Source organism: Paramormyrops kingsleyae, chromosome 5 (assembly GCF_048594095.1).
Source record: "Paramormyrops kingsleyae isolate MSU_618 chromosome 5, PKINGS_0.4, whole genome shotgun sequence".
Lineage (NCBI taxonomy): Eukaryota > Metazoa > Chordata > Actinopteri > Osteoglossiformes > Mormyridae > Paramormyrops > Paramormyrops kingsleyae.
This window is the reverse complement of record NC_132801.1, coordinates 15,004,199-15,292,556: the sequence shown is the minus strand read 5'-3', so window position 1 is coordinate 15,292,556 and position 288,358 is coordinate 15,004,199. Positions and strand designations below refer to the sequence as shown.

General features: G+C 41.9%; 2 protein-coding genes and 1 long non-coding RNA gene across 8 annotated transcripts; 1 reads left to right on the top strand and 2 right to left on the bottom strand.

Annotated features, from left to right (window-relative positions):
- The first annotated feature begins 30,443 nt into the window (after positions 1–30,443).
- On the top strand, positions 30,444–37,368 carry LOC111856685 (uncharacterized). The gene is made up of 4 exons (XR_002841192.2): positions 30,444–30,575; positions 30,761–30,915; positions 36,679–36,790; positions 37,158–37,368. It is a non-coding gene; the product is annotated as an uncharacterized lncRNA (long non-coding RNA).
- Positions 37,369–63,073: 25,705 nt separating this feature from the next.
- LOC111856683 (urotensin-2 receptor) lies at positions 63,074–75,955 on the bottom strand. Of its 3 annotated transcripts, XR_011991724.1 has the most exons (4): positions 75,436–75,955; positions 73,946–75,031; positions 73,437–73,555; positions 63,074–64,754 (listed from the first exon to the last, which is right to left on the bottom strand). XR_011991724.1 is itself a non-coding variant. In XM_023836837.2 (3 exons), the coding sequence occupies exons 1-2, from the start codon at positions 75,485–75,487 to the stop codon at positions 73,947–73,949; spliced, it is 1,137 nt and encodes a 378-aa protein (XP_023692605.1). In that variant the 5' UTR covers positions 75,488–75,955; the 3' UTR covers positions 63,074–64,754; position 73,946. The 3 variants fall into 3 exon arrangements, 2 of the variants coding, with proteins under 2 accessions (XP_023692605.1, XP_023692604.1); XM_023836837.2 differs by lacking the exon at positions 73,437–73,555; XM_023836836.2 differs by lacking the exon at positions 63,074–64,754 and having other exon boundaries at positions 72,698–73,555.
- A 20,112-nt stretch (positions 75,956–96,067) lies between these two features.
- cacna1g (calcium channel, voltage-dependent, T type, alpha 1G subunit) lies at positions 96,068–286,401 on the bottom strand. Of its 4 annotated transcripts, XM_072712211.1 has the most exons (39): positions 285,696–286,401; positions 284,637–284,935; positions 212,000–212,112; positions 207,360–207,493; positions 193,795–193,892; positions 184,933–185,092; positions 183,448–183,739; positions 180,506–180,598; positions 178,545–179,391; positions 177,439–177,824; positions 161,149–161,300; positions 160,796–160,981; positions 160,173–160,287; positions 159,762–159,917; positions 156,403–156,468; positions 154,947–155,057; positions 153,316–153,409; positions 152,169–152,356; positions 151,317–151,790; positions 150,098–150,198; positions 148,619–148,742; positions 141,914–141,982; positions 140,525–140,709; positions 135,717–135,843; positions 133,773–133,898; positions 133,492–133,581; positions 132,470–132,662; positions 129,585–129,635; positions 120,740–120,891; positions 118,458–118,567; positions 115,929–116,062; positions 114,749–114,819; positions 113,682–113,760; positions 112,528–112,649; positions 111,125–111,523; positions 106,376–106,519; positions 103,411–103,576; positions 102,463–102,632; positions 96,068–98,401 (listed from the first exon to the last, which is right to left on the bottom strand). In XM_072712211.1, exons 2-39 carry the CDS (start codon positions 284,926–284,928, stop codon positions 97,553–97,555), a joined length of 7,419 nt encoding a protein of 2,472 aa, XP_072568312.1. In that variant the 5' UTR covers positions 284,929–284,935; positions 285,696–286,401; the 3' UTR covers positions 96,068–97,552. The 4 variants fall into 4 exon arrangements, with proteins under 4 accessions (XP_072568312.1, XP_072568313.1, XP_072568314.1 ...); XM_072712212.1 differs by lacking the exon at positions 154,947–155,057; XM_072712213.1 differs by lacking the exon at positions 154,947–155,057 and having other exon boundaries at positions 152,169–152,353.
- Between the last annotated feature and the right edge of the window lie 1,957 nt (positions 286,402–288,358).

The following is a 288,358-nucleotide window of genomic DNA, read 5'->3' as shown; positions in this document are numbered from 1 at the left end:
CATCCTGGGGTGGTTGGCAACCCATTCGCTGATTGGGTTGGAGTGATGGAAACTCACATTACCACAAATGATCACATACTTTGGTACATTTTCCTGACCAATCTCCTTTTCAGGAATGAGATCCCTGTAGAGGGTGTTCAAGAAGGTCAGCAGATGTTGGGTGTTGTATGGCCCCACAAGAGGGATGCGAGTGTGGACCCCATTGTCCGAAATAGCCGCAAACATGGTGATGGTCCCACCCCAAATCCTGCCATATCAACAGTAGCTCTCTGTCCAATCAGATTACACCCATGTCTCCTTCCTTTGGCCAAGTTGAAGCCAGTCTCATCCATGTATATGAAAATGGTGCAGGAATCATTAGTATTGTGAATACATACCAAAAAAGTTTTGTAGAAACCTTTAAAATACACTTGACAGCTAGTGATATCTTGTTGAACACTTTTGACTGCAATGACTTACACAATGACAAAATGACAAGTTTGTCTGGAGTGTATGACTATGCAAAAGAGGGCTAGCACAAAGCATTTTGAGCATCATGACATAAGCAACCGCTGATGTATGATATAGCTGAGAATTGCACATAAGCATCTGCCTGAGTGTACTAAAGCAATTGCAAAATGACGAAAACAACCAGAAATTGCTGTTATGATCTGCACAACTGACTAGAGGTTGTGGGAATTGAACGAGCAGTTTTGAGAACTTCAATTCTGTTGTGAGAAATGCATCAAAGCAACTGAGAAAAACTGTAATATCAGAATTGAATGGAAGTTAATTAATCTATGCATATTTCACTGATAATGTTAAAACTATGTTTTAGGCTATTGGTGTTGGTTTAATTCATAAATTTCAAAATGCTATAGGTACATAAAAAGTATACTAATTCATCATGGCAGGTTGTCAAGGCTGCCAGTCCTTGATTGCATCAAAAAATAAAACCAACCAAATGAAAGTTTACATTTGATAGGAACTGCCATCTGCTCATCCTAGAAAAAAAGCTCAGTAATAGAGGTCTAATATTACATTTGTTTTATAAATATATACCTTATTTACCAGGCCAATCCATACATTTGAAAAAGGATTCTGCTTTCTCAGGACTGTTACATCTTCGCATTTGGTTGTGATCTTTTGTCCAGTGCTTGTAGTTCTGGCCCAGATGGTTTCTCTGGCCATATTTATTATATATGAAACTCCAGCTGCTGGTCTAGTTAGTGGTGTATCACCCAGGTACAGTAAATGTCCACTGAATTCAGCTTTTGCAGCCCTGTAGCAGCTATGGTAAACTGATATGAACTGGAAATGTGTGGCGTGAAAATGCTCCTGACTTTCAGAAATCTTCATACTCAATCATTGTCTCCATTACTGCCTGCACTGAAGTTATTGTGATGGATGAATGGGCTCCATTTAACTTTTGTAGGTTTTTAAAATACTTGGAAATATGCTAAAATTTAAAAGATGATGTAGTGAGAGAAACATGGCACAATTTTTTGGAAAATGTGTCAGAAAATGTTGCTGCTAGCCCAGAAAAAGGGTAAAATCGGGAAATAAAATATGCTAATATCACACATGGATTTCAGAAGCGCAGAAGGATCCTGAATGATACAGTACCAGGTGTGTGTAAAACAAAACAACATTTTATTTAAAGATGTAATTCGATTGAATAAAAGACAGTCTGTCGCCATTCCCTTTGTTTCTGCAAAAAATAAAAAGTAAAACAAAACCAAAAAAAACAATTACAACATTCTTTCCAAGTGATTGTTATTAGGGTACTCGCTCATTCATCTGCAGAACTTTGCCATAAATGGTAAGCCCATGTGCACGAAGAGGTAGAAATGCTCTGGGGAGAAGGGAATGACCGAAAATGATGTCCCACTGAAGGAGAACTAGTCGTACTGGCTCACCTTAGGGTACTGAGGAAGGTAATGCACTAAATGCTCCAAGAGGGGATTTCATAATAATTTATTTGTCTGGTGAAAAGTTTTTTTTTCCCAATTAATTGCTGAAATGTTCTAAATCTTAGTGACCATAATTTCTTATTGTGTTAACTTTTATACCCATTTCAAAAGAAATTGAAATAGTTGAAGGAGTCCAATTACAATCAAATCAGTAGAAACTGGGAATAAAGGTCCATAAAAACTTGTAGAAGTTGATGTATTGTTAACCAGTGGAGCTCGTGTTCAGATCCCTGCAAGATGCATAATTCCTGCAAACAAAGATTTTGGGCACAATGTCTCAACAGATTTGTTGCTTCACAGATCCAGGATTATGAGACTGTGGCCAGATGTACTTTGCAAGCTGACTTGGGATGTCTTAAAATAAAGGGTCTTTTAAGCATTCAGTCAGCATTGATGCAGACTGATGAATTCTACACCGAAGTAACATTTGGTATAATGAGTTTTCTGTGTGTTGTCATTTTGCATTGCATGATAATGTATTACAGTTTTTCTCAGTTACTTTGGTGCATTTCTCGCAGCAGATTCAACATTTGCATAACAGCGAATATATTTCTCAGAACACTTAGTGCAAATGGCAAAACATCATAGATGACCAGCAAAATACTTAGTCCAAGCCTCAAAAGTGAGTTGTTACGTCATTGAACATGTCAGTGCCACCACAATCCCAAGTCCATGAATCATCATCCACGGAAGTGACAGCCAAAATGCAAAGTCATGTTATCAATATAAAATTGGCACAATCTAAACATTTTCTGATGCACAAAACATCTGAATGTCAAGGGCAGGAATCATTATACAGTTTTTTCCAATCATTTTCACACTTGTCTCAATACCATGTCTACTTTTTCACAACACTTCACAAAGAGGGCTGTACCAAAACACACCTGAACACATCACTTAACCTTTGGTGCAAAATGCCAAGAACATATACATACTGAAACTTTAAATGCTTTCTACAATTGCTGCCGATCCTGTATATTGGACCACATGTTCTCATCCACATCACAACAGATATCTTCCTTTGCAATGCAGCATGGAAAGAACCTCCTAGAATGTCTTATCCAGCCTCTGCGGGTGCCTGCTGCTATATCCCCACACGCAGCTTCCATGGCAGCAAGCAGTGTCATTCGTGTATGTGGGTTACGGTCATATACCTTCCACCTCCAAGCTGAGAAGAACTCCTCAATTGGGTTGAGGAATGGGGAATATGCTGGTAGGAATTCTATCAACATCCTGGAGTGGTTGGCAAACCTGATTGGGTTGAAGTGATGGAAACTCACATTCTCACAAATGATCACATTATTTGGTACATTTTCTCGACCAATCTCCTCTTCAGGAATGAGATCCCTGTAGAGGATGTTCAAGAAGGTCAGCAGATGTTGGGTGTTGTATGGCCCCACAAGAGGGATACGAGTGAGTACCCCATTGTCTGAAATAGCCGTAAACATATTGATGTTCCTATTTAAGGTGATACAGGAATCTTTAGTATTGTGAATACATACCAAAAAAATACACTTGACAGCCAATAATAACACTTCTCACTGCAATGACTCACACAATGAAAAAATGACAAGTTTGTCTGGAGTGTTAGACTATGCAAAAGAGGGCTAGCACATGGCATTTTGATCATCATGACTTAAGCCACCACTGATGTATGATATAGCTGAGAATTGCACATGAGCATCTGCCTGAGTGTACTAACGCAATTGCAAAATGACGAAAAAAAAAAACAGAAATTGCTGTCATGATGTGCACAACTGACTAGAGGTTGTGGGAACTGAACGAGCAGTATTGAGAACTTAAATTCTGTTGTGAGAAATGCAACTGTAAGTATTGAGTGCAATTGTAGGTAACCATTTTAGAAGACTTTGAATAGTTTTTTAAATAGTTAATTAGTTAATAGTTTCAAACCAGTTAAAAAGTGTATTGAAATATTGTTCATATAGTGTTACAATAAGTTTAAACTAATATGACACTATATTTCAAAGTAAACTTCAATACAAGCATTAAAGGTAACAAGATGCTCTGGGGTGTTCCTATTCTTCTGCTTGTTCTGCGTCCTCCATTCCTCTTCCTCTTTAAGCAAGAACTGTCACGTTTGAACTCCAACAGTCTCTTGATTATGCATTATCGCTAGCTGAGCATCATTACTGTGGAGGCTGCAGGGGTAGGATGATAAATAAATAAATAAATAGGCAGTCCTCGTGGCTCCATGCCTGGTGGCTGCCTTCTCACTGTTTCAAAAAAGGATTCCATCATTGGCATAAATGAGATCTAAGTCCGGAGTGCTTTTAATGAGCTGTGTTTCAAACAGCACAAGAGTATATTCCAGCCACACTACATCTTTGCTTTTCGTAAAGTCAGTGAATGAAGCATCAGAACATTTGTAACGACCCAAGATAAATAGCATCATATCTTTTGCCTTCTCCTCTTCAGACCAATTGATGAAGGCTATCTCACCTATCTTCAGAATGACATTTTTAAGGCAGGAAACGGAGAGATAAAAGATAGCTGAAATTAAATGGTATAACTTTGATTTACTTTGAATCTGTTCTTTGAGCGTGAACACTGATCAGAGCTGACAGTAGATGTAGTGAATCCGAGTCATACACAGATAATAAACTTGAAGTATACTGCTGTAAGAAGCGGCGGGTTCTTTTTACCACAGACTGAAAAATTTCTTCGGTAAGGTGCATGACTTGCTTTCTAATGTACGAAATGCAATTCCAATGCATGTCGACCTATCTAGTCTGGAAGAATGTTCTGGCTCTAATGTATTTTTTATTACACACAGCAGCTACACTTCGGTCGCATTAACATTTTTGTTTTGTTTGTTATGCAGACTTTTAGAAATCACACTGATTAAAAATATTTACATAATATTTATAAACAAGCCTTGTGTACGGTTCCCTGGCATAGCCTCTGCAAACCGTTATCTGCCCCTCAAAAGGGAGCGACAAGGTATAAATTACACACATAAAACCTCAACAAGGACACTGGGTGACAAGGTGCTGATCCTTATGATTTATTACATAATATGTTTTTGTAAGGGAACATATTGGGCAAATATAGGGCATAATTAGTCTTGTCAAATTCTTGACATATACATTAATTATCACTTCATCAAAAAAAAAAAAAAAAAAAAAATATATATATATATATATATATATATATATACTCACCTAAAGGATTATTAGGAACACCTGTTCAATTTCTCATTAATTCAATTATCTAATCAACCAATCACATGGCAGTTGCTTCAATGCATTTAGGGGTGTGGTCCTGGTCAAGACAATCTCCTGAACGCCAAACTGAATGTCAGAATGGGAAAGAAAGGTGATTTAAGCAATTTTGAGCGTGGCATGGTTGTTGGTGCCAGACGGGCCGGTCTGAGTATTTCACAATCTGCTCAGTTACTGGGATTTTCACGCACAACCATTTCTAGGGTTTACAAAGAATGGTGTGCAAAGGGAAAAACATCCAGTATGCGGCAGTCCTGTGGGCGAAAATGCCTTGTTGATGCTAGAGGTCAGAGGAGAATGGGCCGACTGATTCAAGCTGATAGAAGAGCAACTTTGACTGAAATAACCACTCGTTACAACCGAGGTATGCAGCAAAGCATTTGTGAAGCCACAACACGCACAACCTTGAGGCGGATGGGCTACAACAGCAGAAGACCCCACCGGGTACCACTCATCTCCACTACAAATAGGAAAAAGAGGCTACAATTTGCACGAGCTCATCAAAATTGGACAGTTGAAGAATGTAAAAATGTTGCCTGGTCTGATGAGTCTCGATTTCTGTTGAGACATTCAAATGATAGAGTCAGAATTTGGCGTAAACAGAATGAGAACATGGATCCATCATGCCTTGTTACCACTGTGCAGGCTGGTGGTGGTGGTGTAATGGTGTGGGGGATGTTTTCTTGGCACACTTTAGGCCCCTTAGTGCCAATTGGGCATCGTTTAAATGCCACGGCCTACCTGAGCATTGTTTCTGACCATGTCCATCCCTTTATGACCACCATGTACCCATCCTCTGATGGCTACTTCCAGCAGGATAATGCACCATGTCACAAAGCTCGAATCATTTCAAATTGGTGTCTTGAACATGACAATGAGTTCACTGTACTAAAATGGCCCCCACAGTCACCAGATCTCAACCCAATAGAGCATTTTTGGGATGTGGTGGAACGGGAGCTTCGTGCCCTGGATGTGCAGCCCACAAATCTCCATCAACTGCAAGATGCTATCCTATCAATATGGGCCAACATTTCTAAAGAATGCTTTTAGCACCTTGTTGAATCAATGCCACGTAGAATTAAGGCAGTTCTGAAGGCGAAAGGGGGTCAAACACCGTATTAGCATGGTGTTCCTAATAATCCTTTAGGTGAGTGTATATATATATATATATATATATATATATATATGCGGAATAAAGTACAGGAATCTATTACCAGTTTTCTTTCATGCAATGAAAATTTAATACCACGGGTCATAGACAATTTGTTTTAGCATCAGTTTTCAGTCAAAGTTCACCCCAGAATTTTAGCATTCTAGGTTAGTACATTAGTCGTTTCCGGCCACCCTTGAAATGATTGAATTCTCTGTAATTGTGACACATGAAAGCAGCCCCAGGTCGGCAGATGTGCAATATCAACTTTGCATATTAGACTATGTTATGATCCTGTACTGGACACTGGTATGAAAGATGGGTGGATCAATTTTAGAGGGGCACTGAAACCTCAGGGGAAAGGCTGAATATCTGCAGACATCAGTTGCACTGGTAAATGCGAGTCTTCACTGAACACTGATCGCTGCGATATGTATGGGAGCATACAAAAGACAAAACGAACAATGCTGCCTATCTTTACCAAAGTAGAATAGAAAAATGGGACAATCAAATATTTGCTGCATTCCAGGAAGTAAATTATGCTAATACTGACCATTCATTGCAGAATTGCAGTGGTCCTGAGAGTATCTGTTGGGGCTTGGGGGTTACTTTGTAACCTCACATGCCTCATTGGAATCACTAAAAAACGTTTTGATTATGCCAGGATGTTAGGGTGAGGCAGCATGGAGATGCAGCATCTTTGCAGTCTCAGGATACAGTCAGCATGTAATCATTGGGAAGGCATTACATGGAGGGGAAGTCTGTTTATTTGACAGTGATTCAGGAGTAACGTGGACATTCCGAGGACATCTTCTTACCAATTACCACCATATGTGATATGTGAACATCTAGGCTTTCATCCACACCTATCTGAGAAGGTCTGAGAATTTATTGGTCTGACACCATCAGCAACATACAGAAATATTGCAACCCAACCATTGTGATTTAACGATTAAAATATTGGTAACATTTTGAGGGGACATGAGTAATGTAGTTGTACATGCTTACTTAATGCATTAATAAACGAGTAACTTAGTGTTGATCCCATACTCTTTCATCATTAATCAATCATGACTGTTCCTATATTTCATGGGGAAACCTGTATTAGTTCATGAATTGTTCTTAGGTAATAAATGAGAAGTAATTTTTGCCCCCTCGTGAAATCTTTCCATTATTAGTTAACATTTAACTAATTAGTTAATATAGTACCCGAATTAAACACATGAAGTGTCATGATTGATTAATGATGAATGAGCGTGGGAACGTACAGGTAACACTTAGTTAGTGGTTAATTAAGTAAGTATGTATTACAGTTTTCCTCAATTGCTTTGGCACATTTTTCGAAACAGTCTTAACATTCTCTAAACTGTGAGTGCAAATGTCACAACTGTTTGCAGGAACTTCAAAACTTTATAGCATGTCTGCAAAATGTAGTTACTCACCCAAAACATTTAATTCATGCTTCAAAACCTAGTTATTGTGTCAATAATTTGGCCAAGGCCACCAAAATCTAAAGTATTTTTGTCATTGTGTGAGCCACACTGGTCAAAATGTTTAGTTGTTTTTTCACCACAACAGTCAACCATGAAAATTAAGGGTTTAAACAAAAATCTCATATTTGTTGAGAAAAGCCAATAGTATGTAGAAGGAAAAAAAAAGTCTAATAACATTTGTACAGTATTTGTACAGTGTTTATTTTTGTACTTCATGTGTATATACACAATACAAGTGTATTACTGTACATGTAAAGTAACTGACAAGAGTAACAAGATTTCACTTTACATTTCATATTTGTGTATTACCACAAATACACAAAAACAACAAATAACATTCATGGGGAAAAAAAAATAAAAATTATTCTTGGTGGACATCTTGTCGCTCACGTTGGTCAGGCCAAAGATTTTCATCAACATCACATCTGATGTTTTCCATTGCCACACACCGTGGAAAAAATCTCCTTGAATGCCGCACCCATTCCCTGCAATGGTCAGCTGTGATGTCCTCACATGCAGCATTCATGGCATCCAACAAAGACATCTGATTTTGTGGTCTATGATCATACACTTTCCACCTCCATGCTGAAAAAAACTCTTCTATTGGATTTAAGAATGGAGAGTATGGTGGAAGGAATTCCACTGTTATCCTAGCAAACCAGTCCCTAACACTGTTGGTTCGGTGGAAGCTGACATTATCCCAGACAACAACATAATTAGGCAAATGTGGTCTAACTACACCTCTTTCTTGTTCTGGAATCAGGTCTCTGTAAAGTGCATTTAGGAAGGCCAGGAGAAGTTGGGTATTATAGGGCCCAATGTGTGGAATATGTGTGCTCACACCGTTCTCTGAAATGGCAGCACACATTGTAATATTGGCCCCACGTTGGCCTGGTGTGTCAATTGTGGCTCGGTGTCCAATGAGATTGCGACCACGTCTCCGGCCTTTGGACAGATTAAACCCAGCCTCGTCCACAAAAACAAGAATGTGGGTCGCTTCATGTACTTCTAACTCCATGATTCTCTATGAAGAAACACAGGAAAAAATGTAACAGTAAATGTATTTTCTTATGGGTTTCTGAAACTTACAGTAAAGTAATACAGGCATCTTAGAAATACAGGAAAACTCACTAAGTGCACACCAATGGTTTACCTGGACATACTGGTACCACAACGCCTTGACTCTTTCACTGCTCCTCTCAAATGGCACCTTATAGAGCTGTTTCATAGTCATCTGATGTCTTTTTAAAACTCTGTCTATGGTGGAAATGCTATCAGAATTTATATTTGCAAAGACCTTATTGTCATTTATGATTGCACTTTGGATCTTTCTTAGCCTGATGGAATTGTTGGCTATGACCATGTTGCAAATTTCTTGTTCTTGCAGTTGGTTAAATACTGCTGCTCTGCCACCAGCGTGAGGTTGTCGTGCAGTTCTATAGAATAAACAAATAGACTTTTTTTTTTTAAGCAAGCATGTACTACTACATTATTCCCCTCAATTAAAGTGTGACAAAATATTTAGCATGCTGTTTCCATGGAAACATTATTATGGAGATTTTTCGCATACAGTATATACAACATTAAAAGTGAAGAGTGTAAAGTCCAGTAGATGGTTCATTCTTGATGGTTCATTTTGTTTCTTTTGGAAGCAGCATTTGATACACATTACTGCTCCATAATCAGAACCTCTTTTTCATCCCTGTATTACAATGGACAGTTAGATCAAAGCTAGCTAATGATGAATTCATTGATAGTGTGCCATCCACTTTATGCTGGGCAAGAGCATCCAGCACCTGGAAAGACTCATTTAATACTGAGTCAGTGCTGCTGACTTTGGTCGTTCAGTGTTAACCGTAGCCTAGAGGGCTGAGGCCACTTCCGCTGCCAGTTAGACCTGGCAGTGCTGGAACAAATGTGGACAAACCCATAACCTGCCCAAATGCTGCCTCGCGATGTGGCTTCTCTTCTCTCCAGTGATAGACATACTGAGTGAATGTTGTCTCTGTGCGATTCTACATTTCGGTTCATGTCCTTCTTTCGAAGCTAAAGCTCATTTTAAGTTTCTGTCAAACATAATGCTTGCTGTTCAGTATCTTATTCCGTATATTATTCTCTATAGTTGCAGATTCATGGCAAGCATTATTCATATTAAGCTATGCGGCTATATTAGCCTTAATCAGAAGGCGCTGAATGCTGAGAGGCTGTATGTGTGCAGGCGGGAAAAATATCTAATATTCAGCAAATTGTACCTGAAGTTATAATGGATGCTACAAGGTTGGGGTGCAACACAGGTGCTGTTAAAAATAGCGAAAGGTCAGCATGATTCCATACAATTAATTAATGGGAAAACAGATGGACATAATACTAAACAAATATGAGTACTGCCCACCAACCGTTAGCAATGTGACAGTATAATGAAACCTAGTCTTTTTTAATGGCAGTAGTATTGTATTACAGTACATACAGGGATCTAGGGCATTTAGATTTCTCAGAGTAATTGTCAGCTCTGCTGTGAATTGATTAGTACATTTATCACGGGCACTGGGCAAATACACTCCGCAGTCAGTGGCCACTTCATTAGGCACTGTACGTATATACGCCCACACACACCCACACACAGGTTCGTAATTATATCATTGTGGGGACTCACTTTTCATTTCTATGGGGAAAACTCTAATCCCAACATCACAACCTTAACCCCTACCCAGCTCTAACTTTAACCATAAGTAACTAAAGAAAAAGACTTCTGGCATTTTAAATTTTTAGATTGTATTCATAGATCTTTGTGGGGACCTGAAAAATGGTCCCCACAATATCAAAATGCCAGGTTTTTATTACATTGCAGGAGAATATTTGGTTACCACAATGTAATAAAAACATAATCTACACACACACACACACACACACACACACACACACACACACACACACACGCATTGCACTGGTTCCTTTGCCCTTGGAATCCAGTTAGGGGATGTCTGTTAGGGGTGGTCCAGTGGATGGCAGTCTTTCTCTCCTTTCAATTAATTAGCAAATCAATATTGTTTAAACAACAACAACAATAACAATAATAATAAATTTACTAAATAGTTTTCTATTTTATAATAACACTTCTATCCAGTAATAAAACATGTTGATGAGTAACTTGGTGAGTAACCCCTAAATTGTTGGTGATGTTCTTCCATCTCCTCCTGTCAGGGATTATAACATGATGCAGAATGACATGTTTGTCAGCTTTTAACAGATTTGAATCAAGCATTTCTGTATGCAATCTATTGAAGTGTATCTTCCCAGCCTGCAGACCGACTGCTGACATAAATAGCCTTTTTGATGTTTATGAATAACATGACATATGACTTTGCTTAATTTTAATTTTAGTAGCTTCCTGTATGTCACTTGTTTCTAGCAAAGGGTGGATTTGATACTAATGTTAAAATATTATGGTAACTTATTATAATGGGCAATATGCTCCATGTTCCACATGTTCCTGCTCTTTTGTGAAAATACATGTATAAGTTGTACATTAGAAGTACCTTGCTCCTTGATTTTACAACAAAATATGTAAATTTATTGAGTTATATTTCGCTGCAAGGGATAGTTAGTCCACACACAAATTGTTGCCTTTTCTTAGTGATAAACATTTTAGAACTAATGGTGTTTGCTTGAGTGAAAAGGGTGTAAAAATGTATTTAATTTGCTTTGATACCTTTACCACAGCCTCTTCCATCATGAAGTGAGATGATGAAATCAGATCACCACAACATAATCCTAATTATAACACCATGCCAATTGCAATAAATTTGTGGAAAATGATTTTTTGCACTGATCTTATACTGATAATTTAATTAATTATTTTTTCATTCTGAATTTTCCATTAAAACCATCCTGATAAATGGAAAACCAAGGGAACCAAGTTTAGTCCAGTCTTTAAGGAGGCCCATGCAAGGCGAAATTAATCAAAATCCATCTGCAGGGCTTAGGTGGGTATTTTCACTTATCACTCTACAGCAACTTCTGCTGTCTTCTGTGAGTGAAATCAGTGCATTTTCACTTATCACCCCACAGCAACTTCTGCTGTCTTCTGTGAGTAAAATCGGTGTATTTTCACTTATCACTCTACAGCAACTTCTGCTGTCTTCTGTGAGTGAAATCGGTGTATTTTCACTTATCAGTCTACAGTCTGTCTTCTGTGAGTGAAATCAGTTCTCTCCTGGTGTGTTACACTGCCTGACATGGGTAGTGCATGAAGAAAGAGATCCCAGCTTGGATAAACTGAACGTTTCAGATTGTTTGACGTGTCAGCCAAAATTAAGAAAAAAAATTTTTAAATAAAGAATCGTAATCTCTGATGGGGGAATAGAATAACAGTACAGTAAAGGGTTAAATATTTCATGAGGTCTTAATTTGCAGAATGCGGTGTGAAAGTTTAAAATCAAAGCCTTTTTCAATAAAGTTGTACAAAATTGTAGTACAAAATTGAAATTAGATTTATATATGGTTTACATGTAGCATTTTCTAACAAGGCCTTGAAGGAACAGTATGGATATACATAGACTAGTTTCACAATAGTTCTAAATAAATGGGAAAACAGCAGTTAGAAAAAAAAGAAATTCAGACAAAATAAAGTTATGAAATAGACCTCTGCTGAAGGTCAAAGCATAACTCATCAATTATAAACTGTTCAGAAAGCTGGAATGTGCTGTAATATTCCTTATTCCCACAGTCAGGCTAGCCTAAATTTAGGAGAAAGGGAAGGGATGCCTTTTGGCCCTTTGTCACAACCACTGAGAATATACTCAGTATTATATTCCAGTACCACCACACAAATGAGCTGTTATGAAATATTCAGTGTAAATTTGTAACACGAACAAGCTGAGCACTGAATTAAGATCAAAAATTATGTTTTATAATGTTATTTAGCAATCAGAAAAAATATCAAATCCAAACATGGGAAAAAAGAGATTTTTCAGGCCTCCTCCATAGTATGTTGGAGGAAAGTTTGAATCAGCCGGGTTTCCAAAAAGTGTACCTTCTTATAGAAGCTGTGAAGTTCTACAGAATGCTTGTATTTCAAAATTACCTTACAGTGAAATATAGCTGAAAAAGTGAATAAAACTATCCTTTTTATATTTTCACAAAGTTACAGGTTTCTTCTGACTTTTTCGCATTCATACAGTATATGAAACTAAAATTAAATTTAATACGAAATTAATTTCCTATTTAAAAAAAAAAAAGAATCAACTTTTTTCACCAGTATCATTGTCCTTTGGTTTGTAATAACTAATTACAAAATTAGTTATTAGCAGGTATATAACTAACCAACAAATCAAGGTTGTAGGAAAAATCAGGTTATCAGTAGACCAAGATGTAAAGGAAATACATAATATGTCTCGTGCTGTCTGACAAAGCTGTCTCCTCTACAGACATGATGAAATACTAAATAGATCTTCTGAATGTGAATAGGCCGGGGGGGGGGGGGGGGGGCAGATGAGGGCCCTCCAGATTCATTAAATGAGTGAAAAGTATGATCACTTACCTACAGTAAATGACAGACTTCAACAAGATAATGTTACAGACTGGAAATGAGAATGAGTGGAGAGGAAATCAGTAAATCACAGATTGGGCGAGGCGGGATTTTTATTTAATACTCCTTAACTGTAGTCTAGATGATCCTGGAAAGTGGAAGGTCAGAATGCAGCACTAAAGCAACATGTTTTTCTTACTTTTTATTTCTCCTTTGAGTGGAACCATAAAAATCATGTATGGTACAAAGTGTTCTGTGTTTTCTGTTTTTTTTTTCTTCTTCTAATAATTACTGCTTGATAACGTTTTATGATAGGTCAGTTAAACCCAGTGAAAAGTCACATTTTTTTAATTTCAAGATAGCACTCGTTTTACAGAATGTTCTGTTTCCGCTCATAAGCAAAAGGCAGCTATGCCTAAAACTTTTTGGCATCCAAGGGTATCAAGAAACTCAAAAGTCTGGGGATATTTCCAAGAAAATATGACTGATGGATGCTGTCATTGCTGGTTCTCATCACACTTTAATGTCACAGGTATCAAGTGTGCAGCAGGCCAAGTCTCTTGGCTGCGGAGGGAAGGGAGCAATCGGGACCAGCCGCTGCCTGATGCAAGGCGATAATAGCGCTCTCATGAGCTCCGCGAGTGCTGAGGGCTTCCACTGAGACCAGGGGAACAGGCTGAAACTTTAGCCCCAAGCCGCCTCTTTAAGTGCCCTCAGTGTTGTGCTAAGGGCCGTTAGCGGGGGCCCGCTGTTGGACTCCAGCCTGGCTGCCCTGTGTGTCACTCTCAAAAACAGATGGCCCCAAACAATCAGTCTGCAACTTCAGAAGTGCTTTGTGTGTTACGTGAGAACTTATAGAAAAAGGAGCTGAAATGGGTTATAAACACACTCAAGGTCATTTAAACATTTCTTTTAGAGCTGACATAAGCCTATTTTTTTTGTCCATTTATCATAATGAGTTTCCGTTTTACATTATTTATGTGCTTAACTGCTCCTTTTATGCAAAGCGCTTATGCATATTTTACAAGGTTCATCATTTTCACGGATACAGCTGTGAGTATGGAATACGTATGTATATAACATGACTCTGCGGGTTTGCACTCGTGGTGCCTGTGAGTGGAAGGTCACTGGCTCTGATTTCAGCAAGGGGCCCTTAAGGAGAGCCCTCAGCCCCGATTCCCCCAGGGACACTGGGTCATGCAGCTCTCTGATACTGTCACTTTGGACAATGGTATCTGCTAATTAAATCAAATTTTAAATGTAATACTGAACAGCATATCTGGATAGATAGATGGATGATGGAAGGATAGATAGATAGATAGATAGATAGATAGATAGATAGATGGATAGATGTACTTTATTGATCCATGGAAAATTCTTTTGTTACAGCAGCATAAATCACAAACATAAACTACACAGTACATATACCTTTAATACAGAAAGAGTTTAACATAAAAACACAGGCTGCACAGGTGAAATATGTCCTATAAGTGATAAGACAGGTAGGTAAGGGTATTGGAATAACCCCTAATATGCAACAGTATTTGGAATAGCTATTAGTGTCAAAGGTAGTGGTACAGAATTAAGTACAGAACATCAATGCACAATATGCAGCCTGCAGTGTAAGCATTGATATCATTTTTGGGTGGCACTATGGAGAACTGTGACAGCCATGACAGCCAAAACACACAAACTTCTACTCTGATTCTACACACACAGCGCAGAGGCAATTTAAACAGGCAGACCTGGAGGTGTCAGGCGAACGTGAGACGCACTGAACAACTGAACATGTGCAAGAGATTTTTAATGTCTCTGCTTTCTTAATATATATATAAAAAAAACAATTTCTCCACAACAAGAAATTATGTGAATATGCCATCAGTCAGAAATACATTTTTGTACATGGTGAAAGTGGTTCAATCTCATATAATTTTGATCTGGGGGGAAATGTCCAGGTAACAAGGAAAAAATTGTAAAGTAAAAAATAAAAAGGAACAAAATGTGGGTCAGAATGATTTAAATACTAATTATAGATTGTACTGTGTATTTGAATATGAAATGTCAAAATCAGTGTTACATTTTAGAATGTACAGCACGTGAACAACAAATGATGTGCTGGTTTAACAGCTGAGAAGCAATAGAGTTTTCGTAGCACAACATCTCTATATCTTTGTTCCTTTTGAGAAAATATAAGTTCTGGAATGTATCTTGGCAGAAACCTCTAAACAGAGCTCCTGCATGGTGCGCTGTCAGAAGCAGTGTTTTATAGTGCTTCAATACACACAGTCAGCGGCAGTAATGGCTCACGGGTTTGCCTGCGAGACTCCTGTCAAAAAAGATGACATGAGCTTCTCATGACAGACTATACCTCCTGCCCCTCTGGCAGAATTAGGGCGTTCGGGTTCTGCCAGCCGATGTGAAAGCTGTCACAGGCACTGCCACAAATAGCACACGCAGCATCCAGTTTGTTGTCTCTATTCTAGCTTCACAAGGACCAAAGCCTTCGTCTTTATTTAGGATCTTCATATGGTGGGTTGTATCCTTGAGAGCAAGTTGACGACGCACTGTGATAAATTTTTAAAGATGTTACGTGTTAAACAAAACCAGCAAAAACTCCTGGCTATGTCTATTTTCCCCCAAGTCAACAATATTTAAGGCTGTCCAGCTTGCACGAAGAAGTATTATTAATTTGACGGCGAAAGGTCGCGATAATTGGGGACGAAAATGACTTACAGAAGGTTCCCTAAAAGTTACACCATAGTGCAAGGCCTATTACTGCAACAAATGACAGATGTGGCAGCAAAAAATGCAAGGACAACTGATATTTACACAAACTGAAAACACACTTCTTGCGTTTTGTTATTGGGTTTCCATGGTCACAAGTATATCTTTTTGATCCTGCCTATTAATGTTGTGAACTTAGCTGGTAGCTTATTGTTTTGGGCTCCCAGAAAGGGTGGGAACCGAGACGACATAGTTATGTGCTTGGGCGGGATGGACAGTATCCCCTGACGATATTCACGGAAGGCATATGCACATTCTCCCAAGATGTTAACTGCAATTAAAATGTACTGCTTATTTAACCTTGCTGTTTGTCATCATCTTAATGTTCTCATGATTGTCCTTTCCCAGCCGTTTTCGTGTATGGCAACCCTGTATGACGTTGTACTAATGACCTCGCTCAATTACTTGAAATATCTAGGGGGAAAATTGCAGGAAACAATTTAAGGCAGATCTTTAAACGTGTTGTAATAGGGTAATATAATTGATTTGCAGTTATCCCTGGTATTCTCAGTGACAGACCTCTTTAACTTAGATTTAGTGTGGATATGTGAGTGTTTGTCGCGTACAGGATGGGGGTGGAGGAAATATATTTCCCCTAACCCATTACTTAATAGGGATGCTTATCTTACAACTAGGCTGTTATTAGGGAATGGGCCATGATCTGGTGTCTGGAGGTTTAGATCCAGCTATGGTGCCCACAGGAAGGTCACATTGTCAGACTGCACCCTGCAGACCCGCATTCCTGCTGGGCATAAGACAAAGTAGCTCGACCAGGGCTATGCACATGCTTGTCAGGAGTACTGCTAGAGTAGTGTCCCATTTGGAGCCTCAGCTAGACCGGATGGGGGATCTGGACATCAGAAGGTCTGGGATGTTCTTGCACTCTGATATAGGCTAGTTGATCGGCCACTACAGTGATGGCTTAAGTGGCACCTTAAACTCAGACACAGCTTTGCCTCCCATCTGAAGGTTAGGAATAATCTGCAAATCATTCCCTCTGTTATTTGCTGTACATGTCCCAGAATGGTACTGCTATGTTCGGTTTTGTTTGTTTCTTTAAATGGTCTCCTTTTTAAAATAATTTTTAAGTACAAATTTTCGTTAATGCTTTTTGAATCACTTCCTCTGCCTTTCCAACTGTAATCCTGGGTCGTCATTCAAGCTGCTCATCTGCTGAGCCATGACCAGACCGCTGTGACCGTCTTCACCCCTATCATTTTCTCTGAGGATCAGAGTTTACAGTTCATGAGATTCTGTTACAGCCAGAAATTCTTTGCCTTTATGTTCAAAGACATAGGAAAACAAACTTAGTGTGACACCCACCCCGTTTTGCTTTATCTGTGCCCACAGGGAATCGAGGACGTCCTCACTGGAGATCATGGCTTCATGGCTTCAGTGCTTCATGGCCAACAAAGAGCAGCTCCAGAATGGTCTACACCCATATGGCTCAACCAGAAGTATTATGGGAAGGCAGAAGAGAGACTTGGAAATGAGTCTAATAAGGATAATCTCATAGGATTCTCTCAGAGTATTCTAAACCCCTCAACAATACTCAGTGTGGCTTAATATTCTGCTTTGGGATATGATGTCATAAAGGTCATAGACAGAAGCTGTGGTTCTCAGTGCCTTGGCTGTTTTGCCTATAGGGTACAAAATAATGAATTACACATAAACATGGAAAAAGGAACGATGTTATTTTTTATCATTTCCTCAAAATTAGATTTTTCTGTTTGCTGGTGTCAGATGAAAAGTTGCAAGAAGTCATTTTCTTAACCATATGCTCTTGGGAAACCTCAGGAAATTTACTTTAAAGTTGTGGCTTTCTGGACAACTGGAAATGATTTAATATTGCTACAGTATATGTGTGGCTCTGCTATACACACACATGTCATGTGTTTGTAAACAAGTACAGCCTTCCTGTTTTTGAGAATATTTCATTTTGAATCTTACCACTAAGCACAAAATGAAAAATAACCATTCCCTTAGTGAAATTGGAATAGGCCTATGGCATAAATACTAAAACCAATATGGAGAGGTAAATAAAATATGACATTATGCAGTTTTTTTCTTCAGAATCACTGAGTTGTTTGTTAGTAACACATTTTCCAGAGGTCGCTTCTGTGAAATACTGACTCAGGAAATCATTATTATTCTGTGACTGTTTTCCTTCATTTATTTTTGGTTTGATGATGTGGAATGAATTTCACACAGATTTTTTCCAAGATGATGCTGTGATTTATTCAGTATTTATACCAATGCTGCTCAGTTTTGTTGGTCTGTCATGTTTTCTAAACTTATCCCACGGCCAAACCTAAACCAGAGGAGTCACGTAATTAGACCAGGCTGTCACTTTGACTAGCACGCAAAGCTTTACTGCAAGGTTTTCCCACAGAAAAATACATGAAAGTGGAAATCAATACATTTTCTTTCTTTGGGTAACAAATGGCTAAGAGAAATGTAACCGTTTTGCATTTGTGCTTAGTTTTTCCAGTGTGGTATGTATGTGTTATCTGCCAAGTTTCACTCCTGTGAGTCCCACACATGTGGACACTAAATCTCACAGCCTCACAGGTTTTCAAATGCAGTAAAAACAGAGAAATTAATGTTGACCTGCTTTTGCAGAGATTGATATCGATGATGTTTAGGAAAGAGCTATCAACTTCCCTATTACTCTCCAACCTAAACGCATATACTGGGATCTAGTCCATAGGTACTGAAGTCAATGCAAATCATTCATAAAACACCATTCGAAGGCGAAGCAGATTACTTAGGATCTAGCATTAGGGCCAAAACTAAGTGAGATTTTTTGGGAGAAACCTTGCAAAAAGACCCAAAGTTGGCGTCCCTTCTGAGTATTTAGGAACATAATTAAATGCATTTAAAAGAAAGTGGACATCATCACCGTCACTTTTCCACTGCCACCAAGGACCAAGCACGACCCGAGCCATAACACGAAAAAAGTTTTCCTTTGTAAATTTTGCGAGCCGCACCTGGCCCGTATACACGCTGACATGGTCCTGCGTAACGGCAGAGGTGAGCGTGGCTAAACCGAGCTGGTTGCATCGTCACTACCATCCGATGGGTCGAAATGCATTTAAATATCTGTGATCTGCGTCGATATGTGAGGATTATCTGAAGAAAGAAAAGGCATATTCTATATATTATTCATTTTTAGTAGTACTGCACATCACGATGTATTGATGCATTTCCACCTCGGAACTTGAATATTTCTAACCTCCTACTTTAAAAGGTACTAACAGAACGGCTGAATGAAATGGATTCGTAATAGAAAATTTACGCAAGCTAACACCAGTACCGCTCGCGTTTGATGCTAACGTAATATGGTCATTGTCACAAACGTGTTAGCGGAAATTAGCAGATAGTAAATCATGATGTACACCATGGGAATAGTAAATAAACTTCTCTTTGGTTTTACTTTACTGTCACTCTCCAAACCCAGCAACACTTTTACCGGACGAAACTCCTGCAATGGAAAACCAAAGTGAGCTAGAACTGATGTGGAAGACAAATTACATTTGCCTGAAGGGTTGCATTTAAAATGCCTATTGCACCAACATGAAAGCTCAGTATTTTGGTGGAGAGCAGGGGCATGATCCTTTCATTCCAAGCCAGGGGGTTTATTTTACATACGATTAAAGCTGCGGGTGATGCCCTGAAGAAAGCCATGCATAATAGATTGATACTAAAAATGTATAGCTTTGTATGTATGTATTTTAAATAAATAATAAAAACAAACTTGCAAAGCTTGGCCGTGCTTGCAATTTTTTTAATGACATTAACTCCAGACAATAATTTATTTTGAGATGACAAAGCTTGTTTTCTTGAGATAATGAGAATTTAGCTGCGTGGCAGTGTAAGCTGCGTGTTTTTAAAGGACTTTCAGCTTATACACAGTTTACATTGATATCTAAGAGTTGCTTTGTATATCTGCCATTGTGTAGATGGAACAGTATGAACCGCATTTTGTTTAGTGGAATAACTCCCAAGGATTCAGACAATGTGGGTAGATTTGAATGTAGGTGTGAAGGTTTGTTTCTATCAAATTTCAGTATTTTTATTACCATGTCATCTACTCATGTTGTGTACAGTGATATGTCATAGCATTTCTCAGGACCATGGTGCAACTTCGAGACCAGCCATGACATGCATGTCAAGGTAAAACACCACATGGGTACAACACTTAACTCTAACGATAAACACATGGATGCACATATTAAGTAACACAGTATAGCATAACAGGCCAACAGTAACAGGCCTACAGCCTGACTGCCCCGTGGGTGTCACAAAATGTTTTTCCTTTAATTAGAAAAATGATCTCATTATCTCAAGAAAACATGCTTTATCTTGAGTTAGCAAGATAATTATCTTGTTATTTCAAGATAACGGCATTAAAAAAATAATCGCAAGCACAGCCGTTCTCAGCTTCTGTACAAAGAAAAGGAAACTGAAGAGTCTCTGGAGAAACTCCATGCAGACTCCACCCAACACAATCTGGGACAAAACCAATCTTATGGAGATGTGTAACTTCAATGTTTGCTACCAAGCCATCTTACCACTCAGCAAACCACACGTGATTATTACATATTCTGCTATAATATATTGCACTACAACTACAATCTTGTGACACAAGCTATAGTTCCCAAATTTAACTGCTTGCCAGTTTTTGACAAATAATGCTCAGAATGCCAACAAACCTGCTATTTTGGCTTTTGAAAAAGTCACATTTTGTGGCATCTGCAAATATTACCTTGTTGAATTTTGTCACCTGTTGAATACCTTGGGGGCAGAGGACCCAGATGCGAAGCTAACAGAGAACCAATACAACAGACCAACAAAGGCCAATAAGTCAGAGACTCTGTCCTGGGGGTGGAAGGGGAAGGCAGGTACACATGCAGGTGTGGGTACCCACAGTTACACCGAAAGATGGGTAGGGATACACACTCACCGGGCAGGGTACCAGGAGAACCACACACTCACCGGGCAGGGGATCAGGAGAACCACACACTCACCGGGCAGGGGATCAGGAGAACCACACACTCACCGGGCAGGGGATCAGGAGAACCACACACTCACCGGGCAGGGGATCAGGAGAACCACACACTCACCGGGCAGGGGATCAGGAGAACCACACACTCACCGGGCAGGGGATCAGGAGAACCACACACTCAGGAGAAAGCAGGGCAGAAAAGACCTTGGTGACTGGACATCTATCAACACCTGGTCAAACTCATAAAATAGGACTGGAAAGTAGGCAAAATCTGAACTACACTGAGGCATAGCTGTCAGTATCCCAGTGAGAGCAGCTGAGGTGCGGGAGAGCTGCCAGGGTGTGGGAGAGATGCCGGGGTACGGGAGAGCGGCCGGGGTGTGGGAGAGCGGCTGGGATGTGGACTTATAGTCCAACCTCACAAATGTCATCTCTATGTGTCCCAGGGAACATCAGCACTGGTTTGGCCATTTGTTATTGTCACAGCAGCATGTAAATTTATAATTACTTGGATATGCAAATTGACTATGGAGGAACAGTTATGAGATTACATAATTTTATATTATATGAGATTACATATATTTATATTGCTTTTCTCACTACCCCAAGATGAAGGGCAGTTTACTTAACTAAATTTACATTTTAACATAAATTGAAGTCAACATTTTCTATCCTTGCTTACAAGTCATTCATGTTAATTGAAGAAAAGAGCATGACATATTTTTATGGTGTAGCTGTTGAGTACATAAAATTATTTCGTAAGATTTCAACTATAATCCAGTTATACTAATTATTTCGGTCACTACCCACAGCTCGTGACCATAGGTGAGGGTAGGAACGTAGATCGACTGGTAAATCGAGAGCTTTGCCTTTTGGCTCAGCTGTTTCTTCACCATGACAGACTGATGCTGATGCCACACCGATCCGCCTGTCGATCTCCCATTCCATCCTTCAGTCACTCAGATACTTAAACTCCTCCACTTGGGGAAGGACCTCCTCCCTGACCAGAAGAGGGCAATCCACCCTTTTCCGGCTGAGGACCATGGTCTCAGATTTGGAGGTGCTGATTTTCATCCCAGCCGCTTCATACTCGGCTGCAAACTCCTCCAGTGAGAGCCAAAGGTCACGGTCTGATGAAGCCAACCGAACCACATCATCTGCAAAAAGCAGAGACTTAATCCTGAGGTCACCAAATCGGACACCCTCAACGCCCTGGCTGCGTCTAGAAATTCTGTCCCTAAAAACTATGAACAGAATCGGTGACAAAGGGCAGCCCTGGTGGAGTCCAACCCTCACTGGAAATGAGTCCAACTTACTGCCGACAATGCAGACCAAGCTCTGACACCGGTTGTACAGGGACCAAACAGCCTATACCCGGCACCCCATACTCCCGAAGCACTCCCCACAGGACTCCCTGAGGGACGCAGTGGAATGCCTTCTCCAAGTCCACAAAGCACATGTACATTGGTTGGGCAAACTCCCACGCACCCTCTAGGACCCTGCTGAGAGTATAGAGCTGGTCCACTGTTCCACAGCCAGGGCGAAAACCACACTGGTCACCCTGAATCCGAGGTTCGACTATCCGACGGACCCTCCTCTCCAGCACCCCTGAATAGACCTTACCAGGGAGGCTGAGGAGTGTGATCCCCCTATAGTTGGAACACACCCTCCGGTCCCCTTCTTGAAGCGGGGGACCACCACCCCGGTCTGCCAATCCAGAGGCACCGCCCCCGATGTCCACGCGATGCTGCAGATGCGTGTCAACTAAGACAGCCCTGCAACATCCAGAGCCTTGAGGAACTCTGGGCAGATGTCATCCAGCCCCGGGGCCCGGCCACCGAGGAGCTTTTTAACCACCTCTGCGACCCCCGCCCCAGAGATAGGGGAGTCCACCCCCAAGTCCCCAGACTCTGCTTCCTCATTGGAAGGCGTGTCGGTGGGATTGAGGTGGCTATGGCTCACTACAGTACTTCCAGCTCTTGGCAATCATCAGGTTCTAGGCAATTTTCATAAGACCCATAGGAAAAGTTTATAATATAATTTACAGTATTTGTGTATTATTTGTTGTTGTTTACACTGCATATAATTACATTATTGGTCACTTGTATCACTGTGTTTATTATTTAATTCTGTTAGGTATAAGTTACATTTTTCCTATTGGATATGTGTATTTTAGTATGCTGCTATTGTGAACACGAGCGTTTTCAGGAACGCACTAGTTGCGCTGTAGAAGGACTGACTGTATATTGTAATAATATCTTCTACATCAGTAAGAAACTATCTTGTGTTTCTTTCCGCAGTGTGACCCTAACGAGCCATTCCTGTTACGCGTTTGTCTTACCTCTAATTCCTTCCCTTCTGTAATTCACTCCAGCTGCCTCTCGTCGTGCTCCCCTGTTATAAGTACCTCCCAGTCCAGTGCTCCCTAGTCCTGACATTGGTGTTGTTATGTCTGTACTGTAAGTCTAGTGGTGAGTCCCAGTTTTGAGCTTCTCTGACAGCCCTATATTTTCCTGTCTTTTGATTTAGAATAAACCTATCTTGTTTTTTCCCTGATCCCTTCTCTTGCGTCTTTTTTGTCCGACACAACAGAAACAAAGACTTATTAACCATTTAGAAATATCAATAGTTCTGAATTACATTATTTGACTATCAATGGCAAAGAATCAATATAGAAAATCAGATTGAGCAATAAAAGACAAAAATAATTACTTTTTTTCATGTTAACACATTGATCCAAGACCGCATTTGTTAGAAAATGCTTTACTAACCATTTCTTTCCCTACAGAAATTTAACTTAGCCATTCTAAAGTAATGAACTTTCTGCTGCGGTAATTTTGCTGATGGTTTTGCATACTAACCATGGTTGCCATGCTGTAAGACCCACTCTCTGGTAAGTTTATAATCCTGGATACTCCTGGTAGATATTTTTCAGCAAACCTGATATGGATGGACATGCACTTTTTGAAAGCAGTCATTCCTTCTTTGCGGGTGAAAATTGAGATCAACTTTGACCTTCACCCTGAGGTAAATTTTCATCTCATGTTATATTGACAGCCTTGCTGTTGGGATTATATTTGGCGATTGACCTTTCCTGGGAAGAGAACAGTGGTGTAGGGTTTTCAGTTGGCCCAAAGCCTTTTGTAACCCTTTCCAAGGTTGTCACCCTTCTTGCATAGTAGGCACAACGATCTCTTTTGATCAGATGACATACTTGATTAATTTTCACATACGACACACCATATTCGGGACATAATTTAATAATTTTTAACCTAATGTCATTTAACCCAGAGTGTCTTCAGTAAGGACTGAGAATTTTGGATCAAGTTTTTCACTGAGGAAAGAAACTGTAATTTTCCATGTGTCATGATTAGTTAGATTAGTGATTCGTCTGTCGGTCGGTCGGTCGGTAGGAGCTTTGGTTAGATTATAATCTAACCAAATAATAGGTGAGTCAGACATTCTTCCTTTGGATTCTAACTGTTGCATCTGAAATGACAGCTACGGCTCCAAGACGCTGAGTGTGTAAGCGGCGCTCCTAATAAAGGTATACTGAGTATGTGAATGCCTCTCTAGGGGGAGAGGGCTGAAGGCAACTGAATCACAAGTAGCAGCTTATTCAGCATCCATGATTCATGGTCCCCACTATAAATCTCTGTCATGGGCTGCTCCTTATCTCATCATACTGTGACCTGGGTTAGTACACATCTTCAAAGGGATTTACAAATGTAGCATTAAGGACAGGTAAGCCTACAGCAGCGGTAGCCAGTACGATCCAGAAAGGGCACGATGTATGCGGGCTTTCTGTCATGCCCCGATCGTCCTGATCCTCCTGTGTGCCACAACCCCTCTCTACCTCGTGTGGAATCGCCGTGTTCCCAGCTGTTTCGAGTCATGTTGATTACTGTGGTGTGTATTTAAGTCCGCGTCAGAGTATGTTTCCCTATGTTTCCCATTGACGTCGTTTTGTGCTCCTAAGTGTATCTATTCGGAATAAATCCCATGTTCACCCAATTCCCCCGGCTCCTGTGCCTGCTTCCCCACTTCGTACCGAGACACTTTCGCTGCAACTCCTGAGTTAGATTACTAATTAGCAGACTGATTGGCTGAGAGTCCTCACACCTGGGTTTGTACCGCTGACCCCGGGGACCAGGAGAGATTTTTGAAGTGGGTGGGACCAAACTGAGCAAAAGGTTTCAGCTCTTACGCTCATGCAGTCATGCTTGATGAGGCATTCGGCGTGATTTTATGTACTAAACATTTAAATACTGCCCTGTTTCATGTGATGAAACTAGTAGCCTATATTTAAAGTTAAAGGACAGTCTACAACACAACCAGTTACTAGGATGTCAGACATGCACTGCTACATTCTCTTTCCATGTTAAACAGGACACTTGTTTTATTTCATTTATATTTTCATTTATAGCTGTTCATCAACTTTCCAGTGCAAGAATAAAAAATCTGCAGTTTATGAAATAAATGGAAAACTAGTAAAAACCTGAGGTAGGCAAAAACTTTTGACTGGTACTGTAAAACTGAAGGGGGGGGGGGTATCCCCCTTGTCCCCCCCACCTTCTGCAATCCTGAGCTGATGTAAAGGTTGTCCCAAAAACCTGCTTACGCACTGGGCCTTTACGGATAAGACTGGCCTCCCCTGGCCTACAGGAATTGGATGGATTTCAGCAAATGTGACACTGACTTGAGGGCTGAGGCACTGAATCATGGAAGAGCGGCGAACCCTGCAGCAGAGGAAATCTGAGGCGTTTCTCTGATCTCTGATCAGACAGGTGGCATGCCCTGCCCCTCACTATCCTAGTGCTTGATGACTCAGTGATATGTTGATGACTATAATTCTGATGATTACAATTGTAATTCAAGAATATGACAAAGTATAACTGCATTTGTGCTAGTGTTTGACATCCGGAGCCGATTACATACATACATACTTGCATACATACTGTACATGCACACACAGTGCTCACAGAAAGTCTTGGAATGCTTGCTTAATTCAGTAAAAATATTGTGAATGTACAGTATTAGTTTTTATAACAAAAATCATTGCTTCATTTATTTACAAAATATATGTTTTGCTTTAGAAACAACCAGAAATGTTAAGTAAAACATTAATTTCAAGTAATAGTAAATTTAAACTGGGGGTGGGCAATACATGAAAAATATCACATAATTTTTTTTTTCTCACAGGATCACGACCCATGATCATATCCTGATTCTTTTTCATGTTGATGTTTTACATTGTTTTGCAAGTTACTGAACAGTACAACTAACCTACTGTAATTCCCTTATTTTAAAAAAACTACAGCCCTATAAGGCAACAGAACCTAAAAGAAAGTATAACAGCATACTCTTTCGGGTGTTTTCTTCTGCTGTGGTTAAAAAGGTTTGTTGTATTGCCGTCCAATGTGCAAGTCTCATATTTGCAAATTTTGCAAAGAACTTGGTTTTCTACGATACAGTGGAATGTTGGAACTTGGACGCTTCTTAACTCGACCAACTCGGACATTGAACGGGTCTGTTGAATTTGTTTTCGACTCATTTGTAAGCCTAAGTCCTAGAGCTTGACCGCTCCTGGTAAAACTTGTATGGGTCGAGACACATTCAACTCTACTGTACCAGCCTCAACTTGACTGAAATCTTAGAACACGACAAAACAAAACAGACCTGCTAAACTAACCGGATTGAAACGGGTCTACAAAGGCAAATGGACCTACTGGGATGCTTATGCCTACTTGCAGAACCTCTCAACCGAATTCGACGTGCGACAGCTGTGTTTGGTGTGAATTTTTTGTGCTTTATCTACAGTACATTTAGTGATACAATAATCATGGCTCTAAGAAAGTGAGGAGGGATAGTAGCAAACCAAAGAAGAAACTAGTGAGAGTGACTGTAGAACTTAAAAAGGAAATTATAGTGAGACCTGTAGATGGTGCACGTGTGTCTGCTCTCGCTTCAGAATATGGGGTTGTCATTTATTTCATGTTTATCGCTTTTGTATGTTTTTCATCTGCGTATTTCTATATTGATTGCTAATGCATTTTATCATTAGTTAAGTTTAAATAGGTAATCCTTTGGGCATCTGAAATGGATTAAATTCATGTACATTATTTCTTATGGGGAAATGTGACTTGGACCTCGACCCAACTGCAACTCTACCAGCATTCTGGAAGGAATTAAGTTCGTATTCCAAAGTGCCACCGTATAAACAAGTTACATATTACTGATGTCAAATTCTTTTTCAGGTACCAGCTCCTCCATATTGTACATAGTGCTACAGTATGTTGCCAAATAGTGAATGTGTTGCACACAAATTTCTCATCGGTTTATTGGTGTGTTGAAAAGGATTTAGCTCACAGAACGACTTCAGATGCATGTATGAGCTGTAGAACTGCAACTAACAGAATGTGCACTGCAGCATGATACAAACAATCTCTCCGCAAAGGCAGACCGTGGAGACATTGTAATCCTTCACAATCTAATATCGTCAAATTGCACACCCCTAATTTAAACCCAAAATATAGTTCTAAAGCTTCTTGGCACACATTTGGAGCTTTTTAATTAGTAACACATTTGTAATAACATAAAACACCAAATATGTGTTTAGTATCGCTTTGGTAGCCAATGACAACTGCAAGGAATAGCGAGAGAACAGAACTGAGTCAGTCAAAAAAATTATGACACTTAATAAAGAAAAATGTCCGTCCGGAACATAATGTGCAGATATGTTAAACATTGAAACATTGCTTGTCAATGGACTTCAGTTATGAAACCAGTAAATATGCAAGCCAGACTTTCTGTCAAGCATGTCAATGTGTGTGTGTGTGTGTGTGTGTGTGTGTGTGTGTGTAGTTTAACTTTTATTTGTTTTGCACATGACTAGAATTTGATTCATTTCCATTGGGTCTTTCCAATTTAGTTAAGACAATTAAGTTACAGACTGATTGAGGCTTACATCTCTAGCCCACTGAGTTACATTATTGACAGGCCTCACAGAAAAGCCAGTGAAAAATGAGGATGAAAGAAGATAGAGTTTCCTCAGTTGTCTCATTGTCTCCAGTTGAGGCCAATGTCTGTTTTTTTTTTTTTTTTTTTTTAAACTGCTCTGACAGATCAGGGCAGATTTCCTTCTGGCCTCAGCTGATAGTACTGCAGACATGCAACTCTGCTCTGTGGCAAAAGTGTGTGCATTGTGATGATGGATAAAAGCAGGAGAGGAACATTAAGCACAGCCATTGTCTGCTCTCTCCTCGGCGGAGGACCAGAAACCTGAGGTTCTAGCAGGGCCCAGACTGGATGTTTCATGTATGTGTGTCTTCCTAGCACAACCCCGGGCCGATTAATCAGGCCCCCGTTTCAGCTGGACTGCTCTGGACCTCCGTCAGCACATGACTGATCCCTGAGTCCGTGCCAAGGTCTCACGTTGCCCTGTCTGATTTCTGAAAATCCAAGATGATTTGTGTCTCTCCCTGTTTACAGTGCTGAGTGGCTGCATGGACGCACCAGCTCCCAGAGGCATCCTTCACGGGCCGACATGTGAGGGATGGTAGCAGAGTGCCTTTGCGGTATTTTCCCTGTAATTCATTGTTTTGCATGGCTCCACTGAAAAGTATTGCAGGGCTATCCCATGCAAATCTCCATTTGATGTCACATCCAAAAACTAATAAAATGCAATGTATTTATAACATTTAGTTAATATGTGAATTTTAAGGATTTGTCCATATTCAAGTCCAGAGCTTACATAAAACATATGCAATTTGACTCATTGTTAGCAAGCTTATACGTGAGGTATTTTTTTTCCTAAATGTCATATTCGTAATCATGGAATTGCCTTACAACAGAAATTCAGTTACCTGATTTGCTGATCTACAGTAGGTAGGTATAGAAAGTGGCTTTGGACGGATGGGATCTAGGTATCTAGATCTAGGTATGTCTAGGTATGATCTACAGTATGTATACATACTGTCTCATGTAACAGATAAAGAGAAATGGCTGTTGTCTATCTTTAAAAACATATCCCTACATGATATCAACTAAACCTTTGCAGACGATATTTCTGAAAATCATAACATGCATAGATGTGGTTGGGTGCCTTTGATTGTAAGGAGAGGTAAGTCTAGGCAGTCAGTACATCACAGGTAATAGAAGTAGTGAGTCACACTTTAAAGATCAAGAGAAAAATGTTGAAAGATCGATGGAGACGTGTTAACCTAGTTCAAACTTAAATTCACAACCGAAACTGTTGTAAAAGGACTGAAAGAATTGTTTCATATTGTTTTCTTTATGATTGTGGCTAACTTTTGAATCAGAACCTTTTTAGCTCGATAATAGCTTGTTAATAGCTTATCGATTCAGATTGGTTTTCGCCGCTGTTGCAGAGAATAATTCACATGAGAAATAATTCACATGCTGTGTAATGCATGTGCATCTGTCATTCATCATAATGGCTCTTCCCATTGTACTAAATGTGAAGGTGATGCACGCAAAGGCTGAGACATCACTGTCTTTCCAATCTAAATCTAAATCACAGCATTTAGGTCCTCATTCAGTAGCAAGTATGTAACAAACCTTCAGCTGCTCCTGTCAATAGATCAATTGCACAAATAAATGTGTCATTCATTCGGAAAGATGGACCAGTTTTGTCAATAAGGATTGATTTACAAAATATTAGGCTGTGAATAATGGTAAACTAAGTTTAGGTAATCTGTAATTAGACAGCTTCAACCAAGTTAGAATTAAAACAAGCACATAAGAAAGTTTGGTTTCACTTTACAACTAGGCTCTGTTTTATGACTTATAAATGGCAGTAACTCACTAATAATAATAATAATAATAATAATAATAATAAAAACTGTTATGACTTGTGATTGTCTATTAATAATTTAATAAGTAATAATAATAATTTTAAAGTATTACAGCCAAATTAATAACCTGATTATAAACCATTCATAAGCCCATTATAAAGGTAGTCTTATTGTGGTACCTGAAAGTATTTCAGTATTTGAGAGACAGAAATTAACTGCAGGTTGGAGTATTCATTAACACCTCTACCCACCATTAAAATGTTGCTTGCTTGATGGCAGCAGATTAGTGAAACAGAATAATTGTTATGCCCCTGTCAATAAGCTGACTAGACTGCACTGGATTGCCTTTAGGCCTCTCCACCAGTGTTACTGTACACATTTTAAATGGGGAGAGGGCTGGAGATGCCGCCAAGAGCACGAGGAGTTAAATTTGGAATGAAATCTCGAGCCAAGTCAGCTCACACAAGCTGGCTCATGCCAGCAGTGTAAAGTGAATCCACTTTATGGGCTGACAGTTCACTTTAAAATGCTTGAATGAGCTATGAAACTGGGTCAATAGCTTTGATGAGTCCTTTTCTTACCGGATGTTTGCCAACAAGAAAGGTGAGCCAAGGGCACAGATATGAACAGCGTGTCCCATGTGGCATTATTGTGCCCTGAAACTGAATAAGTATAGTTTCGGTTTGTGCTGTAAGTGCTGGTTGTCTGGGCGAATAGATACTGTATGTTATAAAATCCATTTGTCACAACTGCTTAACTAATACAGGTTTGCACTGAATCTATCCCAGGATGGACAGAGCACAAACTGTTTTACTCTTTTGGACTGAGAGAAAACCAGATTACCTGGAGGAAGCCCACGCAAAGTCTTTCCAATGACAGCCTGGACAGGAAGATAGCCCTCATCCCTGGAAGTGGAAAGCCACAGTGCTTTTGTAAAAGCTCGGTAAGTAGAGAGCTAAGTTTACCTTGGTGAAAAAATCTCCCTCTAGTTAATTAGGGCATATTCATTTTTAGCACCACTTCAATTCTATTATAGATGATTTTCTATCCTGTTTTCCAGTGTTTTTTTTTTTCTTTTTTCCCCATAAATCTTCTGTGTTGTTGTTTGCTAATTCTCTTGGTGCAGTTTACATCTGAGTTTCTTTTATTATGGTTTATGTATTTCTTTGAACTATTTGGATGTACTATCTATTACATCTATTGTGGCTGGCTGCTATAACTGAACTGAGCCTATATTTAGTTCACTTTTTAAAAGGTGAATTATACTATTGTAAGGAACCACCCACTGGCCGAACAATGGAATCCAACTGGGCTACTGACAGCTTTGAATGAGTGTGGATCTCTGTGCACTTCTGAGAAAAGTTACTTAAACTTCAAATTACAGTAATTGGATTTAGTTAGTATTCTACCTTTTTTTCTTTACTTTTTTATTGCATATATAGTAAATTTAGTGCTGTTCTGATCATTTTAACTACGCTTATTCACCCTGGACTGCTGCACTGGATTTTCTTTTTGTCAATTATGTGACCTTTTATGGACACAAAATGAAACCAGGTTGATTTCACTTGAGGCACTGCCTGACTCTACTGTTCCAGGGTTAGGGTTTGAATATAGACTAGTGCTGGTTGCACAGATTTTAAAGTTACACTTCATTTTGTGCAAAACTTTCCATATTTTATTCAGTTGAAAAATAAACCCTGTCACCAGCCAATAAAATAAATACAATGGAAGTTGACCTTTAGCTGGTCCACCCTTGTATTATTCAGCGCAATTAGTATATAATTGCAATTATAAAATATACCTATGAGATAACTTGATGTTTTTTTTTTTTTTTTACTGAAATATCATTTGCCACATTGCTGTTTTAAGTTTAGGCAATAGTTGCACTGATATTTTCTTTCTATTTTTAATATTTATTTGGTTTAGTTCATTTTAACATTCTTCAGTTTCAGTTACATTATGACTCAGAGCTATGCTGGAGAGTTTGAGTCTGCTTGTGTTGTGTAGGAAAAAAAACATTGGTAGGGAACCATTAGTAAAGGATAATACTGGTGAACATATGCATTCTAGAACTGATAGCAAGGTCATTTCTATTTTTTTTTTAAGTCCTACATTTGTGGTTCTTGGAAGGGCTAACCCAGTGAAGATCATTTTGTTCCAGACTAGCATGTGCTATGATCTTCATTGAATACATTTGACCCATATATGCATTGACAACAACAAGTAATTGACAAGTATTTGGCTCAACAGGTTTTATCAAAGTGGCAAACAGCACCTAACTGAGGAGGAAACGGGTGATTATGCAGTTAAAAACTGGATGCTCATTTTGTTGCTCGCAGAGGTATCATATACGAGAGGGATAAGAGCACAAGAAGTCGGCGAGTTGGTCGACAGCTTTCACACCGTGCTACATTGCCTCGCAGAGCATTGCGGATATGGTGCTCCGCATGACGAAATGGTGAGAGATCGACTTGTCGTGGGTCTAAGGGATAAGCGCCTATCAGAACAGCTGCAAATGGATGCTGAACTGACGTTAGAGAAAGCCATTAGCAAAGCACAGCAGAGTGAAAGCGTAAAAAAAGCAACTCGAAATGCTTAAGACAAAAGCAGAAGCTTGTAATAATCAGGTAGATGGCAAACGTACGCAACAGCGTAGCGGCTTCAACACGAAGAAACACAGGCAGCAAAGCAAACAGACTTTTCAAAGGACTGTACACAATGTACAAGATGTGGAGACAGACGATGGCATTATCCTCAGCAGTGTCCAGCAAGAGAGGCTGGCTGTAATCACTGTAAACAGAAGGGGCATTATGCTAGAGTCTGCAAAACCAAAGCGAGTATGGAAGTGAATGTAGCAGCGGTAACTGAGAAGAGCGATGTGGACATCACATTTTTAGGCTCCGTGTTAGGGAAAACAGGAGTCAGACTATGGATGGCAGAAGTAGAAGTGGACAACCACAAAGCAGTGTTCAAAATTGACAGTGGAGCTGACGTCACTGCGGTACAATATTGTACTAAAGCCTGGGGCAAAGCCTTTCTCCCTCTCTGTGCCATGCCGGATATCACTCCCCTTCATGCTGAAGGTAAAATAAGAGCTGAATCGAATGGAGCAGCAAGGGGTGAATTAATCGGTGGAGGGACCCCACAGCATGGTGCCTTCTGTCGAACACACGTTCGGACAGCTTGCTGGAGCCAAAGGTTTCTCGAAACTTGATGCCAGTGCTGGATTCTGGCAGATCCCGTCATCCAAAAAGCCCTCTCTCCTCATAACCTTCATAACCCCATTTGGCCAGTACTGTTACAATCGAGGGTGAAGGCTATCGCTGCAGAACTGAACAATATTGTGATATTAGTCACCTTTGCGCTGTTACGCGTCCGAGTGATTTAAAACTGAGAACCCCCCCCCCCAAAATTTCTTTTTCTTTATTTTTTTATGTACTTGAAGTTTTGTTTTTGTGTGAAATGCATATATACACCAATATGGCATTAAAAAATCATATCTTCTGTATCCATTGGGGCTCTTTATAAATCTTGGGTCAGACATTTAGGATAAAATGGCTTTTTGCTTTAAAAAGGTTGCCGACCTCTGATCTATACTTAGTTATATGACTAAGTAATATGGAATATTTAGCAGGTCAATGTGCCGATCTGTTGTTGGGCTTGAGTTTTTCTTAAGTGATGAAGAGTTTCTGATGATCTTTGGACAATCTTTGTTGTTGTTTATTGTTGGTAATTGATTTCCAATAACAAATGCATATGTTTGCATAAAGCCAACTCTAATATTGATAAGAATATTAACACCTGAAAAAATCCATTAATGTTAAATGTTGAATAAATTTACGATTTATTTGTGATTAACTATGGACAATTGTGCAATTAATCACGATTAAATATTTTAATCTATTGACAGCCCTAGTTATAATGTGTTATGCCTTTTTATAAATATTTATAGCCATTTATATAATTCTTTCTTGAATGCATTTTAATACATTATGAATGTCTTTATAAATTACTAAAGGAATGTCCTTAAGTATAGTGTTACCAGCTTAGCTTTGCTAATTAGCAGCTTGTGGATTAGTGGTATCCTGCTCACCACTACATATTTGTAATATTAATTATGTGTGAGTGTTGTCTTACATTTTTATTGCTGTGTTTTAGAGCAAATGATTATTATTGGTGAATGTAGCTTTATTGTTCCGCATTACCATTCATTAACATTAAACCCGCAGCCTTCCATGACGCACTGGAATACTAGCCCCTAGCTTAGCTTACCTAACTGAGGTAATCCATCTTGATTATTGATTATTCAGATTTCCAGATCCTTTGATGAATTGGGGCATTGGTAATCTGACACACTGTATGTATTATTCGCTGTTGAAAGCATTTTTTGTGAAAATAACAAGGTAGAAAATTACAACTATGATGACCCTCTCATTTAGTGGACTTGAGAAAATCGTATTCAATCATTTCCCCGTACGTTAACTGTCTTCATTAAGCTGCCCGTGTCACTGCCTGCTTTTCCAACACCAGTGACACATGCACAGATACAGTCATGCTAACCAGGATGTTTAATATGTACTTGCACACCAACACTACACATCTTCAGAGATTCATTGAAATGAGATATGAAATCAAAGAGTGAAGCAGAATTTGCACAGGTAAACATTAATATGCGATCAAAAGCACAGTCTGCCAAATTCAAATTTTTGTTAGCAAATAAAGACAAGAAGCAATAAGGAAAGTCATTCCACCAAAAAAGCAATAAGCACATATTTACATCTTCTTGCCTGGCCTCGGTCTCATAGCCCTTTCATCTGTCTGCCAAATCCTTGCGCTCATCTAAAATGCCATACTTTTAAATTAGAGACAGAGCTACTATACATGCATCTGTATTTATAAGAAATATGTTAATACACTGAACCTTTGACTGGGCAGGGCTGTTTTATTCATAGAGAGTCCAGCAAGTTCACTTGTAGACATCAAGTCCTCCTTGAGTTTGAGTGCAAAGCTCCAAATAAGAAATAAATTAAGTGTCTGTCTATGCAAGGTTTATATTCGGCACTGACCATTTGGTCAAAGATGTGCATTGTGATATCCGCCGGCTGTGGCCCATTCCAGAGGAACTCCTACACGGAGTGTCCTCAGCGACACGCCATATAAGCTCATGGGAGGGCCACAGCATCTGCCGTCCATGTTTTTCTTGCTTAATTTATATGATTGGCAGCGTTGCTTGCTGGCTAAAAACCAGCTATATATATGGCTGTACAAACATGCTACTCAAAGGAATATTCTTGTAACATCAACAGCAAAAAAAAACAAAACAATGAAAACCGCACTGATGATAATGGTGATCACCAAAGCAGCAGTGAAACTTAGATTCTGACCAGATAAAAAAAAAAATGAGTCTCAGGTGTGACCCCCACATGCTCAGAGCTTGAAGGCACCATATGTCTGTTTTTCTCCTTTTTAAAAACACATTAGCTGACCCTCAGTTCCTTGAATGGGTTGATGGACACACCCTCCCTGTTACATGGACAAACTCAGATGCTCTTTTGCATTGTGCCCACATATACATCAACCAAAATGGCATTGAGTTGCCCCCTTTGAATAATGAGCAGCCCATAGTCACTGTTTTGATACGAGTTCTGCTGGTTAACTGATGACTGATTGGTGGGTCTGTGTCACCTGCCCTCAATCTGCCAGCTGTCTGCCTCTGTACTGAATATCTAGATGACTGGGCTGATCATCAGTGCCAAGGATGAAGCCCAACATAAATGTGTCTGACATCTCTCATGGCGAGTGGTAACCTCCAATACCAATGCAATTACGATTCTGATTGGCTTGTCTACGTGAGGCTAAGTAAAGGCATTAACAAATTTATTGACTCTGAAAATTAAGTCAGCACGTAAATTTTAAACATGATATCATGCGTGCTATTGGGTCATATTTATTCTATACAAAATGCTTGAATTGCATTTTGAACTATTGAAATTAAGGAGCAAAACAGATAAATATTGATCACATGACAATGATCGCAATGTGAATTCAATAAAATTACATTAGGCAAGGCCTTAGTTCCATAGAAACTGGTAAATTACAGGGGGGATTGAGTCTGATGTCTCAAAGTGCAGCAGAGTGTGGAAAATCAAGTGAGGTGATGACACTTTTCTTCTTGTATTTGCTCCAGAATGTCAGGGAACAATGGCAACGGTGAAAGCAGAAGTCACTCAGAGGTGAACATGGCAGAATGTCAAGAAATATGTTACCATAGTTACTGTGTGACAGGAGCCGCATCAGAATTTAAGTATTGCAGGTGTGCAGTCCTTTAAGAGTTGGTGATTGTACATCCAAAGACGATGGATGCTGCACTTGGTGCTGGTCCAAGCATGCCCGCAATGATGACATGCCACGTGTCCACATCCGTCTGCTCTTTCTTTTTTCTTCACTCTTTCCTGTCTTGACTGTGATGTCAGGTCCCTTATCCTGCTCCACGTTACATCTGTCAAACACTTTTCCAACCCTGTTAAAACAATACAAAATCCAGCAACTGTTAATACCCCGCATGTACGCCAATGTGCATTGAGACGCTTGCATATTGCGATAAGCGTATTGCTGTTGGATTTGGCAGCAGGACATAAGTGCTATGAGTAGCAGGCCTTGTTCCACTCTAATCGCTTTTAATGCTTTTACACTCTCGTTTATGAAGGACATCCAGAGCTGGGGAATATTATCAAGCCAGACTGTGTCCTCCTCTACTCCCAGTACTAATTCTCCCAAGGCAAGAACGCAAAGCCAGAAAAGCTGAATGAGTCGTAATGGTGAGAAATTGTCGTACTTTGTGTGGATGCGGTAGCTGGGCTGCTAAGCACAGCACTCATCTGTCCGGCTTCCCTTGAACTGCACAGTCCTCTTGCACGTAACAACATGAAATTTTCACCCCTCTCCTCCACGCCGGCATATCAGCGAGATTCTGTTTACCTCAAAGCATGACTCACCTTCTTCAAGCAAACCAAGGGCCTTGCTCAGAACTCATTAGAACTTACATGTGATTCTCTTCATACAGTAATTTAGCAGTAGAAATAAAATAATTAAACAAATTTTAACAATCTTTGATCTTGTGACATGACTGTTGTTATTACATGTTGTTGATCTTGTTATTACAATATTTTTTTTAAACTATTACAGTCACTGTCATTGGAATAGGAGCAGTGTGGGATGGAGGATTACCATGTTCCATCCAAGACAGCTGTGACCTCCATGCTCTGAACAGAAGATTTGTTAACACTCTAAATGAGGGGGCACCAATAATCTACCAGTACATGCCATGGGTGCAGATGATGGGGGGGATGAGGACAGCACCCCCCCCCCCCTCAGTTATATGGGGTCCCGGATGCACCCCCCCACACTTTTAAGCAGAAAACAATAAAACTTGGATAAGTAGCGTCCCTAAATAGGGCTGGATACTGTGATGTCTGTACTCATCAAACTGTGTTGATATCACAAAGTATTTACAGCATGTGCTTGCTGCAGGTAGGAGTCCTCTCACACGCGTGCACATTGCCGTCCCTGTACACACAGACACACACATCCCTGTGCCTGCACACACGTGTGTGCATCCCTGTACCTGCACACACGTGTGTGCATCCCTGTACCTGCACACACGTGTGTGCATCCCTGTACCTGCACACACGTGTGTGCATCCCTGTACCTGCACACATGCATTGCTACTGTCTCCCTTCGCAGGTAGGCAAGCATTCCTGATAGCCTATACAGGGCTTTATAGTTTTTCACTTCTACGATGACTTACCAATTTAACGAAGGATAAACAACTTAAACACCAAGATCATTCTCTAAAACATTTTATTCAAAAATATCTATACTTGATGCATTTGTGACTGAGCACATTCTGTTTGTATTCTGCCGTTGCTGGTTGTGGATCCTGAAAAAGTTGAGAACTCAGCTGCCAGAAATTGTGCCAGATGCAGTTTTGGTCACACAGACCACAGTGGCATGCAATACAGAAAAAACAAAGATCAGACACAGTCTTTAGCAAACAATGTGAGTAGACGACATTCTGTATATAGGATTACTCTATACCAAGCCTATGTTGGATGCAACTGTCAACATAATTTTCCCATATCTCTGATTATTTATGTTACTGCAACAAAGAAAGTGAATTCATCTAAGTCTGACCTAATGTTAAATTATGCCTGTGAGAATAAAGCTATAAATCTATGAATGTATTTAAATTTGCAACAAATTGTAGAGAAATCTGTTGGTCATGCTATTGTCTAATAGGCCATTTCTGGGTGATTGGCTATTCCATACCAGACAACACTGTAACATTGTATGTATGTCTGCCAGTGTCAATCAAAATGTTTAGTATTTTTCAAATTTATGTGTTCTGTGGTAAATGGAGGTGAAAATGATATAAACTAAGTCTTACAGTAGAAACTGGCTATACCCAGTGACAATTCACAATGCACTGTTTGTTCTAAAAACACAAAGCAGCTGAACTGTAAATTGTCACTGTAAATGAACATATGACATCATCATGCCTTCCCCTTTCCCCTCCTTTCTCTTTATATGTTTGTATGTCTATGTAATTACTAGGGAAACATGAGAGAGACAGATATGTTTATAGTTGTTCATGATCAAAACACAGGAACATACAGGTTCTTTTCATGAAAAACAAAGCAAAACAAGGCCAGGACTCTTAGGAAACAGGATTAAGTTTCAGGGCGTAAAGCACAGACTAACATTTATAGAAAACAAACTTTAAAAAACAGACTTTGTGCCAGTTAGGCCAAGGTTGACCTAACTCTCTCAATTATTCAAACCCATGGTTTTTGTTGGTCAAAAGCGCACTCATTTCATCATTAAAATGACAATACTCCCGACCACGCCTCATTTAAAAAACACCACTCCTACGAGTGGAAAGCGGGCGCCAAATCGTTTGCTATTTTGACAACGTGAAAATGAGCAATGTACTGGTACGAAACTAACAAAACTACTTTGCGTTCCCCTTTGCACTGGTGGAAAATAGGTCCCTCTGTGGCTATGGACTACAATCTAGCTTTCTAACCACAATTCCAGAATTGTGCCCAATTATATTTCATCTTCGTGGAGAGCCTTAGGCATGGCTGTGTCATGTGAGAGCTACCCTTCTACTCTTTCAATTACCCTAGCAGACTGGTAGAAGTAAGTTCTCCTGATGCTTACAGTCTATTTAAAATTGACCAAAGATTATTGGCAACTGATCAAACAGTCATTTGTAGCTTGTTTGTAGCGTATCAAGTCTTCAGTGAAAAAGCAGTTGTACTGGTTAAAACAGCTGAGATTCATAAAATGGTTATCCATATCTGTGCATTTATTTTCATATTTTGTTGCTTTGACTTGTTCCAAAATTTCAGGTAATAATACAGTATATTAATAACAAAATACTGAAAATTTCTGGTGTGTGTCACCCTTGACTACTAACATAAAGTAGAACAAAAGTGGCATCATAGGATTTTTTTTGTAAGAATAAAGTGCACGTAAAAAATTTTTGTTTTGGTAATTTACCAATGAATGTGTTATGGCTGGGGGTGGAATTAAGAAATTGCTGGACTTCTGACAAATTGCAAAGTATTCTTAGGTTAATAGAAGGCTGAATAAACATTATTATTATTATTATTGTTGTTGTTATTGTTATTTACCATTGTCGATATTATTCATATGTTAATAAATAATAAGTCTGTGTTCATTCATAGTTCAGTTCCAAATCCTGTTTTCACTGGCTATACACTCTGTGCTTGACATAATGAAATGAAAATGTCAAGCTGGAAGGAATCTGAGCAGGACTTAGATGAGTCTCAGCCTGGAATGTGTCTTATGTTTGCAAATGAAAAAGAGGCTCACGAAATAATCCAGATTGTGTCATTCCTATCTATAAGAACTGTCCTGGATGACATGTATGGGCACACATGACAATTTTCATCCTAAGACTAAAATAAAACCTGTACCATACCTGCAACTCTTTGAAAAATATATCGTGATGTCAAGTACCACTTTAAAATCTGTGGAAAATCACATGTACTGCCTTTTATAATAACTTAATGTTTCACAAATGAAACTGATGAAAAGCAGATGAGGTCAAAGGCATGCTTTAATTTCTGAGTTTCTTTTCTCTTGAGGCCAACATAAAACGTTTTAAAGGTATTGTTTTAAATCTGAGCATTTGAGATTGATATGGAACAGAACAGGTACATGCATTGAGAAGTAACAAACCAGTTGTTTTTCAGTTCCATTCAATTGCAGGGGCCGGCAGAGGAAGTCAAATGAACAAAATGACAAAATCCGATTTTTTGGCTTGAGTGGGAGTTGCTTTCTGTTTCACAGCGACCATTAGAATGCATCATTTCTCATGAGCTTGCAGGGGACTGAGTGAATGAAAAGGCACAGGATGAAATCTAGCGGCCTGGAAGGACGTGTACTCAGGATATACTGTACACGTCCAGCTGAAAAAGGGGGCGACGGCAATGCAGCTGGTGCTGTTGAGGCTGATTAGTGAACAAATAACCTAATAATCTAACATGCCCTTTGACCTTAATCAACAGCCCGGTGAGGGGTACAAGAAGGGCCACTTCAGCTTGGCAGAACGTCCAATTTTCTGGGTCTCAACTTAATCAGGAGGAAAACAGATAAAACAAGGTGACATTCCTATCCCTCCTGCAGCTGGACTGCCTGTCCAGGGCTTCCACGTTGACCGCATTATTATTTACAATTTAATTGCCTCCTGACTGTTCCTAAATTAAGTTACGCATTTGTTGATTTTTTTTTCCTTCGGCATCCTGGCAGTTGAATTAGTTTACTTGCTCCCACTGCGCCCTCACAGTCAATATGAAAGTCAGAGTCACTGCAGGTGATCAATAGTCCTGTGAGCCATTTTCTTGAGGTCATCATACGGGTCACAGATTAACTCAGCTCACTCCAAAGGTTCGTTTCTTCAGGATTTTCAGCTGCTCCATCTGTTCCTGTGCTCATTGTGCCTTATTAGTGTAACAGCATCAATGCGTGTCTGTGGTTTACAGAAAATTGACCCTGTCAATCTACTTTACAGCATTGTTACAGCTTACTGACAACACACTTGTTGCTCCTGCTTAATCCACCCATTTTCTGAAACTGCTATTCAGGGTCACAGGGAGTCTGGAGCCTATAGACACATGGTGGGATGCCAACCCATCACTGGGCACACTCACACATGCCAGCGTGCTGCCCCTCCTGCTTAAGCTGTTTAGATAACTGCTTGTCACACATAACTTCCTTATTGCAACTGCTGCACTTTTTAATGCTTCTACAATGAGTCTTAGTTTGGAACAAGTTCGTGCAGTTGAAGTCTGGTCATTGTCTCAACCTGGGTTGTCAACTGTCTTATGCAATTTAATAATGATGTCAACAGTAATTATATTAGCAAGGCAAATAATAAGAAGAATGAGGAGGAGAATAAAATAAGGAATAGTCATTAGCACTGCTTGCATAGTATACTGTAGCTCAATCAGGACATTCTTTAGTGGTATCAGCATGACCCTTCGGGAAATCGAAATCTGCATATCTGGCAGCTAAGGCTGGGGAGAAGCATCTGCCAATTTTTGCCTGGAAGGGGGTGGCGGAAAGCAATTAATATTCACTAGCTCAGTCGGGAGAACGGTATCCTGGGAAGTTAAATGTAGATGCTTCCCCATGAATGAGTTTGTTGAGTTCATTACAGTGCCGATCACTCCCATGTCAGCACGGCTGAAGAGAATCTGCCTTATAGATTTTCTGCCATTTGTACCAAACGGTATAAAAAAGCAAAGGGATCGTTACCTAGGTATTTTTAATTCACTTTTTCGTGAATTCCGTAAAATTCATCAGCATAGAGCCCAACGAACTAAAGGTCCCCACAAACACATTTCTATTAAATGGAAGACACATCTGAATAACATTGTGTCAAAAGAATTTCAAGTAGGGAGTTACCCCTAAATCATTCTCTTGACTCTCGTGTTTTCAAATAAAAAATAATATAATATGACATCAAAGTTGGATGGGGCATTTCAAAGCACACGCTATCCGTTAATCTTGTGAATACATTGAAAAGGGATAAAATGTTACCATTGGAGGAACACGGAAATGTTAATGAAAATAATATTTTGTCGTGCAGCAAAACGAAACCTTCAGTCTTACAGATGGTAAATACAGCACTTTGCAGAGAAGCTAAAACAGACAGAACAGCATGCAGCGCTTTACACTGAGGACATGCTAATTAAGTGTTTGGGTTTTTGTGCCGCACTTTACGCTACATTGAGGACACGCTAATTAAGTGTTTGGGTTTTTGTGCAGCTGTTTTACATTTAACCACTCAGAGGACTTTTTACAGGTCACAGCCCTTTGGAATTCTGACTTTATCTGAATGCCGGAGAAACGTCCAAGTTATTGCGCAACTTATTTGATTTCCATCTTCCAACTGCTACAGGGCCCTGGTAAGCCTGTAACTTCTGGCATGAATCACAGGGCAGGTGGCAGACAGCACCTTCCCTTACAAAAATTAACCATGGTTTTACTATGATTAAATAATAATGGTTTACAATGGTTTGCCGTTTTTCATGGTTTTTTGGGTAACTATGGAAACCATGACTATGGTTTTATCATGGTTTCGCTACAGTTTAACCCTAGTATAATCTTGGTCATAAACCATGGTTTTTGTTTTACCATGGTCTTTACCATGGTTTTTGTTTTACCATGGTCTTTACGATGGTCTTTGTTTTATCATGGTCTTTGTTTTACCATGGTCTTTCCAAACCATGGTAGTACTCTGGGTAGTACCAAAGTACCCTGAGGTACCATAGTTAAACTATGGTTACTGCATAAAAACCATAGGAAACCATAGTGAATTTTCATAAGGGTTATGAAGGACGCCGGTCCATCACAGAGCACGTACTCACAAATTTTGGGCAATTTAGAGACAAAAATTCACCTAAATCACCTGTTTCCGCAATGTGGGAGGAGCCTTGGGGGCCAGGGGAGACATGAAAAGGAGAGAATATGCAAATTCTACATGCAGTCAATGCTGGGAATCAAACTCAGATCCCTGGAGATGTGAAGCTACAGTGCTACCCACTGAAGTGATTTATAATGAAGAAATACCAATGACTAAATAGGCATAATATATTGATCTTGTGTGTGATTGTATTAGCAATGTTTTCATAGCTTCTGATAGCACTGTGTATGTTGGGTTTTTTTTCACTTCCCATGGTGCTGTGCGGTTTGGGAGGATAAGCAGGCCTCAAAGGGTCTTTGCCATGCACTGCTGCCGTCAGGGGTGCTCTGACTGCAGACTAGACTTAACACATGGGTCTCAGGGGCTACAAGCTTCTGGGATTGCTGTGTGGCCAGGAGTGAACACTCTGACAGCAGAAACGAGTTCTTGGTCTTCAGTTTTATTGCGGGTTTGGCAGAGAGCAGGTGAGAGAATATAAAGAAATGTGCCCCAGTGTTATGAAAGGTTCTAGCTGAAAAGCAGGGTCGTAAATGAAATTCTGAATTGTCTCTCTGCCGACGTGCGGTGGTAGAACAATGCAGCAGCATGCATAAGATGCAGCAAAAAGATTGTGAGTTATGAAATCCGACATCTTTTCTATTAAAGCTTATATGAGCTAGATTCTGAAGCCAGTCGGCTTAATTGTTCAGGTTGTGTGAGTCCTTCTCGCTCAGTCAGCACGGGCATCAATTGTGAATTTCTTATTTAATGAGGAAGCGACTGACTTCTCCACAGCTGCCTCTGACCATATCAGGCTCCCTCGTTTTCTCATTCCTGGAAGGGCAGTCCAGCTCCCGTAGTGTCAGCCAGAACAGCCATGACCACGGCCAAGTCCTCTCTGTCGGTGTGTGTCTGTGTGTCTGTTACTGACATACTGTACTGACAATATTACAGCAGGTATTAATCAACTCGCATACTTAAGAAAGATTAATGGGAGATATTGTAGCTCTTATTATATTCTGCATTTGTTATGGACCGTACTGCTGTGGTTCTAGTTGTCTGGCCCTACACCAAACTCTTGAGAGAGGGCTGTAGACGGTTATAGACTGATTGCAGAGACAGCTAATCCCTTTGAACTCCCATCGCTACCTTGCATGCATGCTGCCACGTCCTTCTCTCAGATCCCTTTTCATACCTGCTGCCTGTCCCCTTGTATGCCGGACAGCCTTTTCACTCTTTTTCTGGTTTTCTAATCTCGTGATAACTGGCTTAGCTCTTGAGGCCATTCTCTGATTTTCTTCGATTGTTTGGAATGTTTGGGCAGCTTGGAAACAAAATGCCGTTGGACGAGAATCCCCATTTCACCATTTGCATGAAATACTGAGTTTGGTTTGAATAAAGACATATGGCTGCAGTAGCTGTATCCCTCACAAAACATTGCTGTGGTAACTGTATCCCCCCCAAAATACTGCCTTGGTAACTATATCCTCCACAAAACTCTTTGTATGAGGCTGGTTTTTCAAAGGACATGTCAAAAGATGATTGTGTGAATAAGTGCTTCCTACTGGAGGAATACTGAGCTCAGAGAGGTGCCAGGGATGGAAAAAAAACACATTTTACCAACTCTCCAGAAAATTCTCCAGAAAGAGCTGTTTTATCTGGGTGGGTGCAAGGTTATCTTCTATGGCAAGAACAGAGGTAACAAAGGGATGAGATGCGTGTATCCTATGCAGTGAACCTTATCAGGACTCCTTTCCAAAAGATCAGTGTCACAGGTCTGGAGATTTAAAAAAAAAAAAAAAATCAATCGTTATTATTATCCATGTTCTGTAACGTCTTATCCTATTCAGGGTTGGGGGGTCCAGAGCCTATGGACGCAAGACAGGAAGCAACTCAGGATGGGGCTCCAACCCATCGCAGGGCACACTCACACATGCATGCACAGCAACAGGCAATTTGGCAACTCCGATTAGCCTCAGCCTGATTTTGGGCTGTGGGGGGAACTGGATTACCCAGAGGAAACCCGACAATGACACGGGGAGAGCATGCAAACTCCACACACATGGAACTCCACACACATGGACTTGAACTCGGGTCCCAGAGGTGGGAGTGCTAACCACTGGACCACCATGCCGGACCCCACTATTATTATTATTATTGTCGTGGTCGTCGTCTCTCCACAGCAGACTGTGGTGGGTGATAATCCTCTTAGTGTACGATAAACTGAAAGGTTAAGAGAACTTTCTGCTCCTATTCTCTCTTTAATTATGGCCTTTGGGCAGCAGAGGTAACGTACCATAGGGACGTGCATATCTGTCTTGCCCTGATTTGTTGCATTGGTTGATTTGTCCCCAGGGGCATAGGATCTGGGGGATGTGCCCCCCAATATTTAATTTGGATTCATTCAACCCGCATTTGCATTTGAATTATTAAGTTGTGCATCTGCCCCCCCACCCCACCCCACCGCATGCTTAACCAGTCATCATCTGCAATATTTGCAGTCTATGAATGTTACAGTATCTGAGCAATTAAAATTACATACAGTTCATAGCTTTAATTTTATCAGTCATTCATCGACACTAATGTCACTGATATACTTCATCCCCAACTTTAAAGCAGTTTAGTAAAGGCTGCGCGAATTACATAAGCAAGAAAATAAATCTTATTCTTTGTTGTTTTCAGGTTCTATTATTATCTACAATTAAATTTTTATTCTCCAGTGCTACTGTGTATACTGTTTTTAACATAACAATTACAAGAGAGCAAAACAAGTATTTCATGCATATCAACAAAATTATCTTTCCTTGTCCTTTATAACACATCGACTTCCTCCTTTGAAAATCACAGCAGCAGAGTGTGAAGTGTTGATGCACTGCAGTTTTGTCACCAAAGACTTTACCCAAGTGATTTTCATTTACATCGTTAGAGAAGTTTCCCAGAGGTTTCCTGTTCCTCCAGTATAATAACAGATTATATTCCCGTCCATCACATTTGATCATTGTGTGACAGAAATGAAATTTAATGAAGTAAGCTAATTGACTTGGATTTTTGGATCGATCAGTTTATTTGCTCATTTATTTGTGTTTTGAATTACAAAAAAGGAGACAAAAATGAATATGCACAGCTGGCTTTTTGAAAATCAGGCATACAGATCTGACTGATTTGTTTATCTCCAGTGTGTGAGATGTAACCCTCATTCATAGGAGAACAGCATTCAACCTAATACAGTTATTTTGAGAAGTTTATTAGGTTGTGGTTCTCACAGCTTGTTATGAAATTTCATCTGATTCTCAGCCATGTCTTTTATGTTGGCTATTGGGATTTCAGAAGAAAACAAAGTGAAATGTTTCTTCTTTTAAGATAAAAAAAAAATGCAGTCGAAATTCCTACTCAAGAAAAAATTGTTTAATTATGTATATATGTCCATGATTACAGGAAATCGCACCAATCCAAAAATTTATTTCAAAGTGAGAAAGGTACTCAATTTTTTTTGTGTTTTATTATAATACATCAACAGAATTGCAGTATAATATCAAAAGAATCCAGTCACTCATAACTTGAAACTAAACAACTGACAAGTTAATAAGAACATTACTGGGTTTGTTTCCAAAAACAGCACTGAGATCCTGTTTTTGATTTCGGTAATTTATTTATATGCAAGAAGACAATGTATGAAGCAACAATTGTTCTTATTTTTGAAGCTAAACATTGATGGCATATATAGCCATTGGTTAGAAGGGGACATAGACAGAGCTAATTATTGTAAGAGGAGACATATGTTCCTATTGATCTCAAACACAAGTTATGCCAGTTCTTGATTAGTTTATTTTTATTTTTCAGATATTTTTGCATAAACCTGAAAGGTATTATTGGGCAAAATGCTTGTAGAAGTACAAAATTGTGTAAATAATAATTACGAAATATTACATAAATATTAAATAAGTAAATATTGGTATGTATGTAATTTATTACTGCCCACCTAGAGAAGTGCTTCATGGGAGTGATTGCGTGAAATATAAACAATTAAAGATTAAGCCAGGCAGTTCCATTAAATGTGATGTTGCTTTACAGTTCTAGTAGATTTTTCTACTCACGTAAGGCTGAAATCGTGACGGTAAAGTATGATGACAAAAATAAAAACTGACAAAAATTTCTTGTATTATTATGAATAAGGACATGCCAAATGGGTCGTAGCACCAGTAGCTTAATCCACATTTTTCTGATCTACAAGCACAAACCCTAGCATAAGTATACACAAACACTAGGATAACTCTAGCATAAGTATTTATGGAGTTATTAAAGTAGAAACTGACCCCCAAGACTCCCTCTCTTTGGCTGAATTTGATATTTTCCCGCCCGGATCTGTATTCATAGAATCCATTGGTTCTCCCCTGTTACTCTGATTTTGTATAAGTAATGCTTTTTTTTGATTTATCATGTTTTATAAATGCTATTTTAGGTCAAGCTTGTTTTTAACTCATTTCTAAAATTATGAGTCAAACGCATCAGTAATTCTGTTAGGAAAAATAAAACAAACAGTATTGATAAAGTTCCAGTTTTGAAACAATGCAAGTGTCATCGGACACATCCTCATTAGGTCTGAGAAGTTGAGTTTTAATTTAATAAACATTAAATTCAGTTCCCTTTGTGCTTGTGTTCAGCCCCTGGCTTCCCCTGTGTGATTTCTTCCATGGTGTGAGATCCTAGAGGAACTGTTCTTCTTCAGGTAATGAGATCAGTCGTATGTGGGGTTTGGTCTATTACTGTGACCTGCTCTGTTGTTAATGGATTTTTTTTTTCTCACCCATGCCTCTCACATCAGTATCCCATTACGGTTCAACTATTAACCAGAAACCCAGCAAACGTGAGATGTTAATGGGGTTTGGCTCGGATGTTCAGGCCCCTGTGCCAAGACGCAGCGGCTCCTCGCTCGCTGATTCGCGTCTGTTTCAGGAGGCTCCTTAACACGCCGCCTTCCAGCTCCAAAGCCGGGCCAGCGATGCCGTGAGCTAGCGGCCAATTAGAGAGTCGTGATGATTATGCTGATGCACTCACGGCTCTCCGCTTCCTGAGGCAACGCAGCTGGCAAACATCTGCCATAAAAACGCAACGCGTTTAATCAAACGCCGCAGCAGTGAATGGTAAATCCATGAGCGCCACCAGTCACTCCTTACTGGCCAGCATTACAGAACATAATTACAGGGGGCTCTTTGTCTTTTCCATCCACAACAGATGGTTCCACAATGAGATGAAAAGGTGACACAAACCAAATATGTAACTCCTGATCTCATCCGACTCTCAGCTGCAGTTACATAAGAATGATTTATTCCATATATAACCCGTTCCTCTTTTATTTCTCAAAAAATTCCATGCAAATCAAACTCGGAAATTATATTCTACAAATAATTATTTGAATATGTAACATAGTACATAATATGCATTCTCCTTAAGAATTATTAGTATTGTGAATTTTCCCAGGCTGCAAACAGAATGAGGTTTTGTTTTTTCAAATTATCTTTCTTGCCTGAGAATGGAACGTGTGCTATTATTGTTAGCTTTTAGCATACAAACCCACTGAAACACAAAATGGTTGAAAGAAGTAATTTAGCAGTCGCTGAACATCTGCTTTTAGGGGAGGAAATAAAACAAATATTAGTAAGAAACATAAAGCAGAACAAATAAGCATCAGCTCTGAAATAGCAGCGAGAGAGCCATGGTAAATGCTCAAGCATTATAACGAAGCTCTTAAGCAATATTTTATTCTGCCTTTTTTTTTTACCTTGGAGAGACATTAGTTATGTATGACTGGAAATGCTTCAAGTCTGCAGTGAAGGTCTAGTAAAAATAAACAGTACAGACTTCCAAAGCAGTTAATACCAGACTTTTTGAGATTTTTCTACACCGGCCATACGCTTTAAATGTATGCTTGTCTTGTGATGGACTGGTATCTTATCCAGAGAGTCTCATATCATGTGTTTCTAAGCATATCATACTGGGGATTGTTAGGTCTTCATTAAAATATAGTGGCAACAGCAGAAAATGTATCTTGGTTATACCTTTATGTTAGATATATGCCGCATGTTTAAATTGAATTATTTATTCTATGTATTTTAGCTAAATCTGACTTAATGCATTGTAAAACTTTCTAAGTCATTAATGGCTTTCAGTTGTGTCTGACTTGCTGCACTTTGGATGTAGACAGGGTAGAGAAATGCTAATTCCTTGCAGATGACAGCATTTGTGCTAATCTCTTAACATGAAAACACATAGGCGTACACCATAAATTCTTATGCTATCATCTTCTGTAATAGAACATCAGTATACTGGCAAACAGCACAGACTTTCACCAGAAATGTAATTACTAGGACTGTACCAATTACAGCAATGCACCCAGCAAACACTAGATATATTTGAAGGACAGCTGAATGAAAACACACTTAAGATTCAAAATAAATTGAAGACCCCTCGCAAAAAAAAAAAAAAAAAAAATCAGCAGCCGCCCCAAAACAAACCCAGAATTTCATTATTATTATTATATATATTCTTGTTCAACAACTGCATTCTTCCAGCCTCCTTTAGTACCTTAATTAGTACTGAGTTATCTTTTATTTTTTTCTCATGTGCACTTAGCATTCTTCAGTGACATTCCTGTGAACTGTTTGGTTATGTAGTATGTTTGTTCTGGCAGAAAATGTCAATGTCTGGTATAGGAACTGTGTTTTGATATATCACTGGTCCACTAGACATGCTATTCAGAAACCTGTGTGGAGTGTTCTTACTTATAAATACATGCGAGCGCAGTTCAAAGCTTATAAAAGTTTAGATGCATTTTTTTGGCTGGTCATATTCGTAGGACTGGTGTATGGAAAGTTTACGAGAGAGTGATTCTTAATTGTATCAAAGGTGAGAGTGTTATCCTTATTTTATAAATGCTGCAATGTCTGATGACAGACAGACAGTAGTAAAACAATGTGTGTAAATCAATTTTGATATCAGCATTTGGCTGGGAGATACAGTTAAATATTTTATCATGATTTTTTTCCATATCAAATGATATAAATAATTATCACGATATAATTCATAATTCCTTTACTTAATTGCTCCATTTTTACTTAGAATTGGCCTTAAACGGGTTCAGAACATGAAAAAAGGCGACAAATGGAATTGACTGCAAACTGAAATCTAATTTTAATACATAAGTCATACAAAAAATACAGAAATCATGCATATAAATAATATAGAAACACATGTATTCAGTGGTCTGCAAATTCTGCTTTCTTACCAGCTTTTTCCCCTACAGTTTATATTAGGTTTTTTTTTTACAAAATCTAGCCATAGTTTCCTACACTTAATCGTAGTGCATTTCAGAGCAGAATAATTAACAAGGAAGTCTGCGGTTTATATAAATTACAGGATCTGCAAGGGCCCGGGAGTGCAGTGCAACTCATAAATGGAGCCTGCACCTGGGGCTCTCTGTGCCCAGTGGTTGACTGTGTGGGACCGTGACTGTGAATCCCGCAGTGTCACTGCAGTCTGTCAAACTGCACAGTCTGCCATTGTGGTACATTACAAAAAAGCATAAGCGAGGCTCACAGACAGGCTTTGGCAGATTTGCTGTATAAACTGGCCCGCCAGACCAGCACTTCATTTATCCTCTTAATGAATCTGTTTCCTCTTTGTTTCTGACAAAGGTGTGACTTTTATAGTTTGCAGTTAAACTGGAACATTCTTCTTCAACCTTCTTCCACTTCTCTATCTACAGAGTGCATAGAGAGGGATACATGCACTTATCCAGACAGTCAGGCGTGTCAGATCGCTGCATATACCTCGTAAATAAATACATGATTCTATTTGTACTGCTTCCTTACCAGCCGCCATTTATTTTTCTTAAAGTAAGACTGAAATTAAGACCTCCGACTTCCTTGTTTTCACCCAGCAAGGCAGGCCTGTCTAGTTTCCAAGGTAGGAGTAGATTAGCAAAGCTTAGTGGACTGGAGCAGATGTCAAGGTGGGGCTCTGAAGCATGGACCATGACACGGAAAAGGTGGAACAGGTAGCTTGGGTAGCAGTCAGTGATTTGGTGGCTGCTTTTCATGGTGTCTATCCATAACCATCATGGAATTTTCAATGGAGAAATGCTTAATTCATGGACAGGCATCTTGATGCTTACAGCAACCTCGCAGAAAAATGACTGCATGTCATATAATAATAAATTGAACTGAATGAGTAAATATGAAGATGTATTTAATATTTGTATATTGTCTGTTTTTGTCCATATACAGTATGTGCCTCCACAGGCATGAAATGCAAGCCGTCTCTGGCACGTGACACATAATCGATTCTCATTTTGTGTCGGACAAGTACTCAGGCCCATGTGATCACTAAAATTTGACCATTGCGTGTTACCATTTGTAGGCATTACACAGTAATTAAAGTGACCCATCTCGAAAGCATTATGTGTTATGTGATTAGTGCAAATTAATTTCACTGGAACCGAATGATACAATGTAGGCCAAGAGAAATTGATTCTCTGTGCTTCCTTTTAAGAGTAGGGTATTAGTTCACTGATTGGCTCATAGTGGATTACTATGGTGCAGATATTAAAAATGCCACAGGCTGTGTTTAAATGAGGGGGTATTTATCTGTTTACATGAGCAACACTACAGTGATATTCTAAATAAAATGTTAATGGTTTGATATTTATTATTTAACCTCTATAAATACATGGCAATAGATGACCTTTCTTGTAACTTTTTATGTGCAGAATTGAACTATGAGGAGAAACCTTTGGAAAGTGATAAAAAGAAAATTACAAACTTGATTTTTTTTACATATTACAAAATGACACAAATTGCACACGTTAACTGCATAAATACAGTGGATATAAAAAGTGTACAGACCCCTGTTAAAATGGCAGGTTTTTGTGATGTAAAAAAATGAGACCCCAATAAATCATTTCAAAACTTTTCCCATCTTTAATGTGACCCATAACCTGTACAATTCAATTGAAAAACAAACAAATCTGTTAGGGGGAAAAATGTAAAACATAAAGCACATACAATAAGCTGGTTACATAAATGTGCGCTGTCTTAGACTAATACTTTTTTGAAGCACCTTTTGATTTAATCACAGCATTCAGTCTTTTTGGTTAGGAGTCTATCAGCATGCCACATATTGACTTGGCAATATCTGCCCATTCTATAAATATTAGGTGTGATTAATCAATGCCTTATTAATGCAATGCGTTAAGCAATATATTTCCCAGTCTTTATAGAAATATAGGCTAGACATGTAGTAGAATCTAAAATAAACCAGTATAAATTAAACCAAACTAAGGCCTAGGAATGGATTTTTAAATTATATCAGTACTATGTCTCCTATCCATTCCATCTTCCTTTTATCCCAGTTTAGAAATGCCAGTTTATTTAACTGCATGTATTTTATAGTGCGGGAAGATACAAGAGAACCCAGAAAGAACTCCGTCCACACAGAGTGGAGAGATGACTCAAATCCCCAGCACTGGAGGTGTTCAGAAATTCTCTGAAAGTATTGATTTCTTGATGCACTTTTAGAGACTAAAAAATATTTTCTGACACTATATAACAGCAGGACTAATAATGCTGATTTTCTTTTGTCAATGAAGATGACAAAAGATATAAAATTTCTACGCTGAAGCACATGAACGCAGTCTGTCAACATGAATAGCACAAATGCATGTGTGGGGGAACTTTTTCTTTAACGTCTTGCACAATTTCTGTTTTTTTCTTGAAATTTTCAGTAATCATTTTTCTGTGATTTCAGTTTGAATGCCCATCATTGGCTGAGGTCCTCGGCGCTGAGCAGATATGTTCACACGGGTGTGCTAATTTTAAAACATTCTCAAGACTAGGGCTCCACACGCATATATTTTTATTTGCTCAGAAACATCATGACCAGACACGAAGTGTCAAATCAGGTCACATTTGCTTACATCTTCACTGTAGGCTGAATATTCCATTTGCCCAGTATACTTTAACAGCTCTTAAAACCTACAAGTACATCTTGTCCGAGGAGGGCAGCAGACATACAGCAATCACAAAAATAGGAAGAAGTACCGCTTGGACTGAAACATTTTTTGTTAGTGAAAGTGAAGGACGCTAGGAATGTACAAAATAGGACTATGAAGACAGGACAGGGCTTTAGTGGCAAGACGACAGAAAATGGCAAGGTAGTGAGGGCGGGACTGGGCGTCTTAGAATGTGACATTGACAAGGCTGCATACTGATGTCTACTGCTACTTTTATTGCTCAGCTACTGTAAATATATTACTGTGAATTCCTGTCTTAAGAACAAATAGTTCATAAACATTGAGAAAATAAGAGACTAAATATTACTGTAAGAAGTGATATTGCTTTCAGGGTAGTGGTCAGTTCTCTGACTATTGGTTGAGTGAATGAGTTTAGGATAATTTTGGTTGATGTTTCTAATTTAATAGAATGGTCTTCTTGGCTATTGTTAACCCTATTAGTAGAAATGGCTTAGTCTGCTGGGAGATGTGGGCCCCCATCACAGCTCTGAATAACATGACACAGGGGGGAGTGGGATGCTATGGAAGTCCAGAATGATGCAATATGTGGGCAGGAGCAAATGGCATGAATATAGTCACCTGATGCTTCTGAGAAATGTATTCATGTATTCGTAATATTTGTTTCTTTTATCCATCCATCCATCCATCCACCCCCCACCTTCTAAGTGATTATCCCAGTCATGGTCGTAGTGTTCTTTTGTAATTCTTTTAACTAAATGTGAGTTAAGTTGTATTTCTTTTTCTTTATCTGGTTGAAGGTCATGAGCAAGCTGTCTTTCAATACATGCACAGGCTGGGCACTCCTCTCTCTTTCTGTACTTTTTCTGCTGATTTTGAAGACAACATTGTGCCATAGTTGGATGAAAATGAATGGTGACGAGTTGCTAAGAAATGTCTTTCAACCATGCGGTTTAGGTTACGCTAATTAAGTTCTGTAAAAGTTGCAGTGTTTTTTTTCTACAAATGTCTGTGATTGGTTATGTCTTTGACAATCATTTCTTGAGCCTGATATCATTTTTCCATATCAATCTACATTGAATGGATACTAAGATGAACACACTGTAACTGATATAAAAGAAAATACTATAGTTGAAAAAGTTCTAGTCCACCATGTAATTTTATTTTCTGAATAGATGACAGCTTGATTTTAGGTTTTTCCCCCATTAGTAATGAAGTCACTGCAGAAATGAGCTCAGTGAATCAGTCAGGGGGTGGATTTGCAGGGGTCATAGAGAAGAGAGTTGACTTTTACAAACACCTTCATCTTGAGTGTGGAGAGTCACCTTATTAATGAAAGTGATAATATTCCATCTTTAATAGACTTAAATAGTGGGATGAAATTGAGCTTAAGTAAATCTTTTAGATTGGGTGATATACAAGTGCCTAGATATTTGATGCACAGGGCAGTTTGTAGGTGGAGTGAATCCTCAACTCCAGCAGTTAACCAGTTAACATTGTTGACCAGACACTTTGCCAAATGCCATAGGGAAAGGGCCAATTAACTCCATCAAAGGGTCGTTCAGCATTTAAGATGCAGTGATAGTTTGGTTTAGCTTGAGAGGGCTGTGATGTTGGATGTGATGAGATGTATTAAGTTAACATGTCTATGCATATTTAGTAGAATGTCTCCGTTTAATGAGGTTTCTGTCATCTGTGTGTATGAATGATGAGATTACAGATTTTAATATAATTATTAAATCTATCATCTTCATGTCTGTATCTATTAGTGATGACAGTGAGAACAGTAGCATGAGCAACAATACAGGCAGTAATAAGGGCAATATTCATATAGGAAGGCATGACATTGAAGAGTTCGAATTTCATTTAATGGACCAAAGGAGTGCTTATATTAGTGCTTATAGAATTAAACTGAGTGATTTATTGTTTGGCATGATATGTGCTCTCATACATACCTCTCCTGATATTGGAATTTCAAGAAATTCTCTCTGTGTTTAACTGCTGAAGTGAAATATTCCTTTGGAAGGTACTTATTTCTTCTAATATAACATAATAATCCACAATACAGAGATTAGGATAAACATATCTGAAACTGTTGTTGCTAGTTCTAAGGTGATATTTCCAGATTTATCTGTAATAGAGGTAATGATTTTTTTTTAGCAAGTATGACACAAGTTTCCTAGTTTTATTGCAATATCTGAAATTGTCTTGCAGGAGTCAAAGAAAAGAAAGATCTGGTTTTTGGTTAATGATATTGTTCAGCTCATAAAGGCTTTTCTAGACCTCTAACTGCTTCGGAGGCCTTTGTCTTTACCTCTTTTCTTCTTTTGGGTGCAAAAAGAGATTTTTCCCTCTCCTTGCTACCTTAACTGTTTCCCATCCCGCGCATTACAGTATTACTGGTATATTGTCTCTCTAACTGAGGAAGGTCTTAACTCTGTAATGAGGTGTTGTAACACTGTGGGCATCAAGTGTGTGAATATACTGGAAATGTATTACCAATGAATTATAATTTAGAAAGAAGAAATTATAATGCTGTGGATGATTAGATTCATCAATCCATGTGTAATAAAGTTAGTGGTTAGAAAATAATCAATATATGAATAGGATTTAAAATATGAAGATTAATAAGAGTATTTTCGATTGTCTGGGCTATGAAGCTTCCAAATGTCTACCAAGCTGAATTGCTTTACAAACTGATTTATGGTTTATAGACAGAATTACCGTAGGATACACATCATCGTAATGTGGATGAATAACAATTGAATGCTGTTTGATTGAGGGGCTGAGAGTTAAATCTGATCCCAATAATCTACACGGCTGCAGCTGCACAAACTCCTTCCTCCACTGTTTAGTCCAGCTGCACCTGTGATGAAAAATGTCACCTCCATTACAGATGGGTTCCAGAGACCTTACATTTTTCAACTATATAGCCACCATTTTAGCTTGTGCCAATGCTTATATTTGATTTTGTACAATAGTCCCCTGGTATAACGGGTTGATGCATTCCAGGCCGAAACTATCCACGGTCCCCATATATAACGTGATTTTTGTGTACATGCAAATGGTAGAGTTTAATTGATAAATTAAGCACAGTAAAACATTACTAACATTAAATACAGTAATAATAAAGTATGTTATTATACAGTGCTGTACCGTGCTGTACTCTCACTCTCTTCAATGAAAGGGATTCTGATGTTTTAGCCTAATTCTGAAGGGATGAATGGGCTGGTGCATTTCACCACATTACAGCCTGTATTCTCTTAGCGCACAGCTTGAAATTTATGAAGCGTTTATTACTAGAATTTTTCAAATTTTTTTTTGGACCGTGGCAAACCATGGATAACTGAAGCCAACGACAATGCAGGGGTCCCACTGTACTCTGCAAAGAGTAATAAAATGAGCAGCTACTACTCTAAAGAAATTGAAAAATCTGATCTACACAATATAACTAGGATATAATGGGGAAAAAAAACAATTCTTTATCCGCTAACACTTTACTTGGGGCAGAAATACATAGCAACAATTCAATTACTACTGGAGTTCAAATCATGGACAAATCATGAACAAATATAGCTACTTGAGATAAAAGATGCGTTCATTAATAATGTACAAACGTGAGATCAGTATCAAGTGTTATTCATGACTTGTTCCTTCAGTAGTTCACAAAGGTTTACAAAATGAACGGATAACAAACAGTAACAAATATAGTAACTGCTTGAGAAAAGATGTCATGACTCATTAATGATGAACAAATATGAGATCATTATGACTTAGTTTGTGGTTAATTAATACATAAGTAATAGCATAATACTACATTATTTCAAAACTCAAAACTGGGGGTCAAACAACCTCCTCCCCATTTTGTTTGGTTAATTTGTCCGTAATGAGAACTCTGTGGGGATTCTATCTCCCTGCTGGACTAGAAACTTCTGGGGACTTCTGGGCATTGTATAGAGAGGTCTGGTCAGATCCACTCGGCAGGTTACCACTGTAGCTCTTACCAGGAGGCCTGAATATGTGACGATAGGGGTTTATTGAACTGAATACGTGATGATGATACTGTCGATAATAAAACTTATATGTTCATGCTTGGTGTTTTTCACTGTATAAGTGAAATGCAGTGCTGTGTGTCATGCGTTTGGTCTTTTCACAGGCTCTAGTATCTGTAAGTTGGTACAGAATCCATGAGCTGAGAAATGACATGTCTCCTGTTCATAGGAGGCATAAGCCACTGTGGATATTTTGTTCATTGCAGTCTCAGTCATCTTGCACAGCCACAAAAGTATGCCCCAAGTTGTTCCATGTTTGTTTAGTTTTGTTTAGTCAAGCATGTTTAGTAAATAATTGAAGCTGGGTATCTCTTACTCCACTAATTAGTCCCTATCTGCAGCCATAATGCTATATGCAGGTTCTGTCCATGAATTTTACCACAGATTAAAGCCCAATTTGGGCTGGAGTGAATAAATGAACCAATAATTGGAGGTGGTCTGTGTTTGTGTAGAAGCGTGTTAATCGCTTAGCTCAGATGCCAACTGAGAAGGCAAGAAAATGCGTTAAAGGCATCCTGTGCTGTTAATGGTATTGGAGGCTCTAGTGTGGTAGTCCTTTGCGAAGAATCGATATTTTCACAAGTTTTAAAAATCATGCACTTTTGTTGCATTCCTGACCCTCAAAAGCACAAAGCTAGAATTCACTATATTATCCTGGCTGTGCTGCGTGTCCTTCTACAGCCGTGGAAGAAAATGAGACCACTATATTTTTTTAACAAATCTGCATTTTTAAATCCTGGTTTAATCCTGGTTCTGCTGGCAGGAGGCTGCGCTGAACAGCAGGGCGCTTCCAAGTTCACAATTTCTAAGACAGCAGTGCACAAGAATATGGTGAAGCACGAGACACGGGGAATAAAAAGAAACCAGCCAGGTAAAGGGTAGAAGGGATATTCTAATGTCAGAAATGACTAACTTATCTGACAGTTTCTCATGAATCAGACAATGACATCAAGTGACCTTCAAAAGGAATGGGAAACATTAAGTGCAGGTGTGAAGTGCACTGCTAGGACAGTGTGTATCAGGCTCCTAGAAGCAGGACTGAAGTCCAATAAAGCAAGGAAGAAGCCCTTCATTTATGAGAAACAAAGAAGAGCCAGGCTGCAGTTTGCAAAAAAAAATTGTATTATTCACAGACGTACAGCCATAAACTTAGAAATGATTGAAACAAAAAATTCTGCTGCGGTCTCTTCATTTCTTCCGTGGCTGTATTTACGTAAAAAAAGTCCAATGACATGTGATCTACACTAAGACCTTCAAACTCACTATATGCTTTTGCTGAATTATTTACCATCATAAGCCACAAATTTCAGTGGATGATCAAGAATTGTTTGCCGGCATTTGGCAGCAAGGTGCTTGATCATGGTCTGATTAACTTCTAGGGTAACGTGTTTCTTTGAAAGCCTGTCCATCACTGAGAAGGCACCACAGAGGCTTGCTCCAAAGATCACACCAGATAGATGAGATGCTGAATACATTTAATCCTCCTTTTATCCTGCTAACTTGTAAAGAGCTTCATGTGCAGTAGTCCTATAACTTTTTCACCCTCCATTAAGAAACCATTAATTGCTGTGCAACATGCAGCCAAATCCTAGTCCTGAAGAAGTGAAGAGTGGGCTAAATTTTAATTAAAATCATGTACTAATTCAGGGGTGGCAAATCTTATCCACAAAGGGCCGATGTGTATGCAGGTTTTTTGGATGACCTTTAGGTCAGCCGTTCAAACCCAGATGTGAAGACTCTTCATTCAGCCAATCAGTCCTCTAATTAGGAATCTAGTTAGGTAGTTGCAGTGAAAACCCGCACACACTGCGATAAGATTGGCCACCCATGTACTAATTGCTTCACAAAAGCAAGTATGGCTGGTGTGTCCCTGCCAGTTAATGCTTCATCTGTGAGGTATGGGCTCAAGTAAATTTTCTGACAACTGACATTTGGGCACTCTGTATCATGTGCTCCGTTGTGCTAACCTAGCCCTCTACCCCTCAAGGACAGACCACAGCATACCCATTGTCAGTAGGCACTCATCAAGTAACCCCCACCCCCTCAAAGGGAAGCAGCGTAGCACAAGAAAAGGTAATGTCAGAGATCGTCAGGTATGCTTAGTCTTATAATTGACTTCCAGCTTTGGGGTATATTGTTTATCATATTTTACCAATAAATTTGATTGTGTCAGTTGCAAACTGTGATTTCCTTGTATGCATGTGCATTCACTCTCCAAATTACAGATAGTGTCCTTTCTGTCATACTGTGATCCGCATTGTAAGCAAATGAAATCTTCATAAAAATAATACGGGCCTTTTTTTTGGAATTCTGTGTTCTATCACCATTCCGGTCGAGACAGTGTGATGGCTAGGTCAAATAACTCGGTAAAAGAAAAGACTGACCTTACTGTATGTGTCTTCACATGTTGCTGTTTTTTTTGGACAAATTGTCACTTTAAAACTCTGCTTTTATCTCACAGCAACAGGTTTTGAAGAGTTCAAAAGAAAAGTCTGGCACATGCATGAATGTGAAGTGTTACTGAAAGTGTAATGCACAGAGAATGTTAAGATATTAATAATGATATTCATATGGTGTGAATGTCACTTTTAGTGTGGTGACATGTTTTTTTAACAAGTAGCTACTGAAAATCTAAAATCGGTATTGCATCACCTATTTTTCCTACACTGATTATATGGGAACACAACCAAATACATTCTTTATGAGACATGTATTCATATACTGTACATGATAATAAACTTAACTTCAAGATGAAGCACGCAAACTTGTCCGATTTAAGGTAAGAAATCACCATAATAGGCTTGTAGGATGAATACAATGAAAATATTGAATAATGTGAAAGGCTGTGCACATAGAACAGAATTACTGTTTCTCATATTAAATTGATCAGGTTCTAGATTTTGAACTAAATACTAGCCAAACAGGAAATATAATTTTTCTGTAAATGTAACTAGTGTGATAATATTAAATTAAAAAGATATGTATTTAACACAGAATAGAGAATAACGATACATATAATTATTCACAAGATGTTTATCGTTGTGGGGTTTAGCCAAGAAATGTGAGTTATAATGATATGACTCCTATACTTAGTATTCCTCTTTATACTATATGAAAGTTACAGTCCTGAGCACTTATGAGAATGTTGCATCACTTTGTGACATAGTAACACATAACACTTTAATGTATTATTAATGTGAATTAATGTTTGATAACACAGAGACATTACAGGTTGAGAAGATCACTCACTTAAATTCTCAGCTGTTTTTTTTAAAATAAACCCTGATAATAACTGGTAGACTGGTGTGCTATTTGTGGGTAGGTAGGAATCCAGGTGCAGGAGAGAACCCAGCCAAAAGAGAAAGGGTTTCTCAGCAAGCAGGCCACACTTCAACTCATACCTCAAATATCCAGATTCTAATAAGCCTTCCATCTGTCTACCATTTGCTAAAAGAACATTTGTTCTGTGTAAGGCACCTGTGTCTGAGTATGGTAACTATTGGTGTTTATTTGCTTTTTTTCTTATACTATCTGCCTGGGGTAAAAGCGTGTCATTAACATCACGTTAACTATACCCTTATTTGGACATAGTAAAGAGTGTTATTGTGAGTCATTGATCTGCCTCCTGATGTGTCAAAGAGATGCACAAGCATGGAAAAAATACAAAAAAACAAAACATGTTTGTTTTTCACACTCCATAGAAATACAAAAGCATACCCACCGTATGACATCTTTCGGAACCTTTGAAACCTACTTTGAATGAATGGATTTGAGCACAATAATGCATGTGCAATTTCTCCTTTACTGGGTGTTCTATGTCATATTCTGGGCCTGCAAATGTGATCATCAGGCCTGATCATAACGCATGTTCCTGGCCCCCCCCTCTTCCAGAATGTTTTTGTTCCAACCCTACCTTAATAGGCTAAAGCTGGTTACAGAACAAACGCGGCATGCGCTGTGCGCGCCCCATTAAAAAAAAACAGCAGTGTCCGCTCAACGCGCTGTGTTCGCGCGGGGCTTCTGCGCAAAGAGTAGGCGTGGTTTTCAAAACTCTCTCCTATCATTTCAACTTGGGGTCAGTAGCAACGATGTATATTTCGCATTCAAAAAGATTCTACGCTTGTGTGATATATTGTCCGTGTCTGAGTTCCGAGAGCTATAAGTTTTCCCCCTATTTCGATTTCGGTGCCTTGTTTCTATTGATCGCACGACAATGCGTCACAGCGCTCAGCGGTCAAAGTTCAACAAAGTTCATCTTTGACCACAGAGCTCACACAAGCTCCGCGAGCGGCGCGCGGCACGGAGCGCAGCGTAGTGCTCGCCGCGTTCGGTCTGAAACCGGCTTTAGCCTATTAAGGACCATATAAGCCTAATTAAGGTAGGGTTGAAACGAAAACATTCTGGCAGGGGGGATGCCAGGAACAGGACTGAGAACCACTGAACTAAATGAACAAAGACTAGAAAGAAACAGGTTCATGAGGGATCAAAAAAGTAAGACAGGCAACAAGGAGGGGCACAGGCAACGGGAAAGTTCAACGTTAATAACCATGCTGGGGAACACAAGACTGGAAAGCACGTATATATGGGACTAATGAGGGAGCTAATAAGAGGCAGCTGGGAGTGATTTCCACATGTGAATTAGGAATGAGAGGCAAGACAAGAGGGATAAAAAAGGAATTGAGAAATCTTGTCCCCACAATGTAATAATTACAGGCGTGGCTTGTTAGGGCCATGACAGGGAGGAGACAGGCAGGGATATGACCTATACCTTGGGAAAAATGAGTGACTATGCTGTCCAACAGTCAATGAAAAGTGGAGAGTAGAAGTCAACAGGTTGATTATTAAATCATGGGCCTGATGGCGTGTTGTATAATAAAAGTGTATTGTGTTGTTCTCAGGTCCCTTTCTGCACATGAACATTCCAAGGAGATCTCATGGTCCATCCTCCAAGAAAGATGGACCTCTTGATTTAGTTGTTGTAGTAGATAATGGGACAAGGGAGTTTAACCCTGGGGAACCCACAGGGTCATATACAACCCTTCTTTTTATTTCTGCCTTACATTCAACCCACTCTTCAAAGTTAAGATTTTAGTTTTGCTTTACAGCCCATTGTACCATATATGACCCATTAACAGTGACATCTAGTGATTATTGACTGAATTCACCAGATTTTTTTCCACAATAAATATGGCCCCCAACGCATTTTGAGGTTGTTGCTGTACATGCTGCAAAGATTCATCTGTCAAGCTGTGAATAGGTAAGTGGCAGAAATTTTGCATCATCAGTTATAATGTTTAGGTGTTATAGAACATGTGCAACTAGGTTTAGGATGTTTTGAAACTTTTCTGGCAACTCTGATGATCATGTTCCATGTGCTCAACATCAGCCTCAGACAAAAACAGAGGGAATACTGGTGGTGCACCAGACCTTACAACCCAGCACAAGTAAACTCTCTGTGTGTAGTACACCTTTTTGCAGGTCTGTTCACTTGACCTGTTTCTTGATGGGTTGGAATGTTTGAAGCATGTGTTTTATTGCCAGCACATGGTGAATGATGAAAAGGAAAACTCAATAAATGCATTTTGAAAATGAGAATGTTGCAAAGATTTGGTTTTTCCTTCTTTTCTGTCCTTATTTCATAGGTGAAATTAACAAGTTGGAAGAGCATGAACAGTCCAGTGGGTCGTATATGGCACAATCATAACATGGACTGGGAAAGGGTTATTTTTACAAAACACCTGATTTTGAGTTCACTGGGTCTGTCTGATCATTTTAGCCAATGGACATATTTTTCCTATAATGATACTGTAAGGTGGTCTGGGTTCCCCAGAGTTAAGTAAGTAATATAAACTAAGTTTAACTAGTAATATTACACTTACATACTCAGTTATTTTTTATTCTGATCTGGGGTGGATTTTCCAAAAGCTTTGTAATGCTAAGTAGTTTGGTATCTAGCATTTAAGATGAACCACTAATTAGTGAGTGTTTCCTGAATCCCTTCATAACCAAAATAGTTTGTAATCTTGCGAAGTGCTCCAACCCACTCGTTATTTTCTGTAATTCTTTATTTGAACTTTTGCCCACTGTTCTGTTACAGAGACACACAGATCATTCAAAATAGATCACAAACTCTTTTTTGGACAATGTAATAATGATGTTGATGATGATAATGTAATAATAATGAGGTTGATGTTACAATATAAAGCTATAATGTAGGCTATAAATTAACGCTAAAATGGGCGCATTGTTTTCACACCGTTGAAATTGGTTGACAACAGAGTGCAGAATTGTAATTCGAATTTGAATAAGAGGAAGTAGAATTAAAATGCAATTGATTTCTCATTCAGTCATATACATAGTATAGGTGCAGTGTACACTACACCGCCACCCCCATGATGATTACAAATATTTACTTAATTTCGAGCACCTGGCTGAAAAGTCTGTGCTTGTCACTATTATTCAGAACAAATAATTTAACTGTGTTTTTGTGTATCGTGGTGAAAGAGCATTTCATACAGTCATATAAGTAACCCTATCACATCCCTATCCATGGACAAGGGCTGACATATGGTTAGAATAGGCTAAAAACTATTTTCTTTCAGTCATGTAAATATAAAGTACACTTCATTCACTTGTACATACAAAAAAACAATATATACATCTACCATCTAAGAACTAAATCTATTATATAATTATTTGTGTTCTGCTAGATTAAACTGCATTATTGTGTTGTGTGATTGCACTGAATTTCTTTGAACTGAATAATGAATAAATTAGTACTTTTTTTCTTCCTGTCATACTACTTCCAATTGAACATCTTACAGTGTGTGGCCAGTTTAATTAAAATTCCAATAAATGTATGGAATGGGGCACAATTCATAAATTCTGAACAACCATGGCACACAATGAGCTAACAAGTTAAACTTGCTACATGTTCAGTCACATCCTTTAAATTGGGAAGGTGAATCACCCCTCAGGACCAGCAATGGCAACTCAACCGAGGATGGGATTTGAGACAGCACTGTCCAGGAAGCCAAGCTACATGCCTAAATGCTGTATTGAGGAACATGAACCCTTAGGACCTTCTTAGTAATGAACAATTCATAGGCAAATACAGGCTGGTCTGGGCTGAAATAATGAACCTCTTTGGTCTGGTGCAGGATAAATTGAAAAGAGGAGCATATCAGAATTTTGCCTTTAGTGCATCGTGCAACTTCTGACAGCTCTGTTTCTATGCCGTTGATGGGTACTGTTGGTGATGCACATGACCTCAGCAATGCTACTGTGTCCATATGCATGCATGCATTGATCACATTTCTATTGCACCGTGCACACAACTACGTACAAGTTCCATCTGGAGGGGATGCTTGTATTACACTACAAATGGTTTTCATGTCATTGCAGGCAATTTTGGTGCAATGGATGGAACACGCAGCCCTATTCATAATCCCAAGCTCTTGAATCTTATCTGTATCTGTTGAAAAAATGGTTCTTGGCACTAGGCCTAAATGTCCAGGTGATATGCAACCATCAAGGACATTTTACAGACACTATGACCAAGTGGCCCAGGAGTCCACTGATGCTTATACCTGGTCCAGCTTTGGAGTGTGTCAGATAGCAAAGGATGGTGTGCTCCCTGGTGGTTGGTTTGGTCCTGGCTCCTCTTAGCGAATACCTGCTGGCTTCAGTGTTGAATCCCCAAACTGTGGCTGAGGAGACACATAACACCACACATCAAAGAACACACACTGCTGTAGCGCATGCTCTGGCCACGTGGAAGATGGTACCTGCAGATGGTACCTGCAGATAGTACCTGCAGATGGTACCTGCAGAAGTCCTTAGGAGTGCTAAGATTTCCTACTGAATGCTGCTGTGTTGTCATTGTTGTGGATGCTATGCTGCACACCACTGTAGTAATTATTTTATTAAAATTTATTTTTGACCACCTCCTCAATAAGATATTTTAATGGTTCCTTTAAGAAGTGTTACCTCCTTTTCCTATTGCTTGCTTGCCATTGTTCTTTTTTTACAAGGACGCAACATCATATTTTGAGCCCATTAATATATTTTCGACAAATAGGTTAATTAATTTTGGTCTTAATTCCGTGTGATTTTATTGAATTTTTAATTAGTTTATTTTTTTACATTTGCATGTGTCTGATGTGACAATCTAACATATTTGAAATATGTTGGATTGATGTTCCTTTTATCAACAGTCTGTACTTTTCTTACGCTGAGGCTGGGGAGGAACCAACAATTTACCATTTAAGGTTTGTTCGGTAATTCTGGAATAACGAAAAGTTTTGGGAAACACTCGCGGATCCCACTTGTTCTTTACCTACGTTGTTCGTTGTCTTGTTTGTTTTTCACTAAGATCGACTCTTGTTGGAAAACACACCCCAGTTCTCTCTCAGTCTCCCCAGTGGACTCAGATTTTTAGGCCAACCAGTCCCACTGTGAATTTCATGTTTTCAGTGGTCTAGCTCTGACTCCAAGGGGTCAGGGTTCCAATATGGCTGTTGGGAATGCTGGGAAAAAAATGTTTCCCTCTTTAGGGGACCACACATATTTTAACCACGCACACACAAGTTAGTCGCATAAAGAATAATGATTAATGGAAGAATGGGCATGTCACAGAGGATGGGAAATGTTCATATATGCATTTGCATGAAGCATTTCACCTTTCTTCATGGATATTTTTAATTTTCATGACCACATGATAAATCGCACTGATATGCTGGCAGCCTCCTACTGAGGAGCCCAGAACAATTAAACTAATGATTTATAGCAATTGCAGGAAATTTCAGGCAGAAAAAGCTCCCCACAGGAAGGAAGAATCTCAATAGCTGAGGTGACACTTAGCTATGAGTCAGTTTTTGATAAGAAACATTTCATATGCACACACTGTATTTCACGCAGCACAGAGGGCAAAACTCTCTCTCTCTATCTCTCTCTCTCTCTCTCTCTCTCTCACACACACACACACACACAATGTACAGTATATAAGTCTTTATGGGGACTTTCCATTCATTTCTATGGGCATAACCCTAATCCCAACTACAGTATGACAACCCTATTCCCCACCCAGCCCTAATCTTAACCACAAGGAACCAAACAAAATACATGACTTTTGGCATGTCTGTTAATTAATTATATTATTAGCAGCATATTAAACAATGTTTGATTGAAGTCCCTGATTTTTATAAAATTGAGGTTATCCTTGTGGGGAATGAAAAAAAATGTCCCCACAAGGTAAAACGTTACAGGTTTTTATTACATTGTGGAGAAATCTGGTCCCCACAATGTAATAATTACAAAAACACACTCTAACACACTCTTTTTCACTGAATCAAACCTGTCCTTTTAATTATGAAGAAAATAATGAAAAAAAATATAGTTTCACTTAGTTTTTTAAATAAAAATTATTATGTAAACCATGTATACATAGGATATGACTTGAGATGTGTGCTGTCATTCAATTATTATATCCTTAAAAGCTTTAGTAGTGAAGCAACATTTTAGATTTTTCATTCAGAATTCATAGGTTTTGGGATTAACATATTCTCGTGATTGACTTTCCTCATTTGTATTAGTATGTTCCTTAATGAATTTGTCAGCTGTTTTCTTGCTAACATACGCAGTTTTGCTTCACACTGCTAAATGGGGTCCAGTGTAAGAACAGCTGGGCTCCATGTTTCTATAATTTTGCTATTGCGCAACATAAGAGTCTGTGTTCAGCCACCATGCGCTATGCTTTCGCTCATTCTTATTGAGCTTGACAGCTATGCCATCATACCTATTTATTTAATTTCAGTGACGTTCATGCAAACTAATAACACAAGACAGTTATTCTGTTTTCTCAAAGGTAAAAGACAACAACTTTTCTGGGACTTATTGTGCCATCTTATTACCATGCGCATACACTCAGTGGCCAATTTATTAGGCATGGCTAGCTAGAACTCACTTTCCCTACAAGAAAAGCTTCAAGAGAAGCTGTGAAATTGTGTGTTCAGAAGAGTCTATCAGCACTTTGCTGTTGTACCGAGCTGTCACACTTGTGACCCTCTCAGCCTCAACTCGGACTTTTCTATTGGCATTTAGCTTTGTGAGATAGCATTCTATGCCCATGTTTGGAAGGTTGTGGGTTCAAATCCTATGTCCACCAAAGTAATGAACCATTCCTGCTTCAAGGACCCTGGCTGATGCTGCACTCTGATCGAAAAAACCTGCTTTTTCCTGTGTGTACATATGTGTCTGTTATCTCGTAGAGAGGAAGATGGGGTATGTGAAAACTACCTGGTTTCCATGTGGAGATTAATAAAGTGCCTCTATTCCTTTTTGCTGTAATGAGTCATTCTCCTGTGACCTCGATCATTAACAAGGCATTAATTGAAGGGCCGCCGTAAGCACACTTGGTATCCTCCAAACCGGCACTGTACATATATTTTATGCATTTATGAGTTACTAAACTTCTTGTGTGTCGTCTGCTGGCATGTCATCAGCAGCTTTTGCAAAATTACTTAATTTCTTAAGCTGATCATACAGTGTATCAAAACCACGATGGGGAAAGTCGTGATGCAGAAGGGTCAATGTTGTTCAGTTGCAGCCACATGATTTGCTTTTTGGAGAATCAGTGGCCTCAAAAAAAGCACTACACCACCCGTATCCTTATAAGGGGGCTTTGAACCACCCGAGACTCAGGAAATATGGCAGTGATCATGTGATCTACTATCACAATCTTTCTCAATTAGCTAAAGTTTTCACAGAGCAACCAATGCAATCAATCAAAGTATTTTTTTAAATATATATATTTATACATTGTGTGTGTGTGTGTGTGTGCATATATATATTATTGATGAATGCAATATATTAGTACTACACTTGAGGCACATTTTTTTAAAGGGAAATAGTACAATGCAGAATGTGTGTTTTTAATGAAACAGTTCTTAGATACAGTACATGCTTCGGAGAGGCGTTGAGGTGGTGCCCCCTCTGGTGGCGGCGACTGTGAAAATCACAGAAACCTGCCTTTTGGTGTCAGATACACCTAATAAAATCTTTCCTGGAGTCACCTTCCCCAGAAGTTCTCTTATGTATTACCATAAGAATGTCTTTCATCATCTGGTTCTGCTTAGGCCTGATGATCCTTTCAAGCTCTTTGAACTGTTTCTTGTCTCCACTAAATATGTGTTTATGTCTCCGTCTTTCCTTTGCACATGATAACCTTTTTTCCCCATAAATGGTTATAATACTGATTAGCAACAATGCATCGATAATTTTGTCATTAATTAGGCATAAATTGTGACGAATAAATAATCTCTGTGGCCCAGGATTCCAGTCGCCCCGTGCTGGTTACACTGCCTTCACTACTATTCTGATGCCAGGTCTACAGAACTGAGACAGAATATGTTTTGACACAGCAAAACTTCCTTTCCTTTGTAGCACGCTTAAGCTGTAGACCTCAGTCAAATGGACCACATGGTGATTAGAGTCAGCGGTGTTACGGACCCCTTTCTCACTTTTGGATCATGTGACAAGGATGATAAGGACACTGAAACGACAAGCCAAATTTATTAAGTACTTCACCGGCAGTCTCCTGTCTGATCACCACGCCAGAAAAAAATTGTTATTGTTAGCACCAACCCATCACAGGGCTCACTCACACACCATTCACACCTATTGGTAACTCCAATTAACCTAAGCACAGTTTTGGACTGACTGTAGAGGGAGACCAGAGTACCCAGAGGAAACCCCATGAAGACAAGGGGAGAGCATGCAAACTCCACACACAGGGATCCATGGCAGAGATGAAAACCCTGATCTCATGTGGCACCAGAGCTAACCACTGCACCACCATGCCAGCCCCTATACACGATTTCATTATGCATAATCATTATTAAGGCAAGGCTTAAGTTCATAACATTTTTTGGAACTAGCTCTTTTGTTTGTCCTGTAACGTCATTACTAATACGTGGTGTGACATTTAGCTCGACACCAAGGGTGACAACACCAGCTGTAAATCACAGAGGCATTGTGAAATAGTGGCAGGGTTAGGGTTAAGAGAAGCATAAAAACTAGATTGCCAGCCAAGTAACTATACGACCTTTCACAGGCTACTGTGTGAAAGTGTAATGCAGATTTAGCGGTGTGGGCAACTTTTTTGTGTGTTAAAGGATGTTATTGCCAGTCTACAGACATCTGTAATGCACAAAAACACTACATAAATACAGATTGTGTGAGAGGCCATACTTAAACTGCATGAAGCTACTTTCAGTTAAACACTTCCACATATCTATTAGTCCAACATTACATATTTCCCGTGCTACTGAAATAACCCTGTCAATGTCTGAGCTGTGACACAAAGGCGCAAAAGCAGGCAAACGCAGATGGCAGACATGCCCCTTTCTCAGGGGCCACAGGAAAACTATTTACAAATCTACTCCCAAAGAAAAAGAGTCCGACACGTAAACACTGCTGCTCCATTACAGTCACATAAGCTACATTCTTCGTTTCGCTACCCCTCTCCCCCCCTCCCTGCCCCTATACCTCCTTCATTGTTGTATTCTCAATGCCATAACTCTCCTTCTTTCAGCCCCTCCCCCCTTCTTCAGCATTACCCCAAATAAAGATCCACCCCCCCCCCCTGTTCTGAGACAGCCCGCATTCCGCTTCATCCAGCGCTCTCCTCTGTCCCATCCCTTTACATCCTTCTTCAAGCAGAAACTGCCAAATCAGCTGAGTGCACATGAATAATCTGGAGAAACACACACACGCATTACAGCTGAGAATAGCAAATTACTGTATATATACATACTGCAACCATCATTTTCTTTACTTTACTTTTATGTACAACAATGGCCCCATCCCTCATCTGACAATTTCCATGTTTAAATTACAAAAAAGTACGCTTAACAGCAATTAACAAATGGGCCTTAATGTGTGACCTTTTCTACCTCCTGTGATAAATTTGTCTGACCCCTGGCACATCATTTTAGCTGGAATTTAAAAAAATAAATAAAAATTAAATATGAAAAATGCAGAGAAAAATTGTCTGGTAAAACCAATAAAGAAACTGACTAATCAGATCAATAATGAACTTTTCAGGCAAACTACTACGTGAAAATATAAACACCACAATAAAATCGTCTTGGTAAAGAGCGTTATATTAGCCCCATGCTGGATTAGGGCTCACAGTATAAACACATAATAATGTATTACTTAAAAAATATGCGCAAATGCAATAAAAAGGGGGAAAATTTTAAAAGAATTAGCAGTCATGTACATAATTCAGCTAATAACTGTTTGTACTTTGAAGCAATGTTCTGGCAATAAAAAAGAACAAAGGGGAGGCAAAAAATACTCTCATGCGTGCACTTAAAAGTATGCGCTGAACTTCTTAAAGGGTTTATTGATGAGTAACTCTAAATCAGTATGCTGACCTTTGCCACAGAGCACCATTTAAACATCTTGTGGGAATAAGAGAAAGGTTTGGTGATTTGGCGTGATGATTTTAGAGTCGACTTACACCCCATTGAAAGGAATCAATACAGTGGCCATTATATCGTTTCTTCAAGCGCAGTTGCAGTGCATGATTTGATAAACAGAAATGCACAAAGGTCGGCCTTCTTGCCTACTATACTGCAGCTGAATCGAACTTCAGGCTGTGTGAACTTGGGTAATCTGTGTTCAGCAAGGGAAAACCAAGCAATAAGAAACTGCTGCTTTTTTGGACTTTATGATTATTTTCTGGTCTGTTTGCTCATAGTTTTTCTAAGGCAGAGCCAAGTGGTTTGAAATGGAAACTAAGAAAATGAGACACCCTGATATACTGGTGTAAGCAATAAAAAACATTTTGTGACATCAATAGTATGCATAAATAAATCAATTGGTACTTTGCATTAGAATCCATAGTACTGTAAAAGATGTGTTATTAATGTGGATCCTATAGACAGGCTCGCATTGAGTCGTACTCTGCTCAGGGTCATACAAAATCCAAAAAAAAAAAATCCCATCCTGATACACGCAGCTGCACTAACAGGAAAAATTTTACTTTCTTTGCTGCAGGTGTAATCGATGAGGTCAGCAAAAATGATGGTCTCTCCCATCATGTGACAACAATAACAAAGAAAAACAAGGACAGCAGAACCTTACTGTAGCTATGAGTCAAGAGGATGAACTGAATCCATGCTTATAAAAATTAAAACATATCAAGCAGGAATGATTAAAGATATTGCTCAGTCTTTTTCTGTCCATGCTCAGTGTTCCAGTTGTGTGTGTGATTTGTTTCTATTTAGTTTTTACAGTTTAATCCAGTGCCTTCATTATTTTAATAGAATGCCTTGGCTTGATTAGTTTCACATGCTCCTTTCCTGCTGTTAATCTTTTAATTAGTTTTAACATGTTCATCCATTCTTTTTTCTCGTTATTTCATTCACAATTGATTATTAACACTATTTTTTGCCTTCTGTTCTGGCAATCTGTAAGTGATAAGACTTCACTGCACATTTTGTGTGGACTAACATCATATGGCAGTAACACGATTAATCACTTAGAAACCACTGATCCATGCTGCATGCTGCTTCTCTGCCAAGTCATGTTTCACGGCTCATTTCCATATTTTCTCTTATTTCTGTGATGATTACAGCCATGTGCAATTAGTGTTCTGCATTGCAGCATTTTATTTTTACTAAAGGACTGCAAATATTTGCACTCTAGGTTCTTTTTATAAAAGTGCATCCATTACAATTATATGTACATTTGTGAAAAGTGTTCAGTTTAGCCCTGTTATTTCTGGAGAATTGCCGTCTATATGATTGGCTATTGATTAGACATCACGTTACAATAACTATTACAGTTTCAATAATACCTAAAGGTCATCCTAAATTCCTTTCACTTGACGGTAGAATGAGTTTCTTACCTAGAGTATTAGGTTGCATGTTTCTTAGAAGTTTTATAAATGGAATGAAACAGTTATAAATTACCATTCCTCCCCACCACTCACCTAAAGTACAAAATGATGTTTATTCCAAAGCTGTTAACCTACATCTATAGTTTGGAAAAGCCAACAATCTGAACAGTGTGAATGGTATGTTACAGTCTGAAGGGTATGTTACAGTCTGAATGGTATGTTACAGTCTGAATGGGTATGTTACAGTCTGAATGGGTATGTTACAGTCTGAATGGGTATGTTAACGTCAGGTGCAGAACAGGGCAGTGAAGACTGATGACTAAACTGTTCCTCTGATGAGAAATATGCTGTTTAGACCCTGCAAACTGCAACTTTGTATTAACTGAAGCAATATAGTTCATTCCTGATTGTTCCTTGCTGACTCTGTTACATTAATAGTCTTTTTCTCTGATCCATTGAAGCCAGCAAATCAGTATCTTAGAGTGCAATACAACCGGATTATTGATTGTTCACTGCTGACATAAGTCACTAACACTGACTTTAACTAGCAGTACAATCTAAGGGACAATTTGCAGTTATAAATCCACTGAATAGAGTATTATACATACCTTGCGATATATACTGTGATTTTTTTTAATCCTCTTAGGTTATAAGATTATATGGAAATTAAAAACAAAATTATATGTCTAGATCTTATATGACATTGATATGACAATAAAATACTTTATTACCAAATTGATGTATACAACTTAATATTTATTTTTAAAAGATTAAATAGAGAAAAAAAAACACATGCACTGACATCATATCAATGTCAAGTAGTGAAGAAAACAGGAACAAATAAATATGCAATGATATTACACATTTTTAAATATTCACATCTACAGATAGATCTACAATTTTACTAACATCAAAAAATAAACTTTCATGTATCTAATTCATTTTTTGTGTCTTTGTTATGCTTTGAAAGACAAAAACAATTGCAAATCATAAAGTATATCCTGATTAATACATTTGTGTATTTTTCCTATTATGACTGTTTAAATAAATTCTAGGATTTGTGGTTGATTTTTGTGCCAAAATATCCTGAGAAGTAAATATTCATGTCATTTACATAACAGAATGAAATTGCATTCCAGGTTATTGATATGATTATATTTACATTATTGAAATTATACAATTTATAGCATATCAATAAATTAACAAGTGAATCCTTAGAAAAAGTCTAGACATATATACTATTTAAGTAATGTGATTTATATACAAATAAGTTTATGATTATGCAGATCAATTAGGCATAGCTCATTAACATTTCATCGAACCAGCATTTTTCTTGACCATAAATTACGGTGTAATAACAGCTGAGTTTGCTGCTTACAATGGATGCTCATCTCATTTAAGCGTCAGTCATTCTCACAACTATGAGAAATGTTTCTGGGTAAGAAAGTCTGAGGCTGATTGTGAAAAGGTCGGGATGGAGTACCGTCAGACGTGAGCTTCTTCACTTCTTCCTCTCCCTTTCAACCCTCCAGATCCCACAAAAGATTCCATAGAATTCCTCTTTTTAATACTTCCTTTGCTGGCCCATAAAGTGAAGATGTGCTGTGAAAGACCCAGATGTGTTTGCAACCTCATGAATAGCCATCACATCACACCTTGGATGAAGCTTAATCCCAAACAGCTGAGGCAAGTTTAGGCCACCAAACCAAACCAGCATCCTCTTAATGGAAACAGGCCCTGAAACGTATCTCAGACACCAAAACATAATGTACTAAGCTGTCAGGAAATTTAACCCACGATGGTCTACAGTGTTTCCCAACCCAATCTCCCTCCCAGCTCCCTGCCATATTATTGCTCCCCACCGGAAGCTGGGAGGGAGCTACAAGGTGGACTGTCTGCAGGTCCCCAAGGTTGGGATTGAGAAATGCTGGTCAAGTAGGTGGGTAAGGGAAGCTGGGGAAGTGGTCACCCAGTGCATAGACAGGCACCTACCTCATAGACTGCAGTGGTTAGTTCGAGCAGTATGTCCAAGCATAAAGCTCTCAGTGCACTGCTGGCTGCTGGATGACAGGGAGCGGCGAGGGGATCGCTGGAAGCGGCTCCTGCGGTTGAAGTAACTCCCCGCGGTCCAGCTCCGCTGCCGATTGTGCAGGTACTCCTTGTAGTTCTTGGTGAGCAACGTGTAGAGGAAGGGATTGATGCAGCTGTTGCTGTAGGTGAGACAGGTGGTCAAGTAGTTGATGTTGCGCCTGGCTTTGCTGGACAGAGATAAGGAAGGGTGGAACTGTCCCAAAAGCTGCCAGATCCAGAAGGGCAAAAAGCAGGCCCAGAAGAGCAGCACGATCGTGAAGATCAGGTACAGCACCTTCTGGTTAGGCAACTTCTTCGTCTGCTTGAAGATCTCTGTCTGACTGACCCAGTATGTCCGGGCCAGGCAGATGTAAAGGTAGCCAATGATCATTCCGGGGGCCACAATGCTTGTGCAGAAGAGGAAGGAGATATAGATCTTGTAGGACAGTTGGCTGAGAGTAGGCTGACACATGATCTTGTTGTCCACCGGTATGAGGTGTATTCTGATTATCATGGGCAAGGTGAGAATGAGGGATGCCAACCACACCAGGATTGCAATGGTTTTGCGGTAGCTCTTGGACCTCTTCACGGTGTCCAGCGGCTTGAGAACGGCGAAGTATCTCTCTGTGCTCATGATAGTCAGTGTGAAGATGCTGGCATGCATGGTCAGGAAATCCATGCTAATCAGGATGTGGCAACCCGCCTCACCAAAGTACCAGCCCTTCAGGAAGTGGGTACAGACCACAAATGGGATTGTCAACAAGTACAGTAGGTCTGCCAGTGCCAGGTTGATGATGTAGATATACATGGAGGCCACTGAGCGCATGGAGTGACACATGACTACCAGAGTGTAGATGTTCCCAGTTACTCCCGCCAGGCACATGACGGACAGGATTGTGCCAATGGTAAAGGTGGCAGCCATATCCTCAGCTGAAGCATTCCGTGGAGGATCGGTGGTGTTGGTCATCCTCTCCAATAGGACTCCCACGGGCTCCAGGGTGGTCATCTCTGTGCATCGATGGAAAACACATGGCCAGAAAACAGGCACATTTTACAAACATGAAATAATTTGCAACTGGGATTTTGTATGGAAATACCGTTGATATTTTGGACATGAATTCAGTTTTAGTTTAACTGAACTATTGTTTGCTAAAAGCACTGTCTGATGACAGCAAACACACAGAAGACACCATTGAAACTCTACCATATTTGTTGTCTGCTATGAGGGAGGATTCACCAAAAGATCTGAAAAGTACTGGGCTGAATTGTAATTAAGATTTAAATTGTAATTAAGAGTTATTTGGCCTTCATATAAAAAAAAACTGCAGGTACCTCTAGTCTTAGTGAGTTACTCCATATTTGGTACAGTTTCACTAAGCCTAAGTAACAAAGTACCAATTTGAACGCCTTACCTTGGTTGAGTGCAGAAGAAAGCAGGGCTTCTTTGAGAGAGCGGTTCGACATTTAGGGCCAGTCATACAACACTGATTAACTCATAGTGCACCATGTGTGATTCACATGAAGGTGTTAGCAGTTTGAGGTCCCAGTGATTACAAAAAGAAGCATTTTCAATAAATAAATTATTAAATAAAACAAACAACAAAAAGATGTTCCTACATTCACAAAAAGTCCACCTTTAACCTGCGGTCATCGGGCAATAGTCTGTCAAAGAAAGAAAATTAGACCTTTGCCAGGAACAAAAATGATTGCCCCTATGATTAAGAAATTAGTGATTTTCATGCAAAAAAGAAGATTTCAAAGAGGGAAATGAAACGAAATGAAAGTGAGAACATAAAATTACACACAGAAAACGGCAAAGTTGACGGCAGTCTCCAGACACGTAAACCAAAGTGAACCACTGCAGAGAGAATATCCCCTCTTTCAGCCACAGACAGAGTTGCGTGTGTGAGGGAGAGGTCTTCAGAGGAGCGTTCGCACACGAGTGCGGAGTGGGAGGGGGTGGTGGGGGAGGCAGGGAACGACAGGCAGGGAGGCAGAGAGAGAGAGATTGGAAGGGAAGGGGCTGGCTTTCCGGGGAGGTATGCTCGAAATGCACCCGGCAGTCTCCCATTTCGGCTGCCTGTTCCTGAGTGGCGGGGCCACAGCACAGCACATGGGCAGCCTGGGCTGCTGTACACCGTGACTCCCAGCGGCTGACTGCAGCGTCCTGAGTCATTAAAGTATCACTGCATCATTGATGCACACGTATGCTGCCTCACTGTGCTGCTCCTTCATGTTCAATAGAGCAGCAGCACAAGAAGATCAGTATCATATCTATCTATCTATCTATCTATCTATCTATCTATCTATCTATCTATCTATCTATCTATCTAACTGGGATCCATTTAAGAACCACTGAGAAATATCAATATACCAGATGTTTAGCAATATGTTTTTGATGCTTTTTTAATATCAAGGTGTGTGCTTCTTTTTCATTCCCTGATTATTCACTAATTTCAGTATAAACACTTCAAGATATTAATTGAAAGATGAGTACTTTGTCAAATAAAAGATACGGCCGCTGACAAATATCAGATAACTTCAGCTCATGTTGGACATCAAAGGAGGAAAAGCAACCAACATCCATTGGCCTGTGGCCTCTTCCTGGCTTCAAAAGAACTTTTCAGTTTGCCAGGGATTGTGTGATGCCAGCTGGCTAATCAACACTGGCCCATCTAAAAGTTTTTACGATGAACAGATGCTGCCCTCCAGTTTTAAGGAATAGCATAATGCAGCACATGGCAATATTATATTACAGGATTATTATGGTGGAGAGGGTGGAATGGTTTTGCGCAGTCTCGTAATTTTGAGCGGGCTTTGCGATTATGTTATTGGACAATAAGAACTTTTCAGTGTTTGACAACATGGCATTGAGCGTGGTGGCACAGTGGTTAGCTCTGTTGTGTCATATCATTGGAATCAGGGTACAAGTCTCGGTCCTGGGTCTTCCTGGTCTTCTTTTGTTTTCCCCTCAGTCCAAAACCATGCTAAGGTGAACAGGAGTTTTTTAATTGTCCATGGGTGTGATTTTCCAGCGATGGGTTGGCGCCCATCGCCTGTAGTATCTGGGATAGGCTCTGGACCCTGTGATCCTGCTTAGAAGATATTGAGAATGTCATATGTTCCTGTTTTGGTGCAAAAAATTTTTAAAGTTCCGCTGCATAAATTGTCCTGATGTATTCATCCCTCTGACAATATTTTATATATCTACCACCAACTCAAATTGGGAGTGTGCATGGAATTTTTTTTTTTAACATTTAGCGTATAACTGCAGCTTGGCAGTTCTCTTCAATGTCAAATTAAGATTACTTTCCTCTTGATTCTCCAATATCTTCCCCTGGTGTGATGCGGAAGGAAATCTCCCACTATACTCTTTCAAATTTGAAACCTACACCATATATAAGAGAATATGCTTGTCAGTGTTGAAACAGCGAGTGCTGAACCCTGTAGTTTCTCCCAGGTCATAATCACATTGAAAGTAATCTGTAACTCATAAAGGCGATTCACTCCCCATTGTCATATCAGCAGTTTTGGCGTGTACAGACCATTAATTCACTTTGCATTTTTACAATTAATAATAATGATTAACAATAATTCAAAATCTATTGTATTAATACATTATCTGCACCAAATAATGTCATCTATACCAAATAAAAAACGTCAGAAAGGGCCGGAGCTGGTGTCTGTTTTTTATTTGGCTGACTCCTCTCACTTAGCGTCTCCCTGAGGACACCAGTGGCACGTCCACCACACATTCCCACACAGGCACCAATCCCTGGGCCTGGCCGTTGCAGCTTGGCCTGAGCGCCTGACGACATTGCGAACGCGTTCACTTGATTTTTCACTAAATTGATGTTCTGTTGTTTGTTGTGTCTGTCTAATTTCTTTTAATCTGTGCAAGTTAACATCTGGGGTAAGTCAGATGTTTTATTATGACGGACAGAATGAGGGAGAAAAGAAAGAAATGTGTCATGACTCGATGCATGTGGGATTCTCGGGACACTCAAGGAGGACTGTTACTTAACGTCATCTCATCTGCGTGAGACATTGCGAGCTGCAACAGCAAGGCACCGATGCGTCTCACATGGGGCACTTGTGCATTGTACTAAAGTGTAGATGCTATCCTGGGAGGGGAATACGAGCCTGCTTAGTAGTCATTTTAACATCTGTGAACCAGCCTGGTCATTTGGACTTTTGTTTCCACGCCTGTGCATCCATGCGTTGATTGTGTGGTATTAGGATGTCCTGAGTTGTTATTACAGACATTATACATGTTAAATGATTTCTACACTTTTGTAAGTAGGAGTGGCAGACAGAGGTAAGAGATTAAGGTAATTGACAATGTCAGGAATTACCCACGAGTGGAGAAACCTTGGTTGGAAATGGTATTAAGAAGGATTCCTGTTGCATCACCTTCTTTTATAATTTCTTTGGAGAGGAATGCATGTTCTGAAATTCCTTGGAAGTTGTCCTCCATAGGAATTTCTCAGTATGCACTTTTTCAGTTGGCGTTTAAGTCCTTTAACTGGCAGCACAGAAATTTCTCTTTCCTTGGCTACAGTGAGAACAGCTTTTTAAGGTATCATTTTATGCTCAGTTCTCAGATGTTATGTGATTCGTGTTTATTTCATGTTTTACGTTACTCATGAGTATTTGTACGAATGATCAAAGTTAACCAATCAAACCTATCATGGTAAAGTGGAGCTACAGAAGGACAAATTATCTGTCTGGCCAAATGACCTCATTTGGCAGATTTGGCTCACATTCTTCTTGTCTCGCGTGTCTTTTTGCAGTATGGTCAGCTGGCCCCGACAGGAGGATGACAGGGCCTCCAGAAAGTTATGGAAATGAACTCTCCACAGTGACCTGAGCAAATAAATAAAGGCTGAGGTTCCTGCTGTTTTCCTACTCCCTACAAAGGCTCAGGTCCTGCAGCTAATGCCATGTTGTTGATTAAAACCCTACATTACTCTCCAGTCACTTGCTTATAAACTTGTGGTATTGCACAAAATCTGTAAAGATAATAATTATATTATAAGAGCATAAAAATACATTTATGATTTGTAGTGCATGCTATCCCATCATCCTAAGTGTCATCCGGGGAGCTACAGGTTACTTTTGGAGGTCTCCCATGCTAGGGACCAATGCAACATGTCAAATGCAGCCCCAATCACTGCACTGGTATATCCCCAGGCATACACGCTATTGTCCCTTAACCACTGCTCCACCTGTTGACACATGTATGAAATTCACCCGGGTGCTCCTCCAACATGCAGCAAACGTTTACTCTGGGAGCCGTGATGGTGTGGGTGGACACCAGAGCAGACTTGAGGCTGAACAAATGACACCTTTTTGACGATTCTTCTTGCCCAGGAATAGCATACTGTCAGTGGGACATGCTACGCTGTAGAGCCTGACACAATGCTGCCCTCTAGCAGTGCATGAGAGAGAGGTTTCTCTAATTTGCCCCTGAACAGCAGCTTGATCTGTTCAGTGTGGAGTTTACACCCTTCGAAAAAAGATGCTAGCCTGCTGTGTGTTCATCACGCTGTTAGGAGCTGCTATTTTGTGTTGAGTTGGAGAACTGCTGCAGTTGTTACAAAGTCCATCCAAGTAATTTTGAAGATAAAAATATAACATAATCTTTGACTGTTTATGTCTGTTCATTAAATTGAACTATTCAAAACAAGCCTGAAATGGGAGTACAGCACTTACTGCATAGATAAGACCGGTCTACATCCTATTTAGGGCGCAAGGCCAGGCATAATTTCAGTTGTCTTCACGGTTTGCTTGCTACGTCTAAATGTATATTCATCATTTCAAGCTTACAGTAGCTATTCCTTATCTTTGATTCTGAATATATGCCTGTCACCAGTAGTTAGGGCATCTTATGTGTTTTTTGCTCATGCCTCCACCTGTCTAACCTTGACGTTGCCAATGACCTGGTGCAGTGTATTTTCCGTATGTATTTTTTAGGTCCCGGTCGGAGGAGAAACTCGGTGCTCCTCAGTGGCACTCTATGACCCCGAGCTTCCTGACAGAGCGGGGGGCAAGCTGCTGTCTGAGTCAATGTTTTCTCCCTCCCGTGAAGAACAAAGCTGAGTTCTTCTAAAACCCAATGCTAATTGAAGTCAGTGAATAGCATGGCGTCTGTGCCAATCAGTTGGGTGAATGTGTGACGTTCTCACACGAATTGGGTATTTTAACTCAGTTGCCCTAACCTGTCCATCACAGCTGTGACTACAGATGTCGAGGTCTCTGTCTGGGACTCTTTCTGCCATGCTGGCTTAGCGTTCCTCCCACCAGCGACAGAAGGGAGACAGCACTGTGGCATGGGGACTGGAGAAGCACTGGATGACACATCCCACCTGTCACATCACACTGTCTTTGATATATGTGATCACCCTGAGCTCCTTGGGGCTATCCTGACAGTACATGCTCTCATGCATTCTTTCCTCAGAAGTGGCAATTCCTCAGAGGTACCTGTAAAGGGAAAGTGATCGACGGACCGCAATCTGACATGGAGTTTTATATGTCCCTGGTTCATCGTCTGTTGTGATACTCTGCATTACTCTCGCTAAGAACAACACAATTTGTCCTTGGAATTCCAAAGTTCAAACCTAATTTCCCAACAGATCAGCCAGAAACCACATATTTTTTTTTACACATGGACCTCTGATATCAAAAACAGCATTTTCACTAGTAAGGGCAAGTCTCATGTCCTTTGGTTTTGGACCATCAGTGGGTCTCTTCCAAAGTTCCAATGTCATGTCGATATGTTTCTTCTTAAATGCTCGCTGATTATTGTATTTTCCTTTGTCCCTTTTTACTGTGTGCAAACTGCTCTGCCAGATTAAACAATCTGATTTACAGCCCCAGAGCTGACGCTGCAGACAGCAAGTCATGTGTAGGGCTGACTCATTTGAGTGTCTCTTGGAACAAACACAGCTGACAGAAACAGCTCTTGTCAACAGGTTGCAAATTGCTTAAGGGCAAAAGGATCCAAGTTAACCCGTAGATGCAAACCTCGCTAGTGACCTGAGACGTCACTTTTTATTATTTTTTTTATATTATTTGATGCAGTCTTGGTTCAGTCTCTTACATATGCCTCATACTTTTCATTTATATTGATTTTGAAAAAAAATGAAATAGCGTCAAATTTCTTTTTTATGACCGTTTGTTTGCAAGAAAGGTATCGGATCACAAGTGACCCCAGGTATGTTATTGTGCTATAGATCCATTGAAAACATTTCTAAGAGCCGCCATTATTGCTAGTTGCTAATATTATGCTATGCTAGGAAATATTAAGATTTTGTGTAATTAAAAAATATTCATAAAGCATTAAAAACGTTCAGAAACTGTTCAGTCATCATGGAAGAAACATTAAGTAAATGTTTGCTGAGTCTTGGGCATCTACAGCTTCATTTTTAAAATTTTATATGCCAGGTCACAAATGACACGAGGTAAGCAAGTGTTTGTAGAATGAGGGTAAAATTCCTGTGGGAGGGTGACTGGAAAATACAATGAGTGCTATTGTGGATAAACCAGTTTCTAGAATATAAAATGGTAATGTACAATTTCGGGGCATTAATAAGATAAATACGTTCAGTGGAAGTTAGTACTTTGTAGTAGTTGTTTGGGGGGGGGTTTCTTTTTAAATTTTGAAGAAGATTGTGTTAAATATTCCAGAATTTACAATCATGATCCCTGAAGTTGGTAATACGTACTATACCAGGGAAGAATCTAGATACAGCTCCTTGACTGTGGAGCCCGGGGGGCTGAGAGAATGTGCAGCGTCTTCCACAGCTGGGTGATGTCTCCAACTCATTTCGCGTTTCCCCAAATGTGAACATTTAATTCAACCTTCACTGTGCTGTAGGACAATCTGACATCTACGCATCACATTTTCAAGATTTAATTCAAATCAAAAGAAAGATGTTGCCACTGTGGTCCTACAGCTAAGCCTTGCTGCGCCACTTCCCTACAGTACACGATTATCAGGTTGGATGCTACAGTCTTAATATAAGTACTCTATAACCAACTGTAATGTTTAATTAAAAGTTTTGCCTGTATCTGCATGCAAGTGCGAGCTCTGTTTTGACATCGATAAGGAATATTATATATAACTGTTCCCAATTATAGCATAGCAAATATGTCTGAGGGGAGTCTGTCACACTCATCACCTGAGATATGAGCTGACAGCTCGGCTGAAGTGCCCTGACGTGGGTCAGGGAGGGTCCACACTAATAACATGACCCTGCCTTCAGGAAGCTTCAGCAGGGCCGTGCTGTGCGGCACGTCGCCATCCTTTAAAGTCAATCAGCAGCCGGCTGTTTCAAGGTCGCTCCAGATAAATATGACAGCGGGTTCCTTATTGTCAGCGGGTCCTCTATAAATGACAGAAAACATATGACTCTCATGGATGAATTGACAAATTCTGATGCAGTGGCCGAAGGGAAGTTTGGGGGGGGGGGGGCATCCTAGGCCCCATGTCAGGGGGATGCTGGTGATAAGACCTGCTAACGTTTACGGCGTGGTTCCAGCTGATGCCTCACAGACCTTCCCGAATTATTCGCTAAGCCCTTAATGTTGATGGAGGCAGTAAGCTGTGGTGATAACCTCTTAGCCGTACCCTACAAGAGATTAAGAAGATACAGCGGCAGACTTTCTGTACATGGCGGATAGGGAGCCAACCATGCGTGACTGTGTTTTCAGCTGCGTAGTGGACATGCATGTAAACGAGCGGGTGTTTTTCCTGCTGTCTGAAAGAATGCCTGCAACGACAACCCATGTACATTAGGTTGGCCTTTCTCAGTATATCTTATGAAGAATTTGTTCACATTGTTTTGAATTGAAGTTATTCAGTTATTTTTATACATGTAAATAAAATGCAACAGACAGAAAGAACTTCCATGTTGACCAAATTAAATTGTCTGTCTTGTTTATAAATTGTATAGAAATTCTACTTTTTTTTTCAGTCTTGTAGTCCCCGGTGCTACAACCATAGGACCACTAGCACTCACAAAGCAGTGGTGGTTGATAGCTCCTGCTACTTGGAAAACAGCTTCACCCCACACTGTGCATGGACAACAGATTATCAAAAGAGCTCCTGTCTCCTAATGCGAGTCAACCAGATGTGATTCTTTAGCATCTGTGTTTGGAGACTGATCGAAGGATCTGAATGCCAACAAACACGTGCTTTCAAATAGACACGCACTACCCTGACGCATCTTGTTATGCTGCTGATATTTGCTAAAGGACAGCTTGATGAGAAATGGATTCACATTACACTCTTCCTACAAACGTGCAAACAGATGCACTGGTGGGAATGTTAGGACGATTCCTAGGACTCCTGAGTGACCGGGGTCCTAAAAAATTGGAAAATAATTGGATGTAGCACACTATTGGTGTCACAGTGTGCCTTCAGATTCCAATAAAAATATATAATATGCAAATTTCAGTCATTACTGACGTTAGTTTTAATCTGTATTTTGTATGAAAGGGCACATACAGGTAGTTTGAACAAGATGATAATAGACAGTGTTCAGTGGGTCCGTAACTTGTTTTTGGCACTAGAAATATTCAAACCTTCCCTTGACGGCACATAAGTGGGCTTGTATTAACAATGTAATTGCCTGTGAGAGTTTGGCAGGCACTGCAATGACAAATTATGCATAAATTGTTAATATGTTATGAGTGGGTCTTGAGGATGCCATTAGCCTGAGTATGAACACTGAAATATGAGATTGCTGAAGAGACGGAAAGCCTTTCCTAGACTGGAAGAATGCATCAGCATTGGTCTGGACAAGACTATTTATTCCCTTATTAGCAGTGTTGAGGGTAAAGCAGGATAAAGACCCTATTGGTCTTACTGAAATGAGATGCCGTGTTTATGGTCTGTGAAGTCCTTTCACACTTGAACAGGTTTTTGTTTTACTCCTTTTCTGACCCTAATTTTGTGCAATTTCTTTTCTACCATTTTACAAAGAAGAGCAATTTTTTAGAACCTCAGCCTTTAAGATATTAGTCCAAGTGTCAGGAAAGGCGTAGCTGTTGTGCTCTTGAGTAACACAACATGAGTCAGTTCCATTAAACTTCTGCTAAAATGTATAAATTACTGTAAATTGTATTAGTGCTTGATTCTGCTCCCATCTTTGCAAAAGCGAGGCAATATTTCAGTACCTATGATATGTTTACAGATAACCAACTACAGACACTCCTCACTTAACGACCCAGTTCCTTTCTTATGACTAGGTCATTAAGCAAATTGGCCAATAAGCAAGGAGCTGCCCCTTACTGATATTACAAGTACTGTATACTGTACTGGATTGTGTGGATCCAGTACAGTACATCTATAAATACAGTACATCTACAGTACAGTGTATCTATAAATGTTGTTTTAATGTCACCTTTGCACCATATTTATAAATGTTCATACAGTAGTGTACGGTATACTGTAACAAAAAGAGTAGAGGAAATCAGCTCTTATGTACCGACTGGTCGGAGAGCTGGTCGTAGATCCGGGCAGTCGTTAAACGGGTAGGTCATTAAGTGAAGTGTGTCTGTATCAACAACTTTTTATGTTCCCACAATGTTCTGGTGTTTAAATTCTGGTTAGTGAACACTACCTTTATCTTACACCTTTGTTAGAAGTTGTTCTGTAGCTCCGGCTCCAGTACTGCTTGCACTTGTACCTGGGCATTCACTGGAAGCTCACTTGTACCTGGGCATTCACTGGAAGCTCACTTGTACCTGGGCATTCACTGGAAGCTCACTTGTACCTGGGCATTCACTGGAAGCTCTCTTGTACCTGGGCATTCACTGGAAGCTCAGCCTAACAGCACCTAGGCCAAATTGACCCCCTAACGGCACGTATACAGTGACATCACCTGTATGTCACTTTAGACAAAAGTATCTGCTAAATATGTTAAATGTTAAAATATAAAAAACCTGTCATTGATGGTAGTTGGTAAACTCAGCTAAGCACGTCTGAACATAAACAGCGTTACTTACAGGCAATTTCTTGAATTTCTCTGATATATTCAGACATCTACTGAGGAGACTATTGGCATCAGTTAAAAAACATGCTTAAGTTTAAACACATGAAAAAAATATTATAGTTTTTTAATGTTAATTGACAGTTCAGTGTAAAATGTTCTGCATTGCTAAAAAACGTTTCAAAATAATGCTGAACATTAAGAGACTAATGTGATGTCAGGCCAAACAATGCCCATGCAGAGCGTGCAAAGGGACTGTTAGGAATTAAATGTGTCATTTTCTTCTGCAACGACGCTCATTTTAAGCCTTTTTTATTGCAGATCACAGCGGACAGTGAGCTGTAAGGGTTGCCGACCTGCTGGAATTCACTGGGGATGCTGAGATATGACTATTTACTTCCCTCCTGTACCCAGTAACAAAGAATAATAGGAAATACTTCCCCAAAATACATGAAAGACTGATAACTAATACTTACTCCAGGCTATTCCAGTAATACATGAGCCTTAAGATATAATGGAGAAAACGTCCCAGGTGGGAGAGACAATTCTAATAATTATCCTACCCCTTGTCTTTGTTTAAAGCTTATCGTGGAGAATTTCTGCCCCGTCAGAATTATACTTTCTTTTATTATATATTCAGCACTGTAGATTTGCAGGATTTATCGTACTTATGATTATACGGCGCTATCGCACAAATTGGACTGGTGAGGTGCATCTAAAGTGTGAAAAAGGGTAAATAAAATCCCTTATGTGTTACTTGCATTAGCTTGTTTCTGCGGTAACAGTAGCACTGCTCTTGGCTTCTTCCCCCAGCCCTCATGGGCCTGTTGCTGATACTCCATGGGGCTGCAGTAGACGTGCAACCTGCTTTAACGACCAAAAGCACCACGTACAAAACATCGGCTAAAAAGACCCACTGGGGGTGCTTATACTTTCACTTTCTTTACTATTTTTTTGTACCTATTTCTAACTTCATCCCCATTTCCTCAGGTCCACCTTGCTTTCTGCAGATCCATTTTAACATGTGGACTTCAATTTGCATAACGCGGACGCTCATTGCAGCACGTCACAGTTGAGTATGGTACCGCCTCTCCTTGGGCGCCGCGAGCTTAGGTGTAACCGGCTTCTGTGAATCGAACAGGGATAATTGAAGCAGGACCAGCACAAAGTCAGCAGGCAAGACTCTAACAGGCTTAAGAGCTCAAAGATCTGCAGCTCTTTATATTACAAAGCCTAGTCTCTAGAGCCTAGGTGAGCATGAGTGGGGGTGTCTCTGTGGGGGGGGGGGAGGGTGTTCTTCTCCAGCTTTAAGGCCAATCAGGTCTGATTCCTGAAGTATCATGGAAGAAGTCATACGAAACCAGGAGACCTATCTGCACCCACGAAAATGTATGTCTTTTCTGTTGCATATTTACTAAATATTATTTTGAATATATACTGAAATTCTTGTACACTAGAATGTTTTAGTTGTTTGCAAGATCCCACTGAATGATAAAATGTTATGTTTTATTTTTAGGCACATATTCTATTAAAAATTTAATAGAAGAAAAACAGTAATCATCTGTGAAATGTTCTGGGAAAAAATAGCCAAAAAAAAATTGGAATAGGCTGATGGTTAGTCCATTGAACACTTGCTGACTTTTCAGGCTGGGGGAACCACTTAGATAGAACCAGCAGGCTTGGGCTCTAAACCCAGCCCCACAAAAAGGTCTAGTGGGGTGCAGGAAGATATACAGTTTTATGGATCAATTAAACCCTTTAGTACATTTATAAGATCCCATTGTTTTGTATCAGAAAGCCTGAAGTTTTGTATCTGAAAACTCAAAGTTAGAGCAGCTCAGGCTGTGAAAGAATTCCATGAAAAGTGTTTCCCAACCTGGTCTACAGGAACCGAGAGATGGTCCATGTTTTTGCTCCCTGCCCTGCAGGCCACATACAGTAGGGAGGTGGGAGGGAGCAAAAACATGGACTGTCTGTGCGTCTCCGAGGACCGGACTGGGAATCACTTCTTCAGAAGATACGGACCACCGCTATAATTCATCTGCTGTATATACTGGGAGCTGTTTCCAGTTGTCTAACAACTCGCTGGTTAACCCTGAGACCTTGTTAGGACGTGAAGAACAGCATGGCAGGGAAGATGCCAGCGGAAATGGGAAAGATGTAATCTGTTACTGAGCTGGCTGTCTCTTTCATGGTAGAGCGGGCAGTGCCGCACGCTGTGTGGCAGACACCCTGTCACCCAGTTCTGGGAAGGCCAATGATGGATGAGCCGCACTTCCTCCATCTGCCTGTGGCCTGTGGCGGTTTTGCCCCTCCAGCAGAGAACTGCAGTCTCTTGCCTCCCTGCCCACAATTATCTCAGGCAGAACATCTGTCTCTTTAGCAAAGGAAATGCCCCCAATTATTTGGCTTGGGCTCCAGCACATCCCTGCGATTGCCGGAGACATCCAGCACACTCTGCTGCATCCTAGGTGTGGCGAACTCTGGGTCATGGGTACAGGGCGTTCACACAAGTGTACTTCTGATTGGTCTGTTTTTCACTTGGTGCTTTTCTCCTGAATATGGAGCAGATGTGAATAGTTGACTGGAAAGGGCTCTGGACTACAGTAGTCAGACAACTTTTCTTTACTAAACAGTTCACATTTATTTATTTAACAGATTCTTTCATGCAAAACAATGTACATTTTGCGAAAGCAGGTCCAGCCAGTCCCTGGAACAATTGGGGGTAAAAGGCCTTGCTCACCAAGAGTGAAATCACCCTGCTGACTTGGGAGTGAAACCACTGACTTTCTCATCACAGACACAGCGTCCAAACCCACTAAGCCACACACCACCCAATGATAAATGACAGATTTGTGCAATATCATAAAAGGAATTTAAAGGTGTATGCATATGTTACTGAAGGCCCTGGAGCTGCTTGCTGACATAAAAAACATGACAATCGTTTCTCCAGTCTTGGATTTTTAGATCAGCCGGCAATAACAGGAAACACTTCATTCACGTACGTAAGATTTCAGCAGGAACATGAGGAGAGCTGCTGTTTACAGTGTGTCTAATTATCAGGCAATTCATGCATCATTGATAGCAAGAAACCTGGCACGTTTTCTATTTGTCTTGGCTGCTTCTTGTAAAGCACCAAGAAACTAATCACCGGGACGGACACTAATTCCCCAGCTTTTTATTTTGGTTGATTAGCTAATAGTCCCTGAAAAATGCATTGTGTAATAATTGTCCGTGATAATCCCCATAAAAGTCCAAGCTCTTTTACCTCCATGCTCAAATCAGAGCTACACCATTTACAAGTTCTAGCTGCTCAGTGCAAGCCACAGTAAACACAGCATTTCCGAAAAGGCCCAAGCTGGACCCAAGCTTCGTGCTGCGACTGGATAAAATCAGAGCCTTGGCTAATTTCCACCTCTGAGCTTGAGTCGTGCCCTTTTACTGAATCTGTTAAGTAGAGTACGGAGGAGGTCTCCTGAGAAATCTAGCCTCAAATTACTGCTGCCACTGACCGGCCTAGGAGACTGCGGGGATGGCACGTGCTTTTCGAGAGCAAGAAACCCAGCACTGTGTGAAAAACATTCACAAATTTACATTTACACAAAGGAAAAGATTACAAATTCAATCCTGAGAGTTCCAAATAGTCATTGGTGGTTATTGAATAATGACTGATTTTGTTTGTCTTCATTTCATGGCTAATTGAGGAAATGACTAATGTGAAGATATAAAAATTTTCAGGGTAGAGCTGCACCTTATATTTTCCAGTCATGATATTTGATTAATTCATTTGTATTATTTAATGGAATGGTCTGGGCTGGGGTCAAATATGAAATGCTTCCATGGGCCCCAAAGAATAGTTATATGTTTTCAATTTTTTTTTTTCATTACAAAGCGGTCTGCTCTTCATCTTGGTGAGAAATATCAGTGGCATATACTGTACTGTAGATCTTGTTTAGTTTTTTTCTTCGAATAGGTCTGTCCCTTAGATCTTCATCAGACTTCAAAGGATTATACGTTAAGTAGCCTGCATATGTTGAACATTTGAAGTGCTAATTTTGTGTTGAAATATTTTACAGTTTAGATAGTTGATAAAGCAGAACTGTTGCCCCACTTTTATCTTGTACTTTCTCTTTGAAGCACAAAACCCTAATGGTATTGACATGTCTAAAGTTCGAGATACTTCAGTGTTTTGTTCTTTATGCTTAGGGCCCGGAGAAGTATCTTTAGCTACCTTAAAGTTGGATTTTTCATTCAGTACTTTTTGTGCCTCAGATTCCTGTTTTTTAAGTCTTTCTTTAATCTCTTGACTTGCATGGTTAAGGGAAAGCAGTGTTATCCCAATGACGGTTTTCAGGTGAACCAAACAGTGTGGTTTTCTAAAAATAATCAGTGCATGCAGACTAGGAAAAATAATCAGCATCGGTTACTTGAGTATAGCTGAGTATTATTTTGAAGAGTCACTCAGACGGGCAGCTGCTGTATGCTCAGGTACCACTGTGCTCTGTTTTGTAAAGCAAGCTGTGCTGCAGCCTTAGGAGGTTTTGCACGCAGTCGGACATTTCTGAAGATGGCGAAGCCGTGCTTGAGGTTTGCTAGTCCCCGTCTCTAATGTCCTTTCTATGAGTGCAGGTTACGATCGATCCGACTCATAGGACTCCAAGTGCACAGTGTGCTGCAGGTCAGCTGAAAACATCGCTGCTAAAAGAAGCGATTAGTAGAACTGGGGTCAAGTTATGGAGGAGCAGCAGGTCTCCTTGACAACAGAGAAAATAGAGCAGTCAGTTTTATTTTAAGCTAAGTATGGAGTCTTCTATTCGGGATTGCTAGAATCACACAGGCGCTCTTATTAGAAATCTTGCAGCAATTCATATTTATATTTATGCTAATGATAAGAAGAATTTATTTGCAATTAAAAATTGCTAATTGTCAAATTTACAAACTCTTCAATAACATATGAGACAACTGCGTCAGAATCAAATTTAATGACCCTGTAGTTAGTTGTACTCCTGGAGAAAATGCTAAAAAGGAAATTTCCTGGTCAGTTACCTGGCATTCTGAGAAACTGAGCTTAGAAAATGTCTCTGGATGAGGTAAACAAATATTGAAGCTTGTGCTGGATCATCTGTGTTTGTTTTTGTCTTTTTTTTGGTGTTAAATAGTTAACTGTTCCCATGAAGATATACAAATGACACGTGAGGAGACACAAGGAGGTTACCATGGGTCAGTACTTGACTCTGCATCCCATGAATTTTGTTTTGTAATTAAAATTTTCACCTTTCATCTACACAGAAGAAACAGTTGTTGTCTGTCCTGCCAGATAAGTACAGTGAGGTGATAGATTTTTCCTGTTGCCACAGCACCGTATCTGTGTGTTAGCACAGTGAGAGCTGTGTCAGTAATGATGAGAATGCAGTGTCTACCTTGGCCTGTCCAATAAGATGGGACCTCCCAAGGGGCTCGTACACAGCATGGTGCCAGTAAACCAGATCCATCATTATCTGTCATCCTGCTTTTTGCTTTTTCAGTTGTTTCCTGGCAACTTTTTATCAAGACTCTGTGTACAATTGCTCCGCTCCTCACAGTAACGTTACAGATGCTTCAACAAAAATTAAACACGCTTTAGGCTGCAAAATCAATATGACAATGGGATGGTTTTGGGGGTAAAATGTTGTGAAGGTGTTTATCTTCAAAGAGCCCATGCTGTCTCTTTATTGAGTTAAGCTATTGAACAGTCCAGGAGAAGGTCCAAGAGAACAGCAATTATCTTCAAGTTATATCCCAGAGAAATATGGATGCAGGTCTGTTTATTAATAACTTTGACAAATTGCTGTGTATCTGCAGTCCAGGAACCCACACCAGTGCAGCCTGGTGCTTGGTGCCTTTGAGAACCGTACCCATGTTAATTTTTTGAATGGTCTGGCTTTCTTTTGGCTAGCAATATACAATAGATATGGATGGGATGTAATTAGGAATGTCGTAATGGAGGAGCCCACCAATAGACCCGGATGTGCCGAAAGCCTGGCGCTATTCGGATTGGTTGCATTGTCTATTGCTTGTGAGACATAATGGGGGGAAGGTGTCACTGGGATAATACCAGCTATGCTGTGGGGGTGGGTGCTAGCTACATATGTTTGAAATAAAGCAAACATAAAAAATAAATAAATGAATGAAAATAATATCTATCCATCCATCCAACTGTTTTCTGAACCCTCTCCTGGAGGCTACGGGCACAAGGCAGGGAACAACCCAGGATGGGGCACCAAGCCAACGCAGGGTACACTAAAACACCATTCACTCAAACCTACAGTATGGGCAATTTGGTAACTCCAATTAGCCCCTGGTTTTCATCAAAACTGGGAGGAGCGGAGGAAGACGGGGCACAGGTATTACTGGGGGTACCACGTCAATGACTGGACTGGGGAACACTGAACTGGGAAGCATTTAAGTACAAGACTGACAAGGGAGCAAATGAGAGGCAGCTGGAGTAATTAACAAGAAGGCGGGAATGAGAGGTAAGACTAACATTTAATAGGCGTGGCTTGTTAGGGCCAAGCTATGGAGGAAATAGGAGGGGCGGATGGGCCAGGGAGTGACAGGGTGCATGAATGTGTTTGTTTACTATACTGGACCATACAAAATACAATACAATATGTTGACATTTTTATTCGCTTCTGAAGCAAAAATGCATATTTTTTATGCACTACAATTTTCCCTGACAAAATGGGGATCAGGACATGGACGGTTTGCGGAATTTTACAATGTTAATTTATTGCCTTCTAATTTCCATGAGGATTCATATGCATTACTTGAACCTTTAATACTACTGCTAGAGCTGCTAGGGAATTAATTGAAACATTTACCTTATACTATACAGTGTTTGTGAAAAAAAAATGTGCAGAATGAAAATGAGAAATTTATAATCTGCTTAGCAGGGATTTATTTGACACTGGAGTAATAGCATGTATGTCGGAGACAAAAGCTAGCTTAGTTCATCCCCAAGGACATTATTGCCTAAGACGCAAACAAATCTGACTTATGTTAAAGACTTCACACATAATACAAAACAGGAGATTGGTGCCCCGAGAATGAAACCTGAAAACAAGCAGGGCTGTGCTCTCAGATTTCAGGCGTTGGCACACCATTTGGTGGAAGCCGTGATGGTGACCCCAGTGATTTCCTGAAATCCCTGGAGAAGCATCTTTCACAAAGGGACTAGATGTAATACTTGGGACCTCCCTGGAAGAGCAGCATGTCATCTCTGAGGGACAAGTAAACAATGGTGGCAGAATAAACAGGAAACACTTGCAAAGTGGATTAGTTTTAAACAGACATTCTTAAGTGACCATGACAGGCCAAAAACGTGGAGCACCTTGAAGAATCTAGATGACATGCTGAAACATAATGTAGTGAACAGTCCTTAATTAATACCATCCATTCAGAGTAAGGTGTATTTTTGAGGTACATGTTTCACGAAACTCTGAAAGATAGTCGAGTTGGATTCAAAGCCAGCAGAATTAGTCTAGTTTTTGACCCAAGAGATAAACCCAAACTCTTGGGAAAATGAGAGGAGAGTCAGTAAGCAGCCCCAGCATGGTTGGATCAATGAGAAATGGCATAGAAGGCTACATTGTCCTAGCATGGGAGATAAAAGTGAAGATCACCAAAAACTTTTGGCAACTTTGACTAACCTCTCTGGGCGCCCTAGGCTGACATAGGTAGGGGGCTCCTTAAATGGGCCATTTAAGGTATTTTTTTGGAACTCAAAGAGGAACAAAAGGGAACTAAAAACTACAGAACATCAATAATCTGCTAACCAAAGAGCGGAATACAGGTACCAGCGGTAAAACTTACCTTTCAGAGTGGGGACCGGAGTGTTGTTGGTAAGGAGGAGTAGGGTGTTACTCTGGCGGATTGATTGGTCAATTTTAAGGTGTATTATATTATTATACATTATTATATTTTGGTTTTGAAACCAATCTCCTGGAGAGGGGCTGGACGTGCTTTTCTTCTGGAGTTGCGGCAGTTGAGTGATGCCGGGCTGGGGTGGGGCTACTGGTGGCCCCATAGCTCGGTGCATTAACAACGGAGTTTACCCCAGTGAAGGAGAGGGCTGTCTCCCTGCGTCTTCGGGTCGGGGATAGGTCTCTGACTGTCATCTGTGCTTATGCACATTGTTTTGCTGGGGGCAATGACAGTGTGGCCTGGAGGGGGGTGATTGGGAGGAACGGCCTCCCTGATCTGAATCCGAGTGGTGTTCTGTTATTGGACTTCTGTGGAATGTATGGTTTGTCCATAATGAACACCATGTCTGAGCATAAGGGTGTCCATAAGTGGACATGGTACAAACATGCCTGGGGCTACTGGTCGATGATCGATTTCATAATCGTATCATCTGATCTGCGGCCTTCTGTCTTGGACACTTGGGTAAAAAGAGGGGCAGAGCTGTCAATTGACCACGACCTGGTGGTGAGTTGGCTGCGGTGGTGGGGGAGGGAGCCGGTCAGGCCTGGCAGGCCCAAGCACATAGTGAGGCTGTGCTGGGAACATCTGGCAGAGGCTCCTGTTCGCCGGAGCTTTAACTCTCACCTCCGACAGAATTCAAACTGCATACCGGGGGAGGTTGGGGACATTAAGTCTGAATGGGCAACTGTTCCGGACCTCCATTGCGGAAGCGGCCGTACGGAGCTGTGGCTGCAAGGTGGTCAGTGCCAGTCGTGGCGGTAACCCTTGTACCCGATGGTGTACACCAGAGGTGAGGGGGGCTGTCAAGCTGAAGAAGGAGGCCTAACGGGAATTATTAGCCTGGGGGTCTCCAGAGGCAGCTGACGGGTACCGGCAGACCAGGCGGAATGTGGCTCAGGCGGTTGTGGAAGCAAAAAACTGGGCGTGGGAGGAATTTGGTCAGGCCATGGAAAGTGACTTTCGGTCGGCCTCCAAAAGGTTCTTTCAAACCATTCGGAATATCAGGAGGGGGAAGCAGCTCCCGGTTCCTACTATTTATGGTGGGGAGGGGGTGCTGTTGACCTCACCTGGGGACATCACCCGGAGGTGGAAGGAATACTTTGCCTCAGATACATCTACGCACACAGCCTTTAAGAAATCTGAGGAGTTCAAGTATCTCAGGGTCTTGTTCACGAGTGAGGGTAGGCGAGATCGAGAGCTGGACAGATGAATCGGAGCGGCATCTGCAGTTTTGCAGGCACTTAACTGGTTTGTCATGGCTAAGAAAGAACTGAACCAGAAAGCAAAGCTCTCGATCTATTGGTCCATCTTCGTCCCTACCCTCACCTATGGTCATGAGCTATGGGTAATGACCGAAAGAATGAGATCGCGAATACAGGTGGCCGAGGTGAGGTTTCTCCGCAGGGTGTCTGGGCTCTCCCTTAGGGATAAGGTGAGAAGTTTGGATATCCAGGAGAGTCTGAGAGTAGAACCGCTGCTTTTCCACGTCGAAAGGAGCCAGTTGAGGTGGTTTGGACATCTGGTGCGGATGCCTCCTGGGCGGCTACCCGGAGAGGTTTTCCGTGCATGTCCTACAGGGAGGAGGCCCTGGGGCAGACCCAGGACACACTGGAGGGGTTATATCTCTCGGCTGGCCTGGGAACACCTCGGCATCCTCCCCGAAGAGCTGGTAGAGGTAGCTGGGGAGAGGGAGGTCTGGGTATCTCTCCTGAAGCTGCTACTCCCACAACCCGAACCCCAGACAAGCGTAGGTTAATGGATGGATAGATATTATATTTTAACCAAAACTGTTATATGAACCATTTGGAGTTAACATTCGTTTCATAGGTTTTGTTACAAAAAAGGTCAAAATTCACAGGGACCCCCCCCCCAAAATTCTGCCCCTGTAAGCAATGGATAATGAAGTGAGAGACCCAGTGCACAGGACCTACCTGAAATCCAGATAATGCTTAAAGGAGAACTCTAGTAGATGCAGAGGTCATCCAGTCAGCAAATTAGCACGAGAAACAGCTCTATAATAAAAATCATGGGGTGCAGAGAATGGGACCAGTAAGCTAACAGCAGGTTGTGTAACAAACTCAAGGGGTATGATGGTAAAGGTGCACATTGAGGTGGCCACACAAATGGGGACAGGCAATCTGGTAATGGAGTTTGGGATGATTTCAGAAAACTAAGGGTGACAATGCACAGGGCAAGGTTGTTGACAAATGGTGCTTGAATACGTACCCAGTCATATACTTTTCGACAAATATCTACATGAAAAAAAATGGCCAAATTTTCATGATCATCCAGATCCAGATGAATTGCCCTTTATCTCACATGGTTGGCAATTGCTCTAAAGGTTGCCGTGTGTATCATCAACTTAAGTCTGGTATCTTAATTAGAACAGATGCCATAATAAATGGAGCTCAAAGGAAAGAAAGTTACGGGATTACTATCACAAGTGGGAAGACCAAGGATAAATCCTCTTAACATGCCGTTCAGGCCTAAGGAGCTCGATCAATTTTCAAATGATTTCTTGGATTTCTTTTTTTTTTTGAGAAACACCTCAGGCTCTGGGCTCTGAGCAGGGATACATCATTTTAAAAAGTGCGGGAAAATGCTGAGAATGCTATAGTGTTTCAGTGAACGAGACCTTTACAATGAAAAAAGATGCTATTGATAGAGATGTGAATGGACATGTGTAGTGAGTACATTTCTTATTTAATTGCTATCTTCATCTCAGAGGGGCCCGAAGATGTACAGTACTGGTGCCCCATCAGCAGAGCGAATTAGATGAAATTATGTGACTGAATAATTTGAGCTGATTTTAATTTTAGCTTTTATTTTGTATTGATTGTATTGTTAACTATTTGCATTCTTTAAATGCATCTTTGAGGTTGTCATAAAAGTAATTTTGTTATGTTACACAATGACAATAAAGTAATTGAACTGAATTGAACTAAACTGAACTGAACTGAAAGAGGACTCTGTTTTTTCCCTCACCTACGTCAAGGTCTGAAGATGCGGAGGCAAGGAGGCTGCATTCACTGTTGCAATCATTAAATTCACATTAAATGTAAATCAAAACAGCACACTGGAATGGTTCTTTTAAACGGTTTAATGTTTTAATAACTAGGTATGCTAGACATTAGTCAGACTATCACTAATGTGTTCTAGGCACAGACAAACCGTTCTTGCTCTCCTCTTTGCACGGTACTTCTCTATATCCAGCCAAGTTTTTACATATTAAGTATAAATACTGATCTGTATCAAAATCTGGGGGGGATAATCTAAGCTCAAAAAATCAACAACATAGAAGAGTACATTTTTTACTGGTGCAAATTATGTCACATAAAAGCTTTTGAATTACTATCCAAACTGTTCATACTTCTGATTTTGACTTTTTTTTCAGCTTACTCAAGGGAAATATATGTGAATTAAAACTAAATGCAAAAATACATATATTCCTGATGGAGCTTACATAAGAGGTTGTGATAAATTAAAGAGAGGCAGACAAACAATTTAAAAGTTTAGCAAAAGGCTAATGGCATTACCAGGTTTGAACGTCTAATTTACAAATGACACTTGAAACTGAACTCAGCACCACAGATAAGCACACAAGTGGAAACCCCGCCCACTTTTCGTGTTGAATGTTACGCATGTAAAGTTTAAGGTCTCCAGAACACTGTTCGGTAATAAATGAACAGGTCTGTTAGCATCATTCTCAGTTTAGCTTTACCTGTCTGGGGCCATGTTTCCATCACCACCATACAATCTCACTTTCTTTGGTAGCTTACTTTTAAACGCACAATTCTGTGAAGCTTGCCCACAAGTCTGTCCTCCCCACTCATTACAGATAGTATTCCTAAATGCAAAACAATGTATTCATTTTTATTTTATGTGAATGTTCAATGCACTATGGTTTGCTCTTGTGCTTAAAAATTGATGAACAGTTTAATAATTAACTTTTTGTATTATTCCTACAAATACATGGGTCTCAGCACTTTGGAAAATGTTTTTCTTTTTTTCCTTTGTTAAATCAACAACGCTAAAAATATCCTATGGTGAAAAAATAAAACAAACAACAATTTAACGTTGAAAAAAAATCACAAAAAAAAAAACAAATAAAAATAGAATGAAATTAAAAAAATCTACATCCTGTACAAACACTATGACCAAATAATTTAAGAAAATAGTGTCTCTAAAACGTTCATATTGCTTTGTACCTCCACAGCGGCCCTGTTCTGGCCGGAGTCCTACAGTACCATAGCTGGCAGCCTAGCAGGAGCCAGCAGAGGGCGCCCCAAGCAGGGCCTTGTGCCGACTTCTCTGAACGAGGTGTTGGGATTCACCTGCAGACTTTTGCAAGTGTCTTGGAAGAGGAACAGTCATGTTTTTCATCTTTAAGCAGTTTTTTTTTCTTCTGTATGTCTTTATTTTATCAATACAGAAAAAAGACAAAAGATGGTCATTACTCGATGATCATGGATAGGTACCGCTGTAAATATTATCATCTTTATTACTCTACAGTATTGTTACTATGACTATCATGGTCAGTGTGTTCCCGCTCGCCTGTGCGATTCAGTGCTCAGTGCTCGGCGCTCGTTTTCTGGGAGGAGAAGCTGGGCAGAGTCAATAGCTTAGGGGTGGGAGCGGGATCTTGGAGCGATCCATCCCCGCTCCCGAGGTCGAAGGAGTCCTTAGAGTCGCTGGAGGGCGCCCGCCGTCTCAGGCAGGTGTCCTGGCTGGCCAGCGTGGTGTCCTGCGTCTCGGGTGGCTCCACGGAGATGCAGGGGGGGCTCATCTTCTTCTTGCGGCGGGGAGAGGAGGGCAGGAGCGGCACCGCCTGCTGCAGGCTGTTGGCGCGCGACACAAAGCCTGAGGATGCGGAGCTACGCTGGGGGCTGCGTTGGGGGCTGCTCTCCACCGAGGAGCACACCTCGATGGAGTGCCGCCGTGGGTCGTCCAGCCAAGAGGCGGGCCGCGCCAGCAGCACCCGCCGGCCCTGTGTGTCCGCACTGTGGAACTTCTTTAGCTGCCTCCGGTAGGGGCTGTGACTCCCGCCGCCATCTCCGCCGGCGCTGCTCACTAAACCTGCCCGGATGATGCGGGATACCTCCTGGTCCACCGAGTCATCCTCTGTCTTCTCCTCGGTCTTGCTGCATGCCGGGGGCACGGGGAGGCGAGGGGGCGGGGGGGTCTTGGAGACATTGCGCTGGTTGTGGACGGTGTGTTGGGTGTGCACGCTGGAGCGGGTAGGACTCGGGGAGGCCCCGGGGGTGGCAGGAACCAGGAGGACCGTGGGCTGCTGGTGCTGCTGTTTCTGCTGGGTAGGGAAGCCTATAGGTGCCACAGACAAGCCCCCATGTCCTTGTGCTCTGCCAGCCTCCTCTGCCTCTGTACAGAGTGCCTCCTGCGAGTCATTGACCACAGCCACCTGGAGTGATGGGGGGAATGAGTGGGCGGTGAGGTAGGCGGGGAAGGGGAGGTGAAAGGGAGACTGGTTAGTGTGAACTGGTCAAAGGGGATGGGTTGTAGTGGTGAAACCCTTATGAATTCATAGGGATTTGTTTCAGGGATTGATGTGTGCAAGCTGTCAAATTTTTAATAAAAGCAAAGTCGCTTTGAGATTATAAGTGTTTTCACAAGTCTGTACTCTAAAAAAGAAAGCTAGCATGATGACAGCTTACATGCTCTGCAGCTTCCATCATTGCCCATTCTAAACATTCCGTCACTGTTGACTTCTACATTGTCTGCCAATATGTGCCACCCCTCCTCCCTGCCCCCACTTGACTTAGCTTAACAAACAAACCTAAAGTGTGTTGCCCAACACAGAAACGACCTGTTTCAACTCTAAAATCTCTACTAATCAATACATGAATCGCACTACATATAACACCAGCTCCCTCCATGAATTCGAAGTTTCAAGGAGGAACGGCGCGCTACCATTACAGCGAATAATAATAATAAGTGACTAATTTCTACTCCACATAACAGGGTGCTCAGCTTGCTATCTCAGATGTGCAAGCCAATTATCACAACAGCTTGACTTTCCGTCAGATGAAAATTAGAGAGCTCTCAAAAAAAAAAAAAAAACACACCGGTCAGCTGACACTGAGAAAAAAAAACAGCATTGCGCAACACAAAAGGAGTGGAGAATTCGGGGGGACATAATGAATTTACAGACATGTTACATTTGGACTGTGAAGAGAGTACAGCTTTCAGATTTCACTGCTTGAATTGAACTGGAAAAAAACATGGAGTTTCAGGCAAATTTCTTTGGTGCAAGGAGACACGTACACTACCAGTCAAACGTTCTTGCAGACCACAGGTTTATACCGCTTTTCCATTTATTTCATAAACTGCAGATTTTTTATACTTGTTAATCACTGGAAAGTTGAGTGAACAACTATAAATGAAAATTTAATTCAAGACAAGTTTCCTTTGTAACCTGGAAAGAGTATGTGACACTACATGTCTGACATCCTATTATCTGGTTGTTTGATGATGGGATAGTAAAATTCTAGGCTGTCCTTTAACTTTAAATGCGCTACATAACTGTTTCATCCCATGAAATACAGCAGAATTTAATGTCCCTTGTAGAAAGAATGCCTCGAATTTTCTCTGCTGTTATAACTGCTAGAGAAGGCTATTTTGGTGAACTAAAGATATGGCATTTTTTGCTAGTAAAGGTAGTCAAACGGTGAACATACTGTAAATATCTTTGTTAACAAAGAATCTTGAGTGTATTTTTAGTAAATGTTAAGTAAGTAACATGCACATGTAGAAAATCTCAGTGCGTGCAAAAACTTTTTACTGGTAGTGTAGGTGCTCTGCTATTTTTGAGAATAGTAGCAGGCTGAAACAAGGGGATTTTATTTACAAAACTATATAATGAAGGCAAGAGAAAGTTTCAGCTGTTTTTTTAAATTTATGGCCCTTCTGGGCTGAGGGTGTTTTGAGGACATGCACCCAACAGCCCAATTCTCTGCTCGTGACCTTTCCTCTCCCACAGACAGCTGCAGGCAAAGAATGCAGAGAACAGAGCAATGTTTTGGAAGACAGGAGCTGTGAAGCCAAGGGTCAAGAAACCAGACCTGGCCAGTGGCCTGACACAGAAAAGGCTGACCAAGAAAAGACAGAACACCGTGCATGGAAGGTCAAATCTCTCAGTCTGCGTATGGGTGTCTCAGCACAAGCATAAGGGAGACCACGAGGACATCTAGTGGACAAAACGATGTACCAGCTTTTCCTTCATTGATTTTGCAGCATTGATTTTGATTTTATTTTGATTCACTGATTTTGCTACATTTTCCATTACTATCTGCGAAAATGCATTGTGTTTTAACAAAAAGGAAAGTAAGCACTTTAAAAAAGTGTTTCTAAGTTGAAGAACGAGCTGAAGCAGTATAAAGTTTTAAAAAAATTCTGTACAAATGAATTATAAAAATGTAATATCGGTGTATATACAAGCAAAAAGGACATACCTAGAAATCCCGTGGTGGTACCTTGCCATGCTACCTTGCCACCCCCCATTCCAATTTTTCGTATTATTTTACAGATTTTACATCCCTGACAAGCATACATATTATAGTAAAAAATCTAATTCAAGCAAATACTATCCATAGGACCTTGTCAGTAATCCAAATAAACCGCTAATCATAAAAAAACCAAGATGAAGTTACATTTGCTTATTCTTTTTCCCCCAGTAGCCTGCACTCACAAGTGCAGTGAGAAATCCAGTATTATCTCCTGAGTCTGAATACATGCTGCAGGATATCGGAGAATATCCCCAGAGGTATGGTTTTGCATGATAAAATGAAGATTGGAAGTTGTACTCAGGCAATTCAGCTTAATCACAGCAGATGTTCTTTTTAAGTCCAGTAACGGTAGTAGGTAACCTGCTTTTCAGTGTCTTGGAAAGTAAGCATTTCAGTATAAAATGATATATTTTCCTTTACAAAACAGCTTGCTCCTGCATTAGCCAACCACTGTAGAGGAACAGCCTTATATCACATTTACAATACCTCTGTTTCTAACCTCTGTTTCTGCTTTGGTAACTGTTTCTAACCAACTGCATATGCTATGTGTAAACAAACTGTAAATGTATTCTACAGGCAGTGACCTCCCTATCCAACAGAGGTCCCTGTGCCCCTGTCCTGATCTATGGTGACAGAGTCCCTGTGACATACAGTACTGTGCAAAAGTCATAGGCAGTCAAAGGAAATGTTTAAACTATTTATCTGGGTAGTAAGTTTATATTTTGCCGATGAAAAATCACAATTTAACATTAGAACCTATTCAAATTAAGAGTAAGACGATAAAAACAAACAAGAATTTCTTCTGTTCACCAAAATGTTGCTGATATCGTTATTGGATGGGTAGATGAACACCGTTTCAGTTTCCTAACCTCTCCTCGAGGGCACCTCCGCCATTCCATGCATTTCATAAATTTCACAACCAGCTCACTTAATTAATTAAACTAGTTTACAAAGTCAGTGGGTATCAGGTGTGCCAGCGGTCAAGTCAACAACTGCATGGGTGACTTGCATGGTTGCTGTAAATACCGGGGTGATTTCAGGAGAGGCTCTGATATGCTTGCACTCACACACTTTTACAGACGTCACAGTTTTACACGAAGATCATTGAAGCATCATTTCCTTTGACTGCCAGAGGCTTTTGCACAGTGCAATACATTTGGTGGTGAAACATGGGGGTGTGGACGGGGAGGTGGTGGTGGGGGCTGGGTTTGGAAGGGTGAAGGTTTGAGGAGGGGGGGGGGGGCGTTTCAGAAACAGGAATATCTGTCTCTGAGTTGCAGCTTTGGGTCTGGCTTGCGATGGACCAGGCTGATCTGAGGGTTTAGTAATTTACCAAGCAAAAAAACAACAGACATAGAGAAAAGAATTCAAAGACAGCGTAGTTAGTTAAGACTATCAATGACAATATGGAAATGAAGATTTAAACCATCATACAAAGACTGATTTGAGTTGAAAGCCTGTTACCAGCACTTATATGCCAGTTGTTTAGAATATGTTACATGCATTTATAATATACCCACTGCTAAACGTTTCTTAAATCTATCAGTTTGAAATATTGCCGTTAAACTGTGTGGAATATGCAAATACTATGATGATAAACTCAGTTATACGTACATTATGCATGATTTATATCCTGTAGTATAATTAGGATCTTCCTGCAGTTGTTCCTACAGTATGTCATATAATATTTAACTGATGAGCCCAGTGATAGTATTTAAATTATATCTTGAGTTATTCTCAATACTCTCGTTTTTTTTTTCTTGTAATATTGTTGTAATACATCATAATATTATTGTAATAATATGTAAAAAAAAATTTTAAATGATGTATCCTGCGATATGTTTCTGTATTTTCCTTTGTTACGTACTTGACACAGCTTAAGGGCTATGTGTTCTATACCTTTGTGTTATTGAAATATTCTATTGCGTTGTCATGCGCAAAATCAATTTGCACTCACCTGTCTGCGTAAAGTACGGGCAAAGGTGTGGCCTCGACGGGGGGGAGGGATGCGTGGGATGCTCTCCGAATCGGAGAGGCTGTGGGGGCTGATTGGGCGAAAGAGGTCAGAGGGCACCGCCAGCTGCTGGGAGCTTTCCTCTGGCTGCGACCGCACTGAGCTGCTGGAGCCTGCGACAAACACAAGGGGGCAGCATCAAGCGCTCGAGTTAAAGTCAAACAAAATAATGCTTAAATTATCTTTGTGTTGGTAAAAATGTTTGACATTATGTCTGTAGCCAAGTCATTTCAATGCCGTCCTTAAAGTCACCCCAATACTTGCAGCAACCATCCAATTTACCCATGTGTTGTATAACACAAGCACTATCCCACTTTGTGTGGAAAATCAATCAATCAAGTTAACTAATTAAGAGAGCCGGTGGTTAAATGGAACGAGTGCAAGAAATGGCTGAGGTGTCCCCGAGGTGAAGTTTGCAAACCAAAACGGCACTCCTCGATCTATCCAAGAAAATATCAGTGACTTTTTGGAGAACAGAAGAAATTCTTGCTATAAGAACATAAGAACATAAGAAATTTACAAACGAGAGGAGGCCATTCGGCCCATCAAGCTCGTTTGGGGAGAACTTAGCTAATAGCTCAGAGTTGTTAAAATCTTATCTAGCTCTGATTTAAAGGAACCCATGGTTTTAGCTTCCACTACAATAGCAGGAAGACTATTCCATACTCTAACTACACGCTGTGTAAAGAAGTGCTTCCTCAAATTTGTTTTAAAATGTTCTCCCTATATTTAGTTTTTATTGTGTTTGTGTAAATTGTTTTGTTGTGTTTTTTTTTTTTCTGCGGAAATGTACTGGCTAGATACATAGCTTAACACATTTCCTTTGACGGCCATGCACAGCACTGCGCGTGTGATGAATGAGGAGTGAGTGACAGCTGTAGGCGTCGGTACCTGACTGGGCCCTCTTCGGGGAGGCGTGCTTGCCTGCGTTGGACGTGGCCCACATGGGGAGAAACATGTAGCTGTCATTGGGCAGGGAGTGGGTGCGGCCCACTAGTGCCTTTCTCACGCTCAGCATGTTCTCCTCCAGCTTCTCCCCCGTGCCGACAGGCTCCGGCTAGAGATGGAGGGACAGAGTGAGCGGTGCAGTGGCAAGGCGAAAGGTGGGTGCAGGGGCCACGCCGAGAGACCACTCCCCACAAACAGGCAGACATACAAAGGCTGGATGCGTTGGCACACGATGGTTGAAAGACGGCACCATTTCACGCTGGTCACAAGTAGGAGACGGACACAGTGATAACACGGGCTGTAGCATGGCGGTCCTTCTCCCAATCCATCCTAACAGGACCATCCTGGTCACAGAATATTTGCACATATATATATATATATATATAAACATATACGTAACAGATGCCTGTTGAAATACTGATGTTTCAACAACAAAAAGCCAGGTTAATGCATCATCAGTGTCATTTTATTCTGACCAAATTCATTCTGATTCGATGCCATGAATTAGTCGTGACTCTACCCCTATCACGGCTGTGCCCATTTCCTCTCTGTGCAAGCTCTGCCCACGGCCTCTGTCAGAAGACAGGAAAGGCAGCCGGTGGTCACCATGTAAAACACGGAGAGGACCAGACAGACAGAACCCAAAACAGGAGCGACCACAAAGCAGAGCCAGACAGAGATACACAGAGAAAAAGACAGACAGAGAGACGGACGGGTACACGGCAGAAGACAGAAGCTAGAAGAGAGATGGGATCCAGAGATGTTGGAAGAGACAGGCAGAAAGCCGCAGAGAACCCAAGTGGAAGACGGGCAGTACTACTCTACTGGACTGGAACGTACACACACCAGGCTGGAGGAGTGGGATGTGTACAGAGAGAAAGAGAAGCGTATGGTTAAGAAGCCCAGGGCATCCGAGGAGGCACACCAGCACAAACCAGCCACACCCCTACCATCGATTGCACATCCCAATTTAGAGCTTTAATGATCTGTTTCTGAATCTTTTACCCGAGTGTAATTCTTACCAAGGGCATCGCTTATTCATCTGAAATTGTGAACCATTTCAAAGTTGTGAGGAACTCGTAAGAATGCCATTACTACAATGTTATTTAATGTTATTATGTGGTTTCATTCAGTGGGTTACTTTCATTATTAGGACAGGAAGCGACACTGAAGGACGGCCTGTCATGAGACAGCCACCTTCTGGGTTGGTTGGTAAGGTGAAGGGGGAGCTTGGATGCAGGTGTGTTTGGAAGCCCTGGGTGGACCAAGAGGACCGCAGAAGAGAATGAGTTTTGCTCTACTGTGAGTACATTGCACTCCAAACTGGTTAGTAAGAAGGGGTTAAAATCGTCGGGGACAGAGTCGTCCGTCAGAGCTAAGGACCAGGATTTCTCCGACGTCAGAGACAGAGCTTCCATCTCCGCTAGAGGGATCTAAACAGGAAGAGATGAGCCAAGGGTGAGAACGGCCATCCCTGGCAGTCACGGACAGACAGACGAATGGGGATATAGAACGTTAGCAAGTGGGGACCCAGGTAGACTTTTAGATGGACACACCTGTATGGTGACATGCACAGAAGTGCCAGTGTCAGGAAGAAGCTGGGAGCGATACACAGGGGTGAGAGACACACTTGTGGCAGGTTTACTCACAGAAAAATGTTCTGAAGGCAGAACAAAAAAATGATTGGTTCAGAGAGACAACCAATCAGATTGTACAGGAGGCGGGACCAAGACATCTGATTGGTTGGCCTCGCCTCCTCTAATTGCTTGAACCCACCTCTTCTACAATCTGATTGGTTATCTCTCTGAACCAATCATTTTTTGTTCTGCACTCAGAACATTTTTGTGTAAGTAAAACTCCCATGAGTGAGAAACACACATGTATGGAGAAGAGACAGTCACGTTGTGAAAACAAACCCACAAAGAAAAGGACCCTGGCTGTTGGACAGCAGGGGGTGGTGGGGCGGTCGGGACTCGCCCTACGTTACAGAGCAGGCCTGCAGAAGTCCCTCATCAGCAGCAATCGCTCAGCATCCTCAGCACAGACTTTCCAGAAAACTCTATACATTTTCTAGAATTTCTCTATGCCTTGTTAGAGGTGCCAGAGACGCAGGCCGGGCCTGGCCTCATCACCCGCGTTGGTTATGGAGACTTAACTGAAGAAATGCTTTCTGACAAGCTAAGGAATAATCCAGGCAGAAGGGAGAGAGGGCCGAGACCTACAGGCAAAGGTTGAGGTGCCAGTTAATTTAAAGAAAAAAACAGTGCTGGTGTTCTTGAGGCATTTAGAAACCTCCATTTACTTTAAAAAGCTTTAACATGGAATCGTTTCACCACACTAATCTTGTTCCAAGTCATATTTCATCCTGAATGGGTAAAAAAAGAAACACAAAGGCATTTATGTGCACATTTAAGGCATCACCTAGTTTATTGATCACTGCATTATACCATAATAGCCCTGCTGACCCTCACGCACTGGCAAAATAACTCCTGGTCCCTGTTCATAGCCCTTATCTCCCGTCTCTGATAAAGAGGCATAGATCCCATTTGTGGTCTCCAGCCAAAGTGGTCTGCGTGGAAGCAGCAACATATCGAAGAGGATAAGACTGTTCAAAATGTTCTCCAGGAACCTGACCTGATGGTGGATCTCCCTGTCTCACATGATAGGTCTACAAAGGCTGCCAGGCTATTCTTTGATAGGGCCAAGGAATGATGACACCACCTCTAAGCACGCTAAGTATCATTGCACTTGTGTAATCCAATTGCACAAAGCATTGATCACAGGACGACTGAGAGGGGACTTGGACACACAGCACGGGTGGTCTGGGGTACAGAGAGAGATGGGAGGAGTGGGTGTCAGTGGTGGCAGGTGGGCAGGGGGCAGCGTAGTGTAGGTGTGAGAGATTGACCTGTTTCTCAGTGGAGTACTTGCAGGGCTGGGGGGGCAGGGCGTAGCAGTGGAAGATGGAGCCTGACAGGTTGTCCATAAGGCTGAGCTCCCCCTCCAGTGAACCCTGGATCACCAGGGACACGGAGTCAAGCATGACCCTCCGCTGGGGACCAGCGTGCAGGCAGGACAGGGAGGAAGGCAAAGGGGCGCGGAGGGAGGGCCAATGTTACGGGGATGGGAAGGAGGAGGCGGGGGAGGCGAGAGAAGGCAGGGAGGGGAAAGTTCAGGGAGAAAGATCCAGGAGGTCATGAGGCAGGACAAACACACAAAAAGAGACAGGAGAGAGCAGCGTAGAGTTTCAGTTTATCTGCAGACTGTTACTGAAGTGTTAGGCAGGGTCGGGGCCATTCCACAATACATCCATCTATTACAGTCCAAATCAGGAAATGGAACAGGAGTTGGGACTGGAAAAAAATACTGTGGGGAAAAGAATTGTAAATGAGTTGGCATTTCAGGGAGATTTAAATTCCAACTCCAGTTCCATTTCCTGAATTGATTGGAATTGATGAATGCATTCCAGAATGGGCCCAGCCCTGGAGTTAGGGCATAAGATGCATACATGAAACAGAGTACTACTATGTATACCAGACTATGAAGACCAGTGTATTCATAAATACTCTGTATTGCAGGAGCTGTATACACTGTATACCCACATATGGCCTAAGTGAATAACACATTCGTAGTACACTGAAGCTCCCAATTAAAGAACCAAAGGGCCTTCATAAAAGTCTCAAGCTGTATTTGTATCTCACTGGTTGGATTGCTATGTACTTGGCTATATTTCTAAATGAAATCCAAAGGAATCCAACAGGGGGCACTACAGTACTGCTGGGAAACCAATCTGTCTCGCTGCCAAAGTGAATTAGGATGCATCGATGCATGTGCTAGGAGCAGAAAGGAAGGGGGTCTTATTTTGCAAGCACAAGTTTTATTTACTGCAAAAATAAACCTACTGCATTATGAAATAAATAGTTATTAAGGATGAAAGAAATGTATCTTCTTTCCCATGACATGTCTGACCTATACGTTGTATTTTCTCTTCATAACAAAACTAACCATATCCTGTCTAGGCAAACAATGTCACAATATACTGAGCTGTGAATGTACTTTCCTACGTCAGACCAAATATAAATTAATTTGGCACAGCTTCATTTCTATGGCAACTGCTTTGTTTTTGCACATTGAATCACTGTAAGCATAACATACAGTGGCTGAAAATTTCTAGCTTTTTTTGAGCTTGAGCTAAAAAAAACTGAATATATTGTATACAACCCTAGAATATTTATTATTACAATTTGTTCCTGAATAAGAATGTGTCATTAATCATATTATATATTACAACCACATTTTGATCTATGCTAAATTAATAATTTAAAAAAGTAACTTTAATGTCCAGAATTTATAATAAATATTAAACTTAAATCAAAAGCAAAATGTTAGAAGAAATGAAAAGTTTTATATGAAATGTTTGGTTTAAAAAATAATACATCCAAAATCTTGTTTTGACGTCACCGTTCTGACATCCCGTCTGATATCCAAGTTAGTCAATGCATAAAAAAAGCTGAAGGCCTCATAATGACATTTTCATGGAAGCCGGAAACTGTAAAGACATGTGGAGCTGCATCTCGTCTGACAAGACCATTTTTTGGTCAATTCATAATACACACGTCACACATCACGTGACAAAGTACCAGCCCTGGGTCATTAAGGAGACCTTATTTCAAGTCACTGTTCCATGGCTCTTTCCTGATGAAACACTGGTTTTATTCAACGCGTGAAACTGCGCTTGAGGGTTCCGAGCTCACAGCGGGTCACGGCGGCCGACACCCCAGCCTGCACAGACTATTCTCTGGAGCGGAAATACTTCACAAGCAGGCCGCATTCAATTCTGGCTTCAAAGCAGCCTCAGACTGAGCTGCCTGTAATTGGGCCCATGCCCTTCCTGCCCAAATCCCCTGTTTCAGCTCTTCAGAAAATGCAAAATATCAGTGGAGACAAAAAGTTAATCCTCCCTGCAACTTCGGAATGACACTACCCAGATATACCACAATGTAAGTCATATGTTTAAAACAGATAATTTTTATATTAATACCTTTCTATTACATAAATATAGAAATATTCATGTATGCTTATATTTATATCGGTTATATATTATTTATATTTATTAATGCTGGAATCATCCTTAAAAAATGTCTTCTTGAAGCTACTGTCATCAACAGACTGTATTTATGAAAAAATGTCACGTCATCCACCATGATCCCCATTGTTTTTTCATGAGCTCAGCTCTGACTTTGATTGGTTGATTTCGCTGTCACTTAATGGTTTGTAAGGCTAATGACTTAGATAGGAATCTGTGATCCTGACCTCCTTTGGCTCTGTGCTGTTTTTCACCCTAGGGGGGAACTGAACTGTCAAATCAGCTCTGACGGGACTATGTTCACACACTCACTCTGGCATGTCTGTTGGACCCATCTCAACCCACACTGAACGAGAAGTTGCCCACAGGCATGCTCTTGCATACCTTATGCTCATAAATCCATTCATTGCTCGTCCCTTTTCTTCTTGCCCATTTTGACGCAGGTCACTCAAGTCCACACAGAATAGCATTATGTGATATTAGCACATGTGTAACTTCTGCTGGGATGTCACTCTATACTATTACTTTGACTCTGTATAGCTTTGCATCTGGTGTGTTATGTTGTCAAGTGACCACTTTAGGTTGATCTACTTTGATTTAAATTGCAATTGACATGTCCAGTTGCTGGACAGGATTAGTACACACTAGAGCATTGTAACAGCTCTGGGTATTAGTCTAGTGACTCTAGCTTTTTGACTTGGGTTGGTTAAACTGGCCCTGAATAACTACATAATACTATACAGTGATAAACTGCTTGGCAGCCTCTCAGCTAAGTCAGTTGAACTGATCAAGTACACTGATTACTGGTTTGCAGCTTCGGAGCTGAGTGGATCAGACATGAAGTGTATCAGAAAATGTATCAGTCTCTGAGCTGAAGTCATTAAACTTAGTGACAACTGCCTTGCAGCATATGACTTGAATAAATCAGATCTACTGGAATTGCACCAGTCCCTGAGCTGAATTGACCAAACACGTTGGCATTGTGCCAGCTTACAGTGTCCTGGAGCCACTGAACTAAGCTCACTCCGGCTACTCCTGGTCCTTGTGTGTATTGCTTAATCAGCTGAAAGTGAATCTTAAATCAAAACATGACATTACAGTCCGGAAGGAATTAGCTCAGTCAAAAAAAGAAGTTAGGAATAATCAGAATCACCCTAAATTATCTGAAGATCATAATAAAAGTGTTAAAAAATAAATCCTAAATTAAAAAATTTAATTTGGTTTACTTTGAAGTTTAAGTAACTTTTTTTCAATGAAACATCCACATGCATTCAGAGCCTTTAGCTGCCCAACTGGATTCTGTTGTTGGGCCAGTGGGCAGTAGGCTTGACTGAGAAAGCCTTAGGCTATATCAGGGATGGCCAATCTTATCCGCAAAGGGCCGGTGTGTATGCAGGTTTTGGGGATAACCTTTAGGTCAGCTGTTCAAATCCAGGTGTGAGGACTCTTTAGCCAATCAGTCCTCTAATTAGTAATCTAATTAGGAAGTTGCAGCGAAAACCCACACACTCAGCGGCCCTTTCTGGGTAAGACTGCCCACCCCTGGGCTATGTTCACACCACCAAGCTGAAGTGTCTCAAATCTGATCTTTTTGCTTGAATGTGACTCAGATCTGATTTTTTCAGGGCTGTGTGGAGACACAAATCTGATATTTTCAAATCAGATTGAAGTCACTTTCATATGTGGTCCTAGATCAGATATATATCCGATTTGTGGCCATGTGACATGAATGTGAATGGTCAGATCGGAATTCATGTGGTCCTTTGCCTTTCTGTGTGTGCTGAGCATTTCTTTGTTGTTGGTGACACAGATGACTCGTGCAAAAACGTATCAATGTGCACATGCAAACTGTTTCAGAGGACAGATGCGTTCACATTACAGTCAGATACAGGTCACTTTATGAATATGAACCATTAAGATGGGCAAATCCAATCTGAACAAAAAAACGGAATTGGACAAGGGGGCTTGTAATGTGAACATACCCTTATACCAAGCAACTTCATGCCCACTTCTTTCAAAAATATTTTTGTACTTTCAGCAGGTTGCTAAGGAATAGATTATTGGATGTGACTATTGTATGTTTTCTCCAGGAATAAAATAACACAAGTAGATATTTTGCAAGTGTACTTGACCATGAGGAAGACACTGACATTGACTAAACAGATGGTAAAGGTATTGGACTTTTATAATACATTGAATATGTAGGTCATTCTGCACTGTTCCAGACATCACCTGCTTAGAAACAGTCTGCTACAACTCCTTGGGCAGGATACCGCCTAGTATTACTGGCACAGACATATGTTATCGTTTCCTGCCAAGTCCACGGTTTTTCTGCATTGCCACTGACCGCTGCTATCGTATTAGTAGTGTGATAGTCATGTACAGTTTAAAAAGTATGAAACGAACCATTTTCAGCTGTCCGGTTCGTTCTGACCTTCAAAGCATTTGAAAATGAACTGTAAACAAATAGATGTCGATGCTCACGTAATTATTACAATGAAGAAAGAGGAACCACCCGAGGTTAAAGAGGTGATGAGACACATCAGACTGAATGCACAGGAAGTCACTCACCGAACGGGGTGGCTCAAGGCACAGGGTGGAGTCTGCCTTTATGTGTGTAAGGTCTCTGGGACTGTCCAGTGGGCCAGCTCTTTCCTGAAGGTCTCCGCACATCCAGGGTGGCACCCCAGGCCCACCAGAATCACTCAAAGCCAAGGGAGAGAGGCGTGGTCCCATGACCCCGCCCTCTCCCCCTATGGTTTGCAGCTCCAGCTCCGCCTCTAGCTCCGCCTCTAGTTCCGCCTCCTCCTTAGCCTCCTTGTTACTCTCTTCTAGATGCTTCATGAGCACGGCGATGACCACATTGACCAGCACGAACTGTGCAGTCAGCACGAAGGAGACGAAATAGAAGGGTGAGACTACGGTGTTGTAGCAGGGTCCGTTGTCCTGGGCGCAGTCCCGCAGAGTGTCCTGCAGAGGACAAAGGGCAGAAGAGGGTGGGTGAAGCACTGGGTATTACAGGAACTAGACATGTGGCTGTTTTTTTCTGAATGGCAAATTGACCAAAACCTGATAATTCCACATGATTTCAAGTTATGTAATCATCTGGTATGGGTTTCTTGATAACGGTGACTCTTGGCGTCTTTCGAAGACTAAAGATATATCTTACGAAAGGTGTTTGTTTTCCTAGATATATTTCTCAAACAATCTCTTAAGGGATATAGAATTAATAGGCACCTGATTGGTTGACATCGATGGCTCGAGAATTGATTATTCCCTCCATGCAGCAATTACTTGACTGCCGTATGAGAGAAAGTGATGTTCTATATAAATATAATACTGCAGGAATGCTTCAAAATGTAGCATTAATTAGAACTGGGGAGAACCTAAAATAAAATACCAAATTAACAAGTTGAATCATTAACCGTAAATATGATTTTCGCTCACTTGGTGCACAAACCCGCATTCCCAGAATGTAGTATCACCAGTTTATTTATATTTGTTCTATAAACAGGGGTGCACATAACTGGTGCACCCCTTTAAAATAACTGGTGCATTCACCTTTAAAAACGATACGTGCGACAATCAATTGTTTGTAAAAGTGCAAATGCGTACCTATTTTATGTGCATTTGCGCTGCTATAACAAGAAAATACCTAGCATTTTAACCCGTATAGCGCAAATGAAGTCGAGTTAGCATATAAAGATTAAAATGCATTATATTTTGTTTTCATAGCAGCGCAAATTTTCTCAGTCTTCTAATCTTCTCCTCAGTGCTAATCCAGAAATCCACAAATGCTATGAGATATGTTGGCATTTCAGAATTGCTTAAAAATGCAATTGTAAAGGGCAAATTTTCTTGGAATATATTAAAAAATGGAAGGTATATAAATATATATGTAATAAGGCTGCCTGAAGTGAGATAGGTGGCATAACATTTAACGGGGGTTGTGGTTCCTCATTCCCCCGACTTACTTTCATGATACCATTCCAGTTGTCCCCTGTGGACACCCTGAAAAGCAGGAGGAACGCCATGCCAAAGTTCTTGAAGGTGGCGTACCGACCCAGACCCTCGCAAGGATGGAGTTCATCACATACTGTGATAAACAGGGAGGGGGAATAAGAGATAACAGTTAATTTACTGTCTCTGACTGTGTGCCCCCCCCCCCTCCCCCCCCCACCGGTAAACTTAAGTGCATGTGTTTCCCAATCTGGTGCTCGGGGGCCCACAGATGATCCACATTTTTGCTCCCTCCCAGCTTCCTGTCAGACCATCCAAATTGGGAGATGAGAGGGAACAAAAACGTGGTCTGTCTGGGGTTCCCCGAGGACCGGGTTGGGAAACCAAGGAGAAGGATATTAATTTAAACAACTAGATACAAGCAGGCCTTTACTGGTCTTTGACTAGACAGCACCCTGGGGAAGAAACCCACAAGTTCCTCTCTTGCATGAAATCTCTCAAATTATCAGCTCATCTTCTCAATTATGGTCCCTATTACTGGGTCAGGGCAGTGGTTCTGAAACCCGGAACTGCAGACACCCCAGTGGGGTTAATAATGCCTTATGAGGTGAAATATTGAAGGTACGTCAAGGCTATCCGGAACGGGAGGTGTGTCACTTTCGATGGTAGGAGGCAGCTTACATTGAGAACAAGGAGAATGACAACTGGGAAAAAATAGTTGTTCAGGAAACACTAGGTTCCAGGGAAGATGTCTGAGTCTTCTAATCTTCTCCTCAGTGCTAATCCAGAAATCCACAGCTCTGACAGAGTCATTTGGGGTGGTGGGGGTCCATTTTCAACCAGCGGCCTAATTGTACCTGCTGCTTTTATTCTGTTACTTTCAGTCCTTGATTGAATGTAGCCACAAAAAAACAGAACTTTGGAGTGAAATTTTAATGACCTCTTTAAGGGCTAAAAGTAATTCTGAAGAACCAATTAGATGAATCAATTCATCAGTTTAACAAACTCTTCAGGCAATTTAGAATTTAAATGGAACAGAACCCCATGCAAGAAATAACACCCTGAGAGTAGCATAGCTCTTGATAATTAGCGAGTGTTTGTGGCATATGTTTTCTGAGCAATCTGACGGTCTGTCAGCATGTTGTACGCTGTGTTTGAGATGCCTTACTCAGGTCACCAAACAGCTCCACGCCCAACGCTGCGAAGATAAAGAATAGCAGCATGAAGAGAAGACCCAGATTCCCCACCTAAAGGCAGAGGAGGAGGACGAGGAGAAAGAAAGAGACGCAGAGGGAAATCAGAAGCTGTATCAGATAACACTTGAGGACGGGCAATGAAAAATCACCTCTGACCAAAAATATTTCATTGTTATCATGGCCGGTCATGCAAATATCCAAGATTTACAGGAATTTAGATGGTGCCCGAAGGCTCACTGTGTACTGAGATCAAAACTCGTCTGAATGTTAAATCGGCGCCCGATATCATCTGTGTGCCCCTGCGATGCTGCCATCCGATTATCTCTGCGACGCATGAATCTGCATTTCTGCCCCCATGTAAAGTGCAAATACACATGCAGACTTGACTGGGGAGATGTGGGATCCCAGGGGAAAAAAAGTAATCTGGGACAGCCCACAGTGAGTCTGAACCCCCGCCGGGGGGTGTGTGTCTGCTGATGTTTAACTGCTTATGAAAAGGTCACAGTGATTGCAGGAACGAAAAATAACATTATTTTCAGCCACAGGCAGTATGGCAATTAAGCAACTGGACAAATGACTGTCGGTAATATCGGGAGCGTGGCACACTACCAAACTTTTTCCATGAATTTTCAAAAATTTTCAGTTCAAAGTACCAGCAGGAATTGGCCATCATGTAATTAATTATTTTTGCTTTCAATTTGCACATCTATTTCCACATTTTGTACATTTTTTAAATACCAATTTACTGACCATAAGCTTTACTGATCTGCAATATTTCTCATGCTATTGAATGTTATATTTTATTTCTTTTTATTATTGTTTATTTGTTTTTTGTGTTTTGATTTGAGAGTAGATGCAGCAATAATGCCAAGACAAATTCCCAGCACATGCAGGTGTACCTGGCCAATAAAGTGAATTCTGATTGTCTAATGGTGTGAAATTGTGTGAAACTGTATGCCAGGGACAGACAGCTGATTCGCAGAACAGGGTCCCATCATGACACTTTCCGGACACCAGGGAAGAAGTGGTGAGCACATACCTGAGGTAGGGCTTGTATCACTGTATCCAGGAGAGCCCTCATTCCAACAGCCATCTTCAGCAGCTTCAACACTGCACACACACACACACACACACACACACACACAATTGTTGTTTATATTTAAATCTTTGTGACGAGTGTCCATTTATTTCTATGGACGAGAACCCCTGACCTTAACCATAATGAATGCATTATATCTGGCCTGACTGAATTTCATATTTCATTATTGAGCATTCTCATTCCTCATGCATAAATACACCAGTAAGACCTTGCTGTCAGTGACGTCGTTCATGCCCCCCCCCCCTCCCCCCCGGATGTAGCTGACATTCCAGTGCCGTCACTCAGAATTAACCTCGCCTGTCCTAGCAGGGTTCCCTCTTTGACCTCCTGTCCTCCCCAAAAGCCGCACGCCGCCCCCTCCCTAGCCGGGAGGATCATGCACTCGCCATGAGAAAATGCTCATCCACCCGACATCCTAAAAAAAAAACCTTGGGACCCCGAGGCCCTGGGCTGTCACGTCTCCCTGAGAACACGGGCGACACCGCAGGGAGGAGACGCACGGTAACGGCTGGAGCGGGACACCCATGGCGCCGCTGTAATTTCCGCAGGTCGCAGGAGGAGTCAGCGGATGTTATTATTGGGGCCTTGCTCTACACAGTGGGCATATGTGAGGGGTTAATGACTTTGGTGACAGGGCCATTCAGCCCTCGCACACCGACCTCTCAGGAGGACAGTTTTAGAAAAATCAGCGCTAGCTGGCATTAGTGGAGGCTGGAGACGGGCATGACTTTAATTAAAGCAGCTCCCATTCCGTCCTGGGCAAACGGGCCCCATACAGCAGAAGAAGATGGCTCCGTGCAGGTGTGTTTATCCAGAGGTCTCCACGCAGGGTGTAATCGATACTGACGCCCAAGGCGGCTCTGTCGTTACGCAGGCAGCAATCACGCTAAGCATGGTTCCATTTGCCCATTTTTTATTTAAAAAAAAAAAAAAACCCGGTCATCGCAGCCATCTGGAGTCCTACGTGTCAGTAAAACGACGCACCCAGCATGATCTAATGGGGGCAGGGCTGCGACTGCAAGGAGGCGTGACTCCTTGACCTTTTGGAGGAACCCTCAAGTCAGCCTGGGAAGAGAAGGAGGGGGTGACATAGGGTGGCCAGGCAGGCAGCAGCACTCACCACGGGCGATGCGCAGGACCCTCATGATGCGTATGATGGTGGGGTTGATGGGCAGGGAGGCATTGACCTCGATCTCCTCGAGAGTGATGCCCATTATGGATAGGAGTACGATGGCCAGGTCAAGCTGGTTCCACCTGCTCGGAGTGCAGCTGGTTTTAGCTCAAAGTGCAAAGTTAAAAAACCTAGAGAAACTTGGCCAACAAAGAAAGGCACGGCATGGCGCATTATGTTATCTGCCTGCTACAGATGCGCCGCTGCATTACCGCATCGTATCACATCACGGGAGCAGCGTAATGTATGGAAATAAGGGACAGTCTGTTCAATGGCGGCACGAGTGCTTCAATGCGAGGAAACCAATTGATGTGTGGAAAGAATTTCAATTAAAGTGCATTCAAGATAGGGGATTGACGTGAGAAACAATGCGGTGTCTAAACAGCACTGCTTTCTGAAGCAACCTGCCTGATTAATCCCTTAAGTCCCACACAAATTCCCGTAGGTGCCTGGGTACAAACGCAAACAAGCTATATTCATAGCCAAGCATACAAATATATAAATACTCTTTAAAATAGTTCAACTTTACATAGAGAAAAAACTATCCACATCAGGAAAAAAGTCTGTTCTTTTAAAAAGAACTTAGTTCACTTCAATATTTTATTTAAATTTGAAAAGCTGACTAAAATGTGATATGCATTCCTACAACGGCTTCCATCTGAAAGTTTTTCATTGAAAAACGTCTTCAGAATGAATATATTTACTTAAAAGAAAAAAAAGCCTTCGATTACTTCTGATTAACTAATGAACCTTAAAATACATTGAATTTCTCTCAGAACATCTGTGCAGAGTAAGAAAAAGGTCAACCTCCAGCTTAACTGTTTTAATGTATAAATTGCTGTCTGGGCCCCATGTTTCACAATGAAAGGGGCAATCATTCATGTATGATGTAGTACTGAGGACATCGGCAGTGAAGGAAGTTGCACAAAGGCCTCTAGATCAAAAATGGTTTATTATACGAAGTCTTGCAGCAATTACCTTTGCTTTGGGAATTGGGAACTGTAACAAATTTCAGTGAATCAAGTTCAAGAGATACCCCTCCTGCTTCCCCTATTAACACTTAAAACCTCTGACACTAAATTCAGCATTCAGTCAGAATTAATCATAAGGAATAATTTTTAGTTAGGCAATCTCAATACTGTAGGTTCCTTGGAATAATTCTATGCATTGTGTTTGCTGGTGTTTAAACTTGTACAAAAATCATTAATATGGAAGTGATATGAAGGAAAAACTGATGTAATACATTTTTGAGTGACAGGAAAATGCAGTGGGTAAATGCACAAAGCAGGCTCAGTGTAAAATGTGTTTGAAACATATTCCTGTATTCCTCCTACTTGTGGATTGTTAGCATTAATGATATTTTAGACACAATTAAGATTTACCCAAGCCTGCCATCAACCTGTTACCCCCCAGACTAAAAATTAAAATGCTGTGATTTGCATAAAAAAAGATCAAAATCTATGAAATATGTATTATTTATTCGCTTTTAGGTTACCTGTTGTCTTTTAAATGTATTATTTTAATAAATACTTAGACACAAATTCTTAAAACTTGCAAGAAATCTGTGTTGCCTAGGATGTGCAATCTTCCTATAAACATTCCACATCCAAAGATTCCTTCAGATTGAACAAAAAATTTGAAACAGCAAAAACTAAAGGTGTTTTTAAAGTAAGTAAAATTTACAACTCAATCACCATAGTGTATTTTTGCAGAATTTCCCTTCAGAATCTTTATACTGAACCACGCTGGGAATGGGAGGAAATGTCAGGTTCAAGATGTAAGAATACTTGACTTTTGGTAAAAGTGGTAAGCAAAACAGGCCAGCTTGTGTAGCATACAGTATATAAGAACAGAGACTTGAAAGGTTATATATTTATCTTGCAATTTTCCAGGACTGAATGCAACTGGTCATTATTTAGTTCTTTGAAGCAGTTTGATGCAATTGCTTCAAATACAGCTTTTAATCTGAATTGGACAGTTGGTTGATTTTTTTAAGAGAGAGAAAGGTAGACCTGTCAGAATGTTCTGGTGTGGGAGTTCTAGTAAAAAAAATAAGAAAAAACAGGGTCCTTGCTTAAGCCAGGAAAGGCTAAAAATAATCATGTAGGAGAGCATAGCATATTTCCAAGGGCAGATGGAGGAACCAATCAATAACTTTGTTTTTTAACCTTTCAGAAATCAATTATTTTTGAACACAATAATGTACCTAACAATGTTTATGTGTAATATGCCATACAATTGGTAAGAAAGTGATTTTCAGTAGCTAATCACTGCATTCTGTTTAATAATCCTGCTGTGTTTCTATTATGCTTATGGTAGGTTCACATGATCAACTTCATATTGTTAAAAGGAAGGGATTTGTAAAGGAATCAACTAATGGGATCATAAGAATTACAAAAATTAAGTTACCAGGGAGTATAACAAGCCTAACTTCTACCCGAGTGCGTTTTGACATAACCGTTGAGTTAGTGCTCTGACCTGTCTTTGAAAAACCGGCGAAAGCCGAAAGCCACCAGCTTGAAAACAGACTCCAGGACGAAGATGATGGTGAAGATGTAGTTACAGATCTTCAGCGCTTCGTCCAACACCTACGTCAGACAAAGAAAAGGATGATGAGGAGAACATTTTTATGCACGTGTACCACTCATGAGAAGCAAGATAACAACATACCATGATTTATTATGAAACATTAAAGTCTGACATTTAATATGACGACAGGTTATATGATTCACCAGTCCACATAAATCTTGGCATCATATCAAGTACTACAAGAGTCTTCAACTTTATCGAAAGAGTTATCAGTAACTGATTATTCTACTGAGTTAGTCGAGTAATGATGGAAATCTTGACATATTGTTACAGTATATAAAGTCCATCATTTGTTAACAATTCCATCGTCTGTGCCGTCTTGCCCCCCTGACTCTGTCTCCACGCACAGACGCACCGTAATTAAGACCTGCACCGCTCTGGCTCTTCACCAGAAATCAATTGACTCCCTGGGCTGAATTACCCTGAATGACTTTGGGGACGGGGCTGGCTAACGATTGCTGTTACTTTCCCACAAAAAAAAAAAATAATTGGAAAGGAGGAGAAACTAAAGACGTCAATTAGTGACAGGTGTAAAAATCTGGAAACCTGGATGGCTCAAGGGTCGGGGCGTGACACAAACATGGCCACCTACCAAGCCACTTGGGGAGACACCTAAGCAAGTCTAAACACACAATATATATATATACATGATCAACTTCATATACATATATATATATGTATAGGATGTGTGTATGTATGCACACACGCACACACACGCACATGTAGGGTAAACATATATTTATGGGGACCACTCATTCATTTCAATGGGAAAAATGCTAATGCTAACTATGACAACCTTAACCCCCACCCTATACTATAACCATAAGTAACTAAACAAAATACAAGGGTTTTTGCATTTTTAGATTTCTCATAGCAGTCACCGATAAGGGAAAAAAAATGGATATTTATCACGTTATGGGGACATTGTGTCCCCATAAAGATACTGTAGGTATACCCACTCGCACACACACACACACACACACACACACACGTATATATATATCCAAGAGTGAGTTGCGTATATATTTCATTGTGGTGACCAAATTTTTTTGGTCCCCGCTAGTGGAAATTCAATTTAATAAAAATCGGTGCACACAAGAACTAAAATAGCCAAAAATCTTGACTAGCACTTTGCCCATTGAAATGACTTGATGGTCCCCACGAAGATTGCGGTTGCGGTTCAGTTCAACACTGAGGAGAGAGAACAGAATATAATACTGCCCAATAGGTAACTATTCTCAGGGTTTGCACTAGCTTGACCCCCCCCCCCCCCCAAACACTTTCCTGGCCTTTTTTTAGGCAGGAGTTCACTTCAGGAACATGATAAGTGTACATAGATACTAGAGTGTGAACAGAAAGAAAACACCCACAGAATACATACATGTACACTAGGTGTTGGTGTACATGCTTTATAAGTATGTTACTTTATGATGTAAGGCAGTCTATATGAGCCAGGAGTATGACTGGTACGTCGTTCAGCATTTTAACAGGCAGGATGGATGAGGAAAGATCGGAGATGGCTGAGCGGAGACCGGGGCAGCCAAAATCCCCGTTCTGTCACTTGTCGTCGTGCTCAAAATGATCGCTAATGAGGGCAATTTAGAAGCTGCCAGTCTGCACGCTCTGATGTTCGGAGTGAAAAGGAATTTAGCTTGTCGTTCAAGCCCCCTCTCCTCAAGTACACCTTCCATTTTCCCTCCCTTCTCCCAGCGGTTTGCAGCTCCTTTGCCTCACTGAGTTTGAGAGGCCATAAAGACCGCTATGGATTGGTGGAGATTTACAGCGTCCCTTTTTCATTTAAAGGTTAATCTCGACAGACAAACATGCAATAAAGGGATGGCAGCACACTGAGGATTTACCGTCTAACCGATAGCTCCAGTTGCCTCCCGTGGCTCATTTGTTTTCCCTATCCCTGTCACTTCAAATAATCCACGATTAATTTGTTGCACTGTATGAATTACAGGCCGGAGCCATTAAAGCTCAAAGATTGTGCAGTCTGGAACAATGCTGGGACACTCCTGTCATGGTAACTCACACCGCAACAGATGGGGGAATTTCCCTGAGCAATATGGCTGTAGAGTGTGTGTGTCACTTATGTGTGTGTGCGTGTGTGTGCATGCTTCACAGGCTCTCCTGGATTCCTCTGCTACGCCAGCAGATGCCATCCCTACCTTGGGCTGCCGGTAGTGTTCCATGGCCATAGTGATGACATTTAGGCCTATCACCACGGTGATGAAGAGGTCCAGGTAGTGACTGGTGCACATCTTGTGGATGAGCAGGCGGGTTGGCGAGTAGTCCGAGTAGTAGGGCTTACACTGGGCTTCTGTGGCAGGAAAATTGGGGCAGGAGTGGGTCAGGGGTTCAGGGTGGGTGAGGGGGGAGAGTGAGACCACGGCCCAGTCGCACACGCTGACTCCACCGCTCTCCATCAGCACACGGGACCGAGAGAAAAAGACAAGGTGACAGAGCAAGAAGAAACAGGCCGAAAGACAGCAGAGCAGAGCATCCACTCTCGAGGGAGCCGCGTTACCAAGAGACAGAAAGAAAGAAGGTACAGCTTTAGTCTTATAACCCTGAAATATGAGGACAAGGAGCCGGCCACGGCCATGAATGGGACTGTACACACTTAACTGGCTTTTATTATAATGAGCCAAATAAGTAGATCTGAAAAGAGAAAAAACTGAGAAAATGAGAACAATTATTTACCTTGAGGAATGGGAACTATGGGAGGGCACTTTTGAGTTTAAGAGGGAAGAAATTGCACTTAAAGTTGTTTATTATATGGCAGTGGCATTATCAGCTTAGCGTACCTAGTTTCTTTCTTTGGGAAACCTCAGAGAGGGACAAACATTAACTTGTGTTGCCATGACAACAAAAAAGAAAACTGGAAAAAAAGAAGACAGTTTTACAATTTCCAGTATCTTAGAAGGACTGTATAAAATGATACAAAAGAAAATGAGACAACCGGCAGTGTTTGAAGAAGAGAGGCTATTCTTTTGCTGGCCTACATCAATGCTGAAGCGACAGAGAAGCAGTGGTTTGTCCATGTGGGGCCTTACTGTCCAACGGGGGCGGGACAACAAGGGCGTCTCCTGGGACATGCTGTCCATAGAAATGCAGCGGGAACGCGAGGAACAAGCACACTGCATTGCAGTGCATCATAACGGAATAGTGGAAAGCCCATGGTCATGCACTGGCATAGCAACATGGATGCTTTTCGCAGTCTACGGCTTTCCATGCAAAAGACCCATGATAAGGTATGGCTATGAGAAGTCTGAACAGGTGGCACGTTTTTCATTGGGAAAAACAATACAGGGATGACATACCCATCTGTACTGAGGCATCTTTGTACGCATGGTACTGTATATGGAGCGCCAGGAGTCAGTACGATGGGGTTCCAGGAGAGGATGCCAACCAGAGCAGTCATGTGGTTCATTATTGCGAGCATTATAAGAGACATCTGGCTCCAATGCAGACTAATTGGAAACATGTTCCTTACGTTCCCAAACCTGCTGACTTGACATTAAAAAACTTTCATAATCCACAATTTATGAATTGGCCTCACATCTTTTCAATGGCGTCTAACACCTCACATGCTCTCTGACATCAGCAAAATAATGGCTCCACCTGTGAGCTGTTGCTGGAGTAGATGAGGTCTAATAAAAAGCAGCAGTCTGGGGTCGTTCATTGGCAGTGATGGCAATGGCCAACTCACATAATAAAAATGGTGTCAGACTAGGCTGCCGCGTTCCTGTCCTGAGCCGGCTTGGCTCCTACCCCGGATCGGCTTGCAAGTTTTTGAGCCTAGATGCTCTGAGAACTTAATATAATAATAGAAGCAAAGCCCCACAGGTCAGCCCAGCTCCTCTGGTCCTTCAGCACAGCACTCCTCGCTTCATTAGCCTCTCAGCTAGTCTTCCCTTCCCCCACTGGGCTTAGCGAATCAACAGTAACCTCAGTGGAAGTAAAATAAAAAAAAAAACTAGAGGGCATTTAAGCTAAAGGTTTTTTTTCTTTTCCCCCCCTAGTTTAAAATGATTTTGGATATTTAAAGCCTTCAACTAGGCTGTTTTATTGTAACACTACTTCTTTAGAGCACAAGTTGCTCCTCAGAGAAAAAAAAATCCCACAGAGGAGGAAGAGAAATGATACTGAGAACTGAGATTATGCCCTGCTAGGACTTCACTGAGACTGGGGGAGGCAGGCCTTCTTCCCCTGAGTACTGCACTGAGACTGTGGGAGGCAGGCCTTCTTCCCCTGAGTACTGCACTGAGACTGTGGGAGGCAGGCCTTCTTCCCCTGAGTACTGCACTGAGACTGAGGGAGACAGGCCTTCTTCCACTGGCCACCCTGCCAACCTACCCTTCACAAATTCAAAGCTTGAGTTCCCAGCTCGCTTGAGAAGCAAACAAATGTGATGTTAGAGAATTGGATTATACTGTAGGCCCCAGTTACAACAACCGAGCCAAGTTAGTTTAAGTTTAGTTTAGTAGGTTTAAACTGAATAAAGAATCAGAAAATGCCATTGATTGGGGTTATCAGTACCTGACTCCAAAAAAATGGCTGGTGGCTCAGTGCAGTACTCAATCGGGTTCAAAGCCCACAGATGCCAACTCATTCCCACCTCCCCATCCACCAGTCGGTATTCATGCTCATCACGCTGCCTCCGCCTGGAGGCCTACATATTTCACCCTGTGCTCGTGCAGGCTGAGAGCTGGATTTCTTCATCTACCCTTATCCCTCGCAAAGGCCATGGACCTTGCACACTCTGCCCTCACGACAGCGCGAATCAGTCTGTTCCGCAGTGGGCAATATTCCTCACAATCGCTCCCTCTGTCTGGGCAGATGACATCGAGTGATCCCATGTGGTCTAGAGGATATCTATAGACTGAGGGGGAAACCATTTTCAGGGCACTCGTTCTGGAGGTCCAAGGCCCCCCCTCGAAAAAATACATCCAAGGTAAATTGAGGGTTGTTACAAAAGGCAAAAAGGGAACAAAAGATGCACATATCGACCTGAACCTGAGGAGTGTTGGGACATACAGTAAGTGTCTATCTATCATCACCTAACTAGGTATAACATCAGAGACACACATAATGGGAAATCTTTGTCATATTCATTTGTCACATAAATCATGGGGGTATCTGATTAAAGGTTAATGGAGCTTTAAAGAAACACTTACATTAGCTATGCCGAAAGATTTTTCTGTGGCTATTTCCACCAGTGGATCAAACAACCTGGATCTTGTCCTCTATGGGCCAGACCTGACTGTGGGCAAGGTAAGGAGTATCTGAATAAGGCTATGGTCTTATGGGGTAAAAATGCTTCTGTGTGGAGTCACAGCCAATATTTTAGGTAGAATGTGGAGTCCTAAAGGGGTAGTGGCCCTGGGCAGGAGGTTAATGTCATGAGCTGTGTGACTGAGACCAGGGCTGGACAGAGACAGCTGAAAAGGTGACAGAAGCTCAGAGCCCTGGATGGTAACAATGTCTTCAAAAGGAAGAAAAGGACAGGAGTGGTAAAACCAGCTGCAAAAAGGTCATCAATGTCACAGCTGTTCATGAATTTAAGCTTCGTTTTGTCTTCCAAGACCCTATTAGGCCCGAGATTTATTTTAGTTCCACTGGTTTTACACCCCTGACATCAACAGCCAATGACTTAATCACATTAGAGTCAATGTTTGCTGGATGCTGACATTACTACTACTCGTCTGTCAATTTAAAGCAAAATATTGCCTTTCTAATAGCTATGTTTTGGTTTTCCGTCATCATTTTTAACCAGCATACATTGAATCAAAGGCTAACTGTACAAAAGAAGTGAAGGAAAAAAAAAATGCGTCGAGAGAATTCTGTTGGATTTCTCAAATGCTCTACCCTCTTTGACATCAATATTACAGAAGAAAACACGAAAGACGGCGAGAACGAGCAGTGGAGCTATTTGAGGAGTCCAGAAGAAAGAAAGAAAGAAAGAAAGAAAGAAAGGCGGAGAAAGAAAAACAACATTGATCACAATGACAAGGCATGATAGCATCATAGACCAATATATGTACAGACACAATGCACACACAAGCACTCATACATACAGAAACGCACACAGACCAATGCACATACATGAAAACTCACACACACCCACAAACAGACATGTTAAGACAAACGCACTCACACGCATCATGCAGCAGGTTAACATATGAAACAAACCACACACTTCTTTCTGAGTCTGACTTGAGAGAGATGGGCCGTCTGGGATGGAAACTGGATGGCGACTGGAGGTGGGCGATTATGTAGCTGTGAGTGGTGGACAGCTCACTGGGGGGGGGGAGGGTGTGCGTGAGATAATACCATTAAAGGGGACAGAGATCATTAGGGATTTAAACGGAGGGGAAGATTTGCAGATTCGTCTATGAGCCCCAACCAGAGGTACAGCTGTGTTTTCTATTCAGAAAAGTTATTTTTCCAATTTAATTATTACCCTTATTTGCCCATGATTTATTCTAAAAAAATCAGAACCATATATTTCATTCCATACACAGTGGATTATTTGGCTCTTACCCATCAAGGAACTAATTTTTCAAGATAAGTAGAGCTAAAAAGTACAATTTAGATCTCTTTCACTACTCCATATCTACTATCTTAAAATGTATTATATATTTATTACTCATTAATGTAATACACCCAAAAGTACAAGCTTACATAAACTGTTTCTTCTCATCCAATTCATTTTTGCAGTATTTGAATATTTGAATTTTGTCTTAAAATTGTGAACTTAAAAGTAAAAAAGGAAAAAAAACATCAATCAACAATGCACAAAGGCTTTCAAGTAGTCCCAGTCACAGCCTCGCCCAAGAGGATGACTATACCTACCACATTAAACATTCACACTCCTGCACATGTCAGGAGTGCCCCCTGCCAAAAGATAATCATCTGCTGATGAAGAAAGCTGTCTCACTCTCCACATTTCAGCCTCGTTTCTTATAAGGCCCCTCCATCACTCCGTAGCAGAGATGGATTTGATGGGCTAATGGGCTGCCGTAATTATTTACCTCCTCCCCCCCAGTCAAGAAAAAAAAATGTGGGAGGTGGAAAAAAAAAGTTTAGTTAAATCCGTTTCAACAAATTGTGACCTAGAAAGAAGTTGAAAGATCACCATATCTTGGGGGGGTTTGTCAAATCACAGATTCTTACATTTAGAAGAGTTTCAACACCCGAACTATAATCTCTTTGTTTACCGTTTTTCTGTTTGCCCCATATCAGGGTTTAACACTACGGTGCACAAATATTGCTGTGCTTGTTCTTTCCATGTATAACTGAGTTACTGCTCTAAGATTAAATGTTCTACAAAGTTCCCCTTCAAAATATGATTTGCTTAAACTTTTTATATTGTATATACATACACGGTACCTTTAAGAGCCCTTTATTGGAAAATACTGCTCATTAGTATTCCCAGTTAAGCACCACGGACATTCTACTGTGAAAAAAAAACACTGCAATCTACTAAATGATTTACCTCGTTATTGATGAGTCATTTTTGATTTGTGCAAAAAAAAAAAAAAAAAGATTTTATTTTTTCAATGATAACAAATGAACTAAAAACAGACACCTTTAGGGAAATGGCGAATGGACACATACTAGATTATAACACCATCAAATGCATTTGAGCAATATCTCCCTGTATGCAGAAAAGTTCACGCCATCTGTTCATTCTGTGGAGCCACTGTTTCTTGGAGTTGCATTAAAACACTTCTCGTCAGTTTTGCTCGTGGGGTGACAAAAAGGAGCCGTGTTTCTCACTGCCAGATTGCGTAAGAAACCACACTTCCTTCAGCTGCCAAAAGTAGAGCTAAAAAGTATCATTTCAATCTCTCTCGCTACTCCATATCTACTAGCTTAAAATGTATTATATATTACTCATTAGTGTAATACACCCATAAGTACAATAAACCTCTACAATCAAACTCTTAGTTCACTTATCGTAGTGCTCGTACATGTTGCATCATTTCATCTTATCATATTCCACAACTCATTAAGTTATGAAAAAAGCAATATACAGTATGCAGCATCCAGTATGAATTTTGTTTACAAGCCAGCCATATCTGACCTGACAAGTGTACAAAATTTTCAGAGAAAAATTTCTCCAAATTCTCACAGCTGTGTAGGTTCCATTGAAATGCATCAAAGAACACGTGTTCTTCTGTTGGAGCTATGTGACCCAGAAGTGGTATTATATCCTAAGCTGTAGTTCTCAGAGAGGTGACGGTCGGCTACAGTGAACCCTTGGCCACCATTCACCCGGGGCAAGGGAAAGCTTTGGCTCACACTATCTCAGCTGGCAAAGCAGCTCCACCTGCCCTGACCATCTCCAGGTAAATGAAAACAGCCTCAGATGAAAAGCCAGAGCAGGATGAATAAGTTATGACTCAAGGAGTCACCAGGAGTGAGGAGGAAACAGGTACAGAGAGACAGATGGTTCCGGTTCCACAACTGAGTGAGATTATTAGCCGTCACCTCTGATCCGACTTGCCGGTATGCAGGATCTTCAGCCAACGTGGGCCGTCCAACAGGAGTGGAACAGAAGCTAAGTGACAGAGACAGACTAGTGGGTGGCCTCCCTATCACAGCTGCCCAAAAGTGTGCCGAATCACACTGGAGGACAGGCTAATTAACACGTTGCCTTCTAATTAGCAAAAAACACAGGTTCCCTGGCTAGTAGGAATGGATGAAAGTGCAGTACATCCCTACATGTTAGGTTGGCCACTTCCCACTGTGTGTCAAGGCTTTTAATAAGATCTCATCACTCTAGAACGGGAAATGCAATGCCAGACTCCAACGACCGTGCAATTCTGCAACTTATCAACTACATAATGCAAATCAGGTGGACATCAGGTGATGCATCCTGAAGAAACTAGACTTGACAAACATACTTGAGCTCAATTGTTTCGGTGAATATCCAGTATAAATGAACAAATTTAGAGTCCTGTATGCTCTGTAAGTCACTTTGAATAAAAGCATTTGCTAAGCAAATAAAATATGCAATGTGACCTGACACAAATGAGAATTCTCTGCTCCTTTTTATAGATGCCTCCACTTTATGGATACCTTTGTATGGATACCAAAAAAAACATATACCATTTCTGAAGCCAGACAACTTGAGAATTGAAAGCAAACAGTGCATTCACCACAGGAACAGGTAAAGGCTTATGCTAGTCAAAACAATGCAGAGTGTTCACACAATGCATTTTTGGATGAGCTGATTGCACACCTTACAACTTGACCTTTTTTTTTAAGGGTGTGTTTGAGATGGCCAGAAACAAGGGTCTCATGCTGTTCATGTTGGTGACAACAAAAGACTAATGGTGCTCTCTTACAAAGCTGTTATTCCATTAAAAGGATTAGAATCCCAGAAACGGAAGAGGAAATGTATCAGAAGCACAACAGATCAGAACTGCGTGTTTTCAGAACGTCTTTATTGTGAAAATGCATGAACCTCAATGGTCTACCTTAAGAATAATCTCCTTCCCAGAGAATGCAGATTTTGTTCTTCATATTTTAGTGCTTATCCAGTAACCTAACCTCTGTTACTATACTGTTGAAGCAGCAATGCCCAGAAACCACTTTGCCACACTTGAGTCTCAGCTGACAAATTCAGTTCTCAATCCCCATCATCATCCGCACAAAAAAGTACACACATACACACACCGAAACATTTCTGTTTCCTAACCCTCCTGTAAAGTGGGAATGCTGAAGGCCTTTCATCTTCTTAGCACAAGGTACGAATGAGTCACAATCATGCATTTCTGAACAGTCATAAATGATAAACACCGTGTGGTTATAAAAAAAAAAACACCCTGGCACACTGTTGCCGTGGACACGGTCACGTGTACAGTCACAGTACAATGCCAACACCGGAAGGACCAACAATGAGACTCCAAACACACAAATCTGAGTTTATGAGTGCCCCCCCTCCTCACACAGCAAGCCAAGAAGCATCACGCTGGGAGAGTGAGTGTGTAACAAAGGAGAGGACTAACACACACGACCAGATACAGTGTTTGTTACCACATTAACAACTTACAGTGATACCTTTGTATCTATTAGAAGTTGAGCATAGTGCATTTTTGGTATTTTGTTTTGAGTCATTCTATTAGAGGGAAAAGATATTTGGCCCATTAATATGTTACTTTTTAGTTGTTCTTTTTCACTTTAGACTGAAGCAACAATTCTTGGTGCTAAGGACTGCACTCCTCCGATGCACCCCCTGGCCAAGTTGATTGCTTTTTTATAGACCACATGTTATATGGTCCCATACGGAAAAGCTACTTCTGATTGAAGGCTGTAGGAGGCACTATTGCTAGACTAGATGAGTATAATGTAAACTGTCTTTCTGCTGACAAAGCAGAGCCAATTACGTTCTACACTAGTGGCCAAAATTGTGGAAACACTTCCAATTTTTAGATTGCAGAACTTTATTCAACTGTTACTTACGTAATCGTCCAATGTATGATATCTGTAACATTCTTTGATAGTTTATATACATTACCGCCCATATTCAAGTATTAATTTTTAAAGCATAATGCCAAAAATCCTAGATTTTTCCACAATTTTGGCCACTAGTGTACCTGTACAGGACTTATGGCCACCATCTGCAGATGGCCCCCATATAGCTCAGGCTTGAACCCTGGCTATAGATCTCAGGAAGAGAAAACCTTCACAGGCTACTCTCTGCCTGCTTGACAATGGCTACCCTACTCTCCCCAGTTTGAACGTGAGGCTGCCTGGCTCTTCGAACCCGGTCTACGTGGCTGGTCCCCTGTATGAGTGGCACACAGATCTTGACACACAAGATGTCCCTATGCATGGTGGCCAGTCGGTGAGACAGGAAAGGGGCGAGAGCATGGAAGGTGCCTATCCCCCTCCCCGTCTGCTCCCAAAAGTAAGCCCCATCCCACCCCACCGTAGGGCTGCGTTACACAGCGGCCCAGAAGCACAGTGTACACACACGGACATGCTAGAGCTCAGTACCTGTCGGCGTGCCTCCTGAGCCGGCCCAACTTACACCCGTCAGCATTATATCTAGAAGGATGAGACCATGTTAATCAGGCTGAGTGCAGTAGCAATAGTGGGTCAGAAGGAGAAATGCCACATGTGTGGGAGAATGTCCCACATTCACCAGCATTCTGAGTCCAGCTTAAACTCCCGCTACTCCATCACAGCTATTTGAAATCTGTGGAATCCTGTGCCAGTCCGACCAATAAGCGTGTCAGTTTCAGATCATCTATCGGATCTTATTTTTTTTAACTTTCTTGTGAAAAGAAAAGGCGATATTATTCTACAGCTACAGAAAGTCTAATTTACAACACATTTCACTGTTCCTCCAATTATCTACTAGTGTTCTTCACTGTGTGGATGAGCTGTCATTATATACAACATTTTTGCTAGCTAAATGGACCTACTTTAATGAAGAGCATTCATGACATATTTAGTGTTGAGCCCAAAAAAAATGAAAAAGAAAACATCAGATTTACAACAATGTAAAATCCTAATTGTAAGTACTATATAATGGCTAGTGATAAAAATATTATGCGGAAAGGCATATAGTATCATAGACCATTGTTTCACAACCCGGTACTCGGGGATCTACTGATGGCCCACATTTTCCCAGCTCCCAAAGGAGCAAAACGTAGATTTTCTATGGGTCTCAGAGGACAGGATTGGGAAACACTGTCATAGACAGTAAAAGCACTATAAATATATTTATATATAAATATATAAATCAAAAGCATTATAAATATATTTATTCATAAATATAATATGTAAATCAACAGCATTATAAATATATTTTTATATAAATATATAAATCAAAAGCTTTATAAATATAGGGTATTTTGAACTGAGGGAAATGTGTGAACACTTTTATTATATAATGAAGCAAAATATTGGTACTAATATTGTGTAGAAATAATGTATACTAATAATGGTAATAATTCTGGTTTCTGGTTGTTTCCAGTGACCTCACTGTCCTTTGGAGATGATGAAGTCACTCGATAGTCCCTCTGACTCACCAGAGCTGGAACTGTGAACCAGAGTTAATCCTTACAGCTTGACACTGTCGGGGATCATATGCGGCCATTATGGTGCGACGAGAAGGTGTGAGGATTGACACCATCAGCAGAGAAGCAGAGGATCGCTAAGCGCCAGTGGGAATGCACGCACAATCCTCCAAGATATGAAGGAGGGTGATTGGGGGGGGACAGTTAAGGATGTTGCCAAGCAACTGTGCTTTAACTCCCATGTGGCTGGGAGCTGTCAGTATGACAAAGCATGGTGGACAAAGGTCTAATATTCTTCAACTTTGGCTGCCGTCGCTCACTATCCATCACTGATGCACGGCATGTCTTTGCATTCTGTGCATTTTGCTCCATCCCACCTCACTGCATCGTGTCGTCACGTCGAACATTGATGGTTGCAAATTTAAGGTACAACTCCAACATCAATCTGCCAGCCCTTCCACTGAAAACCAAAAACCCACCATAAAACAAGAAGCTGGGCAAAACATCAGATCCCTCTGCATTTTCTTTATATGTGAGGCCTTTCTTGGAACAATTATAACAACTGTTATAACTTATGCAATCAGCAGCCTTCACATTCAAAGCATCTTTAATCCACACTGTCCCCCCTGATGTCAGAGGGTGACCTTTGACCCGGTGGGTCTGGACCTCAGCTTCCCAGTGAAGGCTGATGCTCTTTATTGGTGTACTGTGCTGCAGCGTCAGTCATCCACACCAGTGAGTGAATGGATTCCCAGCAACTAAAAAGAGCAAGCTGGTGAGTGAGTGGGTGAGGGGGGGAAATGAGGTGGAAGCTCAGTATAGCTTATGATGTTTGATTAATCAACGGAAGTGTAAATATATCCATATAAAAAGAATAATTATGGATCAATGGAGACCATTTAGTGAACGTGAAAAAGAGGTCTGACCTCTGACTCAAGGGGTCAAAAAGCAGTTTGTCTAAGGGGGTCCTTTTCAGAAATGAGAGGTGTGCGTGAATTTCTTTCCCCCTGAAAAAAACAATAGACTTCCAGTTGTATCTTTTTTGTTGTTTTTTTGTCCCAGGTGAATGTTTTTTGGGACATTCAGGAAAATGAAATCCATTTTGTCAGACGTGACGGTGGACAGGAAGTGTTTCTGATTCTGTCCTGTAACACAGACAGATGGTATCATCCAAAAAGGAATCAGGGATTCTGTCTAATTCAAGATGAGTCCCCCTCATTTGGGAGCTATCAGCATTTCGCATTCAGCTGCGTACAATCGCCATACATTTTTAGAAAGAGATGTTTAGGCCAGGTTATCAATTGAGGAAATTGCCATCCCGTGGTTATTTGGCGAATTTTGTATAGTGAATATTGGGTGGGATTTCATCTCTCGGACTGGAGAAACAGGTTGTAAATGGTTGGATGGGTAAACTAAGCGGCAGGCACCCTGACACTCGCCGCTTGTGCCCTGGTGCATGCAGAGCTGCGCTGTCGTCCTGAGGAGCACGGTTTGCTGTCTCCCTACCTGCCTGGCGATCCTGGCCTAAGCGCGGAAGAAGAGAGGGAGGGGGCAAGCTGCTAAACCTGTATGGGCATGCCACAAGTCCACCCCACCCCACCCTAAGCGTTCTGTCATGCAGATTCCTGCGTATGCACACAAAACATGCTCTGGAAAGTAAACCAGGCGCAGAAATAGCGGGCAAGGCTGGGGAGGGGCATTTCCTAACGCAAAGAGGAGGAAATACTGGGCTAAGGGCTTTTTTTTTTTAGAGGAGGGGCTTCATTTCACGTATCAATGTTTTGCTTTCTATCAAAAGTCAAGCAGGACTCAGAAAGATGTGGAAAAGCTACCGACCAGCCAGCTGCTTCTCCTTACTGCGTCTCTTTTTCTCCATCCGCTTCAGCCGCTTCTCCTCACGTCGCTTGGCCTCCTCCGCCTCCTGGTGCCGCCGGCACTTGTGGAAGTTCTCCACCACCACGCCCACGAACATGTTGAGGACGAAGAAGGCCACGATGAGCAGGAAGGAGATGAAGTAGAGCAGCATCCACGGGTTGTGGTTCATCATGGGCTGGCAGATGGGAAACGAGTGAGAGCAGTGCCATGCACAGGAAGTACCGTAAATATGGAGATAAACAAAAAGATTGGCCATGTGTTGCGCATCATGCTCTCCACAAAAATAAACAGGTGAGAGTGAAGCTTGGGGTCAGAGAGTAGGGTCGGCCATTTATCTGGAGGGAGTATTTTTCAAGGGGTTAAGGGCCAAGCTCAACAACCCATCAGAGATGCTGTTATTCTTGCTGAATACAGGATTTGAACTGACGACCTTCCATACACAAGCAGAGTGACCTAACTCACTGATCTGCACTGTATGAGGCTTTGGAAAAAGTGAGTGCCCTGTTTAAGTGATTTGATAACAGCATTACAAAACTAAAGCTGGCCATTTTGACAGCCATTCAAATTTCTGCCAGCTTCTGAATTTTTTTTAAAAAAAGGAAAATAGACACTTTTGGTGAGACGCATAATATACTCAGCCAAAGCAAAGGAAAAATTGTAGAAAAATATTGCAAGGGGAAATAGGCAGCTTATGGAAGTGAAAATAGGCAGACATTGAAATCTGGTCCGAAATGTTGACCTGCCAGTTTAGTGATGTTTTTTCCTTCCTTGGCTTTACCAAGTTTTGTTTTAAGCTTCCTGTCTATAGTGAACATGACAAAAGCTGGATTAGGTTTAAGATCCGAACTTGACCGCCGCTCTCATAATCCTGGATGAGGATTTTTCCATATAAAAATGTTGCAGCTTAATTTTGGAACATTGTGACTGAAAGATAGCACACACACACACACACGCACACACACCACAACACCCTAAAGTATGGTTTTTAAGATTCTGATGCAAACCTGCTGATCCACGCCCACTGCATCCAAGCCATCATACATAATGTCAACCCAGCCATCCTTGGAGGCCAGAACGAAGAGGGACATCAAAGCCTGACAAAAGAGGAGGATGAGTGGTGAGGGAGTAGCAACAGTCCGCACTGTCCAACCCCACGCCGCATGGAGTTTGGCAGAAACCCACTGCTTTCCATTCTTACTCTGCAGTAAACTGGTAAAGTTTTACAGCTTGGCTGAGGACTCCGCACTGCGCACTGCAGCGTGGGTCGTCAGCAGGTCTGACTCACCTGGCCCAGGTTGTCAAAGTTGTACTTGTGTCGGACCCACTTGTAATTAGCTAGCAGGCAGTCAGATTTGTTGGTGATGTTCCTGGTGTCCTCTCCTTGGCAGACATAGAACTTCCCTTTGAAGAGCTGAGAAATGGGAATATACTTAAAAAGAGCAGTATCACCCTGAAATAAGTGCTATTTTTATTAGTTACATGTTTAATTACTGCTTTCCTGCCACAGTTCATACATAGATGATTGTGCGTAAAAGTACTGTATACAAAACGTGTGAGCATCTGGGCTGAATTCAAGCAAACATTTGATAATCCTCTGAATATAAATCAGCATTTTGTCATATACAACAGGCTGCCATGTGTAGCTGTGCAGTACAGAGAATACGTCTAATACTTTGTCACTGGTTTAGAGTCTGTCAGATTGAAGGAACCAGGTTTTAAGATAACACATTTTACTCTAAGGATAAACACTTTTATTACATTTTATTGACTGAGAATGGTCTGCAAATGTCCCTTTTCAATCTAAAAGAAGTTACTAGCTTTCATGCTGTTGTATTCATAAAATTATAGAGATGTGTCAGAGAAAAAAAGATTATTTACCATTTTAAGTTTCTAATAGGTCTATATAAGACAATTTATGTTTATGACGTGATGCATTTAACACAATCAATTGCTGAAGGCCATTAGACAGAGTGTTTCTGTCCCCATCTTGTCATTAAACAGTCGGTGAGAGAAATAACTGCTTTCATTAACACATAGAACTTAGAAATTAGTTCAGGTCAGTTTAGATGAGATGACCATGTCACACATGACAAAGACTGCAGGAGAAACTGACTTCACATACTGTACAGTACCGCGTTTCCCCGAGAATAAGCCCGAGCATGATTCTTCAGGATGCTCGTAATATAAGTCCTACTCCAAAAATAAGCCCTAGTTACTATCCCATGGATTGCACGGTAACTAGAATGAGATGTGATTATATGTAAACAGGAAATAACATTTTGACCCCCAGACAAGATAAGTGCAAAAAGAAAAAGCTGAGTTGCGAGATATTCGGGATGGAATTTGGAGCTTGGAGAATTTACGATGATGTTCCAGAAGAAGATGACATGACGACTATATTTGAATAAATGTGTACACAGTAGATTTATGTTCATGAATAAACGTACTGTTAGATTGTTTACATGTAAAGATACGGTTAGAAGATGACATGATGTTTGTATTTGAATAAATGTGGATTTTTGTTCATGAATACCGGTAAATGTACTGTAGTTTGTTGTACATGGGAAAATAAGCCCTAACGCGTCTTTTGGAGCTTTACATGGTATATTTTGTTTGCGTATTGGGGTGTTTGGTAGTTGGGATCATTCTGAGGTATTTGTAGGGAGTTTCCCAAGTTGATCAATGGAAAAATAAATCTCAGGGAAGTGTGAAATGATTCAGGATGAATCCTCATGTGCGCAGGATTCAGCTGAGATGCTCATCTGCACTCTATATATTTGTCTTATGAAAAGTCTTCTGTTACACTGAAAAAAAGGCTATTTTTACATTCATTTTTGCTACTAGCCTGAATAAAGCTAGTGGTTGAAAGGTATGGCTGCAGAAAATCCTTGAACACAAGATGTCACATCCACAACCTTTACACTTACTCCTTTAGTACATCTACGCCAATAGGGGCGACTTCCTTCTATTCGGAGAGAAATCGATATCACAGTCTAAGAGCTGTGACCTGTAATTGGCACAGGAATTATGCTGATGGACACTTCCAGGCTAACAAGGTCGATGAATATATGTGCATGTCGTAATCGATTTCTCCCTTTTCTACTTTGGCTTAAGCCTGCGCAAAAATTGGCAATCTGACTTGACGCCAGCAGTGGGATTGTGGGGATGGGGAGGGGGGGGGGGGGTGCTGCGACAGGACTGCCAGCCCTGGAGGCTCATGTGACCTCACCTGCACACCCAGGATGCCAAAGATGATGAAGAAGGCACAGCAGATGACCACAATATTCCCGATGGGCTTCAGGGAGGACATCAAGGTCTCTACCACTAACTTGAGGCCCGGAGCTCTGCTGATTACCCTGAGAAGACAAGACAACAGACAAATCCATTGCTTTCACGTTGCAGAATCAGAACCTGAAATACACGGGGGCCCATAGTGCACGTGAAACCTCTTTACAGGTCACATGGATAGAGAACTGCGCAGTTCACCAGAAATTTAGAGAGCGGGATGCTAGTCACCAGGAAGAGGGACATTTGATCCCTCGCAACAAGGCAAAGTGGTGCACTGTAAGACACAACAGCCGCAGGAAACAAATTGCACCAGTGTAGCATTTCAGCAAGTATTGGTCAGTCACAGAATCGGTCACCCCATGGCAAAGCTGTTCTTCAGTCCAGATGGCAGCAGGCAGGGGCCCCCTAACCTTGTCAGGAGAGACAGGTACAAGTTGGATCTCCTCATTCTTCTGTGGAGATGATCCCTGTACCTGCCCTATCTGTCAGGTTGTCGGCCTGCCCTTTCCTGTGCCATCACGGCCTCTGCACTCAATAAACACAGAATAAGCTTGCCGCACTTTTCCAGCAAGGACAGAATCAAACCGGTCGCTCTTTAAATATTCAACAACCCCATCTCACAAAAGCTGTTTCCCTCTGCTCCGCTGAAAGGCAGGTAAAGGTCCCCCCGGTTGCATTCCACCATTCCAGCAGAGAGAACAGACAGCATTAATTAAACTTATAATGTGACAACAAGTATTCAATTATTAACAAGCTGGTGAAGGGCACGAACCCGGAGCTGTGAACCACGTCCAACCCCACACCCCCAGGGTTGGGGATGAAACTTAACTGAAAGCGTTGTTTTTTTTTTTGACGCTCGTGACAAAACGTGGGCCCAGACACAGAAGCACACAGCAAAAAATAGCCTGGATCCCCAGTGGCGTTACGTAAACTGCGGGGTAATCCCTGCAGCCCAGGATGGCGAGAAATCGCGATGGCACCCGTTGTAGCCAGATCAGATAGAGAGAGCAGGAGGCACCAGATTACTCGTATCGGCTTCCCCGGGCCGTGGCTGAGCCGCGGTCTTTTCCTGCGCTCCTTACTCCGCTATGCAATCGTGTCGGCTTCAAGGCAGTGCGAGGTGCTGCCGGGTGGGTACTGTAGCTGAGATGCACAAATTGGAACTGAATAAGTTTAATAAGGGGAGGAGACGAGGCAGCGTCCCAAAACGAAGGCAACGCCCACACAGCTTACATTTGTTTGCATTAATTTATACACCCTTCAGGATGTGATGCATTTATCACAGGGAAGCTCAATAGAGCACGGGGGAGGGCGGGGGAGGGGGTTGGATTTCAGCCAGGCGTGTGCTCCTCACTGAGCATGAATCAGTCTGATTCACAGAGCAGGAACAGCGCTGCCCAGTGGGTCGATGCTGAAATTGAAAGCTTGATATCGCATCTGTGAACTTCAGTGTGAAAGTAAGCAATGCATCAGCCACCTTTTCATGAAAGCCAGCAGTCCCTCCCAGGTCAATTTCCACAGCTACCAACAGAGGGCAGCAGTGCCAAGTAGTTTGGGAGGAACAGGACACGCTGCCTCTACCATCATATTGCAGTGCAAATGTTAGGGAAACATAAATATTTATCAAAATAACTGAGCAATAAACATTTCTATTTCAGTATTCAGGAAGCGGGAGGAAGGATTTGGCGTATTATTTTTTAACATAATACTTGTTGTAGGCGTGGTTCAACTGGGTGTAACCATGATGTTGTTTATAGGACTATGAGTATTTTTAACATTGTATCACAGAATCTATAAAGCTACCTGTGCGATTGTGCAGCTGTTAATGCAAAGTATGTGAAGGCAAAAATATTAAATACACTAAACCAACAGACACTGTCCTCTTTCCATCTCGTTGTTAGGCCTTCTGAAAAAATTAAGTATTATTATTAATAAATAATAATAATAATAATATTAAAACAAATAGACATTTCCTAGTGCATGTTTGTTGCTACTTCCACCTGCAATCAACAGAAAAAGCAAACAGCAGAGCATTAAGAAATCCGCTCATTCCCAGCGAACATCTCCATCTTGGATGTAATTAAATTACTCTTCTAGACGGGCATCCCCAAGGAACTGCTCTGGGCCATCCACCCTCCTCTGCTGCAGAAGCCAAGGAGGATGACCTGTGGTCTGCTGAAGTGAATAATCCAGCAGAATGAAAAACACCCTCCAGACACACTGGGAACAGGCGCACACAAGCACATCACAACTCGCACGCGCACACAAACACACACGTGCGCGCGTGCGCACACAGAGGACGATGCTCACCCCCCCCCCCCCACCCCCGGGGCACTTAGCAAATTCTTAATCGCCGCTCTAAAATGATAATAGCCTACTGCTCTGCCGCTCCCGGCTAGCTCATCTGCATATCTCATTTTTAAAAAACCATGTGATTTACCCGAGGTAATATGCACAGAAACGCGAGCATCTCATCTCACGGCCTTCTGCAGTTATGGCTGTTAGCTGGAAGATTCAAAGCGACTAAATACCTTCCTGATTTAGCAGTAATTAATGGCTGAATTAACGGGGGCTAACGTGAACATAGTCGTGCAGCCCAGTGGCAACGCGCACCATCTGTTGTGCACGAGGAAAAATAACACATATTGCAAAAGCGGCAGGAGGACAACAAGCAGCACAATCAGGAGATAAATTTAATTCAAAGTGTCAACTATTGACTATTAAGCATTTGAGAGATTACACCTGGAACAGAGCTCAGTGGATAGCGGTGTTGACTCACGCCTTCAGCAGTGGAGGTTCCAAAATTGCCTCATCTGTGTGTGTGTGTGTGTGGTTTTGAGTATTCTTCCTGGGTCAGCGGGTTCTCTCCAAGTACTCTGGTTTCCTCCGTAAGTCCAAAGACATGCAGTTAGGTTAAGTACCTCTATATTTCCTGTAGTGTGTGTGCCCTGCAATGGACTGGCATCCTGTCCAGAGCGTATCCTTGCCTTGTGCCCTGCGTTAGCTAGAAGAGGCTGTAGGCCCCACTGTGATTCTGTCCAATATAAGTGGTGGGAAGATGGATGGATGGATGGATGGATGGATGGGGATTGGATATGCCGATGGGTCATGGACAGGGCAAAGTAGCAATGTGATAGATGGGCCAATTTTTTTAATTTAATTTGAATTATGCAACTGCGCCAGTAAAATTCATTCTCTGAGAAAGGGGCTCAATGTGGGGGAAGAGGGAGCTTCAATGGGAAAATGAATGGGGACACAGGTGTTTGTGGAGGGACCAGCAAATCACATAAATCATGGTGTCAGAGGTGGAAACACACTACACCTCCTCTTTACTCTGGTCTAATAGCAACATTAATATTCCAAATTAGTCACACACATAAACATACACTCTACACTGCTCTCTGTGATCTCTGTTTCCAGGCTGTCTTGAAGGTCAGCCCACCTGGGCATGTGGTCTGAATTAATGCTGCGCATCGTAAACTCGAGGTGGGGGGGGGGGTGCCTGGTTTGGGTGCAGGGTTGGAAGTACGGCCTTTTATTGTTCTGTCTTTTTCTTTCTTGTGATTTCAACTTGGCTCTCTTCCTTTATTATAATAACATAAAACCCACAAGACTAAAGACAAAGAAAATAAAATTGAATTTTTCAAGGCTGCACCGACACCCTCCCAGCAAAGTTTTCTGACCTTGTGATTTATCAGAGGCTTGGATGCAGTATGACAAAATGTGTGTCTATGTAATATGAAACTTCTACCGTTAAAACAGAGAACACATACATTTTTCCTTTTATTCTGCTTTTTTCTTCTTTTTGAAATGGCTAAAAAGATTAATAAAATTAGAGACAATCGTCTATAGCATTGCACTGTGCCATGTAACTTTCTTTAAAATTAATGACTATTCTTACCAAATGAATTCATCTAATTAATCTTCTTTAATGCTTGAAATTTCCTACATTTCTCTCTTTGCAACAAAATTTTGCATGTATACCTCACATGGCTTTGGATAGAACAGCATTATAACTTATAATCAGAAATTACTTCACATCAGCATAGTGTAAATTCTGTGTGGGGGTATCTAGAACATTAGATTTGGCTTATTAAGGGCTTACAGTGGTGTGTGATTCTGTGGGGTGGTATGTGTTCATCTGGGTTAGGACACAATGCCTCCTATCGGAAAGTTGCTGCATCGAACCCCATGGCAGGCAGAGTGATTTCAGTGTCGGGCACTTTTGCTGCTGACCAGGGCAGCTCTAGCAGGACAGAATTTTGGTGATTTTACTTGTTTGAAAGTTGGCATCAAATGATAGTGCCAAGTTTGAATGTTACTGGCCTCTTCTGTAATGCTACACACTGCAGCAAATGGAGGTTCCCATGTGCTAAATTATGTCACCAGTGGGTGTGGCATAATTAGCCAGTTCCCCTAATTAATATGGCTGTCCTTATACTTTTGACCCTATATTGTAGATATGTTGCGAGGGGTTGGCGCCCCATCCTGGGTTGTTCCCTGCCTTGCACCCGTAGCCTCAGGAATAGGCTCCAGACCCCTCGTGACCCTGAATAGGACAAGCAGTTACAATAAATGGATGATTGGATAGATGGATGGATGGATGGATGGGTGTAGATAGTAGAAGTTCATCCTCTGAATGAAATCAAAACTAGAGCTTTTGGATACTTGGTGTGACAGAAGATACTGTAGGACAGAGAAAGAGAAGCGAGGTTTTCCAGGCATGGTGTGGTCTTCTAAGACTCATACCTGAGCGGTCGCAGGGTCCTTAGCAGCCTTAGAACTCGCAACATGCCCAGGATCTTGGTTCCACTGTTGGAGATCATGTTGACGAGGATGTCGATGACTGAGATCATCACTAGCATGCCGTCCAGGATGTTCCAGCTGCTCTTCAGGTAGGCCTGCTCCCCGAAGCACCAACCAAGTGCTGCCACCTGCCGGACAAACACGTTCCATTTTCACTGTATGCTTCTATGCATAAACAGAAACTATTCATGTGTGATAGAGGTTTCAGAGCGGTCTAATCATATTACAATTGCTATGTAACACTATAGGCCAAATCTCAAAATAGCAAAAACGATTCAACTGGGGATGAACTTTGACTCTTCAGAAGCCTAACATGGTTTATCATATACTTTTCATCTGATCCCACCAGAGAAGGCTTGTCGGTCGCCATTAATTAACCTTCCTTCAGGCACATTATTCCTGGGCATGTTTCTCACTCGAGGCCCCCGGATAGGTGTGAGTTGGCATATAGCAGAACCCAGAACAGATCCTCAGACCTCACTGACTGACACTGGTGAACTTTGCTGCCTTCTTCAAAGATGCTAATGCATATATCGCCATTCAGATTAAAGTCATTTGAAATTCTGCCCCATAATCATCCACTTTGGGGTATTAACAGGTGATACATACAAAAGCTGAATAACTTCAGGATGTGCTTTCAAATCCTGCTGTTTTTGATCCTCTGAGCTCCCTTTTACAATGGGGTTTAACAAAGCTCTTAGGCTGGAAGCCTACCATAGCAATCTGCTTTTGCCGCGTTTTCTGTATACTTTGTCTCACTGTCCAAAATGGGAGATTGTTCCCAGTCACAATTAAAAGCCACATCCCAACATTTCCCCCGTGGCACAAATGTTACTATGAGGTCACAGTGCACTGGGCTTGTAAGTAGGGGAGATCGGGGATAATTGTAGAATGGGGTCATTTGTTGAATGGACCATTAACACACACATCCCTCTATTTCAGGTAGCTTAAGGCTCCTAGCAACAGCTCTGACGCTTATGAAACATGTCAAACCAAAAGCACACAGATTCGACTGAACGATTGTCCCTGGTCTCCCCTAAATGGTGACAGACTACAGGTAACACAAGTTTGAGGGAGGTGTTTCCTGGAAGTCGTTCGGTATGATTGAACTGTAGGTAAAGGTCCTTGCCATCGCCTCTGTAAATATGTCTGCGCTGATTTCCAAATCCGAGACATGCAAGGCCAAAGGTCGCGATGAATAGCGGAGCAAACACTGTTCAACTGGCCCAAATTTGCCACGCAATCAAGATCAAGCTCAACAACACATTTAAGTGTTTTTTAAAGAGCACCGACGGCGACCCCGCAGAGTGAAATGCCAAGGCCGTCACCTACCTTTACCGTCATCTCGGCCACGAAGATGGCAGTGAAGATGTAGTTGGACAGCGTCAGGAAGATGCGTTCCTGTGAAGCGACCCAGATGAGGAGAGGAAGTGATTGGTGAGTAAGTGTAAAGAAACAAGTGAATTCAGGTTAGTTTGTAGTGTGAGAAAGACACAACACAGTGGCTGCAGCTTTAAAAACCATATGCAGAAGCTACACATATGCCTGGCAGAGAGAGCAGACAGCTGCCCGATGCTAATCACCACACCATGAATGACCACAACCTATGAACTACAGCATGTCAATAGCAGATTCTGCATTAGACCATTAGCCTGCACCGGACAGCAGCTAATGCAGTGTAATTTTCATTGGCCGAAAGGTGAGAAGGGGAGCCACATTATAACTATGTGTCACGGAGTGATAGACGGGTGAAGACCTGCTTTCATGAAGCTCTTAAACAGGAAATGTGCAACATTCACTAATATCAGAGGGAAAAAAAATTACCCACTGTCAGAGGCTGAAAAACACTGATGCTGATACAGTTTAATTCCTTACCCTTCCTTACAGACTCATAAGGCCAAGCTCTACTTATAAAGAATGATCTGATTTGCTGCATTGCCTAGTCCTCATAAACCTCCTCGCCATTCCGCACAGGTCGCCCTTTGGTCCCCTAACCCAACATGGGAGGACCTTTCCTATCACTGGGAATTCTATTAAAACAGTGCTTTCTTACTGGTTAGGTCAGTGTCCACATCTTATAATGCTAGCCATGAATTTTAATCAAAGACAGCAAAGATCCAAATGTTTCCTTAGAAACAGCTTCCAGATAAGATCCAATACCGTTCAGACACAAAGGAATGCATTTATAATGTATATCTGCTGTTATGCAGTTATACAACACTTTACAATACCTGTTGGTGTATCACTAATTTTCTTAGGATAAAGGCATATGTCAAACAACCAAACGAGGTATCTAAAGACAAAAAGTGGACGAGTATAGCTTATAATTATGAACAACAATCTGATAACCTGCAATGATCACGCTTAATCATCGCAGAACTACTTACTAGTTGCTTCTTTCCTGAGTAACCATGGCCAGATTGCTAATGGCAGTATCACACTACATGATTTTAGCCCCGATTTTCCAGTTTTTGGAGACTGCTGATAAAACCCCAGATTGGAGGCAAATCGAAGTTTGGAGTCGCTGATGCTTGCAGACACTCGTCAGATATCTAGCAAGCTTAATATCTAAACCTTTCGGTGACCCCAGATCTTGTAGTGTGAAATGTGTCATGACTGGCAATGGGTGTGGCAACAAGTTACAGCCAATGAGAGCGCAGAACATGAGGTGAGGCAATTTAAAAAGGTGTAAAAAGTGTAATTTGTTTAGAAACTGTTCTTAGTTTTCAGGAATCCGCACACATACCATTTCCTGAAAGTGTATATGAGAGTTAATTTCCCTCGCGATTGTAAATGTAGAGCATGTGTTGTCATTTGATTAAAGCGTTTTAAAAATTTGTAGCACATTGACACAAGAATTGTGATTTCCTGGTGTAATTCATATGTGTGATTTCGTGACAAAACATAGTTTGGAGACGAGACAGACTACATAGTGATTCCTTCCTGGTGATCAGTCATGTAGTGTGTAAATCACAACAACTTCAATGCTGCCGATTACAAGAAAACAAGTCGTGTAGTGTGAACAGTACAGTGATCTGACGACTTTAAATGTTGTGTAGTGTGAACATAGCATGAGCTGAAATTTGCCTAGAAAGGGATATGAAACTCATGCAAGGAGCAATGGAATAGCAAGACTATGGGAAATGTTGTGCTTCTCGTTTATTTGTCCTTTTTTCAAGTTTCAAGACCCAAATGTCATTTTTCCCACACACCCCCTCCACCCCCCACATTAACGTAAGAGCCAGCCTATGGCTGCACCCAATTCCCCATGGAACCTCTGTAAACATGATTTAGTTGGTTGAACGGTTTGGATTTTCACCCACTTCTGTTATCACGGGTCATGGAACACCATACAACAGCAATGCAACAGGCATGGAGTCACTCCCCCATTCCCATGTAGAGTTTTCCTGGGTTCCCAGGCCATTTACCCCCCTCCCCCCCACCCTGACTGCCATGGTAAAGAGTACAGACTGCGTGACACACATTTATTTATCATTTTCTTTCCTGGGAAGGGCTCATCACCAGACGAGAGAGCTGGACGCTCCCGCTAGATGCCTGACGTACAACGTTAAAGCCACCTGTCTGGGTAGATGGCTGGCTGTTAATGCAAATAATCAAACAGCTACTGAGGAAATATGGGAAATCTAGCATAATGAAAAGTCATTTCTACTGTAGTATCTACTGCCACTTCACTACGAATGAGAAGCTACAACAGCCTTCTAAAAACACATCAGCCTAGTCATGTGTGAAAGTCATTTGACTGTATCCATATCAATATAGAATTATTTTCCTAAACAAACTTCCTGTAAAAACATCTTTGTTAAGACAAAAATCTTTTATTTCTTGTCACCCCCAGGGAACAGAGTGATTTCTTTTATTCTAAATTAAGAAATCCATCCATCCATCTTCTAATCACTTATGCTGGTCTTGGTCACTGGAGTAGAATATGTATTAATCTTAAAACTTGCATTCTTGTATGAACTGAAGAATAAGATGCAGGAAACAGGAGACATCTAGAAATCATGAAACCCAGGCACAGGAGCAGTATAGTATTTCTTTCCAAGGACACCACATAGAATTTTTTTTTTTAATTCTGGAATTTGGGCCAGTTCCGCAGCAAAGATTTGACTGCCCTTCACGGCTTAGAACACAGGCACGTCGCATGGATGCGTGTCCAGGCCCCGGAGTCATTCGGTGAAACAGGTTGGCCTGCAGTGACAGCCTAATAGCTTGCAAGGACATACCCAAAATGCATGACAGAACTCTAAAGAAAGTTTTGAAAACACATGTATGTAGTCAATTAGAGAGGGAAAAAATGAGCATCAGGCGAGGGGTGCATCTCCCTCATTGAGACATGCATGTGGAGTGGCTGACATGGAGAGCGTAGTGGTGCTGGCGGGGGGTGGTAAACGGCTTGCATTTATTCAATTAGGGCAGGGCAGGGGTCACAGAATTACATAAGAATTACATTACATTTGTGTTTGCATCTGCAACAGCTTGGGCATGTCCTGGACATTTCATTATGCTGCATCACAGCACTATGTAGGCTGGAAATGAAACTGATTGCAAAAGGGAAATATATGTGCATTTTTATGTGTTTGTTGGTTTGTGTTTGCTGTTTCTCTAAGAGTGTATTATCCCTTCATGATACAGTCAACCGCACGCCTGAAGATCGGGAAGTCACGGAGCTCCAGAGCTGCTGGGAGAAAGAGAGGCCAGTTTCTGGAGCAAGCCCAGAGGCAGCAAGAACTTCAGGCTTCAAGTTTTCCTTCAGCCACATTCAAAGGGACCTGTGGGCTGCATGACTTGTTTACAGATACTGTATCTGTTTCCACTTTAATTATTCAAAAGTTTGGCTTTGGAGACAACAGAACCAATTACAATTACACTGTTTCTACACGATAAAAGGGGAAGAAGTAGCAGCGTTTTACTGGGTTTTTTGCCAGACTCAAATTAACAACCCTGATGTTAAATTAACCCTGTCATTACTGTTCTGTAATGAAGAGGAGCAAGAGATAAATCTGTGAGTCAAGAGTAAGCACAGAGGAAGCAGCAGCTAATAGACACCAAGCTGGTTTATCTTAGATTAAGGACGTGAAACATGTTTACTGGTAAGTAGATGCCTACTATTTGCCTATGGAGTATTTTTTAAGTACTCCAAGCAATACCACACTTCACCCCATCTCCACCTCTGCTTCCTCATGACCCTCCAATGTGCTTCAAACATGGTGCGCCAAAGAAAAAATGGATTCAAGTTCTCACAAAACAAGTCTATAGAAACATTACTATTGGCCAGATTCATCTGTCAGCTGAAGCCATAGTTAGTTTAACTTATGAGCATCATAGTGTTTAAGCATGATTAGACGATTTCTCTTGCAACTGTGTGTACTGCTAAACAAATAAACAAACAAATAAATAATTGTTGTCATGCTGCAGACATATTTTTACCATACCCCTTCACTATACATATACTGAGAGTTTAAATCAGGGGTATTCAACTAAAATTTAAAGTTAGAGAAAATTTCTTGAAGCAAAGGTCCGGAAGATCATAATGTCCAACTATTTAGTGTGTTATATAATTAAGTAGCCTATTAGTTGTATCAACATTGCATTTAATCAATACCTGACTGTCAAATCAAATTAATTCAGTACAATTCAAATACTTTTTGACAATATTTATTGTCACGTGACATAGAATTGAACATATATGTATGACTACCGATATGTATAATGTTGAGTGTTATCACATGGGATGGCTGAACTTGCATGGATTTGGTCTGTACGTTTCCTCACCCATTAACATTAGAACCGCCGGGGTCTCCTTTAACAGCCAGCAGCACGTTTTTCGGCGTATCACACCATTCGTTTTTGTTAATGGACCATCACCGTTCACCCATCAAGAAAACAATGGGACAGTCAGTAATCCTCAAGTAGCAGAGTTACTGTCACCCTAAAAAGCCGTAAAAATCTAATACAGTCGTGTTTATGTCATATACTGTATATTAGTGTTCATGGATTTAAATATTGGTTTCGATAATCCCACACCAGTAATAAAATTAAAGTCTCGTTCTAAGATAAATACATACGAACTTATCACTAGGGCATGGGCGGTCATATTTCGAAAAGATATAAAACGTGACGTTATGTTTTTTCTCATATTTGTCTGAGTAACAACGCAAACGGAATGACAAGCCGTTTCAGGTGAAAACAGCGCATTTTACTTTTCATTTCAAATAAAACGCGAGGTTGCCAGCTTCAGCCAGCTGGCTGGAGTGAGATTTTCAATACGAGATGTCTGCACACATATGTAACAGTTCTTACCTTGTAAATAGTCTGCTTTTCTATTTAACTGTAAATACACTTTTGACGTAGCAAGATTTGGGTTTATAATTAAATAATATAGATTTTCCTGCGTGAGTCTGAAAGAGTGAGTGTCATGCCAGATGCTTGAGATTTGGCAACCCTGAAACCACCGAACTACGTCTTGTTTGGCGGTCAAAGGAGTTTGACGTTCATTGGCGTGGGAAACGGCAGTTCTAGTGCTAAACCACTACCGAAAAGACTGCAAACGCTGCGCCAGTTAAAATAGAAGCGTCCCGTCGGGTTTTAAATCTTCAAAACTTTCTGTTTTGACTATCGGTCAGGGTCCGTATGAGACAGCTTCTGGGTCCGGAAGCAGACCCGGTACGCCTGTTAGTGACCTCTGGTTTAAATCAACAAGGATTTAAATTAACAAGTATTTCCCATTTTGCCATGTATTAAGGCATAGCATGCCATTTTCTTTCTTGTTTTATAAACAAAAAAATTACAAAACACAACTGTCTCTGCTTATTTATACATAGGCTACACAACTACCTATAATTTTACTGTTGTTATGACTAAAAACACCAATCATTATTATTGGTATTATTATTAATGATTTTGACAAAAACATCCATTTGAGTATTAATATTTTATACGGCATTTGTTTGCTAACAAATCAAGATCTGTGACCTAGATAATTTATTTTCACAGGGAAACTGTAGATATACGCTCACTGAGCACTTTAGCGGGAACACCAGACTAGTACTGGGTAGGGCCTCCCTTTGCTATCAGAACAGTTCTAACTCTTCATGTTCTGGATTCCACAAGATGTTGGCAACATTCTTTAGAGATTCTTGTCCATGCTGGCCATGCAGGGATGCACATGGTCAGCAACAATACTCAAATAGGCTGTGTCATCCAAGCGATGATCGATTGGTATTAACGGATCCAAAATATACCAAGAAAACATTCCCTACACCATCACACCGCCAGCAGCCCCACCTGCCTGGAATCTTGACACAAGGCAGGTCGGGTCGGTGGATTCATGCTGTTGACAACAAATTCTGACCCCACCATCTGTGTGCCTCAGCAGAAATCGAGATTCATCAGACCAGGGTATTTTTTTCCAGTCTGCAGCTCGCCTATTTCGGTGAATCTGTGCCTACTGCGGCCGCAGCTTTTGGTTTTTGGCTAAGAAATGCGGAAGCCAACATGGTCTTCTGCTGCTGTAGCCGATCCACCTCCATGTTCAACGTGTTGTACATTTTGAGGTGCTTTTCTGCCCACCACAGTTGTCCAGGGTTATCTAAGTTACCACAGCCTTTCTGTCAGCACAAACCAGTCTGGCCATTACCCTCTGAACTCTCTCATCAAAAACTGGATGTTTTTTGTGTGTTTTGCATCATTCTGATTAAACAGGCATTCTGAGTGTGAAGATCCCAGTATATCAGCAGTTACAGAGATAATCAAATCAGCCCGTCTGGCACCAACAACTACGCCATGGTCAAAATCACTGAGATCACGTTTTTGTTTACCCCATTCTGGTGTTTGATATGAACATTAACTGAAGCTTCTGATGTATCTGCAGATGTGCAGCTGCCACATGATTAGCAGATAATTGCATTTATAAGCAGATGTACAGGTGTTCCTAATAAAGTGCTCAGTGAGTCTATATGCTGTGAATATGCATTGTGGATAAGTGCTAATGTACATTTGTTGTAGCTGAGAACTCACAGCGCTGTGGGGGTCAATCCTGGGACGCTCCATGGCAATCGTGATGCAGTTGAGGAAGATGATCACCAGGACAATATGGTCGAACATCTTGTGAGTGATGATCTTGTTGCACGTCACACGGAACCTGTTGGAATTCCGCTTCTTTCATCATTTGGCATTTTGAAAGGGTTCTTAAACCCTCTCCCTGGGACCTCCTAACACCGCTGTCGCACCCAATTCACCTAACATAGGATTAGCTGAATCACACGTTCTGTGAGTGGAATGCAGTAATGTACAGTATTATTTGGAATGAGGCAGCTTCCCTGGGGAGAGGTCTGGACACAAGCAATCAAACAGACAAACAGGCATTACAATAACAGCAAGTAGACACAATTACAAACAGAGTGCTTATATTGTACTGAACACCGAGACCCCAGCTGGTGAGAATCCACATTGTGAAGCAATGTTATGATCACTGAACAAGGAACTAAAGTTATTACTGAAACAATTTTGTGTTTTATTAAAAAATAAGTGCATTTCATTACAATTCAGCTCCCTGTGGAACCATTCTGACACATATGCAGCATGCAAAAAGCTGAGGGATAATTGATGCGATTAGGCCCCCCATAGTCAGGGCAAAGCAATGAAGACAGCGTTGACTACAGCACGATTCCTCTCTCCATCTTTCAACTCGGTGCCGGAGAATTCATACTCCAGTTATGCAAGTGGGGTTGTGGGTTGGGGTGCAGAAGCTGGAGCCTGTTGTCATGCCAACCCCCTCAGCAGGGTATCCGTGAAGCTGTGGGTTCCTCCACAAAGGAGGTAGACAGGGAGAGTCCACAAGCAAGAAGCCCCCCCCCCCCCCCCCACGCAGTTTCTCCCTCCCCAGCATCAGCCTATCCATAGAACCCTTCAGTGTCATGGAACCATTGTTCCGTGATGCGCATAGCCAGGATAACCTCCTGGCGGAGGAGGGTCTTAAGAGCAACGGAGAGCAAAGACTTAGCTCATGAAATGGATCAAAGACACTCAGCACCACAGAGAGCTGAATTATCACACCGAAAAGCTTTGGATCTTAAGAAAATCTAGCACATTTTGGTTGCAGGGAACACAAAACAATTGTTATATTCATATTGTGATCTACCTTCATTGGAAAGTGTTAAATTTAACCTGAAGATGAAGAAAAACAAACATACAAGAACTTATTATGACCCGAGAGTGCTTACTTAATTATTAAAATGCTCAGTTCTTAAGCGTTAGCAGAGTGCAACAAGCCTTGCATGTTTTCTCGCCTTCTTCCAGAATGTTCTCTTGATGAAGGCTAATGGAAGCTGACATGTGCTTCAATGACAGGCGGGGATGTGAAAACTCTGTTTGCCGGGAGCCTGCTATGCCCCACAAGTGTCAGCTGGGGCTCTTGTGCGGAACAAGCATTACAGTGAGTAAACGGGCAGATTGCAGGTGCATCTGAGGTAAGCCCAGAGTAAACGAGAAGCTCACCTGGACTGAGGGGGGAAAAGGTAGAGGGACCAAGTTCCTCTCTGCCGACACCACTCTGGCTGGCGCCTCTCAAACCACCCGAACAGCCGATCCTTGCGACTCTGGAAAGGTGGAGTTTGCAGCAAGGTTCCAGCATGATCAGTCCGGTAACACTATACTTAAAGCTCTCATCATAATGCATTCTAGATACCCGCGTAATACATTATAATGCATTCATAAAGTAAACACGGCTATAACTATTCATAAAAAACACATCACGCATTATACCCATGTTCCTAATGCACTGTAATGGTCAAAGAATTAAGGATGCTTTGTACTGCATTATGAAGGTATCTATAGTGCATTATAGATGATGGCTTCATATAGCGTCCATAACACATAATGAACATGGTTATAATGTGTTATGGCTTTTTATAAACATTATAGCCATGTTTATAATACTTTATGAATGCTTTATAATGCATTATACATGACTGCTTTAATTTAAGTGTTACCATAAGTTCTTTAGACATACTGTACTAACAGTCCCTTCTTGAAAAATTTCAATTTTTATAACAATGTGGAGAGCCTGCAACCCATCTGCAGAAGCAAAGGACACCAGGCAGGGGGTGGCCAGGGTGGCATGTCAGTTCATTATAAGGCAAACTGGAGATACTAATATACCTAAAGACATGTCTTTGAGCTGCAGGAAGAAGTCTGGGTATCAAGAGAAAACCTATACACATATGAAGAAGAAGCAAACTCTCCCAAACTTGCAGATGTCAGGCTATGGTGCCAGGTACTGTGGTTTCTGACGTGGCTCCTGACCAGGATCAGCCGTTCATCACTTAATTTTACTTTAAAAATCACCCCTCACTCTATTCAGAGGGGGAAGCATTGTTTCTGTAATTTCTCTAAATGGCATGAATGTCTTATTTGCCATTTGCACAAATGGATACATTGGAATTCTTGAGTTTTTGCATATTACCCCCACCACAGGTGAGGGTGAAGTTTGGGGTCGGAACGCAGGGTCAGCCATTTATTTGACACTCTTGGAGCATTTTTTTTTGGGGGGGAGGGAGAGTTTAGGGCCTTGCTCAAGTGACCAATACAGAAGTAACTATTCAGCCAAAGATGGGATTCAAACCTGCAACCTTCCATGACCTGGGCATAGAGGCCTAACCCACTGAGCCAGACAGCACTGTTCCGTTTGCCGCCATGCACCCACTGCTTTCCTCACCATGTTAACCTCTTCATCCCCATTGTCATCCTCACTGTGCGGGTCATCCAGGGACAGCTGGGGGGGCAGGGTGGTGCTGGGGGAGCTCTTGCCATTGCAGTCTATGCCCAGGTTAGGAGGCCGGGCGCTGTGCACGCTGGCTGTGCGGTAAAGGTAGGAGGGCACCTGCAAGGTGTCGGGGGGCAGGTCGAAGGAGCTCTTGGTCTCGACGGATTCCATGCGGCGGTGGCGCGGCCGGGGTAAGGAGTCAGCGCGGGACAGCGAGGCCTCGTCGCCCTCCGAGGTGCCCGCGCCCCCCCCCTCCTCGTCCGAGCTGGATTGGCCGTCCCCTGACAGCAGCGAGCGGCGTTCCCCGGACTGCCGCTTCTGCCGCTTGAGACTCGGGGCCCGGCCTAGGCTGTTCCAGCTAGAACGCCGGCTGTTCCAGCTACTGGCCGAGCTCCAAGGTGCGTATGGGGAGCTGCGTGCGCTGGACTGGAAGATCACATAGGGGACGGCCATCAGGGAACTCAGCAGCTACACTCAGGGTGCTTTAAATGGCACATAGTGGATTAGATACATGTTATTGCAGGAGTGCGTATAGTGGCATAGCCTCTGTGCACTGTAGATACACACTGTGGTTACATATCACAATTATGCACAATGGCTGCATACAGAGTAGATGATCATGGACACTAATTAAGATAATAAGGCCAGGATGAAGTCTCTACGCTCTAATACACTATAGATACACACAATGGTTACATATCATAATTATGCACAATGGCTGCATACAGAGTAAATGGTCACGAACACTGAACATGATACAAGATAATAAGACCAGGATGAAGACTGGGGGGGTGATGCACTGACCGGGGACTTGGCATCATGGCAGCCAGGCTCTACGGAGACGTTGCTACCTCTGCGTGACTCATAGCTCAGTGCAGGGTCGCCAATTCCGGAGATCTTTGGTACCGGCATGGGCGTGGCGGCGGTGTGAGTGATGAGGGGTGGGGTCAGGCTGTTCTTCATGTCCACATGGCCATTAATGGGCACCACTGCTGGGGGGGATGGGGGGGGGACTGGGCTTTCAGGACCTCACACTTGAATGGCATATTCAATATTTCCCCGAATACATTTCATTTTACAAAAGATCTAATGGTAATTGCAGGTAGAAATAAAGATTAACAGTATATGAAAAGATTACAAGAATTCCTCCGCTATCTTGGCATCTTAAGTATGTAGATTCAACTTGTCAACTTGATTTCCAGTTATATAAGCAAACATTAACTTCAGTATGAATGCATACAATCAGCTGCATCATTAGGTGTATTTTGAAGCAAACACGCTAGATGAACAAAATGTCTTATGTCAATAGTTGCATTTGAATGGATCCATCGATGCCGGAAAATAAGTGATTCTTACTCGTGTGTTTACATCTAAAGACCAATTGGTTTAGGCTTTACGTTAGCTGAAAACCCACCTCTGTCGCTTTCATCAAGGTGAGACACAGATTAATGACTGAATTGTCACTAAAGAAGTTTCTTTTTCTCAATTAGAAATAGAACACAAAGTAGATACAGTAAGAGATGAGGAAGAAGAAGGAGTAAGAGGAAGAATACAATATGAATGTGATTGTGACTCAGTAGAGCCAGAGTTATTGTTAATTCAGAAAAGACTTCAAACAATGAGCAGTGAAAAAAGGTGAAAGAACTGTTGAAAATATTGAAAGGTTTATTATATATTTATTCCCCTGTGAAACAAAAGAGGAAAAATTACAATTGTTTGATACCAAACACTGAGCGTTAAGGGATGGGTGGCACTCTTGGGGGGTATCTCAGCATGGGGGGGCATAAGGGGCAGGAGCTCCCTTGGTAAAATTTGCCATCCCGGGGAGGGGCCGGTTCTAGGTAAATTTTACAGTGGGCCCCCTGCCGTGATGGGCCCTAGTTCCGTCGCCCCCCATACCCCCCCATCTTTACCCTGACACTGCTTTTGAGTTCGAGTGTGCATGACCCACCTGCTGAGGCCGACCCATCTTTCTTGAGACCCCAGACGTCCTCCATGCTCCGAGCGTAGATATCGACTTCCGAGTCCGACTTGGAGGCATCGCCCTTCGTTGGGTGGTAAGAGAGAGCAGGTGAAGGGGGCCCCCAGGGTGGGAGGGTGGGAGCGTGTGGTCGTGGATGGTGATGCGTGGAATATGGGTTGGTGAGGTCCCTGTCCCCTTTGTACCATCCAACCCTCAGCGAGGAGCTCAGGGGATAGACAGTTCACATGAGGGAACACCCAACACTCACAGTCCAAACAGGCACAGAGGTCACATGCAGAAGGAGGCCCAGGCTGTGTATCATACCACACTGAAACGTCCAGTAAATGCCACCCCTTTGCTAAAATGCCCCAGGAAGCTTATCAACCTTGTTACATTATTTTATACTTCATGACAAATTTGTAGGATTTGTGTTGTTAACTGTTACTGTGTAGCAAAACTAGATTCGGGGGAAAAAGCGCATTTATGAAGGATGTATATTAATGTTTATATAATCTTCATAGAAGATATCCCATATTCATGCCATAAAAATTAGGGCCCTTATATACATCCCCTGGCTGTTTTTTCCCCAGTTGCTGTGCCCCGAGGCAATCGGGATTAACCACGCAGCAGAACCGTGGTACCGTTTCAGTGTGATTTAATACAAGTCATCTACCCTGTTTGTCAGAACCTCAGAACTGTTCAAGTTCATTTCCATCAGTTGTGCATATTTGCTGAGCAAATTACATTTAAATCAGGGCCATGGCATGAGGTCTGTGGACTTCAATGCCCAAGAACAGTTTCTTCATTTCTCTTCTAATAGTTTTTTTTTTTTTTTGATTTTGTGTGTCTTTGCTAATATGAAAGTTGCCTTTTTAAATGAAGAGCCATATTCCATCAAGAAAGGCCCGATTAGTAACACAGCCAATTGAGCTGACAGCTCTACACTTACAATTTATTTCAAATTAGCTTCTGCATTAGTTTGCTGTGCTTTCCATGCATCACTCTTCAATGTAATTTTTACAAGATATAAATGCAATATGAAGAGACAGTGATGATAATTCTGACAAAGATTTTGACCTGCGGTGCAACGCCTCTCTTTGGATTGTAAGGCCATTTATCCCTTTGGTGAAAAATAGTTCCTCTCTGGAAGTAAAGACACGGGAAGTTCTTACATTGTAGGAAGTTTATACGGAAACATATGAGAGATCTGTGAAGTACAAACCAATGAGAGCATTGCACCATTTTAGTATATCATATTAAAGAATAATAATTAAAGCACAACAGGTATAAAACAAAGCAACCAAAACAAAGCAAAAGAAACTGCAAAAATAGCTCACCACCACGAGGAAACACAACACATAAAAAAACAACAGCAAAGCAAATTAAGCAAACAAAACAATTAAGTCCCATGGGAACCCTCTCACTCTACACTCTGAGCTCTACTAAGGTGCCGGGGAGAGGAGCAATGCCAGGGTAAAAAAAAAGAGCTGTGATAGGTTGAACTGAGCAGAATAACACCACAAAGCATTATGGGTATCCCAGCGGTTCCTTCTCACCCTTGTTAGGCTAGCCAGTGGGACAGACAGAGGAGAGGGCTTTCTCCTGCTTTATTTACTCACAGTATGCCCATCCCTGTGCCATGGGCCCTTCTCATTCCCCTGGTCTGTAGTGGACAGATGGCTGTCTGGACAAGCCTTAGTTACCTGTGTCCTTACTCCCACTTTACCTTTCTGAGCAAAAAAGGGGGTTCAATTGTAAGAGAATGGCCAGGCTAAGGACTCTATAGTCATTAAAGATTTTAGTGCCCTTTAAATTTATATGATTACTTCTACTGTTTAAGCTTGCATAATACAATGGGATATTAAACACTAGAAGCACTTAAAGGTAAACACATCTTCATGTGAGATGAATTTATAAACAGAATATTAATATATTCTGAGTATATCAAGGAAAATACTTTGATATGCATAAAGGAATGAAACACCACTATCTACAGTTACCTGCCTAGAAGTCCAAATGACTTTATTTTTACACATATACACAAAAATAATGTAGTAGTGAGGAACACAGGAGTCAGTTCTAGGTATATAAGTATTTAGTGTATTATTTGCAAACTAGGGTGTAATGTTAAAAGCCAAATGAAATAAAATGACACTTGGATGGTCAATAGTTAAAATAAAATAGTTAAAGAAGTGACTTGTTCTGAATGAAGAATGGACAGAAATGTTTTCCTTTCTCCAGAAATTGAATTATGCAGTGTGGGTTTTGGAGAGGATGGTGACAAAGCAGTATTATAAAGCAACCCCCCTGTCCTGGGTTTTTTCAGTGGGGTTCTCTCACAGGATCACCTACCTTACTGCTGGGATGAGTGCAGTTACAGAATGGAATACACAAAGACACCGACTTGTCACTGAATGTTTGATGTTATGGTTGGTAAACAGACTTTTTTTCAAAGTCCCTTTAAATGGCTCAGGCATGCTGGTGGAAGCACCGCTGAAATCAGTTTATAGCACTATAGACTTTATATCTCTATAGACTCTACATTTAATACCATTCCGTTCAGCTCCTTTGTGTCATTTTCAATAACTTATCAGACTCTGAAAACACTATTCTGTCAATCAACAAAGGCTGAAACACCCAATAAGACCAGTAAATATTTACAATGATTGATCAATAGGAAAAAGACTTTTATTTTGACAGTTGGAATCTCCTCTCTTTTTTTTGGCACATGTGTTTGTCAAATGATGTATATAAATGGCAGCAATGTTTCCTCTGCTCTCACTTCGCCAGCCCACCTGATATCTGCCTCAGCCATGTTCTTCCCGGATTTCTCTGATTTCACGGAATCCTCTCAGAAATCTACAGCACAATCCTTTTAGCCGGATGAAGCAGGTGAGTCCCAAGACAGCATTGCTATAGGATTCGCAGCTAACGCGCCGAACCTGAGAACCTAAAAAGGGACTTCAAATCAAGTCTGCTTTCACATAAACGACATAAGCACAGGTGACACTATCCACCAACGTCAGGCCGGCCCGGTTAGTCTCACTGTGTGACGTCATGCGGAGAGCTACATACCCCCGAGTCTACAGGCAGCTGAATACAGCTCAGCCGGCCCAGAATGTCCTCCCTCTTGGACATTTCCTGAAGTGGAAATGTGCAAAGTTTGACCAGAGAGAAACAGGCAGCTACTGTGTACAGTGCGAGACAAGAGCACAAAGGGGCAGAAGCAGAAAGGGCTCGTTAAACGTGTAGTGATGAAAGAAAGCGGGACGCAGACACAAAGGGGCCAATGAGAGGGGGGTCAGCGGCGGGGGGGCGGAGCAGGTGCGAGTCCGGCACTGTCATCCGACAAAACCATGAGGATTCGCACATGGTGGTCACATGCAATCGTGTCAACAGTGCTGAAAAATGAGCTGCCATTTACAGACTGATCTTCCACTTGCACGCATGATACCGGTTTGTGTATCGCTAATGCCGAGCTGTCAAACAGCACATTCTGTGTAAAAGTCCAACGGACCTGCCTCCATACCTGTCGCATTCAAAGGAAACATCTGTTCATTTTGCAGTTAGCAGTTTGTGGTAAGGCACAATGGACCTGGTTCATAATTTTACGTTTAACGCGAAAACAGGTGTCATTTTTAAAGTGTAAATCTCACATTAAACCGAGCCTCTGAAATTGTTGTTCCATAGGAGAAACTGAGGCCCATCAGGTGATTAAAAACTGGATTGTAAAACGTGGCTGATGAGTGTGTCAAGACGTGTATGTGTGTGTGGTGTGGGTGTGTGTGTTTCTGAAATTATTACGTGGTGGGGACCAGATTTTTCCACAATGTGATAAAAAAAAGTCTTTAACTTTTTACCTTGTGGGGACATATTTCCAGTCAATTTTATAAAAACCTGTGACTGTAATCAGAAAATTAAAAATACCAGAAGTCTTGTATTTCGTTTGCTGTGGCCTGGTTTGAGATAGTGTGAAGGTTACTGGGAAGGGAGTCAAACCACTGAAACAGCATATGGTGCAGGAGTGAGAAACAGGAACAGACTGAATCGAAGTCTATCGGTTCTATTACATCTCTAACATGTATATATACCTTCTTTTACCCTTATGCAGCAGGGTATTTTTCACTTTAACTGTCTTGCTTAAGAGTGCAGCCACCAGCTTCTGAGACCTGTCTCATATCAATCATCAATGTAATTGTTAATAATATGATAAACAGAGGTGTTACCACACACTGGCTTTTATCTTATTACAGCAAAAGATGAGACGTTTTGTTCTGGACAGAGGATCAGAATCTCCGGATCCGCGTTCCGCATACGTCACTCACCCTGCTGTTCCCTAGCAACCCTGACGCACTGCAAAGTTCAGCCAACTAAAAATAAACTACATGTTTGCAGGAAGGAAGGCGAGTCCAGAAGTAAATAAACAAATAAAAGTAAAGCGAATAGCTTTGGGAGGTAAAGAAAGAATGAATGATAGAGCTGAGAGCCAAGCTATCGGGTAGCTGTGGCATACAGGCGGCAGGCAGGGGCCTGCAGTCAGGGGGCCCTGAAGGGACGAGACCACGTTTCCTTGAGCGACGCAATGAAAGAAAGCAGCAACGCTTCGGCATGAACACCCATGCGGGTAGCAAGGGGGAGGGGGGGAGGCATCGCAAAATTTGAGAGGGACACACACCCTCAGGTGCTGTTACTCAGCTCAAAGCCAGCCATCGTGCAAGGCTATGCTGTGTTCCCGCACGGGACCACCGAGAAAGATCGGACGCTAAAAAACAACAACAGCAGAATATACGTGATGTCCCCTTGGTGACTGGAGACCTAATGGGTTTCTTTGAGGGCTTTCAGGTCTTTTTAAAGCTGTGTCCAGAGCCGTAATACAAAACGGAAACCTGAAAACACATTTCTTTGTCTGCACTGATGTCGTGGCCAAGCTATTTATCTCTGGCAAGGGGGATGCAGTGACTATGGTATCTTGGCAGAATGGAGAGGACCAAGTCTCAGTGATCTCCTGGGGCCATGGTGTACTGGTCTGTCTGTGCAAATGTCCTGCATTGGTTTGTCAGGCTGTGCACATGAAAATGCATTAACATGCATCTGCATGTGGTAACACCTTCCCACCACTGCTACACAAAGTAATATTTACTAAAAAAATGCATATAAGAACTATATAACTACATATATGTTCCTGGTCCTGTCTAACCCATTATGCTTTCATGCAAAACAATTGTCTCAATGCTTCATCGTAAGCTACAGGTTGTAATAATATAATCCATTTTTGGATCATATGTTTTTGATGTGTTTGTGGAAAACATAACAAATTGTCAAATCAAACTTTATTTTAGTTTTTAGATTCAAGCATGAAGGGAGAAAAGTATGTGCAGCGCAGTGTGCTGTTTGGATTTTTTTTCCCCGCTGCGAACACCCTTGCAAATCTCGGGAAAACAAAAATCAAAAAATGTCAGGGCGCGTCACAGCGAAATTCAGTCATCTGCTCAATCACGCCTCATTGAATTAAGAGATCTGCTGGCGCAGCACAGAGGGTGCCTCAGGACCATGACCGCAAAGTGATTATTACGAGTTCCTGTGAGTTTTCGGCCCAGTGACTGAACGAGGCCCAGAAGCATGGGGCTGACCAGATTGGTGCCTGCATGGTCCAACACTTGCATAGTCATCATGCTGCTCTGACAGCGAGAGACGGCATTGAGTTCTGCCGCGGTTCAGGACATCCTACACTTAAGCAGAAGCAGCCTTCATTTTTTTATGCTGCCTCAGATCTACATCTTGAAAGAGAGCAGCCCCTGATATTTGCTGTCTGAGTACGTCTCCCAGCAGGAGAAGACAAAGCATCAGTTCAGCTGCAGTTCAGCGAGAAGGAGGCCCCATTGCAAATAAAACAGAGTTTGAGGCGAGATTTGTGATTATGTCTCATACAGCCAAGATTATGACAAAGCAACTCAGAATTCTCCTGCCAAAAACATATTACCTGGAGTCCTGTACCACAACTTACATCCTAAACAAACACTCGAACGTCCCATTTAATTATTCTTTTAAGATGTGCACAAATAGACCCTGTTAATGTGGTCGGTGTCAAAAGGTTTTAGCAACACTGAGGAGAAAGGAAAGGAGAGGAGGACATAGAAGAAGAGGTGAGATGTGCCTGGAGCCAAGAGACCATGTGACAGGCTGGAGCTGAACTTCAGCACATGATCTCCCACGGTGGTCTGACACGCTGAAGGCCACAGATGGCCTCCTGCAAACGACTGGCATGAGACAAAGAGCAAAGAGTAAGTGTGAGAGGAGGAAAAGGTGTGAGCCAAACGGGCGGGTTGAGCTGGAAATAAAGATTGCGGTAAGGAGAGTGGAGACAGAAGGAATATGAGAAAAGGGAGGGAAAAGCCAGACGGAACAGACTGCAGGCTGAAACAGAGCAACTTTACCTCTGTCTGGAAGCCCTCGACCAGAATGGCCACCAGCAGGTTGAATAGAACGTAGTTGCCAAAAGTCATGAGGGCGATGAAATACAGCGCTGCCCACGGGGAGGTGGAGGCCATGCCGTTGTACAGCACTTTGTTCCAGTCTTCCTGAGTCAGGATCTGGAGCACACCACACAGCATATAATAAGGAACCCAAAGGACAGAACCAGCTCAAACCTTTTTGGGACCCTAAGCAAAATTTGAATAACCTAGCTGTCATTTGTCATCTTCTTTCTCATTCTGACAGACTGATCAGATGAGGGGCCCCCTGGTGGCTGCTGGGCCCTAGGCAGCTACTTAGTTCACTTATGCCTTGGGCCCGACCTGCCAAAGAACATACGCATGAATCGTGGCCTAAGGACCCTGCAAGCTCACCTGGAAAACAGTGACGATGGCCCAAAGCAGCGAATCAAAGTTCTTGCGGTCAGGCAAGGTGTCCCCATCCCGCTCAGAGCCGAACTTGCAGCCAAAAAGGTGCATTCCCAATATACTGCAAACAGAAATACAGGAACAAAATATGCAAAGAAAGAATGCAACGTCTCACTCGATTTGTTTTTTTTTCTGTTTCTTTTTAAAATCATTATTTATACGTTCTTCCTTCTTTTCATTTTTTCCCATTTGCACATTTTAAATAACATTAACATTAATCAAGGTTTGTATAGGGATATCCGTATCCTTCTCCAGTTTGTGAGTTTGGCTCCTCTTCACAGAGCAGTGGGTGTTTATTTAGTTACATATTTCCATTTTGAAGCCCACAGCACATTCTTCCTTGGCTTTTTTTAATACATTTTGTTTGCATGCTTGCCAAACCACGGCCGAGCTCACAGACGCTCTACAAAAAAAAAAAAAGAAAATATCTGAAATGCCAGCATCCTAGTTTTATTTGGAGGGAAGTCACAGGTCAGATGAGTGACAATGTCACATCTCTTACAATATACCATTGGGAGGGCATGGACTACCACACATTACGATTAACTTCTCTTCCCTGTCAGTCTCACCTGAAGATGAATATGAAGAGCATGAGCAGCATGCAAAAGGTGGCTACATTGTCCATGGTCTTCATCAGCACCACTAGCTGTCTCTGCAGAGCTGGCATGAAACGCACCAGCTTCAGCACGCGCATCAGCCGGAAGGTCCGCAGCACCGACAGACCGCCGCCCTGCTGGCCGACTATCTCCCACACGCTGTGCGAGTTTGATGAAGACGGGATGTTTTAAAGCACATGACCCCAAAGCCAGGCAAAATCATCACAGCAATGCAAATTCTACTTATTAACACTAATACGTGAAACATATTAGTTAATCTTTTTTTGTTCATTTTTGGAACTTTGAAGACTTCGAGTTTCCTTCACCTGATCACCACAATGATTCCGTCAAAGATATTGTAAGGATTCTTAATGTAGCCAAAGGGTCCGTACACCAGGACCTTCAGAAGCATCTCCAGAGCAAACAGGCTGGTGAAGACAATGTTGCTGATCTCCAGGGCATTGGTCAGCTCGTCAGGCTGGGCAAGGGAAAAGTCAAAGGCAAGTCAGGAGAGAGAGAGATGGGGGGAAGTCAGAGACATACACAACATCACACTCACATTCGCTGAATTCATAGGGGTTGTTGTCTTCATATTAATAATGCCTTAATGTTAGGCCACACACTTTTGTGTTAGAACAAAGGGGTAAGAAACAAAACAATACATCATCTATTTCTATACCCTTGTTTTGGCTAAAATTCAAGCCCAGGGTTACAGAACAAAAAAGAACTCACTGTATACACAAAAGTTTTTTGTTTTTTTTATCTTCCTCAAATTCAAATTGTACTATTAAAGGACGTTAAAGCATTTGCCCTTCATTGAATCTCTTGACCATTGTGTCCATAATACTTCATGCAATGCCTCTAGAGTCCAAACCACATTTAGAGCATATAATAGAATGAGGCTTGATACCAGCTCCAATACAAGATAGAGCAGTAACTGAGAGAGAGGAGCAAGGCAATCTTCCTTCCTGTCTTAACAATTCACAGCACTTGTTAGATTCCCTGCTGATGTCCTTTACACAGCCAGGATATGTTGGGGAACAGCATACCTGAGACCATTTTGACATCTTAAAAGTAAAACTTAGCCCATTCTTGTGACACATAATTCCAAAAGTGTCTCTTTCTACAATCTGCCTCTGATGCCTAAATGTTATCTCATAAAGGTCGATCACTTATCTAATCCAATGTGATCTGTCCGTCGGGCTCTAAGCCAAGTCTGCCATTTGGTATGCTGTTGGCTCCAAACACTTTGCTTCGCACCATACTTTAGCTTAAAAGTCTTTCGAGCACCACATGATATCTTTCGCATTGCATGGAACAAAGGTACATTTCATGACAAACAACTGCAAGCCAGTTCCATTACAATAAAGGGAAGTGGATAAGAGAGAACTCAATGATCTGCGAGCAGATGACAAAGTACTTAACAGGATTTTTTCACTAAAAGCGCTAGCGCTGCTGCCCACCATGCACTGTGGATGACAGACGGACTGCTTATATTACCAGCGTCCTGGACTGCTGGGATGGTGCTAATGTATCTCTGCCATCAGCCAACTTTGATTATTTAACACCAAGTTAAATACACACAGTGGGCAGACAATGTCCCAGTCATATCGCTCACTTGGGTTTTACAATTGCTAGAGATGCAAGTAAACTCAAATATTATCCATCCATCCATCCATTTTCAATACCCTGTGTGTCCTGTTCAGGATTGCAGGGGTTGGAAGCCTATCCTGGAAACTATGAGTGCAAGGTGGGGAACAATCCAGGATGGGGCACATTATAAACTATTGTTTTCACTTTTTAGCTGTATTTTGACACTGGTTATTGTTTGCCCGTGTTTTCATATACAATGAACTTTTAATTACCATCTGTCTTGTATTTTATTAACAGGCAAACAGAAATACTAGTGATGGAAGACAGGACATTATGTGTCCATTATTATCATTATTTTCTCCATATACAAAAAACAAACAAAACAAAATGAAAAACAAAAGAAGAGATGATAAAAAAGCTGTCCTGAGTACAACAACTGTCAGATCAAGCTGATAGTTAAAAAATGTAAGTGTGCCTGACTGTTTCATGCCCAGACAAACATTAAATCTGACAGGCTATGATTTAAAAATACTATAAAAAAAATAAACTCACTTGCTGTCAGTCCCATATCTCTAATTCTGTTGTTCAGAATCACTGGTTTTGAAACATGTACCTACCTACTGTACCATCCATCCATCCACCTTTCAGCCATTATTCTGGTTGGGGGGTATGGTTCTAAAGCCCAGAAGCCCATCCCAGACAGCATAGGGTAAATGGCAGTGCTATGCTCTAAATGAGATGCCAGTCCATCTCAGACCACACACATGCATATACACATACACATATACAAATACAAATCTTATACAATGGACTTTTGAGAAGCAACAACAGAACAGTGTCCAGGTCGCTACATGATGGTAGTGGAGGAAAACGTTGCCCGACTCGCTCCTCCAAAGTACCCCAAGGTGGCTCCATCATGTTCAGATCTGGTGATTGTGCAGGCCATGGGAGATGTTCAACTTCACTGTTCATCAAACCACTCTGTTACCAGTCTTGTTGTGCGTATTAGTGCATTATCACCCTGATCCACAGCACCATCTTCAAGGTACAATATTCGAACCATTGGGTGAACATGTATGTGGTCCTCTCCTGGAGCCGACACCTTATCGTGGTGGAGGGGTTTGCGTGTTCCAATGATCCCAGGAGCTATGTTGCCTGGGGCTTTATGCCCCTGGTAGGGTCACCCAAGGCAAACAGGTCTTGGGTGAGGAACCAGACGAAGTGTGGCTCACTAGACCCCTAATGGAAAGAAAAACATTAGATCCATGATTTCCCTTGCCCGGACGCAGGTCACCGGCTTCCCCCCCAAGCAGGCCCAAGCATATAGTGAGGGTCTGCTGGGAACGTCTGGCGGAATTCCCTGTCAGGAGGAGCTTCAACTCCTACCTCCAGCAGAACTTCTCCCATGTTCCGGGGGAGGCGGGGGACATTGAGTCCGAATGGGCCATGTTCCCTGCCTCCATTGTGGCGGCGGCTGACCGGAGCTGTGGCCGTAAGGTGGTCAGTGCCTGTCGCGGCGGCAATCCCCGAACCCGTTGGTGGACACCAGTGGTGAGGGATGCCGTCAAGCTGAAGAAGGAGTCCTATCAGGCCTTTTTGACCTATGGGACTCCAGAGGCAGCTGACAGGTACCGGCGGGCTGAGAGGAATGCAGCTTCAGCGGTCGCCAAGGCAAAAACTCGGGTGTGGGAGGAGTTTGGCGAGGCCATGGAAAAAGATGCCTTCGAGGAGATTCTGGTCCACCATTCGGTGTCTCAGGGCGAGAAAGCGGTGCAGCATCAACACTGTTTATGGTAGGGATGGGGCACTGCTGACCTCAACTAGGGACATTTTGGGTCGGTGGAGGGAGTACTTCGAAGACCTCCTCAATCCCACCAACATGTCTTCTAATGAGGAAGCCGAGTCTGGGGACTTGGAGGTGGACTCCCCTATCTCTTGGGCCGTGGTCGCTGAGGTGGTTAAAAAGCTCCTCAGTGGCCGGGCCCGGGGGTGGATGAGATCCGGAGTGTTTTGTGGACTTGGAGAAGGCATTCGACCGTGTCCCTCGGGGAGTCCTGTGGGGAGTGCTCCGGGAGTATGGGGTGCCGAGACCATGGTCCTCAGCCGGAAAAGGGTGGAATGCTCTCACTGGGTCGGGGAGGGGTTCCTTCCCCAAGTGGGGGAGTTTAAGTATCTCGGGGTCTTGTTCACGAGTAAGGGAAGGATGGAGCGGGAGATCAACAGGCGGATCGGTGTGGCGTCAGCAGTGATGGGGGCACCGCATCGGTCTGTCGTGGTGAAGAAGTAGCTGAGCCAAAAGGCAAAGCTGTCGATTTAGCATCAACACTGTTTATGGTAGGGATGGGGCACTGCTGACCTCAACTAGGGACATTTTGGGTCGGTGGAGGGAGTACTTCGAAGACCTCCTCAATCCCACCAACATGTCTTCTAATGAGGAAGCCGAGTCTGGGGACTTGGAGGTGGACTCCCCTATCTCTTGGGCCGTGGTCGCTGAGGTGGTTAAAAAGCTCCTCAGTGGCCGGGCCCGGGGGTGGATGAGATCCGGGGTGTTTTGTGGACTTGGAGAAGGCATTCGACCGTGTCCCTCGGGGAGTCCTGTGGGGAGTGCTCCGGGAGTATGGGGTGCCGGGCTTCCTTATAAGGGCTGTTCGGTCCCTGTATGACCGGTGTCAGAGCTAGGTCCACATGGTCGGCAATAAGTCAGACTCATTTCCGGTGAGGGTTGGACTCCGTCAGGGCTGCCCTTTGTCACCGATTCTGTTCATAGTTTTTATGGACAGAATTTCTAGACGCAGCCAGGGTGTTCAGAGTGTCCGGTTTGGTGACCTCAGGATTAGGTCTCTGCTTTTTGCAGATGATGTGGTTCTGTTGGCTTCATTGGACCCACGGCTCTCACTGGGACAGTCCGTAGCCGAGTGTGAAGCGGCTGGGATGAGAATCAGCACCTCCAAATCCGAGACCATGGTCCTCAGCCGGAAAAGGGTGGAATGCTCTCACTGGGTCGGGGAGGGGGTCCTTCCCCAAGTGGGGGAGTTTAAGTATCTCGGGGTCTTGTTCACGAGTAAGGGAAGGATGGAGCGGGAGATAAACAGGCGGATCGGTGTGGCGTCAGCAGTGATGGGGGCACCGCATCGGTCTGTCATGGTGAAGAAGGAGCTGAGCCAAAAGGCAAAGCTGTCGATTTACCAGTCGATCTACATTCCTACCCTCACCTATGGTCATGAGCTGTGGGTAGTGACCGAAAGAACTAGATCGCAAGTACAAGCGGCCAAAATGAGTTGTCTCCACAGGGTGGCTGGGCTGGAGATTGGCATGCGTACGAATGACCAATGGTTTGGCTATAGCAGCCCGACCATGAATATTGACAGGTTAGTACCAGGACATCCCTTTCAGTCAGTTTCCTCTTGCATCCACAGTTACTCCTATTGGATGCGGTCCGTTCTTCGTGGTGGTTTGCTGTTATTACCCTGGATACCATGGCTCTCGATACACCACAAACACTTGCTGTCCTGGTCACAGATGTGTCAGTGAGACATGCACCTACAATTTGTTCGCTTTTGAACTGTTATGTGGATATGTTGTGTGGATTGCAATATTTTATGCACAGCTGTTTTATGGCTTGTGATGGTATGTACAATCAAGGAAGATTGGCTACCAGGTCGCAGATATTTATGTGTGACACATCAAGCACCAGTTTGGCCAGTGTTTCAAATTCATTGTCCAAGCCCTGTTGCCCAACTTCCCTGAAAAAACCTTTGACAAAATCAAATAAAACTATGTAAAACAAAAACAGATATAAAATAGATAAGTAAATATATATTACTTTTGCTTGTCGTGTTATTCATGCACACTTCCTTTGACTGTTATGAAGGAAGGAAAACCTAAATGGAACAATTTGCTGCGTTTCGGTAATGCAGTATGACAAAAACACTCATACGTAAAGTGCATGCAATGAAACATAATATTTCAGGACAAACTGAGTTAACTTTAATTTAATATAGATCCTAGTCACTTATGACACATAATGAAGCTATTTGTGACCCACTGTGTGGTCCAGCTCCCCTGTAACAACTTGGTGAAAGACCAGAGCAGGACCGGACTAACGAGTTGGTATGGAGGTTATGAAGTATCCCCTGTGTGCTTCTGGATTCAGTGAGAATGGAGCCACATTAAGACAGGCCTGCAGCTGTATATATGTATTGCTACACTTTGGTGTTTGCCAGCTTGTTTTTAGAGTCTCAGGTTATTTTTTCTACCTCTGGCCATGTACCAGAAAGGCCACATAGAATCTATCAGCTGGCATCCCCCCAGCCATCAAAGCCATGCTCCCTGAATGGAGCGATGTCTCGATACGTCCTCCTAGGAATTCCCAACATTCCAGTACTCCATGCTTATCATGTCACTGTGCAAACCGGGCTGGTTAATCCTGATGCCAGCAATGTGCTCCACCCATTCGGGCGCCAAAGAAGACACCAGGCTCTTTGGAGTGCTCCCTGGCACTCACCAATGGGCACTTTGGACTGAACTGGAGACCCCACTTCTGACAGTCGTGTCTCAAGAGTGTCTCTCTCCAGCTGGCTTTTGATTACTGATTGCAGTAGCAGAAACAAAGAGAGGCTGTTACATGCAAGGCTCCAGGGCCAAGGCTCGATTTTGTAATCAAAGGGGGGAGAAAAATGGCTTACGTGGTATTCACCCTCAAACAGACATGCTCTTCAAAGACCACAATGTGAAACAAATCACTTCCTTTCACCAAAAAAAAACCTCATTAAAACCAAAAAATACATCCTCCACATATATATTGGTATATCAGCACCATTTTTTTGTGTATCCTATACATAATATCATAGATGACTGGTCAACAGTGGGAATAATGTCTAACTGATGTTCAAAAGAAGTAGAAATTGCATTAAAACTAAGAAAATTGTAAGGGAAAAGAGTGAATAGCACCTCTAATTGGTCTTAGTTTTCCTATTGTCAATAACACTTAGACATTGGGGAGACTCTATAATCATGTTACGTCGTGTTTTGAGGAGATATTTATGGCGCACCGGTTCAAGAATTCTTTCTTGGCAGGAAAAAGGCTCGTGGTGGCCACACTCCAAGCCCCTTTAGAGGAAGGTTGTTTTCCTATTAACAATACCGAAGAAACATGTCGAAATAATGCCTCTAATCCCATCTTTTCAAATGACTTATAGTTCTGTCTCTACAAATAACATAAATGAAGTTGGTACACTTGGTTATCTCCACACTGGTGTTGGTTTGCTTGCTCGCTACGCACACACACAAATTAATCATAGCCTGACTCCATGGAACGGGGCCAAGCATCACCAAGCTTGGTCAATGTCGTGCAAATTGTCCTCTAACACTTTTTCATGGGCTATTGACCATTGACCTCCCTTGGAAAGCAGGAAACTACCTGCCCTTTCCCCACTCCATAAAACACCATGCAAGCTCAGGTGTCAAAACCACAGAAAAGGAGCAGCAGTGTGGCATGGATAAGAAGGTGCTGCTGTACAAATGACACGTGTATGCAGTCCTAAAATTGTCCCGAAGCACACAATACCGAACCTGAACTGCTTCAATAAAAAACAATGATTATACAAACGAAGTACAGAGTAGCAGTGCTGGAGGGTGTATTTGCGAGGGTGAATATTATCAAAGTAAATAATTTAATAACACAACACATTCTGATCTACATTGTCCTCATGTCAGATGCTGCCGTCTTTCTAACAAAAAGACAATAGTGACAAAGTCATAAAGGAATGAAAAAGAAAAAACGAGAACTGAGAAATACTGTAAGAACCGTGAATACACACATTAATTCCAGACTTAATTTTATATGCTTTTGCCCCACTATATGCAAAAACATACAGTATGTGCACGAATTAACCTTGAATTGTCGTATCATCTGCTCGTAAAGTATCCTTGTTGGCATGGAATATTTCTGAGGTAATTATGACATATTTTACACAAATCCTACAAGCTTCTACTACATACTTGAAAGCCATTCAATAGATAGTTTAAATCATGCAGCTTTTGTTTTGAGGTCTGTACTGATAAGACTGGTAAGAACCCACACTAGGGCTCAGCCAATCGGATACCGAGACATTCATCGAGGATTCTGTCAGCGATAAGCCGCTGACTTCCTGTCTCCTCAAAGGTCCCACTACCGGGCATCCTGATGACTGACTGCCCAACCAAAGTTGGGTACAGGCCTCTTCGTTCCGAGCAACTAGCCATCAACGGGAGCTCCTGACAGAACCCAGAAGACCCAGCACTACTGCAAATGACCTCTCTAAGCAACGGCAACAACAACCACAATAGTCAAGCCCATCCTCCTTGGGAGTGATATACGGGGGGGTGAGGGAGGGGATCCAGGCTGCTACATCCACCGTCTCAAAAGAACAAAAACGTTTATGTAAAAAAAAATACATCAACACTGTATAAATAGTGTAGAGCTTGGAATCGTTTGTCACATTTTTGGCATTCAGACAAGTATTCCATCAGGATACCATAAAAGGTAAGCCTCTTAACATGGGGAGAGAAGATTTGCCCCTGATTGCACCCCCCACCCACCCACCCCACAGTCCCATTCCACTCAACGCTCCACCCCGAAGAGTTAGCAGTGACGAGCTGTTTGGATGCCAGTCTGTGTTGGGCGAAGAGAAACAGGAGTCTGAAGAGTGTTTGTGAGATAAGGCCACGAGAGCGTTCCTCAGATACGGCCCCCTGTCCCCAGAGGAGAAGGCAGCAACCATGGCAAGCTGGCTTCACGTTAATCACATCGCTCGATTCGCTCAGATGATGTTGGTATCCAAAGCAATTTTAATGATTCGGTCGCACTCATGTGCACAATTGCACTCGCCATTGCATGCAATTTAATAACCAGATATTTACAGAAGCAATTTGGACCTGTGTCTCACTGGAGGGTACAGAAGGAAGCTAAAGTCACAGGCAGCGTACTTCATATTTATGGTGTCCAGCTCCACAAAATGCTAAAATGCTTACATATTTATAATTTTATGATCTCAGCAATAAAAAGGGTCATATTTGCTGGATAAGCCAGTTAAAGTTTAATCCTAACATAAAAGGCAATAGCATTTTGTGTTTTATGGCATGAAAGCTGAAGAATTGCTTAAAAGAAATTCTGCAAGGTTATGCCAGTAGCTTGGAAGGTCAGCTGGTGAGTCTCTAGTGTCTTTATGTGAAGATCACAAATGGTAAAACAGCAGGAACTACACTAAAAATTAGCAGTAAATTAATGCAACTTTGGTGATTCCATCCTCAGAAAGAAATGGAAGGATATTTCCAAATTTTGAGATTTCACCCACTCAACTTTTAGATTTGTGTGAAACTGCAACTGTGACAGACACCGAGCACGATGTCGAGTGTGCCAACCTGCGGCTGAACCACAAACCATCTTGAGTTAGAGCCCCAGGAGTATCACTATGTTGTGAACTAGACTAACATCGAGTAACACAAGACGCCTGCGTTCCTGTGGCCTTCTTCTTCATCTCAAATATACAGATAATAGTTACAAGGCACTATTTTTAGATTTTGAAACTGCATGCTTCCCTAGGTTCCCAAAGTAACATGATTGGACCAAACTGGCTACACACATATTAAGATTGATAAAGTAATAAAGTACCATCAGTATATGTGTGTCTTACTAGACAGCTGACACAAAAGACTAAGGAATAGGAGAATAAGTCATTTTTGTACATTTTAAAATCAGCATACAACATAATTTCTTCAAATGAAAAAAAACAAGGGCTACCATTTAAATAAAATAAAATAAGATAAAAGGTTATATTTTGTGGTATTAACAAAAACAGAATGACATGATCATATCATCAGATGCACCAAAGGCGGCACTGGTTTTGAAACTTTTGAAGTTTGAGATTATGTTTCTTTTTCTCATGTAGCTGATGGGGCGACATAGCAAGCTTGTACACTGATATAATTTTTTGTATACATTGTACTCTTTGGAAGTACTTTCAATCAATATCAATGCAATTTCATCCAATGTCCCACAAGAACAACTTGAGTGAAAATAACCACTGCAAGACCGAAGGCAACCTTCTTCAAATACAAGAAAGATTCTTAAGCCTGCATGACTAACTCCTACATTGTATAATACATTTCTTTTTTTCGTTATAGGGCAAACGGTGATGTGTACCTAATTCTAATGTAATGCTGATTGACAACAGTAATGTAATACTTAAACTTACATAGGCAGTTCAACACCGATCTGAAGTGCCAGCTTATCTCCAGAAGCCCAGTACCTGCTTAAAGTTGACAGGAGGAAGCACCCTAAGGGCAATACGGAAGCTTGGAATGATAGATTGTGACCTGAGCTCTCTTGGTTCATCTGAATGCACCAGGCAGTGTAATTTAATACTGTCAGTAGTAGGCTGCATAATGCTGAAATGGCTAATTACAGGAGTATAATTCTGTTATACTGCTGCAAGTTCCAGAACCGAAACTGCTGCATTTAACAAAGATATAAAAGATTGGTTTTGTATAATTTGTCTTGAAATCAATATATTAATATAAAATTCAGTATTGATAATAACTGGGGCAGCACAGTGGTGCAGTGGTTGGCACTGTTGCCTCACATCACTGGGCCCAGGGTTCCATGTGTGTGTGTGTGTGTGTGTGTGTGTGTGTGTGTATATATATATATATATATATATGTTTGAGCTTTTGCCTTTTGATAAAGCGCAGCAGGGCACAGATATGGTTATGTGTTATAAATATATTTATAACACATAACCATATCTGTGCCCTGCTGTGCTTTCATTATATGAGCATGAATACTCCTGACTGTAATAACTAAAGAGTATTTTGGTGTTTGACTTAATTGAGTGATGTGTACAGTAGTAGTTTTGAAGTGGTACTCAAATACATATGTTGTGGAACAGCATGAAGGAGAATGCAGCTCAAAATCCAAATTCAACGATGCATAGCGAGGCATGTATGTGAGAAGAAGAACTGCATTAGAAAGAGTGGCAGACAGGGTATTACCATAAATATGATGCATGCGACCAAAAAAATACAAACAAATAAAAGTTCATTGTAAAAGCCTTAATAATGCTGTTGTCGTGATCCAGGCGCAGTAAAACAAATCTGCTTATTAAAACCTGAACCTTAAGACGGCTAATAAATGATAAAAAGAACACTGCTTCAGATGGTTGGACCAAACCCCTTAACATAAAAGTTACCCCAGTTTAACTTTTCTGAATCGGAAATTCCTATGATGCTTTTTACAGATTTCTCTTCAAGTAAGCCTTATGTTAAGTACACACATAAACAAACAAACAGATAAATAAATAAAAACAAACAAATCAACAAACAAGGAGAAAAGCGATGCTTAGGAAGTGGAGGTGGAGAGAAGTAACCGATTAGATAGCTTAACATGCCCAGTGTGCATTTTGCTTACTCAGGAACAGAGCTGAGCAGCCATTCCACTGACAGGAGCGGCACACTTCACTGGCCCTGAGGCTCAGCATAAAGAGCGCCGAGCGCTGACCTTACTCCACGAGGGAGCAGCACCAGACAAAACAATTACGCTCAGCTCTGGCACAGGAAACTGACATGACTTTTAAGCCAGCAGGGAAGCGTAGAGAGAGGGGCTGAGGGTGTGGGTGGTTGGAGTGGGGGGGGGCAGGGTTGTAAGAGCCAATGAGAGTGAGTCCAAGCTTCCAGTGCTGTCCCGAACTCATCAGGTGTCTCGCACTCCTTGACAGTTCCCTCTTGGCAAACGCTGCAGTCTATTGCCAATAGAGGGCCATTGAGAAGATGACTGAGGAGCCCGAACCACAATATATTCCTCTCACAGTGAATACACTGAAATTGCAGATACAGCTGTCACTTATCATATTCCGCATACAGTCCACAGTCATTATTTCCTTCTGTATCTGATAGCTTATTTAGTTCTTTACATTCTATGTTTACTTACCATTTAAACTACAGGTATCCATCGACTTATGTCCTAATGAGCCATGTCCGATCGCATTTATGGGTAAGATCCATAGTAAATACATTACTATTCATTGAGAGATGCCTGAAAGAGGATGTAGAAGGACATGGGTATCACTTAGTTTAACAGGTGCAGAAGAATAAGCAGCACTAACAGACATATAATGACCCACTGTCCATAACTAACTTGTAATACAGTGTGCATACAGTGATGAATATATAAGGGACAGCTACAATAAGCAGATGATGCAGCTACGGATACAGTACCTGTACATTCGTTACATAAAAAGAAACTTACTGTACTGTACAATGAAATATTGTAGCATGAAATATTGTAGTAATGAAAAAATTGTAGCATTTTCCCCTCAGGTCGGTTTGCTTTCACACAGAGAAAAATCCAAGCGAAGCAGCAATGCACCACTACAAACCACCTGAGGACATTCATTCTGCTTATTGGTCAGATGTGTCTGTGTGTCTGTGGTGGGAGCAAGAAAGTAAAGACAGGAAGGAGGTCCTGTGTCCTGGGCTATGCAGTATATACAGAAAGATGGTCCTGTGCCCTGGGATATGCAGTATATACAGGAAGAAGGTCCTGTGTCCTGGGCTATGCAGTATATACAGAGAGATGGTCCTGTGCCCTGGGATATGCAGTATATACAGGAAGAAGGTCCTGTGTCCTGGGCTATGCAGTATATACAGAAAGATGGTCCTGTGTCCTGGGCTATGCAGTAAATACAGGAAGATGGCCCTGTGTCCTGGGCTATGCAGTATATACAGAAAGATGGTCCTGTGCCCTGGGATATGCAGTATATACAGGAAGAAGGTCCTGTGTCTTGGGCTATGCAGTATATACAGAAAGAAGGCCTTGTGTCCTGGGCTATGCAGTAAATACAGGAAGATGGCCCTGTGTCCTGGGCTATGCAGAATATACAGAAAGAAGGCCCTGTGTCCTGGGCTATGCAATATATACAGGAAGAAGGTCCTGTGTCCTGGACTATGCAGTAAATACAGGAAGAATGCCCTGTGTACTGGGCTATGCAGTATATACAGAAAGAAGGCCCTGTGTCCTGGGCTATGCAGTAAATACAGGAAGAAGGTCCTGTGTCCTGGGCCATGAAGTATATACAGGAAGAAGGTCCTGTGTCCTGGGCTATGCAGAATATACAGGAAGAAGGTCCTGTGTCCTGGGCTATGCAGTATTTAAAGGAAGAAGGTCCTGTGTCCTGGGATATGCAGTATATACAGGAAGAAGGTCCTGTGTCCTGGGCTATGCAGTATATACAGGAAGAAGGTCCTGTGTCCTGGGCTATGCAGTATTTAAAGGAAGAAGGTCCTGTGTCCTAGGATATGCAGTATATACAGGAAGAAGGTCCTGTGTCCTGGGCTATGCAGTATATACAGGAAGATGGTCCTGTGTCCTGGGCTACGCAGTAAATACAGGAAGAAGGTCCTGTGTCCTGGGCTATACAGTACATACAGGAAGATTGAAGGTCCTGTGTCCTGGGCTACGCAGTAAATATAGGAAGAAGGTCCTGTATCCTGGGCTATACAGTACATACAGGAAGATTGAAGGTCCTGTGTCCTGGGCTATGCAGTAAATATAGGAAGAAGGTCCTGTGTCCCAAGTGTCCAAATGAATCATACCAAGAGAAAAATCAAACCAGAGTATGTTTTCACTGGACTAAAAAATGCTGATTAGTCCATATTAGTTACATTTCATTCGAATGCAAACTACTAGGGAGTCACGTACAGCTATAGCTTGCTGAATGGTTGACCACAAGCACCTCGCTAACCTGATGGTTATGCAGAAGGACAGTAAAAAAGAGATGTCCTGGAGCAATAATTGAGCAGATGGAATTATTTTTGAACCCCAATTACTTTTAATGCATCGATCAATACATTTTTTGCTTAGTTCTCCATATTTCTGCATTGGAAAATTCGATCGCTAACCAATATATTTTGTCTAATATTGCCGGTGCTGGCTGCGAAACTTGCCAGCACTTATTATTGGAATAACATTATATAATTTTTTATTCGTTGTAAAACGAAAGTTCAATCTGCTTGTTAGATTTAACAGGAGTCATAAACATGTTGTTGGTCGTATAAGTAAAATATAAATAAAAGGCTGTGTCCCATTTTGATCGTGACCAATCCCCCCAATAAATAACAAAAAACTAAAAAAATGACTTATTTATTCTCACTTGTATGTGAAGTTATTGCGTTCCCCCATGATTATTTAGAGTAAAGTTCCCAGTTCCTGAAGTATGGTGTGAAAGTAGCACAGGAAATCAGCCAGGACCATTAAAAGTTCCCATTGGAGAAAGCGCAGCGACTTGTAAACCAGGAACAGGTTCCGGAACCTCAGTGTAAAAGTGCCTATTATTTTCTGTAGAGTACTGTGTGTATATTAGAGTACTGTACGTAGTGCCTTGTCTCTCCCCTACAATTATTAAAATACATTCAAACTGAGCTGTGTCCTGTGGTCATGGTCCCAAATGCAGATGCAAGTCAACAGATACCCAGGATTGCCAAATTTGCTCAGCTGGCTGGCGTGAAATTTTCAATTTGAGACAAGTCTGCACCTTTATTTACATGTATGTAACAGTTTCATTACCTTATAAATAGTCTGTAGGGTTTACAAACTACCTCAGCACTTTTGATGTAGGTAATTTTAGATTTATAATGAAATAATATAGATTTGCCGTAAGATCTCTGGCATGAGCACGAGAGTCAGAAATTGTGAGTGTCACACCAGGTGCGTCAGAGTTGGCAACCCTGGATACCTGTATATATATATGTAAGTTTACTCATTGAGATAATTTACTTGTTTACTCATCCTGACTACTGAATACAGGTCAACTTTTATATTTTTAAATCTTAGTTGGTGCTGTATTGCTAGGTAGTGTTTAAATCATACACATATGCATGACACAAACAATTATCATTAAAAGATTATTGATGACAGAAATCATTAATATTAGCAATACAAAGTATCAGAGGATTGATAAATCCCTTGTGTTGTGGTCCGGGGTGGAATCGGCGAGCCTGTGCAGCTCTAGTGAATAGCTGCACAGTGAATAGCTGTGTTGCCTGCTTTGGTTTTAGCAATCACCTCTGAGCAAAGAAGGTGTACGTTCCAAAAACAGCCAATGCAAAAATGGGAGAAAATAGGCAGCCAAATTGGAAAAACAGAGAGGAGAGTGAGAAGTGATGGGGGTTAGAGTGAGGCTATAAAACTTCCTGGAAAGCTAAAGGGAACAGATGCAATTAGGCAGGTTGGCGTCTGTTTTTATTTGTCGAGGGACTGGGTCAAGGAACCCAAGTAACCTCGTAAATTTGAATTCTTATTGCACTCATGTCTCCCATTCACTAGGTGGCTCAAAAAACCCCTTGGGGAGGGGTTCACCGGGGGGGCCCGGTGGCCGCTTCCCTGGGAATCAGCAGCAAACGATGCAATTAGCGGTGCGTTAAAGCGCAGAAACGCATCACCTGGATCTTTCACTGGAGAGTATCTGGCAGCAGGAAAGAGCAGAGAAGCAGATGCAAAACAAAGACTCTGCTTATTAATAAGCCGTGTGAGAAGCAAGGCACCCTTATTGTCAAGCAGCTTGCTGTTAGATAACGTTTATGCTAAACATGGCCTACAGCACCAGTAATGTTAACAGGGGCTTACAAGGCCGCCCTTTGTTGAAGCAGGATGGGTGTGGGTGTGTGTGTGAGCTTCAGTGTCCAGCAATTTCTGTTTAATATTATGCATACATATCGAATTTTAGTTTTAAAATAATGTCAAATTGTGAATTGCGTACAGCTCAAAGTAATGAGCTTTATGACTAAAATATTAGTTTCCGAATACATGAATCTCACAAGGGACAGAAATGCAAAATCTATTTATTTATTTATTGCTGAATAGAGAACTTCTGATGCTGGAAAAATAAAATAAGTCAGCTCAGTGCCATTTGTAAGATAAAAAAGCAGAAAAGGTTTTGGTTTACAAATGCAGCTGTAGCAAACCCATAACCGGACGTATATTCTGAATCAACTCCTAAAAGTGTTTGTATAAGTGAAAAAACATCCTATTTTTCAAGGCACTGCATCAGATTTACAGTCGAAGCATTTTCTCTTGCTGTTTTCCAAAGTCATCATAGTCAGGACTATGCAGCGTGTGTCGAACAAATAACCCAATAATATTCTCTGGTGCAGGGGGGTGGAACTAACATGGCCTCAGCCAGTTACGTTTGGGCTAAAATGAATGATAAACAGCTGATGGGGTTTCAGGTCGAGGTACACTGAAAGACTGAAACACTGATCCATGGTAGTCCTTAAATAAGTGTCATATATTATCCTGACATCAGGCCCAGCCTCTGGCACAATTATTTCAGAATGAGAGGGATCGAACATCACTGCCTCATTCCTCTTTCCTTGTAACAAAGTAAAAACCATTTTTATCTGCTGCCAAGGAGAGAGTTCACAGGCCATTAGGCTGGAAGACGGAAGGAGCACCTCCTGCGATCTGTTTTGCCAAAGACCACAATAAGAATGCTACAGAGAAGGATAGAGTAGTGTTGGCTGATTCTTTTTTTATCCTCAAAATCATGCCTGCTTTCTTGACAAATGTGTAGTAAGTTTTAGTTGAAACATTTCTTAAACTATGCACTGCGACCAAGCGGAATTAATCACCCATACCTAAGGCCCATGTGCTTGACTCCTACACAGTTCCTGACAGTAGTTTATGGGACATTTTTGGACAAATTACCAAGCATACTGGCTAAAAATCTCCTCAGTACATCAGTATGTTTTTACCAAGATTAATCTGACAAAGGCCATGGTAAAAACACAATGACAGGACTTTCTTTGGCAAAACCAGGATCACTTTATCTTTAGCTCTTACTGCTGAGTTTTATAACTCAAAAATACGTTAATAAGTTAAGCAGGAACAACCATACAAGGCTTCTGTCTTCTTGAATGCAGATCTTTCTGACCAAGACGACCAGGCCTTGTGTGACATTAGCAGAACGCCTCTGAGGGCGACTGGCACCCACCTGCTCGTGGTACTCAATGCCCATGCTGAGCGTGTTGATGAGGATGGCGATCATGATGCCCCGGCCGAAGTATTTGCTGTCCACAATTTTGCGGAAAGTCTCACACACGAGCCTCCAGAAAAGTAGCACTTTTCTTGCCCGTAGACCCAACATCATTCTGGTAGACCCCCTTTTCTGGTTATGGTCCCGGCGGTCACGATAGTGCATGTCTTGAGTGAACTCGTATATGCCCTCGCTGTCCGAGTCGGCGGTCTCATTCCCTTCTGTGCCTTCTGAGTCCAGACTTGTGGATTTTAGGCAGTAAGGGCAGCTCTCGGGGTCAAAGGTCAGATTGGTGTCCTGGCTGATGCCGCAGTTGACTGTAGCCAGCTTGCAGGAGACCCTTCCTGCACAAGGTAATAAATGGAAAATCAGTTATTTAAAGTCAAGCTCTCAGCTATTTTGAAGAATCAATAAAACTGCGTTAATTGGCTTCTGTGGTTCCCTAGATAGATAAACAGCATGAAAAAATCATTATTGACCAGGGCATTTTAAATCCAGTGAACTGAAAACTGTTAGGCATTTTCAAACCAAATAACCAGATAGATCACTTTGATGTGGTCTGACAGTACATTTAGTCTAATTCATTCTGCATTTCATGCATACTCATTACCTTCATTATATTTGGGTTCTTTACTATAAAATGTTATCTATTGCAAATGATTTATAATTTCAGGCAGTGATTCCTACAAATATAACACATTATAGAAATAATATTAAACTTTCAGTTGAATTCCCGTTGACACTGATGATGACAGTCACCAACTGATGCAACACTGTATTCAGTCACTGGTTCTGATTGGATGCCCTTTGTCATGGGGCAGACACCTGTTGTCTTTCATTCACTATCCATTTAGACTATTGTTACCCTAAACTGAGGCGCATTAGTAAGTGCTACTATTGGTTGACTGCGTGTTAAGTGCTTTGGGCCAACCACTTTGGGATTATATAAAAATAAATTGAATTGAAGTGGATGTGATTTACAGAAATCCCAACCACCATGGGTTTCGAAGCTTTATTGGTTCCATCCCTATTAATGATTTGTTTCTGTAACTTGGGATATTTACCTATGGGACTGTGTGCCTCTATGAGACACTGTGTACTGTTTACAGATGGAGGTGGGATGTTGAGGTTGGTAACTGTGAAGGTACCACAGCTACTGGTCATAGGATCGACGGGCATCATCTCCCTTAGATGCTCCTGAGGAGAGGAGGGGTGCAGGGTAGGATAGTTTTTTGGAGCTACCGGCAAGGCTCCAGGCACAGAGTTCCTCTTGAAGCCCTGCAGCGAAGGGGCTGGGGCAGAGGACGCAGAACAGAGAACGGGTTCGAGGTGGCAGTCAGCGTGGTAGATACTGTGAACCGAACCGGAACTGCTGCCCATGGGAGGGGCAGGTGTGGTGGAGGTGGGAAGGGTTGAGCTGGGAGGCAGGGGCAGGGGAGCCGGTGAGGCGAGGCGTCTCCCGCCATTGGTCACAGATCCACTCTCCACATCCCGGGGCTCCAGGCTGGCTCTGTCAGCCCTCACGCTGCCATTGCCCAAGTGGTAGTGGTGATGGTGGTGGTGGTGGTGGTGCACCAGGTGGTGGATGGAGCCCGGTTGCCTTGTGCGACGGCGTCTTTTATGCTGGGGGGGCTCCGGGGCGGGGGAGGTGCAGACCCGTAGCCCCGCCCGGCGTGCGGCGGCCCGGGAGAGGTGGGCCAGCTGCCGGCTGCCCTTTCTCACCACGTGGACGAGGTACTTGAGCAGCTCGTCGTAGCAGCTGCCCGGCTCTGAGAAGCTGGCCAAGGTGCTGGCGTTGGACATGAAGCGAACGCGCTGCTCCTTCATCAGCTGGCTCTCCCGCTGCTTGGTCTCTGAGAATTGGGTGGCAATGACGACCAGGCACAGGTTTATCATGAAGAAGGAGCCCACCTGAGCAGGGAAAGAGGAAGCCACAGCCCTGTTTAAGTCATCGCCAGTTTATTTATATAGTCATACATATCACAACTGTGCTCACGTCTAACAGATCTGTTAAGGTAGTGTTTCCCAACCCAGTCCTCGGGAAACCCCGGACAGTCCACATTTTTGCTCCATCCCAGCTCCCAGCCAATCAGGAACACTGAATACCTGGTACAGGTGAACTGGGAGCTGAGAGAAAGCAAAAACGTGGACTGTCCGGGGTTCCCCGAGGACTGGGTTGGGAAACACTGTGTTATGGCACTGAATCAGCATACAAAAGTTGACACATCCCAAAAATGAAGAGTGTGACATTGATGGGAGACTTAGAAATTTCAAGAAAAATCTTTTCAAGGAAGAATCCTCCAAGCTTATTAAGCTATCAATTTAACAAACAGACTGTAGGAACAGTTTAGCATTCCTCATCATGTTGAATGTATTTGGCATTGCCAGTAAAAGCTCTCACCTCTGCTACATACCGCCTCTGAAACTGTAAGCAGTGTAAGCTGTGGTAAGTTATAACTCAAATAATCGAAGCCAACTTCTCTGCAAGAATTTCAGCCACTGTCCCAGTGCAGCTTTCCTTCATCTTATCCTACTGAATAGCCAGACACCAACTCCACCCCCTTTACTGGTAGGGAGTAATCTCATGCCCGGGGTAGAATACTACACAACCAGTGTTTCTCAAACCAGTCCGCAGGGACCCACAGACAGTCCACGTTTTTGGTCCCTCCGAGCTCCCTGCCAGACAATCCACGTTTTTGTGGACACTGTGGCAGTGAGCTTGGAGGGAGCAAAAACAGGGACCGACTGTGGGTCTCCAAGGACCGGACTGGGAAACACTGCAGTATACAATTAAAGTAGAACCAAAAAATATTCTATTCTATTCTATTCAGTTTATTTTCTTATAGCACCTTTTATAACAGTCGCCTCAAGGCACTTTACATATAGGCGAATATAGTAAAATATAATGCGATTCACTAGCAGCTTGAAAATACGAATCTGCCTATGTTTGTGATCTGATGCTCATTATACATGGACCTTTTCACCTGGGGCTTAAGGCTTGGCCTGCAAGTGCTACAGTACTTACTATGATCAGGAGGATGAAGTAGATAAAATTGTAGAAGGAGTGTGCATCCATCACAAAGTACATAATATCAACCCATCCCTCCAGAGTGATCACCTTCAAAAAGAGAGCAAGACATGAAGACGGAGTAAGCTTTCACAAAAAAATTATATCTCCTTTACACCAAGAAACGGAACATGCAGACGTGACTGTTTCTTAGGTTGGCAAAGGGAGTGTTTCAGCTGATCCTGTGATAGCGGCATGTTTACAGGCCCTGCAGTACAGCTGAGATTCTGCCCCAGCTGCTAAGTGGCTAGTAAACCCATCGTGGCATTAAGAGAGGCTAAGGAGCTGCTTCTGCCTCAAGTGCGTTTGTATCTGCAACTGATGGGCAGGGAGAGGGGGAGGGGCAGACTTAAAGAGAAAAAAGAAACATTTCTTTTTCTGTAATTTACAAGATGTTACTGAGTGTGAAACCAAGATGAAAAGCTGTCAGACAGCTAATTGATTTCAGAGGCAGCGAATTAAGCGCAGAGTGAGGGGAGCAGGCTATTGGCAGCTCGCAGCTGCGAGATTAAGTACTCACGTACCTCCCAGTACTCAGGACATGACAGCTTTAGAAACAAATTTCAGTTTTGAGCTTCCCGAAGGGGAAACAAGCAATGCAAACGCATTACCCTTAAATGCAGTAATTACAGCTAACAATATGTCTTAAAATTTGGAAAAGAAAGCCTAATGCTTTAATCATACATGCCATAGCTGATTTATTTTTATTTTTGTATTTGATCTGTTAGCAGCTGCATGGCAGAACAACTTCCATATCCAATTTAAATGCCGATAAGAAGAAAGATAATTAAGTGATATTTAGTCGCTAATAGAACATGAAAATTAAAAGACATGCATATGTCACAGAGCAATTATTAAAATTATATTTGGAGACAATCAGCATCTTGTCTTGGCTTTCGCCATGCAGGCAGTCACATGGCGTGTGAATTCACCTCCCTCCCTGTGCCTCGGGCACTGCTAAGCATTGGGTCGAACTGGAACCGGCAGCAGTCTGCCGGGCCTCTCCAGCTAGATCGCCATGGTTACCATGAAGATGGTTTGTGACTGTTCTGTGGGAGCCTGACATTGTTTTACAGCGCGTCTTCAGATTTGCACCAGCATTAGAAAATGTGTCTATAAATGCCGTACGAGGCTGAGAAGGAAAAGAGCCAGGTCTTTAAATTCATTCATGTGCTGCTCAAGCTAAACACTGTAGCAGACCCAGCAGGGCAGATGCGTTATCATGATCCGTTCCAAGTGAACGAGCGGACCCCGGGCTAAAAACGCACATATTTAAAAAGATCACAGTGACTCAGGGGCCTAATGTAATGTCATTTAATCATACCACAGCACTCTGTCACCTTGTAGCCTTATTAATACCACTAAAACTACAAACAGAAAGGTGATTTAACATGTTCATGTTCCAGAATGCCACCAACAGAACTTCACTTCCTTCTGGTTTCACTGGTACAGGTTGCTTGCATTGGACACCAGTTTTCTAATGCCTGATCATTTTCTTGGCTTCACAGCTTACTCTAATGCTCCCTGCATTACGGAATACGGACGTCTCTTCTTCCCCACGTTACTCCTTGATTCGCTAGGCTGACATCATCCTCGGGACACTTCCTCGTGACATATTAGTAATTTCCAGAGCTAATGTCACTGGACTGCTTGCCAAATGCATCTAAAAAATACTCTTCATCTAATAAGACATCTTGCAGGCTGAAAATAATTTATTCAAGGTGCTGTCTGCTTAAAGACAAGAGTGGTTTGGAAAGAGTAACCAGCATAATATTAATTATCTCGTTGTAATCAGTGACTGTTTTTCCATATATCTTTTTTTATGCCGATAATGCGATTTTTATAGTAATCACTAGTGTATTTCCACAGTTGATATCAATGTTTTTACTACTAATAAGAGGCAGAGACATATGCACAACAAAAATGAATATTGTTGCTCCATTTATACTAAATAGCAGTGTCTGGAAAACACAAGGATAATATTTTACTACAGAAACAATTAATTAGTGGCAAATAATGCCAGGCACTATAAGTGATTATTTTTCATTAGAGAAGAATTAAAAAAATTAAGGGAAGTTGATTCGCTTCAGCGACAGAACCAACTGCTACACAGTTAAAACAGTCGGAGAACAGTGGTTTCTGTGGGGCGCTACAACTGCAAACAAGACTTAATTCTTAAGCTCAGCTCAGATTTTTATTCTGTCACATTAATGTTCATGGTTGCACAGCTTGAAAGCCAAAGTCAGCATGAATTAAGTAAAACCCTTTGATTTTTTTAAAGCAAAACTGACCATGGCATATATTGTGATCTGTCATCTGGAAGTAGACAACAAGCATTGTTTTATTCAAGAATAAAGTTATCACTCTGTAAATTACCCATGACTAATAAATATAATTTTGTTAGTGCACTGGAGTTAATGATGATTGAAGATAAAATCCTCTGAATTCCATTCATTTTCTAGTTATTGATTATATCTGAATGATTTTCAGTTAATGTGTCATTTTTTTGACACAATATCAATAACTCTTAAGATCAATAACGCCTTTTAAAATCTGTAATAAAAACTGGAACCTTAGACATTTTGAAGAGAGCCAGAGCTCCCATTATCCATTTAAACATCTCTTTAAGAGACCAGATGAAAGGAAGCACTCAAAAAGATCCCCTGTTTGCCATCCAATGATAAAATTGATCAGACATTAAAACAAAAAACCTTTAATAACTTCTTAGATAATTGTCTATATGCATGCGAGACCACGAACAGGAGTAAATCTGCATATCTCAAGGAACAAACAAACAAGTAAACAAATAAATATATTCTAGGTAAGACCCCAAGCATGATAAGTTTTGGCAACATATGGATATAAAGGTTGAATATTCCACTGCAGTGGCTGCGGCTCACCTGGAAGATGGCGATCCAGGCATAGCCTATGTTGTCAAAGTTGATGGCGCCCTTGAATGGGTTAACGTCGCCGGCGGAGCAGTTAGTGTAGTAGCGGTTCCAGTTAACACAGGTGGTGTTGTCTGTGTTGTTGTAGGCCGTGTGGTCCAGCTGGCACTGCACACCCTCCTCGTGCAGTGTGGGGACCGAGCTGCAGAGGCGCATGCCGTTCTCACGCGGCTGCGAGCAGATGAATGGGTTCTCGTCGTCATTCTCTGTGTGGTAGTAGCTGTACAGGTCCAGAGACAAGGGGCTGGGGGGGCGGGGGGGTCACACATGCATTCATGATTCTGTGACACTGTAACACCAAATATCGCCATTAAACATGAGATATTATGTAACTGCCCAAACTTACAATCCATTCATAAATAAATCATGCTACTAAAGCAAAACTGGGGGAAAATTAAGTACAAATATAAGCCTCCTTGGCACTCTGGTTTCTTAAATGATAAGACACTCTGTGAGTTCTGCACATAGAAAAACTACAGCCGCAAATTTAGTTTGTCCTGCACACCGCTACTGTTCGAACAAGCCCTGGGCTTTGGACCTTGGTTTTAACATCATGCCAACCTGACAGCAGAAAAAAATCACTGCTGACTGCAGCAGAGAGCCCCGGCGTGGTCTCTCTCTAATGGCACACGTCCCTGACTGACGATAATTGGGGTGTCTGTCAACACAGATTCTATTCACTGCGAAAGTGACTCACTGAATTAACTCTTATAAGTCACTAAGCACATGAGGGTCTTCTATGGCCCACTGGCCCTAATCTCTCAAAAAACTGTGACAAACATCAGAAAATATGCACTTAATAATACCTTAATAATATCTGTTTTGATTTTTCATGCTGTATTCCACTTCTTCATTCCATATCAGATTTTATTCAGATCATCACAATTTCTGATCACTTCTTATGCAAAGCAATTATTATGATAATCAAGATCATTAATTCATTCATCTAGTTTCTTATGTTCACTGTGCCCATCAGCAGAGTTTTTTCGGCTCACTCCCTCCAGTTTGAGAAAAGTGACAAGAAACAATACGCCTCACATTGCATTATTGCTAGAATGACCTCCCTATACCTGTGTTGACTGTAAGAGTTTGTTTCATTTACCAGTTACCTTGACTTGCCATAAAAATTCTTGCTTCAGGGTCAGGATGAAGCTGGAAAGTTCCTATCTTGTTATTTTAAGGACTGACAGCATAGTCTGAAATGCCTCTTCAGTGCTCACAGGGCACCTGCTCCACTAATTGAAATACATACGCCTGTGGCAGGAAATACTCTAGTAGTTAATGTAAGGTAGTCTAGGCTGCTCTTGCAGGAAGTAACTAAAGCTGATACATTGTATACAGGTAAAATCAGGTGAAATGCATCAGGTGGATAAGTAAATGTACTCCAGGATTGAATATGGCTGTACTACACCCAGTCCTGGTTTCGTTGTCACTTACAGGGTGAAGTTCTCTGGGAGGAAGCAGCGGTTCCGTAACAGCCCGGCCCACAGCTGCACCCCCACAATGCCGAAGATGAAGAAGACGAAGAAACAAAGCAGCAGAACGTTGCCGAGCATGGGCAGAGTGTCCAGCAGCAATGTCACGAGGATCCGCATGCCTGCAGAAAGGATACCCCAATGATGGCCCTTTCTCCATGCAGCCATGTCTTTATACCCACACGCGAGAAAAAACAAACTGCTCTTAATGCAACAAAGGAGTAATGAGATGTTTCTTGATTTTTATGCTCGACTGGAATCCACATCATACCTTCTTAATGCTGGAAAAGCTTCCATAAGCCTCAAATCTATCCTGGCAACCATGAACTAGAGTGACGCATACACACACCCACATAAACGCACAAACGTGCACAAAAGAGGAAATGTCCTCCAGTCAAATATGAGTCGATGTATAATATCACCCATGTTATGATTCCTCACAGGATCTTACAGTCCTACGCACAGATATCGCACACCTGTTCGTGGGGTTAATGATACATTCAGCAATGCATACTGCTTTAGCTGGGGCAGGGTAATGTTCCACAAAAGTACCATCAGAGCCATTTGAGTGGGGAACCGGTTACCTCGATCTAAATAACCGACATTACCTTGCCGGCCAAATGTTCAGAGTACAATAATTGGTGCAGAATCCCAACAGAATGGCTGGCAGCACTGTGCCGTACTCTGACAACCTAAGCGATACAGTCTTCACATTCTGAGGAAGGACTGATAAGGGGGGAAGCTCTATCACCGGAGGTAGATACTTAATGAAGAATCTGTTTCCCGAGATATAAATTATCCCAGTGACTGCAGTGTGTTCTTCTCCAAATATTTCCTATGACAAGCCCCTTTGCCAAGTGTGTGAACTACATGTTTAGAAATGTAAAATGACTCATTTCCATAAATTAAAAAGGTGACTGAATGGATTTTTTTGTTGACTAATACTCAAATTAGAATTCTAATTAATTCCGTTTCAAAATCAGTTCATTCCCTTAATAACTGAACTGCCATATACTGTATATACTCATAATAATCTCAGCAACAGCCAGACTTTACAACGTAATAATACGGCTCTTGTGACTGAAAACAAGCAAATTTACAGGTAAGATTTATTTCCGAAAAGAGAAATGGGAGCACACTAAAGGCTGGGAAATTAGATAAATGTGACAGAAAGGCATCTGAAAAATTTGTACCTGTAAATGAAATCGTTTTAGCCAGCTAAAGACACATTTGGTGGGATTTTAAAGCTTTAAATCTCAGGAGGCATCCGGCTGCTGAATCTTGGAATATGTAGGTCACAATGGATACAAGGGTTACCTGATTTAGCTACATTTAGCGCTTAAGGATGCCTCTTGATTTGGGAGATCAAGGTCTGTCTCTCACCGCAGGCTGTCCTTCGGGAGTTACTAGAGTTACTAGAGGTCAAAAGCCCGAAATGAACTGAATTTTTACAACCATGCAATTGAAAACTGGACGGCATTATCAGTGTTTAGACCATAAATTGCCTCATGGGAACCGGTGGTGGTGGCGGGGGGGGGGGTCCACATTTAGGGAGTGGTGCAGATATAAAATAGCATCCCATAAGAAACCTACTGGTGATGTAATTAAAGCTGTAGAGATGGGGGTTCAGTTTGGACCACACATTGTCTTCAGGAGAGTAGCTACAATATAAAAAGCAATTCCACTGCTGTTTTCTGTGAACCCAAAACTCAGAAACACCTAGAAACAAATCAGTTGTCACTTGGCACTGTCATGTATGTGCAGATAAATCAAATAAAGCAAGTTTTATTGTGCAGAAAAAAAGAAATAGGTGTGTGCATCTGCACTGCTGCTGAAGTTGATCAATTGTTATTTTTTGGCTACTATTTATTACTATTTAGCTGTTCAAGGACTGCAGCACTGGCTGGGAAGCCCATCTACCTACTTTTGAATGGGTATATCGCTAAATAACATCATGTGACTGAAAAGCAAGCCACTTACAGTACACTTACAGTACAATGGACTTATCAGATCACCAAGACTTAGATTATTGGATGATTCATGTCTACCAAAAAACATCACAGTATACAGAGAGTCTCACCACGATGAAAATTGTCACAGTAGTTAGATTCAGACAGGTTTTTCATTTGATGGATTTATCAGCTCCTGCGTTTTCACTCCTTACAGTGAAATACTGTGGGCAAACTCAGCAAAAGATTTCTACTGTAATTAATCCATTTGATTATTATTTTGGCCAAGGAGCACGTACAAAACATTTTAAGTTGGGCAGCTGCAAATCATATTTTAAGCCAATAAATATTTCAGGCAAGATACAGTAAAAGCACTCTGTGCCCTGCGAGTTTCAGACTTTCAGTTGCAGTCTAGTAAAGCTTGATCACTTTCAGTCAGAGTAGCACAATCTGTCCCTGTAACCCTCGAGAGCTCATACTAGCAGATGGAAACACCGAACTAAAATCCACAGAATGCCATTTCATATGAAAGTTGTATTGTTTTTAATTCAAATGAAACCAAAATGAAAACCAAAATAGTGATCTCTCAAAATAAACCAAATTCAGCAAAAACAAAAAAAAGTGTTAGTCAGGGGCTAAAAATCAGAGGCTAAGTGAATTATACCTGTTTTTTTTCTTTTTTTAAGGGAGATTGGCACTGGGGCTAAAATACTCAGGGCTAGGCTTTAAAATACTCGGGGCTAGGCTTTAAAATACTCGGGGCTAGGCTTAAAATACTCGGGGCTATAACCCCAAGTGATTGGACCTAACAATGCTCATGTGTTAGCCTATAAAATATCTTAAAGTTAAGAAATGCATTGGTGCCCACTCATAGCTACCAGTTCGCAAAATAGTTGTACTTAAATGACTTTGCTTTGTGAAACTGGATCTGCTTTTAGCGGGACTAACCCACTCTACGTTCACAGGGTTCTGTGCGGACTGGACCTAGACTGAGGGATGTGCTCTTGGTGCCTTCCTCAGGAGGTGACCACACCGCACCTTCAGCCACCGCTCAGGACCACAGCCTTCAACAGACTGAGGAGTCCAGCCCCATCTGTTCCACAGCTGAGCTTTTAATTTATTATGCTTCATTGGTGATTGACTTAATCGCTTAAAATTTAGATTTCATGATGATTTTAATTGAAATCACATTAAGCTAAACCTGTTAGCTGGAGACACACTTTCATTTTTCAATACTGCTGAACAAATTTGTTGGTTAAATTAATTGTACCCTTGAAATAAATGACTACATGATTCTAAATGTATTTAGTTTCCCCATTTGCATTGTTCATTATTAATTTTGAATTATCCCGTGTTTATTTTTTGGAACACTTACGCAACACATGGAATTTCATTAAATGAAAGTTTATAAATATGTTTTCGTAACACCGGCATTCCCATTCCCATCCAGGGTGTCCCCCTATCTTGTGCCCTGTGCTGCCTGGAATCGACTCCAGTCCCCTGTGGTCCAGTAATGAAAGATGGATGGATGCTTGGATACCGATGGATGTTGCCATAAATTCTGAAAGAAGCATAAAGCCTTTGATGCATTCAATTAATAGTTCAATCATGCAAAGGAAATTAAAAACTCAGTTGGTCTGAAACAAGGTTAGGCCACGTGCCAGAAAGACCGAGTTTGGATAATATAGACTTAGAGGACTGTATTGGACATGTGCACTGCTGTGTAACAAGAGAGATCATTTACCAGATGAGACGGAAATAAAGGGTACAGCAATCACAGCTAAAGATACTTCTCGAGTTTTGACAACAATAATGTACACATGGCATACTTAGTCATTCCTCTGCCATAAACTCTGAAAAAATAAAGGGCAGCTAATATTGATCCAAATGCAGTTATTTAAATCTGACAGTTCATTATAGTCCCCTGTGACGACTTTTTCCCTCGTGAAAGAGTACATTTCGAGATAAGAAACTTGATTACCACAATTCTATCTTACAATCAGCAAATATTATTAAAACTCTATATATGAACAACAAAGAATCAATTTCCATCTGTAGCCTCACTACTGCTGAAGCGCAAAGTAACGTGTAGCCTTTGCAGTTCCATAACACAGGTCAATAAGCCACAGCAAACTAAGGATAACATTCCTCTGACTGCCAATATTTTGCAATAAAATCAATATTTACAAAAGGGGACAGAGTAAAAGGCTCATCTAGAATCCCCTCAGAGATGAAAGAGCGTTGGATTTTTGACATACTGTAGACTGTACTAATGATCATTTATTGATTACCTTTCTCTCCATCATATTGTATACTAAGCATTTTTCAGTATCAAAGCATCTCCTATTTTATATATAATAACCTTTTCATTTAATTCTTTTTCACTCCTGGTCTTTCTTCACCTCACACCTAAGCTCTTGTCACTTCTTACTCTCAGACATGAGATCTAGGCCAGTTTTTCTGCTAGAAGACATTGGTGACAGTCAACATGTCCAGGAAGATTTCAATGTCCCGGACAAATGTGAGAAATTCTAGTGAAATATTATTTGTGCTTACTACTGAGCTTGATAGGCAGACTATGTAAAGAATGACGTCATCAAGGCATGTAGATTGTTTTATTGAAAAGTAGGCTATTTCAAATAAAACAAGTCCTGCCTATAGACTTGCGTGTATAACGCGAAAATAAATAAATATTATGCAAGCTCACGTTTTAACACGTAAACACAAAGAATTTCGTTCAGCTTCTGGTCTGCATATTCTCAGATAAAATAAAGCAGGATAAAAACTATTTGCAAACAAACCAATAAACTATATATATATAAACCTATCTGGCTATAACATTTTAATTATAGGGTGCTGCTGCCAATTTGAAATCAAATAATTTCCTTTTGCTACAGGGTAACGGCATCAGTGGTTTCTGTGACTTCACACTGTATCTGAGATTCATCATCATTGTCATTAGACCTGCTTGGTTTCACAAAATACTTTTTAAGGTTTGCTTATTTGGCCATGTCTGATCTCTCTCGCTCATTACGGTTTGCTGTTATGGTGCGCGTGCTTCATCAGAGTAAATTAAATAAATAACGCTCGTTTCATTCTACATGTAGGCAAGCCTATAGCTCACACCAGGGGTCTTCCACTCCGATCCTGGAGAGCCATTCTATTCTATTCTCCCTGGCTTCTGGTGAGTCGCAATTGTTCCTGGTATTTACCTGAGAACAGGTGTGGCTCATCAGAAGCCGGGTAGGATAGAAAATCTACTGGACAGTAGCTCTCCAGGATCGGCGTTGGAGACCCCTGGTCTACACATTCATCATTTTTTAAATAGGAGGATATGTGGAAGTTTAATTCTAGGCCATTTTAATACTATTCAAATTGCTTAGAGGGAATTATTTTCACTGGACTTTATGACAGGAGAGATTTAAATCTGTCAGACTTCAACAGATTCCCCCAGTCAAACTGTTACTGGATAACGGAAACTATTATTCCAGGCTGTACAACACACCTAACCACTGCACCTGCGTCTGTATCCCACTGTCTGTGTCCCAGTGTCGTTAAGCAGGCCTCCCGCACTGCACTTCTCCTTCAGCATCGACATCTGCAGTTACAATTATGCTGGGTATTCCAGGAAAGAAGACAGGCGAATTATCCCAGGGGCTGCTCTCCAGCCATGATCTCATTTGTCATTTGAAACAATAAATGGATTTTAAAAACTGCAGCCGTGTTAGGGGAAGAGGTTTTTGATTAACCTGCTCCCAGTGCTAAGCACAGAAGAAGTGGTCAGGCTATATGCCTCTCTGGGGATAAGGACCTGAGTGGCCTGCTGATCCAGATACTGTAGAAATCTGTCGTGATGACCTCAAGCTACCAATTAACCTGAAAATAGCCAGCAGCCAGAAAGGTGATAAAGGAACTGTACTTGTGCACAAGGTTGTCATTTATAGTTCCAGAAGGAGCACTATATGTTGTACACTTAAGCTAGGTGCTTAATCTGAGTGGCTTCCATAAATGATATCCAGCTATACAAATGGATTTTAGAAAATGTCTGCCAAACCAATGAATCATGCGAAATGACACCCGGCTGCCATAAAATTAAGAAAGTAACACTAAGCTAATGTTAACAATTGCTAAGAGGTAACAATTTCAGCATTTTTTTCTTTTTTTTTTACTAAAGATACTATCTTTGTCATTCATAATTATTGCAATAATTGGCACAAACCAGACCGAGTGATGCATTCCCAATACAATATGCACCTACTGTAACAAGGAGAGGGCATATCAAGTCATTTTTTTTAAGGAGAATGGAAGGTTGCAACATATTCCGGTTTTTCTTTTTATACAGAGGTGATGACCCTGCAACGTGCAGCGAGTGTTTAAATCATATGTACAGTCTTTGTTTACATCTTTGGGTCACACAGGGCCAAACTCTGGCGAACAGCCAGCGCTTACACAGTCCCGGAAGCTGGAGCCAGTTGTTACTAAAGGCTCAAGCCTCCTGTCAAGCGACCAGGACCCCGTCGGGCTTTATTAAATGACTTGATGATTAATGCCACCATTTTGCATCTGAACGCATCGCCACATCTTGATTAGCTAGTAGAGGAAAAAAAAAAAAAAAGACAAATAACACCCACCCGGAACGCACAGAAAAAGAAAGACATTTCACAGCATGCAAAGAACAGATAAAACAATTTCCAAATTAATTCTTCGATTAAGAGTATAATTAGACAGAGTGGCTCCTCAATGAGCAATGGGTCTGTCTGACCCTAGCCCCCCCTTAATACCCCAGCACCCCCCTGTGGTTTAGATTGGGTTGAATGGTAATTACAGAGAGTGGTTGTGGATGAAGGATCCCAGGCAGACCTGCCTGGGCCCTCCGTCCCCTGCTCTGCATCCACACTGAGAATGATTATGAGGCCTCTTCCTGGCTGAAGATGGCCATTCGCAGGGCAATGGGGAGACACCCACCGTTTATTAGACGTTTAATTTGTCTTGATTAATCTTCAAACTAAGCGATAAACCCCTTGTGCATTACATGCGTCAGGAGATAAAAAAATAGAGCTCTAAGTAAATGAATAAAGGGCCTGCAGGTGTAATGAAAACAGTAATAGCCTGACTGTGGTTAATGAAAGATGTGCTGTTGTTACCCGGGAACCTAAGTGAAACAAATAAAGATGTAAATAATGGCGTTATTTAAATGGGAGATTGGTTTAAGAAAGGAAAAACACACAAATCACCCCCAGCAAAGTCCCAGCGGAATCCTACATGGACAGCTCACTCTGTTTGCAGATTTTTCTCTTCTTTCTCACTCTAACCCTAATCCTAACTTCACCGAAAGGTAGGATGAGTCACCGATAATCCATCTGAAGGTACAGAAGAATGAGATCTGACTTTTTGCTCTGGATGACTGAACATCAACATCTTCCATAACTGTCTTTTTTTGCAGATTTATTTTAGACTGGACTGGAAGCAGTGAACAGGAACAATGGGCAAAAGTGGGCAAAAGTGAGCAGATGGAGATGGGGACAGTCCCAATGAACAGGACCCCTATTTCTAACAGAGGAAGAGCAGATCTCAAGTACAAACATTACACATCAGAAACCCAGAAGAAAGCAAACTAAAGCAAGCCAGCCACCAGCAAGACACATGTTGAACATAAATTACTTCTGCAATTGTCTACTATGCTACATTACTCCCAACCTGAAAACTAGAGGTAAAGACATGCTAATGCTTGATGCTTCTATATATAGTAGTACTTTTTTGCGGTCTTGGTCTCGTCTCAGAATCGACTTTGTTTTGATTCGGTCTTGTCTCGGTCTCGGACATAGAGGACTTGAAGACCAGGCAAGACCACTCACCAAAATACATCAATATTGATCACAAATTTCACTTTAGCAATCACAGCGAATATAGGCAGAAAAACTATAGCAATAAACATTCAGCATTAGACTTCAAATTCATTTGTTATGTCTGTGTTTAACCAGTGGATCTTAAACTAACGTATGCTTTCCTATTTCAATTTCTATCAGATGTTATAAAGTAATGAATATATATATATATATATATATATATATATAATCATGCATTGCTACTTATTAGATAACTTCAACAAGTTACCAAATGGATGCATGATCAAAGATATTGATTTCTGCCTGGCACTAACCATATATTCCTTCACAATATGAAGTCACAGAAAGCTCCCCAATGAAACCCCTGCATTCTCACATAACAGAGACTCTAATCTCAACATTTATAAGATGGTATTTGTAGTGTCTGCAAATTTTTATATTAGGTGAGACTAAAAGGCGCAAGTAGTTTTTTCTCACAAAAAGGATGATATCAAGAATATGTCAGCATTTACACATCAAAATGTGACATATCTGAGTAGCCCAGAATGTCCTGAAGACAAAACCATAAAGCACATGTGACTAACTCACATACATACAATTTAATAAGCCTAAACTCAAAGGGATAGAATACCACTCAAAATGGATGGGGTTCAAAGGGTTAATACAGTACTGTGACTCAAAGTTCAAATGCAACCAATAAGGTGCATCTTATTTTAAAAAAATGTCACATTTGTACAGAAGCATTATATTGAAATTTTAAGAAAAAAGTCCCTGGTTCAAATTATGTGTCTACAGAGCGTAATGTGAGTCAATCGATCAAAAGTCCATAATTAAATCAAAAGTAACAGCAAAACATTTCAGGTAACAGATGAACCTTGGACCTTTTAAAAAGTTATTGGCAAGTCAAAGACAACAACATTACATTAATAACAAGAAACAAGACAAGCCAGACTGTTCTGATGGTGATGGTGATAATGAGATTTAAAGATGGCTATGGGTACGATGGAGGAACATGGTTCTGATACTCACTGGGCACCCGGTTGATGGCTCGGAGGGGCCGAAGCACCCTGACAGTGCGGACGGCAGAGAAGCTGACGTTCTGAAGGTTGAGGGAGTACTCCAGCATGCTGTCACAGACACACAGGGACACCGTGTTAGCATCAAAGCTTCGCATTTCCCAGCTTGGCCACGCCCCACCTAAACTGCCATCCATAGACTTACTGAGAACATTCTAAATCAATGGAAAAACACAGTGGTAACACCAGTTTTCTTCATTAGAAACCACAGCAGCATTGGTAGCTATATAATGTCCTCCAGAATTAAGGTAAGGCTACAGCTAGTTAACAGTGTGGCATTTTGGGTCAGTAACAAATGATTGTGGGAGACAGTTATACCCAATAAGTCATTTGGAGCGACCATCTCACAGGAATTTCAAGTTGTATATACTATTACTAAAGCTAGCTGTCAAGAGCACATGTAGAGAGTAGATGTGAAATGTGGTGCCTTTCCACTGGCATACAGAAACCAAGCCGTACCTGACCCATACCATGAAGAGACAATAGTTACGTGTGGTTCCACCTCGCTTTGATTTTCCACTGCAGAAGGGTCGGCTTGGTAAAAGAGTTGGCAGGTTTGGAGAGTGACAGTAACGTAAAACCAAAGAGATGCTTATTTACTATTCACACGGCGCACATCATGATTTATTATGGGCTAATTTCCGCTAGCATGTCTGTGAGAGTCGACGTGTTATGTCAGCATCAAATGGCTAACAAAATGAGCATTAGCTTGCATTAGTTTGCATTATGAGTCCATTCCATTCAGCAGTTCTTTAGTACTTTTTAAAGTAGGAGGTTGGAAATTTTCAAGCTCCGAGTTATTGGAAATGCATCAATAATCAGGGTATAATGAATAATATATAGAATATGCCCTCTTTTTCTTCAAATAATCCATGTATATTAAGACAGATCACTGGTATCTCCGTGCATTTCAAGCAATCAGACGGTGGTGACACAACCAGCTCGGACTGGTCATTCTTTTGGCCCTGCTAGTAAGCAGGGTCATGTCAGCGCAGATACGCCTTGGATATAGCTTGCATAACTTACAATGGAACACCATCTCTGGAGAACTTTAAGGACACTTGAGTAATGTTTTATTTTCAGTAGTATTGTCCACTTTACTTTTTTCTTATTTTTCCCAGAACAAGACGGCAAACATTACTACAAAATCTAAATGCCACCTGGTGAGTCAAGCAGCTGAATCTGAGACATCCCAGAGCTCTTGAGTGTTGTGGTCTGATGCTGGAGATTAATGATAAAAGCATTAAAACCACACTTATGCGTTACGCCTGTCAGTTCCAATGGGGAATTTAAACGATTTTACAGTAAATATTCAGAAATAATAAAAGGCGATAAATGCAGTCAAAAGTTACACAGGTTTAAATTTTTGACAAATTGTGCACTTTTTCTTACCACTTTGTTTTTATGCATAAAATGAGACACAGTACTTGAGCCTAACAAAGAACAGCCTTCATAGGGCTCTGTGCCTGTATCCAGAAGGTTGTGGGTTCAAATCTAGCACAGTAATCATATCAATGTTAGGCCTTTAAGCAAGGCCCTTGCGTACTCCAAGGACCCTGTCTGACCCTACCCACTGACTGCATGCTTTCTCTGCTCCATAAAAACAAAAATTAATGCAATTTAACAGAAAGTATTGTCATATTCATACAGTGAGTTTTTCTTGTTACCCCAACACACACACACATGCATACCAGGATACACACTTAAGATCCCCTATCTGTCTGTCTGTCTACCTACTTACCTATCGATCTATCTGGTGGCTTTTTGCACAATATGTGTAGCTTTAACTGGTGCTTTTTTCCAGCATAAGCTAAAAAGAAGACTGCAAGCGTGCTGGTATTTTGCTGTTGGCTTTGAAGTGATCTCTTATGAGTCTCGAAACACTGCTCGGCTGGGAGCTACGCAGGGCTACCAGGAGTAGAGGCATAGCCCGCTAGCGCGTCAGCTGCCCTGACCAGCGCTCCCCAGGCACGGGGCCCCAGCTCCGTAGCTCCCAGGGGAAATTCCCCACTCAGCCAGCCTTTGTGCGCAACATCCAAATTGCACTTGTTTGTTTGTTTTTTCCCCCCTTCTCTCGTCTCCCTTAGCTCCCCACAGCTGTGGCGCACATGGCTAGCGGATGGAGTTCCCTGCTTTGTGCAGCCCTGCCTTTTATATATGAGTTACGCATGTGCGCTGTGCGCATGTGGGCTGCGTGGGGGTGTGTGAGGGGAGACACGGTCGGTGGGCGGCCGCGGTGTGGTGGCCGCGGTACAAACTCCGTAAACTTTACTTATTAAAGGGGAGGGCGCGAAGACCAGACGATCTTGAAAGGCACAACGAGAAAGCCTGCATCGCCAGAGAACCAGGCAGGAACTGTAATTGGTGCCAGTTTAGAATATTTTTTCATGGAAAAAAGTATGGAAATGACTGTACCTTGGCAAGCATGCCCCATAAAGTTTGGGATATCTTTACGACCGTACATGAAAAATTGATGAAAATTATGAAGGCAGCTGAATATATTTATTGTTCTTTTGTTCTTTTTTTCTTTCTCTCGCAAGTACTAATATACTTTTTTTTCCCCTTACAGCCCCCCCATCACCCCCCCCCCCCCAATCACCCCCCACCCCACCTTGCATTATGAGGCTAGTGCACTTATAAAAATCTCACACAAAACAACTCTGTGTCAGAGGAGAAGAAAGAGACCAAAGTATCCTTAGAAGAGCAAGACCCAGGCCTTTGGAGGTTTTGGCAGAGGCCAGATGCTGGTGTTTCAGACACAACGGGGGCGAACCATTTCAGGAACACATGGCACATTGCAGGGAGAAAGGCTGGCATGTCAGAGCCAATGGCAGCCAATTATTAAATGTCTAAATATGACTTGCAAATATAGACAATAATAGGAGTTTGACAAGGCTTGTCTGGTGGGATTCAGAGCCAACAAACACAGCAGGTTGTCTTGGAACATGCATACAGATAACAGGACGATAACTGAATATTAATAATTCATAGAATACTGTGATTTCTTGTGAAAGCTCATTGCATTTTTATTAATTGTATAGAAAGTTGTATATTATGGTTTCACGAGGCTATGTTTAAGTTTATGAAGCATCTATCCCAAAAACACGATGGGACCTTGGTCAGTGATAATGTCACATGTTTTGTTAAAAGTGTGTATGTTAAGTAGCTTGTGAAGCTTTGAAGCTTTTTCTGAATGGATTTGTTTACATGCATGCATGTTGAGCGTGAGCATGGCGCATGTGAGAATGTGCACATGGTGGACAGCTGTGCATGGAATAGCAGATAGACTGAGAAAGGAAGCTTCATAGACACACAGCCCATTGTAAAGATCTTGCTCTATAATTATGGACATAAATTATTAATTACTTGGCAGAATCCATTTTCAAGTCATGTCCCAGTTGTTGGACAACTGAAGCATATGAAGATCTTATTGATTATGAATATGGGAGCCAAATAACTCAAAGAACCACGCACTGTGTTAATAAAGGAAGCATGTTAACAGTGATAACTAGCCAGCCAGTTAACATTTTAATATTATAATGCTATAGTGTAAGATTATGACATGATTTCCGAACTATATGTCAAACATAAAATTATACCTAACAAAAATTTCACATCCCATAGTATGTGAGTAATCGCGCAGTTCAAAATGGACTCATATCTTAAACTAAGATTGCAATAATAAGCCAGCTACCTAACAGCAGCACTAACCCAAGTTTAAGTAATGAGGATTGAAGAAGACAGTGGAGTGAAATATTTGTGGTAGGGAGTAGTTTGCCTTTTCCTCACATTCAAACTGAGATCTGAGTCAGAGCCAGCAGACAGCCTCCCCGGGCAGACGAGCCCATCCCGTTACGGATCAGGGTGCTCCAGGCTGCGATGGAGCCCAGCCACCGGGCCCATTGTTAGCAGAAAGGCTCAGAGGGCACGGGACGTTCCCACAACACCGTCAATACTCAAGCTTATGTTATAGGTCAATTGAGAAAGTCGTTTTTTTTTTTTTTCCCCTGGACTTTTATAAGAACATTCCCTTGTTCTCGTTTCGTTAGCTGGGAAGCCACCTTGGCGGCCGCAGTGTTGAAAATGTGCCCCGGCCTGGTTCCGGCTGGCACTCCCAAGACCCGCTGAGCGCCGTGTCAGGACTGATTCGGGTTGATGGGAGCCAGATGTGGCTGGTGACTGGAGTTTAAAAAAATTTAAAAAAAAAAAACCCAGTAGTGAAAATCAGCATAATCAAGCTATTAAAAAGGGAAGAGAAAGGGACATGTAATTAATAGATTTACATGAGGAGGAAGGGGCTGGGAGTGTTTTTTTTTTTGTTTAGTTTTGGGTTGCAAGAGAGAGTGGGGTTAGCAAGGAGGCAGAAAGGAGGAGGCTGGACGAGAAGAAGGATTGTGGGGAACTGGCTGACGGCGAGGCTGAAGCGTGAGCAGGGTTGCGTGAGGAGACTTCACACAAAGCCCAGGCTTGGCCAGACAAACACAGAGCTCACATAACAGCAACAAATATAGCTAAATACACATACGCTGCCACCACACACACACACACACACACACACACACACACTATACACCTCCTCCTAGCAACTCACACACTCACAGCAAAAGGACAATCTGGGACTGCTTTTACCCCCTATGTATGAAAGCAAAACACCCTCTATCCACACACACACACACACACACACACACACGCACGCACAGATGTGGGAAACCCTTGCAATCCCAGTCATGTACTTTCTGCTATACGGCAGCACACTTGAGTACTCCAGTCTGAGGAATGGTATTTCCCCTGGAACGAAACCTCTTCGTGACAACAACCGGCCGAGCGTCCACACAATGACACTGTGAAGAAACTATAATAGGAAAAGTATGAAGAAGGCAGACTGGGGATGAAAACAAGCTTCCTCTCAGTCACACATGAGTACTGCTCCATTTGTTTCGTCGCCGAACTCTTCTGGGGAGAGACCTGGCTGCGTCTGAACATGCTCTGCTGAATATCCTGGCCAATTCAGTAATAATAATTACCGAGGCGGAATTCAATAACGATTGAAAAATACCTGCTTCGCTAACACAAAATCACAACATGTGTGACAGGATGACAGGGAAGCTTGAACTTCCCTTCTCATCCCTCAGTGCGCGGCCGCCACCGTCACTGTGCCCAGGCTGACACAGGCGGCTATACTGAAAGGCTTCTTTTCCTCAGCTTCCCTCTCATCTGTGCCTTACTACTCCTTCAATCACTCCTCTCGCCTACCCCACCTCCTCCCCACCAAAACCTAGCAGGTTAACGAAGCAAACTTCAGAGGGGGATTGTGGCGTGTGCCTGTGTGTGTGTGTGCGTGTGTGTGTGAGAAAGAGAGACAAAGAGAGAGAGAGAGGATATATGAGAGAGAGAGTGTGTATGACACAAAGAGTGTGTGTGAGAGAGAGAGATAGAGAGAGTGTGTGTGTGTGTGTATGAGAGAGAGAGACAGAGATAGAGAGGTTGAGTGTTGGAGGGGAAAGGTGTAGCTTGGAGAGCATCTCTGGAGATCGGTAGATATCTCTGGGGATCGGTAGATATCTCTGTGGCACTGTTCGTATTTTCAGCGATTTGCTTGTCCTCGCTCAGCCTTCCACCTGCTTTTTCTCCAGCATGCAGAAGCAATAAAAGCTGAACGCTGGTCAAATCCTGCACTCAAGATATTATAACCTCTCCCTTAATACTTCATAGATTTAAAAAGGTTCAGTCACACGTCAGCAATATAAATCAGCTTGTAGTAACATACGCCTCTACTGTATTATATATACAAATGCCCCTTTAGTACCCTTATTACTTGATTTGTTTGCTCATTTTATGCTGTATTTCTTTTGCACAGAAGTTGCTGCAACTAATGTGCTTAATTGAGAGATTAACGTCAAGCAATGACAAGATCTCCCAAGATATATATTTTGTGGTAAGACAGAATTCACAGTTGTGTTGCAGTGAGATGACGGACAGAGGTCTTTGTTAAACTGATTTTACTGCCAGTAAACAAATCGCTTTCCCTTTTGGTCCACGGCCCAAATTTTGTCTTTTGAGCCTCATCATCAGTATTTTTAGGAAATAAACCGAAACAATGGACAGGCAGGTGAACAATCAAAGGAGTTCATGTTAGTGGAGTGTAAGGGCATAACTTGCACAAAGAGGGGTTAAAGGCAGATAAGGCTTGTCCCATATATTCTAAGCCAGGCAATGCTCACTGTAAAAATTTAATACGCTTTACATGCTTCTCTTCAAAGACCAGTTTAACGGCCGTTGTTGGTGGGCACTGTGCCCTTGTCTGTGCCCTTCAGACAGCACATTCTTTCACAAATACCTCCCATCACAAACACAGCTGGAAGCTGTCTGCGGGGCCATCGGCCTATCAGGAGTCTGAATTCGGGTAGGATTTCTCCATGTTGTGGTCTGCTGCTTGAATAATTCTCCTCGCTCACCTGCACTATCCACGTGGATGTCCGATGACTTTTTAAGCACCCCGAAAATGGACTCTCGCGTTCCATCAAGTTGCAATGATTTGCTATTCCAGGCCCAGGCGAATGCGGGCACTTTGGAAGTGGCGGCGTGTGTTTAGAGGTGCGCTTCCCTCAAATAATCAAAACACAACGAAGTAAGAAGTTATTAATCACAAAAATTGCCATTGCAATCGACACAGGCCCTTGTAAATCACAGCGGCAATGGATGGAGAGTGTTCTATGGCGACTTACAGAGAGACAGACTGTACCAGTTTAACAGCCTGTGGAAACAACAAGTACCACGGTGCTACAGAGTGATCGATGGAGGGAATCACCTAGCCATCTGTAAGTACCTGGCCTGATAAAAAAACATAATTCGTTAAAAATAAGGAGAAAAAAGATCTGGCTCTGAAAGGCTGCCGTCCTTATGCATGCATCCCTCTGTTGCCACCAGAGGGATGGCTGTCATGACCCCACACCCATCACCTCAAGTTGGCCCTGTCCCTCTAGAGCAGGGGTCTCCAACTCCAGTCCTGGAGAGCTACCGTCCAGTAGGTTTTCTATCTTACCAGTGCCACACCTGTTCTCAGGTAAATACCAGGAATAATTGTGGCTCATCAGAAGTCAAGTGGGACAGAAAACCTTCTGGATAGTAGCTCTCCAGGACCGGAGCTGGAGACTCCTGCTCTAGAGGGTTAGGACATCCTACACAAAGAAAATGTGGTTTATATGTTTCCCTGACCCCAGAATGTCTGTTGACTGACTTAAAAAATGAAGGGAAGTTCCCAAGAACAGATGTCACTCTGGCCACTGCCCCCTAGTGGGGGCTTTTTTTTAGTGGCGGACGGCGTGCCGGCCAGGCGATCCGCTCCAGTTGACTTTTACGGTCAAGGCCAAATCAGCTATGTTCAGGGGTATTCCTGAAGGACCGTCATGCACAAGCTTTTAAAACAAAGAGAATGGCACAGCTACAGACGGGCTGCTCTTTTCATTGTCCAGTGAAGTAAAACAAATGTGCATGACACTCGAAACACAAAAGGCATAGTTTAGCCATGAGTAAACAACAAATGGGTTTCATTTCTACTCCCTAAAATTAGTACTCGGATAGTCAGGCCTTCTCTTTCTCAATTTTTTATTTAGCGAAATGAATTCCATACCCAGAACTGAAATGAGCTGTGCGTTTGACCTGTGCGTGTGCCAGAGAAAGAGCTCAGATCATGACGCGCCCCAATGCCAGAGAGTCCCCCCCCCCCGTTTCCAAGTCAGCCTGTCAGAGCCATTACTTTCCATTGAGAAGGAACGGCGTCTAATTTGAAGCAGGTGCTCCCAGACCTTGGGGAGGCAGGGAAACGCACGATAGCGTTTCAGTGTGCGTGCATTCGCCAGTGGGGAATGGAGGCCGTCGCGCGTATGTGCGTGGGTGCATGTGCGCCAGAGAGGAATCCAGGCCGTGTGTGTGTCTGCGTGTGCGTGTCAGTGAGGAAAAGACTGTTTATGTGTAAGAGGAACAATTGGAACAGCACACCTGTGTGCGAGTCTCTAAAATATACATATCATGAAATGAGTTCCAAGCAGTAAAGGTCAATTAATATCAATAAAACAAATGACTAAATGTAGAATCATAATGTTCTTTTTTCTTGGTCAGCATCTAGTCCAGCATACCTTATCTTCTTATGTTCATATAACGGAGTAATACACTCCGCTGTGTAAAACGGCTTTCCAAAAATTGTGCCTCTGAATACTGAAATGACATACTGACATAATTACTAACTTGATAGTTATTTCTCGTGATAGAGTCACATTGAACTTAAGAAAGATTTTGTTTTTGAGGGCAAAGTCTGTTGAACAGAAACCTAATATGTAATGATTCATTACAATGTTCCCTTAAAAACAACAAGAGACCCAAAACCATAATTACCAAATGCTAGCAGAGTGCGGAATTTATAAACAGACAAAACAGATATTATATGGATGGGTTATTTTGAAACTCAGAAATGATTTTAAAATGTCAAAAGTTTAAAGTCGAAGAATTCTTTGCACAGGATGTAGTCTCCCTTTGACGTCACTGTAGCCTTACATCTTTTCCTCCATGTTTGAGTTTGATGTCTGATCTCTGCATTTGTCATGTGTCACCTTTCCATGAGGCAGGATGCTTTGTGCTGAACCTGAACAGACAAGGGACACTGTCCCAGGCCTCAGAGTCAGCACCGAAGTGTGAAGTCCCTAGACACAGAAGGGGGCTGGGGGGGGGGGGGGGGGGGGTTTGTTGTTGCACGCAGGAAGGCATTCCTTCCTGGGAGGTTGAGGAGAACCAAGAAAACCACCTCTTAAGCCACGGGGATCAAAGTTCCTCTGCCATAGTTGCCGTTGATGAGATTTGCCACCATGTGGGAGACTTGATGTGGCTGATGCCTGCAATTTCACACGGACTGGCACATGGATTGGCACACAGACTCCTCCTCAGTGCACTCAGGACACATGCGAGACAGAAAACAATGTGTCCTTTTTTCAATTAAAAATGAAATATTTTACTATTTCTGTCAAAGTACTGAAGCCTGCTGAAAAAATTCTTCTGTGGCATTTCTTTTTTTTTCTTTGGTGAAACAAACATTTCATCCTTTCAGGCTCCATATTTCTAGTTGCTAAGAAATGTATACCAGTCTTCTTGTTACCTTGGTTACCATTGTTTCAGTGATGCTGCAAGAGCAGGATTGATGTTGTTTGCAGCTACAACTATAGGCCATAATGTAAGCAACAGACATACACCTGCTAACTCCTGCACATCACCTGTACTGCCTGTAAATCCGGTCAACATTGTATACATTTAATAACATGCCCCACTTTAGCATTGTACTAGCAGCTATAACTAGATAAATTACACACATATCAAAATTTAACTGGCAATAAGTAACAGAACATTTTCGACAACCACCAATAATGTTATCCTCTGGCAATTACAGGGAGCACAACCACAGTACTTTTTTGTAAAGGTAACAGCGGTTGTTTTAATATCAAAATGTGACAAATCGACTTGTCTTGGTGACTAGCCCCGTCATGGCATATACACTCAGAGACCATGTTATTATATACTCCAACACAGTATAAGCTAGGATGCCCTTTTGTCTGCAAAGCCACTTCAATGTTTGAAGAACTGTGTGTTCAGAGATGTCTTTCTACACATCACTCTTACGCTTGGACTTGTGGTCTTCCTGCTAGCTTTAACGAGTCTGGCCACTCTCCCCTGCCCCCGCTCATTAACCAGGGTTTTCTTTTTTTTTCGGCAACAGAACCGCCACTGACTGAATGGTTTGTTTTACACACCATACTGTGTAAACTCTTGATGCTGTAGTACAGAAAATCCCAGGAGGGTGGCTGTTTCTGAGGGGATGGAACCACCACGTCTGGCACCGACAATCACACCACATATAAAATCATTTAGATCATCTCTCTTAACCTTTCTAATTCTGTGCCACACAGTAAATGAACCTCTTGACCTTGTCTGCCCGCTTATGTATTCAGGTGCAGCCACATGATTTGCTGTTTGGAGTAGCAGGCTGTATGCATTAAGGTGCAGGTCACCTAATAAAGAAACACCGAATATACAATGCATTGTACATGCTGGTGTTACAATACACCATTGCTGTTTGACACATGCCAGAAATAATTCACCATTATCTGTGGATTAAGAATGATTACAAGATTTCCATATTAATTGTATCATTAAAATTCAAATAATAGATTTTTCCATATACATTGTGTCAGATTTAATTTTTTTTTTATTTAAACTTGCACTGTATGTAATACGGAGTTCTTTGGTGCAATTTTTCATTTAAACCTTAAATTTTTCATAAAACCACAAATACACTATTATGACAAACTACACAATGATACATGGGAAAAACTAAATAATTTTGCAATATTTACTCTCTTGTAACAATTGTTTTTTTTTTGTCCAATCTTTTTCGTCATTACAATACTAAGCAAATCATCAGAAGGCAAAACACATGAACCGTTGTTATTCAGAAATATGTAGCAATTTCTACAAGTTGATCTTTTTTCAACTTGTTTAATTCATCGGAGTTGCACACTACAGTATGTATTTATTTTAGATCATTTGTATGTATCAAGGTAAAGACATGTAGAGATTAGAGATTTTAGCTAGCTATATAGCGTTTAAAATACAGAAAACAGAATGCATTTGAATTTCACATATCCAAAAAAGGTATGTCCTTTAAAGTGGTATATTTGCTGAATACGTTATTGTTTATGGATGTTTTGTTGCAATAAATATAAAGTGTAATGTTGGACTGAAGTCAGTTCAGCATCTCAGTCTAAACACCCCCTGATACATGATGTGAAATCAGTTGCTCCTGTGCCAGTTTTTTCTGTGCCGGGTTTGCAGCCGCAGTGGAGAACTCTGTGCCAAGCTGAAAACACCACTTCAGGATGAACTTACTGAAACCGCATCTCAAAAGGTAGTCATCTTCCCTAGCTTGGGTCTGAGACAGGTGTTAAAAAAATCGAGCTTAACAATAACGCCATTTTTTTTTTCCTGAGTTAGATTTTTCTTATGCTGAGGAAAACTGGATATGTGTGACTACAAATAACCATTGTCTTTATCCAGTTGGTCATGTCAAAGATATATATTTTCCCATAATTTGTCACACAAGGCAACATATAGTGCAATATTTGAAATATATTCTGTGGTTATTCAATGCATTGTTTTCACATAAGAATTTTTTTCCTTACAAATGATGTTATCTTTAGCTATGGCTATATGTTGATTCTGAAAGGTATTTTTTTATGTATTAGCAACCCCAAGTAATTAACAGCATTTAAGTCAACACCTATGATAGACTATGAATACATAATTCATCTATTTATTTATGAGCTACCTTATGCATCATAAACGGAAGATGATTCCTCAGAAATGTCACTCGAATTTACACAGAATCTAATTTTATTAGCCCGAAGACGGCATTCACACTGCAGGCACCGGTGGCATTTCTGTGACATTCCTCCGACGGCTACGATGCGAGTGGCTTCCAGCAAAGGCTGGCATTGTTTCAGCTAATATGCTAATGGAGCAGCTGATGCAGCGTCAGCAGTTATGCACAAGCTCTGGCCCGGCCCTCCTCCACTCCATATGGCACGGCAATGCGGCTTTTCCGCTAGTGCCCTCAGCTCGTCAGAACGGCACACCTGTCTCAGTCTTTAAAGCTCCTTCTGGGTGCATGACAATGCATGATCTCATACATATCAACTGATGGATTCTCTGTACCCAGGGGCGCCGTAAAGCTGGGGGAAAGTTAGGCTGATTCCCGGGGCCCTTGAGTGACAGTGGCCCTAAAACATGTGGAAATTAATTGGGGCTGGGGGCCCAATATGAAATGCTTTCATGGGTCCCAAAATCTTTAATGGCGCCCCCTACCTTTGTTCACTCTACGTTTATATTTTTACGAAAAGACGAACCTTGAAAAATCAATATTTTAAACGTGTATTTGTCAATCCAATTAAAGATGTCAGCCCAGAAGAAAAGGAAATTTACATGGATTCTTTAATTTTATTCCCTTCCCTGGTTTAAAGTTTTCCTTTCTCTCCATATTGCAAGTAGCTTCCTTGTTTATAGATGCTAATGAATGCAGACCACGTTAGCCCTGACCTAAGGTTTGTGCACCATTGATGAGAAAAAGCAATTATAATACATCTCATCATCAGTTTAAAAGCAAAGAAAATAATGATCATGGAAAATGACGATACTGGTCACAAACTATTAAAATGTAAACAGAAGCAGTCACTTCTTTCTGCAATTTACAGAGGACTCTGTTAGGTCCGTCATGTAATTTGTTTAAATCCAATGGATTTCATAGCTGAGATGCAAAAAGACATTAAAGCTAACACATAATCACAAAACAATAAATGTAATTTTTTCACAGATCAGTGGTTTCAAAGCTGAGCGGGGAGATGTGGCATCGTCCAGCACGACTGCCAGCCACACAAACACGCACACACGCTGAGACACACAGATATACTGATTAAATAATAAGAACATTATTCACTTAAAAGTCTGCTTCTGTCCTCTAAAGATTCACAGATTTTTACTAGAAAGCTGAGAGTGAATTTAATACATTTAAAAAGGACTTCAAACGACAGTCTTTGAGTTATTGTTACGCTTACTTTTCTCAGGCTACAATGACATGTGAGTGATTCAGAAGGCAAGAATGGTAGATATGCATTATGATCTCTGGCAGGTGGAGTGATAGGTACTCTTTCCCTAGTTAATTAAGAGATATTGGCAGTAGTCAAGGCTGAAAGCATTGTTCAAGTTCAACGTAAGCATTCTGTTCTCCCGGGAGTGACCTTTAAATGAGGTTTTACTATAATCTACTCTAGTCAGCCATAATGTCCTCAAGGGGACTCTTCAAAGGTTCTAATATACTTTTCATTGCACAACGGTAACCAAAAACTGTGCAAGACTGCTAGTGAAGTGAAAAGTTTTTGTCTGTTCTCTCCACACAATTTAAATCCAAAGTACTTGTATATAAAGTGTTGTTATACTCTAATTTGAATAACTGAACAGCTAAACAGTCCCTAACCAAGGTTAATTCAAATGACTGTTTCTTCAGCTTTGGCCACCAAATGCATCATAGGTCTTGTGCAGCTTTGTTACCCCAAAAAAGCATTGCTGAGACCTGTCTGCATACAACTTATATAATCAGACTTGGGTCAACAAAAATATTATTTATTCCTGTCATACAGTATCAGTCAAAAGTCTGGACGCACCTACTGAAAAACCCTAAGTACACCTCGGGGTTATGTAGTAAGTATTTTCTTGTGAACAAGGACAGAGATGGAGTGCAGTGCAGTCGTCTTTACAGGGTCAGGCTAACAGTTCAAGTCATAATAAAGTTTTCAATATTTTAGGCAGAAAATGTTTGGGAAACACTCCCCTACATAAGAGTGTGCATGTGCCCCAGAAAACACTGCAATCTAGTCAAACGTTGTTACCGCTGTGTACCTGTGAAGAGGAGGTAAATTAACTCACCCAGCCAGTACAATGAAGAAGTCCAACCGGTTCCACGTGTCTCCAAGGTAACACTTCTTCCCAAAGATACCCAAAGCTACCATTTTGATCACCATTTCCACAGCGAAGAATGCAAAGATGAAGTCATCAAAAGCCTATAAAAGACCAAGCATTTAGAGAATTAGAGACTTTTTTAAACAATGTATGAAATGTATTTCCATAAAGATAAATGGTGTATTACACACATTGTAAACTGTTTACATGTGATTAAAAAATTCTAAATTATCAATGTGGCTTATCTTAAATTTTGTTCATGTTTTTTTTTTTATATTATATCCTGTTAACTTTCAAACTTCCACAGACACAGACTAAGACTGTTAAACTGACATCACAGGAAGAAGAAACAATTCTACAGCAATGACATACAAGTAAAAAAATGATTAAATCCAAAGAAGGGATTTCTCTGCAAATTACATACATTAGGAAATGTGGGGATTTACTGAAATATCATCTACTTTGCCTTCCAATTGCAAGTCAATTTATGCAAATGGAGCCGCTTAAATTTGCTTTTAAGTAGTATTTTCTTCTGCAGATATCTTTTAGTACATTACGCTCCTTTCAGTTGGTAGTAAACTTCATAAAAAGGATAAACAGAAAAAATTGACATGAAAGGCAGAGGGAAACCTACAGAATGTTCTGGAGGCGTAATCTCACCTGCGTGCATTCTGCCCACCCCCCCAAAAAAATAAATCTTTTCTGCTAAATGGCTGTTTATAACGAGTCACCCCCAGGAGTTATCAAAGTCCCAGTTTGAAAGACATTACACACATGCATGCATAAGAACAATTTCATGGATTTTAAGTGCAACATCAATTTTTAACATACTGATGCAACGGACTATATAGATGCAAAAAACAAAGTATTTACTTTTCTCGGATAAACATTCACTTAAAAGAGTTCAAAGGAAATTATATTTAAATTGTAAAATATTACTGGAGATAAAATGCATTTTTTACCATTGCCTCATAAAAGTCACAAAATATTAATGTTAAATATATTTTAGTAAACAGACCAATATACTCTTCCGTACAACACTATTACATGGAAGAGAAATGGTGTGAGTGACTCTCTGTCTGTCTCTGTGAAGAATGCAAAGTCTCCTGGGTCCAAAGTCCTCCCCGGGCCTATTCTACGACCCATCAGTCCTGACGGAAAACCGAAAGTGTGGACTGGAAAATGGCCAAGATATCTACAGCAGGAAGACTGTGGATTAGTCATCCACTTTCACCACATCTCACTTTCTCTGCGCTGAGTCCTCATCATAACAACCCCTAACCCCTCATCCCTCTCTGCCTCTCATCCTCACATATTTTCCTCTTTTTGTCTAACTTCCTACTTCTATATATTTGGTCCTGAGTCTAGAAATTGGGCCTTCTCTGGTTATAACTCTCCATCAAAATTCATGACAATATATCCGCTCAGAGCAGGGCAATGGACCCTGTTCAGTCATTTACAGTGTGTGGAGGTCAGAGAGCGCTGTGACAGATGATGCATGTCCATTCCTCCATTCTCCATTCCTCACTATGCATGCAAGCATCACTAAGAACTAGACAGCAGATACAGTATGCTGAGCATTTGTTGTGCGGCAGTCAATGTGTGACTAATAGGAGCCCCCTCTGATTTACCATCGGTGTCAGCATCACAAAATATCAAATAAGCCCTTTCAATATGAAATGTGCCACTAAGATGGTTAGACAACTGACAGATATCATACCAGATCTGTGTAATCTTATCCAGGACATGTTCTGATCCTGGATTAGCAGAGGGTTTCCGGGGAATAAACAACAAATGTATACACAAACTCACATGCTCAATCAAAAAAAAAACACAGACAGGAAAATAGAGAGAAATAGTACGTTACTGATCGCATTAAAATATCATAATATATTTCTTCTTCTGAATGAAACACATATTCCGGAAATGGTTGTGGGGTGGAGCCCCCCCCCCCCCCCGAGAACATTCTAACCCTCAAATGAAATCAAGAACTGGAAAAAAATAATAACGAGAAAAGCAGGTCTACAGTCTGGCAAACCATTTCTTTCTGTCTCGCTGCTTGGATTTCAGTTCTAAATGAGATCACCGTGAAGTATCCGATGCATCACACAGGGCTGACAGGAGCGTGCGATGCAGCGTGTGAGGACTGCATGCGGCAAGCAGTCCAGAGAGTCAAACTATTGCAAATATCATCGAAACTGTTTACTAGCTATATGCCATTTTTGGCAGTGACCTGTACAAAAGGACGCACGATGTCCTGGTAGATTTACATTTTGCTTTTTATTTATTTAGCAAACACTATCCGAAGCGAGCCATGTGAAGGTACTGTAGGGCCAGACAGTCCCTGGAGCATTTGAGGGTTAACCACCTTGCAGAAGGGCCCAATGATGACATCATTCTGCCAACCATGGGATGTGTTGTAGATATGTTAGATTGATTGAGTGACTGATGGATTTATTGATTGATTTATTTGATTTTGAAAGAGTGGAAAAAACTCCAACACACTGTATCTGCTCAAACTGCACACAATTTTTGCAAAATTATATAGGTACAATGGTGAAGTGATTTATATTTCCTGATTGCCCAGGACCTCTCAAAGTAAATTAAGACAAGAAACAGTCTGTTGATTTGAGCCATGTTATGGCATCATCATTCTGTCCTGCCAAACAAGAACAAAGTTTCTGGTTAATGATCAGAGCCCCACGTCTTTTGCTGGACCAGAAAAAGCAGGTGATGATAGACTGCACCTCACACCCAGGCTTCTGAGAATCCTGTGTCAGAACTCTCGATGGAGAGTGATAAAGCAGCCGGCAAGCCCTTCAGCAGCCCCACTCCCAAACGCCGTCCACGTCAAAATGCGCTCCAACAATCGCTTCCAGCTTTGCAGAGTTAGGAAATGGTGAAGTCTATAATCTTATCTTATCCAAACATCCACTGTAAGTGAGCTAATGTGTTGAGTCTAGTTTGAACTATAGAATGTTCATTTTCAAGTAAATAAATTAGAATATTTTAGCCTAGAGAGGGAAAAAGAAAGATGTTGTGTGGGCAGAGTGGAGAGACCAGGAGACCCACAGCTCTGACTGGCTTTATTGCATTGCCTTGGATTTCATTACCCTACCAAAGGCATTATTTTTGTCTCACAGAGAGGTTAAACAGACATGTCCACCCCAGTGAAGTGCCATACTTCATTCACTGAATATAGGAGCAGATTGGAATTCCTCGATGCCTGAATTTTCTCAGTTTCAACTGTGCTCATATTTCCATATGGTGAAAGGCTGCTGTGATTTGATAATGACAGTGGATGAGAGTAGCTTCGGGGGGGGGGGGGGTGGAAGCATTTCCACACCAATTATTCAAACTCGTTTGGGGTCAGAAGGTATATCTCATATACAACCAAAATAGCACAATATGCTTAGAGATACTGTATTTTTTGTTGTATACGATGTGAAATTTTAGTATAGGGTATCTGATTTAAAAACAATAGCACAATTGGCAGTATGTACAGTCATCCCTCAGTATCTGTGGTTCTGGGACCTCCCTCGGTTACCAAAATCTGAGGATGCTCAAGTGCCTTATATAAAATGCTGCAGTATTTTCATATAATCTACACATATCCTCCTGTATACTTTAATAATCTCTAGAATATGCATAATACCTAATGCGATGTTAATGCTATGTAAATAGCATTAGGTACACTGACAAGAAAAAACAGTCTGCACATGTTGAGCACAGACGGAACCAACCTACATGATACTGCAACAACGTAACGCTGCCTTTCTTTCGAACCTTACAGATTGCAGAGGCTTTAGCAGGGTAAGCTTACACATCATGTCATGCAGCATAGTGCTCATTATGCGGGAAATTCAAGTTATTGGAAGTTCTTGGATTATTTTTGTTTTTATTTTTGATCCACAGTTGGTTAGATCATAGAAGAGGAACCCTCAGATACAGAGGTCTTTTCGTGCACTGTACCAAAGTCATGTATAATAATAATAATAATAATAATAATAATAATAATTGTGATTGTTGTTGTTGTTATTATTATTATTATTATATTTCACATTTTAAACATTGTAAATTTTCCCAAAATTCTGCTATAAACCATATCTGAAATTTTTACTGTCAATTACACAAACAGAAACAAACAAAAGAGACCCTTGAGTTGTAGATCATTCATAAAAGAAACAAAATAAACAAAATAAACTGGCTAGACGACTGCGTTGCTGTATTGGGAAATGAGGAGGGAGCCGTGTTTTCCAGCAGGATGGGGAGCAGTGGGGATCATGCATTTTTCAGACAGCCTCTGAAAGGGGGGTGATCGTCAACAGGCTCCCCTGAGTGGGCCCCTTCATTACAGAAGCTAAAGTGCTTCTCCTCTAGGTAACACTTCCGTTGCATGTTTTCTGCCGCATGTTTTTTCAGTCAGCGTTATAACTGCCCTTCATGCCATCCAAAAAATATTTATTTATTTTATACTCTTCACCAGCTTTCGTAAGCACACCGCTAGTCTGAGCCGCAAGATCATTGACATGTCAGTGCACCCCCTGCTGGACAGAGACAAGCGTAACCTGCAGGTGCTCGCCCCCCCCCCATCCCAGAAGACTCACCTGCAAGATGTTGCAGCGCTCTGAATCACACTTGCTGTCTTCACAGGGGTGGAACATCCCGAGGGTGACGCAGTTCAGCAGAATCACGAGCATGCTGGCACGCTCGAACCATGTGAGAGGTAGGAGTTATGGAGCAAAAACGTGCGCAAAGTGACACATTACACCAGGAAACGGGAAACATTCACAAATGCAGAAATATCTGATCAGCATTCTTTTCTTAAGATCCTGCCATGTGCTCTATCGTAGTAAATACTTGTAACTGATACTTTTAATTGCTGCAAAAATTATATTTTAATGCATTCAAAATTATAACATAAAAAGTTGCAAGAGCCGCCGATTGCCAGAAGACAATCATTTGATTCATCTAAACAAATTATAAAATTAATGATAAAACAAAGAAAAATTAATTCAGAGCAAAATGTCAGGTAGTTATAAGTTTTCAAACAGGCATCTCGGATTACCTCTGAGAAAACAGATGGACCCGGCTGCTTTTAGCATTTCAGCGGGCGGCGAGTAATTGATCACGGGACATGTAATGCAAAGTGTTACTGCCAAGCTACGCGAACCCGTGGCACATGCATAACATTTACATGCTAATTAAATAAAACAATGCTAATGTGGGGTCAGGGGAACACAATGGTATCTCACCAGCAAAGCCCATTTCTGTAGATTATCAACAATTCTATTACTGAAGGGATGCAATTAAACACCAAAGGATGCATGGCGATGTTACTATTATCATTATTATTACTACTATCAGCATGAAATATGAAACTGTCACAACCATTTTATCTCTTATCTAAACACGAGGGCCTATAGAACAGGGAATTTGGGTTCCGCTTGGACATGAGAAACAGACAGACGCCCTGTCAGGCGCCCGACAATCGCGTCATTGTTACCAATCCAACTGAAAAGAAATGCTTCCCTAATCACATGGAAACTTTGATGGTAATTTATTCGTCATTAATAATGTAAACAGACAGAATGTGCTGCAATCCTCCAGTGGGGGGAAAAGACTAATTATAAGCTACTAAATGCACTCGGGTACTCATTGATCACAAAGTGGATTCTGCCCCTGAGAGATGAGTCTCGCCAAAGCAGACAGACTGAAGTCCAAAGTTCTAGCCACGATATTCAGCAGGTGAACCACAAACACTCCTAATAAGCCTCAGTGACGATCTTCACTGTTCGCCTCCCATCAGCTGATCAGCTGGACACAGGGGATTCAAAGTCTGTCATTAATTGACACCTTGGGTTTACCATCCACACACGTACATATCATTCAATCCAGACTCATTCTTTCATCCTCAGCTTTTCCAGCTTGGGTATGTTGTCGTCACACAAAGTTCAAAACCCCCTGACCAATTAGTTCAATATGTCAAAATTATTTGTGGGAAAGCCGGGAAAAAGCAAGATATATACATAAATACACAAAGGGAATTTCGGTTCATCCTTAAAATAATCAATATACTGTATCAGAGTAACGATGACGTCACTTATACTAATGTCTGGCCATCATTTAGCATAATAGGGTACCAGAATCAGAGGACACATTCTTCAGAATCCAAGTAGTCATGATGAAGGTGTATGCGAGTACCTTACGAAAAAAAGGAAAAATGTGGATTATCACCGGTTATAATTAATTAAAATGAAGGCACGTCAGGACAGATTCTCTGTAGACCCCGACGCCTCTCTGTCGTCTGGCAGGCCCTCAAAGACGTCTCCATACTGAAAAGTTACAGTCTCAAAGTGTGGGTGGAATTCACTCACTGTTGACAGTGAGTTCAAAAGCTCTTTCACACTTCCCAGCACCATTATGGAGTCTGTTTATGCTCTAAAGGCCTTTCCTATTTTAATAAGATAGAAGACAGGAGCCAACCTTTTTGTTTCATTGTTTGTTTCACTGCTGTAGTTGCTCACTGCTGTAGTTGCTGATTCTGTAAACTAATGACAAAGCAGCAGGTATAGGAGACCAAGCAGCACTGTAGCATTAGAACATGGGTGAGTTTTTAAGAAGCTCCATGCCACAGGGGCTCCTACACTCACTTCCTGCACATTCTGTCATGTTTTCGTGATTGTTTTTTTTTTTGTTCATTTTGAAGGCTGTTTGTTTCAAACTGCTACCAAGACACTGATAGCACTCTGATCCACATTTTACTCATTTATCATTTTAATAATTCATTTTCATTTAAGCCTCAAACAAGACCTGTCCTAGCACACATCGACAACCAAGTTTAGCGTGGGTTATAAAGGTGAAAGAGAGATACCATCAGCATCCTAGTTCTGTGTTTCTTTTCTCTTGTCACTTCATGTTTGTTTTCCTTCATCTCTCCTTTTTCTCCTCTTCCCTTTTTCAGATTACTCTTCTTATACAAGTGGCAGTGTCTGATTGACTAAATAGTGGGTGAGAATGACCATACTTTTTCTATAATAGCCATATAGGTTCATACATTCCATACGCACTAATCAAAGCATCACATTCCACCATATTTTCTGAGAGAGTCTTCTGTTGCCCCATAAAGCATTAGCAAAGACAGATGAGGCAAAAGACAGCACAGGCACTAGTCAATATTTCATAAGCTCTTGCTCTCTTTTCTTCTCTCTTCTCAGTCTGGCATGTCCTCAGCTCCTCTTGAGATAGAGTTAATCTCTGTCAATATTCCCATGCACAAGGGTGAAAAGATGGAGAAGAGGGGAAATTGGGATGGAAAAGAGAGAGAGAAAACTTTCAGAAGTTTGTGGACGGATGGGGGGCAGTGGAAGGTGATATGTTCTCGTAAAAGCATGATCTCACATCACCATAAAGCTGTTTGTTGCTCATACTTCCAGTGGAAGCCTGAAGAACAATGGAAAGTGACGCATATCTCCCAGGAAAAATTAAAAGAACCTAAACTTAATTCATAAATATATTGCAAAAGCTAACTAGCAGTGAAGGAAGCCATGGAAAACTTTAAAACTTTACTAGAAGGCTGTGTCCCAAGTTAAAGAAAAGCCCATTGCCTCAACTCCTGTTATTTTCATAACTAATAGGGCAGGTTCAGCACAGTTTGAGGGGCACTCTTAACTTCTCCATTCCCCACTATTTTTATGACACTTTTTATTCGACAGAAACTCACACAAACACAGGGAGAACATAAAAGTCTATAAACCTCTAGAGCAATCTGAAACATGCCCCTCTTATGTTTTATTTCTTAATTGGTTTCACATAACAAATGGGTTTCCAACTAATCACTAAAAAGAAAAGAAACGAAAAAATACAGAGCATAAATACCAGTATGTACACCACTATATGTACTATATGCCACTATATGTACAACAGTATGAAAATCTGCTAAGCAAAGCACCTTGTGGGCTTCCTTTTAATGAGAAGCACTGCAGCTATGTGGGAACAGCGCACATGAAAACTGCCCGTTCATTAGCACCCGCCCTGGCCCAGTCTTTTCTGCACTATAAGCTCATTTGTAAAAACTTTTATTGCTGCAATTAGAATAATGTTCTTCCAGCACTCAAGTATCTGGAGGTGGAGACAGCTACTCGGGAAACCATTTCCTGCCCCCCCATACGCCAACCCCCAGCCCCCTGTCATGCTACTCATCTGGCTGTCACGACTCTTAGACTCTTCAACCAACCACATAACCGGCTTTTGAACCACGCAGGATGCAGCAGTGCAGGTCTATCTTACGTCAGTAACAAAGCCATCCAGGGTCTACACTGCAGTAAGCTGTCTTTGCAGGACCACCTACTAAAACAACCATAATGGACCACAGTCTCCAAAATATAGAAAAATATGGATCACACATACAAATTTCTACTAAGAATGCATGGTTCTGAGAATACAGTATCAATCTCTTTACATTTATGTAGCCGATGGTTTTTGTTCAAAGTGACGTACAAGTAAGGATAGCTTGGAGATAGAGAGTAAAGTCATAACCCATAGAGCAACAAAGCACCCAAGATGCCATTTATTAAATCCTGAAAATAATAACAACATTCCATTACTTATCATTTCCAGAAGTATCCCGCTGTCAGGAGATGAACACAGCTGCTGAATGGCATGGCATAGTGTAAAATGTAGCAAATCAAGATAATAAAAACAAGACAGGTATAGAGGTATGTTTTAAAATATTTAAGTGTTTTGTGTACTTTGTTAAGTCTCTCTGGACCAACACTAGGCTTAGTCAGGAGATATCCAGGTCCGCAAAACAGATGATTCATTATAGCCACTTAAGTTACCATAAGCTGCTCTCGGTGCTTCTGAAAACTTCACTGCCCTTCCGCGATGCTGACATTAAACTTTCTCATGCTATAGAGATGACAATGAGGTTAAACAGCAGAGGGAATTTATGGCCTTGTCTTCAGCTGGGCCGCAGGCCTAGCTAGGTTTGACAATAACAGTGGGTATCTGCAACAGGCCACAGTCACGCGCAGCATGCGCCCGAAGAACACAGCAATGTTTTCAGAGTTCACACTTAGACCAGCTGCCTCACAGCAACAGAATTCTGCCTGAGAGGTTACAAACCAGGGTGGGGGGGCGAGAGGAGAAAGCAAGGGTATAAGAAAAACCAAAAGAGACTGACAGGAAGCTGAAATTCTTTTTGTTTTGACTTTCTGGTTCTGACCCCTAAGTAGGATGGGAATTGTGAACGACGACCACCAGCATGTTAGCTTGTTGCAGATCTTCATGAAGTCTGCCTTTCCTCTTTTGCTCGTCACATCCTCCCCTCTTTTTTCACCATTCTGTCACCGGAAGCCAGTCATATACCGCAAAATCTTCATGACTTCATGGCATCGTCTATCTTATCCATGCCTAGTGAGTAGATTGGCGCTGCAATCAGAAGCTTAACAAACTAAGCGATGGGAATAATGAACATATTATCACTGACTCGTGACAGTTTTATCTTGTCTGTTCAGTATATTTTCTACAACAAACGGTTTTGTTTCATGACAAATGTGTAGTGGCTTTATGTCTAGTGTAAGAAACATATATATTATGGACAGTAGTCCATAAAGCAAAAGGCCAATAATAAACCATTAATGTAACCCGTAAGTAATGCAGATTTACTTCACTAAATGGAAGCAAAGACACCATTTATTTTTAGTTTTCATTTTGGATTAAAGTTCATTTTAAACAAATCAATGAGCATTTGAACAATGTAAGAAAACACCAATAAAATGTTTCATTTTTTTCCCATAGAGACAGGAAAAATTCTCAGTCTTAGTTTGTTGATCTAGGTCAGGGGTAGCCAATCTTATCCGCAAAGGGCCGGTGTGTATGCAGGTTTTTGGGATAACCTGTAGGTCAGCTGCTCAAACCCAGGTGTGAGGACTCTTCAGCCAATCAGTCCTCTAATTGGTAATCTAATTAGGGAGTTCAGCGAAAACCCGCCTAACCCGCAATCTTATCCGGCCCGTTGCGGATAAGATTGCCCACCCCTGATCTAGGTCCTTTGTCCCAGAATAGCTATCTTTTACCAATCAAAGCAGGACAAACCAGCATGACTGCACATCACCTCCATCCATCCATCCACCCACTCATCCATCCATTTATCCATCCATCCATCCACCCATTCATCCATCCATCCATCCATCCATCCATTTATCCATCCATCCATCCATGCCACTTTCCAACACAGGGTACTATTCCCAGCACAGGCAGTCTTTTCCAAGGAAGCACAGGAAAAAAGGATGGAAACGGTGCCAGCCCACTGCCGGGCACATACACACACACTGACACCTGTAATCACACACTATGAGCAATCTAGAGACAACAGTAACCTCCCATATGGTCATCAAAGAGATTAAGTCATCTGTAAAGGTGGCGTGGTGGCCCAGTGTATGACACTGCTGCTTCACACCTCCAGGGTCGGGGGTCTGAATCCCACCTCCATTATGTGTGAGTGGAGCTTGCTTGTAACTCCCAGTGCCATGCAAGTTTCATCTCAATATTCCGCTGTCCTACCGCAGACATGCTGTTAGGCTAATTGGTGTCCTAAATTGCCTGTGTTTGGTTGTGTATGCGTGCCCTGCGCTGGGCACGTATCCCTTCCAGGTTGTGTGATAATCCTGTGCTGCCAGGGATCAAAGTCAGATGGATGAAAATCAGCTGCAATATTATTCAAGTTTAGAAGAACAGAGCCCCACAATGGAAGCTTTAAGATGCCAGTTAAGTATGTTGATATTTGACACATATCACAATAGTAACACTGTAGAATGAAATACAACTTTTCATTGACAATGGGTTTTAATTTAATACAGACACTCCTCACTTAACGACCGAGTTCCGTTCCTATGACTAGTTCGTTAAGCGAATTGGCCGATAAACTAGGAGCCACCCCTTACTGATATTTTAAGCATACGGCAGGCTACTGGTAGTGAGTTTGTGTCAATCATCTTTAGATATTGTTTTAATGTCGCCTTTGCACAATTTATAACATTTTAGCATATTTATAAATGTTAATATAGTGTACTGTATACTGTAATGAGCAGAATAGAGGAAGCCTAAGCTCTAATGCACATTACTTAGGTTTGCTTACTGTAAATAAAGGTAATAGGAGACTGATGCTGACTGACTGCAGGAACGAGACTGAGACTGAGACTGAGACTGGGAAAGGGTGATGCCAGATGAGATGCTTAATGCTGAGATGCTATTTCCACGACCAAAGTTCTTGTACAGCGTACAATACTGACTGGTCGGAGAGCTGGTTGTAAGTCTGGGCTGTCGTTAAACAGGTAGGTCGTTAAGTAAGGAGCATCTGCATTTTACCGTTTCTCTCTCTCTCTCTCTCATTCTCAGGCAGTATGGAAGTTATGGAGATGACGGTAAATAGAAAACCGCTGTCACTTTCTATTATGTGCACTTCAAGGTTGAACACACTAAAGACAAATCTATCCAAAGTCCTGTTCCACCTGATGAACCCTCAACGAATATAAACAATGACTGGACTATGAATGTAGTGTTTAATCAGTTCATGATGGAAAGAGGCTAGTCCCCCTTCACATGACCCCCAGTTTCAAAAACGTCAGACTGATACAAGAGTTCTCAGGTAGAGATTTTTCTCGTTGTGCCTTAGACTTCGTTATCTTTGCCTGTCTAAGGTTGTGTTCTTGCGCACCACTGTAGCCGAAATGTTGATGGGCCCGATTTCCTGCCACCTCTGGGCTGACTGCTGATTCTTCTCCCGTCTCCTGCACCCCAGTAATTGAGACGTTACTTTTGCTGAAAGCCTCCATATGAAAGCTAAGTTGCCTGGCAACGGACAGTCCGAAACCACAAAGACACAGAGGTGTTTCCGAGCTCCAGCGAGTTTGTCCCCCGCCACGTATGCGCGTGTGAGTGCTCTCATCTCTGCGTGAGCCTACCAAACACCAGGCCAGCACTCATCATCATGTTGCTCTTCATTAAGTTTCTTTAAATCTTGTCACTGGATTCCTGGATAAAGAGGCGGGGCCCGTTATTGTGCGATAAAACATGTGGATCAGTATTCATCACCACTGAAATTACCAGTGCATCTAAGACAGCATTACAGCTAATGTCAAAATCCACACATGGCTTTGGCTGTATATATGTAGCTAAGGAAGTTATAATGCCGCATTCTGACAAGCATGATGTGCACTGGAGTACCAGTATCACAATGGGCATCACGGTACAGCCTGTCCAACGCTCATCAGACCCAATCACATGCTTAACCCAGAACCAGGCTGGGAAAATGCCAACCAACTACGGATTTCTTTTTATTTTGTTGTAAATAGCATGGTAGAAAGCCAAAAAAATTTGAAACCCTTACAGGCAAACATCCCCCGTCCCCTCCATAGAATCCTATGGCCCACCTTATATTTCATAGCTGGGGACAGGCCTGATACGCATCAAGCTTCCGATGTGCCGTCCACCTTCGCTTCGTTCCTGCTACCATCCGGTCCACCCATCTTACCGGAGCCGGCCTTCCCGGCCCACCGCAGACACTCACGCCTGACGATGCTTTAATGACTTGGAAGCAGAAACTGTCAAGCTACTGTATATGGGAGCTTCTGCAGTCTTTTTTTTTTTTTTTTTTGTTAAGTCTAAAAGCACAGAGGGGAACCTATCTCCTGTTCAACAGTGATATGCTTTGCAGTTAGGCTTGTTAGCAAGCACACTTGAGATAGCAAAACCTGTCACAGAGAACAGAGTGGAGACTCCAAACACGCATTTAACAACAGAATCACTAGTATAGTATAGTTGCAAGCGTAAAAACACTGACAAATGCAAAAACCACTTCTATAAGTAAACATTTGTGTGTATATATTTTTAATGCATACCTAGTACCCAACCATGACATTCAGTTCTATTTTATTTTACCTTATTTTGTCATCAGGCAAGGCAAAATGGTGCTATGAAGCCTCACGCCTCCAGGATTGTGGGCTTGATCCCTGCCCTGGCAATGTGTGCGGAGTTTTCAAGTTTGTTCCTGTGCTTGTGTGGGTTTCCCACTTAGTTCTCTGGTTTCTTCTTATGGGCTAAATTAGTAGCTCTCAGTGTGTGTCTGCCCAGTCCAGGGTGTCCCCTGCCTCATGCCATGTGCTTCCTGGGATGGGTTCCAAGTTTGAATCAGTAGTTCTGGGAAAATGGATGGACAACACAAAAGGAAAGTAAACCCGTTTCATATGTGCTAAGACAGGCACAGAAAACTTGAAACAACATGACAGAGTTTTTTTTCCCTTTATCCAGTCTATACACAAAAATAGTTTGGTGAACACTCATACATCTCTTGTTTTACTTTGCACGGCCTAAATCAGAATTTGGGAATTTCCCACGCCAGCAGGGGCAGCTTAACTTATCTGGGGGCCCAAGGCTGACATAAGCATGGACACCCAGGTGTTGCCGATTTAACTAACTATTCTATATTTCCTGAGGCGGGGTCGGGTCCTGGTGTTTGCTGGGGCCTTAGGCTATAGCCTGGGATAGCCTATATATTTATCCAGCCCTGCACAAACACGTGCAAAATGAGAGTTGCAAAGCAACAAGAGTAGGTGTAAGATTTGGCTCATTGGAGTTATACTTACACAGAAATGTTCTGAGGGCAGAACGAAAAATGATTGGTTCAAAGAAATAACCAATCAAATTGTAGAGGAGGTAGGTCCAACCAACTACAGGAGGCAGGTTGGAGATCAGGTATTTTGGTCTCACTTTCTCCAGTCGCTTGGACCCATCTCCCCTGTAATCTGATTGGTTATCTCTCTGAATTTTTTTTTTTTTGTTCTGCCCTCAGAACATTTTTGTGTAAGTAAAACTCCCGCAATCTAAGATTTGGCAGCTATGGTTAACTGAACAAGATAAATGCTGTCTCAGATGGGGTCCTGCCTAAAACTAAGGTGGCAACAAAAGCAATCATGCCATAGAGTCTACCAAAAGTATCACCTGCCTCTCTCCTGCCCCCACCTGGTCAAAATAATCATCTCATCATCCCAAAATGTAATCACCGAGCCTGTTACTTTGCTTACAGGTCTAAATGACATGTGTTAAAAACACAAGACCTTGCCTCGTGCTACTGAGCCTCTGAGGCCTTGGATATATTCACTCTTGCATTGTTAATAAAGAAATAATCATATGTAATCATAGTAAAACAAGATGAATGTATAAAAAAAGTCAATTGATGCTGCAATATAAAGTGGTATTGAGCATTTCGCGACCTTTGACCCCCGACTGATTAGAGCACTTGAGTTTTGCCTGTTTATGTTTGCCTTTTATTTTTTCATCAAAGCATATTGCCATTGCAGCTGTTCATGATGGCGACAGCATTTGAATGAAAACATAAGAGTCTTGTGAGACATATTATGCTTTCACATAACAGCTCCCACTGGCAGGGAAGGGCTTCGCAACATATTAACACAGTTTATCATTTCAGAACCTGAGACCGAGCACACAAAGGGACTCTGCGTACCAACAGAGACATCTTTTCACCAGCCATTTTCTCAGCAGAAGCTGATAAAATTAGCATTTGTCTTTCCCAATGAGCAGCTATTTGCATAACAATTTGCATACGCGGTTCGCTCAATTCATGGGCTGAAGAATCTGACCTTAGCTTGACTAGGGTGCAATGGTCTAATTAATTTTCTTCTGTGTTCCATCTTAGCCAACATTAAGAGGGCTTTAAGACTCATGGGCAAAGGGATGCGATGTGGATGCAATGTGCATTTCGGACCGAAACACTCCATCTGCCACTGTGCAAGCAATAAAGTAGGAGGCAGGATATGTACTAAACACACCCTAGGAGTTTTTCAGGGCTTTAAATACGGTTTAAATTTCAGAAGCATATTTGGATTAAAGGCCACCACTGCAGCCTAGCTGAGGTAGCGGATTCACTGGAATTTGCGCCGGGGTACTTTCTCCAGTTAAACAGGCCAGCTGCACTGAGGGTCATCATTTATTTATCACCCGGTCTCGATACAAAATGTGTATCTGTGTCCAGATGAATTTGTATTTGCTTGGATCATTATTCTTTATCAGAGTTAGTCAGAACAGAAGCAGGGAGGCTCTGTACTGTATGTGTGTATGTGTGCTTTTTGTGAGTCAGAAGGATTGGCACAAGGGGTCCAGGGAAAAAGGCTGTTGTGGGTTTTGCTCAGCAGGACTGGGGATTAAAGACCAGCTGATCAGCATTTCCTGTCAGAAAGCAAATACATGGCTCTTAAACCGCAGGCCCACTACAGTATGACCACGCCGAAACCACGGCAACCAGGCTGAAACCGCAAATACACCGCGATGAAACCGCACACACTGGGGTCTTCACCACTTGGGGATCCACCAACATGATTCAGCCTGATTCTCACTGCACTGAGGCCAGTCACATTACAATGCAGCCATTCTCAGTGCACCAACACTGCCCACACTGCAGTGAAATTTTTTTTTTAACTGCACTGTGACAGGTCACATTGTGATGAAACCACCCAAAATGATAAAAAAAAAACAATAAATTGCATCAACACCAGACTCCGTCTCTGTAGAAGCCACACTCAAAATGCAACGAAATGTGATACTGTACAAATTAATCAGAAACCACAAAATGAGGTCTCATGAAAACAAAGAAGAATCCACACAAACAATTCCGATGCCACACAGAAAAGGCAATTAAAACTTGTGAGCTTAATTTACTGTGATAATAAAGATCCCCAATAGAACTGTGCCACAGGTTCCAAATGGACTGTAAGTAAAATGCATAACTTCTGTGCGGCATTATCGTTTGATGCCCTGTACCCCTATGTGGAGGTTCTGTTACGTGATCCCACTTCTCCCATTATATTAATTTCAGCATCCCTGTCAGTTCCCTCTTAGCCTACGCCAACATCACCGAGAGTCCCAGCTAACCATGGAGCCTGGGTCACGCCCCCATCCGCAGGCAGCACACTTTGGCCCCTCCACGGCGCTCCTCCCCTCCCGCACACCCATGGTGACAGCTGGGCACCTGGCAGTGTGACCGATCCTGGGGCGGACAGCAAGGTGGCCGTCAAGCTGAACCCACGCTCTGCTCTGCTGGGGTCCTGCAGAACAGCCTCTCCACTGGCTGCCCAGCGGTGACGACACCTAGAAACCCTCTCGTTATTCACACAAAGTCCTTATTGCTCAAAATGAGCCTATGTGGGGACAGTGGTGCAATTTTTAGCTCGGTTAATTTTAAGAACTCAAGCTAAATCTACAGTGCATAGGCCTAGTTCAATTAGACAGGGATTCAAAGCCTTGTTCAATGGCCCAATGGTGGGATCACTGAACCAGCAACAGGACTTGAACCGGAGACATTCTAACCACAAGCACAGCATCCTAATCCACTGGGTCAAATACAGCAGCCACTGGAGTTTTCCATTTTGTGTAGATCGATGGTTCCCAAATCTCTCTTCTAGCACCCCCCAGCCATTTCATATATTTTATATTCTCCACCACCAGACAATCGGATTTTCATTCAACTAAAGCCCATAATTATTGGCATCAGGTATGCCGGAGGTGAAAAATTATAAATACATGGCATGGTTGGGGGCATTGAGGGAGAAGTTAGGAAAACATTAGTGTGGGGGAGGGAGAGATAATTAGAATGTAGGAAATTTTTTGGAATAAGCACTGGGTGGTGTGGGTTAGTACTTTAGCCTTAGACTTCCAGGGCTGGACTTTGAATTTTACCTCCATGTAGTGTGTGTATGTGTGTGTGTGTGTGGGCATATATATATATATATATATATATATATATATATTACATTGTGGGGACCAAATGTCCCCCACAATGTGATAAAAACCTGTTGTTTTATCTTGTGGGGACCATTTGTTCAGTCCCCGCAAGGGAAATTTCAATTTTATAAAAATCTGAGAATGCAACCAAAAAACTAAAAATGCCAAAAGTCTCGTATTTTGTTTGGTTACTTATGGTTAAGGTTAAGGGCTGGGTAGGAGGTAAGGTCGTCATGTTGGGATTAGAGTTTTCCCCATAGAAATGAAAGCAGAGTACCCACAAATGTATAATTACAAACCTGTGTGTGTGTGTGTGTGTGTGTGTGTGTGTAGTTTGCACGTTCTCTCCATGTTGCATGGGTTTCTTCCAGGTACTCAAATTTCCTCCCATAGTGCAAAATCATGCAGTGTAATTGGTGTCTCTAAATCGCCCATAGTGTATGACTATGGTGTATGGAGACACCAAGCTAAGCAACTAGAAGACAGATAGATAGATGGATTACTAAGGATAAAAAATAACACAGCTTGCCTGGGGTCCTGGACATAACCACTACACAAGCACATTAACCAAAGGAACAAGTCACATAAGAGTACTGAACAGCACCATTCTTTTAGTGACATGCGGAGTCAAGGGATACATTATTTCCAAAATAGCTGTGTGTCTCTCCGGGGGAACAAACACTTCCTGTCCATTTATATTACCTTCAGTGACTCAGTCCTCTTACCATAGCTTTTTACAGTGTGTACCGCTCGCGTTTCCTTCACCATCCTAGTGATGAGGAACTAAATTAGAAAGCAAATATCATAATTCCACATGTAAGTCTATCTGGAGCTATGAAACACTTTAAAAATGAGTCATCAACTTAAAAAAAAATCGATGGTTTGTCTAAAGTCAGTTACAGCAATATTCACAGTGCTATAGGATGATACTCAAAATTATTTTATTCATATACATATATCTTTAGGTAGGCACACTAAACCAAAAACAGAGAGACTCCATTGATGGGTACTATCTGAATAGTACAGTAAAATCCCGTTATAACGGACTTCAAGGGACTTGGCAAATATCCAAAGTCCGTTATATCCAGTTGCCGTTTGACCAGAACACAACTACAGGACACCATTTACTCATGCCACATCCCAGCCGACACACTTGTGGTATAGATTATTATATTGTACATGTATTAATTCATCTTTACCTGACCAGATGCGTGACTATTAGTAATCCCGACTACGTACGTATCTGCGCTGTATATCACCGGCACGCCACGCGCCTTGTAGGCGGAGCCTGCATGTCCGTTATAGCCGAACAAAACTACAGCTAAAAGCAGCCCTGGGGACTGAATTGTTGGTCCGTTATAAGCGAAATTCCATTATATGCAAGTCCGCTATAATAATACCAATTATTTATCTGCTTAGCATGAAGTGGAAAAGATTTTAGTGTCTTAATAACGATATAACGATAACGGACCATTACAATGATTAGTTAACTAAATGGACAGATAAATAATGTTTAGTAATCTTTGACATTATAAAGATTTATGAGTTTAGGGCGGTATGAAAAATACACAGCACAGAAGGAACAATTAATTGGTTATGCTGGTCACCAGCGTCAAATCTCAGAAGAGCAGTAATTGTTTTGTACTGTCATATGATTTTAAAGACAGGTAATGTTATTGATAGTCTGAACATTGAAGGAATATCCTCTAAAGTCTGAATGATTAAACCAAATTATTTCTTTAAGCCAATAATCTCTAATTAACACTCAGTACTGTAAGAAACTATAACTGGATAGTTTTTATATCAAGACTAAGATTTTAGTATGTTGATTCCCACACTCATACTAAGCATATTTTTGTGTTTTAAAATGATAAAAAACGATGTCTGTCTCTTGCTATTAGTATTCAGTTAAAAGGTCAAGCACACCTTGACCCAGATGCTGAAAATTCATACACCTGTAAAGATACCTCAGAGCAAAGTACTAAACGGTGATTCTGCCCATTTCCTCTATGTAAATTTAACATAACAATTATTAAAAAGATCCATGCATCTCCTAACCGCTTATCTCGATCAGGGTTGCAGGGGGCCTGGAGCCTGGAGCTTATCCTGCCAGCACAGAGCACAGGGATGGGGTCCTCCCTGGACACAACACCAGCCTATTTACTCACACTATTGACGATTTAAGGATGCCATTTCATCAAAGTGCATGTCTTTGGATTTGGGGAGGACACCGGAGTATCCCATAAACCCCCACACAGCACGGCAAAGACATGCACACGCAAAGAGTGATATTACTACATACACAGAGCACGATGCCGGGATTATTTAAATCAGACAACATTATTATAATATCATAGTGTAGCAGATGGAAATCACCTTTTCTGTTCTTTGCACAGGGAGTGGGAGGATGCTTTTGGCAAAGTGTGACACACACAGGAGCAGGAATGTACTTTAGGGGGGTGGGGGGGTGGAGGATCAGAACCCTGGGGCAGATGATGCACAAAAACTTGCCCAGAGAAGCACTGGTCCTCTGGTGTTCAGCACTAGCAGCCCATACACAGATAGCAGGACCCCCACTGGTGAGCTGCATGGGTACATGCATCTTTCCTGAAAGTGTGCTCAGGACTGCAGGACAGATTTAATACAAAATCCAATCATTTCACTATAAAAATAATGCTGTAGTAAAGCAGTTACGTAGCTTACAATTTTGCACATTTTTAAGGCAATTTCCTAGAGTAATTTGGGCCTAAAACTATAATTGAAAATATTAAAAAATTCCAAGCCGCAGCACTGCCTGCTTCCCTACTTCCTCTCCATCTTCCGTCTCTTTCCACCTGTAGTGATCTCTCTCTCCTTCTCCTGTCCTTCTACCCCGGGGCATCTGTTCCCCTTAGGTCTCCCTGGCTCTCCGGGACGCCAGGCGGTTTACATGCTGCCCCTTTGTACACACACCAGGATGTTTGCACTTATGAGAGGCTGATCCAACAGCGGGCTCAGGAATACGGGGACCCCTCGCAGGCTGAGAGGGATGAATAAAACATCACTCAAACTGGGACGGCGGTGAGAGCTGCACTGCAGCCGTTTTAGCAGATTCTGCTAGACAGAAGAGACACCCAGAGCTTCCGCAGCCTGCAATGGTGTTTCCTCATGTGAACTAACTGTCGATTGTGAGAATTGCACATGTCATTTAATTTCTTTGCCTTTCTCCTGGGCCTGTTTGAAGTGGATCGACATGATTTCTTCCCTGCAGAAGGAGTAGTGAGTGGACCCATAGAGATGGGAGTCTCCCTACATGGAGAATAAAATCAGCTCAGTATAATATCACTGATATTCTGTAGAAAAGTCATATAATCCACAATATATAGAATGGCTTTAAAACCAAAACTATGCTACCTCTACTGTATGTAATTTTAATCTAATTTTACTGGTATATATTAAGTTTCAGACATTCACCCATTTTCTATATCTGCTTTTTTTATGCAGGGTCACGAGGTACCAGAGCAGAGAATAAGCCAGGATGGGGTGCCAACCCATCGCAGGGCACACACACCAAACACACACATAATCACACCTATAGATAATGTGACAACACCAGTTCACCTTAGTGTGTTTTTGGACTGTAGGGGGAAATCAGAGATCCCACTACTAGAAACAGCACCATAAATATTACTATGGTCATCTGAATGTTATTTTCCAGCCTTACATTGTCATTAACCATCTATCCAGTGCCGTGGTGAACCTGGGCACAGATCACAGTCCACTGCAACATCAGCATTATTGCATTTGCTATTGTTTTTAAGCTATGCGGAAAGACTGCAGTCCATCTCAGCTTTGTCTATGTAAGAGATTCTGGTCTTAGCCACTGCCTCTGTGATTACTTCACCAGACAGACCAGGGTGACCACTCTGCCAGCCGCCAGAGAATCCTTTATTACCATTTATCACATGCCCTATTTACGGAACATCATCTATTTCCCATCTTGTAGAGCAGAGAAATTCAAAATGTTCCTGCTTGAAGGATTTCAGTGAGAAGCACTGAAATGCCAAGGGGGGATGAATGTTTTTTTAATCAGCTGTGCAGTAAATGAGATGAGGTTGGTCCTCAAGCTTACAGGCTTAGAGTCTTACAGGTTGGAAAGAAATAGGGAAGGAGCCTTGTAAGCGTCACTTCCCTGCACAATTCCTGCCCAGCTTATAGGCCTGAATGATAAGCAGAAAATATCTCATCGCGATTTTTCTGACAGATTTGCGATTTACGATTTGATTTGCCATAAATTTTTATATGTTAAGCTTCAGTTCAATTTTCAGTATGTCATAGATTTTAAACATATGACGCAGCATTACCACATGAGATACCATCAAAATATTATCTGTTCTATATTCTAATGTAAGGATGAGAACATAAAGATATGAATTGCTTCAGACATGCATTTATTACTTTTTTAAATTAGCAAAGAACAAACATAAAACAATTATCAGAAAAGCTGTGACTGTTACGTTAAATTAAGTAATAGTGATAAAAACAAAACAATTCCAGTTAAAAGTAAAACAATATCGATCTTACAGCGAACTGCTTGAACCCCAAATAACACTAAAACCACCGTTTCCTACGGAGCCCTCCTGGATTCAGGTAATCCAGAGCACGGTTTGACAATCCTTTCCCACAATTCAACAATCCATGCGCACATTACATTACAGTCCTTTCCCACGCTTTCTGTGTGCGCGGCTTTGGAATCCGTTCCCTACTTGTACTAATTGTTTTTCCTTTGTGCTACTAAAGTTTTAACAGTAGTAGCATTAGTCCTACAGCTTAAAGTAATTTGAGAAGACATTATAAGTGTCACTTTTTATGTATTTTGGAAATAATAAGACCGCCCATACCCCACTGTAATAGCAATTAAACTAAGTACGTGAGCAGTTCTTTTGCTATTTACGTTAAAGCGAGGCTTTTATTACCGATGTGGAATTAAGATTCATTTCACAAGATTGTCGAAACCAATACTTGATTAAATATATGCCATAAATACGAATATATTATAGGTTTTACGTCTTCTTGGGGGTGATAACACCTCTGCTGCTGTGAGGATTAGACAGTCCCAATGTTTTCTTGATGGGTGAGCAGCATGCTAACGCCCATTAACGAAAACGAAAGGTGTGATACGCAGAACAACGTGCTGTTGGCGGTTAAAGGGGGCCGTGGCAGAACTCTGACCATGAATTAAGAAGGTAATTCACTTATAACTCAGCAGCAATATCAATCTTTTTCGCACTACGAATGTAACCTATTCCTTGCGTTTCACGTGTTTGCTGATTGTGGGCGTACCCGCAGTTCTCTTGGGCCACTCTGATTGGTGAGCATGACGCACGCAGGAGGATGGCACTTCTAATTGGTGACAATGACTGTCACACACGGAGCACGGTGTGAATTTGTAAAACTATTTTCATGACAGTTTTTAACCCTGGGGCAGACGTGCTGTATAATGCACGTACTAAATCGCAGCTTCAGCTTTTGAGATTTGCTAATCGCGTCGTTTAAAATCGCAATTTTGATTTGAAATCGAAAAATCGTTCAGCCTACCAGCTTACAACAGCTTTTAACATCAAAAGACACATATTACTCATATTTAATCATAACCACACTTATCCAGCCAGACCTGAAGTCTGGAACCTGGAGTAACAGGTCAGGAGAATAAAACACTGCATCAATGGGACATTGGTCTCATAGGGGCACGTCAGAGATATCTGCAAAATATCCTATGACATTCTGTTAATGCATCCCTTAAATGACCACAGTATAAATAAATGCAGTCTCTTGGGAAAATTGTTAACTAAATGCTTATTACTTTGGAATATAATGCCTTACTATGTAGTTGTGATGCAGTAATGTAAAATATATATACACATACAACCATATTCCACACAGTCATGTTATTTCAGCCTGACTATTTCAGTCAGAACCCAGGTGTTTGTGTGTGTGTGTGTGTGCACAGACACTTATTAGCACAGCAGACACAGTGTGACGTCTTTTTTAAAGAAGAAATTCTGACTTTGTAGGCTTATTAGTTATTATTGGCGTTTGAATATTAGGTACATTACTGGAATAATTTTAAGAGCAGATGACAGAAAAACAACCACATACCACACAGTCATGTTATTTCAGCCTGACTCAGTCAGAAACACAGATGGCGACTGTTGCTTTTTGTTGGGTTTGTGTAGCTCCGGCCGGCATCAGCGGAGATGTTTCTGGAAGTGGGAAAATGTCATGTCAGTCCCAGCTACTCGCCGGGGCCTGTGAGCAGCCATCGCAGGCCGAAGGAGAGCGGGAGGACAGGATGGCTGACGACAGGCACCGGGCCCTTCTCCGCTCGCAGGACATTTGCTCTTAATTTATGGTGACGTAATACGATTGTAAAGAGCGATGGAAGGAAGGGGGCGTCTCGGGAAGCCGTCTCTCTGACAAGAGGAAGCAGCAACAGCTAATTTTAAAGTATAACTTCCAAAAAAATTATTAGAACTAAGAAATTTATTAGGACTAAAAGCATTTCAGGCTCAGCCTTTACTTCGGTTTCTTAAGGTCTTTGCCAAGATGACAAGAGCAAAATAGGAAAGTCAGTGACCAAAAGAAGAAAAAAGAAATCAAAGGAAAGTCAATGCTGCCCAATCTTCCTCACTTTCTAAAGAGCCTCATTATTAAGGAAGGCACTGGTTTCCTAGCAGGCCTAGATGTACGCCGCGCTTGGACACTTCATCACGAGTACGCTCAGTAGGCTCACAAGCCATATGCAGGAGATACAGTGAGTAAATGCAGTGAGTAAATGACAGGGCAGTATTGTTTTATTAACGCTATTAAAATGCCTTTTAACTCAAGATTTGATGCCCGGGGACCCCAGTGAAAATCCAGGCAGAAAGTTTACGATAAGGGGGATCAGTCCCTAAACTCCCTGATTAAAGCTGGTTAACTGATACAGCTATTGAACTTCATCCATGAAAAATGGATAACTCCATTATAAGAATGCCGGTCAATCACTTAAGGGATTCAGATATTAGTGAGCTAGGAGCTATAACCACACCTACAGCTCATGATCCTCAACCATGCTGAAACATTATCTATATTCATGTTTAAAATGTCATAATGTAAATTACCTGCCTGTTAAATTTCCTACTCCCACGTTAACTGTATGAAATGCAAATGAATGTAGCAATAATATTCACTAAATACCACTTTGTACTGCAAAAATCATTCCAATGAGCTGTCCAGCCAGGAGGCTTTTCACCTGTGTGCAAAGGGCCTGGACTGAAATGTTCACAACCTCCGGTTCATTCCATCGCGTCTCAGCTCGGTAGAATGTAAAACTGGCAATCTTGTTAACAAGGAGAATCTGAAACATCTGTTTGACATATAACTTAATTGCAGTGCTTCTCTGTGTACAGTTACCAGCGACAGGGGACTGGGGAGGTGGGTGGAAAGTTGAGGGTCCTGTGGGGGCCAGCCGTCTGGAGTGAGACGGCAGTGCGAGTTCCTTAAAACCGGGGGCCTCCCAAACAAGCTGCATCTATTGTCTGGGACAGTATCTGGCTGGAATCCTCTGTACAGGAATTATCATCGCTCAGTCTCCACTTGGCTGCAGACTGTATCGCCTGCTCCAACAGAGAGAGAGAGTCGTCCAATATCCCTAACCCTCTCACCACTTCTCCACTGGAAGACACTGGGAACAAGAGACCAAGATAGCCCCCCCCCCCCCCCCCCCCTCCCTTACAGCCAATCTCCTGGCACTACACAACCCATTATCCTTAGTAAACAAACCAGAAATTTTGGGCAGTATGCACCCTGAATCACTCACAAGAGATGGTTCCTGTACTTAAGAGCCCCAGCCCTTGCAATCCATGGAATGAAGCATCGCACTGACCTGACTGCGAGTCAGAAGGGGGTGACGGCTTAGTAACTGTCAAGCTTAGAACCCTTGTTTCTCAGGCAGATGTTTAATTAGTGCAGGAATTTCCCTGCAAATTCCACAAGTCATGCCCCCCCTTGATCAAACGGTAATGATTTCGTTTGTGATGTAGCGTATGCTCGTGACTGTCACAGCAATACACATTTGCATTTTTTTTTTTACAAAACATTTAAACAATAGCTCAAAGAGTGTTTTTTTCTTTTCATTATACAACGTTTCCCTCCCCCTGTTTGCCTTCTGGGTTTTTAATATTTACACGTAGTTCCACGGTACAAGGCGTGAAACGCGCACAGCTAGCTTAATGTGAATAATTTCAAAAGCTCACTAGGTTTGAGAAAGGGCGTCTATCATTCTGGGAGCAAACGAGCTGTTTAGTTCCCCGTGCAGTCAGAGCAGATGTGACGTCGCGAAGTGCAGTCGGCGCTACAGCGAGGCACAGAGTAACAAGAAATAAAGCGGTTGTCCCGCAGTACCTGACGTATCAGACATCTAATTTCACCGTCAGTATAGATAATGTGGAGCAAAACTACACGCATTACCGTTATCCGCAGTTAGAGGGATTTTGCACAGAGCAGAGAGCCATACGTAATGTATTCTTCAGAAGTCCCGGGGGCGCAGGATGTACACCCAAGATGTGTTTCCAGACATCCCCTTTAACTTAGGGATCGGCGCACGGGGAAAAAAGTTAGGAGCGAGTACTGACAGCTAGCTGGACGAAAGGATGGAGAAAGGATAGATAGTGTAAGGGAAGAAGTACAGGCAAGGGTGTTTGTCAGCATGAGATTAAATCAGCCACCCCCCACGGTCTCACGGCCATACTCCCCCCCTGTGTTGTCACCACCACTGAAATGTAATCAATTCCAAGCACTTCTATATGTAGACACTGACAGAACACATAAACAAGTTTAAAGTTTTTGCATTGTTTAGCTCTGCGTATTTCTATATGAGTGCTATTTTTTGAAAGAGAAAAAGAGATTTTAAAATTTCGAAAGCTGACATTTAATACACAGACTCGCAGATAAGTATCTTCTCATTATCTTTCCAAAGGTGGTTTTCTTATGAGACATCCTGTAATTTGTAAGACAGAATGTGGTAGTATTTTAAAGTGGAAAACCTGTCTAGTCTATATCAGTAGACTAAAAAAACATGATCCCTCTCTCATTCATGTTGTACAAAGGGTAAGAGTGGTTTGTATCTCTAAAGAAACTTGAGTGAGACATATTAGGATGTCAATGATCAATAGCACTCCGAAGGTAATCACTGTCTGTTAACTAATAACAAAGCACACTAAGTATACAATTATCTTAGCAAACACACCATTCACATGAGACATTTAGCTATTATATTGACTATTTTATTGCTATATTTAATTTACCGTGTTGACTATATGACTATATTTTATATATTTATTGTCGATAATATATTAATTAAAATAATGTAATTATTTTGTTATTAATATTTTTTAAATAATCTGCATATGTGTGTGTATATATACACTGACAGCTCAATTTTACCCAAGTCCGTCTTGGCCCACTTGTCAGTATGTCACCCCCTAGTGGCTGGAGGATCTTGAGGCTACAATGACAGCTATGTGTGAGATGAGCCTAACTGTGGATCAGTGTCAGAGCAAAGGGCAGCACTAGTGAGTGAAAGTAGAACCTCATTAACTGGGGCTTGAATAGGCTTGGAGTTCGCAACTGTCACACTGGACAGGCGGTCCAAGCTACCCCCACTCTCCTGTTCTGCGGCAGTGTGGAGGGCGCAGCTAGACTTCAGGGTACATGTTCCCACCTGTGGCCGCCAACAACATGCTGATCTGAAGCTGAGACGCTTGGTGAGTGGGCAATAAGCAAATGAGAAGCAATTAATAAAACTAAGAATGGTTTAGAATTTGGTGGTATGCTGCTATAGTACGACACCAAAACCAATAATCAGTTGTTGGTCAGTTCTAGTTGGTAAATGTGGCGCATCTCCATAGACAGTCACAGGGGCAGGACCCAGCAGTTAAGGTCACATTTCTGGGAACATCTTTATTTATGTGTTTGAATGGCTGTGATCGATTCTGGCCCTGCTCTCCCGTTCTGTCTAAATGTCATGTATCTCCCTATAGGAGACTGTGTCTGCTTTTTCAACAAAACACAGAGGTCTAGTTGATTTAAAGACACAAAACTCGCACTCACAAACGCGCGCACACGCACACACACATACACACACACTCAGGTGTGAAAAGCCACCGACCAAGCAATCACTTCCCACCTGCATTTTGCAAAGCGCTCACATTAGGCCACACATTCCAATTTTCTTTGTAAAGATTCTTCTCATCTCTCATCAAAGTGCAGATTCTATAAAGCGTGTTAGGACATGTAAGAATCAGCCATGGCCATTTGCTGGAATGATTTTAGACAGACATTGTAATGGTCACAGGAAGGCTGCACACCCTGTGTTCCTGAGGATCTATCAAGGAATGTTGCAGAATTCCTTCACTGGATTGTTTTTTCTTCTTTTTCTCCTCTTTTGACCCCCCCCCCCTTGCTTACCAAACTGCAGTCCCACAAGAAATGATGATATGAAGAAGCCAAGATACAAACACCACTGACCACAACAGTACCCCACTGTGGACTTTTGCTCTACCCCTGAAGCAGTCACACTCTGAACACTGCCCGGTGACCTGCCCAAATGCAGCTGAGCTCAGCGGCGAATTGACTTCTCTGGGCGCCCTGGGCTGACAATTTGGGAGCCCCCCCCCCCCCCCACAAGTGGACCACTTTAACTATTTTGTGAGCCAAAAGAGAAATGAGGGAGAATTACCAACGATGTAACATCGATCATGTAAAATTTGCTGAGCTTGGGGGTGCCACCAGATCGATTGGCCAGATTTAATATCTCTAACCATTCCATTTTTTTCCAAGGCGGGGCCCCTGATTTTGCCGGGCCCTGGGCTAAACCTAGGAAAACCTGTGAATTATTCCGCCCCCGGCCGAACCTTACACATCTCAGTGGACCTGCCTGCGCTACGGATGGCCACCGTGAGGCACATCCTGTGTCAAGCTGAACCTAATTCTGTTTGGCTAAATAACTCCAGTGTCAATAGCTTATACAGCACATCTGTCAGTGTCAGAAAGCAGAACCCAGCTTAGAGGCTACAGTGTCTGCAGTGACTGAGGAACTCCAAATGTACCCAGCTCAGTATGCAGCAGTAAACAGGATTCAGGCACTAAGGAAAGTAAAACCCCATAAGTGTCATGTATCTGCTTCTAGCTGTAACAATCATGAGCATTTCAGAAATGCGTAAATGGCTTGAATATCTCCGGCAACAACATTCCCTTACATGTGCGCTTTGTTGATGTTTGCATTGAAATCTAGAAAAAGGAAATGGTAGAAAATATAGATCTCGTTTAAGCTATTATATCTAGACAAGCTGTTATACGTATATAGAAACTGCTATTCGGGAATTTGTGGTTATCCGTAACATGGCATCCGTCAAACACAGCCAAATCTACCTTCCAATGGAATCCAAAAGCAAACAAGGGAAATCACATCAGCTATCTGAGCGTAAGTGATACTGCCTCAGCCTAACACGGGACTTAAATGGCTCTCTCCTGATTTAGAGCAGATTACTTGGGTTTTGCCAGGCAGCCTTGACTTAGCGCTGATCAAGGGCAGAGACTTTCAGTGATCAAGTGGAGGTGAAATCACAATATAATATGTTAGTTTTTGTCTGATGGGGTGTATCGATATGTAACATTGCCTAAATCAATACCGGCGAATGGAATCCGGTTATGCCTGAGGCTGCTGTCAAACTGTCGATGCCAGGCGACACGTCATGCTGAAACACCTGAGAAGGCCGGGTGAAAAGCTCAGTGTGAGCCTCTTTTCAAAGCCCTTAAACATTCACTTTACTCAGCTAAATGCCTCTCCATCCTTCAGGAATCTCCCACAGGACTTCCTGTGAAGTCCTATTAAAGTTCCTCCATCTTACAAAGTAATGAAACAATAAGTCCTCTTTTGCTTTATATTCCCCCCGCTGCATACCGGGAAGATGTCCAGGGGTCCCACTGGTGTTATTCTGTGTACCTTTTGCTTTTCTGTTGACCCGTTAGACGTCCCACTTCAGCTGGTGTTTTATGAAGCGGCGGGGGGGGGGGGGGAGTTCTCCCTGACGAACGGACCCGGAGCGAACAGCGGAGGCAGGGAGGGAGAGAGGGATGGGAGGCATTGAGGCGAAACTGGCCAGCGACTCCGCGGGGCAGCCTACAGATTCACATAAGTGGGCTTGGGGGAAGTCTTTGCTCTTTTTCGGAGTGGCCACTGAAGTCTGTGTCTACAAAGCCTGACAAAGAAAAGGGCACCATCGTTGTTTGGAAGGCGAGCCAAACTCATTTTTTAAAGAATGTACTGTAGTACAAAATAATAGCTTGGGATAGAAAAAAACATGAAAAGGAGACGCCCAGGCATGTGACATACATACAGGAGTGACCTCACAAAGGATATGGGAGCCTTGAAGATTCCAGACACCAGTACTGGGATTTGTTACTGAAGGCCCCTGAGAAAAGCAATAGGTTACATATCAGAGAACCCTCTCCCCCCAAGGGGGCAGTACGGATGCTTTCCCATTTCTTCTCAGTACCTTCCAAGTTTCCCCTATCTTCCTTGAATGATATCAGGGCCAGACCTTGTTAAAGAGGCATATATTGCTTGGCTGTGGATATCACAAAGAGACTGGATAGCAGCATCGACCACAAGCGTCCTAAACTGAGCGGAGAAACCGACCCGCCGTACAGCATGCGCACGCCATCTCTCACTTTTATTTTCCTGTGGAGCCTAATCTAATCAAAATATAACCTGATGGTGCCTGGGCCTTAGCGAACTCCACTCCAAGGCCCGGCTATTAAAATTAATTCGACTAGCGTTAACTTCGGCCCCGTGCAAACAATAGCTCTGTTCTCTTTGCGAGAGCGATTCCACGCTGGTGGCTGGCTGTCAAAACCAAGAGTGACGAACATTGGAAGAATTCTCCCAACACGGAAACCCACAGCGTGTGCTCCTGCATGTCTTAAACACCATGCTTCCTCAATTTATGTTTTCTTCAGGAACATCTTTTTCTGTCAACACACGGAATAAAAGGCGCACGCCGTCATATATCGGCTTAATTTAGTGTGCCGGCTTCAGTCAAATTGCATAAAAGGAAATGATAAGAACAAGTTACGTTACACCTAAATTCATTCAGCTATAGCGATTTATTCAAATTTGGCATAAAAGGGTCACAGCGGAAATGATTTTTTGTTACACACAGATAATTGTTTAATGAATATCCAAAACCTTGACAAAAGCAAAATGATAACTTGGCAACAGATATCATATCAAAAAAGATCCAGAGGCACACTTTGCTCAAACTGATAAGTCACTGAGGTATAGCGCTTTCATCTGCTGCACCCCCAGTCCCGAGCAGCAAAACAATGAAGATCTCAATGAATAAATAATATCACAGACAGTACACAGCAGGCAAAATCATCCAGTACAACAGATGCTGGGATTTTAATTTTTTCCATCGCCTTGAAACCTTATGATAGACAGATGAGGCCATAAATTAGTTTTGAATCACAGCAAGGGAACATAAAGTAATGAGTGAATAAATAAATGTACTAAATGGAAAGTGAGACAAGAGAGATTTGATAAAATATGGCATTTTTCTACCCTAATGAATCTTTGGGTTTCAGGCATGTCTGTGGAGATGCAACAGACCACAGGAGAAATGTTATGAGGAAAAAAACACCAACTGCTTTAATAAGTTTCCCAGGTATTTCTTGTGGAAAAGTATGTTTGTAAATCTTACAAAAAGCTTTGTAAGCTGTAAAAAGAGACCCATGCAGGATCCTGGAGTAGTCTTGCTTATCTCCAGTCCAAGTATCTCAAGGCATCTCAAGTCATTAACTCAATATTGCAACTGCTTCTTCAGCTGACCTCCGCTGAGCACATCTTAAATCATTGTTATTTTTAAATGACTTGTTCATATCTCATTTTAAATTGCCTTTAATACTGTTTATTTCTCCAGTACAACTTTTACAAGAGACATTAAGATAGCAAGTCTACCTTTGAGTAAATATTGATATATATACAGTATATACACACACACCCAGTGTTTCTCCCAAGAGGGAAGGCAAATTTTCTATATGGAGGGTAGTTATTACAGTTTTGCAAAAACATCTGCCAAAGCCATCATTTATTCATCCATTTCCATCCATCCATCCATCCTTCCTTCTTCTAAACCAATAGTTCTCAGTCAGAAGACCAAGGCCCACTAGAAATAATGTAAAAAAAAATGACATTGCTAATGCTAGGGCTGGACAGCATAGATCTTTTCCAGTATATCGATATTGTCTCAAAATGTGATACAGGATGACAGAATACTGCTTATATCATGGGCGTCGTCAGGTCCGATCACTCGGGGCTACAGCCTCAAGTATTTTAAGCTGAGCCATAGTATTCTATCCCGGATGCCAATCTTCCGTTAACAAAAAAAGTCGAGCCCCAGGTAAACTTGACTTGATTTATTTTTCAATAGCTTGTATAAACACCCCTGGTTTATATTGATATATTTGAATTGTGCATTTAAAATACAGTTTTATTAAAGATTTTTAATAGAAATTCTTTCTTAGTTATGAACAGTGTGAGAGCTTCAGTCATGACATTACACAGAATCCCAGAATTCACAGCTAAAATCAAACCGCACAGCTATTGTCTTGCAGGGAAGCTGACAGAGGGGAGAGGTGAGGAAGCATTGTCATTTGGTTCAGTTTGTTTTGAAGTATTAATAAAAAAATTGTGCTTTGCAATATTTGTTTTATTTTGTTGAAGGCTAATACTATAAAACAAGAGATGTTTCTAATTTTAGAGCCATTTGTGAAATAGGTTTTACATTTAGTTTTTCTATTCTTAAACATTCACCTTCTGAATTGAGAGTAGCATCACAAACTGAGGGAAAAAACTGTGTTGGCGGACATCGTGGAGTGAAACCATGTTTGAGACATGTTCAAAGGAAATTACATTGTTTGGGAGTGTAACTACATCAGGTTTATATTAATAAACATCTACAATTTTTGTCATCATTGCAGAATGCATACAGGAGAATCAATATCATAACCTGTGTAGGGGAGCCCCAAACATGATTTCTTGAATAAATATAAAAGCATATCATTTTTTTTTTCCTTGAATAAAAAATGGTTGAGAGCCACTATTCTAACCTTCTTATCCAGGTCAGGGTTGCTTTCAATGTTTTCACAAAACATTAATAAATGATTGAAGTGGAATACCTGATGCATGGTTTGTTTCTTGATAAGGCAAATCTATAACATAAAAATGTAGCCTGATTTCAAAGAGCCTTGTTATCACCACTGCATTCACACAAATGAAATAAAAACATGCATGCTGATCTGACTTCATTTTTCTGATAGACTGAAATTGTTAAGAACAACGACACTGTAACCAAGGCATCAGGAGGATGAATAGCAAGATAACTTGAGAGGATGACAGGTCAACTCATAATTATTAGTTTGCTGGTCACTTCTTACCGTGTTAATCAGTTCACTGAGCCTGTAAGGTGATAAACTAAATAACATGATTTGGTGAACCTTCTCTTATTTAAAATACTCAGAATGAGAAAATTGTGGGACAATGATCTAATTTAGTTATTGTCGAACATTTGGTGGGTAATGTTTAAACCATGAAATTGTTAATATCTGGTAGTCATATCGCTATATGTGTTCTGCAAAAATGATAGTTGATGTGGTCACGAAAAATACACAAATCTGTAAAATATCAGCTGCGTACATATTTAGATGAATATCTCATCCTTTCAAAGAAAATTAGGATGCTTTCTTTCACTTGCAAGTGCACTGGACACTCCTTGTCATGTAATTTTCAAACTGTGGCCTTACATGTTTGACACGTCCATGGAAGATCCCTATGTCATGTGTTTGCTTTTCTGAGGCTCAAAGCACTATGAATGGAGCCCACACTGTCTTCACCTGGGTTTGTGTTACCAGACACACAGAAAAGAAAGCAGCTTCATTCTGATTGGGCCGTAGATACGTATGTCACTTTCTCATTGGACACTGAGGACAAACCTCTGGGCTATGAGAAAGTGTACATTTTCAAATATTGTAACAGCAGCGACATTTCAAAAGCTCATCTAATTCAGACCATTTTTATCCATGGACCATTTTGTTCTCCTTAGACATCAAGTCCTCTAGCTTGCAACTCTCATGTAATTAATAGATACCGTTAGAACCCTATTTCCCTTCTCCCGGGGTAGAAAAAAGGTTAGTATAGTCAGTCTGCTTTGAATTGCTTTATTTATATTACTAACAGAAATCACCCAAATGTTCTCCTGTGATTTGTAGTACGTAAAAGCAGCCACCTCATGCTTTGTGGTCAGTCTGAAATTTCCACACTCTAGAAGCACAAGTGTAAACCTTTGACGGCGGGGCCACAGGGGAACTGGCCCCAGCTAAAAGCTAATCGGCCCGTAGAGTGGCCCCTCCCCTGTCATTCAATTAAAAACATATCATCGGCTAATGATAAGGTTGGCCCCTCTGTATTAATTATGGCCCCTGTTGTGCCCCCAACAACAAAAACTTACAGTTCAAAATGGACCTTAGTCTGGTACATTCTACCTGGGGCTGAGGGCAGGTCCCAAAAGTCCATTTATACTGCACTACATCTGCAAAAATCATCCACTGTGCTCTTGGAAATGTGTGCAAATCTCCAGGCAAAAGCAAACACAAATACTCATCTCTGACCTTCGTCTGTCTGCCAAACGCTGTCCCACAAGGCTGGGAAATGTATTTATTCGCATGTTTCCCTCAGCTTTCATTCCATTTTTTTTTTTTTTTTTGTTTTTCTTCAAAAACGTGGCACGTGTGCATGGAGTACCGGGAGAAAAGTTTGCCATTTGTGAATCAATTTCCTTCAGAAGGCATTTCACTTGCGATCAATCAATGTGTTTCACTTTTATGTTCAATGAGTTGGCGAGGTTCTTAGGCGTAACTTATTCATAACATTAATTATCTGAGAATTCAAGTCCACAATATACAATGGCGGTGATATATTCCTTCTTAATTTGTTTTAGACAAAGAGCCATATGAATAATAAGCATGTGCCAACACGCCTTTGTTTTATACAGAAGTTTGAGAGAACAGTGAGTGTGAGACAGTCAGCTTTCTATGTGGTTATCTATTGAAGTTACAGTAGACACAAGGTTTGGCTGCCCCAGATGAATACGTGATAATCTTTCTAACTGAGAAAGCCAGAACCTCACCACTTTGGTAAGGATTTCCAGTCAATTGGCAAGCAGACATGTCCATACTTAACAACCATGATCACTATAATAATTTACTCTGACATGATTACAGGTCAGTAGCTCTTTGGATGTAAATTACTTCTCTTTTTAATTCAGCAACACAGATCACACACTGACATTTTTCACACCATTGAAAGACTACTGTTGTGAAACTAATCATACGGTTCTAGCTGCTGGATTCACCACTTCTAACCCTATGAGAAAATGATAACATGATAAGTGAAGCTAGCAGCAATCCATCAGCATAAGCACATGATTCATATCATGATCGTCTTACTCTAATTGCATGGAAACAGGGGCGCTACTAGAGATTTTGGGCCCTATAAAAGCATATCATATTGGGCCCCAAGTACGTTACAATTTTTTTAGGGCCCTTACCACTCAGGGGCCCTTGGAATTGTCTAACTTGTCCCCCCTTTATGGTACCCCTGCAGGGAAGGTGAACTTCATCTCCCATAACTTTGTGAGAGGGCCAAAATGAGCTTGGAGCTTACCCCAAGAAGCACAGGGCATGAGACAGGGGACACCCTAGATGGGATACCAGTCCATCACAGGGCACAAGGCAGGGGACACCCTAGATGGGATGCCAGTCCATCAGGGGGCATGAGACAGGGGACACCCTAGATGGGATGCCAGTCCATCATGGGACATGAGACAGGGGACACCCTGGAAGGGATGCCAGTCCATCAGGGGCCATGAGACAGGGGACACCCTAGATGGGATGCCAGTCCATCACGGGACATGAGACAGGGGACACCCTAGATGGGATGCCAGTCCATCAGGGGGCATGAGACAGGGGACATCCTAGATGGGATGCCAGTCGATCAGGGGGCATGAGACAGGGGACACCCTAGATGGGATGCCAGTCCTTCAGGGGGCATGAGACAGGGGACACCCTAGATGGGATGCCAGTCCATCAGGGGGCATGAGACAGGGGACACCCTAGATGGGATGCCAGTCCATCAGGGGGCATGAGACAGGGGACACCCTAGATGGGATGCCAGTCCATCACAGGCAGCAGCATAGGAACCCCAGGGGACATGTTCCCCCGATATTAAATTTGGATTTATTCATCCCCCCAATAAATAGACTTTTATATTAAAATGACATCATGTGCCCCCAGTATCAAACACTTCCCTGTACCATTGATCACAGGGCGTAGACACAGTCACACAACAAGGGCAATGCAGAGACTCCATTTTACCTACAGTAATTGCATGTCTTTTGGGCCACGAAAAAAGGAATATCTAGAAAAAAAACACAAAAACTTACTAACTCCACACATGCAGTTAGGATCAGAATCACACCCATAACCCGGGAGGAATGATACCACGGTACTATCTGCTAAGCCACCACGTCATACTGAAACACAATGTAATAAACTGAAAAGCGTATGTGGCCTGTTGCGGAAACAGCCTTTGAAGTGTGGATTAAGGGCTTGACAGTCCCAATGACACATTCAATACACGCAGGCTGATCAAAACCAGCCTGACAGCCGCACTCCAGTGGTGTTTGGCTTGCCAGGAAGTTTGATGGTCCCAAGCCACCGTAAAACTAGCAGGGAAAACCAGGGAGCCTGAACCCTGAGGGGGGCAGACATCTCAAGGAAAGTCCTCAGAATTTGGCCAAGTACAAAAATTTCACTATGAAAAAAAATCGACAAAACAATAACTGGCAAGAGCGGCCGTGAGTGGAGCAAGATTATTAGTTAAAGGGAAGAGCGACCCCCATCAGAAAAGCAATCATTATAGGCAGAAGAAACACTTCATTGAGAGATTTCACACTGACAGCCCTCTACACATCAATGTTACCATGGAGACCTGTGAAATAGCATGGGAGATGTTTCAGATGAAAGTTTCTACTACGGCGTTCATTCCATTAAAGAACTTCTGTCTCCATAGTTTTATACACATTATATACCTCCAGCTTGCTTCTCATTTGCTGCTTGTGTTTGGTCGGCTGAGTTCTCCCACTATGAAGCATGTCGTGCACGTTGGCTGCTTTGATGTGCTAACTTCCCGTGGAGAGGTGAAAGCCAGGTTCTGCAAAATGGCTGCATCAGGTCCCAGTGATCAGATCCTGGACCTTGACCATTTATCACTGACACCCCAAGGCCTACAGCAGGTCATGCTTTCAGGTTCAGAAGACTGGCTTGGATTTCACTAATGAGCTCCTCAGTCCCCACTGGGGCCTAAAGCCAGCATTCAGAATCATGTTCTGCAGACGGCAACACAGCGGCTCCACCGAGGAATAATATCTGCAGAACAACAGCAGTTAACAAGAGCTATGACAGACACACTAGTGACGAAATAAGAGTCTATTATCCTACAGGGCTTTTCACCCAGGTAACCTATTACATAACCTAATAATGTTCTGAAAGGGTTGTGACTTTGTTGCATTGTGCATCTTGCAATTCTTTTTTTCTGGCCACTTTTACTTACTGCAAGTTAAAAATGCAAGCTCTTGTGAAGTCTAGATGATAAAATATTCTCTTTATGTACATAGTGCTCTATGAATAATTATACTGCCTTGTTTATACATTCATATCAAAGGAGTCCAAGGAAGTTAGCACTGGGCAACTTAACAATGATAATAATAGCTAGCTAACTTCTTTATTGTCTGACAGACAGACTCGGTGAAAACAGACTTCTTAAGCTTTACATTAACTGTACCTTCATAATGCGTTCATTATGCATTCAAAGAACATTCAGTGCAACTTCATAATGCACTCATTATGCATTCATAGAACATTCAGTGTACCTTCCTTATGCATTCATAGAAAATTCAGTGCACCTTCATAATGCATTCATAATGCAATCATAGGACATTCAGTGCACCTTCATTCTGAATTCATAGAATATTCATAAGCAGCATGTAAGTATATGGAGTTAATGGAAAGGGTTACTGAAAACAGCAAAGACTTTGCTAAGTCAGCACAAAGACAGACTTGTTAAACATTAAACATACAAGGCTGCTGTAATATTGTGGTGTGTGTGTGGAATTAAGAAACTATGAAATCATGCTCTCAGTAAAGGGGTACCACAGCAACGACAGAATGGATGCCTTCCATTACCTTAGCAACACAACCACACTGAAATTCCTAGAATTATTACTTTATAGCAACATGGGTTTTTGGTTGTTTTTTTGCACATTTTTTTATCCACAATTCACGGATTTGTTCTTGTGTAGCTGGATATTTTACTCAAGAGCTCTGGTTGAATACCTTGCTTAAAGGTTCAGCAACAGATTGTCCCCAGGGATGTCAAGTAAGCTGCCTCAGTGGGTTCACCCACCACACTATATTCTGATTTGCTCTAGTTAGTTGCTCTTTGTGGAACTTGACAGGCTTATTACTACATAATAGGGGAAAAATAACTATAGCTTGGTTTCCTTAGCAACACATCAGTAACCACCCATACATATGACATATTACATATATATATTACATATATATAATATATATTACACTATTGGAAGGAAACCGCTAAATGCAGATAATAATAAACCATTTATTTCTAATTTACTAATATGTTCCTCTTGTGTTCCTTATACACATCAGCACGCTGTTATGTTTTCTGAGACGTTTTCGCCGATGTTGTGGCGTCGCTGCCAGGCGGTTCGAGTCGCCGGTTTGAATCTGACACCTGCTCCATCTGTTTTTGCATCCTTTCCCCCTGTTTGTGTGGGATGTCTTTGGGGACAGGACTGTGGTTTCCTGTCACAATGTGAAGAACCACTGCTAGAGCAATTGGTGACACCAGACTGTTATTTTTATGCGTGAGTACCCCATCCAAGAAAAAAAGGTACTGTAACAATGTAACAATTGTGTACTGTGACAATGAACATTTGGCTATAACACTGGATAGCAGTGGGGCTTCACGCCTAACTGGTTTTGAATTTGATTCCTGTACCACAGAGTTCATACCCAAAGATGCATGTTTTGGGGGCCTTGATGTCACTAAAGTAGCCCTTAGAGTGTTTGTGCCCTGTGACAGACTGTTATCCTTTCCAGAGTGTTTCCTGCCCTAGCCATCTTGGGATTTCCCCAAGACTCATTGTGGACAGCTGGTTCTGGCAAAAAAAAAAAAAGAAGAAAAAAAAAGAAAATTCCTGTATGAATCTTTATGCTATATTTCTTTAACAGATTGTGAAAATGTTCAGAAAACTGAAACTGGAAATTGTTTAAGGAGAGAAAAATGTTCAATGCATGGCAGTCTTGCACATTATAGTACAGGCACAAAACAATGGCACAATATTGCGGCAATTTAATTTAGTTTCATTGAGTGCTGTGCTGAGAAACAGAAAGGCAGCAGACTTGTGCAACGTGGCCCGAGCGCACCAGGCCTACGGGGGGGGGGGGGGGGGGGGTATGCGAAGGTGCTCCTTTGGCACCACATCATCATCCGGGGAGCAGAGAGAGAGAAAGTAAGGATGGTGGTTCTCTTTCATACCTGACTGTCAATCTCTTCATTGGCGTCTGGCCGTTCCGAGAGACAGTGCACATAAACAATACCCACAGCGGCTGACTATCTATCCTGCAGCACAGAGCCCACTATTTAATTTCAGCCTACGGAGACACAAGTAAATTATTCCATCCCTCGATAGATAGGGAAGCGGTTTTCGTTTTTAGCTGGGTTCCCTTGGTTACCTTAACAATAGGCAAACCGCTCCTGGGCTTGTGAATTTACCAAGCGCTTAGTGACGAAGGACTCATGAGGGCTGGGTACATATATTTACAATGACCCCCCCTACCCACTACCACCAGACACGCACACAAACATAGATCAGCACAGACGGAAAAAACCTACAGTCAAAGTCCCGTGCAGACACTTCACATTGCTATATTTTAAACTCCAGCTTTCACTGGGAATCGGAGTAACACAGAGGATGACAATGAAGACCATGTTTTATAAATGACTCTTGGTACTTTGGATCTGGAAGTTGTGGAAAAATATAAACCTGACTGGAAGATGCTACAAGTAAATTAATGGAGTAGTAAAAAGCAGAAATGAACATCACAGCATAACCACCAGGGAAAATGTAAACCAAGAGGACAGGCACACCAGGCTGTTCTGAAGTCCTTTCAGCTGGGGGTTGGACGTGTCTGTCAGTATTTCTCATGCTCTGCCATCCATGTGTGACCATATGCTCCTGCTCTGTGACACCACACATGGTAGGAGAGCACAGAGAGCTCTTGTTCAGTCTATCCCGCCGAGCCTTTCTCACCGTCCCCTCGGCAAAACCGTGCGATTCCTGATTCTCCCGCTTAAATGGACCGACTTGGTCGACCCTGAGTGCCAGACGTCAGGCTGCCCTCCAAAGAAGAACAGTGTGACTAAAAGCTATGGGGACGGACAATGTCAGTGCCAGGATTTTTTTTTTTTTTCATGTTTTGTTGTGGAGGAGGGTGCAGAGGTAATCATTTGGTGCCGACACTCGGGAGGGAAATAGCACAGAGTTACTTTCAGGGATTCTGATGGGCGTGAGTACACTGCAGAGAATTCATTACTCCAGAATAATGAATTATTTATGTCAATCATTTCATTATTATTTTCAATTATTATTTTCCTCCCTTACAACTGCATAGCTGACCAAAACTTCAGGAGCTTCGAATTTCCTGTAAGACCCATGAGAGAGTATAGGTGGGTCAAACCATGCCTGATCAAAGATAACCACACCTCCTGCACAGCAGTGATGCACTGACTCGCGGTCCATCAAAACCTTAGGGGATTCAAACTCTGTTGTCAGTTCTTTCTATTCACTTCACATTCAGAGTAATAGGAACAAAGGTTTAGGATGATGAGGGATTTGCTGAAGTGAAAGCAGCCTTGTTTTCCCCCCAAAAAAGGTAAATTAAGTGTCTCTAGGCACAAATTTGATCTCATCCTCCTTAATCTATCCGGAAAACTGTGCAGAAAACCTGCTTTGTACTGCATAAATGAGCACACAGAGGAAGTGATAAGGAAAGGGATAAAGGGGTTTTAAAGTGAACATACAGAGTGGAAAAACTTCCTGTTTTTACTCTAATTATGTGGCAACTGAGACTTTAAAAAAAGTTAAAAGCAATTGTAATGACAGTCATTTTTATAATGAACACACAACAGAAAAACAATGTCTCACATCATTACACAGTACAGAATTTTCTGATTTTTAAAAACCTTTTAATGAGAGAAAATGTGTTTTTTTAAAGATGTTTGGTAAAAATGAGTTTTAAATGAAAACAATTTAAAATATTTTATTTTGACATGTTAGCTAACACCTACAATGGCTTTCAGGAAGATGCACAGGTATGTACCAATTCTGGATTTTAGTATACTGTCATCTTTAACTGCAGCATGTTTGTTGCCCAATCAATCTCAGCACTCAAGGCACTGGGCCATATAAGACACCTCAGATGACCTCACTTCCTCTACTCACTGCTTCCCCGGCTGCCGCCATCTTTCATTATTAGGACATCCTCGCAATAAAAGCTCATGCCAAGCTCTACCACCCAAGCTCCACCACACTCCTTCAATAAAACACCATTCATAATCCAAACAGCAGAATGACAGCGCTGATGACAAGATCCTGATGCATTAATGAGGAGTTTTGAATGTAAAGCCTTTATACCAGAACAAAAAAGAAATTAAACAAGTGACACAGAATTCATTACATGATTGAATGGGTTAGTATTGATGAATAATAATAAATCTGCAACAAGAATATTATTTAAACATTTCTCTCCGTCATCTTCTGCTAACAAAACAATCTGCACCTATAAATTAAGCTGTCCATTTTCCACAAAATCAAAAGGCAAGTTAAGGCACGTTAAGTTAGTTATTCTGCTCACATCCCATGATTCATAAGTAGTGGGCTTTTTTGTGCACATTTGTTTTTTCATATAATGTGTGGCCAAATACAGTGTGGTGGAGGCAGAAAACCCTGTTTTCCTATGAAAACAGAAAACTGCTTAATTCATCTCATTCATCCTGCCACCCACCACCCCCCACCCCCACCCCCGTGCAAATTAGCTGCTTTTTAGGGACACTATTCATGTTTCCCCCATTCCCACATTCGTGTACTAAGGTGCCAGAACAGCAAGGTAAACCAAGCTGGACAGAGAGTGTTAGTGGAGGGCCATGACCCCAGAGTGGAGCTTTCTGTCCTCTGAGAGAGCAGAACAGCCACAGTGGATCGCCGCTCCATCTGTCCACATAAGCGGCCAACGATGGATGCCACTTCCTCTGCCATCCCAGTGGCTCTGAGGGGCCGATTAATAGCGTAGCCACATCAGAGCCCATTCTCAGTAGACGTTCCACTAAATCGCACCTGTTGCTCGTTTGCTTCAGCATTTTGGTAGTTAACACTCATTATGTCACTAAATACTGCATTTTTTGCATTTTTTTTTACTGACACCAAAATCATACATTTGTAAACACAAAAGTTAAGATTCGAATTTCAATGATGTTCTTTTGTTGGCATACCTGTGTGTTGCTGCATTTATGGGAACACAGCTGAAATGCCATGGGACTTACAGAAAAGTGCATTAGGTAGCATTTCTTTCCTGCTGCCTTCAGTTGTCATTTTTAATGCAATGTGTTGCAACGGAACATTGTTTTTGTCAGACTACCAAAAAAAATGGCATTTTGTTGAAACAGTGAAATGTGGTGACTAAAAAAGTTTCCTATTTTGCAGGAAATCTTTAAGTCATCCAACATAAACTTTGAGTAGATACCCATGTTCTTAAATTGTAGGCATGTGATTTCAGAGAAACACACAAAACACACACATGAGTGTCATTGCTTTTACATCAGCTGACACACCTCAGAGCTGTATTTTTTCTCCTATGTGTTCTTCCTGCACACACGTATCCTGTTTATGGCATGACTGTAGTGGGCATCATATCTAGTAACGATGAGAGATTCTACTGGAGAGAGCTGGAAGATCTTGTAGCATGGAGACCTCTTAACATTTTTTAGAATAAAACTATAAACTGTGTAAATGGCAGTGGATCTCGACAGACTGTCTACCCATTGGAATCCATATCCTGTCACGATCCGCTCCGTCCGATCCCGATGTGTGCCACGCCCACCTCGTTACCTCGTGTTCAGCCCTGATTGTGATCACCTGTGTCCTGTTATGTCTGGTTAGTCATTTGTATTTAGTCCTTGTCTCAGTCAGTCTTCCCTAGACTCGTCATTGATGTTTGCCATCGTTCTACCCCGTGTTGTTGACCGTTTCCCAATTAAATCCCCGTTTTACCCAACTTCCTGGCTCCTCTCCCCTGCTTGCCTGTTCGCCCACCGACGACCGTGACAATATCCTGGCCATGCCATTTAAACTTTTGGGGACCAGCATCACCAACATCTTGAAGTGGGACAGGAATGTTACCTTCATCATCAAGAAAGCCCAACTGGGAATTCATCATATGCCACCTCAGGAGGGCCAGCATCTCACATTCCATTCCAATAGACTTAAACTCAGCCATCATTTTTGATGATCACCAAGTGGTTCCCCTCCACTTTCTCCCTCCCCAAGACCATGCTTCAGCATGCAGTTCACTCTGCTCAGAAGGTCACTGGCTCACAGCTACCATCTATAAAAAAAAACCTCTTAACTGAGGCAAAGAAGACAGCTGGCAAGGTTGCTGGAAGTCCCCGTCACCCCAGTGCCTACCTACCACTAATTTTGCCAAACATAACCGCTCCTCCCACTTGGAACTTTCTTACCCAATCAGAACATCAGTTCAGTTGTATCCTGTGTTGCATTACTTCTGTTTTTTTTTTGACAATGTTGTTCTACTACTGTTATTTGCACTGTTGCCATATTTATTGGTTTTGTTTGGACTATACAGCAATGTGTATGTGTGTCTTCATTCATAGATCTCTTTCCTACAAAACATGCCTGTATAAAGCCCATAGGAGGCTGCTTATGAGGGAGTCATGGCTTTATGTCTGGGGGAAAAAACAAACCATTTCCTGTGCTGTTCAGCTCTCCATGAAATTGCTCTCCTCGGGACAAGTTGTTCCCCCGAGTGCATGATGGGAAAGGTACTAATCACCATCGTCTGTGCTGTGCACTGAGCACTTCATCCAACCAATGGACGCTGGTAGCCCAGACGTTTTGCTGGTCTCTGGCAGGGACCCCGTCCTCTGTAACCAGCAACAACAGTTAAAAACCTAGCCCTAGACTCTGCCTTTAACACCCCGGCCAGGGACATTAGCAAATGTCAGCTGCAAATAACAAGTGAGGCAGTTTCATTCTCACATGACACAATTGTGGCATTGTACGTCAAGGAAGAACTTTGAACTTCTTAATATTCCAAACACTGGCACACTTAAGGGTTTAAAGGGCACATTATGCAAGTGCTTATGTTAGGATGGAAATACAGAAACCATCAGCTGCAGTATCACACATATAGAGCCCCTCTGAGGACTGGCTGAGGATGGACACCTTCAACAGCAGCGTAGCAGAAACAGGAGCTGAAGATGAGCTCCAGATTCAGGCTGCCTTCCACCTAATCTATTATGTTTGCTGATCTTCTTGCCCACTGATTAACACAGCATAGCACTTTTGCAAAGAAAAATGCAAAGAGTTGTAAAATGATATATCCATTTACAAAATGAGCATTTGCTGAATCAATTTATCTGGTCAAAGTTGCTTTTTTAGGACTTGGGCCAGAAGTCAGATTCTACTGCCCTTTTTGTCTGAGCAACATAAAAGAAGCTCATTCTGAGAACCTACACATCAACGCCCTCATTCATACGGCTGGCAAGCCAGAGAGTGGGCATTAAAAATGTATGCTGATTTTTTTACTGTTGTTGCAGTAAAAGGAAGTAGCGCATAAGGGCAGACATAGTCGTCAGTGAGTTTTATTTCTGACCAGCGAATTTTCAGATCTGTGAAGCAGATGGTGGTGCAACAGATAAGGAGCACGGCCTTTTAATGACAGGAGGAGGATGACTGTTGTGGCCTTAGTGGGTCTTGACTGCATCACAATTTCTTTGATCACAGTTTCCGTGCACAGCTCAAAGTTCCAAATGAAAAAAAGAAAACGTAAAAGTCCAGCAAATTGTAGATTTAGATGATTAATGTTTTTTCATTTTTAATTTAAAAAGGAAAAACAGCAGAGACAAAAAAACATTAATGTACAGGGATTTCCCAGATAATGCCTTCTTCCATGAAAATGAAGGGGTAACACTTTATTTGAGAGGGCACAAAAAATGTAGTAGTACACATTAATGGCAGTTCTAGGCTGCTACAACACACTTACTTGATGCATTAATTAACCAGTAAATAAGTGTTAGTTATGTAATGATCCCATGTTAGTTCATCATTAATAAATCATGACAGTTCATGCATTTCATGCAGGAACTATATTAGTTCATGATTTGTTCTTGAGTAATAAATGAGTAACTAAGTTACTTGTGCCCCCTCAGGTAAAGTGTTACCGATGACTTCTTTTGTCTTGGACACAGAGGATTGTGTTAATTTGTGATGTATAAAAAATGCTTTAGACAACAGAAATGTCAATCTGCACTAGGGCTGGTGACTCATAGCCAGTCTGGGGCTGCTCCGGCCTGCACTGCGGATGCCCTCGCTGTAGACCCCCCATGAGTGGACGATCCCACAACCCCAGGGTGGCAAGACTTCACACCCTGAGACAATGGAAAACAGCACAGTGGATGTGTGAAAGTGGTAATGGCGGGTGGCCCAGGGGCTGCACCTGCACTCCCCTGGCAAGGTGCATCAGCAGAGCAGCTGTGATACTGCTACCAGGCGTGCCCAAACAGCACAGCCTGCCCGGGCCTGAGAAAACCTGAGCAAGGCTCTACACAATGAGGCCACCATTCCACGGACCATTATCACTCCATGGTGGTGCCCTGCGCCCATGATGAATAATTCATTAGCAATCCATTTCATAAGGGAATTAGCTGAAATGTATTTATTTATTGTTTACTACATAGGAAACTCCTCACAAAGGATTACGGACCCCTTCAGTGTGATCCCCAGCTTATTGGGCAAAAATGGGCGGTAGATAGATCTCAACAAACTGAAACTACAAACCCAAAACCCTCTCGGTAAAAAAAACAGTTTTGCTTTTAGGCGAATTAGACCTTCAATTTAATGACCAATAAGCTACACAAAGGGCAGAATATGTGTGAACAGGAAACCAAAAACTGATTCATATAGAACAAAAATCAAAATGCTGTACTGCCCGCCCCCCTGTCGTTATCCCTTCCCCCTCCCTAAGCTGGCACATTATATCTCCATCTATAACTAATGCCGCAGTTCAATAAGTTCATACAAAGTTAGTATTCGGAAGCAGGCCGGAAAGCACCTGTAATTAAGATCCATGGTTTATGCAGAAGCGGTACAGACTGTGCCGTCTCTATAGATCTGCCAAAGGGATGGAACCAGGCATCTGACTCTTTAATTTCTCTATAGATTCCCTCAGTTCCTCATCCCTTTAAACAGTCTAAAATAAGGTATGCTAAACGCGCCTCTTTTTTTTAAGAACAAGAATTAAATCTGGCAAAAATTCCATTCATTTGACTACTATGACAAGCATGGAAACAACCCATGGCAATTAAGGGCCTTGATAATTGGCCCCTTTGAACTGCACAGTGTTGGTTTCCTTCCGAGCCGTCACTGTTTCTGATGTATCTTTGCGGTTTTTATGTAGTTTCATAAGAGCCACTGCGAACTGCATACGCTGCTGGTGCCGTGCTTGATGGCATAGATGGCGTAGGACCAAACGGTGTGAAGAGCTTTCATCGGCTCAGCCACCTGCACAAAGCCATGGACTGTGGGACTCAGGAGGACACAAATGGATCCTTGCACTGCACACTAGGGCTTCCCAGCCTTTTGACGACTGCAAACTGGCATACGTTGTACTGAAGGATTACATGCTGAAGGATTACATGCGAGTAATAGGAAAACATCATCAACCTCATCATTTTTTATAACTTATCTTCAGTATTCCTAGCTCTAGGAGCAGTGCAGATTACCAATGTGGTGTCGAGTTGCTGACAGATCAACCAGCGAGCCAGATTTAATAAGTTTGGCTGTTTCCCTCTTTTTCACATCAGAATTTGTTATGATTCAGGTTATAAAAAGGGGTGCACCTTGAAAATATATAGTTTGTTATTTAGCCAAACTCTCCCCCAAACCCTTAGGGGTCTGCATCACTGTTCTGCAGACATCCAGTAGGAACTCCTGCCCTACACTAGCTCTAGAGCTGAAATTAAACCCCTCCTGGACAGATAAACGTTAAGATTGGTGGGAGCTAATTTAATTTACAGTGTAGGCACTGCTGCTGAATTGCAGTACCCAGATATATGAACATATGTCCTTCTATGGACGGGCACCCCATTTAGGGTATCTCAGCCTCATGCTCTTCCTGGAATAGTATTCAGGCTCACCATTACACTGCATGTTTGTTTGGCAAATGGACAGATGGATGGATGGATGGTCTGATAGGTATTATAACCTAAATTGTGGAATATAAAGAAGTATTTTCATTTCAAATGATATTTTTTTTAATTCAATGATCTAAATGAATAATTTCCCAAAGGGGCCAGGTATATCAACAGAGTGGGTAAAAAAAAAGAAAACCAAGCTTACTACGTGCCACACAGAACATTTATTACATTTCCAAAACTCACCCTGGATACATTCTTTGAGAAAATTTGTGTGGACTTAGTGACTTTGGTGACTTTATGTTGGACTGCATGACAACTGAGTAAGACTTGATTCCCAAAACCATAACATGAGGAAGCTTGACTTTAAGTCATCGGCAGTCTCATCACAGAAACAACTTTCACTGCATCCACAAGCGGGGGGGCTGATAAACGGGCACAGGTGTAGAACAGTGAAATTTGGCCCAGAATCTTGGCCGTACCATTGGGAACCTCCACTTCAAGACCTTCCATCCATTTTTTTTTTCGGGGGGTACATTTTATACAATTCAAACTGACAGAAAGTTGGTCTTACCAAACTCAATGCCATGCTAGCCTTACAAAAGTTTCTGAGGGCCTCAGGGTGACACACAAACCAGGGCAACACCATACAGCTGGTTTTAAAGTAGTTCTTTGAAGCATAGAGACACTGATTCATGGCCTGCTCCACTCCTCCCTGCCACAGCACTCACACACACCAGCACTTGATACGTAGCCTCCAGACGGGTATGCCAGTCACGGCACTGCCTGGCTTCTCACTGCTATCACAGCCTGTCAGGATTGGACTTTAGTATCTAAAGTATAGCAGCCCATGTCTTCAGCGGTACATCCCAGACCCCCAGAACAAAACTTTTTATAAGGTGGACCTAAGAGATATGGAAAAGAAAAAGTAAATGATTGAAAGAGAGGAGACAGAGAGAGAGAGAGAGAAAGAAAGGAGCCAAAGTCCCAGACGTGTGACACTGGGCTATTTTAGAATTTCAAAGCTGAGAGAGAGAGAGAGAGATGATGAGGAGTGAACATGTCACTTGAATTCCTTGATTATAACAGCTTTTATTTTTCCACTGGATGGAAGTGGTTCATTCCCTCTCTGTTAGTGAATAGAGTCCATTACTGAATTCAATACTAAGCTGAGTGAGATGGTATCAGCATGGCTCTTGTGCCAGATTGGCCTACAGTACCAAACCTAGGAAGACTCACCAGTGTTATATACCAAAAATGGAAGACATGTTTGCTATAGCTTATATATTAACTTTATATGGAGAACATGGAGCTCTTATGACACTTTAAAGGAAAGAAACCCAAAAGCAATGAGATATCACACTCTAGGTTGATGGTTTCTTTCATTCTTGATTTGGTTTGAGAGCTGAACTGAAAATGTGCTCCGGGTCTTGGATGTGATTTAGTGTGTCTGGGTAGGGGTATCAGTGGGAGGGGTGGTAACCAGATAGATCCAAAGGGTGAAGTTAACCATGTTTGTGTGTTCGGCTGGTGTACAACACCGTGATAAGCGCCTTAGAGAAACTGGCTGACGGGCCAGGTCTGTGGGCGTGCTGTTGAAGGGGAGTGTTGAGAGAGTCACTTCACCCTGTCTGATTGGACCCCCGCATCCTCTTCCTCTGCCTCAGACGAGAAAGTGAAGATTAAACAAGTTTATGTTTGTTTCTCTGTGTGTTTATGCTGGTGTAGGTTTGCTGGGGAACTTTTTTCTGCTTTACTGGGTTACCAAGCACAACAACAAAGCCAAACAAATCTTCTCCTTAGGGAAACTGAGCTTTTTTCAGTTTTTCAAACTATGATTTGGATCTCCTTAGACCTCTTGGGAAAGAAAGAAAACCTCATCCAAAGTATAACCTAAAGGGGCTTGACATGTGACATACTTTAGCTTCTGCGTGCAAGAAAACGATCCATTAGCTCAAATCAGTGCCATTGTAATGATCCGTGTTGTTGTTGTATAGGGCAACATGAATCATCAAATGATTATCTATTATGTTAAGATAATAGATAATCATTTAATTAATTTAACAACAACAATTACTACAACAACATTAATAATCCCTTCATCCATGTTCCATACCTGGTTGTCATTTTCAGGGTGGCAGGAATCCAGAGCCTATCCTGGGAGGTACGGGCACAAGGGTGGAAATAACACAGGATGGGGTGCCAAGCCATCACAGGGCACACACACCATACAACAACAACAGCAATAATAGGAAACCAGCAAAACAACAATCATACAAACATAAAAACACATTTAAATTATAAACTGCGTTTATGCAAATTACAGAGCAATATAAAAACCTAAGAAAGCTGTTGTGTCACCTCAAAAACTAAAAAAAAACCCCCAAAAAATACAGAAATTTCTTTCTACAGGCTGAGGTGTATGAGTGTCGAAGTACAGGTTTCCCCAGTAACAGCAAGGATACTGTGCATACTTCTGTACCATCTGCAGTGTGTTACCAGTGTGCGATTATCACTGCTGAACTTCATCCATTTATCTGCCTTTACAATCAGGCTTGCATTATTTTTAAAGCGGCTCTCCTCCTTCCCCATCCTCCATTGTTACCCATTAATGTAGCTAATTCCTAAGTCTTCGGAGTGCAGCAGGTATTCCAAGTCTTTGGAATGTTGTTTGAGCAGGGATGCAGTGAGATGAAGATACAGTATGTATGTATGAGTGTGTATCCCCATACACCAGCTTTCTCTCCTCTGGCCTTCAAGCACTCTGGCAAAAAGGCCTACAGTAGCACAGCATTACAACTGATTTTGAAAAAACAAGATTTAGCCAATATGTGTATATTTTATTTCTGGTTTCTGCAGTAACCAGTGTATTACTTTCGCAGTATATGATACTTAGTACATAAAGTTCTTTTATAGGCTATATTCTGTGCAATCTTAATCGCTATTACAATTTAATCAATGAAATAAAGTGAAGACTTTTTGTTACTTATACACTACTTAAACACGGCTCCCAAGCTGAAAAAATGATACACTACTTAAACAAAACCTCCAAGCTGAAAAAATTTTGGGACAAATTAAATTGGCCAGTTTTAAGGGCAAATTACAGCCCAGACACATAAAAATTACAGGAAACCATGTTGTTTTTCCACAGTTAAAACAAAATAATCTGCACAGTGAATCTGAAAATCTATAACTGCTTATTTCACTCGTCATTCAAGTGGAAGCGAAACGATCAGAAAGCAAATATTACTGGTTATCATAGGCAACAGTAGAACAAGATTGAAAAGCCATAAGAATGTCATTTAGAGCACTGGAGTGGAACAGTCAAACCTCTCTTAAAACAGTGAGAGAAATCCCTCCCTTAGGACAATCACACTGTTTGTGCCCATTTCTCCAGCTGGCTCAGCATGTTTGCTGAAATTGAAAGCAGTACATAACCAAAGCCCCCACCCCAGAATACCAGTGATCACCCTAATGACAGAAGGTGTGCAACACTCCCCACCAGGTTCACTCTACATCACCTCCCAAAGACAGTAAAAGAGGCTAGGCAATGATCAATTAGAGGGACCCTTTTGTTTCTCTACCCGGAATTGTCAATGGTGTTAAAATTGGTGACAAGACCTGAGTCTGATTAATGGCTTGACAGCCCTTACACAGGCTAGGCGGTATGGAGAGGAAAACAGAAAGCAGCATGGCCAAGCTGTGTGTAAACACCGAGTATCAAGCCGAGATTGCTCTCATGACACACAACTCCAGTACTTAGTGTTTACAAGGCTGTAAAGGCACCTACCAATTGTCGATTAACTGACAGAGGATGAGAAAGGTTTTGTGTGTGTGTGTGGGTCAGATATACATTACCAAATTTCCCCAGAATATAATAAAAAGCTGTTATTTTGACATTGTGGGGGCCATTATCAGAACACTGAAAATGCCAATTGTTTGGTTATTTATGGTTAAGGTTAAGGCTGACAGGGGTTAAGATTGTCATTGTTGGGATTAGGGTTTTGCCCATAGAAATGAATGGATGGTCCCCACAAAGATATGAGTACAGGCCTGCATGCATGCGTGTGTGTGTGTGTGTGTGTGTGGTAAGGGATCACGTTGTGAGTGAACTGGAAGGGCAACACATTGTTCATGAAGCAAGCGATTTCACATGACACGTAATACTGGTTGAAGTGTTGAGTCTCAAGAAGGTTCTGGAAGTCCATGCATAGCAGGAACAGGAATGTTTATTTGTCTAAGAGAGACATCTGATCAACGATCTCTATTTAAACCATGACTCATCTCAAACCTTAAACACTTAATCACAAAACTGTCTGTGTGCTTACTGTCAAGCAAAAAAAAATGTTCCAGTGTTTACCTAGTGATCAGAGTGGTTATTACAGTTGTTGATGCTATGTTTTTTGTGTTGCATAACAAAATGATAACATAACGAATAACCCTCCATACTCCGTACCCAGCAATCCTGACATTGTCAGACAATTGTCCCTAATCAGACACTTCCACACAGTGGATTTAAAGTGCAGCAGTGAGAATTCTAATTGGACAGTAATAGTAATAACAGAGTAAATACGACCATATTACACATATTCTAATGTTTCTCCATTGGCTTCCATTTAAATACATGATGTACTTTAAAATTATTCTGCTTACAAGGCAGTAAAGAGTTTGCTTATCGCACAGGACTGATCAACATGCACAATCCAGAAGGTACACTGAGATCATGGAAAGCAGGCTTTCTTGCAATTGCCCACATAAGTAAAAAGGCTGTTGGCAGTAGAGCCCACAGCCAGAGGGCTCCTGGTCTATGGAACAGTCTGTCAGCATATGTGAGGGATACCCCCTCGGTTTCAGTGTTTAAAACCAGACTGAAGGTCTATTATGGTCTATTACTTTTGCTTAGCCAGCTGGAGCAACTGTACAAGTTGCTGCTCAGTCTGTCTTTGCTTTTGTCGACAAGATATCTATGTCAGTAGCGAGTCAGTCTCCCATCCACATGGCCAGATGCCCTGCACCGTGGGAAGCAGGGCTGCTCGATTATGGCAAAAATCATAATCATGATTATTTTGGTGAATACTGATATCATGATTATTTAAAGGTTAAATTGAACTGAATAAAGATATATTTTGGAGGGGCTTTACTGCTATCTATATCGCAGGGTTTCCTGCTTAGGTCAGCTGGCTGGCGTGAGACTTTCAATTGGAGACAAGTCTGCACACACATTTACATGTACGTAACAGTTTAATTACCTTGAAAATAGTCTGTAGCAGTTGCAAACTACCCCAACGCTTTGGATGCAGTTAATTTTAGGTTTATAATGGAACAATAAAGATTTGCTGTAAGATTTCTTGCGTGAGTGTTAGTCTGATAATGTGTGTCACACCAGATGCGTGAGAGTTGGCGACCCTGATATTGGCCATAGAAATGTTGGTCTTCTCTGGAATATAATGAGAGTAAATGCCACTCTTTCTGTGGTGATTAAAGCACCAGAAAAATGCATTTGAAAAATTCAACAGCAATGTCTGTCACCAGAAATCATGACACGGTTACCAAAGATACTCCACAAACTCTGTAGTGAGTAGTTTAATGTACAGACTATAGTATTACTGAACTCCACACACCAATCGTATCACTGCGTAGAAGTTATCGCCAAGGTGGTCATGTTTGTATACTCACGCCATCCTAATTAATACAAAAACTACAAAAAGTTTAGTCTGAAGTAATACTTTAACTACTACATTTTACATCAGTCCCTGTTTTTACAACATGTAATTCTGTTCCCATTCTTTGTATGCTTTAAGGCATTTAATTATTTTTTTGGCTGGAATTTTACTTTACATTGTCCTCTTGATCTGTTCCGGCAGCCATTTATAATGTACCTTTTTTTACTAACCTAATCTTTGAATATGGCAGCAATGTGCGATGCTGCAATCATCACAGATTACGTAGAGCTTGTGTACAGCGTGCCTTGTCATGAAATAGTTTGATTGGCTAAAGACACAGTATAGTTTCTTTCTATTAATCGGCCTCTAGCTCTGACTGAATATGAGAGCGTTATTAAAGACCCAGATTCCGGGAGAGATGAGCAAAATCCAGGTTGGTCCCGGAAAATCCTGGACGGGTGGCAAACCTATTGAAGACTGGTCTGCAGAAGACTGAGCTGCAGGCAGCGTGACGGAAGATAGCGCTACACAAACACACAGCACTTTCTGACATCTTTATTTTTAGCCTGCCTGGGAGGTTGAGCGGCCAGTTGACCTTGGACCCCCAGAGGTTTTTTGGGCCTCCTCTGTTGCCTTCAGGGTTTCATTCATTATTTATTTATACTGTTGCTGCACCAAACTGTTGTATGTCAGTATGTGACTAAAGTTCATTCTTTGTTACACTCTTTGGAGCAACCGTGTTGGGAAATGCATTGATTAAAAATAGATTGAACAGGAAAGTATAACAGAATATCTTCACTTATCCCCAAAACTACAAAAAGAAATTCATTTGCACCATTCAGAGATATTCTTAAGCAATTCACAGAGGAAAGTATTAAGCACAGAATTTGCCCTGACGCATCCTCAGGGCAAAGAAAAAGATGTCGTCAGGGCCATTTGCATATTTCTTATACAGGTCAACATGTTGGTCAATAGCACTACAATGAGAACCTTGCTTTAATTAACACTAAAATCAAAAATGGCCTGACTTAGCGGGCATGAAGGTGTGAGAAGAATGTCAGCCTCAGCCATGGGGTTACAAAAAGCAAAGCACCATGAGTGAGAAGATAAAAAAACCAAGGGAGGTGCTTCTGTAACTCCTGCTAGTGTAAATCTGCATTACATTTCTCATTTAGTGATTTTAGAATCATTCAGTTTGCCTGGTATGAATGGGAGTTAGTGCACAGTGCCAGTGATGCAGCATGGGAAAGATCCCTTATTGGATTTGTTTGTCTTTGGTCTAAAATTCTAAAATAGCAGTCCCCTGCCCCCCCCCCCCCGTCAGCCTTTACAGGACATTACCAGTTTGAAGGGATTAAGCAAGAGTGACGTCAGTTCAAGAAATTCTTTTTTTTTTTTTTCATTTGAGTAACATAATGAGGAAGCTGAAGGGGAAACACTCTGGACACAGGGATAGAGAACATTTGTGCACATCATTAGGACTGTTATGTACACTAGGTTGTTTTCTTTCTTTTTCTTTTATCTTTATTCAGAGCATCTTGCTAGATTTCCAAAACCCTGGAACAGACCTATTAATAAATACCTGACTAACTGCCATGCATGGCCAACCCTAACTGAGAAAGTGTCCAACATGCTAACAAATCTCAAAAGACAAAAGGAAAAAAAGAAATCTCAAAAAGTTCACACTACACAATTTTATTGTTGTATGACTACAACTTACCATCTAAAAATAAGTGAGACATCTCAAAAATTTGATGTAATCGCAGTGCAATTCAAAAAGTTTTGTCTAAGGAATTGAAGCTGCAATTAGTATTTCTTTTCCATTTTTCTTTAAATTAATTGACTAATAATTGGTCTGATGTGCATTTTTGAGGAGCTGTGGATTCAGTCTCACAATCTAATCATGCAGTAAATGTCACTTCCATAATAAAACGGACACTCTGGGATTGTCTAGGCTCAGTGGCCTCCTCACGGCGTTCCTGGACACCTCGACGGCATGGCAGACAGAGTGCGCCCTTGTTCTGCCGCGCTAAACCACGGCACCGTCAGACGTTCATCATACCCGCGTGACGCCGTCCCTGTAGAATCCTCGGCACTCACGACTCGCTCTTTCTTCCGCTTTGTTTGTGTTTGTTTCTAAAGAGGGACGAAGGAAATAAATAGTGTGTTGAGTCCCACAGCAGGAGGGAGATATGGAAGGGGCCGCATACCGGGCAGGCCTCGCGGGGATCGGATGCTTATCCAGAGCTCTCCAGTGAGCACGCCCAGGGACGTTCTCAGGCTGTACGGGCTCAGAGGCAGTGCGCAGAGAAATGCTCTGCAGGTCCTACACTGAGGGGCTCCATCATCCCCATGACATTAACTACTCCCCCCCCCACCCCCACCTGCCTTGCTGCTCACCCCCAGAAACTTTTAGGATTCGTATTACATCCTGGGGACAAATAATCTGTCGCTACCTCCTTGAGTTTATTTCAGGGGGATTGATAGCCAGTGAGGGTCTATGCTACATTTAATTCAAGCAGCTCTCATTCTGGATCAAGTCTAGAAGGTGCTAAGAACTGGCCAGACTTTTGGCGACATGACTTTTCATTCCTAAATTTTTAAAGGTACCAAGTGCAACACTAAAACCGGTACCGACAAAACAGTAACTCAACAGTAACTGCAACATGGTCTCCAAACGGGTTGGAGATCTTGCTGTTTCTGGCAGCTGAGAGAAATTTACGATTCAGAAAAGCATCAAGTAGCTCCAGATTTAAGGGGGAAAAAAACAGACACATCAGTAAGACAGACCTCACAATATAATAATCTTTGGCTGCTGTCTAAATATTGTCTCTGATGGACTTTGAGGGAATGAATTGCTGGGGCAAATCCAGGCTGAAATTCCAGTGCTCTCGGCCGATGGCGTGCACTGGGAGTAGTTGCAGAGCCAGAGAGGGGTAATGTTTTGAGGGCTGTGCCAAGGAGAGAACCATCCCCCCAAAGTGCTCCAACCACCACATTTAATTTGTCTTTTAGTGCTGCTCTCCCTTAATACAAACAATATGATACAGCCACAGCCTGTCTAAAGCCGGTCCAAGTCCTTTCAATGGCAACCACTGTGCATTAGAAGCATTTGTGTTCAGGAGGGAAAAATGAACTCGCTCTCTAACTACAGGGAAAAAAAATATATATATATATACGAAGATCTTAATCTGAATTTCAGAAATAGTATGCAGAGTGCTAAAGATGACAGGAGCCCTGGGTTGGCATTTCTGGGCAGCTAAAGTGGCAGGCCTTTTGTCAAGTGGCTAAAGAATTAGCCAGCATGTTTATGAGCTTGACAGGTGTTTTCACTTTCGGGTAACAGTGATACAGCGAAAGGCCAGCAGTGGCCACCTTCCCCCTGTCTCCTTTCATATAATCCAGCAGTCACGACTATTAAATCTGCAAAGCGATTACTATCATGCTAGGCTGAGGCAAAACAACTTTACAGAGGCTCAAGCAATGAAAGGAATTCAGATGGTGTGATCATATCCCCTCCACTTTTCCCCCTCTGGCAAAGGAAACACCAAAATAAGTTGTTATTTTTGTGTCTGGTCCAAAAACTGTAAAATCATGCTTATTTAAACAATTTTGACCCAACTTCCAATCAGATCGGATACTTTTTTTCACTGTTATCGAAAGAATGTTCTGGTCTCACAACTGGCAGTAGTTATTTGCTGATATCCTGAGCTAATCTCGGGGTAAGGAGGGTGCTGCTTTTGAAAGCGTGAAAGCCTTCAGTGGTTAAGACTATAGAATATGAATAACACCCTAAACCTGCATCAGACCTGTGATTTGGTGCTCAAAATCTCCATGGCAACAACACAGTATGCAATTTAAATGATTACCTAGAAATACAACCTTAGAATAATGGAAAAAATATAACTGTAGTGTTAATTGTGATTTAAGTTAATCAACAAAAGCAGCTTCATTATTATTGGTTGATGTCTTTCTATCCCTCTGTCATATATTTCACACATCGAGGTGAAGGTTGTAGTGTGGTTTGGGAAATTCCCTTCATTAAAGTGTGTAGGGCTGCCTTTAGTCCTTGTTTTGCTTTGAATATCAGAAATATATGGCCTAAATATTACAGCCACGAAATGTCTAAAGACCCAGGCAGGAGAAACAAAATTCTGGAAGGAATCTTCTACATGGTCGCCAGGACTTGACACACATTTGATTGCAGAGAATAATAATGGTAATATAGCATAATATTTTAATATCCACAAGCACAACATAAAAGGGATACAAAACACATTGTCCATTGCAAATTCAGAGTGGATTTGACTAAAGGAACATCAAATACTCAATGTAATTTATGGTCATTAACTCCAAAGCTTGCCTTCATGGTCAAACTGAGGGGAAAAAAAAGACGACTGTTGAACATGGCGGACACTTAGCGAAGGAGGAAGGCCATGTCCATCGTTCCAGGTTGAAAAGACATAGAGTGGAGGTAAATTCCAGTGGCACAGGTAAGATCTCTTTAACAGCGAGTCCAAGAGTTTAAGGCTGATCGTCGTTTTATTGTTCTCGGGGAGACAGCGAGGGACCATTTTGCCGCTCTCTTCCCAAGACAAATTTCTAGCCTGTCTGGCAGCTCTGAAGCCACATTTAACCTGACAGTCCTTGCCAGCCTGCTGCTGCTGTACCACGTACTAAAAAAAACACCAGTAGGGTCTGCCTGCCTGCCTGCCTGCCTGTCTGCCTGCCTGCCTGCCTGTCTGCCTGCCTGCCTGCCTGCCTGCCTGTCTGCCTGCCTGCCTGCCTGCCTGCCTGCCTGCTAGTGTAATCAAGCTTTACATCCTCCACACACATCTATCCACGGCACCGTCTGTCTCCCATTCCAAACATACCTGCTCGCTTTGTTTTTTTTCCCACTGAGATAATTACGGGTGGAGGTTCTGAACTTCAAGCGGGCTTTTTACTCAGATGCATTTGATCGCCGCACTCCAGTTGTTTGCATACTGCCTACGCAGGAGTCACTCGGGACAGCAAGGGTTCCTTCCTCCAGCTCAATTAAGGGAACCGCGTGCACTTACGCCGACAAGTACCATCACTATGGTTCCCTCTGCTTGCCAGTGTCCTGTGCCAGCGCCTTGGAAAGAGAGCCCTTTCCCTTTGACGGAGACACCTGTCCTCGCTCTCGCTGGACGCGGCACTAAAGTGGTCTGAGTTACAGTAATCTGACACAGCCGGTAGCTTGGGCTATGGCTTTTGGAGGGTAGTTATTGCGGTCCCACTTTCAGAGGATGGTGATTAATGACGCTGTATCTGTGCTTCTGCTGAATCCTAAAATTCAGAACATCTTGGGGTGGTTATGGCACTCTGTTAACTGTGGAGACCAGTAATACATCTTATCCAGCTGTTATGGAATGTCATTAACTATAAAACAAAGGCTGAAGACCTCGTTCTCTCTGGTGAACACAGCGTGCCAATTTGCAGAGTTGGGTAATTCAGGTCCAGAGAGGAAAAGTCCAGACCGGGATTTTGTTTCAACCAACCAGTTGAATACTCCGTGAGTGTGATTCTTTATGCTCAACTGGTTGGTTGAAACAAATTCTTGGTGTGGACTTTTACTCTCTGGACCTGAATTACCCAACAGTTTGCATGTGCTCCCTTTATCACATTGAGATGTAATGTTTCATACTAGATTACCATGTGAATCGGCTCTTTATTCACATTATCTCATACTCATGACAACTGTATTTTATATTCACAAAGCAGGACTCATATGTGTATTACAGTTGTAAATCTAGGATGCAAAGCTGATCTGTTAGATCTGTAAGGATCCACACCGGTGTACTTCTAAAATATTTTACACTAGCTTGTACAAAACTGTTGCATTATAAATTGTACGACAGCTGCAAACTTCCCATTTACTTTACAGTTTACTCTGGTATACTGAGGATAAATCTGTGTCCTAATATACTCAAGTCAGTTCCATTTGAGCACACAATGGTTTCTCGCATATTATATAATAAAAGCATGCAGATAATGGCTTGAGCCTACTATGTGTCACTCATTTCTGTTTTATATGGAGGATGGGTCTTTAAAGAGGTGTCATATCATCCTTGACTTGAATAGACTGCTAATACTTAGATATATACCTTCTCATGACAAACATTAATTTTTGTATGGAAACTGAGAATGAGCTATTGGCGGCTCAGTAAAGTTCAGCCACAGACACATAAGTTCAAGTCATGTTAGAAACCTGAATCAATGAAATAGCACTTTCATTTTTTTCCCCTCATCTCTACAAAAACACTGTAAATATTATTTTTAATCTTGATCATTTCAGGATTGATTGTGGTTATTATCTTCATCTCCCCGTCAAGGCGTCAACTATGACATATGACACGCACTCTGTTGATTTCTGTCCACGTATGTTAATGTCCAGCTCCACTGAATGCTCCTCAAGCACAATGAATTCTCCGTAAAAGGAGTTCTAATACCGAATGAGCCATGTGCAGACTGCCTGGCTAAATTCAAGAAGTACAATCACCAATCGGTCGTCTTCCCTTGACAGTTATGTAAGAAAGTGATATTGTTTCCTTTCAGAGAGGAGGGGGGGGGTGTGCAGCATTAAAATGCTGTTAAATTGCCACACAGTCTGTGAACTAATAAGCGTGTGCGTATGTGTCTAGTGAAGATAATTCGGTAACACTTTACTTAAGCCCATGTTTTTAGTAATTTATAAATACATTCATAACAAATAATAATACATTCACAAAGCATTATAAACATGGCTATAAATATTTATCAAAAGGCATAATACATTATACCCTTGTGCATTATGTATTATGAATGCTCTATGAAACTCTCATCTATAATGCACTATAGAAACCCTCATAATGTATTATAATGGTTGGTATAAGTATTAAGGATGCTTTGTATTGCATTATAAAGGTATCAATAGTGCATTAAAAGTGACAGCTTCATAAGGCAGTCATAATGCATAATAATCAATTATAAAATGTGTTATGCCCTTTTATAAATATTTATAGCCATGTTTATAATGTTTTATGAATGTGTTTATAAATTACTAAAAACATGGCCTTAATTCCTTACCTTCCTTCAACAAAACACACTTTACACCACCTCAGTACTCACACTAAATAACACGTGGAATATAACTGTTAGCCAATTCCAAAGGTAAAACCAATCCCCCGCTACCATGTGATCGTGTCTGAGGAGCACAAATTTCCTCAGGAACAACACAGCGATTAGTGCACTGGTAGCAAAGACAGCATAGAGGATAGCAGACAAAATCTCCTAATGAGATGGATATTGGTCCAAGTAAGAACCTCTCAGTTAGTCTCTTGAGCAAGATACTTCCCCTGAATAGTTTCTCTGAAGATATTTAGCCATCCCAATGGCTAATGTGAAAAACTGCCCATCGCATAGCTATTTCAGATGAAAGTGCCCACTGATTAACTAAAACCCAAAAAACAAAACAAAAACAAATTATGCTCAGTCGAAGCCTTAACAGTTTCAGTAATTCACGTTGTGCCTGAGCTTCTGTCGTTTCTAATGTCTGAGGAGGATCCAGCCCAGTTTGTCCAGCGTGGGTGTGATAAGTTCCAGCACTGGCAGCAGTGGGTGATTAAGGAACACAAAGCCCAGGCTCTGCGATGTTCACGTCGGCTTATTAAACGATGCTCTCATCACTAAATTTTATTTTCCTGCTTTTCTGCTGCCTGCCGAAGGGCATGACAGCACTTCCCCTCCTGACGTGTGACCTGCAAGCCCTTGTCTCTCTACCCAGTATTTCAGTTCATTTCACAGGCTTGTCTGCGCCATAAAATTTAAATTAATCTTTAAAATTTTAAATAAACCCAAAATCATTTATGGAGGAGTTGATGCTTAGGCCAGAATTCTTGAAGAGATCTTCTTCCACCTGAGAGACAAAGTAAACAGAAGACTTCAAAGCATCTTCATATCTGATCTGAAGGACACATACTGTATGAACTTAATCTCCAGCAGTTTAGAGCTGTGTCTTCTTTCCAGATAATTTTAGAAATACTAAGTAATAAGTAGCATCAATTATTCAATCTGCTAAATAATTGCAATAATAATTGCATAATTCAATCCATTGAAATTTGAAACAAATAGAAAAGAAGCCCGTGTTCTTCCAGCGGAATTTATAAGCCTCAATTCTGTTGAGACAATATAATATTAAATATGTATTTTATGCATTGTAGTCACATGGGGAAATTCCACTAAATGACTGAGCAAATGGTCTCATAGGTGGTTGAATTAGTGTTTAAGAGATATCATTGGATTTGAGCTACTGCAAGAACATTTTTTATTCATATCTAAAAACCATTGAGCAGCTGTAAGTCATCAGTGTGACTCACTCACAGAGTGGGAGGCATTTTCCCTCCTCTCCCATACACTATAGCCCCCCCCCCCACCCCTGCCGTCACTTCCATCCCCAATCACAGCCACTGTCTTCCCCTGACTGCCAAGTGGGATAATGCCCATCATCAGAGTCACATGTCACTGTTTTGTCTTCCCATGTCAGTGCTGCCTAGTCACATAGGTCACATTTGCACCTCTCCTTCTCGTTATCTTTCTTCCCCTTACTTTTCTTTATAGATGTTTAACTGTGTACCTGAGCTGTACTGCAGAAGCCTGATAGCTATACACCAGCTATGGGGGAGAGAGGAATTTTCAATTGTGCTTCAAGAGTCCACATCCCGGACAGGACAAAGCGAATGTCAGGGCCGTTCTCTCATCGGCAGAGATTTGTGTGGCTGAAGTTTGCAATAATAGAAGGCTGCCAAAGTTTCTTTAACAATGGAGGTTTGGGACTGGGGGTGGGGGGGGGGGGGTAGCTGTCTCTCCTTTCATTCCACTGTCTCCTTTCAATTAACGGGTCTACATGATTCCCATTCTATGAGTCAGTTGCAGCAGACTTTGACTTCAGAGAGAGTTGGACTTCAGGCCCCAAACCCTGCGGCTTGACGTTTTAGCTGGGATTTGGGGGAAAAGTGATACATGCCTTTTGTCTAATGTTTTGCAATTTAATTGTTGTGGCAGAGTTACTGCAAAAGCTAGGCTGGTTCCCCAAACATAGGCTCAAGCATTCAGCTTATCATTCTATACCGCATGCAGGCTATGGTTATCGAAAATACAGGATTGGCCCCTGGCAGGGGGACAAACAAGTCCGAAAGAGACATACTGGTCACTGGTATCATCTAACTGGAAACTAACCTCAACTAGACTTAGACTGCCTTTGGTGGGTTGCCAATATTAATACAACACTGCTTAGCAGATATTTTTGCCTGAAACAGCCTACATACCATACAATTTTTTTTAACTTGCAATTTATCCAGAATGTATTTTTAAATCTGCTGTTTATCATCTTGCATTTCAATTTCATTTGCATTTTAAAAAGTCTGAGTTATGTATTCCTAAGCTGGGAAGATTTCCTAAACTAATTCAAGTTATGGACCATGTTCAGGTCCTGGAACTGGCAACCTATTGAAGACAATTCCAGTCTCCTAATTGCAGTGCTACATTCAGCAAAAAGGGAGCTTATGGAAATCAGAACTGGAGCTCATTTAGCACACAAGAGCCCGCTAGGAATAGGACACCAAAATCCAGGCAGGAGACTGATAGCTCCCATTGGCTGAGGTTTTTACTTCACTGAGGTTATCATGGTATATCTTTGTGAACAGTGGCTTCAATGTCATTTTAAGATCGACCTTTAATAACCAAATACTTGTGTGAACTAGACATGTGCCATTAATATGAATCTGTTAGCATTTCTATCAATCAGTGTCCTTTATTAGCATTTGTTAGCTTTGTTTTGACCTGAAGCCCGTGATTTAAGATAGATTGACTAGATCGATCCTACGTCTTCACTTTTCATTCTGAATTTCTGAGAAGAAAGGCCACGAAAGCAAACGCTGAGTCAGGAGACATCTTTTTCATTCCCTATCACAGAAGAGAAATGGAACTTATAATGCAATTTATGAGTTAAAGTTTGGAGCCATTGTCACATGCAATTATTTACTGGCTGCCTTGGCTGATGCCTTAAGTTATTAGCTCAGCAGACTTAGCAATAAATATATACCCTGCTGGATGTAGGTTGTACAATAGAAGATTTTAGCCTATAAATATTGATTCCTTCAGAAAAATAAGGAATAATTATGAAATGCTATGCGCTCCAGAGCACTACACAACAATATCTGGCCATGACATACCTTCGCAAAGTGTCACTGCCAGAAAGTAAGGCTGATAATGAGGCACACGTTCATATGTGCACACACAACACGTGATTCTAAGCGGTACCACTGCAGGTAAGTCGCAGACTGCTGGGGGGGGGCTCCAAATGCCCCACTGGCTCCCCCTGAGGACTCCTGTGGTCCCCTTTCAATATGGCGCCATGTCAAAAGCTGCAAAAACTCATTAAACTGCATGGTGAACTTCACCGGGCATCAGCTGTGAGTTTCTGACAGTAAACAACTTCGCAGACTCTGATAAAAATGGGACCTGGCCGGGGCATGAAATGCCGAGCATGAACGCATGAGCCTTTATGCTAATAAAAACCACGGAGTGGAAAGAATCCAGGACTCCCTCTAGCCATTTACATATTCCTCTACCACTCCCTGCATCACCTCCCTTTGTCGTTCCTGCCAATGGGGGCGTAGATCTGAGATGGGCAAAACTCCTGCGGCAGTCATCCTATGGCAGTCATCCTATGGCAGTCATCCTATGGCAGTCATCCTATGGCAGTCATCCTGCACTGACTGGCACCCCTTAACAAGGAACGGCGCTCCATCTTAACCATGGGGTGCACAGGAAACCGTGGCAACAATAGAAACAATAACACGAAAACTAGCTGCAGAAAAAGAGAATAGGAATGAGAGGGAATAAATTGGAGAAGAGAACCAGCCCCTGATGGGGGGGGGTGGGGGGGGGCTCATCACCATGACAACCCTGGCTAAAGAAGGTAAGAGTGAGCATACCAGAAGGATGGAAAAACCTGTTAAGTGAAATGGAAGGAAGAGAGAGAAAGGGGGAAAGGCAGAGCTAAGAATGTTAGAGCGGTATTTCGGGTCTCCGACGTTGGTACCAGCCCTCAGGCGTCACCTCTGGGTACCCAGTGCACAAGACAAAGGTGGGCCATTCTCTAGCCCTCGGCACCAAGATTACGACAAATCACGGAACAGCCACACTTCGTTCTGATGAAAAGGATGCACTGAGGATTATCAGCCATTTGTTAACCTTAACGTTTGGTCGCAGTCCTCCTCTCTGCCACATCGAACCATTGGCCCCCCTCTCCTTCGGAACAGCGGGAGCAAAGGGGAGAGCGGACAGCCCGCTGCCTCCTGGCGTTCAGCTACTCGCGGGGCTGTTGGAAGGAGAGCACTGACTTGGGTAACAGATGCTCTCGCAGACTGGCTGCAGCTCAGGGCAGCTTTGCTCTGCAAGTCCAGTGCTTTTCATCATCACAAAATATCATCACAAAACTGACAAGTTCATAAGGACCAGAGCACCTTTGAGGGTATAATAGAGCACATAGGGACATTTGGCTAATAATCTCAAATTTGTGGCTTAAAGATATAAAAAAATAAATGAACAGAAAACACCATATTGCGAACTCCCCAGACCTTGCCAAGCCACTTACACTGCTCAGATGCACCCAACATCTTGATACCCCAGAAGCAAAATATTCAAAAAAGGGAGGATTTATTCAGAAATTACTTATACTTCAGAGTCAGAAACAGTACATCTTATTATTGCTTTAGCGCAGCAGAGGAAAACAAAGGTAATCTTTTTTTTTTTTTTTTCGGTTTCCACAATGGCCAGAACATTGTGGCAATATAGGATGTTCATTCCAGATGCAACCTAGGGCTGTTTCTACTTACAATCGGCCATAAAACAACACCCCCCCCCCCCAACACCCACACACATATACACACACAGGAACAGTAGGGCTCAAACTGCTAAATTACACTGAGCTACTTCCATCAATCGCTTGAAGACGCCCTCGGCACCTTGGGGGCATGGTGTATGTCGCTCCCGTCAGCTCTTCCTCTATTTATGAATAAGAATCAAAACACATAGCAGCCCCCCCACCCCGTCCCTGGAAGCAGGTTCACGGCCAGAGGTGCCCAGCCCATGCGTCTTCTTCTGGAGAGGTGCGTAAACAGCTATGTCAGAAAGCAGGGCCTGAGAGAGTCATCCAAAACAACAGGCAGATGATTACACTCTGTGGGACAAGATAAATGTTGCGGTGAGTGAGGTGGCAAGGGGGGCCCTCTCTAAGAGGCGTCCCTCGAGACAGCGTGCACAAGTTCTGGCCGGATCAGCTGCCTTTTCCTAACACGTTAGCTTAAGTGGCCCCTCTGTCTCTGTTACAGATGACAAAAACACAGAAGAAAGAAGCTGAACCCAGCTGCATATTTTCTGGGTCTTTGTCAGTAATGTTTTGACAGTACATTTGTTGCAGGCTACGGGTGGCTTAATAGCACTTGGAGTGGCGGCATTTTTCCGTATTTTTGTCAGTCTTTGAGGAGATCAGAGAATCAGGTGGCAGGTGTCAGCGCTGATGCATGATGGGGGCATCGCCGGGCATCCAGCGGCTGATGCATGATGGGGGCATCGTCGGGCATCCAGCGGCTGATGTTTTCATGCACTGATGCCGACATCCGTTCCAAATTGTCTCCTCGGTTTTCCATGTTTTTTAATCAATTGCGTAATACATGCATATAATTAATTTATAGACGCAGAGTTTTATGTATTTGGAACAGCTTTTATCCAAACATGATTGTTTCTGGGGCCAAGCAGCCTGGATCAAGTACCTTGCTGAAAGATAATAATAATAATAATAATAATGATAATAATAATAGCCCTGCAAAAGCCTGGAATACCATCCATTGCCCTGCTTTGTGCCCAATGTGTCCTTGTACTGGACAGCTGGTTGGTGGATGGATGGATGGATGGATGGATAAAAATAATAACCATCTATAAGTTCACAGTAGGCATGAAGGTAGAGGGAGTCATTTTCCTTCCAAATTATTTGGCTGCCCCCGCGATAGGTTGACACCCCATCCTGGGTTGTTCCCTGCCTTGTGCCCGTAGACTTCGGGAGGGACTCCGGACCACTCACAATTCAGAAGATGGATGGATGGATTATTTAGCTGCTTACCAAACACTCTCAGCCAAAGCAGTTGGCATGGCTTGCAGTCAGATACTCTACACCAGCACAGTTTACACTGTGTGATATTCTACAGCAACAGGATATCTTCTGAGACTAAGAACCAACTAGCTATAGTTTCCTGGTCATTCACTGTGCTACCAAGAGCACGGTTTACAGTTTGCAAACTTTTCTAGGGCATTCTGTTTATAACCTCTCTGGGCACAGTTCCTAGAAGCTGCTAAATGCATGGAGTTCTTTTTTGGAGGTTAATGTGACCCTGCATTATTATCTGTTTAATTTTTCTTAGTTTGGTCAGTTAGTGAGGTGGTCCCAATGGGACTAACAAACCCAGCCTTAATGAAACAACCACACAGCGCAAGCAAGGTTAATGCTGGCGGACTGCGCTTTGAAAGCAGTAACAGATTATGCGTGCCCTTATCTACACTGGACATGGGGTGCGATCTCAGGTAATTCCAGCACACTGGTCCAGAGACCTCACAGATAAATATTCATTCATTTTTAAATTTCAGAACCATTTCTTGTCAATGTTGTCATTCACTGAGTTTGACTATGATTTTAAGGAGGAGCTTAAAAGCACAATGATCACAGAACGGGATTTCCGGCTTGATTAAGTTAATTAGAATCTTGCTCAGTAAACTCTGTAATCTCTGCCAGCCAATTAATAAACCTAATGGATATTTCAAATCTAGTTTTAGTATTGGAACTCAAACAAACGTCCAGATGGAGGGATTGTAACCTAGTGCCACCGAAAACTGCAAACATCATCTTACTTTCACATCCTCGCTGTTAACACTCCAATTAACGGCGTCTCTCATTGCTATCTCTTCTTTATTTCAAGTCATAAAAGCAAAGTTATAAAGAGCAGCATTAAAGTGAGCATAAATCGACATGTGCTTCGCCGCTTAACATCGTGATCTAACTTCCCCTCCTTATCATATTTGTAAAACAGTTACACATTGGTTCCCTGGTTAGGCATCTTTTTTGTAACCAATTTGCGGCACATTATGCTCATCAAAAATTCAATTAAAAAGCAGAGCAGCGGTGGATGTAGAGGCTGAACTCCGGGGGACTGGTACAATGCGGCCTGATACTGTACAGTGAGACGCCTGAGAGCATGAAGATGAGTTTCAAACAGGGGAACACACAAAAAGCCCACATACTGAAACATGTGCCCCGTTCATCGGTTTGGCCAGTACAACCACCACCCCGAAATGTATTTATTAATTATAATCCCTCTTATAACTGGCATCCCATTAAAACTGCACCCTCTCCCTGAGCCCTGTGCTATCGGAGATAGGCTCCCCACAGCAATCTAGATCAGTATAAGCGCTTTGAAGATGGATGGATAGATTATTATCATATAAATCAGGCTACCCAAACAGGAACCATACCTGTGAAAGCGTAGAAGTGAGGGGGAACTAATTTAGCGTGACACACCCTTTGCTTAATTTTAGCCCTAGCCAATTGCTTTCATCTGCACTCCCCCTTCCAAGCGCCTTATCAGATGCCCCGTTCCCCCTCAGTCCCACCAAACACACGCATCCACTTGAATCTTGACGACAAAAACTAGAGAATAACCCAAAGTGTTATCTCAGACAGACAGAGTGAAGATGGATACTGCAAAGAGCATATCGCAAACGCTCACCCCGAAACGTGATACTCCACTGCCAAAGGCATAGAAATTATTTATGTGTTCAATCTTGCTCTTTTTAAAGAGTTTAACAGCCGTTTGGCAGCTTCGGCTCAAAGCGGTGGGGGGCTAGGACCTGGGGGACTCCCCCCGCCTATGCCGCAGCTCTCCTGTAAATTAAAAGCAGACTTCTTCTTTTCAGTTTTTCTTTTTCATTTTTTTTGTCTTCCAAAAAAGAGAGAGAAAGAGCGAGAGAATGAGAAGAAAGAAAGAGCGGAAGAAAAAAGAGAGAGGGAGACAGAGGAGGGCAGGTCTGGTGCTGTTGTTGTAGCCACATTTCATAGGAAATCCTGAACAGAAAATGTTAATGAGAGACACCAAGCAGGAGCGGCACCCCCCCCCCACTCTCCCTGTGTCAGCACATGCAGGCTCAGCCCCACCCCCCCACCCCTCCCTTCCCCCACCACCCTCAGGAGGACATGCAGGGGTTCCCTTCCTCGGCGTCTGCTCCTCCAAAAGCGAAAGCGAGCGTGGCGAGTGGCTCAGCGCCGCAGAATGCGCCCCCCCCAGCCCCCCCAACATGCACCCAGACAGCCGGGCCGAAAACCACGGCGAAGCCCGTCGCCAGTGTAACACTGTACTTCAATTAGGGTCTGAGCTGGGGGGGTGTGTGGGGGAATGAGATCATATGAGGCAATATTACAACACTGCCGTAATATTTCATGGAGTCCTGATCGACCGCCACGTACGCTTCTGTGTTCTGGGCGGCCGCTTACATCCGCAGCGGTCCAGGGGCACGCGGATGGCGGGAGCAGAAGGAACGCCTCCTCTCTCGGGAGACAGATGATAAGCGATCCGCGGCCTCCTCCGGGGGAGGGGAGCCTCAGCTCTGCAGGTGATTCCCCAAACAGACCTCCCCTAGCTGCCTGCAGCAAAGGAGCTCCACATCCTTACGTTTCGCCTGCCCTGCCTCATCGCCTTGCCGTCTTCCTCGCGAGTGGTGTTACCGCGGATAAGGAGGAAGACAGTCACATCCTACTGTGTCCGAATGCCAAAAAAAAGAGAGAAAAAACACTTGCCAGGCCATTTTAAAACACCCAAGCTTCCCCAAATGGCCGCATTTTTGGTAGGTCCTGTCCCCCTGGACCGTGGGCTGCAGTGGTCCGCAGTGGCCCGCAGTCTGTAAATGTAAATGGAGACACGCGGAGAAACAGGGGAGGTGATGTACAGTCTTTGCTGGGGAGGAGATGTACTGTCTTTGCTGGGGAGGCGATGTACAGTCTTTGCTGGGGAGGCGATGTACAGTCTTTGCTGATGCACCGCCGGCCTGTCAGGTTCCATGCAGGAGCAAAGTGAATCCCGATAAAGGGTAATGGAGTGTCGTGTCGTAATTACTGTGAGGATGCTCCCCCCCCCCCCAGCCCCCACCCTGGACTGGCTCAGCACTAGCTGAAGCTAATATACAAGGGTGAATCTCATGCAAGTCCATCTTTTAAAATACAAATGCCGCGGGGGATGGCATCCTTGAGCTAGATCGCCATTTTTACAGTTTAATGTTACCTCTCTCATTAGTCACTTCATTGGCTAAAAAGGAGTAAGGGAGGAGTGGAATCCAGTAGCGGGGGTAGGGGGAGTACAGGAAATCAATGTATGAGTCGCAACAGCTGGTTATTGAGTAAAAGGTAAGATGATTTTATGGAAACCGGAAGAAAAGAGGTATAAATATTGAGCCTTCGGCATCTTACTTTGCAAAGACTTAGAGACTATAGCGTGCTGAGCAGAGAAGATGTCACAAATCTTATATAACTAGACCACCTTAGGAGGTATTTATAACTGTGGTCTTTTTTTTTTTTATCTAGGATGGGGTGCTTCTCCTCTGTTTTCCTTTCCAGACGTTCTGTCCGGGGCTGTGATTTCGGATACGGGTTGTGGTGACACAGGGACCCTCGAGAGACTTCAGCAGGCTGTTGAGCTGAGCCGCCAGTGAGATAAGAGCAGCAGCCAGCCCTGGCGTCTGTCACCGGCACCTGAGAGCCCTGGGCCCGGCCGGGCCGCGCCGGCCACGTCCTAAAAAGGGTATCTCTGAGAGACAACCGCGTGTGCCCCACGCCGGCAGCGAAACACTCGAGAAGGCCCCACCACAGTGATGCAGGGACGATATCCCACCACCCCCCACCCCAATATAGAGACTCTGGTCATGGCAAGTTAAAGCCCAATAACAAACACATGCTGGGGGGTGGTAAAAAAGTGCAAGAATAAGTCGGCTATTTGAACATTTGGACTGTTATAAAACCGTACCGATAAAAAATAAAAAAAATAACGAAAACCTTAAACGGCACACAAGTGAGGAGTGCCGCTGCCATGGTACCGGAGTTTGGCGGCTCCCAGAGAGTGAGACGCCGTCAAGATAAAAGCCGGTATGTCACCGATAAAAGTGAGGGATACCGCACACTTTTTCAGGGAGGGTGTTGAATAATTCACTTATAAAGAAATCAAAGAGTAACCGGAGGTAACCGGATTGGGAATCCGGTTTGTCGGGGTAACATGCAGTACATGCCAAACCTCCTTCCCAGTCCGCATCATGCCATTCCCCGTAGCTCCCCTCTGCTACGATACTTTAATGAGAAAAAGATGGTAGGAAAATCCTGGCCCGATTCCTATATAAACTTACAGACATCTCACGGAACGGCCCAAGGAGAGCGAAAGGAAGAAAGGAGAGAGGGAGCGAGGGAGAGGCAGAAAGAGCACGCTGAGGTGGGAGGAAAGGCGGTCGCGTGAAAGAGACGAAAGGCGAAAAAAAAACAAGGACTGAGGAGGTGAAAAGGGAGACGCTGCATTTCACCAGCACCGACGTAGACTCATTACTTCGACTTTTTTAAGGAGGGGCCCTAAACCCCCCACTCAGCTCAACTTTTTTTCTTCTCACGGCGCTGATTAAAGAAGCACACCACTGAAATCCCACCACGTCAGGACGGCGGTAATGAGAGAACAATAACAAACGCTGAGGAAGAAGCGTATTGATTTCGAGCCGGCATCGCGCTCCAGATACTGAGACGGAGGGACGTGGCAAAGAAAACAAGTCTGTAAAAGTCTGGCCTCGCAGACGGGGCCCAGTTCTTTGCTGGGGTCCCATCCTCTGTGTGTGTGTATTTTTTTCATGGATGCCAATTAATTTGTTAACAAGGCTGCTGGAGTCATAAGGGAAGCAAACGTCATGTTTGACAACAGAAACGAAAGAATAAAATAAACACAGGCCAACGTATTTTCATTTTAATGGAGCACTTATATCTTGTAGGGTTCCAGGTAGGGAATGCAGCATGGCAAATGCTACCATTAAACCAAACCCTGCTTGGATGACCAATATAAAAATAGCTTGACCAATAAAATGTGCACGTCTGTGTCTCTCTGTGCGCCAAGGCGGCCTCTTCCTGACTTCCTGCCACGACACACCTGTAGCATTAAACTCTTCTTTTGCTTCTGCTCCACGCCAAGCAAGAAAGGGCGAGAAAGGGCGTCGCAGCATGAGATTAGTGGCACGCTAACTACGGCCTCCCTCTCGGCTCGAACAGCTGGCATGTAGACGTGCCCGAGTAACAGGCCCCGAGCTGTGAAGCCGCCGACTCATGCATGCAGAATAACCCAACCCAGCATTGCGGCCGCAAAAGCAAAAGAAGCCAGTCTCTTATGCAAAGCCACAGTATATACATATGTTTTAGGGACGCCATTATTGGTGGCACAGTAGATCAGCGGGCAGCAATGTTTCCACACATTCCTAAGGCTGGGTACTAAAATCTCGCCCCCACTCCGTACGTGTAGAGTTTGCATATTATCCCGATATTGTATAGACCTCCTCCAAGAACACATAAGTCATTATGTCTGAGCCGTATGTTGGACAGACATCCTGTCCAGGGGGTCCCCTACCTCACTGCATCTCTATACAAGTGGTTAGAAGTTGAATAGAGGAATGCGATTATCTTTATTACGTTTACTCGTTTTCTGAATTCTGTGGGTGATCAATAAGCAAACATTCTGGATGCAGCGATTTGACAGAGCTACAGCGGCAAAACGGCCTGAATGGGACGTTCTCGGGATCCCCCCCCAAGGGTAAATGTCAGAAGGTGAAACGATAGAGGTGACGGAGAGCGTAGCGAGGGGGGGGGGGGCAGTAGGAGGGACGGGGACGGGGGTGAGACTTCGCTATATTATCGCTTCCTGCAGAAAAGCAGAGCCGCTGTTTAACAAGCGCGAAGAGCGGGACTCTACCGGGCGGCTGGAGGCGGCACCGCAGACAAACCGGGGAATTTTTGCGGACGAGACGAATGCAGCGATGAACCCAGGCCTCTTTGGACAGCGGAACTGGCGGATTCCGGATTCCTCCTCACTGTGCCACCCGTCATGGGCTATGTGCTGGCACCCCCCCCCCCCCCTTTCCCGCTATCTCTGCCCCCGCAAGCCCACCTCCCTGCCTCCCCTGCTGTCAGTGCTGGGACTCTCAGAGCCTTTGAAGCAAAGAGCGCGTCAGGGAGTGCAGCTCCTCTCTAATTAGGTGCGCTGTACGTCCCCGATACCGCGCAGGCGAAAAGGCATGCACGCGCACACACGCGCACACACTCACGCACCCCCAGGCATTACACAAAAGGGGACCGGAGTCAAACGTGAGCAAGGCCCGCCGGTCACAAGCAACATCAAGGCAGAACTTGCATGACGACAGTCGGTGGCAAGAGTGCCGCTGTAGAGGTGCGAAGACATGGGCAGCACAGGGTTTTACCTCTGACAGATACCACGTTTCAGCAAGAGGCACGAAAAGTGGACAGGAATACAGAGCAGGGGGGGTGAATGTAAAAAAAATTCTTGGCCGGAACCTCCTTTTCACCTCTTAAAAACGCTCTCCAAAATCACTCTCCAAAATCACTCTCCAAAATCACTCTCGTCACACTGCGGCCAACGTGGGTTTTCCACTCATGGAGCGGGATGCATTTTCTGCCGATTAAGTAAGTGTCCGCTCTACTTTCTGTTTTTGGGAATTCGGAGGACAAGTCAGATAAGCCGACGGGTGTCTGTTCACAGCTCTCCCGGTGGGGTAGGGGCGCCAGCAAGGAGAGAGATAGGTGGAGTGACTTCCGACACCCCGCAGCTGCCCGACACATGCGCGTGGGTGGGGGTGATTGTGAGGGTCCTGCCGGACGCTCTGGGCCCACGGCTCTGTGGCGCACCCGCGCCAGAAGGTAGAGCTCCATTGCCAGATTTGACAGAAATGTAATTTGACGAGCATTACAAGTACAAAACGCAGCTTAAAATGCGAGTGGCTGCACCCCCCCCGTCCTGCTCCCTCCTGCAACAGAGGCAATAAATTGCTAGCATACCGTGAAACTAGGCCACAGACGCATGGTACTGTGGTGTTAAATCAATAACACAGAGAAAAATCCGATGTGTCCTCAGTCACGGCACGGAGCCCGGTAACGGGAGCTCAGGGGGGGGTGGTCCAGGTCTCGGCTGTCAGGCGACACCTATGGATCCCACGAGCAGCTGCACCGCTGTCCAATTACATTAATTTATGAGCCCATCAGCGGTCCCGAAGTTCTTCGTGAGAACTTCCTGGCACCGGCGAGAAGCTTGACAGCGACCGCGAGTGGACGCTCACACGCCTGCACTCCACGTCCGGAGGGAGACAGGCCTGATGCCGTGTCATGGGGGGGGGACGGGACGCTGTCGCTCTGGGGTTTCTGGAGAAGCCCAAGTGAGGAGTTCAGCTAGGTGGCTGACCACGGGGGGGCGGGGTGTGGCTGGCCAGCTCGGCACACCGAGGGGACGCCCCTGCCGGGAGGGCCGACGGCAGCTCTCAGAGCTGTAATGAACGACCGCGCGGTTATATAAGGAACAACCAAGCGCGAGAATGGGGGAGACACACTGGTAATTAATGAGCTTGCTGTCTCATCTGTGCCAAAGAAACCCAATAATAATGGAGCATTAATAATGTTTGCTGTATGGACCAGGAAACGTGTGGCACTAAGAAATCATCCTTTATGCGACTCCTTCCGACTTCGTGATGACCTTGCCTTTTGCTGGAAAAAAGGGGGAAAAAAAACGAAAAAAGAAAACAATTAATCCCTAACCCCTCCCCCAAACCAGAGTATGAAAATTCCTCAACCCTGCCAAACCGAGGCATGCTCTCAGTCAAAATGTCCTAACCCGAGCGCCAGAGGAGAAAACTCGAAAGCGGGTTGGGGGGGCGGGGGAGCATATGACAGCGCTTGTCAGATCCTGAACAGGAAGTGCAACTGTCCGCATCACACATGGCAAGATAGATCTCATGTGGTTACATAAAAGAGTGATTAAACCGGCTACTTTTTTATAACTGCCTGCATACTGCCAGAATACAATACATAGGCCATCTACTGACACTGGTCCTGAGTATCATTCGGTTCTGATCCACAGAACTAGACAACATAATGCAATGCCAACGTGGAATGCTTTTCCTTCTGCAAAGATATTACAGCACCAAAGATCTTGCAGTACCCAGTCTCAATCCAGGTTAACAAGCACAATCCATCAAGACACCAGCACTAATCTCAGCCCACAAAAATTTCAATAAGAAAACAGATATTTAAATAAATAACAATAAAGGTCTCCTCAAAACTTTGTGGAGCAATATGAATATGGATATTTATGCTGATATGCTGGCAGACAAAACAACGGGGAGCTGGAACTGTGCAGGCCTTCTACCGTGGGTGGAGCCGTCATCCGCTCAGCAGGCCTGCCCGCAAAGCCCAACACCTCAAAAAAAAAAAAAAAAAAAAGGATTCGATTCATTGGCCAGTCACGGTATTCCTTAACGAGGTCTTCCTCGGGTCTGTCTCTGGACCTGAGCCGACAGGTTCCCGGATCCCTTTTCAAAAGGCGAAAAAAAAAACAAACGAAAATGACGAGATTTCAAAAATATGTAAATGTTAAGACTCTGAGGAGTCCCAGACGTCATGCACCTCTGTAGCAGGGAACGTCAGTGGGATTGCACCGAGCTTTCTGGCCCAACTGTTTGTTTGGTGCATTCGTGAAGGAAGGGCAATGGGGGGGGGGGGGGGTATACTCTAGAAGGGAGAATGGGTGAAAGAACAATATAAGGGGGAAATGGGGCCTGGCGAGGAGGGAGGCGGAGGGGAAGGCTGAGCGCCTGTATTGTACTAGGCTGCGTTTCTCGGATCTTGCAGACTTATCAGGTTTCCAGGGAGGAATAAGAAAGAGTCTGGAGGCAGACGTCGGCGCGTCCAGGCCAACACGACAGTCCAAAAGAGAATTCTTTCCTCAGGAAATGTGCTCAGATGCGATGCCCAAGCAAAGGACCACACCCCGGTAAAAGCCAGACGGGAGGCAGAGACACCCACGCATCTGACCTGCTTCCACAGGGAACCCGGTTAATTTGGCTTTATTTGTGCAATGATCACCATGGAGATGAAGCGCTCCAAAATCCCTGGTGGCTCAGGGAGTCCGATGGCTCTGTGGAGAGCAGGAAGTGTCAGGATCAGGCCTAGTCCTAATCAATCGCACAGTATTAATTGTTTAAAACTACAGATGTGTCCCGTCTCACCTCCTCAGACTTCAATAATATCAAACAAAGAAAGCGGAGGCTCTTGCTGATGTATTCATGTGGCTTTTTTTCTTCCTTTAACACATTTTTCTCCCTTCTGCTCATCGATTCCACCTGTGAATGCATACTTGTGCAAACAGAGAACAAAAAAAAAAAGTCCGATATGGCTACACATCGAAATTACTTTCCCCCAAATATTCAAACCACTAGATTCATGGAGAAGCAGCTCCTTCTTTGATGATGTTTCGAAACGCTCTCCTAATGAGGAAAACACACAGTACCCTGGGGGTGTGGGAAAGGGGGCGACTAAATTTAGCCTGTGCTTCAGTGTAATGCTACCTGATGAACTTTGAATTATTTCATGAATTGTTTAGTCTGGAAGAGTAACGTAAATGACATGAATTTCATTCCTTTTTGTACAACAAATACATTTTTTCTCTTCTGACACAGTTTTTGGTGAGACCATTATGGTTAGGCCTAGTACGCAACGAGATTTTCCCTCTATTCAAGCAGCTAGTTAAGTAAATATTTTAGTAAAGTGTACAACAGAATATCCCTGCCTTATTATTGTAAATTACTGGTCACAAGTGCGTTCAGTTCAATGACCGATACATTTATACAAAGCAACTTGTTTATTTTACTCATATAAACAGCTGGACATCCTCACTAGAGCAATTCAGGTTATGCACCTTACTCAAGCCAGGTCCCTTCCAAGAGGCCAACCAACAATCTCTAGGTCTCGAAACTACAGCCATAAACACCAGGCTACTTGGTTCGATTTGCAAGACAAAATGTCCTCCATTCAAAACTACATACATCTTGCAGATCAGCCATCAATCTCTATGTGTACTGGGCTATTCCCACTGGCCTAATGTTCTTGTGGCAAGACCGAACACAGCTGTGGTTCAGGTAGCCACCATGTCAGACCCGTCCAAGTCCAGCTCAGTCTACATCCCTTGGAAGAGCAGGAGAAGCAAGTAAGGAGGTGGATGACAGAGGGGAGCAAGAGTGGAATTAGCTCAGCTAGAGCACTATCTGGGTAGCAATCAAGTTAAAACAAGAGCTTAAGATACAAAAGGAGAAGAGGTGATCACTCCTGCCACTATGTTGCAGCCCAACATCTACCGACAAACACCTGCACACAGTAGCATCACAAATGGATTCACATCACCCCCCCCCCCTCCAGCTACGTTCCCAAAGGGTACTCAACTGCTTCTCATCATTCTGTAATGTTACATTTTTGTCATACACCCCTGATGACTGTATTAATGACAGATGCTATTGCATTTTTGTTCTTGTTTTCCCTTTGCTTGAGGTCACTTGAAACGAAGACGGTTTCTTTATAAAAACCCCATGTTGATTTGCTTGTGAAAGCACGCAATTCCAAGATACAATACTCCAACAATGGCCAATGCGAAATGCCAGTCGTATAACATTGTTAGGCTAATAATCTATAAGCATGAAAGACTCCTAACTTCTGCATCCTCCAAGGTTACACAGCACATTGAAATACTTCATTCTGGTGTGGTCTGCATTCACTAGCAACAACTGGATGGAGACAGAAATCAATAACTCATAGGTGTAAAAGCAGCAAAACTCTTAACTACTAAGCATGATACACTTAAATGATAATATTATGGGATATGGTACTATATTGGTATTGTATTCCATGTCAGAAAACAGTAAATCTGACCTATAACTGATAATCTGTATAAAATTAAGGCAGTTATAGACGTTAAGGTAAAACTGCCCTTACATAATGAATGTTTCCTGTAATTAAAATCAATTGGTAGCTACTCTACAGCATGCATCTCATGTAGCGAGTTTCATGCAGGGCACTATATCAACCACGATATGTGTAAAACATATTGTATACAGATGTTTTGTTCCACTGTACAACAAGGGAATGTCTTATTTTTGCGTCTTACCTACGGAAACATGTGACAAATGTTGTTTGAACTGACGACAAAAGCAGTGCTTTTACTCAAAATATTTTAAAAAGGAAAAATACATATACAGTAGTATGCCCACACTAAAAGAAACCTTACCCTGAAAGGTAATTATATAAGTTCCAATATATAGCATATCGATCAACCACTTAACTGCATTGCGTTGTGATGCAAGAAAATCACGTTGTCGGCAGTTCCGCTCTGAGGGTTAGAATCATTCCGTTCATTTGAATAAAAGGAGCTGGATTTCTCATCGTTAATTAAGCCATAAAATTAGCGAGGTGTTTATGTTTTGTTCGATGTCTATTTTTAAAGGGTAATCATGGGGGAAGAACCGTTAGGAAACACATGACTATAAGCAGATGCAACAAAACTCGGTGGAAGAGTTAGTAGATGTGATGCCAACGCATCAAGTGCAGAGAAGCTTCGGGAGCCAAATTCCGCTGATCTCACACGCATGCGCCGCAATACCGTCTCATCAAAGTGATCTGGGGTTGGTTTCAACTGGAAACACCATACCGTGTATTAACCGACTTTTAAACACACTTTCTTGACTGTATGGCTGAAAAAAATGTAGTTTTAACCATTCCATAGGAGACTGTAACTCAAGTAACCAAATAAGGTGTAAGTCCTACCTTTCCAGGTGTGCGCATAGGGCTGTGCGTATAAGACTTCCAAATGAAGTGATTGGGTTGCGTTTTGAAATAAAAAGGATATGGGTTGCAGACCAATTTCAGACACCAGCTCCGCGGCCGAGTGGTTTGTTTCAGGTAGAAAAACACCACCGGTGCCAAAGATGGATAGGGTAACGGCTCCCCGCCGCCGGCAGATGCCTCCTCCGCTGCGGCTCCGCTCTCCTTCGTCCCGGGTCCAACAGTCTCCGCCTCGCTGCGCTCCCCGCTGCCGGACAGGTCGTTGAGTCGGATAAAGGTCCTGGGGAGGGAAGACCTGCCCTCAGCTTCCCTCACCATACGGTCCTCAGACGGATTTCCTCCATCTTCGGCCATCATTCACCTCCTGAAAAGCGCAAGGATTAGATTTAGGAAACAACAGGCTGACATCTGACTTTTCTCGGTTAATTACTACGCAAGCATCTAATCCAGATCTTTGGGCGGGGGGTGGGGGTGGTAAAAGTCAGTCCTGATGTGAAAGTATTATGCAATGTTTGTCTTCATTAATTTGAGCGCGCACTGATCATCTTCACTGGTCTTGGAGAATGCTAAAGCGGCTATAAATTAGTAGGTGTCTAAACACCAGGTAAAATGGGCGCAGTGGTTATATAATCATTGTTACTACCTATTTTCATACAAATAATGTATTTTATTCATTTTCCTTTAATGCGATTTGCATTTCAAGTTAACGATGGAGTGAATACAACTACATTCCTATTAATGGTATGTTTTCGTTTTTTATAGAATATTAAGTATATCCATTACACATTATTACTTTCGCTGTCATATTAATAATGCATAATAAACAGTTTTAGTAACAAAAACAAATTGTTCACATGCACTTGTAGTCATTTAATTCCGCTTATCTGCTGGGTTCGGATCCGAATTAACATGAATGTTTAACGGAAGAGCGCGTTTAAATATATCGATTATCTTCGATAACCACAGTCAAATTTGCAACAATTCCCATTAATGTATCACAGGAGGAAACTTTATCAAGATGTGTAATATTTTGCAAGTCAGTGCTTGAACTGTTTAAAAAGACATTCTGATGCCGACAGTTAAAAAGAAAGGAAAAGCGTACAGACGTCTTGTGCATTACCTACCTGTTATTGTCACCGCAGATATTCCCAAATCGAGCTCAGTCATCGCATGATCGATACTGGACACAAAGTGCAGCTCGGAATAAGTGGGGGATAATACGGAAAGTCGGGCGCACGGGGTGAGTTTCCAGGTGCGGTTTAAATCAGAAGCGGCTCTATGGGCATCGCTCTTCAAGCAGGTTTCGATCCTAGTTGTCATGGATTTTTCATTCCCATGATTTTAGCATCTGAATCTCTGAGATCTGTACACATCCGAAGAAATCTCTTGTTGCTGAATCCCCGACAAAAGCGTTGCGTTAATTCCTCTTCGCTTGTGTTTAAAATAGCGGCAGCAAGACGAGCAGCTCGGCTTAAATATAAATAAATATTTTAAATAATGAATCACAATTACTTTTTGTCATTCGACTCGCCCAGCCAGTTTTCGCAACTGTATTTAAAGCCAGTATGAAATTTCCGATACTTGTTTATAAATGAAAGGAAACATTTTAATACCAAGTATTGTGTAGGCACCAGTCAAATATCCAGGTTGCAGCCTTTTTTTGCTACCACAAATCGCGATCAGATGTATAGCCAAAGATGTGAATAAATGCTCAGATAATGTGTCTATGTATAGTTAGTTTTTGCCGATTAAAATAGGAAAACAAAAGTCTCTCCAGATCCCGTTAGTCGGCGAAGCGGACTGTGGCACCAATCCCCTCATCCAAGCAGCCTCACAGCTGGATTCAGAATCAACTTCATATCTCCACCTCCTTACCCGCCTCTCTACCAAGCAGAAGCCGGGAAAGCTCCAAATTACATTCTCATTGGCTGCAGCTGACGTCAATTAACGCTCAGCAAAAGGGGGGTAAACAGCTGGAATCTTATTGTCAACTGTTACCCAATAAAAAGCTGGGAAAGACCGAACCTATGAGACGATTGGACCAATTATTTATTATAAGATTTTTTTTTTAATACAGGAATGAGAGGGAAAAACAACTCAACAAGTAGCCTACACGTGATTCTTGTTTAATCAGAGGCTTCGCTGCATTCATCGAGGCTGTTCCTAAGGGTGTCTGACTTTTTATGTATTTTGTGTCTCTTGTAAAGAAGGAAATAAACTGCACAAAAAACATGTCAGCGGCCATAAATGAAACCCTATTTCCAAGTTTGCCTATTTTAGACAATTTACCAGAGTCTATCACAGCTGTTATAAGACATAGAGGCTCTGCTATTGTACGCCTTAACAAAGAATCTAGCCGGAACACTTCTAGTAAGATGTTAAGTTGCATGTAGCGGACAAGATTGTAAATTGATATAGATTGGAGTTGAATAATTATATAATCGAATGTTATTACGGCTATGATTTTAATTTTGTTATATCATTGCTTCGTTTTTATCAAGTAATCGCAAACTTTATAAAACAGGCTAATTAAATGTATTCAAGTTGACACCTTTGCTTTCGTTTGTATGGCTAGTTGACCAATTAAGCTCCTTACCATGATCATCACATTCCGTTTTCTTTTACAAAACACATTAGCTTATTAAAGTCTGTTCTAGCTGATGTTATTTTCCACACACGCTCGTTAATATTCTTGGTTTAGTTTGTTCAAAGTTTTTTACAGTATTTCTATGCCATTGACGGACGGACAGAGCGAGACTAAAGAGTGCGGTAACCAAGAGTATTTCTTGTATTTACAATATATAAGCAACGTTTTCTTCGGATGAACTTAACGGAAAATATTATATGTGCGACACTATAAACCCACACTCATATGATGCAATTTTATCTCGTAATGTTCATCACAGGAGAATTGCACGTGAAGGGTATCACTTATAGCACCCATCTGTTATGTAATTAAAATTATGTGAAACTATACAGTAAGACACAGTAATCAGTCGGACAAAATGTTTGAGGTCAGAAGGAATTAAAATAATATAGATTTATTAATGAAATTAAAATACGTTAAAGTATTAAAAGCAATGGACAAAACGTGCACCGGGGTGGTTTTAATGTCTTTGACAGTGGAGGATGAACAGGGAGTATTTTTAAGACCCAGCACGTGTTTTTACAGTCATTTGAGTCTCCGTGGTGACTGCAAAGCTGGCCACTAGGGGAGGTTGTTTCTCTCCGAAGGCATCTGTTACGTGAACCCGCTGAACACGGCTTCTTCTGTTGGCTGCTCCCTGCTTGGGAATCGAATGGCCCCCAGTTAACCCAATTAAAGAAAGTTAAGAATGCAACAACCTTGAATATATGTAATAACACGTTTAAGGCATGCAGACTTCCTTTGCAAAAGTTATTCCCACAACACTGGCGTTGAAAGATAGCTGCACTTAAAACCAAGTGGACAAAATAATTCAGTATATTTTAGCCTTCCAAAATTCTGTGTTTGCTGTTTCCGTCTTAGCAGTCAAAGTCTCCAGAGCATTTATTATGCAGTTTCAACACATGTTTGCTTCTCTACTACTCTATGAATTATAAATCAAAATAGCATTAAATTCTAAATTGACACAGCGCTATTTTGATAGACTCCAGGATTCTGTCCTGAGAAGCAGTTGGAAGATGTATCAATGGACAGATGGATAAATATTAATCATGTGCTTTCAAGTTTTTAGTTATTCCTCATACTCTTTCATCCACAAGTTACAAAACACAAATGGAAGAGCTTATGTAAGGTATTAACACT

What these genes read in the sequence shown, in the direction of transcription:
- cacna1g (XM_072712211.1), bottom strand. Translation starts at nt 284,928, where the DNA reads ATGATGGCCGAAGATGGAGGAAATCCGTCTGAGGACCGTATGGTGAGG. An exon ending in CCATCGTCACTGTTTTCCAG is followed by an intron (nt 159,918 to 160,172) that starts GTGAGCTTGCAG and finishes GGTGTGCTCCAG; the next exon opens with ATCCTGACTCAGGAAGACTG. An exon ending in CGCCGGTTTTTCAAAGACAG is followed by an intron (nt 116,063 to 118,457) that starts GTCAGAGCACTA and finishes CACTCCGAGCAG; the next exon opens with GTGGAACCAGCTTGACCTGG.
- LOC111856683 (XM_023836837.2), bottom strand. Translation starts at nt 75,487, where the DNA reads ATGTCGAACCGCTCTCTCAAAGAAGCCCTGCTTTCTTCTGCACTCAAC. An exon ending in TTCTTCTGCACTCAACCAAG is followed by an intron (nt 75,032 to 75,435) that starts GTAAGGCGTTCA and finishes ATCGATGCACAG; the next exon opens with AGATGACCACCCTGGAGCCC.